The sequence below is a fragment of the Pipistrellus hanaki genome (genome assembly GCF_964339955.1).
Source record: "Pipistrellus hanaki genome assembly, chromosome: 7".
NCBI classification, from domain to species: Eukaryota; Metazoa; Chordata; class Mammalia; order Chiroptera; family Vespertilionidae; genus Pipistrellus; species Pipistrellus hanaki.
In genome coordinates this window covers 65,269,442-65,516,489 of record NC_140509.1, presented here as the reverse complement: position 1 = coordinate 65,516,489, position 247,048 = coordinate 65,269,442, and the positions used below count along the sequence as shown (strand labels likewise).

General features: G+C 39.0%; 4 protein-coding genes across 16 annotated transcripts; 3 read left to right on the top strand and 1 right to left on the bottom strand.

The window, feature by feature from the left end:
• Window positions 1–25,162: 25,162 nt before the first annotated feature.
• CCDC28A (coiled-coil domain containing 28A) lies at window positions 25,163–36,255 on the top strand. 4 transcript variants are annotated; one of them, XM_084890697.1, is made up of 6 exons: window positions 25,163–25,285; window positions 27,578–27,777; window positions 30,796–30,959; window positions 31,592–31,746; window positions 34,509–34,531; window positions 35,693–36,255. In XM_084890697.1, exons 2-6 carry the CDS (start codon window positions 27,620–27,622, stop codon window positions 35,745–35,747), a joined length of 555 nt encoding a protein of 184 aa, XP_084746823.1. In that variant the 5' UTR covers window positions 25,163–25,285; window positions 27,578–27,619; the 3' UTR covers window positions 35,748–36,255. The 4 variants fall into 4 exon arrangements, with proteins under 4 accessions (XP_084746823.1, XP_084746821.1, XP_084746824.1 ...); XM_084890695.1 differs by having other exon boundaries at window positions 25,168–25,319; XM_084890698.1 differs by having other exon boundaries at window positions 25,186–25,328.
• An 8,941-nt stretch (window positions 36,256–45,196) lies between these two features.
• ECT2L (epithelial cell transforming 2 like) lies at window positions 45,197–102,583 on the top strand (the record flags this gene model as incomplete). The annotated part of the gene is made up of 21 exons (XM_084890699.1): window positions 45,197–45,298; window positions 47,042–47,154; window positions 58,456–58,618; window positions 62,519–62,771; window positions 63,633–63,801; window positions 64,926–65,064; window positions 67,014–67,182; window positions 70,333–70,461; window positions 74,150–74,242; window positions 76,168–76,347; window positions 79,064–79,167; window positions 80,570–80,695; window positions 81,696–81,782; window positions 84,128–84,342; window positions 85,852–85,999; window positions 87,510–87,583; window positions 87,681–87,837; window positions 88,437–88,502; window positions 91,826–91,914; window positions 99,921–100,093; window positions 101,674–102,583. 21 exons carry the CDS (start codon window positions 45,197–45,199, stop codon window positions 101,799–101,801), a joined length of 2,877 nt encoding a protein of 958 aa, XP_084746825.1. The 3' UTR covers window positions 101,802–102,583.
• Window positions 102,584–104,512: 1,929 nt separating this feature from the next.
• REPS1 (RALBP1 associated Eps domain containing 1) lies at window positions 104,513–177,034 on the bottom strand. 7 transcript variants are annotated; one of them, XM_084890658.1, is made up of 20 exons: window positions 176,316–177,034; window positions 149,400–149,523; window positions 147,616–147,812; window positions 147,327–147,480; window positions 145,915–146,039; window positions 145,227–145,389; window positions 144,901–144,964; window positions 142,714–142,868; window positions 133,038–133,159; window positions 129,593–129,673; window positions 122,453–122,540; window positions 121,353–121,454; window positions 118,956–119,025; window positions 116,590–116,708; window positions 115,704–115,768; window positions 113,747–113,932; window positions 111,713–111,808; window positions 108,881–109,029; window positions 107,902–108,007; window positions 104,513–104,772 (listed from the first exon to the last, which is right to left on the bottom strand). In XM_084890658.1, exons 1-20 carry the CDS (start codon window positions 176,466–176,468, stop codon window positions 104,704–104,706), a joined length of 2,388 nt encoding a protein of 795 aa, XP_084746784.1. In that variant the 5' UTR covers window positions 176,469–177,034; the 3' UTR covers window positions 104,513–104,703. The 7 variants fall into 7 exon arrangements, with proteins under 7 accessions (XP_084746784.1, XP_084746785.1, XP_084746786.1 ...); XM_084890659.1 differs by having other exon boundaries at window positions 118,956–119,028; window positions 145,978–146,039; XM_084890660.1 differs by having other exon boundaries at window positions 145,978–146,039.
• Window positions 177,035–198,945: 21,911 nt separating this feature from the next.
• Window positions 198,946–207,851, top strand: ABRACL (ABRA C-terminal like). Of its 4 annotated transcripts, none has more exons than XM_084889913.1 (4): window positions 198,946–199,296; window positions 202,777–202,892; window positions 204,120–204,186; window positions 207,278–207,851. In XM_084889913.1, exons 3-4 carry the CDS (start codon window positions 204,126–204,128, stop codon window positions 207,460–207,462), a joined length of 246 nt encoding a protein of 81 aa, XP_084746039.1. In that variant the 5' UTR covers window positions 198,946–199,296; window positions 202,777–202,892; window positions 204,120–204,125; the 3' UTR covers window positions 207,463–207,851. The 4 variants fall into 4 exon arrangements, with proteins under 4 accessions (XP_084746039.1, XP_084746038.1, XP_084746041.1 ...); XM_084889914.1 differs by having other exon boundaries at window positions 199,242–199,327; XM_084889912.1 differs by lacking the exon at window positions 202,777–202,892 and having other exon boundaries at window positions 199,163–199,296.
• Window positions 207,852–247,048: the final 39,197 nt, after the last annotated feature.

Sequence of the window (247,048 nt, the reverse complement as noted above, 5' to 3'; positions counted from 1 at the left end):
CCTTTTTTAAAAGGTCAATTAAGATAGAAGGAATAACATTTTTTTTTATATTTATGAATACAGTATCTGACTTTCTAATGGATTGTTTTTAAGAAGCTCTATAGGTTTCTTGTTGGGGGGAAAAAAAAAATGTTGAGATTTCCTAATTATGTCCCAGATCTGTTGTTATCAAGTGTTCTTTGATAGGAAGCATTAGAAATACTCTGGAAATTAGGAAGACATGTATTGAATGCTTCAGAGGGGCTCACAGAATCCAAGGAGACATGCAATTTCCGTCCCCAGGAAGAATCAGAACCGAGGTGGCTCTCAGATCCAGGCTACTGATGATAGCTGAGCCATCCGTCTTTCCTGGAAGTCAGGATCTTGACTCACATGATACAAGGACAGAAGAGCACTGGCATGCCCTGGAATCTTTCTGTTCCTGCCTCCTAGATACCCCACCCTGCCAGTGCAGGGCCAGAAAGTTCTGAAGTTTTGAAGACTTTGAAAGTTCACATTCCAGCTGTGCTACTGACTAGCATGTGACTGAGCAAGTTCCTTAACCACAGCGATCTTCAGCTGTAAACATGGGGATAAAACTGTACCTTGCTCCTGGAGTTTTTAAGAGGATTAAGTTACATAATACCCTTAAAATTACTGGCGTAGGGTACGTATTCCATTAACATGGGCTGTTATTTATTTCCTATTCATAAACAGAAATACATCGAAAGGCTAAGTATTTGTCATAGTAAATGTATGAGGGGGTCTTCTCTTGTTTTACAAAGTTACTCTGAGAGCCTTTTATTCTAAAAGTAGAAAGAAATCTTTTTAAAGCTCTGAGTTGCAATTATATGATGATTACAATTATAGTAGGATCTGCCACTCCAATTAGATATTTTAATCACCAATCATGTTTAGCTGTCTTTAAGAATTTTAAGAATTTAAAGTTTAATAATTTAAGAGTTTAAGGATTTTAGCCGCGTAAAAGAACAAAATGTTTGCCTCCAAAGAACGGCATTACATTTTTTAATAGGAATTGACTAAGTTCAATAGACTCAAGTGAATTTCAAAAGTGTGTATCTTACTGTTGGGCTCTGTTTTCACATAGTCATTATTCGTGATTTTTCTGCCTTGGTCTTGAACAAATAAACACCAGAATATTTAAAAACACTGAACTGTCTGTCCTGGCAAGATATCCGTCCCCAGTGACTAAAACCGAAAGGTCACAAGATGTTTCCCTTCATTCTGTCATTTGATCTTAGATATGCTGCTTTCAAAACACAAGCTACAATAAGTAGCTATTTAGAGACAAGACAGCCCAAATCTATCATTTTAAAGAGAAAATAAGCGGTGAGAAGATTGCATTCTGAAACTAGAACTTCTGAACTGAAAACTTTTTTTTGTCTGTTAAAAACAATTCCACATGACAAGCAATCAGAAAACTTCCCAGTCAGTGGTGGCCCATCTGGTAAACTGGCTCCCTCACCACACGTCCCTCCACCTTCCCACCCTGCTCCTCCCCTAAAGGGCAGGTTGGGAAGGGAGATGTTTGCTCTCCTAGGCTCCTTGGATGGAAGAGGGGTGGCCAGGTGATCCAGTTCTGGCCAACACAGTGTCAACGGAAGTCTCTGCTAGAGGCTTCCAGAAAAGCTTTTTGCTTTTCCTTAAATAATTTTATTGATTTCAGGAAGGATGGGAAAGGGAGAGAGAAACATCAATGATGAGAGAGAAATCATTTCTCAGCTGCCTCCAGCTCACCCCCTACAGGGGATGCTACCTGCAACCCGGGCATGTCCTCTAACCAGGAATCAAACCATGACCTCCTGGGTCATAGGTGGATGCTCAACCACTGAGCCACAGGGGCCGAGCTCCAGAAGAGCTTTTATAAAGACCCCGCAGGCAAGGTCCTTTACACTTTGCCCTTCTTTCTCCCTCCTCCTCCCCACTTGTAACCCTGCTATGATGCCTAAAGTGGAGCTACCTTTCAACCACAAAGAGAAGTGCCACAGAAAGATGTGGCTGAGCTACCATCCCAGCTCTGGGGGCTTCCCTCAGATACCATGTTGCTAAAAGCAAATACATGCCTCACTTGTTTAAGCCTTTCTGGCTTTTCAGTTGCTTGGAGGTAAAGACGTTTACAACTTATAAAGATAACACATCAGCGAAAATTGATTGCTCCCTGAAATTAGTAATTTATTTTTTTACTGTAAAAAGCTCCTAAGAAAAGGCATTTCATCAAATAGCACTAGGAATGCCTGAGAAACTTGATTTATATAATGTGTAACGTGAATTTTGCTTTTTCCTTGCTTATTAGCAGAATCAAACTAATGAAAAGTAGACATTTTAAAAGTTTTATGAGAATGAACATATAATGCAGAGAATACCAATGTGATTCTGACCTGTGAGTGTATAACAGTCAGTCTTTTCAGTTCTCCTTCCCTAAAGAAGTTAAAAACACTCTTCATCACTAAGTTGAGATGTCACAAGGAAACAATTACATAATGTCCTTCATTCTGGCGGTGGGGTGGGGTGGGGCGGATGAAGTAAATGTGGGCAATTCACAGAACCCAATAGAGTGATTCCACCTCAGCCACTCCCTGCCCCAATCCCCCACCCATGAGATGATGTGAATTTTGGACATATGTCTTGGTTCTTTCTTCTTCTTCTTTTTTTAAAAACATATTTTCATTGATTTCAGAGAGGAAGGGAGAGGGAGAGAGCGCTAGAAACATCAATGAGACCCATTGATCAGCTGCCTCCTGCACACCCCTACTGGAGACCGAACCCACAACCAGGGGAAGTGCCCTTGACCAAAATCAAACCCTGGACCCTTCAGTCCACAGGTCGATGCTCTATCCACAGGGTCAAACTGGTTACGGCTATCTTGTCTAATTTTTATAGTCAAATGACATGATTGGACATTAAACTGAAGAAAAGTTCCTACTATGCTGGAATCTCTCCAAAAGGAGAGACATACTTCTGAGCTACAGGCAAGGCTTTCTGCCAGGAAAGGGGTCGCCATCCACCTGTGACGGGTCCACTTGAAGATCTCCTTGGATCTATCTAGCTCACAGTTCGCAGCCCCCTGGGGCTGAGTCAGTGGTCAGTCATCACATGTAGAACGTAGGGCACACTTTGGGGTCGCTGAGGGGCATACTTTGGGAGGGGGAATGGAAGAAGGAAAGAACGTACAAGTTCACCATCTCCTCCACACCGCTGCATTTGAGTCAGAGCCACTGTGCTTTAGGGGCTTCTATGAAAGGGGCTTTGGAGTAAGCTTTCATTTGTAGCAAGTTCACATTGCGTTTTTAAAAAAGCAATAACTGGCCCTAGCCGGCTTGGCTCAGAGGATAGAGCATCAACCTGTGGACTGATGGGTCCCAGTGGGGAGTGTGCAGGAAGCAGCCGATCAGTGATTCTCTCTCATCAATGATGTTTCTGTCTCTCTCTCCTTCTCCCTTTCTCTCTGAAATCAATAAAGAAATATATTTAAATAAATAAATAAGTAAATAAATGCAGTAACGGGATTAAGATATATCCTAACACCAGTTATCAATGTAAATAAATTCCTCAGGAAATGTAGCATTAATTCATCCATCGAATTTAGCTGAGTTAGTAAATCAGAACAGTGGAATAGTCTGGAACTATCCATTCGACCCTCAGGTTGTTAATTCTTCAATTGAATTAAATAAAAATGAGTGCAGCCCTAGCCGGTTTGGCTCAGTGGATGGAGTGTCGATCCTTGAACTGAAAGGTCTGGGTTCGATTCCAGTCAAGGGCATGTACATCGGTTGCAGGGTCAATCCCTGGCTCTGAGGCAACCAATCAATGTGCCTCTCTCACATAGATGTTTCTCTCTTTCTCTCTCTATGTGTCTATCCCTCCTCCCTTCCCCTCTCTCTAAAAATCAATGGAAAAATATCCATTGGATGAGGATTAACAACAAAAATTTAGTGCAGCCCTAGCCTGTTTGACTCAGTGAATAGAATGTGCCTGCGGCAAACTAAAGGGTCCCAGGTTTGCCGAAACCGGTTTGGCTCAGTGGATAGAGCGTCGGTCTACGGAATGAAAGGCCCCAGGTTCGATTCCGGTCAAGGGCATGTACATTGGTTGCGGGCACATCCTCGATGGGGGGTGTGCAGGAGGCAGCTGGTCAATGTTTCTCTTTCATTGACATTTCTAGCTCTCTCTCTCCCTTCCTCCCTGTAAAAAATCAATAAAATATATTTAAAATAAAAAAATAAATAAAGGGTCCCAGGTTTGATTCTGGCCAAGGGCACATGCCCTGGTTGCGGGCTTGATCCTCCTCCCCCCCCCCCCCCCAACCAGGTGATATGCAGGAGGCAGCCAATCAATGATTCTCTCCCATCATTGATGTTTCTATTTCTCTATTCTCTCCCTTCCTCTCTGAAATCAATTTTCAAAAAATTAGTGCAATCCATGAACTTATATTCACATCCCAATAAGTGTTTAATTAATCAGTCACTTCATAGTTTCATAAATGTCAGCAAGTTAACTTCTCTATCTGTTGTAATGGAGCTACCACCACACCAGGCATTTGTTCCCATGAACACGTGTGAAGCATCTGGAAGCACACACCTCCCATCCCAGCCATCCCAGCACCGAGTCCTGTCAGCTTCCCCTGGAGCAGCCTGATATTTTCTCAAATGGTGAATGTAGCTCTGTGGAAGCTTCTGAGTCTCTCAACTTACTGCTATTCTTATAACAACTCTTTTAGGGAAAATGTTTACTCACAAATCTGAGCTCTCTTTTTAAATTCCTGTACACACTGCCTCAGCTGGTATAGGATCTCTAGAGAAATGTCAGAGCTCTTGCGAGGGAAATGCCTGCTTGCTATTCCTAAGGCCAGAGTTTCTGCCTGATCTTTATCTCCTACTCTGTGAGTCGGGCTGGACAAGACAGAAACCACAAGTATGTCTCTCCGTGAGGCACCGAGCAGAGCCAGGCCCTCGTTTCTCGTAAGCTCGGGGATCTGAGGGTGAAGTCATGGACCAAGAAGAAGGTTTTGCAGGGGAGAGGGAAGGTGACTCAGCACAGGAGAAAGAGTCTGTTGATGCCTTTGTTTTTCCAGAATGATGGCCCCATTGTGCTCCTCACACTTTGATGTGTCCATTTATGCAGGCCAGAGCATGATGTTAGGTTGGGGGTGGAGGACCCGTGATCAACACTGGCTTTCAAGGCCTGCTTTAGTCTCCACTCCCTGAGAACCAGAGTCCACGCTCATCCTTCCGCCTACGAAGCCTCATAACACTTACCGTTCTCACCGGACAGCCTTAATTTTCGTGTGAGTAACTTGTCACCTAAGGTAGATTATGACTTCTTTGAGACCACGATGGATGGATAAGCAGCAGATTGTAAAGACAATGGACACGTGCTAGATGTTTATGACTGATCAAGAGGAGGGCCTTCCTATTTGGGATAAGTATTTGATGAAGAGATAATTCTGCCTAATTTAGAAGGAATTTGGATGCCTTCTTTTAAATAAGAGATTGTGCTGCATGTGAATATCAGATCACCTTTCATCCAGAAAGATTTGTCCTTCAACCTCACCAGGAGAGATAACAAGTTTTTTCCCTCTCACGTTTGTAATCCCTCACCACCCAAAGTATCATTAAAACACAATCATCCCATAATACAATATAGTCATTAATTTTTTACATTTATGCATGTTTTTGTTTTCTTCTGTGGCCATGAAAGCAATTACAGAAACTTATAAAATGTGTAATCTTTAGCTATCCAAAAAAAGTGAATTATAATGATCTAAAACAGAATAGCAGCTAGGCCTGTACTCTGAAAAAAAAAAAAATCAGATTGTAACTGATGTATCAGAACCGTCCCCAGTGAGCATAGGACCAGAATCTCTATCCATCATTCATTATGGCACTGTTGGAATTCCTGACTGAGATAGCATCCTTGCTAAAGGGATCACTAACAAATGATTGAAAACCTGGGAGTTCTGTTTGTACTTCACACACTTTTGTATTATTTGGATGTCTTTCAACAACAAGAATACGTCAACTCAGCTTGATTGGGGTTCCTTTACCTGTTACTTGATATCGGTCAAGTGCTTTTTGTGCCTAAGCATTGTTAATTTTTGAAGTTGAGTGATGGGTATGTGTGGGTTTGTTATACCAGTCTCTCCAACCTATGGAGTATGGATTAGTGGACACTATCCATAATATAAAGTTTATTTAACAAGGTATCATTTTGGCAACTTAAATTATGTATAGCTAGGAAAATAAGTTTCCCTCAACCTGCATAAGTTTATAATTTTATAGTATACAAACTGTTCATCACAATTCCTGATTTCTAACTGAAACCAGTTTGGCTCAGTGGATAGAGCATCGGCCTGCAGACTGGAAGGTCCTGGGTTCGATTCCAATCAAGGGCATGTACCTTGGGCGCATCCTCAGTAAGGGGTGTGCAAGAGGCAGCCGATAGATGTTTCTCTCTCATCAATGTTTCTAACTCTCTATCTCTCTCCTTCCCTCTCTGTAAAAAATTAATAAAATATACTTATAAAAAAAACAAAAAACAATTCCTGACTTCTAAAACCTGAAACGTGTATGAAATGCTTCCTTTCAAAAGCCCCTATGGAAGGAATGATCAATAATGCAGTAATGAAAAGTAAACCCCAAATTAAGTTGTTTGCAAAAAGTAAAATGAAGAAATGTCACAGAATAACGTCTGGAGGTTTCACCAGATTAGGAAAATGGGCCTAGAAGGATGAGAAAAACAAGCTACCACCTGAAGAGGAAGTGGATTTAGAGGCCAGGGAGAAGGTCACGCAGCAGACGCTGCAGACACAGCCACAGGAGCAAGGAGAAATTCCAGCCAGGAGATGGCCACGTGTCCACTCAGGCCCGGGGTGGAGGCGTATCTAGTGGATAGATCCACATTTGAATCATTTTGGCGACCTCTTATGTGGCATTGGGGAATACCCACTGTAGGACTTTGGACCACTCTGACTTGTCTATTGCAAAACATCTGTACACAGTTATTGTTTGTTTATCTCTAAATAAAACTTGGTTTTCCTACACTGCAGTTATTGAACTTGCAAGTGGAATTCATGCCAGTTTACTGCATTATCAAATGAACAGTTTTCTTGGGTTTTGGCTCATGCTAAAGATTTTGGGGTCAAAAGGCAGTCACAAACTTTCTGAGTCTACTTTCTGAAATGAGAGTGTTTCTCATCTCAACAAGTTTTTGCTTCTAGCACCTTACCAGGCATAGAGTAGACACTTCATACATATGAGTTTCCTTTCTTTTTTTTACGCCAGAAGTATATCTGGCAAGATGATTTTAACTTGAGACATTAGTGCATGTTTAAACTATAATAAATGTTTCCTGTAAGAAAGCAAAAGAAATAGCCTACATTTTCAGGATAACTGAAAAAGGCCCAGGAAAGCATTTAGTTGCTTTAGTCTTGCTCTTCTTCTAAGCATAGATGACCTATCATAAAAGCAAACTGCCTTTCTATTAAATTCTTTCTGTTTTATAATCTAATCAGTTTTCATAAAATCAATTCTTGAAATTAATTTACTTCCTACTAAGAATAATATACTCTTTCAGAAAGCACTTTTTTTCATTACCCTTTTCATGCATTATTATCCTTTTATATCTATATCATATATAATTTTAATTTTAATGCTTTTTAAAAGTTACTATTTTAAATGCATTTTCATTGGTTGATATTTATAAACTTGAAAGTTAGTAGATTTTGCCTATGTTGATACATATTTCTAACTACCTATTTAGATTGTCTCTAAGGACCCTTAGAAGATTATGTAAATAAATAACCTTAAAAACAGATCTAAAAAGGAAAAGCAACCAACAATTTGTATTAGTCCAAAAAAGAGTGAACATATACTTAATGCTTTTCTATGTTTCATATTATAAACACCTTTTTGGTGTAACAGACACTAATGAAGTTGAAGGACATTGATTATAGATACATTTTAAGGTATATTAAAAAAGAAGATGTCTGTTAAGGTACAGGTTACCACCTGTGGATCAGTAATAAACCTTAGTGAATAAAGAAATGTACTTCAGTGGACCAGTATTTATTAAGCACATATCATATGCCCAGCACTGTGTTAGAGCTATTAAACTGGCAGTGAGTGAGACCTATATCTCTTACGTGTTTCTTTGTATATTTAAGTATACAACTAATGACACAATCATTTACATTTTTGTTTTTAACTGTATTAAAACACAAAATTAAAGCTAATTTTATTTTAAAACATTTTAAAATATTTTATCATAGCCCTGGCTGGTGTGGTTCATTTGATTGGATTGTCCAGTGTACTGGAAGGTCACAAGTTTGATTTCCAGTCAGCACACATACCCAGGTTGTGGGTTTGATCCCTATTGGGGCACTATGGAATTCAACTGATTATTATTCTCTCACATCAGTAGTTCTGTCTCCCTCTCCCTCTTCCTCTCCCTCTCCCTCTCCCTCTCCCTCTCCCTCTCCCTCTCCCTCTCCCTCTCCCTCTCCCTTTCCCTCTCTCTCTCCTTTCCCTTCCCTCCTCTCCCCTCTCCTCTCTTCACCTCTCCCCCTTCCTACCTCTCTAAAATCAACCAAAAATAATAAAATATATATTATCATAAAAATAAATCAACAAAGAAGCCAGAAGTTTGAGTAAAAATGGAAACTTAGCTGTAACAGCTATTGAATTTATGGCCATTAAACTATCTGGAAACTATTCTCTTTCTTTAAAATTAAAAATAGCTATTTAGAAAGCCCTCTCCCTCCCACAGGGCATATTAGCAATAGAAATTGAGATCTGTAGTTGGAGGAGCAGAGACAGAGTTCACACAAAGTAAAGCCATATGTACTGGATGGGATTAGTCACAATCTCTCCATCCCCAGCATGTAAACGTACAGCATGCTGGAGTGGGTGGCTGTCTTCCCGCTTTGTATGGATATTGCACCAGGTGACTTATTTTAGTAAATGGAAACCAGTGAACATGGCATGCACAAAGGACTTCAATGACCTTGCATCCTCTGGCCCAATCTTTAGCACTCTTGTGATTGCCAGGAAGAGAGAGTGCACCAGCTAGCTCCGCCCCCTTCAGCCTGGGCCCCAGAGTAAGACACACAGGCAGTCCTACACCAGACTGACAGCAAGAGCCAAGTTGTGCTGACCAGCAGCCGGAAGCAGAGCTACCCTGCTAACCTGCAGCCCTGTAAGCAAGAATTCAGATGCCCCATGTTATAAGCCAGTGCTTTTGAGGTCTCTTTGCTAGATTGGAGCAACAAGTGATTAATTAACCATTCCTGGTTAAAATAGCAGTACATGTACAGATTATCATACTCCAACTAAAAGACAGTATGAACACTTTATATACAATTATAGACAAAGAGACAAAAAAATTGTACAGTTATTTAAAAAAAATTTTTTTTAAATCCTCACCTGAGGATATTTTTCCATTCATTTTTAGAGACACTGGAGGAGACAGGGAAAGACAGAGAGAAATATCGATGTGAGAGAAACACATCAATTGGTTGCCTCCTGCACACCAGGGCCGGGGAGAAGCCTGCAACTGAGGTATGTGCCCTTGACTGGAATCGAACCCAGGACCCTTCGTTCTGAAGGCCAAGACTCTATCCACTGAGCCACACTGGCCAGGGCTAAAATTTCTAATAGAAGTAACAGACCACACCAGTGAGCAGAATTATGGGACACTGGTGGGAGTTAGTGGAAGGTGCAGAGGCAGGGCCAAAAATGAATGCTGCAGCTTTAGATATCACAGGCTTCCCAGTCACTGAGAACTGGCATGTCCCAACGGCAACCTGGAACAGACACCACAGCTGAATTTATTTCCTGTTAAAAGCACAAAGGTTCTCTCTTCAGTTGATAATTGAAACATATTTTCACAGATCAGAGACTTTAGCTTAAGTAACTTCATAAAATGGGACTTAAATTTGGTATCAATATAATTTGAAAGGCAAGCACAATAATGTTCTCCTTTGTTTCAGTAACTAAGGAGAGTACAAAGGCAGACTTACGTAAATTCAATAGTTGTACCAAGAGACGGCTGAAGGTTGTCACAGCCAACTCTGCGAATAAAGGTTTTGCAATAGTTCAAACAGGGAAACGCGATGAAGCATAGCACACGCCATGTGTGTAGGACACAAAGGTATGCAAGAGCTCAGCACAACCCACGCAGATTAGCCAATGCCATGTCCCCATTGGGAGCAGGGATTTAGTTCCAACAAAGCAAAACAAAACAACACAAAACAAAAAACACTGTTCATTTGAACTTGCCTGCATTAGTGATTACATTGGCATCTAATTTTGCACTTTCTGTGTTACAGTTTTAACAAATGTGAGAGGGAACGAGTTTTGCCTCAGTTAGTGTCCTGTTGTGACCAAGAGCCCAAACTCAAACTAACTTAAATAGGAAAGAAAACGTATATATTTATGTAGCAGAAAGGCCTTGGAGTTGTCTAGTATTATGAGTGGCTTGATCCAGGAGCTCCAAAAATGGAATCAAAATTCAGTGTCCTTCATTTATGGATAATAAAGAACATTACAAACTGATGAACTAAAAGATAGATACAGAGACAGTAAAGCAACAGACTGTCAAATTACAGCGGGGAGGTTAGGGATATGTGGGGGAGATAAGAGATCAATCGAAGGACTTCTTTGCATGCATATAAGCATAACCAATGGATGCAAAACTCTGGGGGGTAAGGGCATGTATGGGAGTTGGGGGGGGGTAAATGGTAAGATACGTACACATATAATACCTTAATTAAAAAAATGGGGGGGGAAATCAGCATTTTAGTTTCTTAGCTTGGCCTTCTGCTGTGCCAGCTTCATTCTTAAGGTTCATGTGGTGGCCTCTGGTCTCTCCAGGCTCACATCTTCCTTGCTGCTAAAAGTTCCTGTAGAAGGAGAGAGCGTGGACCCCAATTTCATGCCAATGGAACCAGTCACTGGAGCCAAGGCTAAGATGTGCTCCTATAGCACAAGCTGAAGCATATGATCGATGGAAAGTCTTCAATGAGAGGTCCAAGTAGAAAAAGCTTTCTCAAATGAAATAAGATCCTATTAGCAAAATAAGGGGTGACTTTGGGTGGACAAGAGCATCCAGCATCTCCTATGGCAGGGCCTGCAAACTATGGCTCATAGGCCAAACATGTTCCACTGCCTGTATCTATACAGCCCACGGGCAAAGAATGGGAGGGGAATCAAACGAAGAATATTTCCTGATGTCAAAACTACATGAAATTCAAATTCCAGGGTCCCCAAATGATAATGAGGCACGGCCACAGCATTTGTTTATATATTGTCCATAGATGTTGTGCTCATGCTACCATAGTCACAGCAGAGACTCTATGCCTCTCAAACCCTAAAATATTTTGCTATCTGATCCTTTAAGAAAACTTTTGCCAAAATCACCCCTTATTTTGCTCTTCTTTAAAAAATACTTTTTATTGATTTCAGAGAGGAAGGGAGAGGGAGAGATGGAAACATAAATGATGAGAGAGAATCATTAATTAGCTGCTGCCTACATGCCTCACACTAAGAATCAAGCCTGCAACCTGGGCATGTGCCCTGACTGGGAATCGAACCCGTGGCTTCCTGGTTCATAGACTGACACACAACCACTGAGCCAAGCTGGCCAGGCCCTTATTTTGCTCTTTTCCAGATGATGTACACTTTATGAAAGCACACTGAAAACTATAAAATAATATGTACTTTATATTTCATCATGTATATATTGCTATAAAAATGATAATTATCATCATTATCTAGCATGCATGAAGAACTGTGCTAGGCAATTATATTTATACTAGAGACCTGGTGTGTGAAATTTGTGGGTGGGGTTTGGGGGTTGTCCCTCAGTCCGGCCTGCACATTCTCCAATCCAGGACCCCTTGGGGAATGTCTTTCTGTTGGCAGTCAGACATCACTCTTGCAATCAGGAACTGCTGGCTCCTAATTGCTCCCCTGCCTGCCTGCCTTATCACCCCTAACAGCCTCTGCTTGCCAATCTGATGCCCCTAACTGCTCCCCTGCCAGCCTGATCACTCCTAACCACCTCTGTCTGCTGACCTGATCACTCCCTAACTATTCCCTTGCCTGCTGACCTGATTGCCCCCTAATTGCCCTCCCTGCCAGCCTGATCACCCCCTAACTGCCCTCCCCTGCTGGCCTGATTGCCACTAACTGGCCTCCCCTGCTGACTTAGTCACCCCTAACTGCTCTCCCCTGCCAGCCTGATCGCTTCTAACCATCTCTGCCTTGGCCCCCATCACCATGGCTTTGCTTGGAAGACATTTGGTCTAATTAGCATATTACCTTCTTATTAGAATAGATAATTGTTCCTCTAAGAAACTTAAAACCAATAGAAGTTCTTGCTTTTGTAGCATACATATTATTTTTTAAGTATTAATATATATTTAAAACAGCAATAGATGAACTAACCAATGGAAAATCCCAGAAACAGTATTATATCTACACACACACATGCTGTGCATGCACACACACACAAGAATTTGATATATAAAAAAAAATAGGTATTTTAAATCAGCGTGAAGAGAGTGAATTATTAAATAATCATTGATAAGTAACTAACCATTTTTTAAAGTTAGGTCCTTATCTGATAATTTGTCCTTAAATAGATTCCAGGTGAATAAAAAAGAAACAACAATGTTGGAAGAAAATGTAAAACGTGTGTCAATATAATTGTGGGGTTAGAGAGAGATTTTCTCCACATTACACCAAAGATAGAAATCATACGGTTTTAATAGATTTGATTGATGAAGTGCATACCTCAAAACGTGGTCCCCACCGAAAGGGAGCCTACTTACCTCATGAGCCAACAACCCTGCCCCTTTCCCACCCATAAAACTGCTTTCTCAGCAACTATGTTGGAACCACATGGTCCTGCCCCGCTGGCTCAAACATGCCAGATCAGCACCAGAGGCCTGACCCAGGCTTACTCGATCACATTTACTTTTCAGGGAACTTGGACTTGGTTATTTCCCACCCGCCCCATACTTGTGAAGTAAAGAAAGCTAGACTGCCAGGAGCTGGGAATAGAGCAAACGTACAGAGAAAAGCAGACCAGGAGACAGTAGTTGATGGGAGGTTTGAGCTCTTGACTTCAGATACTTTTTTTTTAATATATATATTTTATTGATTTTGTACAGAGAGGAAGAGAGAGGGATAGAGAGTTAGAAACATCGATGAGAGAGAGTCATCGATCAGCTGCCTCTTGCACACCCCCTACTGGGGATATGCCGGCAACAAAGGTACATGCCCTTGACCGGAATTGAACCCGGGACCTTTCAGTCCCCAAGCCAACGCTCTATCCATTGAGCCAAACCGGTTTCGGCGACGTCAGATACTTTTGATACCAGGCTGACTGTTACCCTTGAGCCTCATGAGCTACTACCCCAGGATATGCGCTGGAAGCCTTTTGTGTACATCCCCGTCCTCCCCTCCCTCACCATGATTGCACATGGCTCCAACCCCTTTCCTCTCACTAGCATCTCACTCAGGAGTGGGCCGCACACACCTGCTTCCTGCTCAGGGCTTCTCTGTGCTGTGGTGAAGGGGAACAGAACACCACACTCCTCGTCTGACAGAGTTTGCAGGTCTCAGAAGTAACAAGCACTAGTCTCCGAACAAGGCAAGAGTTAAGTGCTTTCTAATGCAGCATCTCCACAGAACAGCATCAGAAGATCGGCAGATATGCTGTCTGCCTAAATTAAAGTACGCACCCAACAATGTCCCCTCGGATAAACAGCAGAAAATGATCGGAATTGAATTTTTAACAGAACCACCCATAGAAAAGTAAAAACATTTGATGATTAAATGATATCTATTTTATATCTTATTATACAAAATAACATTTAAAATTATATATATATATATATATATATATATTTATTTTTTTGTTAATCCTCACCCAAGGATATTTTTTCTCATTTAATTTTATTATTTATTTATTTATTTATTTATTTATTTATTTTAAATATATTTTATTGATTTTTTTAACAGAGAGGAAGGGAGAGATATAGAGAGCTAGAAACATCGATGAGAGAGAAACATCGACCAGCTGCCTCTTGCACACCCCCTACTGGGGATGTGCCCGCAACTCGGGTACATACCCTTGACCGGAATCGAACCTGGGACCTTTCAGTCCGCAGACCGTTGCTCTACCACTGAGCCAAACCGGTTTCGGCTCTCATTTAATTTTAGAGAGAGTGGAAGGCAGGGAGGGAGAAAGAGAGAGAGAGAGAGAGAGAGAGAGAGAGAGAGAGAGAGAGAGAGAGAGAGAGAGAACATCGTTGAGAGAGAAACACATTGATTGGTTGCCTCTTGCACATGCCCTGACCGTCTGGTAGAACGTGCCATCTGGATACATGCCCTTGACGGAGAATTGAACCTGTGATCCTTCGGTGCGAGGAACGACACTCCAACCGCTGAGTCACACTGGCCAGGACAATGTAGAAATGTTTTTAAGTGAGAAGGGGCTCCTTTTCCCCCAGTCATATCGCTACTTGATTTAAGTAATAATATTGCAGGTCAGGTCTTCATAGCTGCATCGCATGCACTCCTTCATTCTACTCTCACTGCTGTATAGCATAAAAGCTACATTTCACAATGTGCGGCATAGCAAGGCGAGTACTGCATATTTTGCAATATTCAGGTACTTTTGAAATAGGCTGTTTCAAAAAAAAAATCACTGATATTTTTAATAGTTCACCTCCCAATTCTTAATTTCAGTTTTTATTGTGTAAATATGTCTAATATTTATGGGGGGGGGAGAAAAGAAAGAAAGAAATTCTAACTGTACCAAAGGTCAAGAGTGAGCAGCCACTCCCACATCCCACCCTGGAGCTGCGCCAGCAGAGGCTCCCCTCCCAGAGGCCACTGCTCTGTCTCCAGGGTCCTGGCAGAGCACCCAGGCAGCAGCACACTCCCAGCTTCTCAGAAATTGCTGGTGCCATTGTTCAGGCACACGTTGTTTTGGATTCAGAAAGTGTGAGAAACCCAAGAAAGTTTTTTTTTTTTTTTTAATTGGCTTCCTTTAGCCTTAGATTCATGGGGAATGAGTGTGGTTAGAAAAGTTTAATTTAAAAAGAAATGGAATGTCGTAATTATGTGTGGCAGATGGGAGAGGAAACCAAACCACCACCACCACCACCAACGACAACAACCAATCAGAAGAAAACCAGTGACCCAAGATGCAGCCTATGGGGGTGGGAAAAACCCCTGGCACTAGAAGGAAAACCCTGAGAGAAAAAATGCAAGAGACAGCCGACCTAATAGTGAAGAGTCTGCTGGTTGGCTTGGGTTTGAATCAGCACACCACCATTCACTGATCCGGAATGAGTTGTCCTCTTGTGACTCACTTCCCTCACCTACGAAATGGGGTTAAATACCTTAAGAAGATGTCAGATGACTGTGTTGGGTAACAAAATAGACGTAAAGCTTAAGGTGGTACCGGGTATGACTGTGAATGCTCGATGTTTGCCCTGTGGACTAGAGCAGTGGTCTTCAAAGTGTGCTCTGGCCTACCGGGCTCTAAGCACCTGCCACCCCTCTCACAGCCCCCACCCCATCCCCACCAATGCTGTTTCTAAACAGGAGTCCTGCATCAAGGCATTAGTTCCCCCTTGTGCCTCTTCCCCCGACCCCCCCTCCCTGCCTCCAAATGCTCCTCCCAGATGTCTGCATGGCTCACTCCCTCACTCATGGGCTTGCACAGCGGGATCTTAGTGACCACCCATGAGCTCCCCACTTCCCCAGCTCATTCTCTGCTTTTTCTCCATAACATATCTCTCCTCTTACAGGTCCTATTTTCCTCTGTGTGTGTGTGTGTGTGTGTGTGTGTGTGTGTGTGTTTCTATCTCTTCTCCTCACCCCACATTCCCTCTTAGTAAAAGGTAAGCTCTGTGAAAGCAGGTATTTTTGTTGTTTACTGTTGTATCTCTGATACCCAAAATAGCACTGCCACTGCAGGTGCTCAGTACATTTTTTTGTCGAATCCATGAGTTAAGCACATCTTTAATTTACTATGTACTAGTATATTGCCAATCAACTTTCCCAAGTGGTACTTCTGCATCTTCCCACCTGCACTGCACGCAACTCCTGTTTCACATTCTTGACACCACTCGATATTGTCAGGCTTTTAGTTTTTTGCCAATCTGAATAGAAAATGTTATTTTATTTTAGTTTTAATTTATAGTCACATAATTACTAGGGAATTTGAACAACTTTTCATGTGTTTACTGGTCATTTTTATTTTCTCCTCAGTGAATTACATATTCATCTTTGGCCCACAGTTTAAATTATATTCCAAGTATCAATCTTTTGTCAATTATATGTGTAGAGTCTAACTTCTCCAGTCTGTAGTCTCTTTTAACTTTTCCAAAATGATCTTTGATGCATAGAAATTGGCACTACATTTCTTAAAAGCAAATTATCCTATATTAGTAATTTCTTAAAAGTACTTAGAATTTTTGCCAGGCCAATGTTGCTCAGTGGTTTGAGTGTCAACCCATGAACCAGCAGGTCACGGTTTGATTGCCTGGGTTTTGGGCTGGATCCCCAGTAGAGGGTGTGCATGAGGCAACCAATCAATGACTCTCTCTCATCACTGATGGTTCTATCTCTATCTCCCTCTTCCTTCCTCTCTCTGAAATAAATAAAAACACATTAAAATTTTTTCAAAGTACTTAGAATTTTTCTTTATATGTAGATTTTAAAATGCATTTTAGAAAAAAGTTTTCCTCTGACATCTATTTTTCACAAGTTCTATTAATCTTTTCTTTAAAAATATATTTTATTGAATTTTTACAGAGAGAAAGAGAGAGGGATAGAGAGTTAGAAACATCAATGAGAGAGAATCATCGATCAGCTGCCTCTTGCACACCCCCCACTGGGGATGTGTCCACAACCCAGGTACATGCCCTTAACCGGAACCGAACCTTTCAGTCCGCAGGCCGACGCTCTATCCACTGAGCCAAACCGGTTTCGGCTATTACTGTCTTATAGTAAATCCCAAGTGTTTCATGGTACAGATTTGGGGAGATGCTTCTCTAAGCAATAGAGAAGGACAGAGGCTCTTGAGCTACATGGAAACATGATGGGAACAGAGCACAGGGGCAGAGAATAAGACCTGTTGTCCCCTCATTGTGTTGGGTGGGAACGTCTGCCTCTGCCCTCTTAAGCTTACAGAGTTATTAAAAAAAACCTCGAGTGACTTAAACAATGGCTGAATTTATCATTCCATCAAAAGGTCTTGTTTTATCAAGACATTTAACCACGCTGACATCATCCTGCATGCTTCTCTGCCATGGAGCTAGCAGAGGCCTGGGAAGCTTCTTTCCTGAAACACAGTTCTGGGAATTCTCTCTCCTAACTTCACAGGTGCAATGTTCTGGCTGTTCTAAAAGTTTGACCATTCTGGGATTGAAGTGAGGGGATTCGGTCAGGTGTGTTTATTTTAGTTTACCTAAGTGACTAAGGATTATCAACTGATCGCCAAATGCCTACATTCTAGTGTGACAGAGGAGGCTTTGAGCCCAAACTTCCCTTCCTCAGATTGTCAAGCAAACATTCCAGAGTCCTTGTCAGGTTTCATACTTTAAAGATAGAAACAGGAAGAGGCCCCTTCTTATAACTCAATTCTGATCCCCTTCCTTCTCTCAGTTACAGTCTCAGGTGGCCGACATTGATCATTTAAGTGATCTTTACTTTTCTCCTTGTTTCCCACGACTGTTCTTTTGACTTCTATTCATCTTCACACAATTCTAAATTCTAGATTAATCGAGTTAATAGTAAGGTTTTCTAGGCATTGTTAGCTCAATGATAAATACAACATTCATAGCAATAAAAGAGTTATTAAAACATAAACTAATTTAATTTAGAGATTATTATCTTTTCAAATATCATAATTATTGAAAATGTTTTAATGAAAGGAAATATTGAATAATTAAACCAAAACAATGAAGAAAAATTACTAAGTAATCAGACCAACACAATTAATAAGACAAATTACTAAGGACATGAAAAAAAAACCAAGGCATAATTTTAAAGCATCAAATTAAATGCCTGTAGCTTTACATGTACATAAAGAAAAAAAATTTAATAATAAATTAATAAATAAACAAGAGCAGTGATTTGGCTTGTTTCACTATAGCATACTTATTTTAATGTTTTATCGCCACCTTATAAGCCCCTTTCTCTTTTATTTTATTTTATTTTATTTTATTTTATTTTATTTTATTTTTATTATTACTAGAGGCCCAGTAATTCATGCACTGCTGGGGCGGGGGAGGTGCTTTCAAAGAAGTACCTTCACCCCCTGAGTCTCATTTCCCACATCCACAAAATGGGAATGTGCCTCCCAGGGTTGTGAGGATTGAATGGAATCACAGTTAATATTTGCCAGGTGCTTACATCACGAGGTGGGTAATATCATCTCCGTTTTCACAGCTTAAGAAACAGGGGCCAAAGGTTAGAAAACTGATTAGGTAGCAGGGTCAGAACTCTGCCCCCCAAACATTAAGTCCAGAATTCTTTTCCCTCCACCCTCACTACCTCTTCTCTCTGTGGAGAAGAGAAAGGCTGGACAGAGGGTCTGAAGATAACTAATCGGGGATGGGGATTTGAGGCTTCCTTTGGCGCAAGAGAGGCTGTCACCTTGAGCAGGGGCCTTTGGAAAGTCGTCTATTGCCACCACTGGGTGGTATATGAAGCACCTTGGGTTCTAACCAATCTGAGCAAGTTAAATAGGATTAATAATATTCCTCTCACTTCTCCTTTCCTATTCATGTAGGTAATTATGGAAAGTTAAACTGTCCTCTCTTTGATTTTTCTTTTTAGGTATCAGCTCAGTTATTTCTACTCCAGAAATCTCTTTCTCATACCCCACACACATGCCCTCTTTAATCCACTGCCATCTTTCATTAATTCTTATCCAGCTACATCTGGATAAATCTTTCTCCCTCTTTCTGACATCCTTTGTTCCACTTAGAAACTCCAAAACAGTTCCGTTCTGGTCAGGAAGCACAAAAGTAGTATTCATAATACAGCTAAACTGAGGGAAAGACCAACCATCCACTTTGAACTCTTCTAGGCTCAGTGCAATACCTTGGACAGTGAGCAGCTGTCCCCTCAGAATCTTCTCAGACCGTTCACTTCCCTCTTTATTCTAAAGGAGGGTGACCGTGGGATACAGTGGTTAATGCAGCTGTGGGCTGGCTCAGAGCCCAGTTCTCCCATTTAGAAGCTGTAGAACTATGGGCAGCCATTTGACTTTTGCCCCAGTTTTCTCATCTGTCAGGTGGGATCAGAACGGAATCTACCTCCCAGGGTTATAATGAGGATTAAATGGGTTAATTCACTTAGAGTGCTGAGAACGGTTTCTGGCACAGACAGAGCAAGAGCAAAATAAACATGGGTTATTGATATGTCTTCAAACCTGAATATTCAATATTCAAAATTTTTTACTCTTTAAAAGACTACTATTAAAATAACCTTTTTAAAAATAACGATTTTTGACTACAAATACAGTGGTTCAGTCATATGATCAATTAAATACACTCTCACCAGGAAACCTAAAGATCCGATTACCATTCATAATGTTATTTCTATGAAAAGCTTACTTTGGATTCAGAAATATTTATAGCCCAGCCGGTGGCTCAGTGGCTGGGTGTAGACCTATGAACCAAGAGGTCACGGTTGGTTCCTGGTCAGGGCACATGACTGGGTTTCAGGTTGTGGGTACGTAGAAGGGAGTGTGCAGGAGGCAGCCGGTCAGTGATTCTTTCTCATCATTGATGTTTCTGTCTCTCTTTCCCTCTCCCTTCCTCTCTGAAATCAATAAAAACATATATTAAAAAATATTTACAAATGAAAAAATTTTAAAATATATTTTATTGATTTTTACAGAGAGGAAGGGAGAGGGATAGAGAGCTAGAAACATCCATGAGAAAGAAACATCAATCAGCTGCCTCCTGCACACCCCTTATTGGGGATGTGCCTGCAACCAAGGTACATGCCCTTGATTGGAATTGAACCTGGGACCCTTCAGTCTGCAGGCCGACGCTCTATCCACTGAGCCAAACCGGTTTCGGCTACAAATGAAATTTTGAAGTACATTTTATTTGAAAGATAGGGGGTGCTTATATTAAAATGCAAATGTACATAAAACTGTGATATGTAATTTACCAGAAAAATTTTTTTAAATAGGACTTACATCATGAGCAATTCGTCTATTTCCATTGGCATAGCTGGTATAGATCAGGTCCCTCTGAGAAGTGTAAATCAGAGGTGAAGGGTCTGGGATCTCCTTCCTTATTTACTAGTGCTATAACACAGTGCTTGCTTAGGAGAGCTACTTCAGGCTGCAACATTGGCTCTTGCCAGAATGGTCAGTGTCTTCAAGATGAATTACTTAGCTAAGGAACTCTGATCTGCAGGGGAAAAGTACCAATAGTGTTAAAGTTAGGCTCAGGAAGAAGAAGGTGACTCCACCAGCTGTTTCCCTTTTCTCTCTTCAGACTTGGTAAAGTTCTGTTTATTTTGGAATAAGCAACACCAAAATATTATATATACAAAAGCCTAGCATGAGCACCAAAACCCTAATGGAACAAGTCCTGCCCCATAAATGTGTCTCCAGCACAGCAATTCTTCCATTATAGACACAGCGGGTCCTCACAGCCAATTGGCCTGGAGGTGAATTCCTCCCAGTGACACCAACAACAATCAAGACTTAACTACAACAAGGCTGTACACACAGTCCACAAAGGGGTGCACCAAGAGTGTCCACATCAGGTAACTGGAAGGCTAACCCATTGAACCATATAGGACACCCAGCACACAAAGCTACCCTACCAACTCAGGGAAGCAGCGAAAATGAGGAGACAAGGAAACAGATCACAAACGAAAGAAATGGAGGAGAACAAACGACTGGACATAGAGTTCAAAACCACAGTTATAAGGTTTTTCAAGAATTTTCTGGGAAAGGCCAAAAATTTAACAAGACCCTCGACGATATGAAAAAGGACCAACTAGAAATTAAACATACACTGACTGAAATGAAAAATATTATACAGAGACTCAATAGCAGACTAGAGGAACACAAGAATCAAGTCAAAGATTTGGAATACAAAGAGGCAAAGAACACTCCTCTGGAGAAGCAAGAAGAGAAGAGAATCCAGAAAGTTGAAGATAGTATAAGGAGCCTCTGAGACAACTTCAAGCATACCAACATCAGAATTATGGGGGTGCCAGAAGAAGAGAGAGAGAGCAAGGTACTGAAAACCTATTTGAAGAAATAATGACTGAAAACTTCCCCAACTTGGTGAAAGAAATAGACTTATAGGAAGTGCACAGAACCTCAAACAAAAGGAATCCAAAGAGGACCACATCAAGACACATCATAATTAAAATGCCAAGAGCAAAAGACAAAGAGAGAATCTTACAAGCAGCAAGAGAAAAATAGTTAGTTACCTATAAGGGAGCACCCATACGATTATCAGCTAATTTCTCAACAGAAACTATGCAGGCCAGAAGGGAGAGGCAAGAAATATTCAAAGTGATGAATAGCAAGAACCTACAACCAATATTATTCTACTCAGAAAAGTTATCATTCAGAATTGAAGGCCAGATAAAGAGCTTCACAGATAAGAAAAAGCTAAAGGAGTTCATCACCACCAAACCAGTATTATATGAAATGCTAAAAGGTGTTCTTTAAAAAGAGGAAAAAGAAGAAAAAAGTAAAGATAAAAATTATGAACAACAAATACATATCTATCAACAAGTGAATCTAAAAATCAAGTGAATTAAAAATCTGAGGAACAGAATAAACTGGTGAATATAATAGAATCAAGGGCATAAAATGGGAGGGGATTGATAATTCTCAGGGGGAAAGGGGTGTCTGAGTGGGAGGTACGGGAAAAGACTGGACAAAAATCATACACCTATGGATAAGGACAGCGGGGAGGGGGGGGCGTGGTGTGGGGGAGAGGTAAGGGTAGAGGGTGGGGTGGGGACCGGGTGGAGGGGAGCAATGGGGGGGGGGGGAGAGGAAAAACAATTGTAATAATCTGAACAATAAAGATTTATTAAATTAAAAAAAGCCTAAGTGACCGAATGATTGAATGACTGGTCGATGGGTCGCTATGACCCTCACTGACCACCAGGGGTAGACTTGTAGATGGCCCCCTGGGAAGGCACATGGGCATTCCTTAACTATTGTCTGCTGAACCCAATGGCGTCAGCAAGTCATGCCCTGGGAACACGCCTTGCCAAAAGGTCAGCTTGACCATTTCAGCCCATGGTGTGGGGAAGTAGTTTTGATATCTAAATCCAGCCTAGCATCAGGAATGCTCAGGGCCTACTCAAGAATGCAAATAATCTCCTTTTGTCTTGACCTTTTGGTGAAATTTCCTGATATTTGGTATATAAAATAAACTCGCTGGATTGGCTCTGGGTCACTGTCCCTGTCTCTTCATCAGAAGAGGACTGTGGTCCCACCCGGTTCCAGCTTTTTCCTTCTATCTCTGTGTCTTGTCTCTTCCTTTTAATTCTCAATCTCCAGTCACCCTTACTCAGGAACTGGACCCACTCTCTAGCTGCACTAGACACAGAGAAATAGCTACAGACGCTCAACACAGGAGGTGCCCCCTGGTGGTCAGTGCGCTCCCATAGCCAACCTCCCATGGCTGGCCAACCTTCCACAGTCCCACCCCCAACCAGCTAGGGTCGGCTGGCAAACCTCCTGCAGTCCCTTCGCCTGGCCACCAGCCCGGATGGTCCCGATCAGAACCTCCCGTGGCCCCTTCCCCTGGCTGGCCAACACCCCATGGTCCCTCTCTCTGGCCTGCCTGCAGGCCAACCTACCTCAGCCTCTCCTCCCACCTGCTAACCTCCTTCAGCCTCTCCCTTCTGCTGGCCAATCTCCCTTGGCCCCTCCCCCTGCCAACTAACCTCCCATGGCTCCTCCCCAGCCAGCCAACCTCTTACAGCCCGGATTGGCCCTGATCTCCAGCCAGGCTGAGGGTCCCCACCCACGCACAAATTCATACACTGGGCCTCTAGTTTTTTTTAGTAAGATTGCCAGATTTAGGTTAAAGAACAAACAAACAGATACTAATTAAATTTGCTTTTCAGATAAGAAATAACTTTTTTTGGCACAAGTATGTCCCAAATATTGTATGAGACACAAACACACACACACACACACACACACACACACACACACATATATATACACACACACACACACACATACACACACACATATACACACACACATACACACACACACACACACACACATATATATATAGAGTATCCTTTGTGGGTCTGAAATTCTAATTTAACTGTTGTATTAACTCATTTACTCTAGTCATCCTATATGTTGGGAGATGGCTTACTTTTAAACATTTTACTTCTCTCTTTTGCTTTCTCTCTCACATTTTCACACTCTGAAAAAGTACATGTGTTTTGTAAGCAAAGTACACCAATTTGTATTTTCCTTTAAGCTTTGGAAATGACTAGAATTAGAGAACTACCAGTAGTTTTCATTTGGTTTAAGTTGGGGAGGAAATCCATAATATCATGTAATTATATTTTGTTTCTTATTTGGCTCTGCACAATTCAGAAATAAGCCACAGAATTGTTTTGAATTCATACTTGTTCTCAAAAGTTAAGTGGAATCTGGTCTTGAAACAATTTAACATGAGATAATACTGCCACCTAAAGATCAGAGGCAGGTATGACTAAGAATCAGCCTCATTTCTAATTCCTGAATAAAACATGTGAATTATGGTGACACTTGATCTAATTAATAATGCCATTCTGCCACTTACCATCATATGAGTCTAACTGTCCCTCACTTATTCACTTACTTAATGAACATCTTCCACATTTCTACTGTGTGCCAGACACTATGCTAGGCTTTGAAAAATTAAAGATGTTTAAAGCCTATTTCCCTTGCCCTGACCAGTTTGGCTCAGTGGATAGAGCATAGGCCTATAGACTGGGAGGGTCCCAAGTTCGATTCCAGTCAAGGGCATGTACCTTGATTGTGGGCTCATCAAAAGCCCCGTCATTCTCACTACTGTTTATAATACACAGTAACAGTGACAAGTATACAAAACCTAGATTAGCAAGATGCATATCAAATTTAAGATGGTGGCTGCCTTTCAAAAGGGAAGTAGAGTGGCACCAGGTAGAGGTGGCTCCTGCTTTATCGGTAATGTGCCACTTATTTCATAAAAAAATATAAAACAACAAAACGTAACACCCATCCATTCTGGAGAGAGGGCACATGAATGTTTACTCTGTTTTTCTTTTAAAACATTTCAGAATTTGTAAATACGGATAATTGGGGTCGTCTTTGCTCTGGTCCCCTGGCACTGACATACTCTCTAGATTCGGTTTCCATTTCCTCGCCAGCAAAGGCAGAAGTGTGTGGAGCTCTCCCAGTCTCTTCAACCAAACGGTCTACGAGTCTAAAACCTCCCCACTCCCATCTCCACGCGGAGAGGCAATGAATGAAGCATGATGCCTCCCTTCATTTAGACTGGCTCCATCCCTCTCAACCCGCAATTCGTTCTCCAGGGGCAGGATGTGCAGTGGAAGAACTGATTTATCAATCCTTCTGAGTGTTAGATCCCTCTTTTCTGAAAGAGTCAAGTTTAGAGAAAAGAGAAAACGTCTGTCTCGTGCATGAACAGCATAGCTATTATCAGTGATAGAGTCGCATTTCCGTTCCAATGGGGCTCAGCATCGCGATTGTTACTCTGCCTTCCAAATTCAAGTCGGTTCACCCCGCCAAATGCAGGCAACGCATCGGAAACAATCCCGGAATGGTTGCTATGGCGACACTCTGGCCCCGCCCCGGGCTTACCAAATAGCATGCTGGGAATTGTAGTGCGTAAAAGCGGACACTAGCCGAGGGGGCGGGGCAGCTTCCGGAAAGGGTGCCTCCACCGCTACCCTACCTTTCTCTGCTTTTGGGCCACAGAAACGCCAATGAACACCCTATGTGTTCTCCTTCCCACGCCCACAGAAGGCATAGCCGAATACAGGCCAAGTGAATCAATACGATTCTCAAGAGCGGAGACCCACGCGAGACCGGAAGAGGACAGGCTTCCGGCTGCGGCGCGGAGGCCCCGCCCCCTGACGTCACTTCCATAAACAAAGGGCGCTGTGGCGGCGCGGGGTCTGGGATGTGACCCCTGCCGAAGGTGCTGCAGCTGCGGCGGTGGCTTCAGAGGCGTCGGGGTGTTTGCCGGGTGAGGACGAGGACGCGATCCCCTCTTTCCTCGGGTATGAAGCGTAAGCAGAGGCACCCCCGCGATGTCCCCCTTTAGGCCCCTCCCACCGCCCACTCTGGCCACAGCTGGATTCCGGGCGGCGAAGGGTTGGCTGACTGGGGAGGCGAATGGGGCGAAATCGGGAGGGACTCCCAGTGGTCCCGCTGGGAGGCTGTGCGTTCCTGATCTCAAACCAGTGTGAGTAGACAACGAGCTGCTTCTAAAGGCCTTTCCTAAATGGCTCCTTGCTTCTTGGTATACAAGGAGGATTTCAGTGCTCTTGTGCCAGAGATCTTACCTTCCTTAACGGATATACTTTTCCAGCCCCTTAGAACATCTTAGTGTAGACCACTATTGGTCTATTTGCATTGCTTTGGTTCCTAAATTGTTCTTCTTTTCCTGGTATCACCAAATATGTAGTAGCACTGAATTCAAAGGCCAATGTGTTTATATGTATCATAATTTTATACAGATCTTGCCACTTTGGAGAACTTATATCCCTTTGCCTCTATTCAGTTGTGTGTATGTGTGTGTGTGTGTGTGTTTTGATTTCAGAGAGAGGAAGTGAGATGGGGAGAGAGGAACATCAGTGATGAGAGAATCACTCACGGGTTGCCTCCTGCACGCCCCCTGCTGGGGATCGAGCCTGCAGCCCTGAGCTCTGCTCCTGGATCAGTGCTCAACCACTGACCCCCACCAGCTGAGCACTATTCAGTTTTTTTGTTTTTTGTTTTTCATTTCATTTGTGTTGCATGTGAAACAGCCCCAAAATGGCTGTTCCGTTACTAAAAATGTTTCCTTCAAGGGAAAATTGTTAGCCGCGATTTCAGGGAATTTTCACTTAGTATCTGCGATTAGACACTGGGCATTGGAGCCTTTCCTTTAAAACCTCTCCTATGGAGGTGTCACAGTTCCAGATATGATTGTCAGCCTGAGCCATCTGAGCTCAGTGGTTTAAATTCCAGTGCGAGGCGCACCAATTTCAGACAGTGGCAAAATACCTGTTTTTGTTATAATGCTGAATTAATTATTTAAGAGTGACATCAGTAGACCTGAATCTTTCTGAACAGTCATAGCATGATTAAATCCAACTCAACATACAAAAAAAGGCCTAATTCTCCTAAGGCACTTTAGGATCTGGTGAGGTAAATAACCATGTAAATTTCTCATGACACGAAGCGATATAATTGAGAATAACTTAATATTATGCATAAATACAAAGGAAATGTAGGGGGTATTTTTAGATGGATGACTTAGGAAAATAAAGCTGGTTAATATGGAAAGTATTGAATAAACACAAGACCTTAAATTTGTACTCTATGGAAGGGCCAGCTGTAACTTCATAGTGTAACAATTTTGATATTAGCAAAATTAAACATATATAGTAAAGTTCCATGTTTCTGTGGAAATAGGTAGAGAAAGTATATTAAAAATAGTTACAGAATAAGTATAATTGTACATCACTTCACTTGATCAAGGAACTAGAATCAATATTATCCCTAGGCAGACACTCACTGAGTTTTTGCTTGGTAGTTGAAATTAGGTTTCTAGTTACTAGTTAAAATTCAGATACCCCTGTCAAGTACACATCTGTTTGAATCTAATTGGTTCTTCTAAGAATATATATATTTTTATTGATTTTAGAGAGGAAGGGAGAGGGAGAGAGAGATAGAAACATCAATGATGAGAATCATTAATCAGCTGTCACCTGCTCTCCCTCTACTGGGGATGGAGCCCAAAACCTGGGCATATTCCTTTGACAAGAATCGAATCTGAAACCCTTTAATCTGCAGGCTGATGCTCTCTCTATCCACCGAGCAAAACCAGCTAGGGCTAAGAATATATTTTTGAAGGGACATCTAAAGGCCACTTGAAGCTTGAGTCAGGCTGGGAATATCAAGTGGCTGTTTTGTTTATTTTTTTATGTATTGTTCCCCTTCAGTAATGTAGGTTTTTGCAGGGCAGGGGCTTTGCCTTGTTCACTGCCATCTCCTCAATGCCCAGAGTAGTGTTAGGAAATTGGGAGAGAGTTCATATTTATGGGATGAGTGAATAAAGAAAGTGGTGAAACTTTTTTTTGTCACTTTGGCTTAGGGCTTCTGTGTAAAAATCTGGTAGATTAAATTTAAGGCACCCTGTTGTAACTTTTTTTTTTTTTTTTTTTAACAATCTCTGAATTTCTTGATTGGCTTTAGCCTATGAAGTGGTTGTCGAACCTTTTTCATTTTGGCATATGACAGCATACATGTGTAATTTTGCCTATTTCCTTAGATCATAAGAAGCTGGCCTTGGTGTAATAAGGAACTTACAACAATGGAGGAGCGGAAAGTGAAGAGGAGAAGTCCTAAGTCATTTAGTGCTCACTCTACTCAGGTTGTTAATGCCAAAAAAAATGCCATTCCAGTTAGTAAAAGCACAGGGTTTTCAAATCCTGCATCACAGTCAACTTCACAGCGACCAAAGTTAAAAAGGTGACTATTTTTTCTTTCATATTATCACAACAAAATGCTATTGAAGTAAATACTAAATCCTATAATTCTTATAATATTTTTTCTCTTGACTTTTAAAAACAATTGAAGCATATATTATATGTGTTTTTGAAAAAATTATGAAGTTTAAAGTGCATGTATATAGTTTAGAAAGTGCAAAATGAATGATGGGTTTGAAGGTCCTTACTTTGTCTCAGGTCCTTACTTTGTCCGGTCAAGGGCATGTATCTTGATTGCGGGCACACCCCCAGAGGGGGTTTGTGCAAGAGGCAGCTGGTCGATGTTTCTCTCTCATCGACTTTTCTAACTCTCTGTCCCTCTCAATTCCTCTCTGTGTAAAATCAATAAAATATATTAAAAAAACAAATAAAGCTACTGAAGGGATTGAATTAAATAAATTTATATGATCTGATTTTAGTTTTTAAAAAATAAATTTCCAGTTGAAAGAAAATGTAAGCATTTGACATACTAAAACCTTATAGTTAAAAATAGTTTATCTCGGATTTTTTTAAAAATATGTTTTTATTGAATTTAGGGAGGAAAGGAGAGGGAGAGAAACATCAATGATGAGAGAAAATCATTGATTGGCTGCCTCCTGCACGCCCCCCCCACTGGGGATTGAACCCAAAACCCAGCATGCACCCTGATTGGAATCGAATCCGGGACCCTTCAGTCTGCAGTCCGGTGCTCCATCCACTGAGCCAAACCAGCTAAGGCTATCTCAGATTTTAGTGTGAACATGGGTCTCTTGGGAATCTTTTTAAAATGCAGATTCCAAATCAGTCTGGGGTAGGGCCCCAGATAAGCATTTCTAATAAGCTCACAGGTGAAGTTGATGCCATGGGTCTTAGCACTTTGCGTAGCAAGGTCCTAAGTAATGGATTAAACATGTATGTAAGACACATGTATGTCTAACATGCATGTAAGACACAGATCTTGCTTTGTGAAGAGCTGTTACTAACCTACTGTCTGCAGCTTATTTGTTCTAACTTGATTTCTTGTAAAGAGTATTAGTTTCTTTCTTGCTACCCCCTCTGCCACACCCACCATCTTCATCTTATCCTTATTGTGGTGAGTACAGTTGTAGAAAAGATGTCTTCATGCAGCATTACAAAGAAACTAATTGAGTGCTGAATATGTGTGTGTGTCAGGATTGTAGTATGTATTGGGTTTCACAGATAATATACAACCCCGTCTTCCTTTTTTGACTGGTGAACTCCTACTTATTCTTTATGGCTTCACTCACATGTCACCGTTAGGAAGTTTTCCCTGGCTGTGCCTTGGCTGAGTGAACTGCTCTGTCTCTGTTCCCGTATCACGGGGTGCATAGCACCATTACTCTAGTGTAGGAGAGCCTGGTATGCACTAGATACATGCAGTCTAGGAGTTTTAAAAAGGCCTTCCTGAGGAAGTGGCATTTGAACTGAGATAAAGATAGGAGTGAGGAGAAGGATGCTGTTGCAGACAGAGTTAGCATGTAGTTAGGTAAAAGAATAGAATTATAGGAAGCAAACAAGATTCGAATGTCTAGCAGGGGTCTTCAAACTTTTTAAAGTGGGGGCCAGATCATGGTCCCTCAGAGAGCTGGAGGGCCGGACTATATGAACTACTAATTCCTACTGTAACACCTCGGCTGCGCTCACTGCCCAAAAAACCTGGCGGGCAGGATCAGACTCCTCTGCGGGCTGCATGTGGCCCGAGGGCCGTAGTTTGAAGACCCCTGAAGCATACATAGACAAGAGAGGATAGGGTTTCTTAAGGATATTGGGCTTTATCCAGCAGGCGGTGCAAAGCTACTGAAGGGGTTGACTTAATATGATCTGATTTTACTTTTAAAAAAATTGACTTGGCCAAAACCTGTTTGGCTCAGTGGATGGAGTGTCGGCCTGTGGACTGAAGGGTCCCAGGTTCGATTCCGGTTAAAGGCGTGTACCTTGATTGTGGGCGTGTACCTTGGTTGCGGGCACATCCCCAGTTTCTCTCTCATCGATGTTTCTAACTCTCTCTCTAACTCTCCCTTCTTCTCTGTAAAAAAATCAATAAAATATATATTTTAAAAATTGACTTGGCTGGTCTATGGGGAGACTTCATAAGGGGCTCAGAGACAACACATAGAGACAGGAAGACCAGTTAGGAAGTGTTAGAGGGTTCGCTCAAGAGACAGGGTAGTCTCAGTGGAGAGAGAAGTAGGAAGATTAGAGAAGTATCGGTGGTTATGATCAATAGGACTTCATGACTGCATATGGGGGCCTTAGGAAGTTGGAGTCGAGGTTAATAACAGGCTTTAGCACTCCATCATATAGTGATTTGTAATTTATGTGACTTCCTTTCTCCTTAGACTGGGCACTCTTCCATGCAAGGACTGATGCAGTATGCATCTTTATATATCCAGTATCTGGCATAGTGTCAGCTACGGAGTAGGGACTCCATAACCACTTGTTGAACAACGGATAGTTCAAGAAACAAATAGGGTAAAGTTTAAAAGGGAAAGGTGTATGTTTTACTGAGAAATAAAATATGAAACATGGCCTTGGCTGGTTTGGCTCAATTGATTGGAGCGTCATGCACACCAAAAAGTTGTGGGTTTGATCCATGGTCGTGGTGTGTAGGGGAGGCAACCAACCTATGTGTCTCTCTCATATTGATGTTCCTGTCTCTCCTTCTCTCTCTAAAAACAAATCTATTAAAAATATATGAAACATAAGATAGTAAAAACACGAATTTTTAGTCTTTTGTAGTCCAAAGAATAAGCATATTATATAAATGTACTAACCAAACTTTTTATATACCTTAGTATTTATGTTTTATACATTTATTTGAGATTTTTCACAACTTGTTCTTTTAATTTCTAGCTTGGCTTTATTTAATACTGAATTTGTTCTGATTTCTTGTTTTTAAGGGAAATTTTAATTCAGAAATTTTGCTTAACTGAGAACCATCTGAAAATACAATATAAAGACAGGTATACACAACCAGTTTTTATTTGTATCTTATTTGCAGAGTGATGAAAGAAAAGACAAAACCTCAGGGCGGAGAGGGAAAAGGTGCTCAGTCAACCCCGATTCAGCATTCCTTTCTCACCGATGTCTCAGACGTGCAGGAGATGGAGAAGGGGCTTCTCAGCCTTTTGAATGACTTCCACTCTGGGAAACTTCAAGCATTTGGTAAGCGATGGATGTTTGTACTTAGCACTTTTCAACTGGCTTACATCCTATTTTCTGTATGTATTTTGTTATTCCTTTTAAAAGTGTCATTTTCTTTTGCTTTTTTAAAAAAAAGAGTCCAGAAGCATAAAATGCAGTCATTTGAGATTTCATTTATCAATTAAGTTATACTACTGTGTATATAATTGAAAATATTGCATTGTGTGCTTCATAACGTTCTACATGCTTCGTGAATATTTTCATATTTTTTTAAAGGAGGAATAACTATTTGGTTGACAAGGGATTTGTGGTTGAAGTATTTATATGACTCTTAATTTCATCGAGATTATTATAAAATGTTCAAATACTTGATTCAAATGAGAGTTGTCAAATTGGAGATAATTATACCTGAGGAATAGTTGTTGTTGTTGTTTTTTTTTTTAAATCTTTCCTATCTGATTTGTTTAGTGCTCATTTCTTAGGTCGTCATTGTTTTTCGATCAGAAATTTGACTTTCTGTATCCAGAAAATATTCGATCATTAACAGAGCAATTTACAAAAGACAATGATAATCAATTTCTTTTGCAGCACCTAGAGTTTAAGAGTATTTTCTCTATCTTAATCTTTATTAATGTTTTGGAATGTTCCCCCAGGAAATGAATGTTCCATTGAACAGATGGAGCATGTTCGGGGAATGCAGGAGAAATTAGCTCGCTTGAATTTGGAGCTGTATGGGGAGTTAGAGGAACTTCCTGAGGATAAGAGGAAGACAGCTAGTGATTCTAATCTGGATAGGCTTCTTTCTGATGTGAGTATAGTTCTTTCTCTTTATTCTTTTTTTTAAAGATTTTTATTGATTTCAGAGAGGAAGGGAAAGGGAAAGAGATAGAAGACTCAATGATGAGAGAGGATCATTGATTGGCTGCCTCCTATATGCCCTGGGGATCAAGTCTGCAACCCAGGCCTGTGCCCCATCGGAGAATTGAACCGTGACCTCCGGGTTCATAGGTCAACACTTAACCTTTAAGCCACACCTGCTGGGCTCTCTTTATTCTTAAATATTTTATTGAGATAAAATTTACTGTTTTAACTAGTATTGTAAAGTATACTGCAGACATCACCACCAATTTTAGAACGTCTTCATCATTCCAAAAAGAAACCGTATAAATCTCAGTTCTCCCCTTCCCCTCCCCCTAGCAACCATGAATCTACTTTCTGTCCCTATGAATTTACCTATTCTGGACATCTATCTATAATAATAAAAGCGTAATATGCTAATTAGACTGGATGTCCTTCCGGACGAAGCCAGGGCTGCGAGGGAAGCCTGGGTCCTGGGTGCCTGCCAGTGGTCAGAGGGAAGCCCGGGTCCCAGGTGCCAGAGGGAAACCGGTGTCAGCAGCCAGGGGAAGGAAGGCCTACTCTTGCATGAATTTTGTGCATCAGGCCTCTAGTATATATGTAAAAGCCTAAGCGACTGTTACAACCAAATGACCGGAATGACTGGTTGACTAGTCATTGTGATGCGCACTGACCACCAGGGGGCAGACACACAACGTAGGAGCTTCCTTCTGGTGGTCAGTGCACTCCCACAGCCAACCTACCAAGGCCAGTCAACCTGCCCTGGTCCCTCCCCCCTTGGCCAGCAAACCTCCGGTGATTCCTCTCTTTGTCCGTTCCCCTGTCCGGCAGGCCTCGGATTAGTGGCGGGTAGGCCCCCAGACCCTGGCCAGCAGCCAGCAGGCCCCAGCCGGCCTGACCCCGATTGGGACTGGGCGAGATGGCCCCAATGGGCCCTGATCACCGGCCAGGCCTAGGGACTCTACCGTGCATGAATTTTGTGTACCAGGCCTCTAGTTGCATATAAGTTGAATCATGCAACATGTGGTTTTTTGTTGGTATTCTTTCACTTAGTGTAATTTTTTCAGGTTTCATCCATGCTATACTTTACTCTTTTTTTAAAGAAACATAATCCAAAGAAATTATGCATATATTCTGAGAATGCTGGATAATCTTCAAGCAAAATATTACCTTCTATACATATATGATAATATCTTAAGATGCAGAAGGTAGTATGTCAAAAAATCCTAATATGATTAATACATATTGCCTTATTTATTCAGGGTAGTTACTTATTTTTAAATATAGAACTATGTTTGGTAACTATGGTAATTTAACACATTTCCATGTGTACTATCTTGCTAGAGTTGCCATAACAAAGTACTGGGTGGCCTAAACCACAGAAATATATTTCCTCATAGTTCTGGAGGCTAAGAATTGAAGATAAGGTACTGGCAGGGTGGTTTCTTCTGAGGCCTCTTTCCTTGGCTTGTAGATGGCCATCTTCAAGTTCTCCCTCTGGGCATGGGTACCTGTGTCCAAATTTCCTCTTCTTGTCATATCGGATTAGGGCCCAACTCATTTTAACTGAATTACCTCTTTAAAGACCCTGTCTCCAAATACTGTCACATTCTAAGGTATTTGGGGATAGGACTCAAAAATGAATTTTGGGAGGACGTAAGTCAGCCCCATAACACCATCTATGATTCTTACACTGAGAAGTGTGAACTAAATTTGCCTCTTTAAATCTTTTTTTGAACAAAAATAGATAAAAATTGATTTCAATGTACTTCAGTTTAAAAATAGTTTCCTAGTCACCAGTGACATTTTATTGTTTTTTTCTATCTTTTGAGTAGGTCAAAGTGAGGGAAATTATATGCCCATACTTTAAAAATTTCATCCTTATACTTTTATTTCAAGTCTACTGTTTGTTTTTTTAATATACTTTATTGATTTTTTACAGAGAGGGATAGAGAATTAGAAACATTGCTGAGAGAGAAACATCAATCATTTGCCTCCTACACACCCTCTACTGGGTATGTGCCCGTAACCAAGGTACATGCCCTTGACCGGAATTGAACCTGGGAACCTTGAGTCCATAGGCCGACACTCTATCCACTGAGCCAAACTAGTTAGAGCTCAAGTCTACTGTTTTCAGTGTTGCATCTATTTCCTTTTACAAATATAAGCTTAATTTGTAATACATTTAAGAGAGTGACTGTGGTGTGCTGAAAATAACACCAAATTTGAAACCAGAAAGCCTTTGCTTAGTCCAGGATCTGCATTTATAACTCTGAGCAGTTTAACATTTCTGTAAGTCAGATTTTTCCCTGTGGGGATGATTAATTCTACCTAATACTGAAAACTGAATGTCATGTGAAATATTTTTGTAATCCATAAAGGTTTTAAAGATTTTGATTATTAAAATGGCAACTTTTGTCTTTTAAAAACTATTATTAGAAAAGACTATAATTGTGCATGATTTTAAGCATACTTAGGAATCTCCAGTTGTATCATCTGATTTAATTCCCTCCACATATTCTTATTTAACAAATGCTAAAGCTACTTCATATTTATTTTGCATAAGTAAATTTCCCAGTCTGGAAATTTTAGTATTTTGCTTTTTCATTTAAAGAAAGCTTACATGAAAAATAATTTATTTTAAAATTATAGCTATAATATTTATTATGTTTATATTATAAAAGTTAAAATATGTGTTTCTTTATGTTACAGTTAGAAGAATTGAATTCTTCCATGTATCCTTTGTCTGATATCAACAGTGAAAAATCGACAAATTGTAATTTCTGATGAATAATCCCAATCATGTATTAGAAAGATGTGATTTTTAGATCTATTGAACAAAGGCACCTATTATTATTTAGTAGGGCCATCTCTCTTCCCTTTAGTTTCCAAATGGAATTTTCTAGTTGTTTTGTTTTTGGTTTGTTCTGCTTTACTTTGTTTTGTTTTGTGTTTTTAAAACAAAATAAAAATACTTTTTCATCAGGAGAATTGAGGATTAGGCTAGTTGTCATATAAATTATTTTGAATCTTATATTCTAAATGGCAGTTGGATATCCCAATATACTATGCTTAATTTAATATTATTACATAGAATATTATAAATGCATAAAATTGAGAATTAGACATTTAAGTGATACATAGCTTGTAAAGTGACATTTTTAAATTAAGTTTACAATGTGTATTATAAGATTTACTTAAAGGAAAGCACCAAGGTACATGTAAAATATTCATGTTTTGACATTTTAATTTAGAGCAACTATTTGAGGAACTTAAAAATTTTTTTTTACATAGTGATAGGTATAATGTGAGGCCCATAAGAACAGTAAGAAATAATTCTACCTTCAAAATAATTTCATTTGGGAAGACATCCCCTTTGAACCAAAAATGAAATATTGGAAAAGGATACTGTAGAGTCAAGAGATTTAATTTTTGAAATTTGCTTCCACATTTTGATAATGTAACCTTGGTCAAATTGTATAACATCTCAGTGTCCTCTGTAATATGAGGTGATTACTACACATAATAATGTGTATGAAATTTTCCAAACCACATTATGTATGTAAAATGTATAAATATATATATTTACATATGTATGTAAATTACTGTTAGTACTGTAACATACTGTTACTAATCCTGAACTTTAGTTTTGAGTCAGTGATTATTTTTTAAGTCTTCAAATTCTAGGAATAGTATAATTACTTCACTGCATTTAAAAATTGTCTTATCACTTCTAAGTTTCTCAAAAGCAACATAGGCACTTTCCCTTTAGACATATTTCTTTTCTTTTCTTTTTTTTTTTTTTAATGCCTCTGTTTCTTAGCTCCTGCGTGTAATTTCCAGAAATTTAAAAGAATTACTTATTGTAGAATGAAAATCTTAACTCGTGAATTCAGACAAAAACTGCATTTGACAGAAGCACAAGATGTTCCAAATACTTCTACCAGCTAAAATGAAATGCAGTTGCTTCCTTGTGGTTTGAAGAAAAGCAGCTTTCTTTACTTTTCCAGCTGAATCCAGTAGCAGAAGAATCCTCCACATTAAGGAATTAAAAGTAATTAAAGTGCAACTGTCATGATTTCCTCGTAACTGCTTGTGGTAAATTTGACTTGCTGTAATTCACCATAACTGGAGGCTAGGCCTTGTGGAAGGCTTAATCAGGAAACGATACACAGGTTGTGCTGCTATGCTTATTGTTGTTGCCTTCTGGGTTATACTTGAAATGCATTGTGCTAAATGTTGTTGCTAGGGCTGAGGGCTTCTCCTTCCTGAGCTCACCAGACTTACTCCCCTGGTGATCCGAGTTGATGATGCGCAGGCTTTTTGTGGCAGTCCCGCTTCCGTTTACGTCAGACAATCGTACACACACCGGTGTGTTTGCCAATGGCCAGTGGTAACAAAATGTGAAATGAGTATTTGTGAAATTTGCTATTTTTAATAAAGTGATTATTTTAAATTTGTCTCTGTGGTCTGTTTGGAAGAAACCCGTAGTTTTCAGTCGGGGAATTATAAGAGTTCAATTCTCAAAAGCAAACTGTTCTCATAAAATTGGAGGTTCTGTAACTTCCTTGCAAATTTCGCACCTTGTGCCCATTGAAATGTGGATGTGAGCTGTAAAATCAGACCTTCATCTGAATCCCCATTCTGCTCCTTAGCTTTGTGCTCGTGTACATTTACTCGGTTTATCTAAGTTTCATGTTTGTTTTTATCCAGAAAAAGAGGTTAATAACCAACTCCTAGAGGTTGTTATGAGGAAGTAAAAAAGTGTGCACTAAGATGCTGAGCACAGTAGCTGACACAGTAGCTGACATTGGCCTCATGACCAATTGGCCTCATTTTATAAACAATTTGATTGAAATAACCCATAACCATATACCATAAAATTTACCATTTGGGGGTATATAATTCAGTGGTTTTAGTATATTAAGAGGGTTGTGCACCCACCACCATAATCTGATTCATCACCCCAAAAAGAAGCCCATTAGCAGCCACACCCTGGTCTCCAAACCCCCAGCACTTGGTAACCAGTAATCTACTTCCTGTCTGAATTTGCCTGGTCAGGACATCCTCAACAAAGGGAGTCATTTCTCTTAGTGTAATGTTTTTAGAGTTCATTCATGTGGCAGCATGTATCAGTACTTCATCTCCTTTCACAGCTAAATCATATTCCATCATACAGATAAGTCACATTTTGTTTATCGATTCATACAGCTCAGTTGCCTTCACCGTAGACAAGAGACCTCCACGACTCTGCCTCCTTATTTTCAGACCTCAGACACAGGCACTTAATTGGGGGTGGGAAGAATGGGAACCATTAAATGACCATTTTTATAAGTGATGGTTTCAGTCATTTGGGGGATTCTGAGTCAAAAGAATTTTGACCAACTTATCTAATCAGTCTTTTGAACGTCCCTTTTAAAAACGAGGAAATCACAAGAGCATCAGCTACAACCCGGGAAATGTTTCTGTTGGGTTGAGAAAATAGGGATTCGAGGCGGGGAACTAGGGTATGACAGAATAAAAGGAAGCTGGCGTGAGACGTGTTTTTCTTGGATGGGTGCTGGGACAGGAGAGCTGAAGCTGTTTCCTGTGGATTAGTGACAGAGCGGCACATCGGCCTTGTTTACATTTGTCCTTTTCGCCAGGGGACCCGGGGTGGGCCCCAGGAAACAAAATTTCGGCTTATCCAGTAACTTATCTGTTTACACAACTTAAACATGTTAAAGGCAACCAGGAAAATAATGAGGTGCCTGGCTTAGAATAAAATGTATAGATGTTGCATATTCCTTACAAATTTTAATGACAAGTGACTTTTTAAAAAAATACTACCAGAGCACACCAGCGTTCAGGCATCTTAAGCTTGTTTATTTACAAAAATCAGGTCATACTATGTATATGGTTTTCTAACCTGCTCTTCATATTATGGATCTCTTTCCATGGTGATAACTATTTATCTCCATAGGAAAGAAAAAAAAAACTTGGAGGCTGCACAATAACTATTTAAAGACATTTTGACCAGAATCATTAGAAACCAGTTAGGAAGGGTGCTTTTTGGTTTTGGTTTTGGTGCCTTCTGTATCATTCTATAATGGACAGTAAGAAGTATTAGAATACTCTGAGGATTTACCGAAGATAAGAAACCCCGCCTCCCATACAAGTGGCCTTCGAATCGCTAGCTTTCTTTGGGGTCAAGCAAATGTGGGCTTGGCATCCAGGTCTCCTGCTGGAGCCCGGGCGGCTTAACCTGCCTTTGGGCGCCCAGGCCAGGCGTGCCTAGTGGTTGTGCAGATCAGGCTGCAGCCCTGGCGTTGGCGCTGGGGAATGGTGACCTCCTGGTGGGAAGGGGGGCGGAGCAGGTGGCTCCCCTGTTGTCAGGTCTCTATGGAGACAGCGTGGGGCTGTCTTTTCCACCCTCCACCCCAAGCTGCAGCGGAGGTCTTGCATTCTTGCATGGGATTTTCACTACAAGATCCAACAGGAGGCAGCTGCTGAGTGCCGTCTCTCTCTCTTGGCCACCTTCCGGAGGTAAAGCCCTTGGCTGTGGCCGCGTTTTTGCGTGGGGACCTCACAGGCACAGGCCCGGGCTGGGTCAGTTTCCCCTGCAGCCTCAGGACCATCCCTCGCAGCGCGGAGATGACCTTGGAGAACCTGAGCAGCTGCAGAGTTATCTGAGGTGGACGTGGCGCCGGGGAGGAGCTGAGCCGTGGTCTCTGAGGAGGGCAGGTGTGAGCTGGGCTGTGGCAGTCAGCGCTAACCTCCAGCAGCACTCATTGGGGATGGAAATAAAGTCCAGGTATGGGCCCTCTGGAAAACACTGATTTCCTTAGGCTCCCAGAGTGGTTACACCATCCAACGCCCTCCCTCTGCCAGTTCTCACCCTCTCTCCTACCATGGAGTCCAAAATGTGGGGGCTGGGGAGGTGGGGAGGGGGTCCCCCCACCCCTATCCCAACGGAGTCCCTGGGGGGGGGGGATGAGAGTTTACTTGTCACAGCCCAGCCCTGACCTGGCCCAACGCAGAGACTGTTTCGTTTTCCCCCCATGCCACTTCAGTCTGTTGAAAAATTATGAAGCTGCTCAGGTTCTCCAAGGTCCTGGGTGGGGAGCCCAGGGCCCTGCCTGGGATGGCAGTGAAGGAGAAATGGAATCTGCAGCAAATACAGATTACGTGGTTATAATTGCATAGCTCGGAGTTAATATGCGAAGATTTGGAGAATAGGACACATTAATTAAACCGTGGTAGGAATATTTATCTTTCAAAGTACCCTGCCGAAACCGGTTTGGCTCAGTGGATAGAGCGTCGGCCTGTGGACTGAAAGGTCCCGGATTCGATTCCGGTCAAGGGTATGTACTTGGTTGCCGGCACATCCCCGGTAGGGGGTGTGCAAGAGGCAGCTGATGGATGATTCTCTCTCATCGATGTTTCTGAGTCTCTGTCTCTCTCTCTTCCTCTCTATAAAAAATCAATAAAATATTAAATAAATAAATAAATAAAGTGCATACCCTGTGCTTATTAACAAATCTTGCCATAAGTATCGGAACAGAATATGCAGACCTCATCTGTATTAGAGTTTGCACAACCCATCCTGTTTGCAGGCCCATCTCAGCATTGGTGCACCTCAGGAACCTCAAACATTGCACTCTAAAAGCGATTTCAGTGAGAGCAAGGAGGGTTAGAAATGTGAAAGTTTTAGAGCAATGTAACTGGTTGAATTTAGACGGGACAGTTGTTTCTTGTGATAGCTTTAATTTTACAGCTTTAAATTGAGCTAATCCAGTTTGGGCTCACAGGCCTGGCATTTCCCATCTCCTCCTGTGCTACCCAAGAGCACAAATTTCCTCAAAACCTGCTATTGCTTTCATTACATGTGTGTGTTTAATAAAAAATGATATACCAATTATGCTCAAAACAAGCCATGCCCTGAGTAGGACATTTTATTTCACTGGAATAGTCTTTATGTTTGTTTGTTTTTTTACTATCACATGCACTTTTCTTTTACTCTGGTTGTTTTTTTTTTTTTTTTTTTTTCCTCCTGTGATCTTTAGAACCAGATTACTTCTTAGGAAGCATATTTAAGGGATTAATTTTTTTTCCATCCCTAGTAGTTTATTTCTTCTTCATGCTTCAGGAGGAAGACCTGATAATAGATGCTTTTCCCCAATGCATAGAATCTAAAAGTTTCTTAAGGAAGAAATGCCAGGTACATGTTTCTAAAGGTATTAGAAGATATTGACGACTACCATATAGTAAGCATAATTCAGTCAGTATTCTTGCCCCAGAGTGAATTCTCAAGTAAGTACCCTCAAATATTTCCCTTTCTTCCAATTCACTATGTCATGAAAGAATAATGTCAGACCTACCTAATACTTCAATTCTAACCTCATTTTACCATATAACTCATTTAACATAATGATGGAAATTTTACTAAGAAGATCACATAAGTTGATAAAATGCCACCGTGGCGACAGTTGTTAAGTCCTAATAATCAGTGAAGGAATTTTTCTTAGCTAGTAACTTGCTTTTCAGCCCTGGAATTTGGAAAATTGATATAATGTGAATAATTATTCAATTACTCATCAGATACTAATCAAATGCCTACTCATGGACAGGCGCTATGTGGGAGGCAGCTTCTGAAATGACTACCAGTGGCCCTAGCTGGTTTGGCTCCGTGGTTTGAGCATTGGCCTGTGGAACGAAGGGTCCTGGGTTCAATTCCAGTCAAAGGCACATGCCTGGGTTGCAGGCTCGAGCCTCAGTATGGGGCATGCAGAAGGCAGCCGATTGATGATTCTCTCTCATCATTAATATTTCTAACTATCCCTGTCCCTTCCTCTCTAAAGTCAATAAAAACATTAATCCTATATATAAAAAGGCTAATATGCAAAGTGATCAAACGATTGGTGGCTATGACATGTACTGACCACCAGGGGATAGACACTCAAGGCAGGAACTGCCCCCTGGTGGTAGGTGCACTCCCACAAGGGGAGCACTGCTCAGCCAGAAGCCCTGAGCCAGGCTCAAGGTTGGCAAGTGAGGCCGTGGGGGAAGCCTCTTCTGCCTCTGCAACTGCAATAAGAATGTCCAACTGCCATGGGGAGCAGGACTAAGGCATCATTCGAACATCCCCGGAGGGCACGATTTCATGCACCGGGCCTCTAGTGTAAAATAAAATAAAATTAGTCCAATGATCCCAACTTCCTGGTGTCCATGCCCTTGTGAGTCCTTCCCCTCAAGTATGGGCTGGACTTGCTTCTAATGCAGGAGAGCCAAAGTCTTCTGTAAAGGGCCAGGTAGGACATCTTTTTGGCTTTGTGGGTCCTATGGTTGCTCCTCCAATCACTCAACTATGCTGTTGTAGTTACATTAGCTATGTTCCAATAAAACTATTTTAAACAAATGAGTGGCAGGCAATTATGGCCTGCTGACCACATTTGCTGATCTCTGTTGTGACTAATCCAAAGTGATGTACATCACTTCTGAGACTGTGCTGCACAATGGCTCTGGCTTGCTTCTTGCCTACCATCTCTTGCTCTTTCACTCGCTCACTTGGCCAGATAGCATTTGTGAGCTAACCTGTGGAGAAGCCTCCATGGGAGGGGAGCCTCCAGCCAACAGCCAGCAAGGAACTGCGGTCCTGGTTCCAAAAAACCACTTTCATGAGATCATTCTCCCTCCTGGCTTTGGGATGACTTCAGCCCCCTCAGGCATGAGGAGCATGAGAGACCCTGAGCCAGGGGATCCAGTTAATCCCCGCCTGACTCCTGACAAAGCTGAGATAATAGTGTTTGTTTGTTTGAAGACACTAAGATTTGGGGCTATTTGTTACACAGCATTAGATTTGTTACACACAAGATAACCAATCCCATTTCCTCCTCTTGAAAATGTTAAAGTTTCTAAAACATCCTACAAAATGAGACATATTTAATTTTGTTTAATCAAGTCTTCCCCAAGCATATTGAACTATGGGTCCCGTTTTTCCTGGGAAACACCTATTAATATCTTAAGGAGCTACTATTTGGAGAGATGTAAAATGCTTGAATATGAACAGAAATCATTCCATTTAAAGAAGTAGTGACTGTCAGCATTCCATTTCTTCCTGGGTTGAGAGTCAGCAAAGTTGATATCTTAGAGCAGTGGTCAGCAAACTCACTAGTAAACAGAGCCAAATATCAACAGTACAATGATTGAAATTTCTTTTGAGAGCCAAGTTTTTAAAACTTAAACTTCTTCTAACACCACTTCTTCAAAATAGACTCGTCCAGGCTGTGATATTTTGTGGAAGAGCCACACTCAAGGGGCCAAAGAGTCGAATGTGGCTCGAGAGCCGCAGTTTTCCGACTACTGTCTTAGAGAATAAAGATAATCCTGTGGAAATTTATCTCTCTGTTCATATCTACATTAATAATATCTATATCTATATCTATATCTATATCTATATCTATATCTATATCTATATCTATATCTATACATGATGTAGTGTATAGCAGCAATGTTTGGCTCAGTAAGCTGTTAACATGAGGATAATAACTCTGAGAACTTGCTAAATAAAAATCCCTTGTATTGGCTCTTAGAGGGATTTCACATAACAACAGCTGGGCCTCTTATGAAGCTAAGCATTTGTTTTGATTCAGAAGTAGGTATTCCCATATTGCCAAGAGATTTTCCTCTGAACCAATTATTATTACACTATAGTTCACCAAAACACATCACTGCCTTGATTTACACATGAGGAAACTGAGGCTCAGAGACTAAATTACTTGTAAAGCTTCAATTAGGGGTGGGGAGGAGGGGGGTCAGAGCAGGGATCCAAATTTGGTGCTGTCATACTGCTCTTATAGGGTTTCTAAAATTGTTCCTAATATGGTATATGCATTTCTAATATATTCAACTTCAAAATGTGCTTCTGTCTTATTGAAATGTAGTAAGAGTAGAGGCACTGCAAATGTTTGGCTTTTTCTTGAAGTCTTCTGGCTCTCCAATAAAGTTTTCTCAGCTACTCCAGGCCCCATTGTTCTCTCCTTCTTGGAATTTATAGCAACAGATGGTTGCTTAGAAACAGACATTTCTGATGCTTGAATCCCAGCTAGAGTTTCCCTGACAAGTGGCCAGTGGATTTGTGTTTTAATGTCTCCAATAATGGACATAACCTCCTGAGACAACTAAAGCTGCTGCAGTGGTTGTTTTCCCACTTAGATTGATCCAAAATCTGTTTCTCTGACATCATCCATTGTTTCTAATTTTGTCTTCTGGGAATTTACAAACCATATGTAATTGATTACATATATAAAAAAGCCTTCAGATAATTGGTGTGTGTGTGTGTGTGTGTGTGCGAGCGCATGTGTGTTGTGTGTGTGCGTGTGAGAGAGAGAGAGAGAGAGAGAGAGAGAGAGAGAGAGAGAGAAGAGAGAGAGAGAGAGAGAGAGAGAGAGAGAGAGAGAGAGAGAGAGAGAGAGAGAGAAAGGGGTTATATTTAAAAAAACAAAAACAGATACTCTACTTTCTATAAATGTAAGAATCCATCTCTTCCCCTTTGATTTATCATCTTACCAGTGTCTGTCTCCATACTAATACATGCCATCCTATTACACTAGCTTGACATTGAGTCTTGATATCTGAAACACATCTCCCTCCCTTGCTCTCCCAGACTGTCTTGACTATTTTGGGCCCTTTAAACCCCATAAATATTTTAGAATCAGCTTTTCACTCACACACACCCCCCACAGTATTTCTTGGGATTTTAAAAATCGAGGTTGCATTGAATCTGTAGATCACTTTGAAGAGAATTAAACTCTTCATTCTTCTGAGCCTCTAATTCATGAATAAATATATATATCCAGTTATTTAGGTCTTTGAAAATGTTTTTCAATAAAGTGTTATAATTCATAAAATTTGTACCTTTATTTTTTTAGGTACTTCTTAATGTTTAATGATATCGTTTCTAAAACACCTTGGTTGAAAGAGAAGACATAGAAAAACATGCCACTCATAAGCGTAGGACCCAATGAAGAATAAAATGACTGACCCCGCCTCCCACCACTAGATCGGTACCAGCACCTCAGAATCACCTTTCACGACTCTCCCTGTCTTGACCATCTTTTTCCTCCCCAAATGTAACTGCCATCCTGACTTCTAACACTACAGCATAGAACTTTGTATAAATTAAACCATAGAAGATGGACTATTTTGTTTTCAGCTTGCTTTGTTTAATGTCTTATGTATGTGAGTCCTACATATTTTTGTGTGTAGCAGCATCCTGTTACATGAATATATGACAACATGGTTATCCATTCAACTGTAGATGGGTGCCTGGGCCTTTTCCAGCTTGGAGCTGTCAGGCGCAGCTGTGAATATTGTGGCTGTATCTGGTCCACATGTTCATGCTTTTCTGTTGTTTCAAGTGTATACACATGTTCAACTTGAGGAAACCATGCCAAACAGTTTTTCAAAGTGCTGGTATCACACCAGCTGTATGTGAGAGTCCTGGGTGCACACCAACACATGGCTTTGTCAGCCTGTGCTGGATAACAAACCATCCTGACAGTTAGTAGCTGGAAACAGGAGCCTATACAGAGGTAATGAAAGTTAATGAGGCTGTAAGGGTGAGACCTTAATCTAATAGGACTTATAATGAGAAGAGACAGTAGGTCTGTCTGTCTGTCTCTCCCATCCCCTTCCCTGTGTGTGCACAGGAGAAAGGCCTTATGAGGAGGTGGCATTTATAAGCCAGAAGAGAGGTCTCACCAGAAACCAGCCCTGATAGCACCTTGATCTTGGGCGTCTAGCCTTCAGAACTGTAACAAAATAAAGCCACCCAGTCTGTGGTATGTTGTTATGGCAGCCCGAGCAAACTAAGAGGTATTCCACTAAGCTCTGCCTAGATTCCTGACCAATAGAAACTTTGAGTTTTAGGTAATTTGTTACATAACAATGGAAAACTAATACATTAGCCTATTTTTTCTCTCTCTACATTCTGTTTGACGTGTGTCCTCAAAAGATAGACAGGTGGAGTGGTGTCTTTGGGCCCTTCAGATTCTTGATTTCCGGGGTGGGGATAGGGTGTGTGTGTGGAGGGGGAGTCAAGTCCACATCTCTGTCTGATACAGAATCACTCCAATTTCTGAATCATTTCCCAGCAAAGGGGAAAACAACTGGCTCAGATTCACATCTGGGTGCCATCAGAGGAGGACAGAATAAATTATAATTACTTGGAGTACATGAACTTCCTGTATATTATTTGTATGGATTCTCTTCCATGGATATATATGTACATGCATTGCTGTAATTATTTAATTCCTATAAGGACAATATTAATATGGTGGATGTTTCTAGGTGATTTTAATGAAACATCATTTGAAAGGAACCTATAGTTTCCAGGACTGCAAAGAAAATAATTTGCTGGGATGTCAGCTGGGGGTTCTTCCAGGGAAACCCTGGAAATGGAGAGCTTCCACACGCGATTCAGTGCCTGGACCCCGTGTAGCAACAAGGCCTTAAACAGACAGGTGAGTTCCACACGCTAGGATAGAACAAGTTTGATTTGTAAGGCTCATTTTACTATGACATTTTGGGTCTCATGTTGCCATATATTTTCCAAAAACACCCCTAAAGGACTAGTTTTTGAGTCACTTTCAATAAAAATCAACCTACTTTTGTCTCATCCCAGGCCCCAACTCCTACCTTAGGAAGATCTCCAGATCTGTTTCCCTTTCCTCTGGACCTCCAGGGACAAAACAGAAACATCCAGAGCACACACTGTGACAGGAAAGGGAAAAGCGAGGTGCTTTTGGTGTGGAGTGTCAATATTTCAGGGTGGGACAAAGGAGGTTTACAGCCCTGGCCAGGTGGCTCAGTTGGTTGGAGCGTCTTCCTGTGCACCAGAAAGGCTGTGGGTCCAGTTCCCGTCAGGGCACATACTTAGGTTGCAGGTTCAATTCCCAGTTGGTGTATGTATGGGAGGCAGCTGAGCGATATTTTGCTTTTACTAGTACATGGATGTTTCTCTCTCTCTCTCTCTCTCTCTCTCTCTCTTTTCCTCTCTCTGAAATCCATAAAAACATATCCTTGGGTGAGGATTAAAAAAAAAAAGTGGGTATATAATTGTGAGTACGTGAAACAGAGTTTATTCTTGTATTATTTATTTGTATTATTAATGTTAGTTATTATTTCATATCCTTATTTATTTATGATTTATCTTTTAGGTAATGATAGCTGGTAATTTAAGCCACCCTTGGATATTTCTCTATTTATTTATTAAATATTTTATTGGTTTTTTTACAGAGAGGAAGGGAGAGAGTTAGAAAGTTAGAAACATTGATGAGAGAGAAACATTGATGAGAGAGGAACATCAATCAGCTGCCACCTGCACATTCCCTACTGGGGATGTGCCCACAACCAAGGTACATGCCTTTGACTGGAATCGAACCAGGGACCGTTGAGTCCACAAGCCGTCGCTCTATCCACTGAGCCAAACCGGTTAGGGCTGTGTATTTCTTTAATCCTCTCTTCCCTCCTGTGCCAGCTGTGGGGCCTGATGGCCTGGGGATATCCCCTGTGAAAGGTAGCACAGGAAGCTGTCCTTGAATGGCTCTGTCAGACCCTGATGGGTTCAGGCCCGCCCACAAGGGAGGGAGACCACCTGAGCTGAAACCAAGGCCTGACTGAGTAATACATCAGTGAGTTTGTATATGTCATTTGAGCAAAGCTGGGCTGACACCCAGGTTTTTTTTTGTTTTTTTTTGGCGGGGGGGGGGAGGAGATGCTGGTTCTTGGTGTTTGTCCTTTCTAGAGACACGTCTAACAATGGCTATTTAGCAGTATTTATTAACTTTCCTTTTGGTGGGTGCCATGAAGCTGTAGGAATGTGGGTTAGTATGAATCATACCTACTTCAAATGGCCTCGTTTTCAGTTTAACAAGGGTAGGTAGCTTGCTTGTGTTTTTCAAGATGAAATATTTGGAATCTGTTTCCCCGGGCTATCTCAGTCAAGGTAGAAACAAGAGCCAGGATTCCTTACCTCTGTGTGCTGAAAGAGGCCTCCTGGGCCCCTCTGTAATTATCTCCCCACCAGCCCGTCCACAGGCCTGGGCTTGTCTGTGCCCGGGATACAAGCAGGTGAAGCTGGAGGGAGAGACCTTCACCGCGCATGTGCTCTGTGAACTGTGCACTGCTCTGGGGTGGCTAAATTGCTTAGCAACTAAGAATATGTTAAACTGTACAGAAAAATGTAACCCCACTCCCCCTTACAGCTCTTTCAGGAAAGAGTTGCTCTTATAAGTCATTGGTTTGACCTCTGGACTAACAAGCAACGCCAAGAGTTCCTATTCACGATACTTTTACGCTGCACTAAATCGCAACTAAGGTAAACGTAGCTGATTGATGTAGTTACCATTGGTTCTTAATGAAAACAAAATGTTTATATAACCTTTAAGGGTGTGTTTTTTCCCCCCTAGAAAAAAACAAAGCCCTTGGTGTTTTGACATTTGAAGGTTTATGAACACTCTTCTGCTGCCGATTCCTTGAGAGTGACACGGAACCTCTGGGGCTTTAACATCTTCGTTGGGGGGGGGGGGGGGGGGGGGGGAGGGGGGGGCGGGGATGTTGAATGGTGGTATCTGAAACATATCTGAGCAGTAACCATGGCAGCAACACTTAGGAACATGGGCAAGACTAGCCCAGCATGGCCACTGATGACCAGTGTGTCCTTGTTCTCGTCCGTACCCTCCTCTCCTACCATGTCTACCATCTCCTTTGAAATCCTGCAGCAAAGACCGTGTGATATTGGAAGGTGTTAGTTGAAATACCAGGGGTTGCTATTATTCCGATCAGGAATTAATACTCTGGAGGTAGTTAGCTAACATTGAATGGGAAAGGTCACAGTCTCAGTCATTACCAAGTGTTTCACTAATTAACATAGCAAATATTAGTTATTATCAGAGCAACCAGCGGCTGGTTAACTAGATTTCTGGGAGTCTGAGGCCAACCACGACTTCTGTTTCTGGAACGTGCACTGCTTCTTATCCTTTCTCATTTAAGGGAACCTTTCACCCAAAGGACAGCGCGGGGACGTCAGCCTGCAGGAGAGGCCGGCTTGGGCTTATTCACCCAGGTTTGCTTCTGAGAACTCTAAGTATGGTATCACTCGGTGTGAGTGGCTTTCACTGCAACCTGGTGGGAAGGTTGGGGGGACTTTGAACTTCTTAGGTAGCTGCTGGAAAGTACTGGAAACTTGTGTGCAAGACCCAATTGGCTTTTTCAGTTTGTAATGCCCGCCTCCCACTTTTTCTTGCCCATCTATTTTGCTCAGCCATTTCCTGTCTCCTACCCACTCGCTCACCTTCTCCGTTGCCAGCTTTCTCCTGCATCCTGGGCACATAGTGGATTGTTAATCGACTGTCCCTCATGAAGCCACTGAGTCACCAGAGGGAGACGGACACCTTCCTGGTTGTGCTTAAAGAAACTGCAAACACAAGCCACAGAGAAACAGTTCTCGAGTCAGTGCTTAAAAATCAGGGAAGGGAACTTTTTATGGCAGTCATGGCTAGGTTTTCTTCTACTCCAACTTGACAGCTTTCAAGATAAGAAAATGACAGACCAAACCCCTTATCCATAATTACTTTGTGGTGTAGTCTCACGTATCATAGACCAAGCAATTTTAGTTATAACCACTAGAGGTCACTAGAGAACTTCTGGTATATTTTGAGGCTTATTACCATTAGGCCTGACATTTTGTCGCTGGAAATTGCATCCTTTGTCTGGTACCTGAATTCTTCTTTCTGTGGGACAAGGGTATGGAACTAATCTGTTGAGTGAGATTACTTTCCTTTGTTCCCTAGCAGCTGTGCTTCTGCAGGGCGCCGTTTGCTTTTCATCATTCCACAAATCTGTTACTACATTCTCTGAGCTGCTGATTTTAGGGGAAGCTGTATGTCAATTTCTGGTCTCTAGATCTGGCATCCTGAACCCATCTTTAATTAGGAGTGGTGGTTTTTCTTGTTTAACATCCATCAGTTCGCTCCCTGAAGTCTGGATTCAGTTTTTCTTGTACCACTTCCTCCCCATCTCTTTCAGCTAGCCATTTCTTCTCTCCCATCAGCATCTGTGGATCCCATGTGCTCATAGTGTTTGTTATCCAATCTGAATGGTGCTAAATGTTAATTAAATCTTAAAAGCCCAACTCATTTTAATTTTTAGATTACAGTTAGAGCAGTCACCTTTCTTTGAAACACCTTTATTGAGAGAGAATTCACATACAACAAAATGCATCTATTTAAAGGGTAAAGGTCAGTGGTTTTAGGAAATTCCGAGTTCAACCATTACCACAACCGAAGCTTAGAATGTTCTCATCACCCCCCAAAAAACCCATACCTATTAGCAGTCACCCCTTATCCCAGCACTGGGAAACCACTAATCTACTTTCTGCTTCTATAAATTTGCCTTTTCTGGATTTTTCATATAAATGGGATCATACACTTTGTGATGCTACTTTCATGTATTATAATATTCTTACCATTCACCCATTTTGTAGCGTGTATCAGCACTACTTTCCTTTTTATTGCCAAATAATATTCCATTGTATTGATGTGCTATATTTTATTTGTCCAGTCATTAGCTGATGGACATTTGGGTTGTTTATGCATTTTGGCCACTGCGAATAATGCTGCTATAAACATGTGTGTACAAGTTTTTCTATATCAATGGAATTGCTGGGTCAAAAGGTGGCAGGGCAATTGACTTTTAACTATTAAGCATTTCTTTTGAATCACATTTATTCCTATAGTCCTTGTTCCCTGATAACTGTCAATAAGCCTGTGAATAAACAGGAGAACTTAGCATTTTTTTTTATACATAAGCCAAGCTACATTTATGCAAATTACCCTTTTTTCAAGGCAGAGAAGCCAAGCTTTAGGTGTTTTGTTTTGTAATGTTTGAGTAAGATTTAAGAGTTTAAATTGTTGACAGTATTACAGATGTTCCCCATTTCCCTCCTTTGCCTCCCTCCACCGGCCCCACCCCTCCCAGACCTTCCCCACACTATTGTCTGTGTCCGCAGGTTATACATATTATTGTTTTAATTCAGGCAGTTACAGCTATAATGAGTAAACAAGATAATGCAGTATTGGTCAGAAACATGCTATCACCTTTAAAAGTTTCCTTCAGCCGAAACTGGTTTGGCTCAGTGAATAGAGTATCGGCCTGCAGACTAAAAGGTCCAGGGTTTGATTCCGCTCAAGGGCATGTACTTTGGTTGCGGGCACATCCCCAGTAGGGGGTGCGCAAGAAGTAGCTGATGGATGTCTCTCTCTCATCGATGTTTCTAACTCTCTCTATCCCTCTCTCTTCCTCTCTGTAAAAAATCAATAAAATATATATTTAAAAATATTTAAAAAAAAAACCAAAACTTTCCTTCAAAAGTTTTTCCTTAATCTCTATGAGATGTAGTCAAACATCTAATGTTTTTTCTTTCCTAATAAATATCCCGCATTGCTATGATTTAAGAAGATTTCTTAAATGGAGTTTTATGATAGTTGAGACACTTTTCAAAGGTTCAGCTTCTGAAATTATCCTCCTGGCAGAGATTGTCCCTCTCATCTTGACTTAAAGGTCACCTCTGCCAGGAGGCCTTCCCTGCTCATTGTTCACCACCAGCAATTGTCACACCCCTCTCCCACGGCACCTCCCCAGGACTTTATGCTTCTGTGGCCGTGTGTCTAATGGTTTCCAGTGGTGTCAGCCCCCTGCCGCTGGACTGCGCTGGCCTGTCCCGTGACCGCTTAAAGGAAACAGGGCTGCCATGTCTGTCACACTGGAGAAAACTAGAGGAGTCTGCTTCTGTCTCTGGCCACACTGGTGAGACCGGTTCCAAACTGCCTCTGCACACCAGGCAGCACCCCGCGCCAAGGCCTTGCTGGAGCTGTTCACACTTGTCGCTCTCCCTGGTGGGTGGGGCCACATTCATGCAAATTCATTCCCCAGAGATGGATGGCATTTCTGTGGGTGGGTGTGCCTCAGGGATGAGGGAGATAGCGATCAGTGAAGGGCTCTAATTATTGGTCTCCCTCAGAGCCACTGGAAATGGGATTGGAGGGCAGAATGCCCACCAACCAACATACAGATGAGAGATCACCCCCCCCCCCCCCACACACACACACCATCACCTCCCACTTCAGGACACCTGCCCCTCTTCCCAGCTCCCCCCTCCCCCCCAGAGCTCAGTGCAGGGTGTATATCTCAATTGTGAACTGTGAGGGAATCTAGTATATAAATTTTTCAGAGACAACGTGCTTCTAGGTTAATCTTGAATACAGATCAGCTACATCACTGTGAGTCACTGCACACCCATTAGAGAGATTATTTCTGTGAGGAGGCAGTAGGGAGAAGAGAGGGTTAGGAGACACACTGGGTTTCTGAATGTCTAACACAGTCTTGACATGAGAGTCATCCTGACTCTTCCCTCCCCTCAGCTCTTGGTCTGGACATGTTCCTGTCCTTTCATATAGACCAGATGGTCATAGGCAATTTTTGAAAGACTGTATGTCAAACTCATGGCCTGTGGGCCGCATGCCTCGTTAAACTGGCTCGTGTTAGCCTTTGAGTTTGACATGCTTGCTGTATGAATTAATATTCATTGTTAGGGTGGTTTTTAGGGGTGGGTAAAGCTAAGAAAGAAAACCTTTGAGTTTAAAAAAAAAAAAAAAAAAAAAAAAAAAGGAGAAACCCAATAAAAAAACCCTAAGCTGTTTAATTGGGTGGGAATAGACATAAAAGGAGAGCAGATGGCAAACCTGTGCATTGATGTTCTCACTTCCCATTATGTAAATGGTGTCTCTACTTTACTTAATAATGTTTCACTTATCTTTGTAGCATTAAGCACCACCTGACATCATGTTACATTCCCATGGACATGTAGACAGGAAATAAGCCAACAAGCACTGGGTATAACATGAGGTCAGCTTATTTCCTGTCTACATGTCCATGGGAATGTAAGAACTTCTTCTGGTGACTCTTTCTGTCCCTAGCACTTAGAGCAATCAATACCAGCTACATAGCAGCCACTCAATAAATGCTTATTGAATGAATGAGATGTTTAAAACACTCCCATTACAACAATAACCAAAAGGTGATCAGAAAAAAAATTTTGTTTTTCATTTGATAGTTCGTAGGAGGAAAACATTTTAAAGATATTACAAGTTTTTTCGCCCGGCTGGCATGGCTCAGTGGTTGAGCATCGACCTTTGAATCAGGAAGTCACGGTTCGATTCCTGGTCAGGGCGCATGCCTGGGTTGCAGGATCCATCCCCAGTGTGAGGTGTGCAGAAGGCAGCCGATCAATGATTCTCTATATTGATGTTTCTATATCTCTCTCCATCTCTCTTCCTCTCTGAAATCAACAACAAAAAAATATTTTTTAAAAAGGTATTACAAGTTTTTGAATAAAGGCAATTACTAATACTTTGCTTCATTCAAAACTTTTCATATTGAATTAATTCCAGATCTCTCTAGAGCAATCCAAAGGAATTGTGCACAACAATACAACCTAAGGGGCCCTGCCACACAACTCCACGGGCTGCTATTCCACGCTGTCAGCTGTGTGAATGGCGCCTCTCAAAATTCATTGCACAGCTTCCCAAATGCAGCAGCCCAGAGGGTACTATCAGCCGTTTGTAAAGTACACAATATTAGCTTCCAGCTCCACCAAGTGTCCTCTTAACCTTTGTGTAAGAGGAGTCAAATTCACAGATAATCAGGGGACATGGAGACCAGGTTTTGAGAGACTGCTTGCCTGTGCTCTGTATTTAAGAATTTCTGTAAGAAATGCCCAGGACGGTTGCAGCAGAGCCAGTGTAGAAGTGGCTGCCCGGGAGATCTGCGTGGCCTTGCAGGTCTGAGAAGCAGAGGTAGCATGCCATGGTGCACCGTGAGCGTCAGTGACATGTACCAGCACTCCTCCTACTCTCTCTATTATTTCTTTTATTTCATGGTCAGAATGCTTTCAAGTAAAAACAGCAGAAATGGAATTCAAACCAGTTTAAGAAGAAATGTGAATTTATTGACCTAAGATTGGTCTAGCTGCCTGGCCAGTGTTGCCCAGTGGTGAGTGTTGACTCACGAAGCGGGAGGTCACAGTTAGATTTCCAGTCAGAGTACAGGCCCAAATAGTACTACCACCCATTTATAAAGTAAATGCTCCATTCACAGTAGGGCATGTGCAGGAGGTAGCCGATCGATGATTCTCTCTCATTATTGATGTTTCTATCACTTTCTCCCTCTTCTTCCTCTCTCTGAAACCAATTAAAAAAAAAAAAAAAAGATTGGCCTAGCTTCAGGCTGGGCTAGATCCTTGGAATCAAATGATGTTACTAGATCTCTTTCTCTGTGTGTGTCTGTCTTTCCTTCCCATCCTCTCCCTCTCTCCCTCTCCTCCCTCTTTCTCTCCCTTCTCCCTGCTCTGCTTCCCTCTCTGTGTTGTATACAACTAAAAAGATAAGTGCAAGGCCATTAATCAGTAAATTATAACTTAGTATTAAAGAATAATAAGAAATAATCCTGGATAAACAGACACATGTACCATGTTTAAATATGCCAATTTTCTCTAAATTAACCTTCTGGTTTAATTAAATCTCAGTAAAAATCCCCAAATAGTATTTCCTTATGAACCTTGAGAAACCTATTCTAAAACTAATCCAGAAAAGAAAATGGACAATAGTTAAGAAACATTTGAATATAAAAGAAAAAACGTGCAAGAATTGTACTGCCAGATAATAAAACCATTTTATCCATTTAATAAATACTTCTTGTAATCCAGCAATTTTGCTTCTGGGTACTTACCTGAAGAAAACTAAAACACTGATTTGAAAAGATATACACATCCCCATATTCATTGCAGAATTATTTAAAATTCTCTAAAATTATTTAAAATAAGATATGGATGCAACCTATTTGTCCATCAATAGATGAATAGATAAATAAAGCGGTGGTACATATATACAATGCACTGTTACTCAGCATTATAAAGGAGTGAAGTATTGCCATTTGCAACAACATGGATGAATCTAGATAGTATTAAGCTAATGGAAATAAGTCAGAGAGAGAAAGACAAATACCACATGATTTCATTTATATGTGGAATCTAAAACAATAACAAAACAACAACAAACAACAAACAAAACAGAAACAGACTAAGATACAAAGAACAAACTTATGGTTGCTCCCTTAATCGCTGAAGACTTTGGCACCTGGTTCTTCATTTCCTCTGTACCCCAATCCCAGTCATTATTCTATGTGTCCATCTCCTACAGACCCTCACCATGCCACAGAGTGTTTGTAAAGTCACCAGACAAGACTCAAGAGGCGCTGCCTTGGCAACTAGAAGACGGGTACCTCTACCTAACCCACTGGCCCCTCTCCAGGCCACCTCCCCAAGCTGTTCCCCCAGTCACTTTCATCACAGTTTTGGCAGCTTCTTTCCACTTCTTATCAGGAATTTAAGAGCAGAGAATTCGATTCAAGCCCCATATTACTAAAGCCTTGTTATTTTTGCAAAGTACACATTGTACATCTAGTAGCACACTGCAGAGCATTAGCATGAATTATTTAAAAGAAGCTATCCTTGTCACAATAAATGAGCAAAGCACATTTTGTTCATTGTCTCCTTACGTGTTGTTATTTCTCTTCACGGATTTATTACTTTGCCACGCAAACTAAATTGCAACAAGCCACGGTGTCATTGCTGCACTGTTCTGCTGCTCATGCACTGGTTTCTTAAATGTGACTGAAGCATTTTCTTTCCTTTTTGCTTAAGATTCATTCATTATGCTTGAATGTGTCCTTGTAGCAGAAGCACAGACTGGGAAACATCAATAAAACATGTGTAATTGGGATTTTCTTTAAAAAGTAACTCAATTCTTCCCATTTACTCTGCTGGTATGACTTGGGAGAGGCTGTGGGGGTGAAGGGGATGGGAACAAAAACTCCAAAGGTACTGAGTCCCTCTTTGAAAAGGAGGCTGAAGACATTCTGTTTTGCATCGTATTGGATGGATGTGTTTTGTAATTCCAAATGAGAGCAAATTGTCTGTCAAGAGAGCCAGTGAAGTGACGGAGAAGCCTGCCTCAGACAGTGATGCGTTAGATCAGTGATCCATTTGGGTTAACTGTTCTTGGTGCGGGCATAGTCTTGTTCAGCCTGAATGTTAATCTCTATCAATACTGAGAAGATTCCCCAAGTGACATTTCTGTCTGTGGACACTATATGCTGCAGGACATGCACCACTCCATTCTTCGCCCTCCTGCTTACATGACACGTACATGCACACGCACGCATGCGCTTTCCCCAGACTGACATGCCAACAGGTTCATTTTAAAGCCACTCTGTTTTGTCTCAGGTTGTGACAAAGCGGCACGGACAGGAATGGAGAGAGAGCAGGGACTAAAAAATAAAGAAACACACACAATAATTGGCAATCACTAAACCTTGGAACTAAAACAGGTAGCTTCTTCCTTTTTTTTTTTTTTTAAAGTCCTTTTTGTCTTGCAATAACTTTTAACTTACAGAAACATTGCACAAATAGTATAAATAATTTATTTACACTGTTCATCTGGATTCCTCAATTGTTAACATTTTACTTTTTTTTGTGCCATATTATTCCAAATCATTTGAGAGTAGGTTGTAAACATGTTCCTCACTAACCCTATGCATTTCAGTAAGTCCTGAAACCAAGGACAGTGTGTGAAAATCAAGTACATCCTCCACTACCAGGAAATCAGCATTTATTAAGCAAGACCATCCAACTCATAGATTCCATTCAGTATTCCTGATTTTTCCAGCAATGTCCCTTATAATCATCCTTTCCTTCTCATTCCAGAATCCAATCCATGGCCACCGATGGTATTTAATTTTTATGTCTCTATAGCCACCTTTCACTGCTCAGTGTTTCCTTGTTTTTTTTCTTAACACTTGAAGAGCACAGACGTGTTGACTTTGTTGAATGACCTTCAGTTTGTGGTTGGCTGACATTTCCTCAAGATCAGATCCAGGGCATTACATTCTTGGCAGGAAGAACACAGAAGCGATGCTGTGTTTTCAGTGGACCACATCGGGGCCAACCATGTCCATTTGTCCTTTCCTAAATAAATTATTTATACTATTTTTACAATATTTCTTAGTTTTAGATGACTAATTATGAAGTATTTTGTACTAATTAGTTAATAACTAAAAAGTAGTGGAGTGATTATTTTGAAATGAATTAAAAATATTTGAATCTATGCAAATATCCTATTTCTCATCAAACTTGCTTACTGCATCCATTGGTGATTCTTATCTGAAGCATTTATTACTACGATAGCTACCAAGTGGTGATTTTCTAATCTAGTTCCTTCTACATGTATGAGTTGGTGTTCTGTTGCAAGGTAGAATTTGCCCTCCTCTTACGACTTGTATGTAGATGAGGCTCTAGCTAAGCCAGCAGTTTGGATCAATTCCTGGTCAAGACTCTCTCTGGGTCTAGTGGATGTTCAGCAAGTTGTTCATGAATGTAGCCAAGGTCTTTTTGTCCCTAACTGGAGGCGCCATTTTCATTTCACTTGGAAACTTTCTGTGGCTTGACCCACTCTGTGGGAATGTAGGTCAGAGAAGACCCACAGCAGAATGAGATCTGTTCAGAGTCATGACTTTTCTTGCAGTGAGTTCATCTGTCTGTTAGAACCCAGTAACAGGGCAGCAGTAACGCCTTAGCAGAGAGAAAATGTTCTAGTGTCAATGGCCTGAGAGAAAATGTTCTAGTGAAAATGTTCTAGTGTAAATGAGTTTTGGCGGGTTCTTATTGCCAAAGTTTCCAATCAGCTGTGAGACTGGTCACAAATGTCTGTAATTCCATGAAGTTTGGAGGAGATGAGAAGTCCCCGTGAAGAGTTTGATTTACTGGTACCTAGATTGCTCCCAAACTTTCTTACTCTAGAGATTCTTCTGCTACAGTCCCCATCTGGTAGCTTGGGACTGTAGCAGAAGTTTATGCTAATATCTACAAAGGACAGTCATTTTTGTTGTTTTTATAGTTGGTGGGTACAGGGCCGGCAGCAATGCATCTTTCATAGGCTGTCAAATGTCTCTTTGGCCTCTACAGTCCCAAGATGATCACTTTGATAGGGCCTTAGATTTTGTCTTTATTCAAGATCTGTGCTTAGGGAGCTTGAAATGCAGTGTAAGAAGTTTTTCTTGACGGATATCATATAAAAAGTTTTCTTTAAGATGTCACATTAAGAAATTACTGAATTTCTTTAGGTATGATAATATTAGATAATATGTTTTTTATGTTCTCATTATTTAGTGTACACACTGAAATGTTTATAGATAAAATATGATGTCTTGGACTTTATTTTCAAATAACACGGAAGTGAAGAAATGAGGAGAAGGAGGAGGAGGAGGACAAAGAGGAAGAGGGAGAAGAAGTTTAAAAAGCTGTGTTATTTGTCTCGTTATGAATACCTTAGAATAGGGGAGCACCATAACTGACACAATTCTATTTGAGAAGGGTCTGTTGCCCACATTAGGATTAATCACACAGTTGGATCATGATCATACGGAGTCTCTTAAAGTGCCCTAGAAATTGTCAGTGGTTTACATGAAGTGGCCGTGGGTATCCGGAGTATCCTTGAACTATATCAAAGTTGTACATATTTCCAAACATTTTTAAATGAAAAGGCACTCGTATTCTCACTCTGTGCACTTTGCTGTTGATGTGATAATGCATTTAAAGATGTTTCTGGCATTTTCTTTCTTTCTTTTTTTTTTTAATCTGAAAGATGGTGCTAGCTATTTGGTTATTGGCTAGAAATTCTGAGTTATCTATATCCATAGTTTGTAAAAAGAACAAAACAATCGAGGCAAGCTCTTGATGCTCTTTGCTTGGCATTGAGGCTGTGGGGAAGGTGCTGTGAAGAGTGGACCAGAGACACTGCAGTTGGCATCCGTTTAACTTCAGGTTGTCCTGTTTTTGTTCATAGTGACACAACACTGCTATTCCAGCTCTGAAAGGGGGGTTAGATGGCATGAGAAGAGTTTGGGTCTTTTTTAGTTAAGTGTGGTAGTTTTAAACTGTTTGTTCTTAAACAAACTGTACAACTCTTCATTTTCAGCAAAGTCAAGACTCACTGCATCAATGAAAGTTCAAGAACCTTCTGTACTAAAACACAATTAGGAATGTTTGTTTTTTTTTCACTTTTATATACTTTTTATTTTTTAACTTTTATATACTTAAGAGTGCTGAAATATTTTTGAACCTAAACAAACAGTATTACATTTAAAAAAAAACATTAGAAAAAATAACAAATTTTACCCAAAGCAAGTAGAAGGGAAAAAATAATGAATAGTAAAAATAAATAAAATAGAAAACGAACAATTTTTAAAAATCTACAAAAACAAAAGCTGTTTTTTTTTTTAAAAAAAATAACAAAGTTGACACACTGAGTAGCAAAGAAAAAAGAGAGAAAACACAAATTATCCAATATCAGGAATAAAAAAGAGGGTATTGCTATAAATCATACAAACCTAAAAGGTAATAATATAATTTTAAACTCATAAGTTCAACAATTTAAATCGTTGCTCTGTTTTGTACAGTTCATGGATATTAGTGTTCTGAACTAAATTTCTGCCTCTTTCTTCTTAGGTTTGTCCATGATCAGTTTTCAGAAAGGATGCAAGTGGCCAAAGTGGACTTCTCCACAGTGTTACCACGCTTCATTTCTCTCTACATCTTTTCCTTTCTGAGTCCGAAAGATTTGTGTGCAGCCGCACAAGTCAGCTGGCCCTGGAAGTTTTTAACTGAACAGGTGTACCACTTGTTACTTCCTAGTTAGGGTTCAAATACAACAGTCATCTCTAATGAGGCTTCTGGGTAACTTTCTTCCCAGAGATAAATAGGGGTATCTGACACATACTTAACTTATCCGTAAGAAAAAAAAAATAGGAATAAGTACATTACTTTATTTTGTAAGTAACAGCTATACATTATTCTAATAATTCATGTGATTATAATAATTTTTAAGTACTCAAATATTTAGAAAATATTTTACCTTGGCTAAAATAGTCCATTCTTTCCTAAAATTATTTAAGCTTTGGTTTTTATATAGGACTAGAGGCCTGATGAATGAAATTCGTGCACTTGGGGGTGGAGGGGAGGGAGGTCCCTTAGCCCGGTCTGGGAGCCCAGCAATCAATTGCCCCACAGAGGGAGGCCCTGTCCACCTGGCCGGCGCCCCAACCTGCCACAGCCCACCAGTTGATGGCCTGGGTCTCCCTCTGTCTACAGGGTGATCATGGGGTGATGGTGGGGGGCCCCTCAACCTGTCACATCACACACACCTTGGCTGGCCTGGCGCCAGTGAGTGTCGTAGTGTGGTCATCCCGACAGTCATTCTGCTCTTCGGCCATTCGGTTGATTTGCATATTACGCTTTTATTATTATAGATTATTTTATCCATGATAATTCACAACTTCAACTGAGCTCTCTTTGGCTACTATCTATAAAGAAGATAAGGCTGCCTCTGGCCTATTTGTTCCGTCATTTTTTTTTAAAAAAAAAAGGCTTAATAGGATGTAATGGGGACATACTTTAAAAACAAGTCAATAACTTACTTCTTGAACCTGTACACACTTCCCAGGTGGCGTGTGCTAGATTGTGATCACAAAGAACACCTCGCTCTCTGTGATGGGGCCACATGCAAGAGCCACTGTGAGCCCTGGACTTATTGCTACAAAAAAGTCCAGGCTTAGTGTCTGCATAGCAAATTGTTCTCTGTCTTTCTATTTTCAACCTTTCTGTGTCCTTATGTTTAAAAAAAAAATGTCTTATAAACAGAATATGGTGGTTGTGGTTGTTTTTTTTAACATTTAGTGGTCTTTGACTTTTAGTGGGGGTAATTTGGTCTGTTTATATTTATGTAAATACTGATATATTTGGGCCTAACTCTACCATTTTACTATTTATTTTTTGTTTATTCCATGTGTTTTCTATTTCATTTTTCTCCTTGTCTTCTTTTGGAGTACTTAAATATTTATTTATTTTTATTGTTAATTATGAATTCTTCAGGAGTTCTTTCATGGCTACCCTAGCGGTTACAGCATTCAGGCTAGGATTATTTACCCACTTATGAGAGAATGCAAAGAGTTTGAATTCTTTAACACCATCCTTCTCACCCCCCTTTGTTTCTATGCTTTTGTTGTCAGATATTCTAATGTCATCTATGATTATATATATATTTAAACATATGTAAAAGATACAAACGCTTGAATATATGTTAACCTCACAAGACTTTATTTAATTATTATTTTTCAATTACAGTTATATTCAATGTTATTGAGTATCAGTTACACGTGTACAGCATAGTGTTTAGACAATCATGGACTTTACAGAGAGGCCCCCCTGTAATTCTAATATCTATCTGGCACCATACATAGTTATTATTGACTAATTCCTTATGTTGTAATGTACATGCCTGTGTCTGTTCTGTAACTACCAATTTGTACTTCTTAATCCCTTCACCTTTTTCACCAACCCCTGCCCCCGTTATCACTATTTTTTATATAGTCAATATTTATGGGTAACAACATATTCACTTTTTGTTGTTGTTGTTGCTCTTCCTAACGTCCTACATCTCCGAATTTCCACGTGGGGTCATTTTCCTTCCGAATTCTCTTTAATATTTCATTTTATGCAACTTGCTGATGACAAATTCTCTCAGTTTTTATAAAAAAAAAAAGTCTCTTTTCATCTTCATAATTAAAGGCTAGTGTCATTGGAAATTTGAACTCTAGGTTGGCAGTGAATTGTTTGTAGTATATGATATTTTGCCGTTGTTCTCTGGCTTCTACAACTATTTTTTGAGGAGTAGGAAATTTTATAGTTGTTCCTTTAAAGGTAATATTTCTATTTTCTCTAGCTGCTGTATCTTTTTCTCTCTTTTGTTTTGTCTAATTTTATCATAATGTACCTAGAGTTTGTGTCTTTGTGTGTGTTTGTACATTTATCCTGTTTTGTGTTTTGCAGTGATTTTTGAATCTGAGATTTAATGTCCTTTATCCATTTTTGAAAAGTTCTCAGATGCTATCTCTTTATATATTGCTTCTGTCCCATTTTCTCTCTTTTCCTTGTGGGATTCCAATACTTATCCCATAAGTTTCACATTTTATCATATGTCTTTTCCTTCCTTTTGGCTGTCGGTGTTTCAGTCTGGACTTTTCTTCTGGCCTGTCATTTAGTTGACGAATTACCTCTTTAACTGGATTCTAATTTGCTCTTAAACTGGTCCATCGAGTTCTAAATTTTAGTTATACTTTTCAGGTCTAGAATGTTGATTTGATTATCTTGCCAAAATTTTCCACCTAGCTATTTCATTTCTTAGACATATTAAGTATAGGTTATTTTTTTAAGTTTATATCTGATAATTATAACATCTGGATCTCCTGAGGGTCTCTTTCTATTTACTTAAATACAAAAGAAAAATGAATAATTGTCTTTTTGTGTGCCTGCTATTTTTGATTGAATACCACATACTGAGTGTAAGTAGTTAATGTGATAATTTGAGTCTCTGGATGATGTTATCTACCTCCAGAATTTGCTGTTGGCTCTGGCATTTGGTTTGGCTAAGAACAGATGCCTGAAATCAATCAGAGAATAGGCTGTTTCAAAGCCAGCTTCGGTCCTGGTGATAGTTTACCCAATTCCTCATTGTCCTTGCTGAAAAGAATCTCAACTGAAAGCCTGGTGTGGTTATCAAGGTTCCTCCCCTTAGTGGGCTCTAAATTTAAATTTGTTTCCTCTCCTCCCTGTGAGAATGTCTAAAAGTCTTTCACTCGTAGCTTTCTGCTCAGCTTGTCAGCCTGAACTTCACTGCGGAGCTGCCAAACATCCTGAGGTGAGAGTGATGCTCAGGATCAGGCTTCTCTCTGGCTGCCCAGGTCCTCATTGCACTGGTAGCTCTACAATGTCTTCAAATAATTGTTGTATAGTATTTTGTCAAGATACTTAATAAGATTCAACCACATGAAATCTGCTGTTTTCATATATCAAAATTGGTTGCACACTGGCAATATCATATGGTTCAATCAAAGTTGTTCTCTGTGGGAGGATTGGTCTGAAACAAACAACTATATCATTGCTAGAGGCAGAAGACCCAGAATCTAGCCTTAAAGTAACCAAATGCTATGGGGCACTAGATGTGTGGACCAAGATAACTAATACATATACTCGAGTGGCCAGATTATTATGATATCCTATATGATAAAAGGCTAATATGCAAATTGTCCCCCTGATCAGGAGTTCCACCAGCAGGCAGGCTGGCCAACCTCCTATGTTCTTTGCCCCTGGCCAGGCTGGCTGGACCACACTACTGTTTGTTTTTTTAGAGAAGTTATTCCGAGTTTGACCCCTCCCAGGGTGAATTCATGCACCGGGCCTCTAAAATATATATACTGAGCAGCCAGATTATTATGAGTTCAGAGATCATAATAATCTGGCCACTCAGTGTATATTCATACATAATCAAAAGATGTTTTGCTATGGAGAAATGAATGTTTCTTATTTCTCAGCATCAAGATTAGATGGCAAATAAACTGCACTGGAAATCTGAAAGTATTAAAAAAAATATTATTTGTGTACCTGAAAGCATTATTACTAGGAAACTGACCTTTAAAAAAACTCAAACTCATCGTTCTCGTTTCTTTCTCTGAAGGATTGCATATGGATGCCCAAATGCATCAAGCTGGGGTGGTTTCTGCCCTATTCGCCAACAGATCATGAGTATGGAGCTTGGAAGCACCATTACATTGCTTGTGTGTGCAGCTTAGACTGGCTGACACCTAGGGAAGCTGCTGCTGTTTATGGGACCCTGAATGAACCCAAAGCAGGAGACGAGGAGCTACAGGAGAGACACAGAGAAAAGTGCCTAAGGAAACTAATTTGGGGGGAGATTGCACTGCGTAAGAGTGAGTAGCGTTTAAAACTTCACATCATAACCACGTGTTGTAGAAACCAATGGGCTTACATACAACTTGCCACAGATGATAGCGCTGTCTTTCTGGAACAGCATGTGGATGGCATCCTCTGAAGTATGTTCAGAACAAATTCTTTTTCTCCTCACTCTATTTCAAGTTCATGAATAAGCCAAAAAGATTTCAGATGGATTATATAAGGTCAGTTATCAGCACCTTGATTGCTATCCTAGTTTTTCTTTTAGTTATAAGACCAAAGATAAGGAGGAGAGAGAAGTACAAACACAGGCAAAAGCAAATAAATAGGTTCAGGACAGATCAGAAGAATTTGGATTGTTGAAAAGGGCAGAGAAATGAAAAGAGAATGAACATAGGAAGAATGAAAGAATGTTTTTGTTTGTTTGTTTGTTTTTTAAGTGGAAAGGGAGTTGGGACAGGACACACGTTCAGCCAAGCCTTCTGATTTCTGTGTAAAGTTAATGGACAAAGCTGACTTGAGTTCTCCTGTTTTTGCTTTTTCTTGATTCACCCTCTGTGAGATTGTCACAAATGAGAAATTGCTGGAAGCTCAGAAGAAAGGCAGAAATGGATAGAGGCCTATAAATTAACTGGCTTCCACAAGAAAAAGAGTTGCTTGTTCTCTGAGCTTTGTTTCTTGACCTCAAACGACTGGGAACTTGCAGCCACAGTGCTGACAGGATAAGAAATCCAAACAGAGTCCATAAAAGTGGCTATAATGATTGCCATTTGGAACACTGCCCTGGGACAGCTTTATTTTTGATGCCTTTATCTATGGAGCCTTGGCTGGGAGAAGCTTGCAATCAACAGCCAAGCCGGCTGCTGTTTGTTTTGCAGAGGAGTTATTCCGAGTGCGACCCCCCTGGGTGAGCGGAACACACTGCTCCAGATTGTTCAAATCCCGATGCCAGCCACGTCTCCCCCACACTGTGAGGGGCAGAGTGGGATTACATGAAGCTTTGGAGAAACAGCTTGCTTTGGCTTCCTTAGAAGCTTTGCCCAAGCGGTAAGCAAACCTCCATCTACTCCAGCTGCTCAGGACCACCCCCTGATACTAATTCTAGAATAATCTAGCTAACATGCAGGGCCTCTCACCATCATATGGCTCTTATCCTTTAATACAGCAAGAACAGTTGTCTTTTGTTGTTGTTGTTAATCCTCACCTGATGTTTTCCCATTGATTTTTAGAGAGTGGAAGGGAGGGGGAGAGACACAAAGAGAGAAACATTGATACTAGAGAAACACATCCATTGGTTGCCTCCAGCACACGCCCTGATGGGTGCCGGGGATCGAGCCTGCAACTCAGGTACATGCCTTTGACTGGATTTGAACCCAGGACCATTCAGTCCGGGGGGCCGCTCTATTCACTGAGCCAAATTGGCTAGGGTAACAGTGGTCTTTAGCATGCTTTCTATAAAGAGGCCACATGGTGGATATAGTATATTTTCTGTACAAAGTTACTGAACAAATGTGTGTGTGTGTGTGTGTGTGTGTGTGTGTGCTGTAGGGCTGAAGCATATTCCGGTGGTAATGTAGGGGTGGGAGTGACTGGAGAAAAGGGAGACATCACTGGGAACACCGTGAGCCCTGGATGATTAAGGAAATATAAAATCTCCCAGCTGCCCCTTTTCAAAATGTCCCCTCGAACCCCTAAGTAAGTCCCCACCTTCGCTTTCAGAGCCCCACGGAAGCTAAGCTGCAAGAGAGCTTCCCGGCCTCCCACAGACGGAGGAAGGGAGGCCTAGAGAGCAGCTCTGGCCCAGCCTGCCCAGGAGGCCTATTTGATTCTGTTCCCAAACTACAGGGAGAAATGGAAGCACTGAGGCCACTTGCCCTGTATGCAATAGAGCAGGCGACCACAGAGAACATACTATCAAAATCACACGAAGAGAAAAGGAGCCCTGGCCAGGGTGGCTTAGCTGGTTGGAGCATCATTCCCACCCCAAGGGATGGCGGGTTCAAGTCCCCGGCGGGACACACACCTAGAGTTGCGGATTCAACCCCGGACAGGGTGCATACAGTGTTTCTCTCTCTCCCTTCCTCTCTCTAGAAATCAATAAACATTAAAAAATATATATTTTTTAAGAGAGAGAAAATGAGAACTTCCCTTTTCCCCCCTTCCCCCTACAGAAGTAATGCTTTTGGAAGACATTCCTACCCTTCATTCTCAAGGGAAAATTGGCGTGGGGTTTTACAAAACGACGACAGCCCTTCGGATGCTTTCCAGACACACTTCATATTAATATCGTCTCGGATTCCTGCGTATGAGGTACAGGGCTGGAAGGCCAGGTCTTTCCGGAATCAAGTGTTTTCACTGAGGTTAGAAATTGTATGGCAATCCTTTGGCCACCATGTGTGTGATAATGATTCATCTAAAAGAAAATTGGTCTGATCTAAGTGGGAATTTACAGGCCCAAAACAGTTTTAAAAATGAGAAGCAGTAAAGATAACCATAAATTAAAATTATTTTTTAAAGAGCCTAAACTGCCTGTGTTAGTAGATATCCAATAAATTCTTATTGAATTGAATTTGTTGCACTTAAACCACAAAAGAGCAAGGTTATTACAGATTATTTTAAAACTTCTTTGGAATACCAAGGAATTTAATAATATCATGTACCTACCATCTCTCAAAAAAAAAAAAAAAAGTCAGAAATCCAATTTTGCGATCTATTTGATGAGGGTGTCCTTAAATTAAATATGCTCTTCCTATAATGAAGTGATATATTTTAATTTTAATATGAATAAGAAAAATAAAGGTAGTACACATATACAGTAATACACACACAGGACATATGTAAGCAATAACATTTAGTAGGTTATATCCATTGGCCTACTTAAAGTTTTTCAACAACATTTCTATTTACAACAAAATGTTTGTTTTATTTTTTATTTTATTTTTTTAAAATATATTTTATTGATTTTGTACAGAGAGGAAGGGAGAGAGATAGAGAGCTAGAAACATCGATGAGAGAGAGTCATCGATCAGCCGCCTCCTGCACACCCCCTACTGGGGATATGCCCGCAACCAAGGTACATGCCCTTGACCGGAATCGAACCCGGGACCCCCCAGTCCCCAAGCCGACGCTCTACCATTGAGCCAAACAGGTCTTGGAAAAATGTTTGTTTTAAAGATATGAAATCACTTCTATCTCTGGGCATCTGGGCATCTAGATCAAATTGACCTTGATCATTCACAATGGCTCGCTTAGCGTGTTCACATGGGAACAAGGTCAGAGTTTTGAGCTCCACATGGGCCACAGATAGTTTCCTTAATTGTTTAAAAGTGCATCATGTTGGGCACAGAGGATTAATAGTGACAGGGTATGGGTGAATAAGTGGGTATAAAGTAAGTCTATTCTCCTATTTGTCTTCTTTATAAAAGACTGTCATAATTACTTATTTGATTATCAATATAAAGGGGGGAGGTTTAGATTAAAAAGTAGATGTTACCATGAAGTAATTCTCTATTCTGTTGAATTGTGACCTCCAGAAAGTGGCATGAGGTTTGAGAAAGAAAAATCAATGACTTCAATGACTTTTTGGCCTGCCTGCTCCTAATAAAACTTAATCACAATGAAAAGGTTATTCATTTGTTGAATTCAAAGAACAGCATTTTAAATTTTTATTTAAATAGCAAATATTTATAATTAAAAAATTCAGCCTGGCCAGTGTGGCTCAATTGTTGAGCGTTGACCTAGGATCAAAGAGGTCACTGTTCCATACCTGGTCAGGGCACATGCTCAGGTTACATGCTTGATCTCCAGTAGGGGGCGTGCAGGAGGCAGCTGATCAATATTTCTCACTCATCCACATTTCTATCTATCCCTCTCCCTTCCTCTCTTTAAAAAAAAAAAAAAAAAAAAAAAATTCATAACTTAGAAGAAAACAAAAACTTAAGAGGTCCGTTGCAAAATTGAATGATCTCAATTTTATTATTTTTTAAAAGTTATATATATGTCTCTGTGTATGCGTGGAAGAAAATAACTTAATAGAATTTATTTCTGAGTGCTGGAGCTACAAATGTATATAATTTTCTCTTATAGTTAGAAAAAAAATGATTTTTTAAAACTGCAGTGAAGGAGAAAGCTTATCCTTCTCTTTCCATAATTTCTGAAAAAATGTCTTTACAAATCACAGATTACAAATTCATTCAATTCCTTGCATTAGCAATAAAGTGATGGGCTTTGGTTCCTACAGCTTCAGCTTTATTTTCTAGATGGTGGTGGACAGTGTTAGGGCAGGTGTCATTTCTGTGGTGTACGAACACAATGGCATGACCTTGGAGAGCTTGCTGTATCTCACAGATAAAGCCCTGGGTGGGCAGAAGGCACAGAGCATGGGGATATTCAGCGATGGAGATAGCAGGGAAATCAATTTACTCCAAGGTAAGATGGGACTGGAAAGAACAACCCACTTTACACTGGTGTGGTATTTGTCCCAGGCAGCGTATGACCTGCAGAGTACCGTTGAAATTCCAATTTGTAGAGAAGGTTGATAACCCAGCTCAGAGCAATCAGGCCTTCCCCTGATTTAATGAGGCCCACCCACACTAGGGAATCTGCTTTACTCAGTCTGTCTATTCAGATGTTAATGTCACCCCAAATCACCTTCACAAACATACCCAGATTAATGCTTGGCCGAATTTCTGGGGAAAGTGACAGGTAAACTTAACCATTACACCATTAAACAACACTCCCTTTCCCTCCCCCCAGGCATTACTATCCAACTTCCTGTTCCTATGAGCATTTCAGATATCTCATATAATTGGAATCATACAATATATGACTTCTTATGTCTGGCTGTTTCTTTTAACATAATGTCCTCAAGATTCATCCATACTGTTGCATGTAACAAGATTTTTTTCCTTTTTTAAAGGCTGAATAATATTCTAGTGTACCTATATACCACATTTTGTTTATTCTTGCATTGATGAACACTTGGGCTGCTTCCACCTCTTGGCTGTAGTGAATAGTGCTGTTAAGAATATAAGTACTCAAATATACCTTAGAGATCCTGTTTTTGATTCCTTTATATATACTCAGAAGTAGAATTTGTTGGATTATATGGTAGTTTTATTTTTAATTTTTTGAGAAAACGTTATGCTGTTTTTCATAGTGGCTACACTGCTTTACAATCCCATTATCAATGCACAAGGGTTTGAATTTCTTTACATCCTCCCCAACACTTGTTATTTTCTGTGTTTTTTTTTATTTTAATTTTTTTTCCTTCATAGTAGCCATCCTAATGGGAATGAGATAATATCTATTGTGGCTTTGATTTGCATTTCTCTGATGATGTTGAGCATCTTTTCATATGCTTGTTGATCACTTGTATAACTTCTTTAGAGAAATGTCTATTCAAGCTTTTGCCCATTTTTTAATTTGGCTTTGATTTTTTATTATTGACTTGTAGGCATTCTTAAATAGTCTGAATATTAACCTCTTATCAGATATATAACTTGCAAATATTTTCTCCCATTTTGTAAGTTACCTTTTACTCTGTTGATTATATCACTTGATGAACAAAAGTTTTAAGTTTGATAAAAGTTAAGCAATTTATTTTTTATTTTTAAATATGTTTTCTTGATTTTTTACAGAAAGGAAGAGAGAGGGATAGAAAGTTAGAAACATGGACGAGAGAGAAACATCGACCAGCTGCCTCTTGCATACCCCCTACTGGGGATGTTCCCGCAACCAAGGTACATGCCCTTGACAGGAATCGAACCTGAGACCTTTCAGTCCGCAGGCTGATGCTCTAGCCACTGACCCAAACTGGCTTCGGCTAAGCAATTTTATTGTAATAATAGCAAATACCAAGACCTATGCATTGGTGTGCACTCACAATATTCATTATACTTCCAATGGCTATGTCACAAAGGAAAGGATTGGCTGATATCATTAACTTGTTATGGGCCATCTTTTAAAAACTTCAATGGTTACCCTTTTTTGGAGGGGAAGGAGATGATAAATGTTTTAGAAATAAACTTTTAGTTCTCCCTCATACTATAACTTGCATCCTTCCTTGTTTATACCTAAAATAGAATTGTTTTAAGTTTTGCTAACTTGGAATCTTCCATCTTTGTGGGATGAGAGGAGAGAGATGGCCAAGGATCCAGCTGGCAGGGATCTCACTAAATGGCAGAGTCCCTGAATCACCCATCAAACTACCATCTCTGTGGCTGGAAGTCTACAACTTGGAATAGTTTCAGTGAATTTTATTATTAGCAAAAACTAACTGCTTTTGGATCAGTTTTGCCTTATTTTTTGCTTTTCTTGTTTAGTTTACCTGTGCCTGAAGCAAGTTGTGTTCCACATGAAGTTTTTACATCCCCCAGAGTAGAGCACAGCTGCTATTTGGCGTTTAAATTTATGATTAATTACATGGTGGCTCCTCTCTAAATGGTGGAGAAGTAGCAAGTGCCAGTTTACACTGTGGTAGCTGGTCCACCTCCTCTGGAGCAAAAGAGCCTGGTGGGGTTTCCTGATCTGAGCTTTTTTGTTCTCCAGATGAGAAAAGGTTCCAAACTCTGCCTTTTCTTTGTTTTCTTTTATTAAAGCAATAGTAACAATAACAAAAATACCTCAGAAAACTAAAGTTTCCTTCTATATAACTGTGGTGTTTTCCCAAATGCCTTTGCCTTAACAACAACAGAATGAAGTCTCTTAGTCCAGTCACGTGAAGAGGACCTTTCCTTATGTATTTAGACGGCAGGATTCCTGTGAGTGACTTGACTTGCATTAACGTTTCTGGGGTTCAGGAATGCAGAGTCTCCAGGACTGGTTCAGAAATGGGTCCAGACACACTCACTTTAGCTGAGTCATCACACAGATTCCCAGGGAGGGGGCTCCACCTCCGGGAGCATTACTTCTGCTTGGAACAATTTTTTTTTAATTAAGTTTTTAAATCCTCATCTGAGGATATTTTTCCATTGACTTTTAGAGAGAGTGGGAAAGAAAGAAATATAGATATGAGAGAAACACATTGATTGGTTGCCTCCTGCATGCGTCCCAACCAGAGTCCGGGCCAGGGAGGAGCCTGCAACCAAGGTGCGTGTCCTTGATCGAAATCGAACTCAGGACCCTTGGGTCCACAGGCCAATGTTCTATTCTATTCGTTGAGCCAAACTGGCTAGGGCTGAACAAGTTATTTTTTGATTGACAACTGTGGGAAACATTTCTATTGGAACTTGGTTGTAAAATTCCAGGACTTTACTGGCCATCCATTCTCAACCCTGTTGTGAGCCTGGTAACTCACGTGGCTACACAGTGGAGGCAGAAACACAACATCCTAAACTGAGTGCACAGTGTCCAATAAATCCAGAATGGGAAGGAGGCCAGGCCACGCTGAAGTCCAGCGGGACCTTTGGTGGCCTTAACATGGCATGGCGTTGGAGCAGAGGTGCCATACAAATATTGCTCTTGGGAGCAGAGGTTGGCTTTTTGAATTGTGGTTCCATTTTTCCAAACTGCTAAGAGTTTCTTTCTGTTCATGATAGCCTTACAAATTGATGTGGCTTTTCAATTTTGCCCCCTCAGGCTATAAAATTGGTATTAAAAATTTATTGAGGCCTGATGTGAGAGTCTTCTGGGAGAAATTAGGAAGCTTCGTGGCCCCTGAAGAAGAAGGGGGTCACGTGGACCTCTTCGTACCACTGGGAGCATCAGGTCAGTTCTGAAAGGTCGTGGTCATGCCTCCTTTCTGATGATGTTTGCTGAATTGGTGACATACCCTCAAATGATTCTGTCACACTTACTCTTTATTTCTTTTTTTTGCTTTATACTTCATATACTCAGGGATGTAGAGGAAATGGGCATTGGGGTTAGTAGTCAGAGTAACCTGTTCCTGTAGAAATATAGCCAGTAGGGACAAGAGACAGCCAGGAACATTATTTTTATTTCTTCTGGAAAACACAGTAAATTCAGCATGCACACCCTAGGGGAAAGGGCCTGACCAGCACAGGAACCGTAATCAGTCAACCTGAGAAAGCTTTCCCTGCTGTGTCTGAACCTGGGATGCATGAGCCTGAATTTGGTGACAAGGGCCTGGACTGGAACCCCACTAAGGGCACTGCAGCTGTGTAGCCTTAGGCAAGTTTGCGAGCCTCCATGAGTGTTAGGGTAGTAGCATCTTACCTTATTGGACTTGTGAATACCCAACTAACAAAAATTCCAATTACACAAATACATACCAATATAAATACCTACTATTAGAACACTAGACACAGTGAAATGCTTTGTGAAGGTGAGTGTGGTTGCTGATATAAGTTTAAGTGCCTACTTATCTAGTATCAAAGTTGATTTCAGTACTTGAAGGAAAATTTTAAAACATTAAATCAAATTCACCTTTGAGTTATCTGTTAAATAAAAGCTCTGCATTCATGGGCACTGGGTTTGTTTATTTACCAAGAAGAATAGGGAAGAGGGAATGTGAAATTAAATTTTTCTCATACTGTTTATTACCCATTCTTTAGAGAACTGTGTGTTTTTAAAATTTTCAAATTTCACTGTCAAGCTTCAACCAGGGGAAAGGATAAAAACCAAAGGATGGGAAGGGGTTTAAAAAAATGAAATATAAGTTATTGTACAAAATGTTTACAGTTATTAGAATTATATAATTTCAACTATGCATAGAAAAATCTATGTGGAAATATAGCAAAATATTAATAGAATCTATATCTTTTCTTTTATCTTATTTGCCTATACTTTCTGTAATAAACTAGTATTACCTTTTTTTTTTTTATAAAGAGAACAAAGCCAATTTTCTCATTGGAGTAGAAGGAGAAAAAAGGATGCAGGAAAATATACTATTGAAAGGCAGACAACAAAGGCAAAAGAGGAAAAGAACAATAGTTTTGTGACATTTTGATGTCACATGAAATTTAATGGCACTCAAACACTAGATTTTTCATTACTATTCTGGGCTCTAAACTTCTTGTCAAATGTAATTTCCACTTGGATGAACCATTAAGACCCTGGTTCAATCAGAAGACCCTGGCTTCTCAGTACAAAACATCTTTCCCACCAATCCCTCGTAGCTGTGTCACCTGTGATATCTTGGATTTTAAGCATATGTCTCTCTGAGTCCCACTTCCAAATCATACTCTCACATTTTCACTCTCCAAGTATTCCCACTCTATCAATTTTTTTTGCCTGAAGACCTCCAATCCATACTCCCACATTGTCACTCTCCATCACTATGCTTCCATGCTTGGATCTAATGGTTTATTATTATATTACTCTCTTGCAAAGACTCTGAACCTCTTTGTCTTTTTCCTGGCGAAATCCCCACCATTTGGCTAAATCCCAGTGCTGTTAAAACACAGCCATCTGCAAAATCTATGCCTGCTTGCACTAAGACAGCTGAATATTGTTGGATAAAGGGACACAACTGTTCATACAGATCTAACTTTATTTAATGACAAAAATATCCAATGGGATTGCTGCACTGAAAAGCAATCCTACCACATTTCCTGGTAAATTCATTTTTCTATTCTTGGAGATGACTATTTATTACATCCCTTCTTTTCCCTAGTCAAGCTTTCCAACAACGCTCTCAGCTGCTGACCTCACCTTTGACTTCCCTAAGAAAACTCCCTAATTTCCCTCCCAACACCAAATCCACCACCACTTCCCTCTTACCTTCATTCTCTGTCTTCCCCTCTGTTGACAATGGAATAAGCACCCCTGTTCATATCAAAGTCCCACTATTCCGTTTAGACTCTGTATCCCACCGCCTTTCACCTTCTGACTTCACTTCCATGCTTCAATCTTCTCATGTAACCTCAATCTCTTGTCTTTATTAGATCATTCATTTTAAATCAGCAACACCTGTAGTAGCTCCTGTCGCCCCCCCCCTCCTCAAAAAAAAAAAAAGAAAAAAGAAAGAAAGAAAGAAAGAAAGAAAGAAAGAAAGAAAGAAAGAAAGAAAGAAAGAAAGAAAGAGGAAGGAGAGATCATAAACTTTTCCTCACCACATTTTGAATTGAGTATACCAGTGGTTCTCAAATTTCAGTGCGTTTTTTAACCTTTTAAAAGTCTTGTTAAAATACACATTGCTGGGCCCACCCTAGCATGTCTGATTCTGTAGGTCTGGGTCGGGGCCTGAGAATTTTCAGGTGCTGCTGCTGCTGCTGCTGCTGATCCAAGGGCCACACTTTGAGAATCATTGTTCTATGCTGATTGCCTCTACCATCCTCACCTGTCACTCACTCCTCAAGCTCCTACAAGTGGTCTCTCTCTATCTCTACTGAAATTGCTTTAGAAAGAAAATAAATGACTTCCACATGCCCAAATCCAGTGGTCCCTTCTCCATCCTCACTTTGCTTTGACTTCTTAGCAGCACTTGATGAAGATGGACATTCCTGAAACTCTCCTTCTCTTGATTTCCCAAATACCACACTCTGTTGTCCCCCTGCCTGCCTCAGCCACACCTTCTCATTCTCCTCAGCAAGACCCTTACATGTGCCCAGGCTAGATCCGGGCTCTCCTTTTCCATGACTACACCTGTTTCCTAGGCAATCTCACCTATTCCCAAGACTCTAAACTCAGTATATATGCTGGACACTCCCAAATATATGCTTCCAGATCCAATATCTCTGAGCTGCAGACTCATATCTAGCTCCCACTTGACATCTTCATATTGTGCATTTCTACTAGCTTCTCAAAGTTAGCACATCTAAAACAAACTCTTGGTTACCTGTTTAACACCAGACCTCCTCCTCCCCAGGATTCCTCAGTTAAGATATTGTCATTCGCCCAGTTACTCAAACACCTAAATTTCATCTTTTGGGAGCATTGTTAAAATTTTAAAACAGCTTTGTTAAGGTATAATTGATATACAATATTTAAATGTACAATTAGATAAATTTTGATATGTGTAATAAACCCTGTCGAACCATAAAGCAATGAAGATAATGAGCATACTTCAGTCTATACAGGGCACTGAAGGAGTGAAATTAATGCCGTGCTAAATTTTGACCATTGTTTCTATTCTGTGTTTAACGGTTTTAAATCTGCCCCTTTACAATGAGACTTCTCCCTGGTGTCACGCTATTTTAGAAAATACACTCGGACTTTCTGTCTGTGGCCTGAGTATTCCAGATTGAAAATAAGCCCCAGATCAGACCCCATGTCCTCTTTTCCACCCTGTTGTGCAGTCCTCATAAATGAAGTGTTTGGACTTCAGCTCTTAGGGGTGGACTGTAATAGGCTGATAAACTATTCTGCGAGGGATCTGAATTGAGAACAAGAGCTGCTATGGCTTTTCCTGGCCAGCTCATTAGCGCTCTTCAGTAACACTTAACTGTTGCCTGGCAAAACCTGTGAGTAAACTAATGGAAGTGTTTCTGTGCAGAGGCAGGAATAGAAGTTCTTTCCCAGCTCTCTCAGCTAACCGGCACGCGCTTTACCGCCCCCACTGGGATTGCAACTGGCTCCTACCAGCACAGTGAGTGTATTTGGGAATGGGCCATAGTGCCCACACACTAACTTGGGGATCACCAAAGATGAAGCACTTCTGACGGACACTCGTTCTGGATGAAGCCAACCACTGTCTTGCATTCCTTCTCTGACACTGTCATTTCCCAGCACCCAGTCATTTGCTTAGAAGGGGATTATTTTTTGCAAATATTTGCTTCAAGCCATCATTTATAAAACTCAGTTGAAAACATCATCTTTAACAGTGAAGCAAGCATGTTTAGTTGCTGATCTAGAGAAACAACAAGTACAAAGAATAGTTTTTTAGTAAATACAATTGATATGGTTTCATTTGAAAAAATGAACAAAGAGATAATTAAGAAGGGGCTTGCTCAGGTTTCATTGGTGTAACATTATCTGAGAAGAAAAACAGTCAATGATATTATACACACAAAAATGTGTAATATTCATTTAGATATGAAAGCTGAAGATATTGGATCAAAACATACCATTGGCTGACCAACAGGAGAACCAAATTGCTTTGCTTGCTTATCATTGTCCCCTGTTACATTCCCAGCCTCTTATCAAAGAAGGCTTGGGGTGATGCAGAAACTATATATAAAGCATTTGTACTCTGGTCCCAAATGCCAGGGGCCTTTGAAGATGGAAAAGCTGCCATAAATGGGGAACTTGTACGGGAAATGATGTAACAGAAAGCACATTGACTTGGTAGAGTTTTGTAACAGAAGTCACTTGTTAACTGTAGTTTATATTATGATAACATATTTGGCCCCGGGGAGAGAGGAATCTGCCTAGCAGAGCAGAGCAGGGTGCAGACACTGTCGTTTACAGAACAAGTTTTCTTCTTTTCTGCTCCTCGGTCTCCTCTTCCTCCTGTTCATCTTCTTTCCCCTCCTATTCCTATTCTCCGTCTAGAACCGTGGTCGGCAAACACATGTGGCTCTTTGGCCTCTTGAGTGTGGCTCTTACACAAAATACCACGGTCTGGGCGAGTCTATTTTGAAGAAGTGGCGTTAGAAGAAGTTTAAGTTTAAAAAATTTGACTCTCAAAAAGAAATATCAATCGTTGTACAGTTGATATTTGGCTCTGTTGACTAATGAGTTTGCCGACTAGAAGAACTGTTATATAGATTTTTCACATGTTTAGCAATAAACATAATGGGAGGAGAGTCAAACAAGTCTATTCAGGAAAGAAAATCAAATTTAACATTGCATTGTATCCTTCAGACTCTGGTTTTCAAGGAGAGAAACGTGTATAAGCACCCCTAGAGTCGTGCAGAGATAGAGATAGAGCTTGAAAGAAAGATACAGGGTTGGCTATGACACGGAGGACTTTAGATGGCATGATGGGGACGCCAGGCAGAGTGGATTTCTCTGTATTTTCATTTTGAGGATATAAACATAAAACAGTATATTCTTACTTAGATGCCTACTTCACTTCCCGATGCACAAATCCAGCAGCTATTTAATTTTTAATGTCAAACGTAATGACAACCTTATCTATCAAAGAATAGATAGGTGTTTGCTATTATTCATTGTAGTCTTTTAAAAAATATATATTTTATTGATTTTTTTACAGAGGGGAAGGAAGAGGGATAGAGAGTTAGAAACATCAATCAGAGAGAAGTATCAATCAGCTGCCTCTTGCACACCCCTTCTCAAGGATGTGCCTGCAACCAAGGTACATGCCCTTGACCAGAATCGAACCCAGGACCCTCAGTCCGAAGGCTGATGCTCTATCCACTGAGCCAAACTGATTAGGGCTCATTGTAGTCTTTTTGAGTTTCTAATTGTATCTCTGAAAGCAGACTATCTTACAATAGTTTTGTAATGAGAAAAGATAATAAACTTGATATAAACATGGTTATAAACAAGAAGTAAGATTGTTTCACCCAAGCTTACGTCTGCAATAATAACAGGAGAAAATAATGTCAGTTCTCAGTGACTGGCTGGGACAGCGGGAAAGGGCGCCCCCCTCCATCTACTTCAGCGAACCAAAGCTGCAGGCGTGGTCCAGCCTCACGGACTTCCTGGAAGACACCGTGAAGTCAGTGCGGAAACAGTTCAGACCTCTCTTCAAGGAGCTGCAGAAGAACATCAGTGGCAGGATAATAGGTGAGAGCTCTTGCTACTCCTGTTGCCGATGTTTAGTTGACTCCTAAGGATCTTCAGTACTGCTTTATTCCGTTGTTTTTCATATCTTCCTTCAAATATAACAAATATCCACTAAGAATAAGTATAAAATACTATTTACTAAGTACTAAATAGTATTTAATAAACATTAAATATTCTCTAATAAACATAAATAAATATTAAACCTTACTTAATAAATATTAAATATAAAGATGAATAGTTATAGTCATCTTCAAAATGCTGAAGCTAGTTCCTGGTTTCAGATTTTACCGTGTTATTAATCCTGTGTCAGTCAATTATTTACCTAGACACAATTCGCTATTTGCTCAGCCATCCAACTCTGTCCTATTCCCATTGCTATTTGCTCTCAAAGCTAAGCAACTCTTAAACCACAGCACCCATTACTTAAATTGTCCTGCAATTGTGTTCTATTTATTTTTTTACTTAAAATGTATAATTGGGTGATGGGTTCCATGGCCTTCTGTGGAACCTATTGGGCATTATTGAATCTCTCATTTATGTCCCATATCCATGATCAAATGATCACAATAGAGGCTTTTGGAAACAATGTCCTATGTCAACTGGATCTTCACCTAAATCAATCCATTCTTTACTTTTTTTTTTTTAAATATATTTTATTGATTTTTTACAGAGAGGAAGGGAGATAGATAGAGAGCTAGAAACACCGATGAGAGAGAAACATCGACCAGCTGCCTCCTGCACACCCCCTACCAGGGATGTGCCCGCAACCAATGTACATGCCCTGGACCGGAATCGAACCCGGGACCTTTCAGTCCGCAGACCGACACTCTATCCACTGAGCCAAACCGGTTTTGGCCATTCTTTACTTTTTAAAAAAGATATATTTTTATTGATTCTTTACAGAGAGGAAGAGAGAGGGAGAGAGAATTAGAAACATCGATGAGAGAGAAACATCGATCAGCTGCCTCCTGCACATCCCCCATTGGGGATGTGCCCACAACCAAGGTATATGACTGGAATCAAACCTGGGACCTTTCAGTCTGCAGGCTGACCTTCTATCCACTGAGCCAAACCGGTTTTGGCTTTAAATAACTTAAAAAATATTTTTTATTGATTTCAAAGAGGAAGGGAGAGGGAGAGATAGAAACATCAATGATGAGAATAATTTATCGGCTGCCTCCTGCACGCCTTTCTCTAGGGGATCAAGCCCACAACCTGGGCATGTGCACTGACCAGGAATTGAACCGTGATCTCCTGGTTCATAGGTTGATGCTCAACTACTGAGAAACACTGGTTGGGCAAAATCAGTCCATTCTCTAAAATAGTTTTTTATCATATGGGTAAATGACTTTTCCTCCATCTTTACCTATTTTGCTTTCCCTTAACTCTTCCCATCTGATTAAATAAAACACCCTATAAATCAAGTCTTAGATATATATATACCCTATTTTCTTTCTTCCCTTCCCTAGCACTCCTTCTTATTTAACATCTATTTATATAGTTACTGTTTATGCCAGAGAAGGAAACACAAGTAAGTATGCAGATATTTTATGTCAATATACAACATATTGTCAGTATATATCTTTACATAAATGCCTCCAAAACAGGGATTTGTCTTCTTGGCTTTAACTCTACCACATTTAGTAGATGTTCAACCAATATTTTCAAATAGTTATTAAATAATAAATAGGGAGAAATTATTTTTCCTGGTATTTCCTTGATATAAAAACTATACATAAAGATAGAAAGATTACCTCTTTAAATATAGAAGTATTTTTGATGATATATGTAAGCAATAAGAAGTAGAATAGAAGGTAATTCTTTTCATATTAAATTCAAGATGTCTAAAATATTTTTAAATGTAAAAGATATTTGTGTATGTATGTTAGGATATTATTTTCTGTGAGCTTAAAATCTTTATGTATTTGAGTGCAAAGATAAAGGGGAATATGGAGGAATCTTTGGTGGGATTATGATTCTACAATTTAAACTTATTCCTGGCTGGTGTGGTTCAGTGGTTGAGTGTTGACCTGTGAATCACAGTTCAATTCCAGGTCAGGGCACATGTCTGGGTTGCAGGTTTGTTCCCCAGCGGGGGGCGCCCGCAGAAGGCAGGCAATCAATGATTCTCTCTCACATTGATGTTTCTATCTCTCCCTCTTCCTTTCTCTCTGAAATCAATAAAAAAAATTTAAACTTACAAGGTTCGTTTTCATGTGTTCTTTCCGTATTGTTTAATTTATAGATTTTATTCAAGATCAGCTTTGTCAGGGTGGGTACTATATTTTTTAATATATATTTTATTGATTTTTTACAGAGAGGAAGAGAGAGGAATAGAGAGTTAGAAACATCGATGAGAGAGAATCATCGATCAGCTGCCTCTTGCACACTCCCTACTGGGGATATGTGCCCGCAACCCAGGTACATGCCCTTGACCAGAATCGAACCTGGGACCTTTTAGTTAGCAGACTGACGCTCTACCATTGAGCCAAACCGGTTTTGGCAGGGTGTGTACTTTTTATGGGCTGGACATTTAGTTTCTTTTACTTGTTTTATATTTTATCATGGAAGATAATCCTCATGGCATAATAGAATTTTAATTTTTATTCTTTGCATTTTTATCCACTATAAAACAACTGTGTGGCCTGAGCTGTGTTCTTCTTGATCACATCTCTTACATAAATTAATTACAGTGCAGATGGCTGTATATTTACAGGACAGTTTATGTTTGACACCATGAGTATGACTGACATTCTGAATAACCAAGAAATTGCACAAGCTCTGGCAGATGGATTGGTGGAGCTTTCAAAAGAAAATCCTGTAAGTTTTTGTTTTTTTTTAAAGAAAGCATACTACAAAAACCCTAACACTTAAATAAATTTTTAGTTTGTGTTTATTTATTGTTTAATTTGTATATCCACCCAGGGGTGCAATTCCTTAGAAAAATTACATCTGTTTGTAAAAACAGCTACTGAGAGATTCTGGGCCCAAGATCTATTAGGTACACAAAATAGGCAAATAGTAAAATCTAGATTATTTACGAGTTGACTCCGTGGTGCACTGTTTTCTGTCTTGTGATTAATTTCAGTCAGAAGTGACTTATTTAAAAAACACATGAGTGGCTTTATATTGCACACAAACATTATTTAATAGTTAAAACAATTAAGCATATGAAAGAGTAAAAAGGCTAGATAAGAAAGAAAGCGAACACAAAAGAACAGATCTTCCAAGTGACAGGAAAGTGCAATAAGCAGCCCGGCTGGGGAAGTGTAGAGTATGATGGGGACTAGGGATGACGGTAACACACCGGATGCTCTTTCAGGTCTTTAGTTTTCAAAGGAGAGATTCTCAGATTCTTCTCTTCCACTGCAGTAAATCAACTTTGTGGGTAGACTTAAGGTTGTCTTTGCATGTTCTCATTATCTCTCATGTGTCTGTTTTGGTTTTTCACCTTGGCTTCCTGGGTAGCCACCAGGTGTCCCCAGGTTAGCTGTCCACCATGAAGTCTGAGAGGCTGCAAGCGGCCATGATTTGCCTCCTCAGCAGTCCCACCTCCCAGCACTCTAGCCAACCCAGGGGCAGCCCAGTGCTGAAGGCCCCGGTGAGCTTTGTCAATAAAATGATCAGAGATAGTCACAGGGATAACCCTGAGGCTTTGAGAGATCCTGCACTGTCTCCCGAAATAACGATTTACTAAATGCGTTTGGTGTAGGTTCAGTGTACTTACTGCCACCTCATTCTTTAAAAGTAACCTGGTATGATATCATTTCGATGGTGCTCAAACTATAGCCTGAGAGGGAACCAAACTTGAGTGTTTTTCCCAGTAATCCAGCTGCTGTAGCCCTTCTCTCAAGCCTTCTTTTTCCTGAAAGACAAGATCCCTCCTGTCCCTTCCTCATCTGGCCAAGAGGCCGGTAGGGGCCACTTTGGTTCTGACGATATTAAGACCCATATCATGAGACCTTGGCAACCTAACTGAACGGTGACAACTGGTTGAGAACCAACAGTATACATGGTAACTGGAATATGTGATGAACTCAGAAGTCCCATTTACTGACTCTACGTGAATAATCATTACTTTGTTTTCTGGACTTACACATTACAAAAACTGAAAACGCTACTAAAAAAATATGTCCCCTTTTCTACTGTACTTTTGTTGATCTATATTTCCAATGAATGCATTAAATATGAATTTTGGGGGGATGGGGTGTGGATTTTTCAGGACAAACCTCTGGAATTTTTGTCGTATTTTCTGTTGAAGAAATGTAGTGAAAAGAGCAAAGATTTGGAAGAGAATGTTATTCTGACAAAATCTGACCCAAAGGCAGCCTTCAGTTTATTCATGAAGGTAAAGTTATTGCTGCATTTTTATGCCATTGCTTTGCTGTAGAGTTAGACACATGTGCTTGAGAAATTCATAGACAATAATAATAATTATTGTCTTCCAATTGGGCATTTCCTCGAAGAACTTTATTTTCTTGAAAAGGTATTTGTAGGATCATGAGTGACATTTAAGCCACTTACTAGTACAAGCATCAGCTGCACCACGTTAACTGGAATATCCTCTGGTCATATAGGAAAAGTCAAACATTTGCATTTTGCCTCTTTTTCAGCTGAGTCCGAAGATAACATAAATTTTTTTTTTTTCATTTGCAGCCCAGGACAGTGTGTGTGTGTGTGTGTGTGTGTGTGTGTGTGTGTGTATGAAACTAAGAATTGTTCTTCTTTTCTTAGTTAAGATTTAATTCCACAACAGAAAAGTGGGGTTGAAGCTAGTACTTCAGGCAAAAAGCAATAATTCTGCCAGTACAATATTCAGAACCCATACTTTCTTGATTAAGTGAAATAATCAGGATTCAGAAAACACTGAAAATTGCATTGCCAGAGAGCTGATTTCTGTAAAAATGTCATTTTAGAACCATTTTATGCCCAAAGAAAATCATCTACCTATCTTGCATGATCACAGCCCAGCCCCAACACAACCCCCCCATGGAGCCTGGTACTGGAGTAGACTTTGGGCATCTTAATAAAAGTCAGGTACCCGTGTGCCTCTGACTGACAGGGGACAGAGCAGAGCTGAGGCAGAGGCCTGCCAGACCATGTCTCACTCCCCTAGCTCTCGGGAGGGGGAGGGGGAGGGGAGCTGCCCGGAATTTACTCTCATGTGTAATGCAGTGCAAAGCTAAAGGGTTTTTATTTTTCACATCACATTTGCTCTAAGAGAGGCACCGATTTTTGTCCAGTGCTGCTTCACTGACGCGGAACGCTGCAGTTAGGGCTGAAGGCAGGGCCACAGAGCCAACGTTCAGACCTGCCTCTGTGTAATCAAGTCTGCATTGAATCCTCAGGAAAGAAATGTTCTGGAAGACCATCCTCAGGACACAAAACCAAGTCTCGGCAAAAATGATCCCAATTTTGAGGTGCTGGTTCAGCTGGTAAGCCAATTATTACGTAATAAAATTTTTCCACCTGTTTTTCTCCTGAGGCTCCCCACCCTCCCCAAAAACACACACACACACACCCTACAACAACAACACTCAACTACTTTCACCTTTATTCTGGTTAGAGCCACCAATTCACGGTCTGACTTTAAATGCTGAGTAGCATCAGTACAGCGTTTAGGGCTTCGTCTCTCAGACCAGAACGGTAGTGCTCAGAGGAGGCTGCAGTACAGCAGAGCCTTAGTCTGTCCTGTCCCAGTACACAGCTATGCGTGCTGTTTTGCTTTTGTTCAACACATGTCCACAGTTACCATCCTATTTCATTCTCGAAATCCTCTAACACAGATATTAGTAACCACATTTTTGTAAACGAGAAACTGAAGTTAGAAGACTTAAATGACTTCACTGAGGTTAAATAATTGGCAGGCATTTGCCAACCATATCCAAGGACAGATGAAGTTAAGAGAATAAGCCTCATTTTGGTACATGAGCACAAAGCTGATGAATATTCTATTGAGATCCTCCCCTAAATACCCAGCCTTTAAAACCTCCCAAAACAAAGGTCCCTGAGCATGCCCTCCCTCCCAGGAGCACACCCACGTTTCCCCCTGCCCCCCCATCCCCCCCACCCCAACTTCTTTCCCCACAGGCACGCATCTCCTAAACTCTCAGGGACCCCTGAAGTTTGCAACCAGGACAGCAACGGAAGCAGCAGCTCATCCCAGGAAACCCCCGGAGCCTGTCCCCAAGTCTGCTTTTCCCTCTGACTTCTTGGTGCGCCAAAGCAGCCCAGCCAAGGCTCATGTTCCCGGCCCTTTCTGGTTTCTCTGTCCCCAGCTTTAACAAACGTCCTCTAAAACTAAAAAACAACAGCAGCTGGCAAGAGAAACTTGAATCTCATGGCCTTGACCTCAGCCCCGAGGCTGTTTTTCAGCGGACATCACCTGGGTGGGTACACCTACAGCAGTGCAGACCGCAGCCCTCACTGGCCCTCAGAGAGTATGACTGGGAAATAGATACCTGACAACAGTCTTAAGACAACAAAAAGTTGGACACCTGAAACCTTAAGTCAAAATCATTATAAACGTTGGATGGCCCCAATGAATAAAAAATATGCAAAGACACATAAAAATATAATATGGGCTGCAAGCCAATCCTCAAGTGGGAAGCAGTTGTATTTTTTAACTCATTAGATAGAGATCTAAATAGGCATTATATACAGACCATGTGTTTGAAAGGTAAAATTAGCTAAGAACTGTGTGTTTATAGAATTGCAAACAGAGAGTTTTCTAATTTTTCTCTTGTTACTTTTCCATTTTAATTTTAGTTTATAAACTTCTGGTTGACTTGTTTTGAGTGAACCTCGTGTGGCACTAGGTTTTACTCCTGTCGTTTGATTTGGGGCTGGGGGTATACTTAGGGCTGGAGGGGAAAGAAGAAACTGTGCTCTAAGAGAATTAATCACTCTAGGCTCAAATACAAGCCCACCACATTTTTAAAATTTAAATATTATCATTGTTTTATTTTGTAAAGGTGCTGCTCATTTTGAAACTTTTGAAAAGTACAGATAAAAGGAAAAGAATGACCTATTCCCAGGAATGCAAACCAATTTCTCCAAATACAAACATAGCACACATAATAATAGGGGGTGGAATTTCTTTACACCAGTGTATGACTTTTCCCTCTGCATTAAGACAATAAAGCAAGATGTTGAAATATAGTAAACAGGACATTTGGCAGCCTAGCTACCCAGGGGAGATGGGCTCACAGTTCCCAAGGTAGGTGCTTTCCCCTAAATACTGAAAGAAGAGCATGAGTGTCCATATTTCATAACGTGCCCATGAGAAGTAAATTACTTGATAATGTGAGGGCTAGCTCATTTCAGGACTCCTGTCTGCAGGATAATCAATAAAGCACCACGAGGGGGAAACACACACAAATAAGAGCGGGCAACCCAAAGGCCTCCTCACCCACCACAGAGGCAGGACGCTGCCTTCTCATCACTGTACAGCCAGCAGCCAGCACAGGACACACCATGTATTCAAAGGACAGACTGAGAAAAGTAAAGTCCCATCTCTACCACAGCACCACACTGGCCCAGTGTGAGGGGCTATTTGGCGATACTAGGGACAAGCGATGTTCAGCGAGGTCCTCCATAGTCCCCTATAAAGATTCCCTTCAACCCTGCGTGTCACAGAGCAGCCAGGGCCATCTCAGAGTGACTGCCCGACTGCTGGTACTTCCATTGCTCTGTCTCCTTCCACTTTCAGGCTTTTGGGGGGCTGTACACCTGGAAAGAATCACTATGCTTTCTCTGAGTTCTTAATGCTTTTCTACAGGAGAGAAAGCTCCAGATGGACTGGTCTGCCAAGCGAACTAGAGTTGCAGGGGAACTCTTACAGAGTGAGAGAAAATACATGCAGATGCTGGAAATTGTGAGAGATGTTTACGTCGCACCACTAAAAGCAGCACTGGCCTCAAACAGAGCAATTCTGAGTGCTGCAAACCTCCAGATCATTTTCTCTGATATCCTGCAGGTTTTAAGACTCAACAGGTAATTCCTGAATACGTATTTTCTGAAATACTGTGCGGTGGGAGCAACCCACACTTACCTGCACAGAGGCTCAGGCAGTCTCTGCCTCTCCTGGGGACCCTGATCATAGCACAGAAGAGAGAGGATTTTTGCCACCTGGCTGCAACCGGTAGTGATGATTCCCAGGGGCTGATCCCTGCCTCAGTTCAAACCCTTGGTACTAGGAGTGCAGGTCAGTGCCAGGCAATTCTGTCTTCAACATATTGTTCATGCAAAAGACAAGACAGCATGTTTAGTTGAGCAATGGGAAAGGAACCGAAGGATGTGAAGGGACTAAGTTACTAGGATTCTTTGCTTAGAGAACCCATGGTCAGCTTAACAACAGTAGATGTTTTGAAGTATGAAATAGGACACAGAGGAAGTGATCATTTGATCTGTGGTAAAGACAAACTAAGCTTGTGGTTCTCTGCCAGTAACCTTCCAGATCAAGCATGTCAACCTCAAAGGCTAATACGGGCCAGATAACCAAGGTTTAAGTCTATGTGGGCCGCAAAAAAAAACAAAAGCCTCAATTTTCATAGAAACATAGGTTTATTTTGATAGAGACATGCTGAATACAAAGGACTAAAATAAATGAGTAATCATTAACATAAAATAATAGAACATTTTAATAAAAATTAATATTTTTTATCATTAACTTACCAGACATTGAATAACTGCACAAATTAATAAGTGTAACACAAATAAACCTATTTTTCTCATTCTCCAAAAATAAAATATTTCCTGTTGTGCACACCAAACAAGTCAGTATAAGACTAATGATGTGGCAATCGGTTGCTAAAATATTTGCTACTTGTATTAGTAGAGAGAAATGGTGTGCCTGTGCATAAGGCACATAGAGAAATGAATGCAGCATGATGATAGTAACCAGTCATTAGCGAACATTGTAGTTTGTTATTAATAATTATGTATAACAGGATATTGTAAAAGTTAAGTTATGAAAATTTTATTATAACGTCTCTTACAGACTGTTATACTGGTATTGGCTGGGCCACGAGTTTGACATGCTTGTTCCAGGTGACTTCCCTCAACCCAACTCCTACAAAATAAAGAGGTTGAATGAGGCTTGTTCTGTTTTCAAGGCCTGTGATGGCTAAATGAAGGACAACCTTAGATCCAGGGGAAATGGCCTGAGGGAAGGTTATGGCCATTTAAAATGAATCGAGCACTCTGTTCTGGGGACTGCATGGCTGGCCATGTGGGAATGGGAGAGTCAGGGGCAGCCAGTGGAGGCCAGCGTGGGGTTCGGCCTCAAGGGATTAAGGTGAGGAGGTGTGATCCCCCCACAGACAACCTAGTTCCTCCCTTCCCAGCTCCCCTTGTCCTGTCCAATCTGTATTATCACAAAAGTATGCCCAGCCATACGTGAGTAGGCTGAAGCAGGCTGCACTAATGACATCTGATTCATTTGTTAAGTTTATAGGTTATCACTGGCCAATATTTCATGGTCATGCTTTTCCTGTCTTACAGGCAGTTTCTAGATAACCTGAGAGACAGACTACAGGAATGGGGCCCAGCTCACTGTGTGGGAGAAATATTCTTAAAGTTTGGGAGCCAGCTGAACACATATACCAATTTCTTCAACAATTACCCCGTTGTTCTGAAAACCATTGAAAAGGTAAATGATTGAGTTACCATCCAGGCCTTTATGAGACCTGAACTTGAAAGGAAGTGTTATGTGCAATCCAAAGAACAAAGACTAATAGGGCTTGGTTTCCGGACCCACGCTGAGGACCCGGCATTTAATTTTGTATCATGAGAGGCTAGCACAGTGCTTCACACAGCAGGACCCAGAAACTAGTTGTTGGACGGAACTAATCCTCATGCAGATTGCCAGACTTTTGTTAGCTGCAGCTATCCTGCGGGTCACTTACAGGGAAATGTTTAGCTGTTAGAGACAGTGGAGCCTGTGAGCTCCAGTCCCACTCTGCCCCCACAGACCTGTGTGACCTTGACAAAGGTGGCTGTCTTATGAAGAAAAGGAATTTATGGTCCGTGTTTCTTGGGGTAAGGCTACTCAATTTGTGAAATTTCACTATGCATGAGGAATTTCTTTGTCGTACATTTCTTAGAAAGGGCATTGTGACTGGTGCCGTATGTAGCTGAGCAGGAAGGAATATTCGCTTCGCTCTGCATCACTAGCTGTTCTGGTTGGGATCTTTTCTAATGGCAGTAAGATCCCTTTCTTCCCTCCTCAATTTGTATCAGAAGTGCAGCCGAAGAGGCTACCTTGTGACATGGGGCACACTTCCACCTGTGGCCGCTTCGGCTGTGTCCCCCTGGCTGCACTGAGCCCCCCGGGGCCGTTTCCTGACCTTGGGCACCTCCCTTTATGGTACCCCTTCACCCTGTCCAGAGAGTTTAACACTGCTAGACATACTAATTATGTATTGGGTGAAAATTGCACGAATAAGGCAATTTCATAGAGCTGACTACAAAGACAAGAATTGCCAATTTTTTTTATAGTGAATGATAATGATATCTGGCTCATTAAAATAGGGTGTGCATTTAAGTACTCAATAACTGTTAGCTACTACTATTACTGAAATCAGTTAGTATTTATTTAATTTCTAGGAATTAGCATTACTGGCATCTTTTAGGCATGTCCCCACTGAGAAAAATGGGTACTTCCTGGGCACCTTGCTGGTGATGAATGAATACACTTTAAAACAGATGTTAAATACAATGGAACACCTTTATAATGATTAGCAGCAGGTATTATAGGTGAATACCATCAACTGTCTTTTACGACAAGGAAATAACATTTACTGTGCAACAGGCATTTTATGGACAGGATTTATTTTTCCTTCACAAGTGTCAGGTATGATATTTATGGAAACTAAGGCTTGGGGAGTTAGGTAACTTAACTAGTTCACAAAGAATGAGGTTGGAAAGTCTGTTTTCATTTGTCAATACTGGTTAAGTTCAATGAACAGGGTTAGCTCTATGGTATGAATAAATCACTATATTTAGTACATTATATTAGTAAGTACTAATAGTACTTGGACCAGAGGTAGATGTTGCCCTCTTGCTTTGAGGGCTTCATAGATCATGTCTGCCCGGGGTAACAGAATGCTTTACAACTGTCACACCGAGCGAAGTTTTGACAATATTATGCTCACCTTTAGTGCAGAGAGATGGTACCAGCATTCCGAGCTTTCCTGAAGAGGCACGATAAAACCATTGTCACCAAAATGCTGAGGTAAGTTCTGAGGGAGAGCACAGCTGAGGCACCCCAAAGACCAGGCCTTCTTTGACCTTTGGAAAGAGACCAGGTTCCCTTCTCTGTGCCCCCACAGCCTGCCGGAGCTGCTCCTGTGCCCATCCCGAAGATTTGATGAGTATGTTCATCTTCTCTATGCGCTGAGGCTTCATACTCCTGCAGAACATGCTGACCGTGGGGACTTGACCGCTGCAATTGACCAAATGAAAGCATACAAAGGTTATATAGATCAGGTTGGTTGCTCACAAGAGTCTGTGTCCTTTAAAAATGCTACAATGCTTTTTCTGTAGTCTCACTCAAATTCTTCAGCCTTTGAATGTGAAATCGTTGTGTTCAGAGACTTGGAGCACTACAGGCATCTATTTTAAGCCAAACAACATGAGATAATGTTTTCAGAAAACTCTACAAGTACAACAAAAGCTTTATTAATATGAAAGTTTGAAGAATGGAGTATTGGGATTGATTTTTCTAGAGGACTAAAAGAAAAAAATAAAATCCTTTTTTGTGGAAAGAACTTAATGTATGAGATTTTCTGAATTAAGTCAGCATCTCAGAGTGTGGTCCTGTCATTCTGAACAACCCTTGTGATGAGCACTCTGCACGGGTCCAGGCTGAATGTAAACTGATGACATATTTTTGCCCAGAAGATGCTTTTTGAATGGTTTTGTCATTTGCCTCTTTGTTTTAAAACACTGGGTCCATGAAATTAGATTCTTATTATAATGTATAGAAATCGCAAGTCCTGTATCAAGTGCCATGAAATATTTTAAATATATTTTTATGTATACACGTTTCACAATTTTATTTCCCTTAAAATCACTTTGTTTTCTAGATGAAGCAAAACTCCAATAAGAAAGATCAGCTGTCAGACATACAGAGAAGCATCTTGGGGTGTCCTGTACGTATTCTGATGTACTTGCTGCATCTCCTGCTCATGGATAAAACCTCATATCATTGGCAAAAGAGACATACAGATGTCCAATCAGCTAACATCTGTTGAATGCCTGCCCTGTGCCTGGTGCTGCCAAGCCCTCACATTTCACATCCTTCTATCTGCAAGGATGCTAAGTGGGCTCGCGCCCATCCCTTAACTTTCGTGCAGTGTTACCTCCTTTCTTGGTACTACTGGGATCACAATCCTCTCTGAGAAAAGGGCCATGTATTTCATTGCTTCATATTCCTCTGTGCATAGTATCTGGTTAGGATCTTGCACACTGAGGATACCTGAGAAATCTTAGAAGCTCTCTGTTGGATGTTACCTATAGAATAACATCTGGTCCCTTTCTACCTTTTCTTTTACTGCCCTGCCTACCACTCTATGAGCCAACATACAGATCTACTCACAGTTCTCCAGTAATGTCAGCCTCCCCTCACACAGTTGTGCTTTGCCCATACTCTTTCTTGAAAATGACCTTCCATTCCTACCCTGCTGGGCAAACTCCTATTCATCCTTTACAAGTCCAGTTCAATCATCATCTTCCTGTAGTTGCTCCCACCATCTCCTGCTGGGAATTGCCCCTTTCTGGGTCTCCTGCAGCACCTTGAACATCTGTCACATTTTATTACAATCCTATACTCGCAAGACTGGGAACTCAATCAGGGGTGAGCTATGTTTTACTTGTCTTCTAGAGTTTGGCATATAACAGCAGCTAGATACATGAATTATATTGAATTAAATTATTGATTTGAGATGTTATTTTTATTTGGTCAAATTAGGGAAGCAAGATGGAGTTATTTTGTCATAACTTAGATCTGCATATTTTGGTAGGGAAAATGAAGTGGAGTCGATTGAATTATACAAAAAGTTCAAAATCTTAGAACTTCCTCTCTAGATGATTGTTCACACTAAGTGACCATCTCCATCTCCATCAGTGCAAGGGCCTGACTTCTTAATTTGTAATAATTCATTCTCTTCCTTTTCTTGATAGTTTACTTCTTATTCACCCCACTTCCTCTTTATTTTTGATGCTAAGAAAATGTTTATAAATAAAACAATTTCAGTAACTTAAGAAATTAGACAACACCCTAAAATAAAGTTTTCATTGTTAATTCTGTGGTCTTTATATAAAGAATGCCTATTTTATAAATAAAATCATTTGGCTTTTTTTTTCTTTCTTTCTTTCTTTTTTTTAAATAAATTTTTATTGTTCATATTATTACAAATGTTCCTTTTATCCCCCCCCTCCATTGCTCTCCTCCACCAGGTTCCCACCCCACCCTCTGCCCTTTCCCCACTCCCCATTGTCCTCATCCATAGGTGCACAGTTTATGTTCAGTCTCTTCCCACATCCTCCTCTCCCCTTTTCCCCAAGAATCATCAGTTCACTCCCCTTCCATACCTCTGATTCTATTATATTCACCAGTTAATATTGTTCATCAATTTTTTTTTTAATTTCCTTGGTTTTTAGATTCACTTGTTGATATTTACGTATTTGTTGTTCATATTTTTTTCTTTATTTACTTTCTCTTCTGAAAGAACCCCCTTCAGCAATTCATATAATTCTGGTTTGGTGGTGATGAACTCCTTTAGCTTTTTTTTTATTAGTGAAGCTCTTTATCTGACCTTCGATTCTGAGTGATAGCTTTGCTGGTTAGATTATCTTTGGCTGTAGGTTCTTACTATTCATCACCTTGAATATTTCTTGCCATTCTAGTCTGGCCTGCATGGTTTCTGTTGAGAAATCAGCTGACAATTGTATAGGTGCTCCTTTATAGGTAACTACCTGCTTTTCTCTTGCTGCTTTTAATATTCTCTCTTTGTCTTTTGCTCTTGGAATTTTAATTATGATTTGTCTTGGTGTGGTCCTCTTTGGATTCCTTTTGTTTGGAGTTCTGTGCGCTTCCTGGACTTGAAAGTCTAATTCTTTCACCAGGTGGGGGAAGTTTTCTGTCACTATTTCTTTCAGTATGTTTTTGATATCTTGCTTTCTCTCATCTTCTGGGACCCCCATAATTCTGATGTTGGTTTGCTTCAAGTTGTCCCAGAGATTTCATACATTATCTTCAATTTTCTGGATTCTCTTGCCTTCTAGCTTCTGCGGAGGAGTGTCTTCTGGCTATGTTCCAAATCTTTGACTTGATTCTTGCGATCTTCCATTCTGTTTTTAGGACTCTGTATAATATTTTTTATTTCAGACAATGTATTCTTTATTTCTTGTTGATCCCTTATCATTTCTTGTTGATTCCTTATTAATTCTAGTTGATCCCTTTTCATATCCTCATAGATCTTATCGATCTTTTCTAGGAAATTCTTGAAAAACCTTATAAGCGTAGATTTGAACTCTATATCCAGTCGCTTTTTGTCCTCCATTTCTTTTGTTTGTGATCTATTTCGTCTTGGCATTTTTGCAGCTTCCCTGATGGGGCGGGGTTTCAGGGTGGAGCCTACAGCTTTGGCTTTTGTCAGCCCCCCCCCACCCCCCCCATGCGGCTCCTGAGTCTCAGGGTCCTTCAGTACTCGTTGCAAGCGCCTCTGAAAGAAAGATGCCCTCAATTTTCGCCTGATACCAAACAGTCTAGGCTCTCCCCCAATGAGCCCGGTATTGGGGTTCAGCTCAGTTGGAAGTGGAGTTGGAGGTGGCGTTCAGAGCAGTCTGGAGCCCCTGTCTCCTTCCCGCCAGGGCAATCCCGTGGCACAGCCAACTGTCCCTTCTCTGCGCGCAATGTGCGCGCCTCCGGGACCTCCTTTCGCTGCTCCCCTGGGGTTCCACCTTACAGCCCAGCTCCCTCTGTTTGAGCCTGGGTCCCCAGGGTCTGGCTTAGAACTGGGGTTCAGAGCAGTTGGAACTGGGGCCCAGCGCAGTCGGAGCTTTTATCTCCTTTCCTGCTAGAGAACGCCAGCCAGGCACTCAGCCTCCCTCCTCTACAACTCCGTCCTCTCTGCACGCCGTGTGTCTCCGTACCTTAGGCTTTTACAGCTCCGCTCTTCCTTCTGGTTTTCTCCTTGCTTCTCGTTGTAGACTTTCCAGTCAGTCGACTTTCCTGTAGTTCTGGGTAATGTCCATTTTATATTTTAGTTGTATTTTATTGAAATCGTTGTGTGTGGCTGCGGGTAGGTGTTTACCTGTGCAGCCATCTTGGATTCTCCCCCTCATTGGCTTTTTTTTATAATCGAACTGAGTTCTACTCAACATTTGTATATTCTGGGATACAAAATGATTCTGCAGTAGTGGGGCCTTTTATTTTCTAAAAATGTGTCTGATTTTGTGTTTTATTTCTTAGATTCTATCAGAAGTAAACAGATATCTGATCAGAGTCCAAGATGTAGCCCAGCTTCACTGCTGCGATGAGGAAATAAGTTTCTTTTTAAGGTAAACATCTAACTACCTTGCAGCTGTCACTGTGTCTTACTCACACCCTGTGACCTGTACAATGTCTGACATAGTAGTTTACGATAATCTATGTGTTGAACTGAAAAGTTACACACACCCCTCTGAGGTGCTTTATCACCTACGTCAGTTCCAGGCAGCTACTGGGCAAATGGGAGAAAATAAATAGTTTTTGCCAGGACCATGAACTACACAGAAACAGGAATTCTGAAGTTAGTCACTTCCCTACTGAGAGATGATCCAAGTGTTGTGGGATATCACATGTGTGATCTGCTCAACTGTAAGAAAGAGCACCAGTTTATCCTCAGATACTTACTGTGGTCAGTAGTTAAAAGGTCTCACCATAAGATCACCATGATATTGAGGTCTCACCATATCTAGTTTGCACACTGCTTCAGAGTCATGTAAGAACAAAAGATGGGAGGGTGTCAATTTCCATAAACTAGCATCCAATTTTCTCTTATAAAACAAAGATGGGCAATTTCTGTAAAGGGTCAGCTAGTAAACATTTAGGTCTTGCTGGCCAAATAATCTCTGTGGCAACTACCTAACTTAGTCTTTGAAGCACAAAGGCAGTTATATAACCAATATAACACATAACAGATACCATCTTTATAAACAATATAATACACAAATGAGTGTGGCTGGGTTCCAATAAAACTTCATTTACAAAAACAAGTGGTGGGGGTGCCTGGCTGGCGTGTCAGAGTGGTTGAGCCTTGACCTATGAACTGGGAGGTCGCAGTTCAATTCCTGGTCAGGGAACATGCCTGGGTTTTGGGCTTGGTCCCCAGTAGGGAGTGTGCAGGAGGCAGCCTATCAATGATTCTCTCTCATCATTTATGTTTCTATCTCTCTTACCATCTCCCTTCCTCTCTGAAATCAATAAAAAATATATTTTAAAAAAAACCCACACACAAACAAGTGGTGGGGCCAGTCTCTGCTTTAGGAAATTGTTTGCCAAAATGTGTTCTCAGTATTAATGGCAATGATGATAACTCAACAAATAGCAACCAAATGGAGAGGGAATTAACTTCTTTTATTTGTCCAACTCCAATAAAAGAAAAAAAAAAGGTTTAACTGTTATTTCAATGAATATTTCAATTAACGTTTCCCAAAATCACAGGGTTGAGGTGGGGAATGATTGGAAATCAGTTCTCTCTCCTAATCCCCACCTAGAGTGACTCTTAAGTGAAAATCAAATCACACAATTGTGTCACTTTTCTCATTGACACAGTTTTTGTCTTGTTTTGATTTTGTTGTTTTGGTCAGCGGCAATAGAAGAGATACAATGATGGAAGGAGACTATCTGCCAAACCAGCAATTCTAAACACACCCATGTAGTAGGAATGTGCTAGGAGTTGCTCCGTTTATTTCTTTTCTTAAATTGTCTAAAATTGATTTCAGAGAGGAAGGGAGAGTGAAATAGAAACATCAATGATGAGAGAGACTCATTGATTGGCTGCCTCCTGCACACTCTCTACTGAAGATTGAGCTGGAAACCCCAGGTATGTACCCTGATTGGGAATTGAACTGTGCCATCCTGATTTATAGATCAATGCTTAACCATTGAGCCACACCAGCCAGGTTGCTCTAGTTTCTGATTATTAGAATTTATTTTACCTCTCTAGGATATATTTTACCTTAAACACTCTTCCTCTTTTTATGTAATTCCAAGTATCTGACTTATACAATTTTCCTTCTCTCTGAAGAACTTTTAACATTTCTTGCTAGGCAGGTCAATGAAGTCCTTCAATTTTTGTCTGAGAAAGTCTTTTGAAGGATAATTTCTCTGGTTACAGAATTCTAGCTTAGTGGGCTTTTTCTTTCAACACTTATGTCACTCCACTGTCTTCTTCCTTGCATGTTTTTTGAACAGGAATCCAGTATAATTCTTATACTTGCTCTTCTATAAGTAGGGCATTTTACAATTCTCTAGGTCCTTTCAAGTTTTTATTTTTGTCTTTGACATTTTGGAATTAAAATATGATATGCCTAGGTGTAGATTTTAAGTTTTCCTTTCTTCCTAGACCTGTGATTTGGTGTCTGTCAATGATTTTGGAAAATTCTCAGCCATTATTACTTCAAATATTCCCTCTGCTCCTCTTCTCCAGCTGATATTCCTTGTGGACAGTGTTACAGCTTTTGTAATTGCCCCACACTTTTTGGATATTCTGTTTCTTTCTTTCCAATCTTTTTTCTCTGTTTTTCAGTTTGGTAAGTTGTATTAATGTATCTTGGCTCACTGATTCTTTCCTTAGCTATGTCCAGTCTGCTGATAAGGCTATCAAAGGAATTATTCTTCTGTTGTTTCTGATTCCTAGAATTTCTTTTTAATTTCTCAGCATTTCATTTATATTTATATTACTCATCTGTTCTCTCATGCTATCCACTTTTTCCAATGGAGTCCTTATTTATCATACTTATCTTAAATTCAAAATCTCTACCATAGCTGAGTCTGGGGATTGAGCCGGCAGCCCAGCCATGTGCCCTGACTGGGAATCGAACCAGTGGCTTCTTGGTGCATGGGTCAATACTCAACCACTGAGCAACATCTTCTGGGCTAAGCCTGTGTTTCTATTCGTCTATTTGCTGTAACTGTGTTGTTAGAGGCTTCACATTTCTCTGATGTCCTTGTTTTTGTCTCCTTTGTAGTCCTGGGTTTTCTAGAGATCCTTTAAATGGAGTCTGAGCCTTGCTGTTCTTTGCAGCCGTAATCCCTTGTTATTATAAAGAATCCCATGGATGGCGATTTAGTCTGGTTTTCAGTGAGCCTGTGCACCTGGGCGATGCTTCTCAGGTGTTGTTGTTTTTTTTCCCTCTCAGGTAAGACAGAAAAGCATTTCCCTTCCCACGTTGTTTAGGTTTTGGAAAAAGTTTCCCTTGAGGCCGTCTTTCTTTGTTAAGGAGAATAGCACTTTCTGGGGTTGTTTAAAAATGGTTACTTTTCTCCTCCCTATTGGGAGCAATGAGATTTTTCTTAGATTTTCACAGTAGGAACCTCATGGGGCTCCTGGAGGTAAACTGATGCAGCTGGGCCTCCAGGAGTTTTTAATTTCTGAACTAGTTCAGAGTCTATAGCAATTAGTCAATTACCCTTAAACTATTACCCAGTGCTGGCTCCAGTGTGCAGTTTCTGCGTCCAGTGAACTATAACTCTCTGTATACATGGTCTCTCCAGCTTTTAGGGCAATGGTTTACCTTGTGACCTCAACTCTGATGGCTCTACAGAGAGCTGTTGATCAGAGTTTTTCAGCTTCTTTTTTGTTGTGAGGATGGACATGAGGACTTTCAATCTCTTTACATAGACAGCCAGAAACTGGAAATCTCAATTGTTAGAATTTAAACGTCTGTCTTTAGTGTTTCTACAACAGAGTGCATTTGAGAATTTCAGGATAGTGAGATAATACTAATTATTTCAGAATCTAATTATGAGGTACATTTATATTTAAATAGGCACTATATCAGTGATTTCCCAAACAATAAATATACAGTACATGTACTTTTACATATTTGAAATTAAAAGTAAATGCAAAATAGGATTACATTCCAAAAGATATAATAAGTAGTCTGCAATCTTGTTTTCTGCCACTTTAGAAAACTACATGAAACTCAAGAAATGGCATTCCTATGATTTCCATTAGGGCTTTCTACTTAGTGGAAACTCTGCTTATATTTATAGATATAATACCAACTCACATGAGTAGAAGGCTTTGCAGTTTACCATATATTTTAACTTCTCTCACTTGATATAATCTTTTTAAAATTAAAAAAAATATATATATTTGATTTTTTACAGAGAGGAAGGGAGAAAGATAGAGAGCTAGAAACATTGACCAGCTGCCTCCTGCACACCTCCTACCGGGGATGTGCCCGCAACCAATGTACATGCCTTGACCAGAATCAAAATTGTGACCTTTCAGTCTGTAGGCCGACGCTCTATCCACTGAGCCAAACTGGTTTCAGCTGATATAATCTTTACAACCACTTGGTGAGGAACCATATTTGTGGATGGGGAATCTGTACTTAAGCAAGTTGTCTGATATCACAGAACTAACAAATGCTGGTCTAGAATTCAAAACCGAGTCCCAGTGCTCTAACCATTGATTAGACCAGCAGGTGGAAAGCTGAACTAAACCTTCCTCATAATAAACTCATCAATATAGCAGCAGTTGCTAAACAAATTACTAATAAAATCTGCCAAAGAGAAAATAATATTTGCACTATAAATAAAAAATTTTCTCTGGGTAGAGATGAAGTCAGAGTATTTTTAGAGCTAGGAAAATTGGAGGTATTTGTCTTTCTGTGGTCATAGCCCACAGAGTTGGGGGTATATTAAGCTTTCAGAATACATTATGCATTATTGTGTTGTTTTCCCCCCAGAAACACTGATTTTCATTTATGTGACTTTAAGCTTGTTGACTTTTATTGTTTTCCCCTTCCCATCGGGTCTCCCCAAAGTTAGTTACAAAAATGGAGCCCTCTAGGACTGGTGAATAGAGCCTTAAATAACCATTCCTCAGACCCAGAGTTTTCTTAAGGAAAAACCCTACTACAATGCCAAAAATGCATGGTTCTTCCTTTTTAGTTTTACCCAAAGGGACCAACAGTCATTTTCCAGGGCAACCATGCATTGAGGAAAGGGGACGAACCTAGACGTCTTGGGGATACTTAACTCTGGCTCTGCATTTTTCTTGGGGACCCAAAAAGTGACCATGATTCACCGGAGTGTGGATGATGGGTGAGGTGATAGTATTGGCTCAGGTTAGCTTATAGAACCAATGGTCTACTAATGTCTGTTCATGCTAAAGGTTATGTTCTGAAAATTCCTTTTAAAGTTTTATGTATTTATAGAAGTTGGGTACTTTGTCTATAAAAGTCGGGTACATTGTTTTTCGGGTTGGCTAATGCAATAAACAACAAAATGCTTCTAGGATGGTATTACAAATTTAAACTATAGTAGACCTGTTTCATCTTGCTGAGACATTGAACCTATTTGTGAACAAGCAAAAAAAAAAAAAAAATCCTATTCAAGTTTATGGAAAATACTCTACCCTTAGAGTTGATTCTTTTGAATATGAGTAGAAGTTTTCTGAAACTCTACTAGGATCCATAGTTTCCATTTTAGCAGCTCCATTATGTCAATGAGAAAGGTGAAATTATTTGCTTTTGCATATGGAATTAAGATTTTTTTTTTAGAAAAGATTGATTTTTTGGGGTCTTTGGATAAAAATTATTGGAGATAATTATTTACCTTAATTTAGCAAATTGCTTTTTAAAAGCTTTTTCCCCCTAGATAAAACTCAGATTTATATGTATTTTAAATAGCACTCTAATAATCAGATTGAAATAAAAACTAATTTGGATATTTATCTTTTCCTGCTCATGTTCTCAGGTTACAAGAGACCTCAACTCCCAACTCAGTTAATGTGGAATTTTATTAAAAGAAGCCTGCTCCTTCTCTTCCTTCCCTAAGCCAACCACCCACGGGGTCCAAGTGGTCACAAAATTGAATTCTCATTCATTTACCTCTATTCTCGATGTTGTTCCTTCCAAGGGAAAAAAATGAAACAACCATTTACCACAGCAACATCCCTTTCAGAACCACTTCTTTTAAGCACCCTTGTAGGACCTTTTTGGCTAATTCACATAAAACAGCAAACTTTTATTATAACTTTCAACATTTTTCTAAGTTGGTATAATAGAGGAAATAATTGTTCTTATCAATTATATGGTAAAAGTATTGCCACAAAGGAGCAAGAATACAGATGGAGTTCTTTTGCCTATTTGAAGCGGCCTTTCACTGCATATCACCCATCACACATACTTGAAATGCAGCCTGTCTTTCTTGCTTCCTTTCTTTCTTTCTCAATTCTATTTGATCCATTATTGTCAATTGTCTAGATCAATTTGATCTAGAACATTATTTCTTGCAAAGTATCAGTATATGTGCAGCATCCCACTCCTTCCAGCTGGAGTCATAACCAGAGATGGGAAGGAAATATATGAGTTGGCTCTAGGGATTAGATGACCATATCTACCTATCCACGCAACCAACATGACCTGAACTTCCTAACACTTGTTAAATATCTGAAACTGAGGTATAGTACTCTTTAGAAATGTTGAACTCCCTGACCCAGTCCTCTGCCCAGATTACAGGATGGTTGTAACTGGTAAGTGCCTCACTACTCAGTATGGCCTGCTTACCAACCTACCCAGGGCACTTTAGAAATAGTCTCTCAGGCTACTCTAGCTCTATTAAATCAGAATTTGCATTTTTAAAAAATCTCAAAGTAACTCAAATGCACATTAAAATTTGTACTATGTATAAGTCAGAGACATTTATCACATGAAGTAGACTCTAAATATAATATATGGCAGCTTCTATGGAGAACAATCTGGAAGTTTTTTATTAAAATGAATACACCCTTTCACTAATGAATCCTACCCTTGGTAATCCTATGATAGAACAGCACATGTAAGAAATTTATTTCTATATAAGAATCAGTTTATTCCAACACTAGATGCCTGGTGCATGAATTCGTGCATGGGTGGGGTCCCTCAGCCTGGCTGGCAATCTGGGTTCATCTGGCCAGTCTCGCCCAGTTGGAGGGAGCAGGAGAACCACGGGAGGTTGGCCAACTAAAAGCTTTTTAGGAGCGCACTGATCACCAGGGGGCAGCTCCTGCATTGAGCATCTGCCCCCTGGTGGACAGTGCACATCATAGCAATTAGTTGACTGGTCGTTTGGTCATTCGGTCATAACGGTCACTTAGGCATATATATATATATATATATATATATATATATATATATATATATATATCAGAGTGGCAATAAAGAATACGTGAAATGAGAGGAAGGGAGGAGACCCAAACCTGTAAACAAAGCAAATGTCCATCAAAAAGGGATGGCCCATCAAAAGTCAATGAGTTGAATAAATAATGGTCCATCTACACCATAAAGTTATTATTTACCTATTAAAATGAATTAATTAAAGCCAAACCAGCTCACTTGATTTCCATTGCCAGGTGAGAAAAGCAGGAATAAGTGTGAATAATATTACCATTTTTGTAAAATAATGGCAAACTACCTAGATGTGTATCTATGTTCATCTATGTGATTACCTGGACAGATAAAAAAATTGGAAATATGTGTACTAGCTTGGTATCTAGGGTAATCTAAGTGGAGGGATGTGATGTCACTTTACATTTATTAAAACTGCATGTAGATCTAAATTGACAAATTAAAAGTTAAACAGGAAGGAGTGAAAGTAAAAATAAGGTTTCCTCTGAACAAGCTAGTAAATTGATTCTCTTCCTCAGAGTAACCAAGGGTTGCTTGATACTTGTAAGAGAAAATAAATTTTTTGGTAACCCTCCATCAAAACACGAGCTTGCTTTACTTAGCTACTCCTGGTGGGGTGGGCCTCCCCCAAGCTCCTCCCTGGATGTCACTTTGGTGCTCGGTTGAGTACTTACACCACCCATTTAGTATACAGTAACACCTACTCGACCTGGCTCCAACAACAGAACAGCAAAGAGGGTAATAACCAGATGGAGGCTGTGGACACATTTTGCCTCTTGATACATATATATGTCTACATTTGACCCTGGTGGCAACCTCAGTGAAAATCAAGAGCTATTTAATTCTAACCTATCATACTCATGAGGTTACACATCCATTTCCCTCCTTTCAATCAAAATTAGAAATTAGTATTTCCTACCGGCAGTTCAATGCTTTTTACATAAGACACCTTGAGCCTCACTAATTCTTCACCCCAACCTGTTATCATTAAACATGAAACCAAAAAATTATTTTCCCCAGGTCACCCAAATATATCATCCACAAAATATCAAACTTGACAAAAGTTTAAAAACACAGCTTTAGCATGATGCATGTTATAAAGGAGGGAAAGATGAATGTTCACTTTTCCCACATTGCATATGGAACGCTTCTGAAAGTGCCCCTTCTGCATTTTTACACAGGCTCTATGAACACACCCGAGACCTCAGTCTTTTCCTCTTCAACGATGCGCTGCTTGTTGCTAGTCGGGGCACATCTCACACTCCATTTGAAAGGACTTCAAAATCAACCTACCAGTTCATTGCATCAGTGGCCCTTCACAGGTTACTCGTAGAAGATATTCCAGACTCCAAATGTATGTATTCTTTTCCTCCCAAGTATTTACTACCTTTGGGAAGCTATATTATGTAGTAAAGCTCTTTAACTATTACAATAGAAAAGTGGGGAAAAGACTGGAATTATACTTTGCAGTTTGCAAATAATTCCCCAAATATTTTTAGAATTTCATTCATGTAAATTTTCATCTACTTGAAAGAGCAAAAGAAGGGAATCCTGGCATTGTCAGACATGCACTCTAGACATTAGATGTTTCAAAATTCACAAAGGGGCATGACTCCACATCAACACAAGGGATTCTTGGAAGCTGTCTAAGGGTGGGAGCCCCTAACTACTACCCTACTACCATTACTGCCTGTGGATGTTATAATTGCAGACTTTATCTTTATTTTTCCATTCTACTAGAAATGTGATTACTACATATTTGATTGTACCTTTTCTTAAATTCACATTGAAATTGCGAGTAAAGAAGGAATTAACAGATTTGCAAAGGATGTTTAGTAACAAACATTTCACTCATAACAACCTTAATAGAAATAGCATCTATAATAATAAAAGCGTAAAATGCTAATCAGACTGGACGTCCTTCCAGATGACCATCCTGATGAAGCCGGGGCTGCAAGGGAAGCCCGGGTCTCTGCCAGTGGCCAGAGGGAAGCCTGGGTCCCGGGTGCCTGAGGGAAGCTGGTGCCAGCAGCCAGGGAAAGAAAGGTCTACTCTTGCACAGATTCATGCATCGGGCCTCTAGTTTTTTATAAAAACAATTTTGACTTAAACCTAAACCAACTGTGCCTATTTTTTAGTTTTCCTACCCTCTACTTCCCACACCTGAAAGGACCAGTCTCTTTCTTATATTTCTGTAGGCCAGACAACCTGAATGGAGCACTCTTATTCCAGTTATTTTTCATTGCATATAAAGGTAGGACTCAAGGTTAAAGTGGAACCAAAATCTGAGAGAAATAATTAATCTAAAAAGAATTGCTTTTCATTAGCTTCAGTCTCATTTTAAATATGAGCCTGAGAAAAAAAGAAAACCTAGTATGGGAATAAATATTTCCACCTACAAGACACACTCAGATAAAATGGGTTACCTATAACCACTGGGTATGTTTAAAAGTGTATGACTCCCCTTAATTAGCTATGCCCTATGTTAAAATACCATCTTGTACCCTAATAGATTGTGGCCATTCAGCTAAGTAGTTGCCTTAATTCTGTCATCAGTTCTCATACCAAAGTTGTCTAGGTTAGCTCTCCATATCTCCATCTATAACTATCAGTGAAGATCTTTACAAGTTCCAGTTCTTTCTGGAGTGGCTAAGGCAAGGATTTAAATAACATTAAATATCTATCACTTAGTCTTCAGGGTATAATTGCTAATTAAAATCAGTTATAATATAAAGACAATATTATTTTAGATGTCGTATATTTGAGTTATTCTAAACTTAAGTTATATCCTAACCTGTATTTGTTTGAATTCCTTTTATTATTCAAAATATTCTTATAGATAGAAGACATTGGTCGATTTTTGAATTTTAAACAATTTCTCCTTTTGATTGTTACCTGCAAAGATTAATTAGTGAACCTCAAATATTTTTACAGATATCAAGAATGCCTTTATTCTTCAAGGTGCAAAACATGAGTGGATTTGTGCCACAGAAGCTGAAGATGACAAGTTCCTATGGCTGTCAGTACTCCTAAATACAATAAAAAGTACCATGGAGAAGTGAGACTGCACTTTAAGAAAACATCAGGCTGCCAATTCTCCTGGCAAAGACAGACATTATTTTTGTTCCATGCGAGGATGTTCCTTAAGTTTCCTCCTAACTTTTAAACTTTAGCATCTGTGTTCAAGAATGTGAAATGCACAATAATAAGTTGAGTCCAAGATTCTGAACCACCTCTTTTGGTAGTTATTTTTCGTGGACACTATTAGAGTTACTTAACTGGCAAAACCTAAGACAGAACAAGCATGTTGTATATTTAAAGTTTTCTTTTACGATCTAGTAAAAAATAAAATCAGAATGAAATTTCTTAAATGATCAGTCTAGAGAAATATTTCAATTTGTAGGTGATTTATCAATCATCTTTAACATTTTAATGAATTATTAATTTAAAAATATGTATAGGAAATATAAATGGCAATTTACTCAGTAACTTGTCGCATATATCCTTAATATGAACATATTCTTCCAGAGAGCATTAAAAATATACCACTACAAAGCACTACAATAAAAAGTTTTCTGTAATTTTTAAATGTTCTTCGATTTCTAAGTAAAATTCTTAGATCTTCCAAATAAAAAGCTTTAACATTTTGTGACGTTAAATTGAAAAGCTGTTGGAAAAAACACTTTTTAAAAAAGAAAAATAAATGGAAACCTACCAAAACTTACCTGTAATGGAATTTAGTTGAATAAAAATAAAGAAATGAAGACAAGTCTATTTCAAAACAGAGAAATAGCAAAATAGGTGTTGAGCAGTTTTCTGGGCCATTCTTTAAAGTCTTCATTTATGTATTCAAGGTGATGAATAGCAAGAACCTACAGCCAAAAATAAGCTACCCAGCAAAGCTATCACTCAGAATTGAAGGCCAGATAAAGAGCTTCACTAATAAAAAAAAGCTAAAGGAGTTCATCACCACCAAACCAGAATTATATGAATTGCTGAAGGGGGTTCTTTCAGAAGAGAAAGTAAACAAAGATAAAAATTATGAACAACAAATACGTAATTATCAACAAGTGAATCTAAAAACCAAGGAAATTAAAAAAAATCTGATGAACAATATTAACTGTTGAATATAATAGAATCAGAGGTATGGAAGGGGAGTGAACTGACGATTCTTGGGGAAAAGGGGAGAGGGGGGCGTGGGAAGAGACTGAACATAAACTGTGCACCTATGGATGAGGACAATGGGGAGAGGGGAAAGGGCAGAGGGTGGGGTGGGAACCTGGTGGAGGAGAGCAATGGTGGGGGGGGGGGGGGAAGGAACATTTGTAATAATATGAAAAATAAAAACTTATTTAAAAAAAAAATAAAATAAAAAAAAATAAAGTCTTCATTTATGTATTTAACAATCTGAAGCCATAACCTTTTAGGTACTTTGAAACTTTAGCTGATATATGTAGTAAAAGTATTTTTATTTAGTTAATGGTAGATAAAAGGTATACTAATCTAGAAAGCTTTTGGCTGTCAGCTTCCTTTTAGTTTCATATTCTCCTGTAAGGTACTACAATCTACTAGTACACTATAGGATTGTGAACGAGGCTATTTGAAACATTTTTTTTTCAACAATGAAAATATAAATTTCTTCTAATTATTAAAAATTTAAATTCTTGTTAAAAATGTATAAAACTTTAAAATATTGTTTCATTAGTGTAAAACCACACTTTTGATTCAGTTATGATATATCCATGCAGCTTAATATGTATGATCCCACAGACAGAATAAACCATTAAAGCAGTGGTTCTCAACCTTTCTAATGCCACGACCCTTTAATACAGTTCCGCATGTTGTGGTGACCCCCAATCATAAAATTATTTTCGTTGCTACTACATAACTGTAATTTTGCTATTGTGAATGAATCATAATGTAAATATCTGTGTTTTCTGATGGTCTTAGGCAACCCTGCAAGTGGTTCTCAACCTGTGGGTTGCAACCTACAGGTTGAGAACCACTGCTGTAGAGATTCTGACAGCTGAAGATAGAGATTCTAAGATATTTCTAATTTTTTTGTGCGAATAATTAATGTCCTTAGAAGTTTTAAAACATATTACTTGAAAATAATCTCTGTGGAGACTGATGAGTATAAGCTTTTAATTGAGAGTTAAGTGTATAAGTCATGCAAAAAGCAGTGATGTTTGCAAGTGGTTAGGTTGTTTGTGAAAGTGTTGGTTCAACACTTTCCCTTCAACTTTTAGGGTGTAATTAAGAAAGGTCTATCTTCATAGCTATTTCATATGTTTGAATGCAGCTGAATTAAAATCTCACACAAAACAATTTTAAGTTACTGGTGAAACTGATCAAATTTTCATAAATAAAATAATATAGAACCTGAGCCCCAAGTTGACAGGGAGAACGCTGAAAATACTAAGGACTCCAGAGAACGCCAATTACTGCAGAGCTTATGGTTAAAGAAGGTCTTATTCAACACAGTTCTTTCAAATAAAAAATTTAAAAAGGAAAGTAATTTTAAAGGATTTTACAGAACAAATATAGATGCTTTATGTAAAACATTTAACTTAAGAGAAGACAAATTAAATTTACTTAACTTTGACTCCTTTTGCAAATATGCTTGAGATGTAAAAAGAAACCCATTCTGTAAATCAAATCAGTGTGAAGTTTTGGCCACATAAGTCTAATGGACCAATGTTATGTATTACTGATGCTTTGGAATAACAAGGGTGGGCTGTGCCAACAAACACAATATACCCTCGAGAAAAAGTCATCCTGACCCTTTTATTGTTGAAATTAAAAAATAAAAGATACTTAAATACAATGGTGAACATATAGGGCAAAACAGAATCATAAAATTTAATGTTGAGTTAAGCAGTGAGCTGAATGTTTGGGCCTCCAAATTGGCTTGAACTCAAAACTGCTTAAAAATGGGCATGTTCACAGTTAACGGCAATTGGCTTATAGGTGAGAGAATGGTCGAAGTTGTTCCAGTTGAACTTCCAGGGAAATTCTCTCCTCAAGAACATCCTGAAAAAGATGCAAAGCCAAGTTATGTTTCAACATCTATAAAAATTAAGGCACATCTAACAACAGCTCTGCATAAAAAAAAACAAAAACCCAATTTAAATTTGTTAAGAAAACAAAGGGATAGCTGTTCATTTTTTAAAAAGACACTTTAGAAATGTTTCTTTATGTAATTTTAAAATATGCTATTAAAATATTTTTATTATATAAATCAGGGTAATAAAATGTGGTTTTCTTTGTTGTTTAATTATTAGAAAAGACAATATTTGCAAATGATGGTGAAAAGGTAAATGGGGGGGCTTACAACCTAGTTCAGTATCTGGTTAAAACTGTAGTTTTACTTCCCCATTCTGACTTGAGCAGAGCTGCAGAGCATAACCCCAGGGCCCCGCCACAGCTGACTAGGGCGGAGCTGCAGAGCATGCCCCCAGGCCTGCCAAGGCCCTGTGGAGCTGCGGGGACCCTCAGGGGCCAGCCACGAAGGAGTTACAAAGGTCAGAGACTCCCCACCTGTTCAGTTTAGGCTTTGTATCCGGAATTCCCCTGGGCTAGCAGATCTGAGAAATAAAAGTTAAACTTTCCTCTCAGAGTGCTGGCTGACCATGTGTTCTGCCACAACAACGGCTATTATGTGTGAATCCTATTCCCTGCAATAACTGTAGATAAATTAACTAAGAGACTTTCCCCTGGTGATTACAATGGTTATAGCAATGCCTGAACCTCATTTTGAGTTTCAGTTTCACAAAGAATAAACTTATTTTGCAATAGAATTTCTAATCACTATTGATTTTGAGCAGCCTTTGCAGATAGCCAGTAAATTTTATCTACTTTCCTTCCTTATAACTTGCCCTTTGCAGATAGCCAGTAAATTTCAATCGTATTTCAATCAGAACTACCTTTCCCTATTTGGTACCATACTTCCTATTTTCTGTTCTCTGAAATAATGAGAACGGTGATTCTTAAAATGGCTCCTATATACATATTTCTATGGTTTTCTTTCGTTCTTCAGAAAAACACCTATGTACAAAATTTTTGTCTTCAGTTTGGTATTAGCAAGTTTGTCCTTAGTTTTATACTCTTTCTTTACAACAAACCAAATTTATAATCATAGACCAACTATGTCTTCTTGATCAAATAATTTTGCAAAAATATTCATTCAACAGACATTTATCTAAGGCCTAAAGCGATATTATGATTTATAAGAAATAATACATTTGTCATTCAGATACCCAAACTCTGTATATCTAATAAATATTTGGTCTTCATCCACAATTCCTGGCTTAAGGCTCCCAAAAGCCCTCGGAATTTCCCAAACATTTGGGGTGGGGGAAACGTATCTTGTTAAACTAATGAAAATGACTTTTGGAAAGCACCTAAGGCTGGTTGCCAGGAGAACCAACCAAGCGATTAGAAAGCTGGAACTTTCAGTCCCATCCTGACTGAAGGTTGAATCAACAGGCCCCTCCAATAATTTAATCAATAATGCCTAATAATGAAGCTTCTGTAAAAATCCTCAGGACAGTATTTGGAGAGCTTCTGGATTGGTGAGAATATGGAGATGTGGGAGAGTGCAGCCTGGAGAAGGCATAGAAGCTCTCTGCCCCCTTCCCATATACCTTGCCATATAAAATCAGTGTTCTTAATAAGGGACACATTTCTCTGTTCTAGCAAATTAATGGAACCCCAGGAGGGGGCTATGTGAACCTCTAATTTGTAGGCAGTTGGTCAGAAGTACCACTAACAACCTGGACTTGTGAGATTAGCATTCTTAGTTGGAGGAGGCGGGGAGTGGTGCTATTGGAACTTCCATCTATAGCCAGAAGCTCTTAACCTCTAGAATCTAGCATTATCTCCAGGTAGACAGTGTCAGAATTGAGCTGAATTCTCAGAGACCCTGCCAGTGTCAGAACTCTTTATTGGCATGGGGGACCGCCTCCTAATATTGGAATTGGGTCTGGGAACCCTAAAAACCTAACATGTGCTAGGTTTAAGGGTTGGAGACAAGACGGTTCCAAGTTTATCTAGGACAGTTCCAGTTTACCTCTGATGTCCTGGCCTAAGTACTAACAACACCTCACTCCCTCTTTGTAATAAAAAATATCTTTTTAATAAAAAGTTTAGGCATACATTATATAGTTATCCTAAATAGAAATAATTATAATTTATCCTTGGTGAGTTCAGTTTAGTAGAGCACAGACAAATGTGCCACAGATAATAACTCCAGGACAGTGTGACAAATGCTGGATGAGGATATGAACACAATGGTATGGAAATGAACAAACTCTGAATTCATTTTACATTTCTGAAAACTCTTTTTTACTCATTTTTGTGGTTTACAACCTTGCTACCCAAAGCTGGTCAACAGCCCAGCAACATCTCTAATATCTGAAGCTTATGGGAAATGCAGAATTCTCAGGGTCTACTCCATACCTAATATGAATCAGAATTTGCATTTATCATGACCCCAGATTAACTAGACACACGTTAAGGTTTGAGAAACACTGGTTTATAAAACATGAATGCTTAATAATGTTAAGCCATAAATAATTCTGGTTGTTAATTTTTATTCACAGGGATTGAAAAAAATCTTGACTAGAGTAAGTAAGAAAAACAAAACTATTTCTCTCAAGTACAGATGACAGGAACACACACTGGTCCTAAGCACTTCTATTTAAGCTTTTTTCCACATGCAAGATGATCTAAATTACCTCCATCCCTCTTCTTCTTTAGACCTGTTTAGTCCCTTTAAGAGAATCTGAGTTATCTTTGATAAAAGGATAAGTTGACAACACTCAAATCAGAATTAAATAAGAGTAGAGAGAGCCATGTATGTGACCTTAGAGGTACCTAAGGTCACCATATTTCCTCTCCGGTGTTTCATTATGAAAAGTAAAGGAACATTATAAAAATATCGATGCCTTTATAAGGTAATCGTATCAGCATTTAATATAAAATATTCTTTTTAATATTAAAAGTCTCAAAGGCATATAAAACATTTTAGATACATATTTCTCTTGCTACACGGCAAGTTTCATACTAATATAAGCATTGCTGGATCACCTCTAAGTTCCAGTTCAACCCTGAGATGCTCTGTGCCCAAGGAACTTCCCAAACATTCAGAAACCACATTACCTTTAATTGTTGCTGCAATTCACTATTCAATCTGGCCAAAACTGTGTTGGTTTCCTTATTGCGTCTAATTGATGCCTGAATAGCTTTTTTATCTTTCCCAACAGACCTGAGGAGATAAAGAGGGCAAAATAAGTAAACAACCTTGTCATTTCTTATCTTTAAATTCTCTCCATTCTTCCGTGATCTACCTGTAAACCAGAAAAATAGTATTTTTTGCCTTATCAATCTATTGTAGCTTAACCTCACTTAGTTTCAATGGCAACCAAGTATCTACATTGCAGAAGCTTACTTTTTGTTATTGTTTTAATTCTTCTTCTGTAAAATAACTTGTTAGTCTAGAGTAGGCATCAGCAAACTTTTTCTATAAATGGCCAGACAGTAAATACTTTTTTGAAGGCCATATTTCTGTGTTCTCTCTCTCTCTGTCTCTCTCTCTCTCTCTGTCTGTCTCTCTCTCTCTCTCTGTCTGTCTCTCTCTGTCTCTGTCTCTGTCTCTGTCTCTGTCTCTCTCTCTCTCTCTCTCTCTCTCTCTCTCTTTCTCTCTCTCTCTCTTTCTCTCTCTTTCTTTTTACAAAAATGTAAAAGCCATACCTCATGGCACTTACAAACACAGGCCACGTGCTGATTTTGGCCCATAAGATCTAGCCTGCAAAGTCCTGGTCTAAAAGAACTAGAGTTAAAATATCAAAAGTCCTGGTCTAAAAGAACTAGAGTTAAAATATCAGTTGTTACCCTACACTATTAAATTTTAAAAGTGTGCAATAGAGTACTAAAATGAAATTGGAAAAAGAACTTAATAATAGAAAAGTGGAAAGAATGCTCTATGTACTCATAAATGAGAAAATCTCAAAGAGCAACAATTAAGAAGCTTTCTTCAACTACAGAACTAGTCTGACCATAATTTCTTTCTGTTTGATATTTTTAATTGCTGTACTTTTTGTTCCTAGTAATTAACTGTATTTAGGATAGCTTTGATTACCTAGGAATAGAAGGCTGTGATGCAAGAACACCAGCTAAGACACCTGTCTTTTGTGTAAGTTCATCAACTTCAGGCCTTAACTCATCTTCTGATTTTAATCTTCTTCGAACAGGTTTGGGTGGTGGAGCAAGAGGTGTTGTACCTTTGCCCTGGAAGACAAGAATTCCATTAATAATGAAGCATTTCCTGAAGACATTCATGGTTAGTCAGAATTTTGTCAACGTCATTTGCTTTCTGTAAAAGCCACTTATTCTCCAAAAATTAAATCACTCTTCCTACTTTAAAACAATTTATAATTTGTAGCAACACCTGACGTTAAGTTATAATAGGAGATGTTCCTACTTGACATCACAATTGTGAATGTACTGATTAGACAATTTTTAAAGGCTAACATCAGACCTGAATCTGACTCAAGACTGTAATAATCACAGATTTAACATGATCATAACACATGCTCAATATATAGCTGTTCAAAAAATATAAAAGAAAGTGTCCAGGAATGTACACCCATTATCACCATAAAGTTTCCTATTCAAAAATACTAAAATACATCATCTTAATGAATAAAGCCATTTATAAAGAAGTGGTAAGTTAGACATTGTTAAAAAACCCTTCACTAAGGTGCATAATAATTATAACTAATGAAAATGAGTAGATATTTTGTTGGAAACTGTGAATCTGTCTTCAACAGAATCAAATATGGTATTTTAGTATTTACCATCGCCTGACTTGACTTGTTAACAAATGAAAAGACTCAACTGCCATCTCTTTGGTTAACTGCTATTTTTAATTTGTTAATAAGAGCTGACAAAAATTAACTATTAAAAAACACCACAGAAAATTACTAATGTAGTAAATAATAAAGTATCCAAAAAGTAGAATTTAAGTACTTTCAGAAACAAATGCTACTTTAATAACTATTAGAAATGTCAGGATGAAAATAGGGGGGAAAATGAGCAAAATTTTTCTTTCAAGGGGAAAGTATGCAAATAGCAGTTAAGGATTGACATAGATCAGTAATTTCCAAACAGTGTGCTGCAAAAAATTTTAAAACACGCAATTTGTGAGTTCAGTTAGAGTCAATGTCCTCTTTTTCCTTACACTTCAAGTAGAAAAATAACAACAGCAAAACACAATAGGCATTTGGTGTGAATGAATCAAAAGTATATCTATTTTTTTTGCAAAAAAACATATTTTTTGGTGTGCTACAGATTTTTAAAAATTAGTTTATATGTGCCATAGATAAAAAAGGTTAGAAATTGCTGATATAGATAAGATACAAAAATAGAAAGATATGTGATAAAAGCAAGTATGGTAAAATATTGATATTCAATGTAAAATTCTTTCAATTTTTCTGTATGCTTAAAAATTTTCATAAAATACTGGAGAAATAAGTTATCTCTAAAACAGTTGTAGAAAAGAACACAGAATATAACATTAACCTTGGAGGGTCAATATAATTTTCCCTATTATACTTAAAAATACACATACCTAAATATGATGAAGTTCTACCTTATGTACTTAGAAAACTGTAATACCACATAACTTTTAAGAACTGTGGCATGTATTCATATGGATGATAGACTATTATCTAGAATATTTTACAGGAAGATCATATGTTGAGACAGATTAAAGATGCTACAGTGAAAGGAATGGGTTAGATATTCTCTAACTTTATTTCTAAGATTTTTGTCATCTTTAAAATCTTAAAAAGTATAAATTATCTCTTTTTTATGTACAAAATGATCCTATCTCAGAAGAGTAATATGCAAATTAACCATTGTTATACCTACAAGCCATGCCCACCAGCCAACCAGGAGCGAGTATGTAAATTAATCCAACCAAGATGGCTGTGGCCACAGAGCAAGCAGGAGGCTTGGGTTTCCCTGACAATGGAGGAAGTCAAGCTTTCCGCACACCTTGGCGGGCCTAGGCCTCCACTCAAGGCTACAAAGTTTCAATTATAGAAGATAAGTAAATACCAACAAAAATGGCAGCAGCAGCGGAGCTGGAGAAAGCAGGAGGCTTGGGTTTCCCCCGGCAATAGAGGAAGCCAAGCTCTTGCAGCCCTGGCCTGCCTTGGCCTCTGCTACAAAGTTTTAATTATAGAAGATAAATAATTCCCAACAAAAATGGCTGCATCCATGGAACAAGCAGGAGGCTTGCCTCTGCTCAAGGCTACAAAGTTTCAATTATAAAAGATAAATAAATCCCAGATATAGGGCCTCCCTTTGGGTCACCAGGGCATGGCCAGCCTGTAAACCACCACAGTCCCCTCACCAGGCAGCCCCACGGGAACCCCCACCCTGATCCAGGACATCCTTCAGGGCAAACCAGCTGTCCCCCACCCCCACCCGTGCACCAGGCCTCTATCATAACTAATAAAAAAGTAATATGCAAATTGACCATCTCTCCAACACACAAGATGGCTTCCCCCATGTGGTCAAAGATGGCTGCTCCCATGTGAACACAAAATGGCTGCCACAAGATGGCCAGCAGGAGAGGGCAGTTGGGAGGGACCAGGCCTGCAAGAAAGGGCAGCTAGGGGCAAACAGGCTGGCAGGGGAACAGTTAGGCATCAATCAGTCTGTCAGGGGAGTGGTTAGGGGTTGATCAGGTTGGAAGGCAGAAGCGGTTAGGGGCAATCAGGGAAGGCAGACAGGCAAACACTTGGGAGCCAGCAGTCCCCGATTGCAAGAGGGCAGCTGGACATCTCTCAAGGGGTCCCAGATTGGAGAGGGTGCAGACTGGGCTGAGAAACACACCCCCCCAGGCACAAATTTCAATATTATAAAAGACTCTAGTCAATATTATAAAAGGCTTCTGGCATACCACATTGGCAGGAGCATTAGCAGCTGTCTTTTCTTCAATTTTACTATCTGTTTTGGCAACTCGAAGAGAACTTGCAGGATCAGAAACTTTTTCAACCTAGAAATGAATATATTATTACTAATTATATATAAGCAATATATAATTATGCATAAAAATATACATAAAGCACCAGAGTAAAATGTTAAGAAAATATTCATTATGACAATAAGGAATCTGAAATGAAGATGAGAAGGAATCTGAGAAAACCCTGTAAAATAAACATTCTCTATGACTGAAGAGCAGAGAGGAGGGAAGGTAATAGATCTGAGGGGGAAGGGGAGGGCTGAGGATGCAGCCAGAGGGAATTTAGGCATTTCTTGAGCTTGGGAGGGATGCATCCACCCAGGGGCCTGACGACCAGCACCTTGTGCACACTGATACTTCCCCTCAGGTTCTCCCCTGGAGGTCCAGGCCATACCCTGTGATCCCACTGTGAGACAGGTTACAGGCTTGAAGAAGTGGCTAGAAAATTTTTTACGGATCAGATCTATAAGAAACCTTTGGCTAAATGATGCCTGTCAAATGACCATGGATTTTGGGATCTGTCAGAGAGGCTCAATCTGAGTTGAGACAATCAGAATCAAGGTTTTAGAATTCATGTGGTCCCTCCAATTCCACATTTATAGTTAGTGACGTCAGGGACCCCTAGAGAAGGTCTTGCAACTAGAAGTAAACAGAGTCTCCAGGAGCATTGTACCCAGAGATTATAGTACATTTTGGCATCCTGTAGTCAGTAAGTCTAACTAAAGTGATTTATTCTCATACAAGCTATGGCAACCACAGCCTACTGCTACATGGATATCTTCACCAAGTCACAGAATCAGAAGCTTAGCATTAAGATGCAACCCCAGTCCCAGCTGGTTTGGCTCAGTGGATAGAGCGTTGGCCTGGGGACTGGAGGGTCCCAGGTTCGATTCTGGTCAAGGACATGTACCTCGGTTGCAGGCTCCTCCCTGGCCCAGGACCGGGCCATAGTTGGGCATGTGCAGGAGGCAACCAATCAATGTGTTTCTCTCACAGCAATGTTTCTTCGTCTTTCCCTCTCTCTAAAAATCAATGGAAAAATATCCTCGGGTGAGGATTAAAAAAAAAAAGCAACCCCAGAGCAGTGTTTTTCACACAACAGCTACTCCCACTCAGATTCTGATTTTTTTTTTTAATTAAAAATTTATTTATTTAAAAATATTTTCCTCCAATTCTGATGACATATCAAATTAAAGAGGTTACAAAGCAATATACTGAGCTGACTGTTATACAGAGGGTGATAATGACCTTGTTAGCTCTTTTGTACATTCTACAAAATAGTGGAATACAAATTCAATTCATTCACTTAACAAAAGGTAGACATAATTGATATACTTCATAACAAAAATCTTTTATAAAGCTTGTCTTTAAGTTAAAAATGCAGCCAATATAAAATGATAGATTTGCCGGCACCGGTTTGGCTCAGTGGTAGAGCGTCGGTCTGCGGACTGAAAGGTCCCGGGTTCGATTCCGGTCAAGGGCATGTACCTTGGCTGCGGGCACATCCCCAGTAGGGGGTGTGCAAGAGGCAGCTGGTCGATGATTCTCTCTCATCGATGTTTCTAACTCTCTATCCCTCTCTCTTCCTCTCTGTGAAAAATCAATAAAAATATATTAAAAAAAATTATTAAAAAAAAAAAATAAAATGATAGATTTAAAAGAGCATCCAAGCAATGCTTGTTTTCCTGTATTTTTTCAAAATTGAGTCAAGTTTCTACACTGCTCACCGAAGATTCTGATTCTTATTAAAGCAATACACTGCAATTAGCAGGAGTCTAAGGACAAGGGAAAAACTGAGCAGTACTGGCCTAGGGAATATAAATAATCTCCAAGCAGCAGCCGCCCCAGATATTTTGCTCACTGATGTTCACTCTAATATCTGCTCTTTTAGAGGCTCCTCTGTTTACAGACCGGCTCTAAAGATATGGAAAGAGTCCCCGTGGAAAATTAGATAAGCCCTTAAAAACTGACCGGCAAGACTTCTGGATGTTTCTCAGCTTCATCATCTTGTTCTTCATTTACATTTGATGCAGCAAATACTTCAAATTGGCTGAAATCTGCAAAATTTGGTTGCTCTGGTATCTGCTGAGGTGAGGTACTAGTGTGAGCTATCATGCCATCGGCATCCACTGGGCGATGCACTGTGGGACCAGGAGCCTGCACAATGGTTCAGAATAGAAGAACAAACAGTTCATTGGAGTACCAGTCACCAAGTGGCCTCTTTTAACATATTATTAAAAAGATGCTCTGTTATATCTGTAAATTCAGGGAGGTGACCTACAGGAACATTTAGCTCTAAAAAACCCAGAAGAGAAATGCTAAGACACTAAAAAAAAAAAAAAAAAAAAAAAAAAAAAAGATGCAAAACCCCAATAAAACAAATAGCTTTACAAAATTCTTATTGCAAAGAAAGAGCATAAGGAGAAGGGAAAGTTAGGTTCTATTCCCACTTGCATCTATTTTTTTCTTAATTGGGCTACTGTGCAATTGTTCGTTCTTCAAACAAGTTATTTTTTTTTAAATGTTTATGTTTATAAAAAGATTATTTTTAAAAGTGTAAAAACCAGTGTGCTAATTATCCTTCCAACACTTCCATGGGCTTTTCTTCAATTTATCCTCTACTTCTTTGCCAGATCAATCCTTCTACAATCTTCAATCAAAAATATTTTTTTTTGACTATCTACTTTTGGCCAAGCATTATGGTTATAACAATGAACAAAACAAATAAAATCCATGCTCAATTAAGCTGACAGTCTACTGCAGGTTGAGATGTAGGTTTACAAGGAATTAAAATAGAGCGTGAAAGTTTTATGACAAAGGAAGTACAGGATGCTATAGGAATATATCAGAAATCTGTTCCTTGCTTTAACTGTTAAAAAGTTTCCATCTCCTCTAAAAAAAAGTGTATCCTTCTTATAATGATATAGGAGATGCTCTGCCCCTTTCGGACCTCTTCAGTTTCCTTTCCCATCATTCCAACTGTTCTAAACTAACTCATTTTCCTTGAAGTCTTACCCCACACGTGTATGACTTTGTAGATGCCATTCTGTCTGGTTGGAAAGCCTTCTCCCAAAGCAGTACTACTTTATCTTTCAAGTCTCTACTTAAGTGTTACTTCCTTCACTTATATCTTTTCAATGTGATCCCTGACTTTACTAATTAGTAAAGATATAGCAAAACATTTCATAAACACATCTACTGTTGCCCTTACAATTCTTTATAGTTGTCTTCCCCACTAGACCGGTTCTTGATTCAAGAGACCAACTCATTGGGTTTCACAGCTTAACCCCAGTAATAATATTTTTGCTGGCACTTTAGATAAAATAAATACTGGAATATTCAAATTTTAGCATCTTTAATGATTAAGAAACCATCTTTTTAACTGCAAATACTCAACTTCATTTTAAGACTCTAACTCAAAAAAATCAACCAAATTCACTCATGTAAAAGGTAGTCAGTCAGTGATATAAAACTAACAGCTATAATCCAGAATCTACCCTGGAACATAATAGTTTTGTGCACATCAAAACAATTTCAACCTGGCAGGGATGCAGAGGTCATCTGACACTTCCTTTACTGACGCAGTAACCATCCAGAACAACACAGTGAGGTCACTCTGAGTCACTGCTAGATCCAAGACACAAACGGACATCTCCTATCTCCCAATCCAGTTCTTTCAACTAAACTCTCCTTTGTCAAGACATTATCATTTGGTTTACTAGCAGCTTCTTTCAAAAAATAACTGAAATTATTATTGGAATTTTCTTTCAAAATAAAGATTTATTTTCCCCAAATTAAATGCTCAGCAAGAATGAAAATTCGGTAATTCTGGATCTTAAAAATAATTCTAGAATAGAATCAAATATGTAACAGTTAATCATGAGGAGTGTAATAAGTGGTGTTTAGTAATGAATACGTTGCAGAATACCTGTGAAGGCTGTGGTCTTGGAGGCACGGCAGGAGGATGGGCAACAACTCCAGCCTGTTGTTGTCCTGTGTGAATACACAAGTCTTTTTTTTAGTAAGTCTACAATTACTTTGCTAGTAGAACAGATTGAATGAATATGATCAAATGATAAAGATTTCTAAAAGATTGCTTTGTCACGTACAGGAAGGCACTGATGTGATCTATGGCCAAATCTCGTGGTCTTTTCTCAGAATCCATTTCTCTTGTTCAACTGCACAGGGAATTCTTGACATGTTCCTCCTTGTTTCCATAATACTACACATTCTTGGTTTTCCTTCCATATTCTGACTGATCTTTAGCTATCGACTATGAGGACTTCCAATTTTCTCTTTTAATTAATACTTCACTCCATTGTTTCTATGAAAATGATTCTCAAATAATGGATTCATCTTTCTTAGCCCACAAATCCAGTGACCTGTTGATTATTTCTTTTTCCTCATAATTCCAAACTCACAATGTCCAAACAGGACATCGTTACCCACTGTCTTAACTTTTTATTTTGATCAACATAATAATAATGACCGATTATATAAAAATTAAAATATTGGAGTAAGCTGTGGGTTCTCTCTTTTGTTGCTAACTTAAGACCTATTAGCTTTTCCTTTTTGATATCACCATATCGTACTTTTACAATCTCTGTGGCATCTCTCAGGTTCTCATCTTTATCACTTGAATTCAAACACAGTTTAGACAGACATTAAGAAAAAAATTCCCTCTCTGATACTTTTTAAATCCAAATTTTTTCTTTGGATAAATATAAAGACAGACATGTTGAGAAAATAAGGTGTTGTGTGCCCTTAATGACTTTAAATCAGATGATAATTTGATTCATGGCTCTAACCCCTACCTGTGGTAACTGTAAAGGTCCGATTCATGTCTAAAGATGACGATCTAGAATGCGAGGGCTGTGGCCTTGGAGGGGGGGGTGGTGGTGCAGTGGTATCAGGGGATGTTCCTGAATGAGACCTGCAAAAAGTCACCACATTGCAGTTGGTCATGCTACTGATACTGGAGCTTTTTCTTAGTAAGCATTCAAACTTGGCTAAGCAGCAAAGGATATTTTCTCAAGTAGGTATACACATATTACAATGAGTAAAGCCAGTACTATTTATGATGTGCATTCCACAAGTAGTTATTTAATATGGCAAAAAATCTTTTTTATAAAGTAAAATTTTACATTTAACAATATTTCAAAAAAATTGAAAAGTTATTAACAAGAATTTGAGGTAGACTGCAAAACTAGTGTAATGTTTCCCCCATTCAATTATAAATATTTGTTTAAAATATTTATTTTTAAAAAACCAAAAACTCTAACCCTGACCAGTGTGGTTCAGGGTTCTGTAAATACCATCCCATGCACAGAAAGGTAGCTGGTTAGATTCCCAGTCAAGGCATATACTTGGGTTGTGGGTTTGATCTATGGTAAGGGGCATGCATCTTATGATGTTTCTCTTTTTCTCCCTCCCCTTCCTCTCTCTCTAAAAATCAATGAAAAAATCTTAAAAAAACAAATAAACTTTACTTTCAAACATGGACAGTTTTCAGCTTAACGTCTGGAGTTTGGCAAGTTGAGGTACAATCTGGCTCACTATCTGCAGTTCCCATTCTGTGTTACCACAGGCCATCCCATTTTAGAGGTGGCTGTACTCATGCTCACCTCACTTGGAGATGTACTTCTTTCCCACCAACTTTTTCTATATTCTGAAAAGAGTCTCATGGACTCTGGAAATCTAATCTTCACTTATAGGGATAAAAAGCAGAATAAAAACCAAGATGACAGAATTTTAAGAAACACAGGAAGAACTATAAAGAAGCAGCCTCTGGCTCTAAGATGTTTGGTGATTCTATATTACCAGCCTCTCTCTACATCCTCTAGGCCAGTGTTTCCCAAACTTCTCTCATGATGAGAATCACCTGGTAGGGCTGTTAAAATACAGATTCCTGAATCCCAACTAAGAAGTGCTAAACTAGAATTTTTGGGAACATATAGGTAAAATTGTATACTTATAGTTAAGTAACTTATAAAGATTTCTAAAAGATTGCTTTGTTACGTGCAGGAAGGCACTGATGTGATTTAATGGCCAAATCTCATGGTCTTTTCTCAGAATCCATTTCTCTTGTTCTAAACTAGAATTTTTGGGAACATTTAAGTAAAATTGTATACTTATAGTTAAGTAACTTATAGTTAAGTATACAATTTTACCTATATGTTCCCAAAAATTCTAGTTTAGCACTTCTTAGTTGGGATTCAGGAATCTGTATTTTAACAACTCACCAGGTGATTCTGATCATGAGAGAAGTTTGGGAAACACTGTTCTAGGCATATGTCAGAACATACTTACCACACCTCAGAAGTGAGAGGAGAAAGATGCTTCTGTCCTGCAGACAGTGTTCTGTGGATGGCAAAGCCCTTGAAGACAAACCCTTGCCACCCTCACCTTTTTAGTTAATGTCTGAAAAGTTATGGTAACACAGATCTTCAGGGTAGATAGGTAGCCCAACACTGGGCTGGGATTCTGGATAGCATTTTAAACATAGAATTCTTTTGGTATTTGCCATCTACACTAATAAAAGAAAAAAATGCAAATTGACTGTACCTCCACTAGCCAATCAGGAGTGAGTATACAAATTAACCCAACAAAGATGGCGGGTTAATATGCATATGCAGGTGAAGACTGAAGACTGAAGATGACTGAGGACTAAAGACTGAAAAGGCTTGGCTTCTCCACTGCGGCGGAGCAGAGAAGCCAAGCCTTGCTCTAGCTGGAGTGAAGGCCTGGGTCCCGGGTGCCAGAGAAAACCAGTGATGGCAGCCAGGGGAAGGAAGGCCCATTGCACGAATCCTTGTGCAACGGGCCTCTAGTAAGGCTATAAAAGGAAATCTGCACATTTATTATTTAAAGAGATTCAGTTTACCTAAAAAAGGACTGTATTAAATTGCTACTGTCAAGAAGTTATCAGTCCTTCTTAAACCTTCCACAGAATACCATGAGACAATAAGGGTTTTATCTGTTTTATATTCAAGATGGGAAAAAAAATCAAAAATACTTCCCTTTTACATAAATCAATAGATAACCTAACAGCCTTCAGAGAAGTGAAGAACTAAAGAACAGACAAAAATATGTAATTTATACTTGGTCCTATATAATTTTAAATATTAAAATGTCACAAGATATTTTTTTAATATGCTTTTTTATTGACAGAAATACTGACCTTTGACGAGTTACATTATTCCCGATCTGTTCTGGGTCTGAAGTAAAAGAGTCTGAACTACTGTAACCATCTGCTGATAAATGGAATATAGTCTACTTAATAATAATCATTTTTTCACTTTACCTCTATGTGCCCCAAATATAACTGAATTATTGTTTCAAATCAATATTCAGACTGGCTAACAGGTTAACAGTTCATACCAGTTTTATTATAAAAAATTAAATATATTTTGTATATTGTAAAAAAAATATATAAATCAAATAATTGCTTATTTATACAACAAAATACTATACATATAGTGTACATTATAATCTAGAAAAGTTAACACTTAATACCATAAATATTCAAAATAAGTCACATAAATCACAAACAGTACATACGTTACAATTTCATTCTATATAAAAATATGGCATATGCACAGAATGTTGATTAAGCTGGACAATGAATGCTAATCATGGTCATTTGTGAAACAGTTAGATTATAAACATTTTTATTTTTATTACACTTCTATAGTAAGTGTGAACTACTTTTGTAATAAAAATCATTTTTAAAGAACAAATTAGAAATATTTTAAATAAAGAAAACATTTAAAAATTGTTAATGTGAAAAATTAAAAATTTCACAAGAAAATAAAATGTGCTTAGGCAATAATAAAATTTATGAAATTAGCTAGAGGTTCCTAATTTTTCTCCTGAGGAAATATCATTTTCAACTTCTTCACAGTCCTATGAAGGAGTAGAGACTCCAGAAGCAGACTGAAAGTTGTGACATAATAAAGGCATTTTAAAATAGGAGGAACTCTAGGAACAAAGGAAAACATATCTATTCACTTTCAAGAATTATAACTTAAAGGGACTGGTTGTTTGGACATATTTCAAAATGTATCCCTTTTTCAGTTAAATCACTGAGTTATTGAATATTTAGTTGGTAAAAGAATAAAGCTAACATATTTCTATTTGGATGTTATAACGGGTATTTCAAACTTAAGATGTCTAAAACTGAACTCCTATTATTCTCCCACAAACCTACTCCTACCACAGTTATCCTCAATTCCCAGTTGCACAGGCCAAAAATCTCATGAGTCACCCCGAGTCCTCTCTCACACATCCTATATCATATAGATAAGCAAATCCTGTGGTCTTATCCTACAAAATACAGCCAGAACTCAACCATTTCTCAGCATTTCTACTGCCACTACCATAGACCAAGCCATCATCTTCACTTGTCTGCATTATTATACTAGTAACTATCTCCTAAATAGTCTTTCCCTATTTTGGCTCTTGCCTTTTGGCCCATTAGCAGTATAGCAGCCAGAGTAATCCTGTTAAAGAAGGAAGATCAGCCCGTGCCACTTCTCCACTCAGAATCCTCTAACAGCTTTTCATCTCACTCAGTAAGAGACTGTCTTAACCTGCTCCCAGGTTACCATTCCACATTTGCTACCTCTACCTGCTAAATTTGCTAAGTAGTTCTATTCTAGGTGTTTGCTCGCTGTTCCCAGCAGAAGTATGGCATGTTTCCTAAATCAGGGCCTCACATTTGCTATTTCTATGCCTTAAATGCCTTTGCTTCAGAAATTCACCCAGCCAAATCCATCCACTCAAATGTCATCTTTTGGTAAGGCCTTCTTTAACCAGCTAATTGAACATGTCACTCCCTTTCCCCTTTCCCAACTTAATTTTTATCCAGGGTGTTAATCAGCTCCTAGAACATGAGTTATTTCCCCCTCCCCTTTTCATCTTATTTCCCCTACAAAATATAAGCTCCATAAAGGCAAAGATTTTTGTTTATTTTACTGCTAAATCCCCAGTGTCTAGAACAGAGCCTGGCACATAGCATTCAATCAACACTGGCTGAATGACTGAATATACACACTATTTCTTGTGAGAGAAAGAAAGGATCTAGTGGGAAAGAGCCAATGGACTAAATCTGGCTAACTAAGAGGCAAACAGGAGGCCTGTCTTGAAGCAGGTTCAGGTGACAATGGGGACCCATTTACTGATACAGTGGACAGGGTGTTTAAAAGGGTTGACTGACTATTGCCGAAACAGGTTTGGCTCAGTGGTAGAGCGTCGGTCTGTGGACTGAAGGGTCCCGGGTTCGATTCTGGTCAAGGGCATGTACCTGGGTTGCGGGCACATCCCCAGTAGGGGGTGTACAAGAGGCAGCTGGACGATGTTTCTCTCTCATTGACGTTTCTAGCTCTCTATCTCTCTCCCTTCCTCTCTGTAAAAAATCAATAAAATATATATTTTTAAAAATAAAATAAAAGGGTTGACTATTCTCTACTTTATTCAGTAAAGATAATATTAAATGGCTACACATTTGTAACATTCAGGCTCTAAATCCAGACTTAATATACTTCTAGTGGGAGATGTAGTGGTATCTTTCACTTACCTACAGTATTTCCAGAAGCAAATTTCACTGATGAATTTATCGTATTTTCTTCTGAAAGGTCAGATGTTTTCACAAGTAATGGGCTAGTGGGATTAGTATGATCTAGTAGAAGAAAAAAAATTAGTAAGTAAAAATATAAGATATAGGCATTTGAATTAATAAATTCATAATGCTCAGAGTATATGAGACTTCATTTAGATATTACAAAGAAGTAGCCAATAAATTCATAGGAAATAATACAAAATAATATTTTTAATAAAAACAAATATAAACCTATTTATAGAATTTTGTTTTCTGCCATATAGAAGATATTTTACAATTAAAAAGTCAATTTGCATGTTAATATTTTAATTTTATCCCTTTAGATAAGCAATTATTTGAACAAAACATCACACAAATGGTTATAAATAAGTAATTTATGATGTTGACTAATATAGGAAATAAGTTTGTCTTTGAGAAACTCTAATTATAAAACATTTAATCTAAAATGAGGAGAAAATTGCCCTGACTGGGTGGCTCAGTTGGTTGGAGTGTCCTCCTGTACACCAAAAAGTTGTGGATTTGATTCCTGGTCAGGACACATAGCCAGGTTGTGGGTTCAATCCTCAGTCGGAGCTCATACGAGAAGCAACTGATAGATGTTTCTCACATTAATGTTTCTCTCCATCTCAAAAAATAATAATAAAAAAAAGAATAAATATACTCTTGTGTGAGGATAAAAAAACTAAAATGAGGAGAAAATTCAAGAACTTAAGCAAAAGAATTTCAAAGCCAAAACTCACTATATGCCTCTTCAGTTACAATTTCAACATACTTTAAATGTAAATTCACAAAAATGGTCATAAAAACACAGAATATCAGAAAATTCATATTTTTAATGTCCTTATTTAAGTTTTATAATTTAAATTCAATAATTTCCTTTTAAAAACTAAAATAAGTTAAAATATACACACAAGCACACACATATATGTATAACTGTAGAAAGTACTATGTTAAAAAAATAAGCAATTATGAAAGAAATCTGAAGCCTGATAGAATAATTACTTCTGTATTTATGTAGTTGAAGCTAACCTAATACAGACAAGCCACAGATTCCTTACCACTGCCAGTTCTTTTAAGTTCCATTTCCTGCATGTGGATTTTGCTTGGAGTCATACGAATAGGAACTGGATGAACAATAGCAGTATCCTAGGAACAAATGAGAGGAAATACAGAATTTGTATTAAATTCTGACATTAAACTGACACCAAAATATAATCAAAATTAACAGTATTTTAAAAACTGGTGGATACTCTCTCATTCACACTAAAGCAAGCATGAAAATGAATTTTTAAATTGAAAGTTCTAGAATTATATGTAAAATAATCAAGTTTACAGTACATGCCTAATAATCTGATTTTTTGATAAAAAATACATTTTAACTTTTGAGTGATTAAAGATTTGAATAAAAACAATGACCTTATGAAAATATAGTTTAAGATAGTATTTAAAGGCCAAGTGTGAAATTATCTGATGAAATCATACAAATTTGAATCTCTCAGGTTAAAGTGAAACAAACTACTTCATTATTATCCAAAATTAAATAATAGACGAAACTTATTTTCAGGAAACTGCCCAAGAAAACTTGAAACTTTTCTTTTTCATCTATAAAACAGAGTTAAAGAAATGCCTGCTATTGAATTATAATAGTAGGCACAATGCGTACTTTCACAGATTAGTTCTATAGAACTTTAAAATTTAGCCGAAACCGGTTTGGCTCAGTGGTAGAGCGTCGGTCTGCGGACTGAAAGGTCCCAGGTTCGATTCCGATCAAGGGCATGTACATTGGTTGCGGGCACATCCCCAATAGGGGGTGTGCAAGAGGCAGCTGGTTGATGTTTCTCTCTCATCGACGTTTCCAGCTCTCTATCTCTCTCCCTTCCTCCTCTCTGTAAAATATCAATAAAATATATATATATTTTTAAAATTTAGCCTAACATTTCCTCCAAGGGATCCAGTTTTTAAGAGGGATAAGTAAGGCTCCTACTCTAAGATTCTATTTAATATTTTCTTAAACCATTCAATATTATAACATATCTGATATTCCTAAACTTCATGAGTGGCAAGTCTAGCTAGAAGGTAAAGAACTGATAGAAGAGACTTTTCAGAGTGAAAGAGTAAGGCCAGGAAGATAAAGTGAAGACAGATGGTAGCGTCTCTGAAAGGAAAGGAGGGTAAAGGTACACCTGGGTAAAGGAAAGCCTGACGGCAGGAGCTGCCACACCAATGGAAGAACCGGAATAGGATCGAGCATTTGGCTTAATAATTACAGGCCAGATGGAAAACACTGGGAAGGAGGCTCAGCTCCTTGTATGAGGAGTCAGTTCACATTTTGTGTGTGCTGCTGCTAAGGACTGTATATTAGATCCTTAAATTTTGAATATCTTAGTTAAGTTTATAATTTAGTGTAAAGGATAATGATATTTTAGTTTAAATCCAACACTATTTTGGTGACAGTACTAACACAAAGCCTCTGCTAGAGAAAGTTCCAGTATACCATTTCTTGTTTGCAGCTCTCTTTGGCTTATTCTTTTAATCTCTAAATTCAAACAATTTATAACAAACAAATTCTTTATTGCAATTAAACTGATAAATCCATTCATAGCAATTTCCTGCCTCTACATCAGTGAAATGCTAGACAGAGTTCATGTATTATCCAATTGAAATGAACTCACATTTCCCTTACAACTCCACAATCCTATATAATAAAGAGGCAATATGCAAATTGACCATCACTCCATCACATAAGATGGCTGCCCCCATGTGGTCAAATATGGCCACCCCCATGTGGACACAAGATGGCTGCCACAAGATGACTAGAAGGGAAGGACAGTAGGGGGCGACCAGGCCTGCAGGGGAGGGTAGTTGGAGGGGAGGGCGAGAACCAGGTCTGCAGAGGAGGGCAGTTGGAGGCTTGCAGGGGAGGGCAGTAAGGGGTGACCAAGCAGGCGGGCAGGCGAGTGGTTGGGAGCCAGCAGTCCTGGATTGTGAGAAGGATCCCAGATTGTAGAGAGTGCAGGCTGGGCTGAGGGATACACACACTCCTGTGCAAGAATTTTGTGTACCAGGTCTCTAGTTACAATTATAAAGGGGAACATTACAAATGGATAGACGCTTAGATTTCTCACATAATAATGAGTCACTCACAGGAAAATATTTATAACAATACACTTAAGATGTTGTTATGGTTATAAAAACATGGCTTTAGAAATAAATACTATTTTCTTAACTTACAACTTTAATAGCAGAAATAGCTATGAAAATCAGAATTTAATATAATAAGGCAAGATTAAAGGAGAAAGAAATGATAGTTTGTGACACAATAAATTCTTTAAAAAAATATATATTTTATTCATTTTTTTACAGAGAGGAAGGGAGAGGGATAGAGAGCTAATGCAAGAGAAACAGCTGCCTCTTGCATACTCCCTACTGGGGAAATGCCTGCAACCCATGTACATGCCCTTGACCAGAATCAAACCTGGAATCTTTCAGTCCGCAGACCAACGCTCTATCCTTTGGGCCAAACAGGTTTTGGTGACACAATAAATTCTTATTACAAACCCCCCAAAACTAGGAAGAAACAAGCAAGGAAAATTTATTAGATGCTTTAGCCGAAACTGGTTTGGCTCAGTGGTAAAGCGTCTGTCTGCCGACTGAAAGGTCCCAGGTTCGATTCCGGTCAGGGGCATGTACATTGGTTGCGGGCACATCCCCAGTAGGGGGTGTGCGAGAGGCAGCTGGTCGATGTTTCTCTCTCATCGATGTTTCTAACTCTCTATCCCTCTCTCTTCCTCTCTGTAAAAAATCAATAAAATATATATATTTTTTAAAATTATTAGATGTTTTAAACTCACAGTATTTATCTAATACCGTATATATTCTATGTGTATTTTTATAAAATCAAATTTATAAAGCTTTTAATAACTAGAAATATTAATTAGTCTTTTCATATATTTCCAGTACAATAAAAGTACATTAATGACTACAAGAAAAGAAAATTATGAGTGTCCTATTCATTATCCAAATAAATTAAGTTTCTATACCAGCAAAGCATTTTGTATAGCATACTTCAGCCATCCACTGACTGATTGCTAAGAGCCTGCAATAGCTTTAGTCCAGTGGGTCTTAGCTACTAGCAGGGCAAGATAATTCCTTGAAAACAGGAGACCATATATCAGAGGCTTCATTTATGACTATGACGTTACAAATGAGGCAGAGCATGATAAGAGGGCTCTGACTTTAAACATTTGAACATCCCAGATGAAGAACTATGAATGCCCATTAGCCTCTGAGTCCTGAGTTACAAGATGTCAAAATAACACTTCTTCTGTTCCAAACTAGCATCCCCAAATGTAAAAATAGAGAAAAAAAGTGTCAGATGACTGGCAGGTTCCCCCTACTTTCTTCACACTATTCAAATCACCCAAAGTCTTTAGAAAACACATTTGTAATTACTCATGGCACATTTGCATAATTTATTCGGGTATTTGATTTTATACAACTCAGCATTTTATTGAATATTATATTAATGCTCACATAATCTATATTTTCTACTTGATTTAAATCCTATTATCTTGTTTATCTGAACCCAGTCCTGCCTAATTTCTGTTTCTTAGTTCAGGTGCTTATCATCTCTCTCTTGATCCCATCAATCCTTCATATTATAGCTCTTCCTTGACCCCATCTTATCATGGTACTTCTTCTTTAAAAAAAAAAAAAAATATTTTTATTGATTTCAGAGAGGAAGAGAGAGGGAGAGAGAGATAGAAACATCAATGATGAGAGAGAACCATTGACTGGCTGACTCCTGCATGCCCCCTACTGGGGATTGAGCCAGAAACACAGGCATGTGCCCTTGAACAGAATCGAACCCAGGACCTTACAGTCCCCAGGTTGATGCTCCATCCACGGAGTCAAACCAGCTAGCGCTCATGGTACTCTTGTTAGCCAACAGTGTTTATGAGATTTAGTTCAGATCCTTGGTCTAACATACAAAGATCCTCCCAGTTCCCATCATTCCTCCATACACATGTCTATCCTATACTCTCACTATACTGAATTAATCCTGTTCATGATATTTGCTCTGCTTGGAATGCTCTTGTCCAAATCTGGAAATTCATAGTTCCATTCAAAACTCAGCATGATAAATAAATAAATAAATAACAAATAAATCAGCATAAAAGCTCCTTTATGGAAACTTTTTGGGGTAAGTTGGCCCATGATTCTCTGCCCAGAGTTTTATACATAGCCATGGATGATAATTATCACAATCAGATGAATTACAATCATCTTTCCTAATAATAGACAAACATGTAAATTGACCGTACCTCCGCTACACCACCAGCCAATCAGGAGTGATATGCAAATTAACCCAACAAAGAGGGCAGTTAATTTGTATACACAGGTACCAAGTGATGAGGGCGGGATGCTTGTGTTGTTATCGTGGCCATGATGCATGTGCTCTGCCCCACCCCCGGTCTCTCAGAGTCTCTGGGCAGCGTGGAAAGGCGGGGCTGGAGCGGAAAGAGGTGGCTCCAGGGCCTGAGATGAAAAGGGCTGGAGTGGAAAGGCAGTACTGGCAGCCAGGGAAAGGAAAGCTCATTCTAGCACAAATCTTCGTGCATCAGGCTTCTAGTCAAGCTTATAATAATTGAACTGTGGTGTGGACTACTTAAGACTGGAATTTTGTACTTGACATTTTTGTATTCCTAGAAAATATCACAGGCACCTAGAGAGGAGCTCCATCAAACCAGGTGAGTTGGCTGGGCATAATCAGTGATCAAACTCACTTCCCTTGTGTACTCTAAATTACTCAGAAGTTCAATAGCACTCAAGATCAGGCATATCATGGAGAAGACTAGTGCATGACACTTCTCATCAGCCTAGAATTTCCTTGCAGAAGCAGATTCTACCTGAGTCTATTAGCTGATAAGAAGTTCAACAAAAATAATCAAGTTTCTGGAAATGAAATGTCAGAAACTCAATTTCATCACTATTCCGGGAGCCTAATAATTAACCATTGCAGTTTGCATGTGAGGTCAGTGCACTGTCTCTAAGCGCTACAGAGCAGTTTGGAGCCTTCATAGATTTTCACTTTCTTAAGCTAATGGATAATTATTAAATTTAAGCTTTTAAAAAGTATTCCATTAAATATTTCCAACACTGTAATATATGTCAAATTCGCATTAGAACTGTGGTGGATTTTTTTTCTCCTAAGTGATTCTGTTCTAATCTGAACCTTATTTGCTTAAAATCCTTTATATAAACCTTGCAAAGGATCATTTGGGATTGTAGTTACTATCAGTGCATGTATAGAAAATATGTCAGTAGGTATTAAATGAGGGTTAAGAAAGTCAGATCTTCAGTGAGAACAGTATATTCTCCTAATTCAAAATTTAAAGAGAAATTCCCATTTGGGGAGCAAAGTTCAGATTTAAGTTTGCCACCATGAAAGAAAATAGATGTTTCTAGGTACCAGATTATAAATACTTAAGACTGGCAACTCTGTCAAATTCAGAAGTCTAAACAGGAGTTTAAAAATATAAATTAATATTTTTTTTAATTTTTCTAGAGCCTCTAGCCATCCTAGAGATAACAAAAGAAAGTACTAAGCCATATTAAACCCTAGAGCAAGAATTCACAAATTTGGATATTATTTCCAATAGGTTACAAGAACATCACTGTTATTAAGCCAAATATTTCCCTGCATTTCTTGTAAATCGTGAGTTAATTTATTTTGCCCTGAAATTCTACGTTTTTATATGTAATGCTCTTTCCTGGCCCAACAAATAATCATAATACCATGAATAATTATTTTCATGGTCTCTTAAGGGTTAGAGACTAGAGAGTTTCTTTATTGCTACGGCAAACTTTCGTTCCCAAAAAGTACTTTTAAGAAGTACTTTAAATAAACTAACTTGACAGTGTAAGTAGGAGATAAGAATAATATGGAAAAATAATAAACAGCAAAAATTGTGTTTCCTTTTTATCTCTCCTTCACTTTTCAGAGACTAAAATAAAAATTAATAAATGCCTTCAACGTAGCAAGAGAAACAAAAGGCACAGATGATCTACATATTAACTGACTCTTATTAATAAATAATAAAACACTTCCGTACATTACCTAGTTGAATTCAATTTAACAACATCCTCTGTATTTCAAATAGATACAAAGTCTTTAAAATTATAAAACACACCAAAGATTCATTAAACTGTTGATGTACCATTATCTTTAAATTCCGCTCTCTAAAATCCACATTAAATGACAAGACCATTTTTACATTTAATTCACGAATGCTGGCTGTCTTTGATCAAACATCTAAAAAGAATGCCTTTTCTGTATCTTTCCACTGAGCTCATTTTCTAATCCTAACTTTACAACTCTTCTTCCCTTCCTAATTATTTCCTCTTTTCTTTTTGAAAAGTGGTTATTAGCATGTCCTTCTTTTTAAAAGAAAAAAGAAAAAGCAGGAGTGAACAGTGAGAAGAATGATTAGCAACTAAGGTTTTGAAATGTTCAAATAACTTGAGGGACAGGTGTGTCATATATGAAATTAAATCTAAGGTAATATAATTTATTTTTTAAATCATAATGTGAACTTTGTAGCATTTTTCAGAGCAACACAGTAAACCACAGGAAGACAAGACAGGCTCCTTTGCACAATGGGAATCTTTGACTAACAACTCTGTTGTTTCGCTGAACTTGATTCTCTTGTAACAGAACTCAACATACTATTTAAGTCAAAGCCATACCATCTGACATTGCTTATTTACATATGTAGTACATATTACATGATATGTACGCATACAAATAAAACAGTATTTACTAAGTGTAACTACACTAAAATAAACAGTATGTTTAATAGAACATACACTCAATTAGCAAATGAAAACACATCAACCAAATCAATTGTCACAAAATGCTTCTTTAGACACATGTACCAGATTTTTAAAACATACAGTTTCACCAAAATAACTAGAAAATACAAACAATGGTAAAAAAAAAAAAAAAAAAAAAAAAAAAAAAAGAAAGAAAGAAAGAAAAAGTTCTTTCCACTATTAGGCACACAAAAATTGAAAAGCTCACTATCATTTCCCTCTAAGCACTCCACTGAAACATGCATATCTGCTAAAAACCATAATGAATGGAATTTGGGTTAATAAAATTAATTTCAAACAAGCAAGCTAAGTGATTGACTTACAGGATCAGCTGGTGCAATGTTAGAATCAAATTGGGTCAGAGTTTGTGAGCTTGAAGAGCGTTCACTAAATGTCTCCCACTGCTGAACAGACAGAGGAGAGACAAGTCAGCATGATGAGAAAGATGGAGTAAAAAGATCATTGGAGAAGATTTAGCAAAGTCATTCAGAGGTTGCACTGCAAGTTGTGTTTCATAGGCCTGACAAAATTCCATAATTTCCATTTTTGCATAAACATTTTATACTCATCTATGCTGGGTCATCTTGTAATGTAAGGTGAGCGCACCTTTACAATTAAATGTATAGTAACAAAAAATTAACAATTTACTTCAATCTCTATGAAGAGATTCAAAGCCTTACAGAATTCAACCTCAAAGAGAGATAGGAACAAACAGAGTCTAAGTGGTATAAATGCAACAAGGTAAACATGTAAAGGGGTTTGTCTTGTCTAGAGAAATAATAACTTCAAATCCTCCTTTTAAAATTTAAATGCTAATGCATTGATTTGGTGATGTTAGTGAATCTTGACTACCAAACTTTTGGTCAAAACAAAGCAAGTCAGTCTCACTTGCCAGTGCCACCCCTGAAAGATAATTTTGTTATGTACGTGCACATATTTTGTACATATGTATACTTAATAAAATATAATTTAGATAAAGTGCAAAGAATTCTGGAATTATAATATATGTTTGAGCTTTTGTCAATCTGTAGCAAGTCAGCCCCTGAAATCAGCACTATGAACAGGACCATGCCAGATCAAAAGACAGAGCTGCCAATCAGGCACCGACCCCCTCCCCGGTCCCCCGACCCATGCTAGAAAAATCAGAGTGAGGCCACAATGAGAGCAAATCAAGCATCTGGGTATGTGTTATATATAGACGATGTATTTTGATGTGAAATACTACTCTTCTAAAAGAGGCACACAAATATTATACCTCTTAAAATAGGTGGAGTGATAAGCCAATAATAATTAAGTAAATTCCATTTGTTTTAAAGATCTTGGTAATAAAATAGTATAGAATTTTTATATCAAAATTACATTAAAATTTGATTCTTAAGAATTACCAGATATTCTCTAAAGAGGGAAAAACATCTACACATATACAATATATACAAACAAATGTTTACACACAGACACACCTATCCCATTAACCAAAATCCTCTTTTTGTAATTCAGCATGAAAAAGTATACATTTTTATGCTTCAAAGTTCGACTTATTTAAAATAGTGATATTCCATTTGAGAAGACTTGTAGGAATAAAATATTAGCAAATTAATACATTGATGAAAATTATCTACAAAAATAGCTAGTACAATCATTCAACAACTCTGCCTACAAATTTTAAAATCATGAAAATTAAGACATATTGATATATTCAAAGTGATTCTTGAATAACAAAAATCCATTCTTATCATGGAACATCACTTCAAGGAAGTGATTTACCATTATTTGTTGTTATAGTTTCTTCAACAATTATTGTTGCATGTGTACAGAGGAATTTTCAAAACCCTAATGATCTAACTGTGGAGAAAAGTTTAGATGTAGATTTTTGCCAAAAAGAGGCATTTATTTACCTATTTGGTTGTATGAAATTTTACTTGGTTTCACAAGACTGTATGCAAGCTACCTGGAGAGCAGAGACACTTTTATCTTCATATCTTTAGAATAATGGTTAGGAGCACAGCTTTGGATCCAGACTACTGGAATCCTAGTCATACTGTACAACCTTAGGCAAGTTATTTAACCTCTCTGTAATTCAGTTTCACCATCTGTAATGTGAGATTAATAATACTATAAGATTGTTATGAGGAAGTAGAGTTCATATATGTAAAAAGCTTTGAACAGAATTGGCACATCCCAGGTGCTCAACACATATAAGGCTTATTATTAGTGTTGTTGTTATTAGTAGTGTTATTCCTTGCAATGACTCATCCATTTTTAGATGCCAAATAATTATCTATTGAAAGGATCATTAGTGCTTTGTGGTAGAGATTTATTAAAATGTCTCAAAAATCAATGTTAGTTTTATTAACATATTGATTTTCCATAGAGTTAAAAGAAAAATAACATAACATTCATAACTGAATTATTACTGAATACTACAAAATGAAACTTGCTCTAAATAGTGCAACTGCTTAAATCAGAATGTGGAAGGGACTTCTATTCCTAGTCTTTAAAGATCACACACAATTTTATTTAGAATGAATATGGGCTTTAGAATTGAGTATCAATGAAAAAACTACTCTTAATCTGATATTGCTTTTTAAAAAAATGAGCAAGTGGTTTCAAGAGTAATGACCCCACTCTTTATAAAGCCTATTTACTAGTGAATTATATCAAGGCTTAATTCTTCCCTCTAGAAAGACTTATATACATGACTTTACATCTGATGGTATGACAAGTGCTCTGTGTCAGGTACAGTATCTGTGATTATGTCATAAAGCAGCATCAAGTACTTTAAACCTACCAGTTACTTCTGTTTTTCAACTCTCGAAAATTAATGAGTGTCTCTTTAATTCAGTATTTTATTACTGACTTTAAAAGATATGAAAAGTCCAGAAGTTTAAAATTTTTCCTGAAAGTCAACAAACTTTTAAATTTGTAAGCACTACCTACAACTTATATATATATATATATAATTTAAGGCAAAAAAAGTTACTTGTTCACAAAGAAAACTGCTCTAACAGGCTAGAACAGCTATTTTTTAGCTGATGTTCTACAGAGCACTAAGGTTTAACACAGGGGCCTCTGGCCTACTTCTCTTATTCTAATCCGAGTGGCCCAACTTTTATAGTTTTATATAATGGAGTCCCCAAGTAATGAGGAGGAGAGGGAGTGCATTTGTCTGAAATTCTGTTTTACATGTTATCCTTGGTCTTATATATAATATCATTTAACCAGTGCATTTAATAGGGTTTAATTCCATATTGTATTAAATAAAACTAAATTATTATCAATAGTCTGGGTTGAAGAAAATACTTTGTTCATGTAGAAGGCAGGATTAGTGACTTCTCATATCACTTCCAATACTAAGATTCCAAATATATTATCACATACCTTGTTTACAAGACTGAGAAGAAATGTGCCATGGTGGGTGTGGTAGTTGGCTACATGTCAAAGGACTTGTGTTCAAATCTAAGCTCTTGTTCCTCAATGGCTATGACAAGACATTCAACCTTTTGACTATAACCTGCAAGCTCCTGCCCTGTCTAACTCACAGGGTTTTAGCAGGAATGAGTGGTGGAAACCAAATGACCGTGTATATATATGAAAAAGTACTTTGAAAACCTCAGAGTCACATAATTACAAACACTTATCATAGCCCTACTTTATATGCTCTCTTAACTATGCATACATGCTAAAAGAGCTAGATGCTGAAATTACTATTTGGAACGTCTTACCTTAACAAAATTAATGTTAATGAAAGGAAAGGGAAACTTTGCTAACCTCACTGCTCTGATTCATCTCTGGCCAAGTCTGGTTTAGTGACGGCATTGATGGTGACTTGCTTGGAGGTGCTTCTGCAGGCGAGCCTGAATAACCTACCTCACCTGTCTGATCCCCAACATCTGAAATTGAAAAACAGAAATTCTCCATAAATAATATATTTTAGTTTAGGGATATTACTTGTAACAAAATCCTGAAGACTTTGAGAAGTAGTAATTTTATAATCTGAATTTCCTTTCCTCATGTTCCTAAAATAAACATTTTTATATTAAATGTCAACTGTAATTGAAAAATAAACATTTTACCAATCAGACAATTAGGCAGTACTTATTTTTGCTACTTATTGTCTATCCAAAACCAAAGCTTCCCATGAAATAAATTTTAGTTAGAAATAGAAAAAAATGTTATATATAATAATACGTCTAACACATGTTTTGCATCATTTTCTGATAATAGGGCTGAATTTGTAGCAGTTCCCAAAGTGTATTTTATGGAATATTAATGTGAGGTTCTTTAAAAAATTAGGTTCAAGAAATTTTTTCTATTCAAATTTGGGAATACTGTAACTCCCTGTTGGAGCAACTCCATGAGCATTTGTATATCAAAGACTTATAATGTCTCAGAGCAAATTAACTATTTAAATCCTTTACCCCAAATAAAATCCCTCAATATTCTCTTGGAATATACTTTGGGAAATGCTAATTTACACTAAGTCACTCACATTTTCTCTGCAAGCCTCCTCTGTTGCCAAAAAGCAGCATATATGTGCAGGGCAGAGAGTAAAAGGAGAGGAAGAGTCCCACGCATAAGAGAAAAGCAGTTCAAAAGCCCACACCAAAGAAAGTTTATCATTAGGCCACTGGCACTTAACCTTCATTGAGAAAGCTACAAATTCACAATACCATCGCAAAGTATTTTTTAAAGTATTATGTGGTAGCACATTCTGCTTGTGAGCAGTTAAGCCCTAATTTAAAATATCCTTTAATTTCAATTTGAGAACAGAGGAAATTTCAATGGTAACTTAATTCTCATTCCAATCTTCCCAAGTTTTACATATCTTTGAATACCAGTCTGAAAATCAAATAAGTGCCAAATTAATGGGGAGTACCTAATCTATTTAGAACCTGTATCAAAACATTATTCCAGCATCTGTCACTATCTCACTGCCTGACCATGGGCAAGCTGAATAAAATAGCTCCTGAGTTTCTCCATCAGAAAGAAAAACATTTGCCATTAAATGTTAGCACTGCATTTCAAATTCCCAAATAAAGTCATACAATAACTTAGCAATGTACAGGTTTTAACCTTTCAATCTATTCAAAAGTAAATCCTTCACATTTTGGTGCTAAATACAGAACCTAATACATATTATGTATACAAATTTTTATTGAATGAGTTGCTTTTTGTGTTCTTCTTCATTACTGTTATTTCGCAGAGCCAAAGCTAACTACCAGTATTTTGAAAAAGTACTCAATTCCTCTTTGTCCTTTGTTACATGACTATTATCTCGAAATACTTCTGCTTTTTTGTAGTCATATCACACTGCAAGTTCTAATTTGCAGTCCAGCAGCAGATTTTGATAAATTTTTGTTTTGTAAGACTGGAAATTGTTGCTATTTCTTTCTTAATGTTATCCCTTTCTTGATAAAGATGTCGGAGTAGTATAGAAACAATAAGAGGCAGACAGGCTTCCAATAATGTTCTATGAAGACCTCTTAAATCAAAGATCTTAGAGAAAAACTAATGAAATAATATTTATAATGAATAGTAACAGCAAATTCCTCATGGGAATAGCTTGTGGTTTTAGTGTGAACAAAAATTATGAATTTTTTCCCTTTGATAACAAAGAGAAAGAAAGTTAAGGAAAGGATACAATGGCTATAAATCTGAGTTTAATGAAACTGAAACTCTGTTTAGGAGGATGGTGTATGGAGAAGTGTCTTTAAGCGATCCAGCAAAGCAGGTGTTGAAGGAAAATAAATAGAATTAAAACAGTATTAACTATAAGGTAATTAATTTTCAAAAGAATTTATCTATAGTCAGACTATATTAGTTCAGTTTCAAATATCATCTTAGGGTATGCTGGGGCCCTGACCTGGCTTTCTCATGTGAGTCTCCTTCTAGCAAATTTAGGTCCAGACTGTACCCTACCCCCACCTCAGGGCAGTTATAATTTGGGATAGATTCTGGGAACCTCTTAATTCACTGGTAAAAGTTGTAGTGGATGGAGCCTCTTGAAGGATACTATTCAATCAAATAATTATACTTGATAAGTATTCCAACATAGTCATTTTCCTAGAGTAGCAGTTCTCACACTGTGGACCATGAACTGCAGGGAATCCCCATGACTCTAACAGGGCATCTGAAAAGTCAAAGAGATTTTGTAATCATCATATTATTATTTTTCTCCTGAGTTGGCATTTTACTTTTCCTCATAGGAATAACTGTAAACCAAATTTTGCCCCATCCTGTACTAGTCATTGTATTCTTCACTCACACACATTCCAGTTTAAATAAAAGGCATGGCAATGTCACTGAAGAACATTCACAATTAAGCAGTAAAAATTATTTTTATTAAACCTCAGCCCTGAATACACATATTTTTAATAGTCTTTTTGGAAAAAGGGGAAATATATATTTGCAATTCTTTATAATAGAGTCCCAAAGTAATGGGGAGGCGCAATGTATATTGTGCTATTGTTCTTTATCAGAGCACAGGGATGATCATCTCCAGGAAGTGTTCTTGAGAGATTCAGCTATGAGCTGAACAGGCCACTTTTTTCATGGAAGAAGGAGAGGGAATGCATTTTTCTTTAAAGAATAGCTGACAAACGAATTATTCAGACTTTTATGCATTTTCTCAAAAATGAGTTAAGTGAGCCTGTCACTTCCTGAAAACACTGTCTTCAGTATTGTTACTAATGACAAACTTTGCGCTTTCAAGCAAAAATTATAATAGAATTTGGGAAAATGTATATCCATATCTGTATAACTCAATTAACCAATATTTTACAAATAATCAATTATGTTATAAAATCATGCACGGGCAAAATATTAATCCAAAGTATATTCCAAGTGCAAAACAGATCTGTGGAATTTAATGTAACAGTACAAATAATTCATTAATATGGTTTCAGCTTTCACATTGCAATTAACCTTTAAGAAATTACCATTTGTTGACATTTGGTGTGGTACCAAAGAATATCCATAATTATCTAAAAACAGTCCTTCCTTTCACTTTGCCAGACAAGATTTTCTTTCTGTACTTGGGATTGGCAACGTTTTTCTACCAAAGGCCAGATAGTACACATGTTAGGCTTTGCAGGCTATATGGTCTCTAGTGCAACTATTCAATTTTGCTGTTGCAGTGCAAAAGCAGCCATGATAATTAGTAAAAAATGAGCTTGGCTTTATTTTATTAATAGACAATGAAATTTGGATTTCATGTGTCATGAAATATTGTTCTCTTTATTCTCCAATGATTAAAAAGAAAAAGAATAACAAACACTTTTTGTTGTGGGCTATAGAAAAACAGTCAGCTGACCAGATTTGGCACTCAGTGCTTTGTCTGCAGACACCTGATACCTCAAACAAAATGTCTAACTGCCTGAACGCAGAAGCAAATATGAAAATCCAGCTATTTTCTACTAAAATAGATATTAAAGAGATTTACAAAATGTAAAGCAATGCCACCCTTTTCATAATTTTTATTTTTATTTTGGGTAATATAGTTATTTTCCTAAAAATATGTATGCTAATATTTAGGGAGCTTATAATTATAATTTTTAAAAAGCTGCAGATTTTTTAAAAAATTTATCATTTTTAATTTCTAATAGGGCAACTATTGATAGATCTAAGTCACATAAACTTAAGTTTTTTTTGGTCCACAATAATTTTTAAGAATGTAAAGGGGTTCTAAGACTAAAATGTTATAAAAAAACGTTATAAAAAAAAAGTCTGTCTTTGAAAATCCCCAAATTATTTCTGGATTAATTAACAGAATTACACATTGTTTATTTCCTATTTCATATATAGAACAACAAATGGCAGTAGGAAAAGAGAAAATTACCTATGTTCTAGAAACTAACAGTCACGGGCATTAAGTCTGTAAATAAGCTATATCTTCTTCTACGAACCGGGCTCCCTATGAACACTCCAACAGAGAGCTGCAGGCCCGCCCACAAAAGTTAGTCTGTAGGCGTGTCCTCACGGAGGCAGGGGTGTAGTTTTACTCTTACCTGGTGCAGTGTTCCAACCTAGCCTCCTGCTGGAACACTGTGTCAACCCTGCCTCCCTCCTGAGGGTTCTGCTCTGCCCCTGACATCATCAGAGCATCAGGGCTGAAAAAGAAGAGCATGAGCCTAAATTATTTGTTAAAGCCAACCCCAAAAGGGCTTTATGCAAAAAGTATTTCCATGTAAAAGAGTGTGCCTAGAAGACACAACACTGTGTGATCCTATTGACTGACATACTGTCAGGCTACATTTAAAAGTTAGCAACAAGTGCAAATTAAATGAGTGCAAACCATATTTTCTGTATTGCACTAGAAAATAAAAATGCTCTCAATAGTTTCATCCTTCTATCTTCCAAAGACTCTGAAAAGTCTGCAGATTCAATTCAGTGCAGTCAGTGTACCTGCCAAACCACCTTTCTCAAAGACCTTCAGTTTTTACCTACGTTTTTCACCTACCCACCTGAACTTCTGTTATTTTCTTAGTATTATATTCAACATACTAAAAAAATTGTTATTCCCAAAAGTCTTATGGTTTTAAACTTATTTTGTTTTCAAGTAGCAAACCTTGTTGGAAGAATTCTTCAATCACAAAGATTCAAGGTTCCAATTTTATGTAATAGCTTCTTCAAAGCAAAAGTAAACTATAACTTTTATTTATTTGAAATGTCAATATTATTCTTATGAGAAAAAATATTTAAAAGATACAAAGGTTTTGATAAATTTTAAGTCTTTAAGAAAAACTAGAAATGGGACCTTTTTCATTTATTCTTAAAAGACAGGCAAAGAAATTAAAGAATTTCAAATATGCTTTGTTTTAAAAATATATGTACTACTATATGTAATACTTTAAACAATAAAAAAAAAATTTCTGGCTTTTAAAAACATTCATTTTAGAAGTACTTCTAGGATTTTGAGGATCTATGTTATGCACCATATCAACAATAATGAAAATTTGCTCAAATTTACTGTATAAAGCAGTGGTTATAAAAGAGGAGACAGAATGGAGAGCACATTCCTTTCCCTCTTTGAGCATTTAGTCAGCTATTATTGAGTTGCTCACATGAGCATTGTCTGTGAAGACAGAAAACAGATTTAAAAAGAAGTAGTTCATCCATTTAGTCATTTAAAAAAACAACTATAATACTTATATGCTGAATTTGCATACTCTTAGGTGCTGAAATATAATGAACAAGACCAATGTAGTTACTATCCAACCAAGAGCCTCTAGTGTAGCTTAAGAAATATCTATTTACCTAATAAAAGAATAACATGCTGACTGTACCTTCATGACACCCACCAGCCAATCAGGAGTGGGTATGCAAATTAACCCAACAAATAAGGCAGGTTAATTTGCATATCCGGGTGCTGAGCAGCGGGGGCAGGGTGGGATGCTTGTGTCATCACCATGGCCACGATGCAGACGTTCTGCACTGCCCCAGCTGCTCCAGGCCTCTGGACAGTGTGGGAAGGCAGAAAATCAGCTCCCGACTGGAGGGGAACGGCGGCTCTTTCCCCTCCGGGCCAGAGCAGAAAGGTGGCTCCGGGCCGAAGGGGAAAGACAGCTCTGCCAGCAGCCAAGGGGAGGAAGGCCCATTCTGGCATGCATCGGGGCTCTAGTCTATATATATAAAAGGCTAAACGACCATCTGACTAATAGCTACGATGCGCAATGACCACCAGGGGACTCAACACAAGAGCTTCTGAGCTGCAGTGACTAGGAGAGGGGGTTCTCGGGTGATGCACCACAGAACCAGAGAGGAGGGAGCTCAATACTGGAGTGGGTCACCTGAGAACTGCCCTCTTGCAATCCGGGACTCCTATGGGGATGTCGGAGAGCTGATTTCGGCCCAATCTCCACAAGCTAGGCCGAGGAACCCCACTTGCTAGAGGGACCCTGCTCACTTCGCAGATGCCCTTCGAGCCACTGCTCCAGGGGCAGCCAGGGAGGAACTGGCTCCAGGGCATGTCCAGCCCATCTCACCCAGTCCCGCCCCGCTGGCCACCTTCTAATTAATTTCCTTTCAACGTACACGAATCTGTGCACCAAAGCACTAGTTTTATCAAATCTTTATACATAAAAGCTTAAGCAACCATTCAATTGTTTGACTGTTAGCTATGACACGCACTGACCACCAGGGGGCAGATCTCCATGCACAGGCATGGAAACATGGAACAGACTGATGAATCTCAGAGGGAAGGGGGAAAGGGAGAGTGTGGGAAGAGAGTAACCAAAGATCTCATTTGCATACTAGAGGCCCAGGGCATGAATTTGTGCACCAGTGGGGTCCCTCAGCCTGGTCTGAGGGGACTGGACTAAAATTGGCAGTCTGACATTCCCCGAGGGATCCCAGATTCTGAGAGGGCGCAGGCCAGGCCCAGGGACCCCACGAGTGCACAAAAAATGTGTGCACTGGACCTCAAGTAATCACATAAAATACAGTATATGTAAAGCTGCGACTGTGCTACAACAAAGAAGATTCTTTGGAGACTGAGTTTAAGATGCTTTTTTCCCTTTAAGATACACTACTGTGATAGGCTAGGAGGTCAGTTTAACCCTTTTTTATTTTAAAGAAGATAACCACTCTGGGAAGATAAACATTCTTTCTTGAATTCAGCTTCAGAAAGTTGTTTCCACAGATGAATTTTTATATGCTTTCTTTTGTAAGATAACAAAAGTCAAGTTTCCTTTTTATTTACTTTAGTTGCCATATTTAGTGCTGATGTTAAATATTTTAATTCAGGTCTGTGTACGTACTTATACCTATGATCCTTAGCAATTTTATTTTGTCTGCTGTTTAATACCATAAACTTGTTCAAGTAATCTTGGAAAATATATATCTATCCCATCCATGTTTGCATGTCTTTAGAAAGCCTAGCTTGTTTCTCCAAAAAACTCTAAATCAAGTCATCACTTTCACCATCTATTTTTCTATGAGTTATTAAATTGTAAATACAAAATACTTGTAGAGTTAATATTTTAGTATATCCCAACATCACAAACATATAACAAAAGGCTATATTTTCAAAGACATAAATATATTAAGAAAAATATCCTACTTTAAAAATAGCACACATTTAGTATTAATTTCTCAGCAGTTATTTACTGAGCAACTTAGCACATGCCTGCAAAGTGCTAAATCCTGGGGATATCAAAATTGGCAGTCCGACTAGGGCAATCAGGCCTACTGAATATGACACATTTCCTTTCCTTTTCTTTTTTTAAGAAACTCAGAGTGTAGTGGTGGAAAGAGAAAAAAAAAAAAAAGAAAAAAAAGAAAAAAAAGAAGAAGAGTGTGATAGGTGCCACAAATAAACAGCACATAGGGGATACTATGAGAGATCAGAGAAGATAGTAGCTACTTTTGTCTGAAAGTCAGAAGAGCTCCAGAGAAAAAATATTTATGATAAATTTTTAGGTCAGCCAAAAGGGACTGGTTTCCCTTTCAACTGTGAACTTCTAAAAACACAGCTATTTAAAAAGATTTTTACAAATCTTGATTGATCCACAGTGTCACATAACAATATCTATATTCAAAGAACTTGTGGCATATGAATCTCAGGCTTATGATAGCTGGGAGAAAAAAAAAAAAAAGGTTAATCATTCCCTCAACCCCAAATGAACAAAATTCCAAATTTATCACTTAGTGATTAGGCAAAGAAGATTTGAATTTAATACTGTATGGTCAAATGTTTACAATAAATTTCATCAGAAAATTACACAGATTATGTGCAAATGGTAAAAAACAAAACAAAAAACCAATAAGGTTTTTTTGATACCTTTAAAATTATAATTAGAACAAGAGTGTAGAGGTATATGCAGGGGGGAAAAATCAGAGTGACTGCTAAACAGATCTAATAGGAGTAAAAAGAAAAATGCCCAGAAAAAAACTTCTACTTAAATCATTAGCCTTAAAATTCAGGCAGTAGATCAAGTTTACAAAGAATCCCAGATTTTATTTAAATTAAATAGAAAAGGGGGGGAAAAAGACTACATGCAAAAGCCAGATTCACCCATCTATATGCAACAGATAACAGAATCAGACAAGTCTCAAGAAAATGACATATAACAGAATAAACTATGCTGTCAGTTTTTAAAGGATTAAAGTCATAGAAAAATTCTAGACACAAGGCCTAATTTTAAAATCAATGGCACAATAAGTCTGTAGCAACCACAATTTCTTCCTTTTTGGCTACTATGAAATAAACCAAATGAAGTTCTTTTTGTTTATTTTTTAATTAGGTAAATCAAAGTACTTTGAGGCAAAATTACCTAACAAAAATACTAAGCTTTTAGCTCAAGTCAGAGGTTAATGATACTTAATAATTGCCTAAATGATCAGAAAAACTCTAGGATTCTCATAGGATAATGCTTTTAAAAAACTAAAAAACAACCCTAAAACTTTAAATAGACTTATTGGTTGATAAAAGGTCAATGTGTTCAGGCCGTGAAATGGGAGTAGCATCGAATACACACTTCCGGTGAAAAAACAAAAAGAACTTGCCCGAGGTCACAGGAATAGTTAGCAAAATTAGAAGTATACAGATTCTTGAATCTAAGGAGGTAGTCCTCTTTTTGACAATAATAATATGCATATTATTCCTACTGCATAATTTACACAATAAAGTGAGATCAGATGCAATTCTGGGTTAAACAGAAGCTTTCCAATAGGTGGATACCCTTTTGAGAGCCAAATTCTGTTTTAATTTCTCTTTTAAAAAGTATAAAATTCCTTCCATCATAATATGTAAAAAAGAATTTAGATAGAAAAAACAAAAACATTGATTTAGTTTTAATTAGACTCACTAATTTAACATTAGATTTCCTTTTATTCTTTTAGAATTTAAGAAAAACGTACTCATTTTTTACCCCCTATATTCTATTTCTTTTTAAACTATCTGTAAATATTAGCATCTATAAAAGCATTCTTGTAAACATGATAACAATGTAGTATTATCTACATCACACACAAAATTTCCAAATTTCTTTAGCATCTAAAGGAATTGGTTTTATAAAAGGAAAATGCTTGCAGACTGCAAAGGTCTAATGATAAACTAGGTATTTCCCTTCAACAAATTAAGATGAATTAAATGGAAAAATGTTGATAATAAAGAGAGGCTACTTTCCCCACTTCAGACAATATAAAATGTAATTAAAGGATGACAATATAAGAAGACACTGTGAAATGCACTTCAGATCTCAGCAGGTCACAAGTGTAAAGTAAAATAGTGGCATATATTCTTTATCTTCGTTTACACTTGACTAAACAGACAAAATATTGATTCAAGTTCAGGCTATACATCTTATTCTAATGGCAAATATACATGCCCTTGATGAAATGTCTATGCTTTTAAGCTAAGTTTTAACATCTAGATTTTGCTTTGAGAACCAAGTGTTATTTTTCAAGGCATGCAATCAGTTCTCTTTTAGCTCCTGGATCTTACCTGCTGAGTCTTCCAAATCAATCAGCTTGGGCATTAAACTTTCAGGGAGTTTTTCTGGTAAGTCATAGCCATTCTTCCTAGCAACTACCAGATGAAAAGCAGCACAAAACTCATCCAGTGTTAATGCTCCATCTTTATCAAAGTCTGAGAGTTCCCTAAAAGAAAAACATCAGAAATAGAATCACATTCTACTTTGGATCCCTTTGTGTCTCAGAAAAAAAGAAAAAGAGAAATCCTTTTCCAGAAAAAGTGCACGCAAACAATAATTTAAAAAATCCCATAGATGGGAAGATGTATAGCAAATGGTTATCTGTAGATTACAGACAATGGCCACATGGGTGGTTTAAGGCAGTGATCGGCAAACTGCAGCTCGCGAGCCACGGTTTGCCACTCTGTTGACTAATGACTTTGCCGAGGACTGGTTTAAGGTACAATTCTTTCAACTTTTCTAAGTGCTTGAAATTTTCATAATAAAGTGCTGAAAAAAGAGCCCCCAAAAAATAAGGTCACCAAAGAAATGGCCTTTAACACATATGTATCTTTAGATATAAGACTTAGTTGAAATCAGGCTTATTTAATAAGTTACTAAAAATTTTTAAAACTTAAAAGACAGCAGCCCCACCCTGCTATCCTTCCATTTCCTAGATTTAGGAACAACCATTTTTTAAAAATTTATCACCTTAAACTATAAATAGCATGTATATATTGCTAGTTCTTAACTTTTTGGTTTTAGGCATTATCTACCTATCTCCTTCGATAGCACTCTATGCTACTAAAAACCCAATTAATAAAATTTAGAATATAGAGAAATATCATATCTAATAAAAGAGTAATATGCAAATTGACTGTCACTCCAACACACAATATAGCCGCCCCCATGTGGACACAGAATGGCTGCCACCAGATGGCCTACAGGGTAGTGCAGTTGTGGGCAATCAGGCAAGCAGGGGAAAGCAGTTAGGGGTGACCGGGCTGGCAGAGAAGAGCATTTGGGGGAGACCAGGCCAATAGGGGAGGTCAGTTGGAAGGGACCAGGCCTACAAAGGAGGGGAGCTGGGGGGGGCCCAGGCCTGCAGGGGAAGGAAGTTGGGGGGACCATGCCTGCAGGGGAGGACAGTTGGGGGGACCAGGCCTGTAGGGGAGGGCAGTTTAGGATGACCAGGCCAGTAGGGGAGGACAGTTGGAAGGAACCAGATCTGTAGGGGAGGGCAGTTGAGGGGGACCAGGCCTGCAGAGGAGAGTAGTTGGGCGGGCCCCCAGGGCTGCAGGGGAGGGCAGTTGAGGAGGACCAGGCTGGCAAAGGAGAGCAGTTGGGGGAGACCGGGCCTGTAGGGAAGGGCAGTTGGGAGGGACCAGGCCTGCAGGGGAGGACAGTTAGGGGCGACCAGGCTTGCTGGGGAGGACAGTGAGGGGCAATCGGGCCATCAGGGGAGCAGTTAGGCATCAATCAGGCTGGTAGAGGAGTGGTTAGGTGATGATCAGGCTGGCAGGCAGAAGTGGTTAAGGGCAATCAGGCAGGCAGGCAGGCAGGCAGGCAGGCAGGCAGGCAGGCAGGCGAGCAGTTGGGAACCAGCAGTCCTAGATTGTGAGAAGGATGTCCCAGATTGGAGAGAATGCAGGCTGAGCTGAGGAACACAGCTTCCCCTGTGCACAAATTTCATGCACCGGGTTTCTAGCGTAGATATAAAGTGAAAACAACACTTACATCTGACAATTGTTTTTAAAAAGCAATTTGTGATTGTAATTTAATGACTGATTCCAACTACACAGCAACCATCCTAAGTCTTCAGTTGGTATTTAAATGGGTGCTAAGCACGGTTCTTAAGCTCATGGCTGGTATAGGACTTATAAATTTGTTTAAAACCAAATGAAATAAACACAACCATGTATGAACAAACTGTGCCAAGAAAGCCACGCAAATATATTCCATGCATTATATTAGCAATGAGAAACAGCTACTATAGCTTAAAGACCTTTAGCACATTTTAAAGAATTATTCTATTGGTATCACTTTATTTCTTTTCTAGAGGGTGAAAGAGAAGCTGACTATTTTAAGGCAATACTGAGTCATAAGAAGATTCTTTAAAAGGTTATTCTAATAGTTTATTTTTAAGGTTAAAAAAATCTACCTGATGGAAACTACTTTGAAATAATCCACATTACCCAAGTAGTATACACCACACTTACCAAATATGAGAAAGTTCAAGAATAGGAAGCTTTGATTTTGTAAAAAACTCTTTAGCCGCAGATCCTGAAATATAAAACAGTGTTGTTTAGCATTATTCTGAACCTAAAGACCCAAGAATTAAATGTGGTCTTAAGAGGTTTTTCATTGAAAAAAAGGTAACCTTAACATATGCATATGTCTTATTTTTGGTCTCTAATAACTATAAACTCTTTTTAGATAACTTGAGAATTATCTTTTATAATTGCTGACCAATAAAACAATTTCTTTGAGATTATGAAACAGGCTTTGAACTGTCCCATCTAGAAAAATTTGTTTAACAACTCACCTGGAATAAATCCGTTTAGATCAGGCTGAATGGTTTTAAACTGATTTACATAATACTGTCTTTGTTCATCTGTTATTTTCCAGGGATCATCATAGCTACTGGATTGCCTACGAATTTCATTGGCAGTTGTAGCTGAAGCTACAGTTCGTACTGTTGTCTGGTCCTGTAATGAAACATTTTTTCCTCAGTACAGTATTTACCTATATGATTACATGGACCAAGATTGCTAGGTTATTTATCTTTGAAAGTAAAACTTACTTTTTGTGGATGTTTAAAATATAAGAAGTCTTCACAAACTCATCAGAAAATCACATACTTATAATCAGGTTACTGAATGTTTTTGGACAATGATTATATAAATGTATAGAATGACAGCAATGTGTAAGCAACAAAAAGTTATGGAAATGTGCCAAGAAAGCCAAGCAAATATAGTCCTAAGTGCCAAAACCTTTCAAAAGTTCATTAAGAAATTAGAAAGAAAATCAGCCAAAACTTTTAGTGAAAAATTTCAATGATAACAGACTTAAAGAAAAGGCAGAGTGGAGATCTGGTTTTTGTTTGTTTTGTGGTTTTTAAATAAAAGTGAACTTGCATTCATAAAATTTGCAACAGCAAAATATAAAAATAATGACTGCAGCAGTATTCTGAATGAAGCAAATAAAAATGCAATACCAATAAAATGTCACACCTGGACAGAAGCAGGATGCATGGTTAAAAGAGTACTGGTTGGTGGAGTATCTGCAAAACTGACCCAGTTTTCTTGAGGTGGAGGTGGAGAATGCCCTGACCACATTGCATCACCAGCAGCAGAACCTACAAGCAGAATGGGCAAACATGTTGACTCACTTTTAAAGAATATAAAATTACCAGGTTTTTTATTGTAACACTTCACCATACTTAAATAAGTTTTCTTTCGAGTTCTAACTTTGTAGAAATGCTAATTTCCCAAATGAAATATTTTCTGTCAATTTAAAATTATCTCATTTAAATCTTTAAAACTGTTACTGAAACTAACCTAATATATATAGTATTCTAGGAAATAATCAATCATTTTACCTTCAGAGAATGTGGTATCTATAAACTTTTATCTAAGCATCATAGATATAAATAAATTAAGGTAACCAGATGTCCCGATTTTGGCAGGACAGTCCCGATTTTTAACAATTTGTCCCACGTCCCACAGCGTTTTAAAAAAGTCCCGATTTTTGGAAAGAATTCATGACAAGCTAGGGAATGGGAAGAGAATATACGGTTTTCGGCGGCCATGTGGCTATTTAGCCAGGATATGAGTTTTATATTATTTTTCTTAATTTTATAATGTTAAACTTTAATAATAAAAATGTAATTGTTGAGAACTGATTATCGAGAACTGCTTTTCAAAGTTCACATTGTTGATCAGTTGTTAGAATTCGAGCGCCATTGTTTGGACTTAATGCACAATGGCATTTTTTGGGATTGGCAACAACGAAAGCATTTTGTAACTAACTATCTTTCAGACTATACACATCATACTGCGTGCTAGTGAGCTAGTTAAACAAGTGATGTCATTACAAATCAGCTATTCAGATAATTTAGGTAAGAAATTTATTTATTTCATAAATACATAAATTTTCTTGAATTTAGCAGACAGTACTCGTATTATTTATATTTTATAGTGGCGGCAAAAAGTCTAGCGCCGGCCTTGAAAGTGACACAACTATACATAATTTTTATTTATTTATTATATTTGTAAATTGTACTTACGTTGAAAATTTAAAAAATATATTACAATACTATATTTTTGCATTCTATGAAAATTTTTGTTGCTCCATATAGACCAAATTTTTAATCAAGGAACTCCCCCCACCCCCTCACCCCCCAGTCAATGGTGTCCTGCTTTACCAATGTTAAAATCTGGTCACCTTAAAATAAATGCAATTACCAATGTTCAAAGTGATATATCTACTTAACAAATTTTCACAGTTAGCATTTGCTTCCATTTAAGGCACTTAACTTACAATTAAAAATTTTCTTGGGAGGCAACTCTTAAAGGAATGTTATCAAGTTTCCTTCAATTTACACCTTTAATAAATGACCGGTACATCTAGAACTTCTAAATACCTGATTGTGCGTCACCAAAAGGAGACCAAAATGGCCCAGGTCCTGCAAGAGGCCTCTCGCCATTTCCTCCACTAGGGTGACGGTTGTGTTTCCTCCAGGTGTGTGGAGATGTTGGTGGGGACTGCTGTGGTGAAACTACTGGAGATGCAGGCTCCTAGAAAGAGTATCATTATTTTTAAATTTCAATTTTAAGATAACATTTTCACTGTTAAGGCATTCAGTAAAAGTTTTAGTGTAAATATCTACACAGGATGTCAACTAATAACAATGACATGCATGTGACTAGTACCTGTTGATCTGTAGATGTACGAGGCTGGACAGCATCATGGCTTACGGACCCCTTTTTCACTTGCCCCCTTCCAGGTGGTGGAGGAATAACACCAGAATAAGACCCTTGATTTTCAGAATCTGAAGAATACGAGGCTGCATGGCGAGATTCCTGTTCATTCTTTGAAGCAACAAATCTTGGCAGAGGAAGGTCCTTTACTATTAACGGCAAAAATAATTATTACTTTAAAATAAAAAATGATGCACACATTAAAACCTGAAGTAAGAGGTGAATTAGATATTAGAAAGAATTTTTGCAAAACTGATACTGAAACAAAATGTCTATCACTGCTAAATTTTATTCGTTCTCTTCCTTAAAACTGTTTAGGGAGACCCTAACCTAGAAAGAAATAGTAATACCAAATTGTCCTTCCAAGGGGTTATAAAAATAGCTGAATTAAATATCCATTGCATGTTTGGTCCTATGTTTGCACTCATTACCATACCAACCCTGCAAAGTCCCTATTTTACAGGTAAGCAAACTGAGGCTCATTGACAGTAAGTGACAAAATCTAAACCCAGGCCAGTCTGACCCCAAAGTCTATGCTGTTTCTACTCACACTAATTCTCTAAAGTATGATGTTCGAGTTCTAAGTATAACAAAATATGTCACTAAGTTCGAGACTAGATGAATCCAAACATTTTCATGACAGAAATTCCTGAAAATATCTTACTGTTCACCTACCAAAGACAGTACAAGCAGCTCGATCTATCAACCTTAGTCTGGCTTACTTCACTCCTACAGGCAGATACTCTACGTTCTATTTTAAATAAAGAAGAAAAATAAAAAACTAAGAATTCCACAGGTCAATCTGGACCAGAATAACATAGCAGAATCACTTTCAGAAGGAAATGTACTTCCTTCCACTATAATTCCCTGAATCTCCCCTAGAATTTCCTCACTAAGGAGGGGATGAAGTTTATTCAGTGTGTACGCAAAGTACTCAAAATTACCTGAAAAGAATGTAAACTCTTAACACGAAGAGAAGGATGTGCGTCACACTAGAGGCCCACAACGAAAACCTCCAACTAAGCTGGCATTGAACACTGAGCACTTAAAACTAAACTGTACTAACACTACTGTATAAAAATCCTAACATTACAGAAAATGCAGCTCTTTTTCCTCTTTTCCCTAGGAAAAGCACAAAACTCTCAGCTTTTAAGTGCCTATCATATAAAATTTCCATCTACTTCATTATCAACACACCTCCAAATAATAGAAAAACAAATTTTCCTACGTGATATGTATAAGACAGTCAGATGCTTATAACTAGGTTTTAATCTGCCAATATTTTAACAGTATCTCTATCAACCAGAAAGTTTTGGTTAATTAATGCTTTCCAATTTTATATGGAGCGTTCAGTCTTCACAAACAAGAAAACAAAGTATAATGTTGCTTTATACTTAGAAAAACATATAAAGAAAGCATATATGAGGATCACTGCAATGCACCCTGTACTTTGATAAAATTACCTAAATTCTAAGCAAGTCTTAGTAAATTTATGTTATAACAAACACCATCTTAATAGTTTTATACAATGAAATATGCAGAAAGTACATATATGCCATAACATTTAAAATAGATGTATTCTAATATTCACAAATTTTAAATAGCAAGGTGGTGAGAATAAAGTCATGACATTTTTCTCAAGATCACAAATGCCACTGTAATATCAGAAAAACTCAATTTCATTTGTGACTTGAAGTCTTATTTTCATTTCAATTGCTTATGTATCCCATATTTACCTGTATTAATACTTTCCACTCTTAAAGGGAAACCAGACTGGGCAACAGCTACAAGTTTCAAAGCAATATAGAACTGACTTCTTCCAAAATAACCAAGTCTTGTTGCACCACAAAGTTCCATAATCTACAAAAGAACACAATGTAACGTAAAATTTATGACAATAATTCTTTGAATACGCAATAACTTCTGTTGATAACTTCTCCAAAATACATACTCTCACCTGACGACCAACTTCCTCAAGTTTCAGGTTCATATGTTTGAAAACAAAAAGGCACTGACCTTAAATAAGAAGGTTATCGTTTGCCTCCTTATTAAAATCCATGTGATAAACTATTTTATTTTATTAGAATAACTATTTTTCTTAAGTCATATATATATGTGTGTGTATATATATACACACACACGTATATATGTGTATACATATATTTAGAAACACTATTCTACATAAACATTGTGCATACAACAGGATAATGCAACTAACAGATTAGTATGCAGCCATTTTAAATAATAGTCATAAAATGACATATTCAGTGGGGAAAAAGCAGGACACATTTAAACTACATAAACACAAATTTGAAAACAACCAAATATATAAAAATCCCATGAGCAATTTTGTTAAGTGAAATTAAGAGCAGGACTTTTGCCTCTTATTTTCCAGATTGTATTTAATGTGGTTATACTCTTTCCTTTACAACAACAATTTTTGTTTGCTTAAAGCAGTTAGGCTTTCAAAGATCTACATTGACATTCTAGTTATTCAATAAACATTTCTAGACTGGCTATAGCAATTACATACCAGACTACAAAAGAAAATTTTATGTTACAAGATTAAATTATAACTCCAAAAACTAGAGTAGATGTCTATTATACAGACACTAGAGGTCCGGTGCACGAAATTCATGCACTTGACGGGGGGGGGGGGGGTGTCCCCTCAGCCTGGCCGGTGCCTTCTCGCAATCTGGAAGCCTTTGGAGGATGTCTGACTGATGGCTCAATAGGGAGTGGGCCTAAGCCGTCAGTCAGACATCCTTAGCACTGCTGCAGGTGGGAGAGGCTCCGACCACTGCAGCTGCACTTGCTAGCTGTGAGCCTGGCTCAGGGCTTCTTGCTGAGCAGTGTTCCCCCTTGTGGGAGCACACTGACCACCAAGGGGGCAGCTCCTACATTGAGGGTCTGCCTGCTGGTGGTCAGTGCGTGTCACAGCAACTGGTTGTTCTGCTATTTGGTTAATTTGCATATTAGCCTTTTATTATATAGGATTATAATCTTAAAGTAAAATAAGCACTAAGTATCCTTATCTCAGTTTCTCAAAATATATAAATTCCTGTAGAAAGGAAGCATATTTAGTCCATTTTCTTTTCCCTAAAACATTCAAAGGAAGATTAAGATACCTTGGATATTGTGATAGTAAGTCAGAAGTAAAGTTCATATTTACTAGAATTCAGAAAAACATCTATCTGTGGTTAAGTAATATATAACAATGATCATTTGTTTACATGCACAAGAAAATACAGAATTTTGGCTGTGATTAATCAACACTGGAAGAATTTCCTGTTTCTCCCAATAAGGGTTATCATTTTAGTGTAAATTTAAGAGTAAGAAAGATAAAAAGGCAGGTTTACATTAAGGGAACTAGGAGGAAAAGAAAGGCTAGAGAGTTAAGGAAGGAAGGGCACACAGGCTTGCAGGCTGCACAGGATTTCATTAGGATTATTGTCCTTATCCACCACCCTTTTCTGCCCACTTGACACTCCTTAAGGGAAACATATAGTTTATTTATCCTTGTTACATCTGTTTCAGGTACCTGTGGGACACTCAGGGGCAGTGAAAGGAAAATAAGGGAGATCACCACAACCTAAAGGGGAGGTATAAAAAGAAACCTAAAAAGAGGCAGAGGAAAGGTACAAAAAGGAGAAGCAGCCGAAACTGGTTTGGCTCAGTGGATAGAGCGTCTGTCTGCAGACTGAAGGGTCCCAGGTTCGATTCCGGTCAAGGGCATGTTTCCCCGAAAATAAGACAGTGTCATATTAATTTTTGCTCCCAAAGATGCGCTAGGTCTTATTTTCAGGGGATGTCTTATTCTTCCATGAAGAAGAATACGATACACATTTATTGTTAAATGAAAATAAAGGAAATTTATTACCGGTATAAGGTACGGTAGTACGGTAGCTGTCAACACAAGCCAGACAAACTGTGAATCCTACAGTATCAAGAATTTACTCATTTATTCAATGACAATCATGTCATCATCTTCTGGAACATCATCATAACAATCCAATTCCTGAATTTCCTGGTGAATTTCTTGTGACTCCATTTCTTTCAGAATCAGTGGACCAAATCTCTCATGTGTAGCCTAGGGGGGCCTTATTTTCAGGGGATGCCTTATATTTCACTCAGAAGGAAACCTGTAAGTAGGTCTTATTTTCGGAGGATGTCTTATTTTCGGGGAAACACGGTACATTGGTTGTGGGCATATCCCTGGCAGGGGGTGTGCAGGAGGCAGCTGGCCAATGTTTCTCTCTCATTGATGTTTCGGGCTCTCTATCCCTCTTCCTTCTTCTCTGTGGAAAATCAATAAAATATATTTAAAAAAAGGAGAAGCAAACTAAAATTATCAGAACAAAAACCAATAAAATGAATTATGGAATAACCATATAATAAGAAAACTATACAGCCTTTAAAATTCACTGCTTACAATATTAATGTTATTAAAACAAAAAGCAGGATACAAAGCAGTGTATAAATATAATCCCAACTTTACTAGACATCTATACTAATAAAAAGGTGATATGCTCATTTGACTGGGTCAACCGGCCATCTTCCGGATGTCTGCCTTCCTCCTGGACAAAGCCATGTGGTGGGGGCCGAGGCAGAGGCAGTTAGGGGTGAGGTCAGGGTGGCAGAGGAGAGCAGTTAGAGGCGACCAGGCTGACAGGGGAGGCCAGTTGGAGGCGACCAGGCTGGCAGGGGAGAACAGTTGGGGATGACCAGGCCTACAGGAGGGCAGTTGGATGACCAGGTCTGCAGGGGAGAGCAGTTGGGGGAGACCAGGCCTGCAGGGGAGGGCCTTTGGGAGCGACAAGACCTGTAGGGGAGGATCTTTGGGGGCAACCAGGCTAGCAGAGGAGGGCCATTAGGGGCGAGATCAGGCTGGCAGGGGAGGGCAGTTGGGGGCATTAGGCAGGCAAACAGGTGAGTGGTTAGGAGCCAGTGGTCTTGGATTGCAAGAGAGATGTCCAACTGGCCGTTTAGGGCTGTTCCCTGTGGAATTAGGCCTAATCCGGTAGCTGGATCCCCCAAGGGGTTCCAGATTAGTAAGGGTGCAGGCCGGGCTGAGGGACCCCCCTCCCCCATGCATGAATTTTGTGCACCAAGTCTCTAGTCTATAATAAAAGCATAATATGCTAATTAGACTGGATATCCTTCCAGATGTCCTTCCAGACGACCTTCTAAAAAAAGCCAGGGCTGCAAGGGAAGCCAGGTCCCGGGTGCCAGAGGGAAGCTGGTGCCGGCAGCAAGGAGAAGGAAGGACTATTCTTGCATGAATTTCATGCATCAGGCACCTAGCGTACATACAAATGGCAGTGAATATGCCAGTGTTTATTTCTGGGCGCTGAAATTAAGGAACACTTCTATGTTTTCATCATACAAGTCTGTATTTACTACCATATATATATATAATTTACTCAGAAAATTAATAAATAATTTTTTAAAAGGGAGAAACAGCAGTGCCAAATAAAAAAGGGAGGAAAATGTACTCTATGTTTTGAAGTTAGGAGGTGTTTGCTGCTTGAGTAGAGATGTAGCAGGATAAAATCTAGTTTGCAATGGGTTAAGGAATGAACTGGAGGAACTGAAGTAGAAAGACAGATACTAAACATGCTTGGCTCTGAAACAAAGTTTACAAGGGTAAATTTGCTTCACCCTGAATCTCAGAGCTGGTCTGTGGAAGAACTGGCACTAAAAACAAGGTTTTTTAATTCCAAACCTAAAGGATACTATCTTTTTACTGTATTAGACATAACAAAATTTTAAGTTTGCATGCCAAAAATTTCACCCCAGGAAGCATGAAAAGAGGGAGAAAAAATGGCTCAAAGGCAACATTTGCAGTTATTTCTCTACAACTGATCTTGGTTGTGCCACCTAAAAAAATCACTTTATCACTAATTATCTCTTCAAGCTATCCCAATTTTAGGGGCCACAAGCTCTTGAAAGCAGGAGAAAGGAGGGAAGGGGCTGTGACATACAATTTACAAAAATAATTCCTAATAAAACAGTATCAAAAAGTCTGATTTATCATCACAATTTGTGAATTAGACAAAATGTATCATTAAAGAAATATTTGGTACCAATTCCTAAAGGCAAAACTGTTAGGCCAAAGTATTCTTATATTTGAAATGTAATAGCTATTGAATTGCCTTTCAAAAAAATTACTAAAATTTATTCTCCCACTGTCAATATGAGATTGCTTGTTTCTCATCTTTTCTCCAGTAACTTGAAAAACCACTAACACACTTATATTACTAAAGGCCCGTGCACTGGTGGGGTCCCTTGGCCTGACCTGTGTCCTCTTTGCAATCTAGGACCCCTTGGGAGATGTTGGAGAGCCAGTTTTGGCCCGATCCCCACGGGCCAGGCCGAGGGACCCCACAGGTACACCGGGCCTCTAATATGCATATAAAATCTTTGGTTGATCTCTTTCCACCCCACCCCCCCCCTTACCTTCTCTCTTTGAGTCATCAGTCTGTTCCGTTTCCATGTCTGTGCATTGAGTGTCTGCCCCCTGTTGGTCATTGCACATCATAGCTACTGGCCAGTGGGCTGGTTGCTTAGGCTTTTATATATATAGATTTTTGGTTCCCTATGTCACACAGTTTTGCATATCTAATCCTAGACCTCTTTTTTAATTACTTTAGATTTATAATATTTAAATATCCACAATAAGGTTAGTGCAGCCCTCAATTTTTTCCCCTTATTTAAAAATCTCTGGGCTATTCTCATATGACTTATTCTTCCAAGTAAATATTTAGAACCATTTATCAAAATAAATTGAGATTTTAATTAGGATAGCATTTATTTATAGTCATAGTCCTAACTTTACAGGATGACATCTAGTGTTTTATCATTAAGGATGATACTGGCTAACACCCTGCAACACCTTTGTTATATTAAGAAACTATTCAGCTAATTCCACATTTCTAGGAGTTCTGTCTTTGAGTTTCAGAATTCCAAAAATCACAAGTAGGTATTAATTTTATTTTATGCATGTCTGGGCAAAAAACTAAGAAATCCTATTTTTTCTCTTTGGTCTATTAAGATTAATAATTCTAGTAACAGAGTTCTTAAACATCAAACCATCCTTTGATCTCTAGAATGAATTCTATTTAGTAATGGTATATTACTTGAAAAACATAATACTTATAAAATTTTAACCACAGTCTTGATTAAGCTTAACAACAACCCTATATGTGAAAGGTTTGGCTTTACTTTTTTCCTCTCTGGTCTGAAATTCTTTCAATAGATTAGGAATCATGTACTCCTTAGAAATTTAGAAGAATTCTCCTATGACACAGGGTAGACTTGTGTATCTTTGACATGTGTCTCCATATTATTCCTTATATTTGTTATAAACAAGGTTTTCTATCTGTAAAATACATAATTTCCTAGGAAATTATTTATTGCCTCCAAAGTTTGAAATTTATTAATTTAGCATATTATTCAAAGTAGTTTCATTAATTTAATGCACTCTCTATGGTAATTTCCCTTAATGTAAATTTGGCATATTTGTGTACATGCAACTCTTTCTCTAGCCAAGTGAAACCACTTAATTGTTAGGATACAGACCCCTTCCATTAGATTCTAACTCAACTAGGAAACCGAGTGGGATTTTTCACATGATCCACACATATTATGTTCACCACTGCAATAAACTATGACAAGGAGTAAAGGTCAAGAAAAAAAAAAAATCAATGGCAGAGAAGATAGGGGCATACATCAAAGCCCACTCATTCCAACATGACTTAATTTTCTTTCAAACACTGCTGTCAATACAAGCCATGTGGACACACTAACCTCTAAAACTTTCCTTTGTTACAAAAATAATTTAAATACGGAGCACAGTCCAACAAACAAGTAGGTAACTAATATCCATTACTGTATTAATGAAGCATGTTTGCAGATGACTAGCTATCACCACTAACTTCACTGCCAAATTTCCTTACTGAACTCGGGTCTAAAGTGAAATGAAATCTTACCAACCCTTTTGAGATCCTTAATTGTACTAGAACAAATATCTCAACTCACTTTCACTATAATACTTCCTTATCCAAAATCTTTAATGCTTATTTCTTGGCTTACACAACTCAAAGGATCTTTTATTTCAAGCCTGCTGCTCAAGACCACAGTGATTCTTTGCTTTCTTCTGCTAGGATTTTATCTCAATTCTTTGGGTTCTTTTCTTCCTTCCACTCATACCTTTATGTATAACCTCCATTTCACATATTAACCACTGTCCTATCTCAGTTAAGGATGAGTTCTCCATGTCTTTCCCCAATGGTATTCTTAGGTAAAATAAGAAACTGTATACATTATCGGCAATGGCATACATTCATTTACAGACCATATAAAAAATAAGAAATATGTAAAAATCTGTCATAACTAATATAGCAAAATAGACATATCAGACTTTTCTTGAGCCCTTAGAAATATTAGGTAAGTATTGGATAAGTACTAATCCCCCTTCTATATAAGCAAGCATTTGTTAGAGGTGAGTTTTTCAATATAACTTTTCAGCAGAAACATTTCAAATATATTACATATCTTCTTATCCCCCTGCTAATATTACCATAGAAATTTATCATATGAACACATTATAACAATATAGATTACTGATATAAAACCTAGAAGCTTAATAATATTTCAAAGGTAGATTTTATTCTACCTGCTAAAGAAAGGAGCCATAAGAAATGTGTTAAGTAATCAACATTCAAGAGGATCAAAGTAGATTTTAAGTTTATGAAGTTAGCCCTAGCCAGTTTGCTCAGTAGATAGAGCATCAGCCCTACAGACCAAAGGGTCACTGGTTAGATTCTGGTCAAGGACACATATCTTGGTTGCAGGCTCCTCCCTGGCCCGGGCCCTGATCGGGGTGTGTGCAGGAGACAACCAATCCACGTGTTTCTCTCACATCAACATTTCTCTCTGTATTTCCCTCTCTCTTCCACTCTTCTCTAATTAAAGAGATTCCTCTTAGCAATATCTGACTCTTAATTCTTTTAAAAAATTTTTATCTATTGACTTCAGCGGGAAAGAGAGAGAAACACTGATTTGTTGTTCCCCTTATTCATGCATTCATTGGTTGGTTCTTGTACTTGTACGTGCCCTGACCAAGATCGAACCCGCAACCTTGATATACCGTGAAGATGCTCTAAACAACTGAGCCACCCAGCTAGGGCTGACTCAGTTCTTTACATTGCTTTAGGCAATATAAACTGCCATTGACAGTTTACTATGATAAGACTAGTACATATAAACCAATAAATATTTTATTGCTTATAATCAGTATGTCATTAGTTACCTAAACAAATAAAATACTTCTGATAGCCTCAAAATGTAAGGAATGTCTGATATGAAAAGTAATATGACTGCCTATAATGTTTATTGGTAGTTCAATTCAATTCCCAAATAGCAAATTATAGTAATTTTTTCGTATTACCTACTTTAACAACAACAAAAAAAAACTTTAAAACAGACTGAAATACAGATTAAAGGTAAAGAGAAAAATAACAAAAAATGCAAATGTGATTTCAAGAATATCACAAACCATCTAAAACTTAAGGTTAAAATAGAATTTGTCTTTAGAAAATATTGGAGCATGGGGATAGTTTAGTAAAATAAATCTGGCCAGTAAACTATACTTCGGGTGACTGCAAAATTTACATCTAATCTGAGACATATGCAAGAATGAAAGGAAGCACTATTTATAGTTATGACTGGACAAAAGGCATAAACTGGTATTGTCTCAAGCACAACCAGACTTATAAGTATCCTTCTAAACACCTTTCAAGATAAATGATCCCATTAAACCAATAAGATACATAAGATAACTTGAAAAGCCAACATTTACAACCTGTTTCCTTATAATACGCCATCCTATATAATAAAAACATAATATGCAAATTGTCCCCGAAACCGGGAGTTCTTTGGGGAGCTTGACCAGGGGGTGGAGTTGGCCAGGGGAAGGGAGGGAGGCCCTGGCTGGCAGTGGTGGGGAACAAGGCAGGTGTCGTTGGCAACGCAGCACGAGCAGCAGTGGAGGTGCTGCCAGTCTCGATGGGCCCTGATGATAGCAGGACCACAGCAGGATGGTGGAGCAGGTAAGCCGGCAGCACCAGGCCAAGGCAGGTGCAAGTGGAGGCCCAATCGCCCTGCAGACTATGACCAGTGGTGGCAGCGAGGTGCAGGGTGAGTGGGTGGCACCAGGCCAAGGCAGGATGCCAGGAAGGGCTGCGGGGCTGCAAGGCTGGGGCGAAGGCTAGGGCCCAATCTCTGCAGGCCACCCTGAGAGACCCCACCCATGGATGAATTTCGTGCACCGGGCCTCTAGTATTAAATTATAATTTTTGATTAAGGAATACTATTTTTCAAGAACCAGTTACAAGTAAATCAAACTTCTCTTCTTCTGTTTTTAAAAATATTTTTATTAATTTTTAGAGATAAGGAGAGGGAGAGAAAAACATTGATGTAAGAGCAAACAATTAGCTTCCCCTGTACACCCTCTATTCTTGCACGCCCCTTATTGGGGATGGAGCCCACAACAGAGGCATGTGTTGTGGGAATCCAATCAGCAACATGGGATGACACCCAACCAACTGAGCCACACTGGTCAGGTCAAACCTCGCTGTTTTCTTACATGGAGGCTTAACTGACTATTATAGAGTCTCAGCAATGCCTACTTAATAAAAAAAAATAAGTTAAAAAAATAATAGAAGTTAAATATTTAAACATTGTGGACCAGACATCATTTTAAGCACTTATAAATTAGCTCATTCAGTCTTCATAAGAGGAATTTTTCTTCCTGAAAGACAGGGACCTTTATCCCACTGTCACAGAAGAGAAAACCAAAGGACAGAGAAGATAATAGCCCACCCATGGTCAGAGTAAGTGGGGGAGCTGAGGATTCCAAAATGTGTTTTTACCTACTGTACTATGTGACCACTATTGCTCCTGTAGTGAGAGGAATTGGGAGCCCACGATTTCTCATAAACACATACAACAAGTGGAGCTCTGAAGTGTGTGTAGCCAGTGAGTAGAATCAGACTGAACAGATTTAAGTAACTGTGATATAATTTCTGGTACATATTCTTTACCAGTGGTCAGGCAGCAGCAAACCTTGGGCTAGGAAATTTCTAATATTTGTGACAAAGAGACACCTATTTATTCCACTGTTACTATGATATTGCTTTAATCTGTGCTATGGGCTATTGCAGGCTATTACAGGGTAAGAATGATGATAATGATGATTATGATAAAAGCTAATATAAATGGTGTATATATGTGTCAGTTACTGTCCAAGCTCAGTAACATATTAACTAATATAATCATTCTAACAACTCTAAGAGATATTGTTTCACACTACTAAGCTTGCTCAAGGATACACAGCAAGTAACAGACATGGATTGAAACTCATGGTCTGAACAACTAATTTATTTTAAAAGGAATCCTATTTGTCCAGAGTTAGATTCATATAAATTGTATTATAAATAGTTCTGTTATATTGTAAAACAACAATTGTTAGTTCTTGGTGGATAGGCCACAGAATCAAGTTTTGATAACTGCTTGCTATGTAAATACAGGTAACTCAGATATCTCAAGTTTCCTAAACAACATGAAAAGATAGGGTTCTATCTCTAAAATCTTTTCTAGTGCAAATATTATTTATCTGTGTGTAAATTTTATATTGTCTATTATATATAATACATGTAATTATAACACAAACTACCCTCTGAAAACTATTTCTGCCAAAGTACCAGTCATATATTATGTGTTCCATTTTTGAAAAATGAACACTAATGTACATGTAAATATGAATTAATAGAGGCCCAATGCATGAAATTCGTGCATTGGTAGGGTTCCTAGGCCTGGCTGGCGATCAGGGCTGATCTGTGGGGTGACTGGCAGGGCGATCGGGGGCACCTGCTGGCACCCACCTTGGCTGGCTTGGGGCCTGCGGGCTGGGGCAGCTCCTGCATTGAGCATCTGCCCCCTGGTGGTCAGTGCACATCATAGTGAGCAGTTATTCTGCTGTTCAGTCAATTTGCATATTAGGCTTATATTACATAGGATGACAAACAAAAGTATAAGGAGTAAAATTAATTGTGTTGGGAATTTAAGTGGGAATAATAAAACCACTGCTAAATCCTATAAATCTAGCTTCAAAGGAACAAGATCTGGTGTAAAATTCAAGTATGAGTACAGTATTTTATTGTGTTTTATCATGGTTTTGTATTTGATAACAAAAAACTTTATGTAATCCATCTAGTTTGTTACTGTCTCAGGGTCAATTTTCCCCTTTGTAGGAAGAGTACCAATTTAATAATTTAAAAAAATAGAGAAATAACTTGGCTTACCATGTTTGTTTCATAACCAACATTTTAGAAACATAACTAACAATAACAATAGCTAATAGCTATAGAGTACTACTGCAAGTACCAAGGACTATTCCAGGTATTTTATGAATTAATTTAGTCCTCAAAACAATCCTATGAGGCTGGTGCTACGTTATTCTCAATATGCAGATGAAAAAAACGAATGCCCAGGGAAACTAAGGCCCAGAACAGTTAAGCACTAAAGTGAGAGTAAGAAATCCTAAGAATTAAACTGCATCTTTAAAATTATATGAAATATTTTTTTGTTGACTAAATGAGGAAACAAAGTAACAAAATTGATAATAAAGAAAAATTTATCATTTATAGAGTGGTATGCTAGTACTTATCTAAGATAATCCTCAAATAATCCTGAACAGCAAGCATTGTTACATTTATTTTACAAATTAAAATAATGAGGCAAAGAGAAAGTTCTTGCCCAAGATCAAAGAAAAGATATTAACATGGCCAAAATATAATCCTAGCTTTGTGAAACCCCAAAGCCTGGCTTTTTCCATCATGCCAGTGTTTCCCAAACTTCAGACACTGGCATATCACCTTCACAAATTCTGCCAAGTCCATGGGCCACTTGTGCTACTATGTTCTTTTTTTTTTATTGTTTTTTTTTTTGTTGTTTTTTAAATATATTTTATTGATATTTTACAGAGAGCACGAGAGAGGGATAGAGAGTTTGAAACATCGATGAGAAAGAACCATCTGATGATCAGCTGCCTTTTGCACACCCCCTACTGGGGACGTGCCTGCAACCCAGGTACATGCCCTTGACTGGAATGGAACCTGGGACCCTTCAGTCCGCAGGCCGACGCTCTATCCACTGAGCCAAACCGATTTCGGTGCTACTATGTTCTTAATATTTCTTCTTTAGACAAAAACTTTTCAAAAAGTTAATGAATTTATTTTAAAAGGAAGTTATATCACAATATAAATGGAAAATAAATATCACTTGAAATAAATAGAAGATAACAAAAACAGTAATAAATTCAATAAAAACAAAACTGTTATTTAATTTCTGCCAAATACCATAGTCTGCAAAACATGCTTGTGACTACATCAAGGCCTACCTATTCTTTATTAAAAGACTAACACAAGTAATAAACTTAAAAACTTATAAGATGCTAAAGACATAATAATTTAACATTATGGTGAACAAAAAAAAATGAGATAATTTCCATCGAGAAGTAATTCAGTGTTAATTGCAAAGGAGGTGGTACCAGAATAAGACCTAAGAAAAGGTGACTGGATTTGCTGACTAGGATAAATGGGAACTTTGAGAGCATCTTTTAAAAAGGGGGGTAGGGTTAAGGGAAATAAAAACATTAGAATAGTGGTGCTTAGGTGGGGTACAGGCAGCAGAGAAAAAATTTGGGTCATCTGTTGTTTGGCAATAAAAAGAAGAAGAAAAATAAGAAGACAGCAAATGGGTCTGCAGGGTCAAATGAATAACACAGGAAGCAAAAGGGAACACTAAGCAGAAAATAACCATGATACAATGCAATTAGTAACTATGACAATTCTATTTTTGCCATTTGTTAGTAAAATGGAAGTGGAAAACACCATGTTTGCATTTGCTCCAGTACCAAGTCTTAGGGGAATCAGCAGAAATGTGATTAGGGAAGTAAACGATTTCCGTCTCTAGGGGTTCAAAACTGTAGGTAGCAATAGAAATTCTAACTATAAACACTCTTCCTCTGGTTATTAAATCCTTAGCTTTTTTTTTAAAGGCAGGCACAGAATACAGTAGGCTCTTAGATTTCAAGGTTTAACAACTGCAGTTTTTACTATTCCTAGGAGATTTATATGGACCATAAGTAGTAGAATATGTAATTTTGATGTGGCACAGTATAGCGGCCTGTGCTAGGGAATGTGCTATCCCTATGTGGCACTATTGTGAGCGTGACCAGCACGCTCATCTCTACATGGATTTGTGGTCTTCCACATTCAGCCAGGTACACTGGAAGTCAACTGAAATTGTGCTTTATTACGTTTTGTAGAAGAATGTAGAATGTGCCAAGATATCCAATTTCTGCCATAATTTTTTCTTTAGTTGCCAATAAATTTCCAGTTTTATTTTTTAAAACTTACAATTACTATGCTATGAAATAAAAAATAAGGGGGAAGGGTTCTAAAAGGGAAGGAGGGGAACTGACAATGTTGGTCAGCAAAGCAGCAAAGTCAGAGCTCAGAATGCTACTTGTTCCTGTTCTTGCAGCCTCCTTATCTCTTCTCAAGCCCAGAATGTTGACAGGACAAGGAGAGAGTAATCAAGACTGCAAGTTTCAGCACCCCCCTTTTTACTTCCCTGGGTGAGAAGCCCAGATTTGCTTGAATTCATCATCCCAATCACATTTATGAATGCAGAGAACAGCAAGGCTAAGCAAGTGGCTTGTCCTAAAAAGTGAGCTGTTTCCTAAACATCTACTATACACTTTTGCTGCTATAGACCTCATGAGGTCATGAAAGAAAACAGACCTAAATTTTATTCAGTTTGCTTACAATATTGTTGGGATGTAAATATACTGAAAAAGCAGCTAAGCAATGACATAAACAAAAAGCAATACATAGTGCAAAATTCCTACAAAAGGATGGGCAAATGGAAGTCTCAGAGTGAGGGTGAGGTTGTTCAAATTAAATTTCCAAAGCCTACAAAAGCTAAACCACATTTTGAAAAATGGGGAGGATGGAAGCATGGAAGTTACAAGGGGAGGCTACTACACATGGAAAAAGCAGCATAATGAAAAGAAACTGATACAGAGCAAGTAACTGTGAGAAACGCAAACGGATTTGCTGGGTTGGAACACAAAGTCCATATTAGGAGAATAATAGGAAACAAGATAGTGAGACCTGAGGGTGAGTCGGCAGATAATTTTTAAGGCTGGTTAGGCATGACCACTTAGAGTTGATATGCTTTCCTATTGTTATGCATTTTATGAGAATGCTATGCTTTCCCTCCAAGAGTCAACTAAATTAAATGAGAAACTACTGACCTGTTTCCTTATTTAAATTAGTTGTCTACCACTACTTGTTCATTGTCAAGTTCAAGAACTGGAAATTATACTTCAAGAAAGGCAAAAATGCTCATGTGAGTTTACTACTGAAGTGAACCTGAGATCTTAAAAAAACTAAGAGGAGAATAGCATAAGGTACAGCACCTTAAAGTTATTAATATGTATGCTCATTATATTTGACTAGAGTTACCTGACTGAAAACTTCAAAAGTTTTCAATAACATACAGTCTAACTGAGAGATCTATACAATCTGGTCTCAGAGGTTCCATATTGTTTAAAAAGTGAAGAGGTTAGGTTAGGACTCACCAATGTACTGATGAGAAATGAAGCTTTGAAGTGCCAAATTAACCAGTCCAATGTGTTTTGGGTGCTTATCATGAACAGAATAATATGAGCGAAACAAACAAGGATAAGCTAACACTTCCAAGTTGCTTGCCACATTTAAGAAAAATATATACACCTGAATAGGAGGCTAAAAGTATAAGATGTATATAAGTGCAAACTTATAGAACAATGTGGATAGGTTACAGGAGGGTTATCTGGTTGAAAAGATCAGGAAAAAGTTCAAAGAAGTAGGATATCATATGAAAACAAAAAACATGAATGGTATTTTATAGGTATTTCAAGTACCTTTCTAATTCCATAAAAGACAATACAATCTTTGTAAAAAATGTTTTTATTAATTTTAGTGAGAGAGAGGAGTGGAAGACAGGAAGAGAAACGTAGATCAGCTACCACCTGCATGATCCCTACTGGGGATCAAGCCCACAACCCCGGTGTGTACCCTGACCTGGACTGGAACCTGGGACCTCTCGGTCCATGGGACAATGCTCGACCAACTAAGCCAGTGGTCATCAACCTTTCAGATCTCACGAACCATCAGTGGTCCATGGATCATAGGTTGGCAACGCTGAACTAAGCCACATGGGCCAGAAAAGATAATAAAATCTTATAAAGATGTTTCTTGATGATTTAGATTAGATAAATATTATGCCTGGGATAAAAATTATGAAAACAAAAAAATTATAAAAAATGGACTGCAAATATCTCAATCTAGAAAAGAAACTCATCATGACAGCAAACACAGTATGTATTCCTTTGTGTTTAGCTTCTGCCATTTATGTGTTTGCATTTACCTTTGTTGAGCATTTATAAGTGAGTTGTTCCTTTTTATTTCAGAACAGAATTTCATTGCATTGATATACCATATTGTTTATCCATTCATCATATGATGGACATTTTTATTGTTTTTCAATTCTGATTTGTGAATAATGTTGCTAAACAGACATTTACACTTTTTTGTAGGCACATTTTCATTTCCTTTGGGTAGATTCCTAAAAGTGGGATTGATGGTTCATATGATGAGCATATGTTTAAGTTTTTAAGAAACAGCCAAACCATTTTCCAAGAGCAGTGTATAAAGATTCCAATTCCTCCACAATACCAATACTATATCATGTTAGTTTTTTAATTATAGCCAATCGAGTATGTAACAGCATATCACTGTGGTTTAATTTACATTTCCCTAATGATGAATACTAAACATCTTTTCATGTGGGTTGGCCATTCATATTAACTTCTTTGGTGAAATATCTATTAAAGTCTTTTCCCCATTTTTAATACAATTTTTTATAATTGAGTTATATGATTTCTTTATGTAGTTGAGATTAAAGAACTTTATCATGTTTTTAACATGCTAATATTTTCTGCTATTCTGTGGCTTAACTTTTTATATTAAGTATCCTTAAACTGTAAAAGTTTAAAAATGCTAATGAAGTCCAATTTATCAGCTTTTCTTTTAAGATTCATGCTTTTGGTGTCACATCTAAGAATTCTGCCTAACACAGGTCACAAAGATTTTCTTCTATGTTATCATCTAGAATTTTTATAGTTTTAGGTTTTACAATTGAATATGTGATCTATTTTGAGATAATTTTTGTGTACTGTCTTAAGTATATAGCACAAAAATATGCCTAAGGCCATTTTTTAAACATACATATATCCAATTGTCCCAGCACCGTTTGTTTAAAGACTATTCTTTCGCAACTGAACTGTCCTGGCACTTTTTAAAAAAACCAAATGATCATAAATGTAAAAATTATTTCTGGATCTCAATCCTGTTCCACTAACTTACATGCTCATCCTTATGCCAATCACGTGTTCTTGATTATTTGAGATTAATTAAATTTTAAAATTAGCTAGGGTAAATCTCTTATTTTGTGTTTTCAAAATTGTTTTGGCTATTCTTAGTCCTTTGCATCTCCTTATAAATTTTAGGATCAGCTTGACAATTTCTTCAAAAAAGTCTTCTGGGATTTTGGTAGAGAGATTTTGTTGACTCTGTAGATCAATTTGGGGAAAACCATCACTTTAACAACATTCAATCTTCCAATCTATGAACACAGACTGTCTCTCCATTTATTTAAATCTTTTTAATTTCTTTCAGCAATGTTTCTGTAGTAAAAACATCTTGGTGCTTCTTTTGTTAAATTTCTTCCTAAACATTTTATTTCTTTCGATGACACGGTGAATAGTTTTTCTTACTTTCATATTCAGATAATTTCTCACTTTTGAATTGTTAAACTCTCCTCAGTTTGTAGAAAAAGTAAAAGCCATTAGGCTAGAATATTCTAATTTCCCTCCACTAAATCTATATACCTACTTCTCTCTACATTTATGTTTTTACTTCTTCCTTACTTTTAAAATTGATGATCCATTTCCTATCAAAGAACTGACCCTATAAATAGTCAGGATCCTGAACTTTCTTATTTTCTCAAGGACTTCTCTCATTTTCCTTCCTTCTTTTATTAATCCTAACAACTAAAATCATGCTGCAGTATTTCTTACACTCAACAAAGACTTCCTTTATATCCTCATACATCTCTATCTTCTACCCCGTATCTGTTTCCTTTCATAGGCAAACTTCTTTATAATTTCTAGGCCTGAGCTATCATGTATCCCCTCAAGTCACTTAAATCTGGCTTCCATCTCTACCAAGCCATGAAACTGGCTCATCTCAGTTACTGATGACTTCTAGTTGTCAAAGCTAATGGTCCACATCTTCTCAACCTTTAAGCCAAACTCAATACAGTTAACTATCCTTTCCTTGAAAACTTGAATTACTTGGTATCCATGACATGATCCAATATACATTTCAATTTCCCTACAACCACTCTGGCTGTTCTTCTCATGCCTCCTTCCCAGTGACCTTCTAGTTTATCCAACTTTAAAACAGAGATCATCAGGGTTCTATTTCTAGCCAAACCTTTATTCTCAGTCTCTTCCGCAGAGATTTCACCTATGTTCATGGCTTTAAATATCACTAATACACTGATAATCTTCAAATTGATATTTCCAAGCCAAATATCTGAGTTCCTTAATATTCACTGGTTCTCTGATAGAGGCCTACTTGACAATCTGAGGCTTTTGAGAACTCAAGACTGACTAAAGGAAACTCCTGAATTCACATTATCCCTCCTCCAAAATAAAACAAGCAATAAACTAAAATATTAAAAAAAAAAATCCAAATAAGCCACTTTCCCCAGCAATCCAAAATGACAACATCTAGCAATACTCCTGAGTTCTCCCCTCTTCCTTAAGTTCCACATCCAATCCATTATCATGACCTCCTATTTCTACCACCTAAAAATATCTCAAATATGTCCACTCCTCTCCATTCCACTAATGTAAGTTATTGTCCCCTACCTAAATTACTGCTATCCACTGGCCGATCTATTTCTGCTTTTCCCAATATTTTCTTCTCTATACAGCAGGGTAGTTTTTGTTTTTGTTTGTTTGTTTGTTTTAATATAATTCATATGAGGCTACCTGCTGAACAAAGTCTTCTTGCATTTAAAAAAAAATCTTTATTGTTCAAAGTATTACATATGTTCCCATTTTCTCCCCATTGACTCTTTCTAGCCCATCCCCACCCCATCCTAGGCCTTCACCACCCTATTGTCTGGGTCCATGGGTTATGCATATATGCAAACAAGTTCCTTTATCTTATCTCAACCACCCTCCCACCCCACCCCTGCCTTCCCTCTGAGATTCAACATGCTTCTATGTCTTTGGATTTATTTTGTTCATTAGATTCCACATGAGTGAGATCCTGTTATACTTGTCTTTCTTTGACTGGCTTTGCTTGCTTAGCATAATACTCTCTAGGTCCCTCCATGCTGTCTCAAAAGGTAAGAAAGCCTTCTTTTTTACTGCTGCATAGTATTCTGAGGTATAAATGGAATAATGGGTCAAATGGCAGTTTCATATTTAATTTTCTGATGAAACTTCATACTGTTTTCCATAATGGCTGCACCAATCTGCATTCCCACCAGCATCCACATTCTCACCAGCACTTGTCATTTGTAGATGGAGGCCATTCTAACAGGTGTGAGGTGATACTTCCTTATCGTTTTAATTTGCATCGCTCTGATGATCAGTAACTTTGGGCATCTTTTCATATGTCCGTCTGTATGTCCACTTTGGAGAGGTGTCTATTTAGGTCCTTTGCCCATTTTTAAAATTGTATTGTTTTGTCTTCCTTTTAAGTTGTATGAGTTCCTTATATATTTTGCATATTAACCCTTTATCAGATGTATCATTGCCAAACATCTTCTCCCATACAGTGGGCTCCCTTTTTGTTTTGTTGATGGTTTCTTTTGCTGTGCAGCTTTTTATTTTGATGTAGTCCCATTTGTTTATTTTCTCCTTTGTTTTCTTTGCCCTATGAGATGTATCTGCAAACATATTGCTACAAAAGATGTCTGAGATTTTTTTCTTTCTTTTTTATTGTTTAAAAGTATTAAGTCTCCTTTTCCCTCAATTGACACTTCCTACCCCCCACCCCCGCCAATATGTCTGAGATTTTAATGCCTATGGTTTCTTCTAGGATTTTTATGGTTTCATAACTTACATTTAAGTCTTTTGTCCATTTTGAATTTATTCTTGTGCATAGTGTAAGTTGGTGGTGTAGTTTCATTTTTTTTTTTTTTGCATGTATCTGTTCAATTTTCCCAACACCATTCATTGAAGAGACTGTATGGACTCCATTGTATATTCTTGCCTCCTCTGTCAAATATTGAGCATAATGGCTTAGGTTGATTTCTGGGTTCTCTGTTCTGTTCCATTGGTCTATATGTCTGTTCTTGTGCAAGTACCAGGGTGTTTGGATAACAGTGACTTTGTATTAAAACTTGATGTTGGTATTGTGATTCCTCCAACTTTGTTCTTTTTTCTCAATATTGCTGAGGCTATTCAGGGTGTGTGTTTGTTGTTGTTGCTTCCATATAAATTTTTGGAGTATTTGTTCTAGATCTGTGAAATATGTCATTGGTATTTTAATAGGGATTGCACTGAATCTGTAGATTGCTTTGGGCAGTATAGGCATTTTAATAATGTTAATTCTACCAATCCATAAACATGGTATATTCTTCCACTTGTTTATACTTCCTCTAGCTCTTTTTTCAATGTCCTGTAGTTTTCTGGGTACAAGTTTTTTATCTCCGTGGTTAAGTTTATTCCTAAGTATCTTACTTTTTTTGTTGCAGTGGTAAATGAGATTGTTTGGTTTTACTTTCTAAGAATTCATTCTTGGTGTATAAAAATGCCATCGATTTCTGGGTGTTAATTTTGTATCCTGCTACTCTGCTGCATTCATTTATTAAATATAGTAGTTTTTTTGTGGCGTCTTTAGGATTTTTCTATGTACAATAACATATCTTCTGCGAATAATGAGTATTTTACTTCCTCCTTTCCAATTTGGATGCCTTTTATGTTCTCTTCTTGTCTGATCACTGTGGCTAGGAATTCCAGTACCATGTTGAATAACAGTGGTGAAAGTGGAGATCCCTGTCTTGTTCCTGTTCTTAGGGAAAATGATTTTGGTTTTTGCCCATTGAGTATAATGTTGGTTATAGCTTTGTCATATATAGCATTTATTATGTTGAAGTATGTTCCCTGTATATCCATTTCGCTGAGTTTTTATTAAAAATGGGTTTAGGCTTTATCAAATGCTTTCTCTGCATCTATTCATATGATCATGTGATTTCTGTCTTTCAATTTGTTTGTGACATATCATATTTATTGATTTGTGAATACTGTACCAACCTTGCATCCCTGGAATAAATCCCACTTGGTCATGGTGTATGATCTTTTTAATATATTGCTGGATCCAATTTGCTACTATTTTGTTGAGGATTTTAGCATCTTTTGTTCATCAGGGATATTGGTTCTGTTAATATTTTGTAATCCAAACTCCTTATCACTGTGTATAAGACCTGTAGCCATTCTCCGCTCTTGCTCATAATATTCCAACTTTTCATTTTCTCAAACATATTAAGCTGTTCACAGCATCAGGCCCTTCACATGCTGCTCCCTCGATGTGAAGCATCTCATTCTCTCTCCCTTACTTTATGCCCATGTCTCTTCAGTGCAGCCTTCCTTTACACCTAAGTAGGTCCCCAGTCTCCCATGATACTCTATTAGTACATAGTTCTTTTTTCATTTTTACTTTAACACAAGCATAATCCAAGAAGGCAGGGGAAGATTTCTGGTTTTTCACCACTGCATATACACCCCAAATATAAACAGTAACCATGAGAAGTATTTATTAAAAATATTCAAAGCTTTAAGAAAGACATGTCCATTCAGCATTTCACAGATTCGTCTGCTCTTCCTTAAAATTTTCTTACTGTAGTAGTCCATGGGATGAGCTTGACTAGGTTGGAGGAAGGTTGACAATCTCAAATTATACACAAAATTTTGCTTAACTATATTCCTAAACAGATGTCCAATGTGTATGCCAGAATCTCAAAGGAATCCACAACCTAAGAGGTTAGAAGGAGATATATGATAAATTCTGGTTTCATCATTTAATAAGATAAACTCAAACTCAACATACAGTCAATTCTTAAACAAAATGAAGAAGAGATGTAATTTTTAAAAAAATCTAAGTTCTATAATTTATCAAGTCCCAATGAAATCTGGTATATGGTATGAACTTAAAAAAGATCTGAGTCAAGCTTACTATATTCTGATTTTTTAGGTCATGCCTATACGTATGCAACCCATCAGACATAAATTCTTTACATAGAGGTAAAGTAGAGAAAATAAAAATGAAAATGCATCTATCACAGAAAAAAACTATGTAGAACAAAACATATATGAGGGGAAACACTGGAAATCCAAAGTCTGTCACCCATTTAAAATTCTCAATGGCCATCTAGATACCTTAAAGAACTAAAAACAATGGACCTCAAATCTCCCGAAATATAAAAGAAATCAATTCCAGTGTCAAAATGATGAAGCAACTAATTTCAAGTCTGTGTGCTAGTTTTTTAAGGTTGTGATTAGAGTCTGAAAATCCAATCCAACCACTTCATGTAGTGAGAACATCCAGGTAGTAAGTGATTTGTTCAAGGTCACAAAGCTAGCGAGAGATGGGACTGGAACTTGCCCCCCATATTTAATGCTCCTTATACAAACCTCTCATGTTCTTTTATTGCTCCAACAAAATACTTAGCATGAATTCCCAAAATACTAAGATTCTAACTGTGGGGTTTGGTAAGGAAAAAAAATGATCAAACCTAGCACTATGTGATATAAAAAAGAGACATTTTTAAAGTAAATATTACACTACATAAAGTCATTAAGTGTGACTTTTTTCACAACGTATGGTTTTTCAACTGTGTATAAGAAAGTGTCTAATTAAGGCAAGATTATTTTTATAGTTTCTTATAATTCTTCAGTGATTTAGGAATTACTACAAATGAAAATAATCCCTACTCCAGAATAACAAACCTGACATTTATTTGTATTAATTTTATAATTTCTAGTGCATAATGAGGCTCTGTTTCCTATTTTAATCCTATCACTAATGAGTAGTTCTTATAATTGAACAAATTTTAAGAGAAAGACAAAATGGTTTATGTTTAATTCTTGTCACTTTCCCCCCATTAACTTAATATGTTATTCAAATAGTCTAACAAGATATTGCTCAACACAAATGATCTAAAAGATTTTTTCAGTCTCATTAATAGGGTACATTGTTTATAGCCTTCAACAAAGGAACAGTTAGTACTAGAACCTTTTATCAAATTATTACACATTCAAAGTTTGTAAGAAGCTTTAAAACATTTCCCAGCACAGAGGTTTTAAGCAAAAGCTAAGAAACATACTTATTAGTGTAGTAAAGTACCTTCCCTAATCTTTAAAAAATAAAATACATTTCTTCTGAAAAAAAAAATATTTTTAAACCTCTGAATATTTTCTTGCACAGTAGACAGCAAAATTTCTTACAATTAAATCCTATAAAGACAGATTTTTCTCCCTCTGAGTTCTGCTCCTTTCTGGTGTGGAGCATAATTCTATAAAGTGTTAGCTATTCATATTCGCTTTGTGTGTTACCATACTGTCTCCATAAACAAACCCTTAAAGTCAGAACATACCTTAAGATGTCTGACAGTTGTAGTAATGTAAAATTGTGTGTCTGTGTGTCCATGATACCAACTTCAAGAATCTCCCTATTTCTCTTAAGTGACTGTGTCTTAAGACATTATTATACATAAAACTACTTATATGTGAAGGAGAAAATCCATATATATCTCAAAACAAATAATTTAGAATATCCAGTCTTCATAAGAACTATGAGCAAAACAATCACATGAGCTGTGAAAGAAAGAGCTGAGCCCAGCCAGTGTGGCTCAGTGGTTGAGCATTGACCCATGATCCAGGTGGTCACGGTTCAATTCTGGGCCATGGTGCATGCCTGGGTTGCTCTTTCACTGATCCCCAGTGTGGAAAGTGCAGGAGGCAGCCAATCAATGATTTCCTCTCTTCATTGATGTTTCCATCTCTCTCTCCCTCTCGCTTCTTCTCTGAAATCAATAAAATATATATTTTTTAAAAAGAAATAGTTGAGAGGTGCCAAGGAATAATGATAAGGAAGAGAGACTCTATTCACTAACAAGTTATTTAATTTCTCTGCTTATCAAGTTCCTAGTTAAAAAACAAAAATAATATCCACTTCAGAGTTGTTGCAAGGATCAAATGAATTCCCCCATGAAAATTACTTGCCTGGTAAAAGAAACATAATAAGCACTCAATAAATGCCAGCTCATTCCTCCTTCAGTTTTGGGCCCTCTGTTCTTTGTTCCTAGCCTCATTCCCCAAGATGACTCAGCCTTCTCCCGACTTTTATTAACAAATGCTGAAAATGACTCCATCAATCAAAGCTCTGATGTGTAGACGCATGCCCACAGTGTGAAGAGCTATCTGTCCCTTGCCTCCAAGCAAGACACTTAGGTGATGAAAATGGAAGTTTTCATGACCCCAGACGCCTGAACTTCACTGTAAGAGCCAGCACTTAGGTGGACAAATCTCTACCTGTTTCCAACCATCTCCTGGAGATTTGCATTGCTATCTCAAAATGCCGACATCAAACTCGTTATCTCTTAAGAATTGGGCCCTCTTCCAGCCCCTTTTCTAATTGTGAGTGGGGTCCAACAGAGACTAATCCTTGTCCTAGTTTTCTTTCATCTTTTTAAAAAATATATATATTTTATTGATTTTTTATAGAGAGGAAGAGAGAGGGATAGAGAGTCGGAAACATCGATGAGAGAGAAACATCGATCAGCTGCCCCGGCCCTTGACCGAAATTGAACCTGGGACCCTTCAGTCCACAGGCCAACGCTCTATCCACTGAGTCAAACCAGTTTCGGCTCTTCTTTCATCTTAATATCATCTAAATATCATCAAGTTTACCTTCATAATCTACTCTATCTCTTGCTTCATTTTCTGTCCTTCTGCCACTATAAGTCCAATCTCAGCACTAGTGATATTTTGGGCCAGATAAATTATTTGCTGGGGGATTGTCCTGTGTATTGTAGCAAGTTTAGCAGCATCTCTCCCTTTTATCCACCAGATGCCAGTAGAACTGCTCCCTCTCCCTAGTTGTGGCAACTGCCCCATCCCCCGCCCCCCACCCCCCAGGATAAAATAATTGTCCTCACCAATACCTCCTCACCTCCTACATTTAAGTACCATGGTCTAGATCACCATTTCATACATGCACTTATTCATCTCCAGTTCCCAAATTCATCTCCAGTTTCTTACCTCTATCTCCCGCCCTACTGACCTCCTAAAGACTTCCCAAAGCACTGCTTTTATGTGTCATTTCTCTTATATCGACAACTATCTGTTTCTTTCACAGCTCAAGGCTCTCCACCTAGCGTTGATAATCTGGCCTCAATTAAACAGTATCCCACAAAGCATCTCCCCTAGTGACTACTCAGAAGCCCTTCAATAAAAGACCTGTTTGTTCATCCGGCCCCTCCTGTTCTGTTCCTCTGTCGTCACCCTAGTTTGGATGCCCATTACCTAGCACCCATTCCAGACCACTGCGCCAACCTCCAAGCCCAGCCTCTACTCCCTTTTCCTCACTCAAAGTAAAAGACTACCAGTGAGCTCCACTGCCTACTGAAACATGGAATCTTCCATCTGTTCTTATAATCTTTCCTACTGTGGTCTAATTCTATGTTCCATTCCCTGGAAAACATACTCCAGCTTGGGTACAAGCTATCTGCTAGTCCTTGGACAAGCTCCCACACTTTCCACCTTTGGCCGTGTTTTTTTCCTCTGCCTGGAAGTCCTCTTAATCCCACTGCCCTTCCTCCTCACTAAACTCCATCAGAACTAAGAAGCCTTTCCTAATCATGCTTCCTTTGCACCTCTCCTATGGTGTTCATATTTGCTTTTTGTTACACATGTATTTTCCTGTAATTTACAAGGTCACCAAGAGCTTCTTATCCTAGTGATACCGTGCAATGCCCAACCAGTGTTAGGGAGGTAACTCAACAGTATGTGGGCTTCCCCAAATGCTTCCCATTTAGAAAGCAATGGAGAGCTATGTTTTCAATCTCAAACTCCCTTAAGCCAATTAAGTTCACATTCCCTCGCTTTTGTCTCAAATTTTATGTCTTAAGCCAATTTTTAGATAAACTGCCTTCAAGATACCCAGAACGCCACTGCAGTATATGTTATTGCAAGAATTCCGCTGTAGGGATTTCTTATAGCTTCCAACCTGTAATTAAATCCTGAATATTTATGCTATTTAAGCTCTCTCTTTATACAAAAAGGCAATAGATATTTTTCAACATTAATAAAATTAAGCAAATCCACATGAAAATAAGTGGATTGAATTAAACATGTATTTTAAGCAAAGGTTAATTAACAAATTTACCTATCAGAAATAATACATTTAAAGTCCTAAATAAATGAGTTAGTTTATTTTAGCTGCCCCCAGCCCAAAGACATAACCATGGGTGGGGAATAGCCGGCCCCTGGGTCATGTAAGGCCCGAGAAATCATTTGGTCTGGCCCTGCCAAGGCAACCGTAGGTGGGATTCGAAATTCAATAAACCTAGGAGCTTCTTTCATAGCAACATAAATTTATATTCAGTTAATTATATTAAGCGAATGATGTTACCAATATCCAAATAGCTCTTAGCAGAAAAAAGGTTCCCCACCCAGGACATAAACCAAAATATAACATGGGAAGTTTCTCCTTAATTTTAGTTCCCAACGGAGTTGAAAGTGTGTTTTATTTCTACAAAAGGACCATGTTCTGACCAGACCAAAGCCATATGAAGAGCGTACACACCCCACCCTGCAACCAACAGTCTTTAGCAGGGTCAGCAAACTGTAGGCCCTGTTTTGTGTGCCCCTGAGGTAAGACTGGTTTTTACTTTTTTTTTTTTTAAAGGGTTGTAAAAAACAAAGAAGAATAGGGGACAGAGACTGTGGCAGCCAAAGCCTAAAACTCCCTGTTCAGCAACATGAATTTGAGACTCCCAGCTGCTGGTATGTAAGACACCCAACCTTTCCTTCCAAGATTTTAAAAAAGCAATATAAAACATACAAGAGTATGCAAGAAAGACAGAATGCATTCATCTTAGTCACAGTTACTGCACAGGTAACTTCTGAAAGAGAGGCCTGCGTGAATTGTTATACTTCCCAGAATCTTTGTTTGGAAGAGCTCGCCTCTCCTTGTCTATGCTTTGAAGAGAGAAAGTGCCTGGCCCGAAGGCACAGCGTCAGTGAACAACAGAATGGTGTCCAAGCCCCAGGCCTCAAACCTCTGGATCCAGTGCTCTCTGAGGTATGCTGCCCTGTAACTATGCATTGGGCTTTAAGTTCTGGAGATTTTGATAACTAGTTTCAACCATCATAAAGATGAAAGCTTAAAACCTGTTCCTGATTTGCTACTTGGACAGACTCTACTTACTAGCAGGTATGAACCATGAAACGGTAACATCAATGCCCACCGCGTACATTAGTTAAGAACTTCTAGGAAGCCTTTTATTTTAAAAAACGGATGTGATAGAGAAGGCTTAACCCTCGCTCTGCTTGGAACTACAGAGGGAGGCAAACAAACGCCTCTGACTCCCAGCTGCTCAGTGCTTATCTCCCCACCCAAACCCACACGTCTCACCCAATGCCCATGGGAAACCTGTCCCGTGTACGCCAGCCGCACGTCCTATTGTTAGTTTCTAAGTTCTTTCCCGGATCTTCTTGTGAACTACTCGCCAGGAGTAGTTCACATATTTTTTTAAATCTCCCTAAGAATGTAACTTTTTTTTGGAAACACTGCTCTTCCCTTTCCAGATCTATAAGATCCACTTCCCCGTGTCTGCTCGGTTCATTCCAGAATTGAAAAAAACAACAACAAAACACATTGTACCTCTATGGATGACATGACTACTCTACTCTGCACGACCCCAAGATTTAAGGACTCAGAGACACGGTAACCACCCAAGATTCTTCAGCTCAAGTTGCTCTTCCAAGGGCTGGACACGGACAGATTCGGGGGGGGGGGGGGGTAGTCGAAGAGATCCAGGTCCCAGGCTCATCAGAGATAACAAACAGATCTCTGCCTGACTTTTCTCCTCCGAGAGCCAGCGACCCCCTCCCGCTGGCCCGCGGCCGGCCGGGTGCGGGGCCCGGGCACCTGCGGCCCCGGCGGAGGACGGTGCGCCGGGGCGGGGGCCGGGGTGCGGGGTGCGGGGTGCGGGGTGTGTGGTGTGTGTGTTGTGGGAGGGGAAGGGGGTAACCTGCCCACCGCCGTCCGTCCAGGAAACGGCACCCACTCCCACCCACGGGGGCGCCGGCGGGAGGCCCGGGCGGCCGGGAAGGAGGACCCCCGGCGGCCGGCAGGCCCGGGCGCCGGGGACGGGCGCCGCGGCGACCTCACCTGGAGGACCACGTCGTTGGGCAGCTGCGCGGCCCGGAACAGCTCGAGCACCCGCCCGCTGGCCGCCACCTTCTTGGTGCTCTCGATGTCGCAGTAGGAGAAGAGATCCGAGTAGTATTTCTGCTCCGCATCGCTCAGCGTCAAGCCTTCCATCTTCGCCGCCGGCTCGCGGCCGCCCCGGCCGCATGCAGCGCGCGGGGCCCGGCGCCGGCTCCCTCCCTCCGCGGCCCGGAGCCCCCGGGAGCCCGGCCTGGCGCGCGCGGGGGGCGCCCGAGCCGCAGGGCCCGCCGGTCCGCCCGGCCGCCGCCGCCGCCGCCGCCCGCGAGGCCCGCGCAGCCCCGGGCTCGGCGCGCGCGGCTCCGCTCGGGGGCCGCGGGGAGGAGGCGGGGGCGCGGCGGCGCGAGGCTCGGGCGGGCGGGCGGACTCCGCACGCCTTCGCCGCGGGTTCGAGTCTCTCCCCGGCTCCCGCGCCGCTTCCCTCCTGGAACTTTCCGCCTCGGCTTCCCTTTCCGCCCACGCCGGGCCCCGGAGCGGCAGCACTTTTCCCAGAAAGTTGTTGGGGGGCGGGGGGAGGCGCCGAGCCTAAAGTTTGGGGGTCTCCGGGCTGAGCGCGGCCGCCGCCCCGCCTCCCCGCGCCGCCATTGACTGCGCCCGGCCCGGCCCCCGACGCGCCGCACCGACACTGACAGCGGCCGCGCTCCAGACCCGGATGTGAGGCCGCGAGGAGAGAGCGCGAGAGGCGGAGGGAACACCCACCGGGCGGCCGGCCGCTGCGGGAGAGGGGGGCGCAGCGCCCCCTGGTGGCCGGAGCCCGCGGCGGCGCCCGCCCTCCCTTGGCGGGACGAGCCGGGACCCCTGGGCAGGCGGGCTGGGGCGGGAGCAGCGGGCGGCTCCTAAAGAGCAGGGGAACCTGGAGATCAGGGTAGCCTGGTCCATTGTTTCGAAGCCCCTGGCACTCCGCGTTGGATAAGGATGTGATCGGAAGGGAACGTTGCTCAGGTTGCGGTATCCCTTCGTACCTTTTTGATGTCAGGAGTTTCTGAGAATAAATGCAGCGGCTGTGTGCGCCCCGAAAGGCTGTGCAACCCCAATCCAATCCCTTTGGGAACCCTCCTAGGCAGACACAGCGTTGGGATGTCACCCCGCTCTGGGTTTGAGCCACGTTTGCCGGAGAACATCTGCTGGCTTGGGGGGAAACGCGCCAGGTTTCTTTGCACCAGGTCGTTTCTGCACCGGAATTTGGTGCCCCCGGTTTATGCCATCAGCTCTCCAAACCCCGCTTCTCCCTCTGGGCCCCTGACACAGGAAATGCTGAAGGCACCTCAGGTAGAAGATCCTAACAGGAGTTTATACATCACAGATAGGAAGCATCTCGAAAACAGCAGCTAAGGCAGAGAAGGATCCGGATTTTCCAGTTTGGGTTTTTATTTTGTTTTCTACATGTTGCTCCCCAGAGGGCTGATCCTGCAAATTATGACAGGGCCACAATCTTTTTATCTGGAATTCCAAAATAAAAAAGCAGTGTAGAGCCTAAGCTTTTTTTTTTTTTTTTAATTATTTATTTTTTTGTAATTCTCTGGCAGCAAAACCCGATGTGCCTCATTTGAAGGCAAAAATCCTAACTCACATGAGACTATTTATAGTCTTTATATATGCCCCTTATCGTCAACATTTATTCATTTTACTACAGGCTTTAATAGGATACACACACACACACACACACACACACACACTGTTACAGGCATTGTGTTACCATTCTTTGTTTAACCCTACCAGACCTGAGGCCCTGGACCTAACTGTCCCCTAGGCCTGGGCTCCTGAGCATTAAAAAGCACGAGGGACTGTGGAGCTGGGATTATTTTCTAACGGCATAGGAGCATTTTGTATAGATACAAATATGGCATGCCATTAAGCACACATTTCCCTATCTCCAAAATTTTCACTTTGCCACAGAAACACCTGCACACCCCAGCAGGGCGCCTGCCACCAGTGACCAGAGCCCCCTAGGTGACCTGTCTCCCGCAGGTATCAATGGGAGGCGCACAGGGGAGGAGGGGCTGCTGGTTCGCAGTTGTCTTCAGCACCGTTTTCTCAACCTCCTTTCCCAGGCGCCGAAGGTCTTCCTTCCTGCCATCTAACGCAGTGGCCGGCAAACTTGGCTTGTGAGTCACACGCGGCTCTTTGGCCCCTTGAGTGTTCTAATGCCACTTCTTCAAAATAGACTCGCCCAGGCAGAAAACTGACTTCTGCGCATGGGCCATGATTGAAGTTTCCATCATACTGTACTTGCGCGCCTGCACGTGGTATTTTGTAGAAGAGCCACGCTCAAGGGGCCAAAGAGCCGCATGTGGCTCTCGAGCCATGGTTTGCTGACCACTGACCTAACCTACTCTTCCCCACGGACCTTTGTGTGGCTTGTTCTCTCCCACCACTCAGATGCCTGTTCACCTATCACTCCTCAAAGAGACGACTCCCCCTCCCCCAACTCACCACTTAATCTAAAATAACCCCACTACCGCACGCTAGTCCCTAACTGAATTATTTTCCTGTTTAGCACTTTTTACTACCTGGCATTAAAGTATGCATCCATTTATATTTTTAACAGCTAATAATTATGGAGTACTTACTGTGTTTTAGGCACTGTTCTAAAACGTTGCACTAATTACTGCATTCGTCACAACAACCCTATGAAGTAGACGCTATTAGCATTTTTATTTGACGAATGAGGATACCGAGGCACACATGGGACAAGTAACTTATAAGTCACATTGTTATGAAGTGTCTGGACCTGGGATTCAAGACCCAGACAGTCTCAACTCCAAAATCACTTATGGTGCCTTTGTTACTTGTGTTAAGTGTCCCCAGCTACCATCCCTGCATTTACCAGGAAATATTTGTTCATTGCCTGCCATAGCTCTGAGGCCCAGTATGTGGCATATAGTACTCATCAAGAGTTTGTTGAATGAATAAATGAACAAATGGTGTGATGAGCCAGTCCATACCATCATCTCCTAGTGTGGCTCCTTAACTCTACAAGCTCCAGCTCCACTCCTCCGTGGCAATCTGAAATAATTATAGGATTGCTTCACTTCCAAGTTCTGGAACTCTGAAATTCCCTTCTCCGTCTACATGTGCTCTCCTTTTACTCTCGCCTCCCAGTCCTCAAAGAAGCCTGCTCATGATAGCTTTCAGGTTCTCCTCCATATCCAACACATCCTTCACGTGTGGAAAATACCCTCGGAGCCAAAACCGGTTTGGCTCAGTGGATAGAGCATCGGCCTGCGGAATGAAAGGTCCCAGGTTCAATTCCAGTCAAGGGCATGCACCTTGGTTGCGGGCACATCCCCAGTGGGGGGTGTGCAGGAGGCAGCTGATCGATGTTTCTAACTCTCTATATCTCTCCCCTCCTCTCTGTAAAAAAAAAAAATCAATAAAATATATTAAAAAATAAAAAAAGGAAGAAAATACCCTTGGAGCATCGTGTGCCAGTGTGAAAGGCACTGCATGGTCTTCTCCTCAGGGAGCACTCACTCCCAGGCCTCCCTGTCAGCCATGCCAAGGACCTTTTGCAGCATCCCAAATCCTCCTTGTACTGTCCTCCCACTCCCTCCCAATTTCTTGCCGAAAGCTAACACTGAACTGGCCACATGTGTTACAGGATGCTGAGCGGTTCTCTTCCTGTAGTCTTGTTGCTGTGAGGCTTTCCTAGGACATAGAGTGGGAGTTTTCCTGTTGATGGCCAGGACCAATGGAGGACGAAAAGTACCACATGTTCTAAAGAAAAACAGTCAAGTCCGACTCCCCCCCCCCCACCCCCCCTGCACACACACACACACTAGGTAAGTGCTTATTAAGAAGCAACCGGAGGGCCCTACAGCTGGCAGCCACAGCCTCAGCCCCACTGACCCACTCCCCTGGGTGGGGAGGAGCCTGGGTCTGTGTGAGAGCCCTCCCAGACAGACACATCCTCCTGGAGGCAGGAGCTCAAAAATTCAGGGGGGCCTGGGTGAAGGGGAGAGCTTCTCGGCCCCTGGCTGGATCCTGGGTGGGCTTGGTGCTGCAGAGTTTGACAGTTACACAAGCGAAAAGAGATTTTTTTCCCCCCTACGTCTGTCACTTACATTGATATTTCCAGGTTTGAAGGGAAAGAAATGATTTAACACATGGGCTCTTTGAGGTCAAGTCTATTTTCTTTCCTTTACATTTCTAGACATGTCAATTTTAAAAAGTGACACCACGGGAAAGCTATTTTAAAACACATGTTCTATATGGTATAGCTACACATTTAAAGAGGTTGGCTCTCAGGTAAGATCAAGCAGTTGGTCACTGCCCACAAATATCAACTGTTTTTTAATCGGAAATCTTTAAGTTTTAAAAATAAACTACATACAGTAAAATGAAATGTTTCTGATATACACTTCTACGAGTGTTGATCAACGTAGATAGTCATGTAAGCACCACCAAAAACAAGATGGGGAACCATTCTGTGCCCCCAAATTCCTTTCTGCCGCCCCTTGTATTAACTCTGCCCTCTACTCCCGGCCCCGAGCAACCACTTTTTTCTTTCTCAGTATGGTTTGCCTTTTCCAAAATGTACTTGTAAGTGAATTTAAAAACTTTTTTTTTTGAGATGTAATCAACTTATAACATTATGTTAGTTTCAGGTGTACAACATAATAATTTAATATTTGTATATATTGCAAAATGATCACCACACTAAGTTTAGTTAATATCACCACATAGCTACAATTTTTTTTTCTTATGATGAGAACTTTTTAAGATTTATTCTGTTAGCAATTTTCAACTATGCAACTTAATATGTATCTTATTTCTTTTCCTCATTTGGAGTCATCCTACAGGGCATAATCAATTAACTTTTTTAAAATACTGTGTAGAGGCAAAAACTATATGAGGCAATCTTTATACTACACAACCAATGGTATCTATTTTCATTATCTGTATCAGAGAGAATCATACAATTATTATTTTTGTGGACGCTGCAGTTGTAAATTGGTGGTTTAATAATGAGATAGAAAATGCCAGGTAATCTTAAGATCCCAGAAGATACCATGAGGTTCATCAGGAGCAAAGGCATAGCAATCTTAACGAGACTGTTGGCACAGTAAAAGTAAACCAACTCTTTGTATAAATAGAATTCTGAGGAGAGATGAACCAAAATGAAAAGCACTCTTCCCTAAATAGAAATCAAACCAACAGATATTTATTACTTACACTATGTAAGGCAGTTTTTCCTCTAAGTTTCCTTTGTAAACACTTTTACTTTAGTGTGCTTCTACTATTCTGAATTTTTAACATGGAAAAAGTCAAATGGTTTCCCTACTCTTCATTATACTAAAGCATGCAGAGGTGGTTGTAGAAAATGCTGAAGCACGCTGCTTGCCATTGGCACTGTTTTCTAAGGCAAAACCTTCGCACGTGGTCAGAGTCGTCTCCAAACATTTCAACTTCCTAAACTATTATTTAACATAAATAATACAAAGTAATATGTCCTTTGTTCTACTTTTACAACCTATATTAGGATTCGTTATTCCCCCATCACCTGGCCATGAAAATATTTTAGTGTCATGGATTCTATAAGCTTCCATGGTGCTTAAGAGCTAGAAGTTTTCTGCTTTTGTGAAGTATTTTTCGATTTTAATCCTAAATCATACTTATTATTTTTAACACATGCTGTTGTCAATATTTCACTTTGCAAGGATACTTAGAGGTTATCTTTGTACAATCTTAAAAGCTAAAAATGTGTAAAGTAAAAATGAATATAAACCAATCTTAATGGCTACAATAATAGAAAGGTATCCAGTTGTAATGGAAACAGAATTGTTCTAGTTTGAGGTCAAATACACTTGGGTTGAAGCCTGATTCTGGCAATTATTAGCCAAGTAATCTAGGGCTAGTTAACACTCCTAAGCTCAGTGCCTTCTTCTGTAAAATGGGATCCTTTATTTGGCCAGTGCAAGTACCAGAGAAAATGAGTAATGAATGAAAAAGATTTCTATTGAATTGGTGTTTTATTTATGGCAGCTATTATCAATGACAAACATGATCAGTTAAAATCTAGATTGTTTATATTTGTTCCTGTTCTTTGTTCAAATAATTCAAATAATCAGGGAGATATAAATAATTATTTTAAACAAACATTACTAGTTATCACATCCATTTCCCCCTAGGATTTTAAGCTGTTACCATACAGTAAATTCTATGGACAAAGAAAGCCTGGCCTGTGTCTAGTGATTTTGGATACGTACAGCAAGTATAACAACAAATACCAATTCAGTGCTTAAAATCAACTTATTTATTTAAAAAATAATGAAAATATAAATATATGATTTTATTGATTTCAGAGAGGAAGAGGGAGAAACATCAATGATGAGAGAGAATCATTGATTGGCTGCCTCCTGCATGCCCCCTACCAGGAATCAAGCCTGAAACCTGGGCATGTGCCCTGATAAGGAATTAAGCCATGATCTCCTGAACCACACTGGCCAAGCAATTTATCTCTTTTTTTATTTTTTAAAATATATTTTATTGATTTTTTTACAGCAAGGAAAGGAGAGGGATAGAAAGTTAGAAACGTTGATCAGCTGCTTCCTGCACACCCCCTACTGGGGATGTGCCCCCCCACCAAGGTACTTGCCCTTGATCAGAATCGAACCTGGGACCCTTTGTACGCAGGCCGACCCTCTATCCACTGAGCCAAACAGGATAGGGTGATCTTTTTAAAACAAACAAACAAAAAACACACATTATTTCAATACAGGTATGTGAATAATTGGATCAAACTTTTTAAACATTATAAGTGGCTTTTTAATTTTCTCTAATGAATATAATCTTCCTCTGTAGCAGCATGGGTTGAATTTAATCTTGTCAATTATCTTAGGATCTTTCTGGTAAAGTGTAATCATTTAAGTAATTTAGTCTCCCACTTAAATGCTCAGCCTTTCATATTGCATACTTCTTTCCCTGGTCCTCTCCCAGATGTCATGGAGAGGTTTATGGGGGGCGGAGATAGAGACAGCTTGCATGATTTCTTGACTGTGAGAGAGAAGGGGCCTCAAATCTACAGGATTCCTTGTACTGTCCTCCGGTTTCACTGTGAGGGGACTGGTATAGTGTACGTCTATGATGAGGCATCCTTAGAGTTAGCTGATCCCGTTTGCCCTTTAAGGAGATCAGGCTGGTATCACAAAATCACTTGTCGTCTTCAACCTCTAATCATTAAGCCTGCATTTGGTGGACTGTCATTCACCAGTCTTTCCAATAGCAGTTCCACTGGTCCATATAGGAACTTGCAGGGGTGAGGGTGGGGTTTGCTTCTTAGAATTGAGATTTTTTGGTCTAGGCAGGTGGTTTGGTTATCTATCATTGCATAACATATTATCTCAAAATGGAGTGACACAAAACATGATTTTGTGGGTCAGGGATGTGGGAAGGGCTTGACTAGGCAGTTATCTTTTATGGTCGGATATCTGAAGGCTTGACCGGACTGCATGTCCACGGTGACCCCCTCAGTGATCTAGGAGCTCCTCTGGGGCATCTCCTGAAGCATCTCATGGCATGTCCATGTGTTCAGGTTTCTTACAGGATGATAGCTGCATTTTTAAAGGAAGCATCTGAAAAGCAAGCATTCCAAGTCATCAAGGCAGAAATTATGCATTACCATTTCAATGCATTCTATTGAATATAGACATTATAAGGCCAGACTGGATTTAATGAGAGGAGAATTATTTATATTCCACCTCCTAGTGGAAGTGTCCACTGTTTTTCTTTATAATGAATAAGCTATATAAAATGACTTGTCTTTTTAAGCCATATATACTATAACTGACAAAAAAAAAATGAATACAAGTAACTAGAGATTTATTTTAGATTGGGTTTCTCTTTGTCACTTAATCTCACATCTTGCTGTTATTGGCATTTTACTATTGCCGAGGTAATAGTTAAGTCTTCAAATTAACCTTTTCTATTTATCATGAGAGTGATTCATTTATAAAACTATTTGATGTATTTGGGCTGTGGTTTTTATTTTATTTTTTATTTTTTGGTCAGCTTTATCAGTTTCTTCCTAGATTGTTGGTGTAGTCATATTTTTTCTTGTTGAATGAATTTTCTCCCCTCAGAAATGTATGCGTTGCATTGATAGTTTAAAACTGACATCAATCTTCTTTAATGCGCCTTATGTAACTATTTTATAGACAGACCACAATTAAGTTTCAAGATAGAAGACAAGTTTAATTACTTTCTTGGATTATTTAAAAATAGATTTATACTGCCTTTAATTAAAAAAAAAAACACACCTCAATGTTCTGCTTGAACAGTAGCAAAGCTGGTTTTACCAAGTTAAGTTATTTCAGCTAACAGCTATAAAATTTACTGTATGCTACTTCCTGTGGCATATAATAAAGAAATTCATAAAGGTCAGTTCAACAAGAAGTCAATAAGCACACTCAGATTCATTCTCCATGGGCCCAGGATTCATTCTCCATGGGCCCAGGATTCACACTACCCTTGTTTCCTGGAACAATATTTTGATTTAAAGACACAAAGTGATTTTACCAAAGTAACTCAATAAACCAGGTAAGTTACTCAAAGTGAATAACTTTCAAAGGGTTACTTATGAGAAAGATAGTCATTAAAATAAGTATTATTTGTACAAAGAGAAATAAGAAAAATAAAGAAATGTAGCTAAGGAGTCAAAACCACAGGTTTCCCTGAAATTGCCTGAAAACAAAAATGAAGTTGGTTGTTTGGTTAGTTTGACTTAGTATTTGTTGTTGGTGGCTTTATTTATAGAACTTGGGACCCTTAAAAAACAAGTAGTTGCTTTAATTTTTCCCTTCATCTGCAGACTGGCACGTAGCTTGCATGTGAGGTTAACTTAAGACATGCTCCCAAATGAGCCAGGTCATTTCATGTGAGCAGGCTGAGGAGTAATTAGTGACTTTGTTGTAAGAGTGCCTATGAATAATTGGCTTCCCCACAAAGTTAGTATCCTATTTTCTTTTATGAGTACAATTCACTAACTTCCTTCATCCTCCTTCCTTTCTTGTTTTGTTCCCTTCTGATCTCTCCCTTCCCTTCCTTTTGTTTGTCAGTTACTAAATAGTTACTGTATGTCAGGTTCTCTGCTCAGTCTGAGGATTTGAAGAAAAGATGTCTTGCCTTTCAAGAGGTAAAAAGCTTGTAAGGGTGACAGTCACTACGAATGCAATACAGTGTGGTACGTGGTTTAAGAGAGAAACAGAATACGCCCAGAATATATAGAAAAGTTGCCCTACAAGACCTGCAATGGTAAGAAATAAGGTCAGTTTTGCCGAAAATGGTTTGGCCCAGTGGATAGAGCGTCAGCCTGGGGACTGAAAGGTCCCGGGTTCAATTGTGGTCAAGGGCATGCATCTTGGTTGCAGGCACATCCCCAGTGGGGGTGTGCAAGAGGAAGCTGGTTGATGATTCTCTCTCATCGATGTTTCTAACTCTCTATCCTTCTCTCTTCCTCTCTGTAAAAAATCAGTAGTTTAATTGTTGGAGGGAACTGTATTATGATTATCAATACTTTGGCAAGTAGAACAGGACAGTTAATGATATTACAGTGATGGCATTTTGCATTAGGTCATTGGAGATGGGGAAATGGAGAATGGAACTAGAAGTGATGCGAAGGCTAAAGTAAAGACAGTGAGGAAAAGGAGGGAAAGGTAAAAGGAAAGTTACCAAAGATGAATAAGTTCCAGTGATCTGCCATACAGCATGCTTAAAATGCTATATTATGCACCTAAAAATTTTAAATGGTAGAAACTCATGTTCAGTGTCCTTACCATAATAAATTAGAAACAACAACAACAGCAACAATATTCCCGTGATACAAATCCTTGTGCTGGTCAGGCTGAGCAGTGGCCGAGAGCCATGCCTGGTTCTCCATGGCAGCCAGCCCCCAGAATCGACTTGCCATTTTCCCTTTTGTCATCCCTTCTCCACTGCTTTAATCATTTTGAGAAGTTTTTTTGAAAATAAGGTTGTACAACTCAATGTTTCTAAATCTGCTCTAAAAAGATCAACTAGCGCCCTGGTCGGCAAACTGCAGCTCTTGAGCCACATGCGGCTCTTTGGCCCCTTGAGTGTGGCTCTTCCACAAAATACCACGGCCTGGGTGAGTCTATTTTGAAGAAGTGGCACTAGAAGAAGTTTAAGTTTTAAAAATTTAGCTCTCAAAAGAAATTTCAGCCGAAGCCGGTTTGGCTCAGTGATAGAGCGTCGGTCTGCGGACTGAGAGGTTCCAGGTTCGATTCCGGTCAAGGGCATGTACATTGGTTGCAGGCACATCCCCGGTAGGGGGTGTGCAAGAGGCAGCTGGTAGATGTTTCTCTCTCATCGATGTTTCTGGCTCTCTATCTCTCTCCCTTCCTCTCTGTAAAATATCAATAAAATATATTAAAAAAGAAAAGAAAAGAAATTTCAATCGTTGTATTGTTGATATTTGGCTCTGTTGACTAATGAGTTTGCCGACCACTAAACTAGTTAGTGTTAACGGGATTGTTTAGCTTTGGAATAGGAGAGTCACCGTTTATTTTTTACAGCCAGGTACTTTCCCGCCTATTTTCTTTCTATTTGTCTTCCTCTCAGTCTAGGACACTCATCAATGTGCACTTATTTATGTTTTAATATGTCTCTAACCCTTTAAATCAACCTTTTTCATCTCCTGGCACAAATATTAATTACTAAAATTCTGTGGCCCACCAAAAATTATATATATATATATTATTTCTTTTTCCTGTCTGACAAAACATAAGTATAATATTTTATTCATTCATGCCAAACAGCTATTGTTGTGTTGGCTGTTGTCATTATTTTATTAGGCAATCTAAGGGAAAGAGGTCAGTATTCCTGACTAAACAGCCGGGTATTGCATGTTTTCAACATTCTTGAGGCCCACCAGTTGAAAAATCGCTGTTCTAAAGGTTTAAGAGTTATCTGAGATGTGTAGGGCTTTTAAGACATCCTGGGGGCACCGTACATAACTACAATCCTGTCATGAAAACAGTTTGGTAAGTTTAGTTCATTTCAAGTAAACCTGTATTGATCACCTTACTATGTATTAATAACTGTACTAGATGCTGAGAACAGAAAGTTAAAGAGCATGATCACCATATTTGAGGAATTTATAGTTTCGTAGAGGAGACTAATACACAGGGTATCCCACAAAAAAATGTATACACACTTTGACAACTGATAGTTCAATCTTGAAAATGAAATGTATTTTAATAAGCACTGCCTTTATATTTATTCAAAGTGCGTGTGTACATTTGTGGGGGACACCCTACATACTGCTTAGTGTCTTTCCTGTGTTGAACTTTATAACTATGTACCTCCCCACCCCCAGCCCCCACCTCTGAGTTCCAGCTTGGTGCTGTTCCTGGTGTGAGGATGTCTGGTTCTCCTCTAATGGCCTTTGATCCCCTTTTATGTGAACATTTTGCAGTAGCTTGTGAGTTTTCAGACTGCTTACTACGCAAGTTTTGTTTTTCCTTGCTTGTCTGCACAAAAGGATGGAAAGCAAACATTTCACCTCACTTCCAGGGAGAATTTGGAATTAAGTTCTTCGTGCTCTCAGGGAGAACTGCATTTTCAGTTTTTAATTAGCAAGTCAGTTTCTAAATGATGAAAGTCTATTGTGAAAATGCCACAAGAGAAGAAGCCCTGAAGGGGACAGGACTTCAGAGGGAAACAAGATGTGGTGACAGAGGGAGATTTTCTGACGAGCCTCGAGCTTACCTGAGGGCCCCTTGGGAGTCTGGGAGTTGACCCTTAGAGAAGCAGCCTAGAAAGCTTTGGACCATTGCTCCTGAAAAGCAGGGTGCGTAGACCAAGAAGGTCACTGTGTGAGGTCCCAATTGTCACAAGTCTCAGGACCCCTGACTTCACCAGAGAAGCATCTTGTCTAGACACAGGGACCAAACCAGCCATTTCCCTATCTATACCCAGTACTGCCCAGCACCGCAAAGCCCACTCAAGTTTACTCCCCAGGTGATTACCCAAGCAGAACCCCCTCCACTCTTCCAATGACCCAGAATATTTACTTACATATTCAAGAGAAAATGGCAAGGACGCTACTCTTAGTTGTGGGGAGCTGCAGGGGTAGTTCTCCCATACTTGAAGAGCTGAACCAAAGAAGTTGAAAATCAGCCTGGGCTTAAATAATAACTGACTTCCCTATCACCTGTTTGCTTTCCTCAGGCTGTTTAAGCTCTGCTCATCCGCATGCCCATTTGCCACCAGTGCCTTGTCAGTCCTCATAGCAGAACATTAGATGTAAAATATGAATGTAAATTGACATTCCAAAACCTTTTTGGAAAAACTTGATTCATTCCTTTATCTTTCTTTATGCACCCCTTTACCACATTTAAAAACATTTTTATTTGTTGAAAGAGAAACATGGATTTGTTCCACTTATTTATGCATTCTGGTTGATAATTGGTTGTGCCCTGATTGGGGATTGAACCTGCAACCTTAAGTATCAATACAATGCTCTATACAACGGAGGTACCTGGCCAAAGTCCTTCTACCATATTTGATTCTACCTTTCTTATATTATCTACCTTTTCTCTGAACTTGATCTTGATACTATACCCACAGCTTTGGTGCTTCTCTTACTTCTGACCTTTGGAATTTGGCTATCCTGTGTGATTTTGACTTTTCCTACTTTTACAGCCTTGGTGTCCCCTGCCCTACATAGAGCCCAGTCCAACACCCACCCCTTGGCCCATGTTCTAATCAGGCTGTGTTCTCCTTTCCCTTCACCAAATGGAAGGGTGAGATTCTGACCCTGTTCCTGAGCCTCAGGACAAAGTCCAGGTGATGACAACACTGTCCTGTTTCCAATGAAACCTACCTGAAAGGGATACCAGTCAAGTTCCTTAGTTACCATGCAAATTAGTTTCCTGACTCATCCCAGTTTTCTGGCAATTTCAGAGGAAAAACTTTGTATTCTGTCCTAAAGATAGGAAACCAGGCCCTGGGTGAGCTGATGTGCCAGGGAACTGTGAGAGCGCAGACTTGTGGCTTTCATACACACCTTTACTTGTTCTCTTGAACACTTGATATGTTTGGAAGGGAACTCATTTGCAAGTCCCGAAATGTCACATTCAGCTGATGGGAAGGAGGCTCAGAGGGATCCTATGCACTTACACAAGGTTACATTACAGATTAATTTTAATATTACCATACAGCAAATTTGGGATGTTTTCAGGAGTATGTGTCATTTGGCAATGGTATTAAAAAATGATGGGCCCAAATTAAAACTGATGCAAACATATGATATATGCTAAATTAACAATGATATATTCAACTAAAAGTCATTTATAATTATACATAAACATACTTAACAATACATTTATGATCATTAAAAGCTATATAACAGCAACCAAAAATAAGAACCATCTCAGGATAATACTGATGCTTAATTGATAGTAAAGTGTTTTACTTGATATGGACAAACTCCAAATCTTTGTTTGTGGAAGTGCAAGTAGATGTTTTGAAACATAGCATGGCAACCATTATTCTTAGTAGCAGGCCTTTTTAATCTCAAATTTTCTACACTAATGGCTACCTTACCCATGTTTACTGAGGTCTCTCTACCCTTAATTTGTTTGAGAATAAGCCTGGATTTAGCTAGCTATCAGAGGCTCTCTACTGATGGGGGACAGAACAATAGTTTAACAACTGCAAACAGAAGTTCAGTGTAAGGTACCAAACAGGGAGAGTTTAATAAGAGACACACAATCTGTTGATGCATCATCTTAGATTCCCCATCGGAGTAAATTGTCCTCCCATGGCCTGAATATCAGATAAAAAACCCTGGTTAGAGAAGTCACCTATCAAGTTCATAGTAGATACTCAATAAATATCTTACCTAATATCTTACAAACATGTAAATTGACCATATTTCTGCTATGCCCACAGCCAATCATGAGTGAGTATGCAAATTAACCCAACAAATATGGCAGGTTAATTTGCATATGCAGGCACAGAGAGGCTGGGAGGGGCAAAATGCCTGCTATGAGGGGAAGGAGGAAGGTGGAGGGAGCTACAGGAGAAGTGCTCCGGCCAGGAGCAAAGACTTGCAAGCTCTTGGGTGGCCAGGAGCAATGACAGGGGAAGGAAGGCCTATTCTTACATGAATATTGTGCAACAGGCCTCTAGTTTGTTTAGTAAATGTTTTTAATGGTTATAACCATCAATGACCAATATAACTGTTGGAACTGACAAAATATTAGTATCAAACTCTTATATTACTATAGCATATCTAGTCATCTTTCTTTTCTCTCATAAGTTTTGAATTTCTATTAATATGAAAGCATTAGATAACCTCTAGAATAACCCAAGTTGTTTTGTATTTAATTCTGTGATTATAAAAACCACTTTGTGAAAATCAATCTGATTTTGCAAGTACAGTAAATTATGGGTGCCCCTCAGTAGATAAAACGAATCTAACTTCTTATATAGTTACTGTTCTTACTGTATAATAATAATATTGATGTTTCAAAGAAAAATCTCTGTTCGTCAAACACTTTAATTGGCACTGCCAAGACCAAGACGTAAGAAAATGTGGTATACGTGCCTTCCCCACGTATTTTGTTGTTTCACCCCTTAGTTAAATGTATAGAACAACTGCCACAAAGACTTTGAGGTTTACTCTTAAAGATAGATCTTTTAAATTTATGTTAACAAAACATCAAACCATGTTTCTGCTGTCTTTCTCTGAAATTTCTCTCAGGAAGAGTTAATAAATGTGTTTGATATTTGAACATTTATGAATCACTGACAGCTAAAAGGCAATTGTTATGAAGAATTTTACATGCATTTAATAATATTTAAGATTCACACCATGTTAAGGGGATGGGTGGAGGTGGAAGAGGGCATAGAGGGGATAAATGGTGATGGAAAAAAATAAGACCTACGAATTCTTAAAAAAAATAAAAGAAAAGAAAATAGAAATATTAAATATAAAAATAAAATAAAATTCACATCATATCGTAAATGATAATATCAATGAAACTTTGGCACCAAGTATGGCAGGGTGCAGATGTTCAGTAATAGACTTGTTGCATGCACATGAGGGTTGACTCTCTTATTTCTTGGCTCTTCCCAGGGTTATTTAAAATGAAAGATTAGATGTGTAAGCCAGCTATTTTAGCCTGTGTAGACTGAATATCTTTTTAAAAAATATATATTTTATTGATTTTTTACAGAGAGGACAGGAGAGGGAGAGAGAGTTAGAAACACCGCTGAGAGAGATACATTGATCAGCTGCCTTCTGCACACCCCCGTCCCCTTCCCCCCACTGGGGATGTGCCCGCAACCAAGGTACATGCCCTTGACCAGAATCAAACCTGGGACCCTTCATCCCACATTCTGATGCTCTATCCACTGAGCCAATCCGGTTAGGGTAGTATCACTAATTTTTAAGTTAGAAAACTGAGGCTGTTCAAAGACTCATACAGTCAGGCCTGGTGCCAGCTAGGGTGCCTGGCTCATCTCTGCTTTAAATGTAACACCTGGAGCTTTGTGCAAGAGCTGGCATTCGGGTTTGCCCTTGGATTTCGGGAGGCAAAGATACTATATGTTGGAGGGGAGGACTCATTAGGCAACAGGAACAATCAGAGCAAAGGCCAGAAAATGGGGATTTGGTGGTTTCAGGCCTGGGCTAGGAGGAGGAACAGGTTGTATGCTGAGCACACAGAAAGTGCTAACTCAACATTTATAGAACAAAACTAATTTCCACCTCATCTCCACACTGCACCATGGGCCAGATGCAGAAACAGGATATGGTTCAACGTTACTGACTCATGGTTTTCACAGATGGTTTTGGGTGGTCAGGAATCTGGAAGGTCATAGGGGCCAAGAGGTGGAAGATTTTTGAAGGCATGGTGAAACATGTACAGAACTCGATTTAATAGACCACGAGGAGACACTGAGGGTTTTGAGCAGGGGCACAACATTGTTAAAGCTGTACTTTCAGAAAATTGCCCTGGCAGTAGGCGAAGGATGTCCCTGAGCAGGACATCTCAGGCTTGAATGCAATGCTGACTCTGCGGTTCTGCATTTCTAACAAGCTCTCTGCATTAGAGACTGACGCAGGGAGGTGGGTGGGCTTGAGAACCTGAGAACCCCACAGAGAAAAAAGGAAGAAATGGCCATAGGGGGAGCCTCAAGAGAGCTCTTTGTCTATCCCCTGATACAGGAAAGGATCTGACCTCATGCACTGTTCTGTCTCTTCCCGGGCTTTCTGTGTATACATGGGGGCGTTTTCCGGTCGGTCGTCACTCTTCTCTCTTAGCTGATGAAAGGAAATTGACTGACTCCAGCTTCTCCTAGAATCTTCTGCAAAGGGGAGGCTGCCCACCAGTGTGCAGTGGTTATTCACCAACCTCCTACAGAGAGCTTTTGGGGATCTGACCCATGATTTCCTCTGCCTGGACCCTGGCTTAGGGCTCTTTTTCTCCCCTCCATTCCCAGCCTGGACCAAGTGGCAAGATCTCTGCTTCTGTTCCTGCATCTGATCCAGGGTATAGAGAGGGGATGGGTGGAGATCAGTTCTGTTCTGTAAATGTTTATTTAGTGTGTGTGTGTGTGTGTGTGTGTGTGTGTGTGTGTGTGTGTTTTCTGTGTGCTAGGCATACAACCTTGTAGCCTTTCTCCCAAGCCTGAAACTTCCAGATCAGAACCTCAACTATGAACTGCTTCAGCCGTGTATCTTTTGAACTCAGCCTTAGAATATCACTTCCTCCCAAGAGACTGTGCTTGCCCTGGTTTCCCGCATTCCCCTGCCTCCAGCTCTCTTCCTCCTCTCGAAAGGTCCCACTTCTTCCTGGTCTTTAGCAGCCTAGAGCCACGTACTGTCCCTTACTGGGTAATGGTCATTAGCCAGGGGAGTGGACACAATGCCAAGTGTTACAGAGAGCCACAGGACAATCAGAACTGGAAACAGGCCATTGTGTTTGCCAATCGGGAGTCGTTAGTGACCTTAGACTGGAGAAAGTAGCTTTAATAAAAATGTGAAGGCAGAAACCAGATTACAAATAGTGCAATATATGGTGGATGGTGAGGGTTAGAAGCAGCTAATGTAAAGTATTTGAAGATGTTGGTTGATAAAATAGAAGCTCAAATTAGAGGCAAGTTGAGGGAAGGAATTATGAATACGGATTTACCAGGATTGTAGAAAGAGGAAAATGCTCCAATGGAGACAAGAGAGAATGGAAATCTGTTGCTACTTCCAGGGACATTTGCATTTTGAGAAGGGACTTTTCTGGCTTGTAGGTAAGTTTCATTTTGCCAGGACAGTTTTTTAAAAGTATTTCAATCACCTCATTAAAAAAAATGAGAACTGTATATAATTTTTAAAAATCCAGATTTCTATTTTTTTTTTCTTGAAAAATGGTAAGAGCTATCAACTTTGGGTGCACATTGCCACAGCTGTCATTTGTATTATTTGGCTGTCTCTAAGGGTATTTGAATTTGCAATATCTGTGTTAAAGTAATCTACACTGATGGAAATTCCAGGCATAAATTATGGTGGTAGGTGAGAAATGAAACCTTCCTGATCGCCCCTCAAATCTTATAATAACTCCCTACTTTGCCTACGTTTCAGACTATCCTTTACTCATCCTGAAAAGTTCTCTGCCCAGAGATTCTATGAGTGAGGGAGCCTGGGCGGAGACCAGAACAGATCCTTTACATTCTGTGGAATGGACGAAAAAGACATTCATGAGCAATTATAGCTGAAAAGCAGCAGAAATCACTTGGATTTCCTTGGAGCAACTGCTACCTAAGCTTGCCCTGGCTGCTGGCTTCACAGGTTATCTAGATCAGTGGTCCTCAACCTCAGCTGAAAGTTAGAAATACTTTGGGACTTTAAAATACAGATGGCATGCATGCATATAAACTACAGATGGCCCAGAGATTATGATTGAATTAATTTTAGTAGGTTCAGGGTCTGCTGCTTAAAATTTGGCAGGTGGTTTATCCAGATTAGCTACCAGTGTCATGCTTGGTGGAATTAACCTCTTTCACTCCAGGCCTTCTGTAACCCCCAGACAACACCCTGGACATCTGCACTAGACATTGTATTTCTTAGCCCACCTTGACACTCGACTCTGGTGTCATCACACAGCTACCGGTGTGGCTGCACTTTGCACTCAGCATTTACCCTCTCATGATTGAGTTCAATGATCTAGAAATTTTAACTCTCAGCTGGCAACGCTGACCGTCTGGCCCAGGTTCAATAAAGGATAATGTAGCCTCTCTCTTACTGGAGCTACAAAAAAGACTCAGGAAAAAGAAAGTGGAAGAATTGAAAACTAAAGAGCAAATTTACAAAAGAGAAGGGTGAAATATGGGTTGGGTGACCAGTTGTCCTAAATTGACTGGGTCTGTCCCAGATTTTACCTTTCTGAGTAATCATTTTGAGGTAATAATTTAATTTCCTGCCAGAAAAGTAGAAAGCCTGGAACATAGGTAATTTATAATTATATTACTTGGTGGGTTAGGAGTGGGAGAAGAAATGCAAAAACTAAATAGTGTTTATCAAATTATTAAGGTTCTTAACAATTTTCCAAATGTTGTTGCATTTATTATTTATTTATTTATTTATTTATTTATTTATTTATTTTACCATCCATAATAGCATTATTCAATAGAACTTTTGGAGAAAATAGAAATGCTCTGTGCTATAAAAAACAGGAGCAGTTGAATAGTTGAAATTAGGCTACTGTGACTAAGGATCTGAATTTTTAGTATTATTCTATTTCAATTAATTTAAATGTAAATTAAAATGTCCACATGGGTCTAGTAGCTACTTAGTGTACAAGGCAGATCTATAGAAATGCTGCTGTCTACGGTAAACATATTTTGGTGTGGTTCCTCTCTCATACCTTCTTTACAGAGAAATTATCTCATTTACAGTTTTTGGAAAGAACAGCCCTATGGATTGGACATAAAAGCTTTAACTTGGCCATTCTGAACTGGGTCAATCCAAACTGAGTTAATTAGTTTCTGTCTTTTGTGACTCTGGAACTGAGATACTGAAATGCTGCATCCACTTGCTAATGGTGAGCTGAACAAGAAGGGTTGGCCCTGGAGACACTGCCATGAAAAACCAAGACCCTGTGCAAACTGAAGTTATGTTGGAGTGGAGGCTAGAAACTACATAGTGAAAACAGAGGAATTGGGGGTGATCGGAGAGGAGGAGGGAGAGAGAATAAATCATGTGTGAGCGGTGCACACAATACTCGAGCTTTGTTAAAAATATTGTTTCTAATTTGGGGGTTAGAGAAGAGAAAACAATATTTAAGAATATATGGACGCAAGAAGAAAAAAAACAAAACACAGAATAATGTAAATTCTAGAGATAATGGTGTTTATAAAATTATATACCTGTATATCATCTAATAAGCCAGCTTTGAAGAGCCCCATTCTTCAGGTGAGAAAAAAAAATGTTTCTCTTCCACATGGGAAAGTTGTTCTCTCTGACCACTCTATAAGAGACACACAAGGCTTGGCCCTAATGGTCTGCAATAAATATTTGTTGAAGGAAGGAGAGAAGGAGCAGTGGGGAAATACAGCAAATAGAGCACCTTTCTAAGGTAGTCAGATTAATCCTTTTGTTCAGCCAAATCATTTTTATTTGTTCTCTGGTTTGGTTCTTAGTTGTTAATTGTCTATTAGTCTTAACTTTCTGTAACCAGTGAGATGACAAGACCTCAGTTCTTGTCTTCTTGAAAGGAAGATTTCAGTCAAGAGACAGAGTGAAGCAAACTAAGTAAGAATTTATTGGACATGGCAAAAATACACTTAGGACAGTGAAACAAGGAGAGCCTAGGCTGGGCTGCTTCGGCTCACTGCGAGTCAGAGAAAAGGGGGCCTTGGAGACAGGTTCAGGGGGTTAGCCCAGGACGAGTTGCTGCTGCCCAATGCTCCCCTAGTTGTAAGTCTCCATGGGTTCCTTAGAGGGAAGAAGAGGAAAAGGAAGGGCTCTGGGTTGCTCTCCTGGGGAAAAGTATGAACTGAGTCCTCCATCCTGGGTTAATTTATCTCTCTCTTGCAGGTGGAAAATCTTAGGGGAGGTCTCCGAGGAGGGTCTCAATAGAATATTCATCAGCTTTGCAGGCTTTGGTCTCCACTGATTGGTCAGCACCAGGAGAGGTTAAAGCAGCTGGTCCCCAGGCAGCCCCTCACTTGTCTGGTTTTGCTGCTTTTCTGGGCCTGGAGCTAAAATACAAGGGAGGCCTAGATGTTATCTTTAGGGAGGAAAAGGTCAAGGGGTTCTAAACTGCATGACCAGCAGTATGCTAGGGAAGGAAAGGTTACTCTGGGGGCTGGGGAGTTCTTGTTTTCCCGGTTTTCCCCCTTGCTAGGCATTTGGGGCTTTTTGCCCCAGTGAGTTTCTGTACTTGGCTCATTGTCCTTGCTCTGCTCATGTCTATCTAATTGCCTAATATATTTTCATTGTTTCTTATTCAAAAAACATGTAAATTGATATGTAATTCATATACCATAAACCTCATCATTGTAAGTGTATAATTCAGCGTCTTTTAGAGTATTATAAGATTGTGCACACTTCACGACTAATTTCTGAAATGTAAGTATAAAACACAATAGATTTCAATGGCTCAGTATAAAAGAATGTATACTGTCTCAGTAATAACTTTTAAATAGCCATTACAGGTTGTAATCATAGTATTTTGGATATATTGGATTAAAACAAACATTAAATCAATTTCACATGTGTGTGTTTTTTTTTAATGTGGCTACCAGAAAATTTTACAGATGTGGATCACAATTATATTTCTATTGGACAATGATTGTCTACACTGTGCAATTAAATGGGTAAAGATTGTTTTAATATTTTATATGTACATTACCAAAAGTTCTTTTTGACAAAGATCATACTGTAAGCTGCTTTGTATCCTCTAGGACTAGCACATGCTTGCTAGTTAATGAATACTTCTCAACTGTTTGATAAACAATTTTTTTTTTTTTTGCTTTTTACATTAAAATTCCACATTGTTTAGCTACATGGTGATAATATCCTATAATATCAAGAAAAGATGGCAAATGTAAGCATGGAAACTGAAAGAGTAGGAAATAGGTATGAAAAATATTAGTTGGAAAAATCTATAACATTTTTTATAAAAAACAACTTTCCTCAATTGTAATTCCTTATAGATTAAGATGAAGTTTATGTTACGTTTAGGGTAGCATATGTATAAACAAAGTATTTTAAAAGAGTGAATCCATTTCTATATTAACAGACTTTTACTTGTGTAGGTAATCTATTTCTTTGTTTTTGCTTGCTGGCAGAATACTGTGAAACACTAGTTACTTAGTCATAACAGAAGCGTCACACAACAGGTTAATTATTCATTTCATTGGATGAATGAAGAATTGTGATCATGGACACTGGCCAAAATAGCCAGGCCCTGCTTAGAGGATTGCTAACTACAATCTTTTTCTTAAATTATCAATTTTGTATTATGTAGATTTTTAAAGATATAAAGTATAACTTCTCAGATTTCTTTTTAGTGAGAAAAAAATAGTCCTCAAAGGATCCTGGAGTCACCTTAAGCGTCATGTGACATGAGAAAGAAACCTAGCCGCATCAGGCCTAGGTTACAGAGGAATCTTTCTGCCCCAGGGAACAGAGGCTCATTCAGTCACGCCCAAGTGTTCACTGTGAAAGGGTCCGTAGACACAGTTTGGGAAGTGATGGATCCAGTGCCCCTCCACGGAACTGGATACTCATAGAGGAGCAGGTATTTGTTGATTTTATTCCATCACTGGGTCTCAGCTTCTACCACTCCCGCCCCACCTGCCCCTACTTCATCCTCATGTTTCTGCTCTCTCAAATATTTTGCTTTCTGGAGGCCCATTTTTCACTCCCTCTTTCCCAAGCCCTCTTTCAGCTTCAGCCTTCTTGTCCGATGGCTCACTGTCAGTATTCTCCCCTTTCAGTTTCCAAGGGAGAATCTGAATGGCTTGCAGAATTACCAGAGTCATTATTTAGGGAGAACTTTGTTCCAGGTGACCTCGGAAGATGACGACCAGTTTATGGACTGCGTTCTTGGACCACATGATCCTTCTGAATCAATCAGTTATTGGAGAAGGGAGTGCTTTCTGGGTGGTTGTTGGTGCAACCTCTGCCCTAGGAATGGTTTGGGTCACCTCAGCAGAGCCTGGATTTCCTTCCCAAAGGAACTCCAGCAAGCATCACTCACACACACACACACACACACACACACACACACACACACAAAACATTGATTGAAATGTATGAATAAGTGGACTGCAGTTGAATGTACGAAGTCAGACACTTCTATCCACCCAGAATCAAGAATTAGCTTTGTCCATGTAAAATTTCTTTGCAGTAAAACGAGCTAAGTTTTGTTTGCAAACCACACCATCCTGCTGTCTTGCTGATTTCTGGAGATTCCCTGCTCCTGGTATAGAGAGCCAAAGTACCGTTTCTCCTGGGAGACCTCAGCATTCAGCGGGTTGGGGCGCTTCACTTCTGCTGGAAGAGAGACCTGAGCAGGAGGAAATCACGCGTCCGATGCAGGGGGCTGGGGACTCCTGGCTCTGGGCGGCGCGAAGGAAAGGTGGCGGCCACGGAAAAGGTGAAGATCTGGGTCCCTTTCCCACTTGTCTGGAACCGGTCCCCTTATCGGGCGCCTCCACTCTCGAGTTTCTTCCTCCCGGGCTTGTCCCCGGGAGTGTGGGCGGCCCACTTCCTGAGCGCAGAAACTCTCACCACCCCGTTTCCTCCTCTTCCTCCTCCCCTCCCCGGCTCGCCAGCTGTCTCTGTGCCTCAGTCACTTCCTACCTCTGCTTCTTCCTCCTCGGAGCGTAGGATCCGATCCCCCGCCCCCGTGACGCTGCACCAGGCTTTGCACCGACCGGCACTGGAGGCGGAGAGGTGAGTGCGTCCCCGGGGAAGAGGTGGCCAGGTACCGAGGGAGGCCAAGCTGCGGGGGGGTCGTGGACTGCGGGTGGAGAGCCAGGGCCCGGGGAGGCGGGGCGCGGGGATGTCGCTCCAGGAACTGGGCTGAGTTGGAGCCGGGGGGCGGGATGGACGCGCCCCGCACCCCCACCTCCCCTCAGAGGTACCCATTCCGCTCGCGAGGTGCGCAGCGGGCCGGGCTGCGGTGCGGGGTTTCAGGAACCCGATCTGCAGAGCAGGGAGGGGGAGGGATGGGGGTGCGGGGCGAGACACCCACGAGCACTGGGATGGCCTCATGGCAGCGGGTTCTGCGGAGCGGCGGGCTGGGGTGCGGCTCTGGGCTCTCCTGCTTGTATGTGGGGTGCAGGGGCTGGGAGGTAGGGAGGAGACACTGGGGGTTCGTGGAGCGGAGCAGGTCCGTTTTCCGTGCCCGGTGTGGGCGCTCGGGGCTCGGGGCGCGCGGAGACAAAGGCTTCCGGGACGCGGCCCTTCCCGGGGAGGCCGCCCCCCCCCTCCCCCCCGCCCGCGGTGCTGCCCCGGAGCAGGGGGTCGAGTCCCGCGTTCCCCAGCTCTGCACCAGTACGGGGGTGATCCTGGGACGGCCTCTGGGGACGGGGTCTGGGGACACCTTCCGGGCCGGCTCCCCAACTTGGAGCCGAGATGACCAAATAAGGAGTGTGCGCGCCCGGGAGCCGGCGGGAAGGAGCCCGGCCGCCACCCTCTGACCCGCACCAGCTGCTGGGCTGGATGGCTTGGAGAGGCTGGAAGAGTGGCCCGCCCTAGTACATGGAGTTGGCTTCCGATCCCCCGGAGGCTGCAGTCCTTCAACATTGGGAAATGTCCAAGTAATGCCTCCAAACTTAAAAAAAAAAAAAAAAAAAAAAAAGATTTATAAAGGGCCCTACATAGATGCGCATTAATGGTAGAGCATCTTATCCCACGCCGAGTCCTCCGACATTCCGCTTTCTTTGTGATTCCCACGCACGCTGCCCAATTACAGTCTCTGTCACAGTCAGAGGGCCGCCTAGCACCTGCCACCGCCTTCCCTGAATTACTCGCCCCCACCCCCTTTCCCTCCTCCTTTTCTCTCCCTTCCCCGCCCACTGGCCCATTGAGGGGCTCTCTCTTCCCTCTGCGCTGGCCTGCTTCTGGCCTCTCATTGTTTTTGATCTTGCTGCTCACCCCAGTCCCAAGCCTGACAAAATGCCCTGGGCTTTCTAAGGATGGTGTAACAATGGATATTTCTGCCCCATTGTCCCCGCTATATAATAAAATAAATAATTCATGCCAAGTTGTGTATGCTAGCAATAGTTCCTAGGCCTGTTATTTCCCTACTTGGAGGGGTCTGGGCAGGGAGCCCTTCTGGCCCTGTAAGTGTTCTGCCTTAGAAAATACTCAGTTTGTAATATTTCATACAAATGCAGCTCTATTGCATTTACTGCACTTTGCATAATAACTAGCAAAGAAAAAGAGGAACAAAAGGAGGGGGAGATGGAAGGGGATGAGGATGTGGTAGCAACAGCATTTAGTTGTGCTCGCCCCCCTCACTACCCCCACCCACACTCCCAGGGGCAGCAGCCAGTTTCATCATTTGTAAAATGAGGATAAATAATAAATACTCAGCAAGGCTCTTAGGATTACATGAATTAACAGATAAGGAGCCTCTCATGAAATTAATTATAAAGAAATGCCGGTTGTCTTTCCTTCTTAAAATTGGATGAGGATACATCTGTTTAACACGGTGCAGGTATTCACACTGTACATAATAGAGGGATTTCCACTTTGAGTCTCATTATCAAAGCTTTGTTTGAAGTGTGTGGCTAGAGGTAGGTGGAAGGAGTGGCGAATGGTGAAATTTTTAGAATGGGGGGAAATCATAGGACCTGAGAATTAGGACTGTAATTCTCTTGGACATTGCGCTCTCCCTTCTAACCAATGTGGGCTAATTTCCTCAACAACCCTCACAGATCCACACTACTCCTGCATTAATGCTTTCGAGGACAGGGTGTCACCTTTATTCATTGTCAAGCAGTATTGATTGTTAGGGAAATTTTTTCTTATATGGCTCCCAAATCTGCCTTTCTATTACATCTATCCATCTCATCTGATAGAGCAACATAAACAAAACTACTCACATAGGTACATAGAAGGAGCTTTAATTAAAAAAAAAAAAATCGTGGTAGGTCTTCTCTAGGCTAACTTTATGGGACAAGAGTCTTTAGAATGCAAGGGACAGAAACTCATTCAAAAACACAAGCAAAACCAGGAAAGTTGGTTGGTTTATGTAACTGGAAAGTCCAGGGCCCTGTACTGGCTCAATCATTGTTATGTGGTTGGACTTTTCTTTGTGCCAGCTTTGTTCCTATCAGATTCTTCCCAGTGGTAGCTGTTTACATCAGGGGCTGTAAACTTACATCTTAGAACCAGTGGGACAGTACCTCATTGTTTAGGATGAAATCATCTACCTATGCCCCCAATCAGTTATTCTGGCTCTGAACCATTCCTGGAGTTTAGGGTGAGGCTCTATCCAAGATACATGAGTTTAAGGTTAGGAGAGACTTGAGCCAAACAAGAATTAGACTAATGGTACCAACATGGGGAATGGGTGCTGGGTAGGTAAAAACAGCAGCTGTCCCCCATGTTGACATTTACAGATATGTGTTTTTTTTCTACTATAATTCTCATGGTATGTCTTTCAGTGATGTCTTTTGGGTATATTTCAGCTTATGAGGATCTCTCTTAAACTATATCTTGAATTGAGTATATAATGTTATAGATAAAATTCACCAACACAAAGTTTCTGATATTTGGATGCTATAATTTTTATAGTTTTATGTAAATACATGAACCTAAAATGTTGCATTTTATTGCAATACAAGCTTCTTAAATTGTAATAGTCTTACATGTAATGTAGTAGATGGCAGTTGTGCTTTTAATTATTAGCTGATGGAAAATCTGAGGTCCCAACCAGTATAGTCTAAACCTAGAAGTCATTCTTGTTTTAAAAAGCTACCAGGAATTAGTTACAAATTGTCTGGATAATGTTTTCCCCCCAGATTATCACCCCAAAGTTAACCATTCATAGAACCCCACCTTTTTAGTCTCTTATGTGATTTGGAGAATTTAGAATTGGAAAACAGACTGATGACTGATGCATACTTTCTGACCCTCCTGTTGTCCTTTTCACTGTAGATTACTGTCTTCTTATAGAAACTCTTATTTATTTGACCCAACATGATCAGGGTTCTCTCCTCCACCTCCATCTGCTTTCCCCTCTTCTTGCTGGTATTTCTCTCCTCTCTAGCTGTTTGCCAGGCCCCTTTACTTTTCCGTTTCTGCCTCTGTGTGCTCTTCTCTGAGAACTCCTCTAGATTCTCCACTTAGATCAGCAGCTTTATTGTGACAAGCCCATAGTTGTGATTCCTTCCTCTCTCAAGCCTTTGCTATTTCTTTCAGCCCACGAGACCAATATTTATTGAACCTGTGCTCTTGGTGCCAGACAATCAAGCAGACAGCATTACAGATCCCTGCCTAGAGGAGCTTACTACCTTGCTGCGAAAGCTAAGAAATCGGTAATTCCTATCAAATGAAATGATGCAGGTGGACAATGCTTTGGGGACACTCAGTGGGGGAACTCTCCTACTCCAGGTTTCATGGAAAGCTTCAGAGGAAGTTATATCTAAGCTGGGGCTGAATGTGTGGGAGTTGGCCCAAGAAAGAAGAATAGTCATAGTCTGAGTTGAAGGAACAGTTGGATGTGAGAGATTAAGGGACATTTGAAGGACGAAAAGAAGCCCCATGTAGCTGTAGCTAGAGTTCAAGAGGGTTGAGTAGAGGAAGCTGGAATGGTGGGCAGAACCCAGCCTGTGGAGGACCTAGTAGGCCAAAATAAGTTAGTAGCTCCCATTATCTGAAGATGAATGGTCTTCACCACTACTTTATTGTAGTCAGTTGTACTGTGCACTGTCCAGGGAAGGACATGTCCCTGTGTGTGACCCAGGAGTCATCGTTGCACTGACCTGATATTAAAATTGCTTTATATCAATCTTCCTTCCCCACTAGACTGCAGGCTCCCAGCTTAGGGCCTGCCTTTTCATCTTTTTTTCTGTGCTTTTGTACATGCTTTTCCCCATGCATTGAACACCCATTCCCAACTGTCCACCTGGCCTACACCTCCCCAGTGACCTCCATGAAGCCTGTGGCTTCCTTCTCTGTACTCCCATAATGCCTTGGACCCATCAGTCAAGGAGTACAGTCACACTGCTATGCATTCCAGGCCTTTCTTCCTTTCAGGAGGGTCAATTGCCCTGGGAGCAGGTCTTTGTGTCACTCACCTTTGTATTTATTATTTTTTAAATCTTTATTGTTGGAAGTATTACATATATTCCCCCTTTTCCCCATTGACCTCCCCGCCCCACTCCACCTTCTCCACCCTATTGTCTGCGTCCATGGAAGAGATCAACCAATGAACTCACCTTTGTATTTTTGATGGCCTGCAGCTGCACCATGAAGAGGATAGACTTAGAATTAAGAGTGGGTGCAAGGAAAATGGCTGCATTCTTCCCAACAGAATGTGTGGACTAAGAGTGGGATCAGCCCAGAGGGAAGTTATGCAGATGGAGGGAAAGTGGAAGTGCTCTAGTACTTCCATTACATTGCACAAGTAGTTTTAGGAAGAGGAGCATGGAAAATTAATACTGACAATTGCTACATAAAAGAAAGGGCCCTTGGATTTGGCAAGAAGTGCTTAATGGAATGTAGAAATGGCAATAATATAGATTTTTTGTTTTCTCCCTCAGGCAACAATGAATGTGGACCACGAGGTTAACCTCTTGGTGGAGGAAATTCACCGTTTGGGTTCAAAAAGTAAGTATTATAACACAGATACAATATTTCTATTGAGCTTGCATCAGAGCAAGTAGGACCAGCATTTCTGTCATCTCCCCTTTTTGGTCTTCTCTAGTCATTTTATTTCTTCATTAAACTTGGTATGAGTAGAAGCTCTGGCCAGGGTCATCATCACTGAAATATACCAAGAAAAAATAAACTAGGCATATAAAAGTTAGTATGGGCTCAACAACTGAGTTTAATCATATGGTCAGTTACTATTTGTTGGAAATCTGTGCATGCAAGCACTGTGTTAGGTACAAATGACATAAAGTGTGTTCCTATCCCTCAAAGATCTTACTACTTAGTTGAGAAAAATAGATTAAAAATGCATGAGCTAATTGTCAGGAAAAATGGTATGCTAAGCTGTGAAGTGCTGTCATCCAATTTAGTATGGTCTCAGAGAAAAAGGTCCTTTAAAACTGTAGCAGTTGGGAGCACTCAGTGGATCTTTGGCTATTAGGTAAGACTCTGGAGTGTAGGACAGGTCAGTTCTGAAAGAAATGTATGAGCTGCATTTGGGATATTTGTGGAGAACAGGAGGAGACTGCAGAGGTTGCCATTTATTTAGTTCCTCAATCATACCAATGAATAATCTTTCCTAACCCCATTTTTCTCCCACCCACTTCACCATGCCCACTTGGTGGGAGTTTGGTGAGTCTTCTTTTCAACAATGATCCCTCTACCTGTGGTCCGTCTTATACATTTCCAGTTTCTCCGGAACTCTGTGAGGTCATGTTACTCTATTGTTTGATTGGTTAAAGGTATTAAAGATGTATTTCCAAAGATTCATAGCATTCTTTTTTTTTCTTAGATCTTTCTGCGTGTCAGCTGAGTGTTAATTGGTCAGATTCATCGCATTTAAAAGACTAGCCCTAGCCGGTTAGACTCATAGGGTCTTTGGTTCGATTCTGGTTAACCTTGGTTTCAAGCTCGATCCCCAGCCCTGGTCAGGGTTTGTATGAGAGGCAAACAATTGATGTGTCTCTCTCATATCAATGTTTCTCTCTCTGTCTCTCCTGCTCCCTTCCACTCTCTCTAAAAATTAATAGAAAAATATCTTCAGGTGAGGATTAACCAAAAAAAGATAATAATAAAAAAATAGTTTGAAAGTCTAACCTCTATTGCTTCTCAGCCTTTTGGCTAAGATGGAGTGTAAAAGTCTAGCCTTTATATCCCTAGCAGTGTTACTGTTCTGCAAGGGTAAACTGAGCCCACACTTTAAAATTGGCAGCTTTACAAACTAGAAGACAACAAGGTAATTATCATAACTTCTATAAGGATGAAAATACTTTGAAGATTGCAGTTTCACCAGGCTTTCTTGACTTAACCTGTTTCTGGTAATGGGTGACTTATGAATTGGAAAGTATCTGTGGAGATGTGTTACCTACTGACATGCTATGGTAAATTATTTAAGTTGTGGAATAAGTTATGATATAGATTAATCATAGTTAGATTAATCTCAATATAATATATTGATATTAGCTGAAGCTGGAAATTGATTTAGTTTTATCTGTTCCTTTAAAAATAAAATTCTATTCTCATTTTCCATTCAGTAGAAAAAAATTAAGTGGATAAAGATTATCTGGAGATTTAAATTCTTTCATTCAACAAATATTTCTTGAGTGCTGCTTTTGTGCTTAAGTGCTGGAGATGTAAAAATAAATGAAATTCCGTCTAGCCCTTGTCTTGAAGAAAGACAGGCAAACTGAAAGCATGTATTGGGAAGCCTAGACTGTTCATCTCTCCCCTCCCCAACTCATGCAAACCACTGATCATTTTACTTAGTTTTGTCTTGTTTTTTTTTTTTTGTTTTTTTTTTTTTTTTCATAGTTTTTCCTTTTCTAGAATGTTCTTTAGTTAGAATCATTCAGAATGGAGTTTTTGCATCAGGGGTAGGTAACTACAATAAAAGTTATCTTAATTTGAAAAAAAGTTCTCTTAAAACTACAGAATAGTTTAAAAATTAAACTGGTTTGGCTCAGTGGATAGAGCGTCAGCCTGCAGACTGAAAGGTCCCAGATTCGATTCCGGTCAAGGGCATGTACCTTGGTTGCAGGCACATCCCCAATTGGGGGTGGGGGGGGAGCGGTGTGCAGGAGGCAGCTGGTCAATGCTTCTCTCTCATCGATGTTTCTAACTCTGTATCCCTCTCCCTTCCTCTCTGTAAAAAAATCAATAAAATATATTAAAAAAAATTAAACACATTACCTTCTTTCACTTTGTAATATGTATTTAAGGCTCCTCTATGTCTTTATGGCTTGGTAACTCATTTCTTTTTATTATATACTTTAATTTAAGCATATATATATATATATATATATATATATATATATATATATATATATATATATATTGATTTCAGAGAGGAAAGGAGAAGAAGAGAGATAGAAACATCAGTGATAAGACAGAATCATTGATCGGCTTCCTCCTGCATGCCTCCTACCGGGGATCGGGTCCGCAACCCAGGCATGCACCCTTGACCAGAATCAAACCTGTGAATCTTTAGTCCGCAGGCCAACACTCCATCCACTGAGCCAAACCAGCCAGGGCTATACCTTAATTTTTAACATCTGTATTAAGATCTGGTCTCCAATCTAGATAATCTAGGGATCTCAGTAAATACAGATTTCTTCATTTTTAAAGTCATCACTCTCTCCCTGGGGGTTCTGAGTACATTTATAACACACTGAGAGAAGCATTGCTCCTGACTAGGTTATTTTTATTGATTCAACAGCTAACATAATTAAAAACACCAAAATTTAGAGAGAGAGAGAGATTGGTCCATAGTAGTAGCACTGTAGCTCATCCACCTTTAGCAAATGTTGCCTGGTTTCTTCCAGTCTTTTTCCAGAGGATACTAAAGCTAAGAGGTTTGCAACATGTTGATTTATTTCATCACTTTTTGGACCTGGCAAGAGGTTACACTGGATTTATGACTGTTCAGTGTTAAATTGTAATTTTGGTTAACCTATAGCTAGATGTGTATTAAAGATTATGTAGTTCTTCCATACATAGGGACAAGAAACAGACTTTGCATTGACTCACATTGTATTTTTTTTCAAACTAGATGCTGATGGGAAGTTAAGTGTGAAATTTGGGGTCCTCTTCCGAGATGACAAATGTGCCAATCTCTTTGAAGCCTTGGTAGGAACGCTCAAAGCTGCAAAACGAAGGAAGATTGTTACATACCCAGGAGAGCTACTTTTGCAAGGTGTTCACGATGATGTTGACATTATATTGCTGCAAGATTAATGTAGTTTGCTATCATTGTTCATTGTTATTTTCTGGTAAACTGGAATATTTTCAAGTCAGAGGAAAAACATGAGCATACTTAATGTATTTTTATAGAACTTTGTAAACAAAAGGAGACTCATTTTAGAAGTCCATCCTTTTCATATCTTGGAAATAAATTTATGTATTACACTGTAAAATAAACAAAACCGATTATTTTTCTCGAGGCTGGTTGAAAAATGTAGGCATTGAGGCTTTTGTGGTGGGCGTGTGAGAGTGTTTCATAAATCATCCGTAGGCAATTTCCATAGATAATTGATATTCTGTGAAAGCAAGAAGCAAACTAAAGACCATCTCCCACAAGGAATATTTTAATGTTTATGTAATAAAAACACGTTACTATCTTAAAAGTGTGCTGTCTTATTTTGTCATTGAAGATTTATGTGCCTCTCAGAATCGAGTTTTTGCATCAAGAGTAGGTAACTAATGAAAGTTATCTTAATTTGAAGAAAAATTGTCTTAAAACCGCAGAATAGTTTAAAAATTAAAAAGTAGGGGTGGTTAATGTTATGATTAGGTCCTATGAAAAATATACTGATTTTGATGCCTGTTGTATGCTTATCATTGAGTTAGGGAACAGGCCAAAACATGGGCATTAAAAATTTCACCTTCTAATTGGATTAGTAAGACCCACCTGACACAATACAGGATTGTCTATAATTGCATGTTGCAGCCTGTAGTACAGGATTGAAAGTAATATAGAATCTCAAGGAGGGTAAAATCAGAGAAAGCATGAAAGTTGGCAAAGGTATCCTAGAGGAGGCGGAATTCACATGATCAGAGTTGATTATCCAGAGGGGGAAAATGAGGCTGGTGAGGGTGATGACTCAAGGTAAGACAGAGGGACACAAATTAGCAAGGCATGATCTTGTGGAAGGTCAGAGGACTCCAGGTTGACAGGAATATTAGGGAGAGGGGTGACTCAGATTGGGTAACTGAGGTGGAACCTGGGAATCAGGGAGAAGAGTCTGAACAGAAATTGGAGCAGGGAAGTTCTATGATGACAATGATGTTCAATGCAGGTCGCTCTGACACTGGTAACTAGGGTGGATTGTAGAGAGTCAGACAAGCCAGCTAAAACATTGCCCAAGAATCTCAAGGGGGTGGTGATAAATGCAAAGATTTCCCTTTAGATTCCAGAGTCCTTTGCAATGGCTTCATATATGGAAGTTGTTTCTCTTAATTGGATCCTGGCCTTAAAAATTCAAAATCATCAATTTGATTTCTTTTTGAGCCAGATTCACAGTGCAAATAATCCTTTTGGTCATAAACTGAATTCCAGTTAATCATCTCAGTAATGAGTGCCATAGGCTAAAGGTAGGTGGGAGTTAAACATTGTAAATAGTGTACACAAACATTGTCATTCATGAAATGAAAACTTATAACATCTACTTCGAACAGGTCACTGTGCTAGGCAATAGGGATTATTAAAGCAAAGCAAAATAAGAATACAATTTGATTCCAATTTTCAAAGAAAAACAAACCATTTGTGCAATATGTATTAAATATAGAAGCTTTGTGTAAATGATATAGGGATACATATCCACAAATCATGAATTATTCTAGGGGGGAACTGAGAGGAAGTGAAGTTTGTCTTAAAGCAGCACAATGATTGGGAAGAACTTTACCGATGGTTGTTACTGCCTACAAAGGGAGAGGCAGCTAAGAAGGAAAGAAAGGGGAGTATTGAGAGTTGTGGTTGGAAAAGTTGGTTGAGGCATTATATTGTACTCAAGATAGAAAAAATAATTTTAAGTGTATGTCTTAATAATGATGAACTGTGAAAAAATGTGAAATAATTTGATAAGTACTGCTGTTTATGACATAACTTTAATCGCAGGTCCCATAACAGTGCTATTTTGTATACTGAAATTATGTAAGACAATCAGTTAGTATAGCTCATCATTTTATAGTGAATGACTGCTAATTAAAAAATTGAAGTTACCACCTTTGCACTCAAGTTTCCTTAAGTTCCCATCACAGAAAACCCAAGCACCCTTTTGTGTCTGGGAGGCACATCTAAAAATAAGTTACAGAAAAGTTGACTTAAGGAATTTGTTTTAATTGAACACTAACAACTCAGATATTTCTGGTGTCTAAGCTGCTTCCTGTGGTTCCAGACAATAAGGGAAAAAAGGCCTATGGACTGATAGACAAAATACAAACATATGTGATGGCCAAGGGACAAGCCTTCTTTTCTCTGTGGTATGCAGTATTGGCCTCATTCATTTATAGCCTCGTATATCTAGGAAAAGTCAAGAGAAAGGCATGTGCTATTAAGTTATTTACGATCAAATAATCTTGGAGTTCCCTCTTCCTTAGAAAAAGATAGAAATAGCTCTTCAAAGAAAAATCACTCCTCAAAAGCTTTTTATGATGAGAAATCAGAAACGATCCTATTTTTCTGGAAGAGGAGTCTATATGAAGACCCATATCTTGTAGTTTTTATTCAGCTGCCTCAACAAAACGTCTCATTAAAAAAACACACACACACACACACAAAAACAAAAAACAAAAAACAAAAAAACCCCACTTATTTTTCTGTAGTTCTTCTAAGAAAACACTTTGGGTTGGAAGGAATGGAGCCTCACTTAGCTAGGTATCTGGGATTAACAATTAGATCTATATGTGGCAGTAAGGAAGGTAAGGTAACTAGCTCACTGTAATTCAAGTTGGGGAAATGTGCCATGGTGGAGTTTCAGGAGATTTGGGACAACAAACCAGAGAGCATCAGGATAGCTTTGGTGATGCAAAAACTTTCTCAACATTTAAGTGCTCCGGAGATTCTGACTGAATACAACTGGTAAGGCCCAAGCATTCCCCTGAGAAAGCATCTCCTGAGCTGGTTCCCCCAGGGCCCTTTCCGATGCACAGCCCAGTGAGAGAACCATCCTGCAGGGCACAGAGCTCCCCTGTTAATAACACCTCTTGCTATTTTCATGGATCCAATTCTACTGATCTGCTTCTCTTTTTGCTTCCGGTAAGATTCCTCATCCTTTACCTTTCTCTAATTCATAGCTTCTATGTAAGCTTTAGTTTGCCCCCTTATTACTTTATTAGTGTCCCTTGCTTCTAGCTGTCTCATATGCTGTATGTATGGATTAAAATGCTTAGCATAAAGAGCCTGAGTAGCTTGGTTTGTGCATAGTTGACAGATCTCTTTGTGCCAGGCCACTCCATTGGTCATTGGCCAGTTTAAGGATGGACAGGGTCAGCTGCCGTCCCCTGGACCAACCAGTTATGACTGAAAACAGGGGATAGGCAAAGCATGCAGCCTACAGCTACTGCAAAGGGCCCGTGAGCTCAGCTGCCTTAGATGTGCCTGTGGGCCTGACAGGCAGTATGATTGCAATCTAACAAGACTTTCCTCAGAGACCTCTGTGATTTATGGTAGACCATAAAGACAGCAACTTCCAATTTGGAGAATATACATTTAGAAATTTCCCTTTTAAGCATAAAAAATATTCCCTCCACTTGTATACTTTTAGTATCCATGATTAAGAAAATACATAATATAAAATACATACTAAAAAAAAAGAAAAGAAAAGAAAATATGAAAAGCCACTATGACTTCAGCAAAGATTTTAAATGTGTGCATCTTATTAACCGTAAGATCAGTGTGTGTACTTTAAAGATAATAGCATATTTATTTATGTATACAAGGCACATCATTTATCCACAGAAAGTGCTTGGTGCATATATGGTTTCCTGAATTCCTTGCAATAATTCTGTGGTTCCTTTGGGTTACTAGGCTCACAGGTTAGGCATGGTGTGTGGTACAATAACCACAGATCGTATATCAGGAAAGCCTGCATTTGAGCCTCAGGGCTTACCACTCACTAACTTCATTTCTCAGAGTCAATGGTAGTTCTGCAGTTCCTCCTCTCCAACCAGGGGAGGTTGTGACTGCTTTAGCCCATGGAATGCAGTGGAAGTGATGCTAGTGGTTTCAGAGGGTAGGCCCTAGAGATCTTTGTCTCTCTATTAATGTTTCATAGTAACTCAACAAGCTGCTAGGAGGCTCTGGATTGGTGGGCGGTATTTCCCAACTTGTACTAGTGAGCTTTGCTATATGGTAATCAGATGGCAAGCAAGTTTTTCATTGTGAAAATCCCCAACATCAACATTGTGTTTGGTTTTGTGTTGTTGTTTTTTTTTTCTCCTCTGAAGCCATTAATTTTCTCTTGAGGAGAATCCAGCTGTCTTCTGCCAGGGTATATCTCATGGTGCTGGCATTCTGGAAACAGAGTCCTGGAGAGGCTGGTCCTACTCTTCAGCCAGATTCTCTGTTTTCAGATCTTCCCACCACCCTTGCTCTGCACCTTTTCTGGGTTCTCTGGTGTGAAACTACTTGCTCTCCATTTTCCAGAGATTTTAGTCTCTGTAGTGAGAAGGAGGGGTAGTTGTCTGGATTCATGGGAAGGGAGAAGGGACCTGAGGAAGTTCCATCAGTTCAGTGTGCAGATGATCAACCAAACCCCCTGACTTCAGTCACACATCTCCTTTCTGCCTTTAGGGTTCCCCGGAAGTGCCATGTTCTGAGCCTTCCCAGGGCTCTGTGGGTTGGGTGGGCTTAGTTCCTGCTGGTATCCCTAACCATAGGTGTTAAAGTGTCAGCTTTCTCAGGTCTATTGTTATTCTTCCAATTGCTTTGTAAACTCCAAAGATTATTGATATTGCATATCAGCTATTGTCTCCTCTCACATTCTCATTGTCCTTGTGAAATTTTGACTTCCTTTATTTGTTTGTTGCAGTTAAGAACAAGTTCAGAACTAAAAGAATATTAAAAAGCTGACCAATTTATCAAATTTAGTTGGAAAATCTCTTATTTTTTCTTATACCTGTTTGCTCTACTCTTTTTGCTCTAAGATTCCTGGAAATCTTAAATGCAGGAAATCCAGAGTTCATTTTTAGTTCTGCTTCATCATCACCTGTGTTGGAGACCAAATTTGCCTGATTCTTGCTGTCTCTGAATGCTTCAGCTTCCGGGTCATCCAGACAGAGATGAGGATGAGGATCAGGAAAGTAGGTGTGGGTGCCAGGAGAAGCCCAGAAAGATCTAGTGCCTAGACCATGTGGGACTTAGGTCATCAGCTAACACAATCTAGGATCATTATGTTTTACTTCGTGTGCATGTGTTCTGCAGAAACTAAGGAGGAAGTGGGAAAAGAATTAGCATATCACATCAGGATATAGTATATATTGCAAAATTTTAAAAAATGGGAGCAGAAAACATAAGATAATTATTTGGGAGCAGAATTTATTGGGACAACTTTATCTAATTGCCATATAATTCAATAACATGCATGTATCTCATTAAATAGGTGCCAAATTAATTTTGTGGAATGTACTACTTGATTAAAGTAGTAAATAGACTAAACATATATTCAATATTTATTGTGTGTTGATGTCATCAACAGAGAAGGAGCTTGCTGACATCTGACTGCACATAAAGGCCAAGGTATTAGCACCAAAAGCACAGAATAAAGGCGAGGTATTTTTGGAGCCGGAGTTAACCACAGAGTTCAGTACTTTACCATTATAGACAGGAAGCACTCAGCAAATCCTTAGCTTAGAGTCGTGGACAAATCTAATAACCTCTAAGGCTTGATTTCTCCTCATCTGTAGTATGGGGAAATAATAATAATAATACTAACTTTTAGGATTATTGTGAGGCTTAACTGAAACAGTAATTGCTCGATAATTATTAGTTGTTACTATTATTTGTCTTGTTAGGGACATTGCTGGTGGGGTTGTAATTGTTATCATTATGTGTTTCATGCAATACTGAAAGTAACCTGAGCCTCAAGGGTGACTTATGGCAAGCAGGGAATGTGTCACGGTCAAGATTTCACTATATCATACTTCCAGGGAAGGAGAGAAGGCTCACTGTAAGTCCTAGGACTAAATTCAGAGACACACTTACAAACGTTAGTTTTCTTTTGGTGGATTTTTGTTTGAAGGTTAACTCTCCTCTTCCCATCATGCTACATACCATTGTCCACCTATGGAGACTTTGTCTTTTTGTTCACTGAGGAGCTCCACTCCCTAGAACAGTGATAGCACTTAACAGATGCTTCATAAATCAATGTTGAGTGAGTGGATGGATGAAAGAGTGGACGGATGAATTTGTTTAGAAGAAGAGCTTGGTTGCTGTTCTGCGCATCAGAAGTATGCTCATGTATCACGGTCACTTACAACTTGAAATAACAAGAAAGAATATGGATTGGCAGTTAAGGTTCTTTGATTTGGCAGTGTGCTATAGTTTTTTTAAATCTCTTTTGGCAGTTTTCATTATACAGTGTTCGGATGACAAATGAGTACTTTCTTACAGAAAGGTAACACATGGCTCCTGTATTTTATGAAATGACAAACCCGTCGTTTCATTGCCAGGTTTTTAGAATATGTTTCATAATTAGAGAAATAAAAATGAGCCTCTGCAAGGCTGTGCCAAAATGGAAGAGTTTTGGGATGAATCCAGAACCATCTAGTCTTAGGTAGTGCATATTTAGGAACTGGAGTCCCACGTTCACAGGAGCTTGTGATGCAGGAGGAGAAGGGATGGCAGCTGCCTTCCCAGAGGGCTGTGGCCAGAGAAGTGTCCACAATGATAGGTCCGGCTGGCGAGGCGGTTGTTGAGTAGAGCATTCCAATGTCATTAAAGAACAAGAGAAGGGGATGCTAGAGTTGTTTAAAGGTTTAGAGAACTTTTATTTTATGACAATGGGTTTGAAAATTTGGGGAGGCTTCAAACTCTTGGTTTAGAGAGAGGAAATGACAAATATAAGACTAGACTATAGAATTAAGAAAAGGGAAAGTACTTAGGGAGTCTGGGGCAAAGATACCAGTGGAAGAGGTACAGGGCAGCAAATGGCCTTAAGGAAAGGTTATTTGCTTATTCCACCTTAGTACCATGGTTTGCAAAATGGGGTTCATTGTAAGGTCTTCAGGAGGAGTCCATAACTGATCTAAACATGCTAGGTATTTCTTGGGTGCTTAGGGGAAAGTTATTTTCATTTTACATAGGGCTAAGAGATGCTAACTAGTAACCTATAAAGGAAGCTAAGGGTTGATAAACTTAGTTGTTTGTAAGCTGAAATTAAGATTAACTATTAGAGTTGACAAAGCACCTGATTCAGTAGCCTATTGACAAAGCTGGTTGGACTAGCACCACGATATTATAGAGCTCTTATTGTATGCACACAGCATGACAGTTGGAATTCCCACACTTTTTTGAATGAGTTCTTTGTTAATGGTGTGTCATCAGTGTTTTATTGACTTGATCCTGATTCCCAATCGCTACCATCCTGGTTACTTAATGACTAGCTATGGATTTACTTTCATTCTTTTAAATTTGCTGGTTGTTCAATTAGAACATTGCAAGTGGTGACACATGTTTGAGGCAATGGTATTTTGAGGGCTATAATTTCTCCTAAAACTAGACTTTGAGATATGAATAACCCATACTACTCTATTGCTAGAGTAGATGAATATATAGAAACCAGAATAAGTGCTTATAGAGCAATAGTTTATTTTTATTACTCAATTTTTTTCTCCTATAGGAAAATGAAACTTTTTGGTGGTGCTTAGTCATTTTCCTCACTTAAATGTACTATGGTCCAAAAAGTTTGAGATACAATGTCCAAACAAAGTTTGATAAAACCTTTAACAATGGGCAGCTACTTTTTATATGTTGGTGACATTAAAAAAAAAAATGCCCTGAAAAGCTGAAATTCCCATGATAGAACCTTCACTTCTATTATCAAGTACTTGGAAGTCTAGCAATACTTGATTGCAAAAGATGTTGATAGACCAGTGTCAGGCAGAAGAGAAGAGGAGCAAGCAATGGAGAAAATACACATGTAGCCCTAGATGGTTTGGCTCACTAGATAGAGCATGGGCCTGGGGTCTGAAGGGTCCCAGTTCGATTCCGGTCAAGGGCATGTACCTTGGTTGCAGGCACATCCCCAGTAGGGGATGTGCAGGAGGCAGCTGATCGATGCTTCTTTCTCATCCATGTTTCTAACTCTCTATCCCTCTCCCTTCCTCTCTTTAAAATAAATCAATAAAATATATTAAAAGAAAATACATTTGTAGCACTGGGTTTCCAAAAAGTGGTCATGGTATCTGGGTATGAGGAAAACGCCACATTGACCAGATGATGTTGAAGCCATCGATCCCTGTAATTCAGAGATGTTGACATTGGTAGCTACTTGAATGCAGAATTCTAGTCCAGAATCCTAGATCTTCAACTAGGCAAAGACACAGATGCTTCTGGAATATTTGCATCCCAGGCCTAACTACTCCCAGTTAGAGTGATTACAAGACTCAGCTCAACCCAAATATCAATGGGACAACATGATAAGGGAGGGACAGGAAGGCTGAGAATAAAGGTCTGGGCTCAGGATGATCTGAATGGGTTCAGGTATTTTCAGTGGCTTTGTATGCAGTGACTCCTGTTATGAAAGAAGGGAAAGAAAAGGCAAGAATAGATTAAGGTTCCCCATAGCAACTTACTAGCCTCTCTTTTAGAATCTGCCAAAATCCAAGATGACTCCATTTTGGGCTAGATTAGGGTTTCTATTAAGTACAATAAGGCAAAAACTGAAGAACACCAAGAGAGAACGGTGAGAGGGTTTCTTCTTCATCAAATCAAATGCTAAATGTTCATGTATAATCTGCATGGTTTTCAGTCCTCTGCCAAAAGTGGAGTGCTTTGAGAGGTTGATCCAGGGCAGTTGTGGCTCATTCATAGAGTGGACCTTTACGGGGTGGACACATTGTAGTTTTACACCTGGGTAACTGTTCCAGCTGTGAGGGGAAGATTATGACCTCTGCTATCACCTCCCCTGGAGCAGACATCATGGACCCATGTGGCAGCCTTTCATAATTTTCTTTATTTGATATGCAAATTAATTTCCAATTTATTTATAGAGGCACAAATATCAAAAGAACTAGAAGGATTTCTCTTAACAGAGTTTTTAAGCAGGAGATTTGCAGGTGCTAGCTTTTCCCTTTCATTGGTGCAAGCTGTCTCCAGGGAAGGTGTGAAAAGATCTTGGCATCCCTCTTTTACAGTGGTCTCAGCCCATCTGGGAGGAAAAATCAGTACAACTGTGATGCCAGATATCCCTGGATTCAATTAGGAGATTTCATATATCAGTTTCCTACGGTCTGTCTTAACATTCTCATCTGCTACACCTTGGCACTAGAACAGAAATCCCAACCAAGCAGGGATTTTTTTTGGGTCTGTTTTGTTCAGAGTTGTGTCCTAACTATGTATATAGTTACATACATGCATATTTATATAAACATCTATACAACATAGTGCTTGGGGATGCTGGACATGTTGTGTTTCTCTGTCTAGATGCTGGCTACACACATGTGCTCAGATTGTAAAGGTTCATCAAGCTGAACATATTTGGTATGTGCTCCAGAGATGCTTTCCTTCTCTGTAAAAGTGGGAATAATAATGAAAATAAGGCCTACTTAAGACATCTGTTTATGAAGTATAAAAAAAATCCACTCCATAAATATTAGTTTTTTTGCTCTTATTTTCCCATTGACTAAAGAGATGCAGCCAAAGGTAGAATTAGAACTTGTGATGCAACATGAAAACAGCCCCATCACAAAGTATTAACTTTATCACACTCACACTTTATCAGAGATAAATCCCTTACACCAAAGAAAGAATGCTTCAGGGTAGAACTGGTGAACAGGAGAGAGAGGCTGGCTGAAGAAGCATGTTTTCCACACTCATAGGTGGGCATCCTACGGGGCAGCGTGCTCCAGAGAAACAGAACCAATAGGATATACATGCATGTACATACAGTCGTGTGCTGCATAGCGACGTTTCAGTCAACATCCGGCCACATAGACTATGGCGGTCCCATCACATTATAATGGAGCTGGAAAATTCCTATTGCCTACCCTAGTTACGTCTGTGAACGAAAAAGGAAAGCTGTTATAAGTCTAACCAAAAGTAACCTTATAAGGTCATTGGATCATAGATTCCTAACTAGGCAGGTCTTGGTGAGTAGTCAAGCCTCAGGCCTATAACTTTCCTAGTAAAAAGTTTATCTTTGACTTAAGCAAGCCCTGGCCATGGTGTGTGTGTGTGCCCGCTAACACACCTTTGAAATGCCTCTTTTTAAGTGGCACTACCTTCTCTAGAGATTACATAACTTTTTAACTACCATGTGATCCAATCCCTACCTTGCTCCCCTGCCCCACTTTCATGTAATCTTCTTTACAGCCCCTCCTTAATTCCAAATGCATTGTAAAGAACCCCTACAAAACTGACATTGCTCAGATCATTTGAGATCTTGCTTCCCAGCCATTGTCATCAGTTTGGCTCAACTAAACACTTTATAAAAATTCTTCACAGATTTGGACATTTCTTACATCAATATAATTTGTCGAGCATTACTCACGTGTTTGTGGTGATGCTGGCATAAACAAACCTGTGCTGCCAGTCATATAGCACATACTATTATGCACAGTACATAATACTTGATAATGATAATAAATGACTATACTACCCTTTTAACAATTACTTTAGAGTGTATTCTCTCTATTTATAAAAAAAAAGAAGTTTGCAGTAAAACAGTATGCTGTGTTACACCAGCAGCAGCCTCATACATCTTGTGTTTACCACTTCTTTTAATTGTATAATTTTTCTCTTGCAATTAATTTAATCTCATGTTGTTTTGTGCAGTAACAAGCCATGCAGTTTTAGTACCACCTAGGTTTCTGTAAATGCACTCTGTGATGCTGGATCAACTGTGAGATCGTATTCAGGATGCATTTTTCAGTACACATTGCCATTGTTAAGCAGCAGAGAGATTTATTGTAACAAACTGGCTTTTGTGATTATAGGGATTAGTTAAGTCTGACATTTGTTGGGCATAAGGACAGACTGGCTGGTTGGAAACGGAGGCAGGATTTCTATGTTATTGTCTCAAGACAGAATTTCTTCTTCTCAGGGTAATATCAGTCTTTGCTCTTCAAGACTTCAACTGATTAGATGAGGCCCATCCTCATTCCAAAGAATAATTTCCTTTGCTTAAAGCCAGCTAATTATTGAATATAAATGTTTATCACATCTAAAAAAATGGCTTCAGAGTAATCTCTAAGCCAATGTTTGGGCACCACCGGCCGGTCATAATTTTATCCAACATAAAATTAATCATCACAGCATCTATAAATCCTGTTTAAAGTTAAGACAGACAGTTATGGAACCTGCTTAAATGGCCCTGTCTATACATTTAGTCAGAGCACATTAATCTTCTGGTAGATATTTACATTCTGTTCCAAGTGCTATTATGATTTTATAGTTTAATGTTGCATGGGCCGCAGGCAATGATACTATTCTTTCCTAAGGTATCTTTGTTGTAAAGGAGATTAGATGTCCATATTATATATATATATAAAAACAAAACATCAGATAGCTTGAGAAATCTTCAGGAATTCTCCAAAATATGGTCAGATCATATTTCATAGAAAACTCTCTCCAATTTACTGAACACAATGACATCCTTCAATGAATGAAAGGGTTGAGTTCCAAAAGTTTATTTATTTTTGATGTTGTTGGAACTTGAAACATGATTTCCTCCAAAATCAGGTTATAAAACATTCTGTGAAAACCTTGTTGGGGCCTCTGTCACACATCCAGGCTCCCAGCAAAACCTAGATAGATAGTATCTCTATTTGTGATGTCAATGTAAAAAGTGTCCAAACCTGCAGAGAATTTTTATGAGGTTATTTGAGCCAAAACTGATGACATGGCTGGAAAGCAAGATCGTACATGCTCTGAAGAATGACAGTTTTATAGTTTCTTTTATACATTTGGAATTAAAGAGGGAACATAAGGAAGATTATATGAAGGCGAAAGAAAACAAGGCGTGGATTGGATTATAAGATAGTTAGCAAGATGATGTGGTCTCTTGAGGGTGGTTGCATTTTCCAGGGGTCTGGAAAAGAGGATTACTTTTGACATTTCAAAGGTGCGTTACCTTAGATGCACAAAAACACTGGACTGGGCTTGCTTAAATCTTTTACTAAAGAAGTTATAAGCCTGGGGTGTGACTACCCACCATGACCTGCCCTGTTGGAAATTTGAGATCAGATCATAGTGTGAGGGTATTTGCAGTTAGATTTATTGCAGTGCTCCTTTTCTGGTCCAGTGTAATTTTTAAACATATATATATATATATATATATATATATATATATATATATATATATATATATAATTATTGATTTTTTTACAGAGAAGAAGGTAGAAGGATAGAGAGCTAGAAATATCGATGAGAGAGAAACGTTGATCAGCTGCCTCCTGCATACCCCCCACTGGCAATGTGCCCGCAATCAAGGCACATGCCCCCGACCAGAATCAGACCCGGGACCTCCCAGTCCACAGGCTGATGCTCCATCCACTGAGCTAAACCGGCTAGGGCTGGTCCCTTGTAATTTTAACAATTTCTTTAGATAATTAGTTGCACAATTAATCTCCAGATTGCCTATTTCCCCTTTTCTGACTTTCTGAAAATATTAGAAATGACTGATCAGGTGTTTCTATCACAAAGTTATATGGAGAGGTTAACTGAACAGAAAAAATATTTGACAAATTGCCCTATGGATTATATCTCATTCACAGAAGTACTTCATTTTGATCCATATGTTCCATATGTAAAAAACAATTAAATTCATTATTGACATTTAAAAGTCAGGAGAGCTCTCAAACCAAACAGAACCAGATTCCCTGGATTCTCTTGGCAAACACACACACACACACACACACACACACACACACACACACACACCAAAAAACCAGGAGATCTGGTTATACGAGGCCAGGATCAGCTCATAGTAAATACTGGCGGGAGCAAAGTAATGGAAGTCCCTGGTTTATGAGCCCTAGATCACCAACTCCTGGCCGGCTTCTCTGCTATGTTACTAGTGGTTCCTTGTAGGCATTTGAGTTGTAACCTCTGTCATAGCGACACTCTGTGAAACCTTGTAAGGGGCTCTGTCACACATCCACCATCTGCCAGTGCACTCAATACAGATGAAAAGCAGGGGATAGTGCTTGGTGGGGAGAAGGAGAAGTGGCAAAGGGGACACAATGAGCTCTGGTGATGATTAGAAGGAAGGAGAGTGAAGGGACATTGAGTATAGGACACTGGAAGGGAGAGCTCTTTCTGAAGCAAGCTCACCCTGTGTGTGCTAAGGGGTAAATGAAGAGGCCTTTACTTTGTATATTTTGGACCATCTTCCTGGAGTGCTGTGCCCTGCCACTTTTTGCAGGTGTGTTTCAAGCGAGTATATTATATGGTCATTAAAAATAAATCCCCAAACAAAGCTAAGAAAACACATTTTTAAGGCCCATCTTCTTTCTTTATGTGCATATCATGCTAGATTTCCAGCATTGCAAGAAAGACCTTTAAAATAGCAACTAATCACTGTATATTCTAAGGAAATAAAGGCTGGCCAGATGTTTGAAACTCAGTGTTTATCTTAATACAGTCAAACTGAAATCTCTTCTCAACTCTGAGTACATACTCAACACACAAGGCACGATGTTGTCTGTATTATGATGATTAAATGGGCAATTCATGTTGTTAGTATTCAGTTCTCCCCAAATGTTTATTAAATGCTGGCATATTCATGGGACTGTGAGAAGACTCTATATAAGCCAGATAGGTAACCACGCAGGTATCATTCATTATTCCAAATAAACAACAATGCTAATAAGACACAAAATAATTATACCAGTCTGATAGACATGGGCTGATTCCATTTTACCTCTAGCTTTGTGCAAATATTAACTTCATAAAAGTTATGAAATCCACAAACAATTAGATCAGAATTAATGAGGGTAAAGTTTGAGTTATAATTCATATATATGAATTTTTACATGTACAATATTCATATTTAGTTAAAAGCAATTTTTGTATACATATAGAGATTGTAGCATTTTAAAATTTCATTTTTCAGAACATAATAACATTATTATTACTAAATCAATTCGTATTAATCCTTTGTCTTTCTCTGTGTATTTCAGCAAAGGAGGGTTGGAATCAGGAAAGCCTTCAGGAGAAATATAAATTGACTATTAAAAGAAGAGCAGTTGACTATCATGATGAAGTGAAGGATGAAGGTTATTTTAAGGGGCACAGAGAGAGAAAAGGTCTGAAAACAACAGACAACTTCAGTGTATCTCAGTTTGTCTGGAATGAAGGGTGGGAGAAGCATGGTCAGAAGTTAATCTAGCAAGGCAAGCAGGATTAAGTTCATATTCTGGGACCTAGTGTTTCATTTGAAGAAGTTGGCACTTCATTCTACAGCAAACAGAGGCCATTTAAAGCTTCGGTGGTAAGCTGAGGCTCCACGGAAACAACCATCAGAGAAATGGACAAACAGAAAGGCTCAAACTAAGGCCGTGGTTGTAGGACAGACAAAATGTGCATGACGGTGGTGATGTTAGGGAGATAAAATCATCAGGCCATGTCAACCAACCAGGTGGATGGGGAGAGTGAGGCAAAGGAGAATGACCTGGGTTTCTGGGTTGGTTAGGATGTCAGGATTGTCTTTGGCTAGCAAAGCTGGCAATGCAATCTACTGCTGTTCTTCAGATTATGATGTGGGCAAGGTGCCTCTTAGCTTTCTGCTCAGCCTTCTTTCATGTGGGCCTTCATCCTCACAATGCCATCTTGTTATAGGAGGAAGCATGTGCCATTTTCAGCAGCACATCTGCTGTGGTCCAGGTGGGATGAGGAGAAGGGTGGACAAAAGGCTGAGTCTGCCCCTTTTATTTATTTTTTAAAACTTATTGGGGTAATATTTATTAACAACATTATATAAATTTCAGGTGTACAACTTGATAAGATAGCATCTGTATACTTTATTGTGTGTTACCACCCGAAGTCTAGTCTCCTTCATCACCTTGTAATGGATCCCCTTTATCCTTTTCACTCACCCCTAGCTCCTTTGCCCTGTTAACCACTATTCTGTTGTTTGTATTTATGAAGTTTAAAAAAATATATTATTTCTATGAGTTTAAAAAAATATTGTTTGTTTACTTGTTTTTGTTTTATATCCTATGTATGAAATTACAGTTCTTGTCCTTTACCATCTGACCTATTTCACTTAGCATAATATGGGTCTCGAGTCTGCTCTTTTAAAAAGAGCTTTCCTCAAAGTCCCATCCTTGTCATAGTAGCATACATTATTAGCCAGAACTAGTTTATATAGCTACCCTTAGTTGCAAGGGAGCTTTTAAGCTGAGTATATCGCCTCTCTGAACTAAATAGTAGTTCTGTTGGTGCAGAATGGATACTGGATGGACAATTGAAGCATTTTCCACAGGTCATTAGGTGGCTGTTGACTTCACGCTCTGAGACAGGAAATATAGGCAGAGCAACAAGTCTGGGTGGAAAGACAATGTGTTGTTATGGATGTGTGTATTTATGGTGGCTGTGACATCCAACTGTGACATGCAGCTGGCATCTGAAAATTATGAAGAAGTTTAACTGATGATAATTTTGGGAGTCCTTGGCTTATACCTGGCAGTTGGCCTTTCTTAGCATAATAATAGTTGTTACTGATTATATGCCTGGTTCAATCGAAGTAGATTGATTATTTAGTTCTCAACAGCAGTAGTGTTCAAATTATGGGGTATCTCTGAGCATAGAAGACTTTCCAAAGGGCATATGAGCATAAATAGTTTTAAGGAAATCAATTTCTAGGTTCTCAATTCCCATGATACTTTTACATGAAATTGGTCTACCTGAGAACTGGCTGGCAGGTTTATGAAGGTTCTTCATTCATACATCTCCTTTTCCAGAATTCTCACTCCCAATTTAAAGAGAAAGACAGGATGCTCCTCAGCCAGAATTTCATATTCCATCACTTAATTACAGATTTGCGGTGAGAAAGAGCATTATTTTCTGGTTTTATAATTTACTGTAAAAATTGGAAAATTCTATTACCTCTACGTACATAATTTTAATCTTGACTTTAACTTTACTACTTTTAGCAATTTATAAGATATGATACATATTTATTTATTGAGTTTTCATAATATTCCTTAAATCATATTTCATATATTTATTTGAACTGAAGTCACAGTTTTTCTGAAGAAAGTAATTGGAATGTAAGTGGCCTTGCCAGTTAGATTATATGGTGAACATTTTCACAAACTCAGTGAGCTAAATCTCTTGTTTATCAATTTTGAAAAAAATATTTAAAATATGTGGTAAAAATAAAGTAATTTTAGACAAATGAAATTTTATTGAAAATTATGACAATGCAAAAATATATAAAAATAATATTTTCAACACCTTTTGGATATATCTTATTTTAGAAAGTATCTTAAAGTCAAAACTAAAATACATAATTAGCAGTCATTTCATAAGTCTTGACAAAAGCTTTCTTGGCAAAAGACCTAATAACTACATAAAAATTTGATTGCAAGCCAGGTAGTTTCCAAATCTTTTCTTCTAGCAAAAGTCAAGGCAAGCCTAATCAAGTTGTCATCTCATAGAACATGAAAATAATTTCAAGACAAATCAGGTGATCTTTGACACAAGAGCTGAGTGACTTTGTTTTATCAAAACCTTTTATGTCCCCATATGGAGGGGTAGGCAAAAGTACGTCTATAGTTGTTCATACATAAAAAGACGTGCAGCTTATGATTATTATAATAGTTTCATTAACTCTGTTTTGCATATTCACAACTGTAAGCCTCCTTTGCCTATCCCTATACTTATTTATCTTAGCAAGATTTTTTTGAATTTACATTTATAAAAATAAAAAATAAAGGAGGGAAAGATACCAAATCATTCTCATATTACTAAATAATATTCATGATTCAATATATGAACTAATTTTTTAAATGCAACCTCACTCATCTCATTAAGAGATGCATTTCTAACAAAAATTTCTTTTATGTTTAGTAATTATCTATAAAAAGTGTCAGCATATTGATGTTATTTTGATCAACTGTGTACTAGTAATTTTAATGATAGAACATTTTAACATTTAAAGCATAATGGGTGCATAAAGTAAATTTTTTTTAAATTTACATATTGAAAAATATATTACATATTGACAATATATACATGTTTTATTGCAGATAATTTAATATGGTTCTCTATAAAAGGCTTTCAAGCACAGAATGATAGTACATTTGGATGCATTTATGTGGAGAAGACTGAATGGATTTAGTATTGGGGAAATTTCCCAGGGGCTGAGCGACCATAGGAAGAGACTGATAACTCTATTACATTAAAAGCTTATTAAGGGAATTTACATACCAGACACCATGAATATCCTCCCCTCTCTCGCTCTCTCTCAATCCCAAAACATGTTTTCCCCACACAATAATACTCACCTATACCATGTGCAATGCACACTGATATTTTTATTTTTTGGTATACTCTGTTATATTTTGTTTATTTTTGGCTAATATTGGGCTATGAATATATTGCTTTCATTAGGATATCATGCTCCCTTCAATAAATCTGCAGTACGAAAACCACTGAACTAGATATTCCTAATGGAAAGAGAACATACAATACGTTAGCAAAATACCCAGAGTGCTTAATAATTAATGCAAGAAAAAAAAAAAGCCACCAGAGTCATATGCATTATATTGGCATCCTTATTACATTAATTAAAATCGCCCGAAGGAGTTAAAAATCTTAATGTGCTTCCAGTAATGGGTGAATATTTCTGTTCCATGACTCAGTGGCTATACACAGAACACAAACAGAAATTCTATTCAACTTAGAGACACCTGGAATTACACTAATAGAGCTGTGTATAACTGTAAATCTTCAAGTTTTAGTGAGAGGGACTGATTTTCACACACTTATTAGAAAAGTGACTTTAAGAGAGGATAATAAATATTTCTGAACTGTACTTTTCTCCTCTGAGAATTAATAATGATAATACTGTCTACCTCACATTATATATAGTGTTAGGCATAGGGAAAGTGATCAATATAATATGTGAGTTGTTTTTTATTTCCCATTTCTTCTAATGGGTTCAGAGAAGGGGTCAATGGAAGGATAATGAGGACACCGGAATCTGGAAAGAGAGGAGGAGATGGAAATGAAGATGCACTGGGGACCACCACAGATACCACAGAAATGGAAGATCCCAAAGGTTACAATGGTAACAACTGATAATTATCATATGGCGTTCTAATTTTAATTTCTAGGTTGGCCAGATTTTGCCACCAGTTCAGCTAAGCCATTGCCTTTTGTATTTCTTTCTACATTAGTATAGGAAACCACAAATGTTAGAGTACAAGATGAGCTTTTGGAACAAAGCAAGTCCAATATATAGTGGCTTGAATAGGACAATGGTATGCAATTCTGTCATGTAACAGTCCAGAATTAATTATGTCAGGACCAGGGGGAAGCTCTACCATCTTTAATAAGTGTCTCCTCTTTACTAAAGTTCCTCATCTTCCAGCCAGTGGAGAGGGGGAAAGGGCAGGAGAACACAATGCTCTCCTTTTGGGGGAGGCACCACTTTGAGGAGTCACAAATCACTTCTATCCATGTCCCATGGGTCAACATTTAGTCATATGATGACAACACATTGTGAGGGCTGCTGAGAGATATCTTTTACACCTTGGCAGTCCTATGCCCCCTAGAACTTGGGAGTTTTTATCATTAAAGAAAAAAATGGGTTTGGTATACACTGAGTCTCTGCTGCAGTTCTCTTCTTGCCCTTCTTTTTTTTTTTAATTAATTTATTTATTTTTATTTCAGAGAGGAAACGAGAGGGAGAGAGAGGTAGAAACATCAATGATGAGAGAGAATCATTGATTGGTTGCCTCCTGCATGTCCCCTAGTAAGGAACGAGCCCAAAACCCAAGCATGTGCCCTTGACTGGAATCAAACCTGGGACGTTTTAGTCCACAGGCTGATGCTCTATCCACTTAGCCAAACTGGGTAGGGCTCTCCTCTTGCCTTTCAAATATGCATGTTCTTCTTCCCACACACTGAGCACATTCACTCCTTTCCCAAAGCAGACAATTCAAACTTCCTTCCAGTCACTACAATCAGTTCAAAGCAAAGAGCTCTGGGTGATGTGCAGTCCTTTCCAGCTGGGCTGGAAGTACATCATTTGGTTTGTTGGCCCATAAATGAATAGGAAGGTGTAGTTCCCTCCACCCAGTGGCCAAAATACAATGGAAAAGTAGAAACAGGGTGACTGTCATTTGGAAAAGAGGATAGAAAGCTCATGGTGATTGGTCAATGAGAATTACGAGTATCTGGTAGGTCGGAGATGTGAAAACTTGGGCCCTGGTAATGAAGTGAGGCCCTTGGTTAGACTCAGGATTGATCATGGGAGAAGAAGCACCTCTTCCCTTTGCTCTCCATAGTCCCTGGCTTTATTCTCTTGATTCATTAGATTCATCTGGAGAGTGTGCATCTGGAGAGTGTGCTCTTCCCAGGGCCAACATCTTTTTCAGCCAGATCTGGGCCCTCATCAGGCCAGTTGGCCACTGCAGTGTGCATCATAGCGATCAGTTGTTCCAATTGTCATGGTCATTCCGTTGTTCTCATTGATTCACTTTTACATACATATATATAGATGAATGGAATGTTCTGAGTCTTAGCAATAGTGGCATTGTTTACAGTGGAGTTCCACACAGGGGAATCTGATTGGGGTAGGAGGATACTGAGATGTAGAGGACTTCTTACTCCACCTCTCTCTCTCTCTCTCTCTCTCTCTCTCTCTCTCTCTCTCTCTCTCACACACACACACACACACACACACACACACACACACACACACACACACACTTTTTATCTCTACTTAGTTTGTGGAGGTAATGTCACTTGATAGTTAAAGTTTGGATTTTGGAGTCAAGCTTCACTGTGGCCCAGTTCTGGGATTCTGCTAAAGTTATGTAGCCCCCCTGAGCTTCATCTTGCTCATTGGAAATTATTATTATCATTCCAGCCTCTTAGAGTTGTTGAGGAAGTATTGTAAATGAGATAATGTCCATAAGGTGCTCAGTGCAGAGCTTGGCACGTAGTAAATTCTCATTAAATGTATGCTATTTCTTTCATTCTCAGAGAATGATTACAAGCCACCTTGTGAAATTTTAATGCACTGGAATTGTGTTTAGAATTTAAAGGGTACATTTTTGGAGGAAGTAGCATTAAGAACAATAATATACCAATATGTTATCAGAACACTTTTAAAAGTCTCATGATAAAATAACAACAACAAAAAGATGTTTACTCTCAGCCCCAAAGTTCAAGTCTACTATATTTTATAAGTTAACTCAGATGCTTAAAGAGCAGCATCAGTTCTTGGAATACACTGCAATTATAGAAAAGGATATTAAAAGGTCATTAAATTGTTTATAAAGTTGTTGCAATAAAAATGTGTAAGCCACATGCAAGGAGGCAGAGCATGAAGAAGTACAAGAAATTTTTAAGTATTAAATAGGGCTTTCTGCAGCAATAGCAGTTGGAAGGCTGGTTTACAAGGCTGGTTGCAAGGTCTGCATATTAAGTAAAGTTCTCTTTGTCCCTTGCCCTGAAGCTGTGGAAGAAGAGAGAACTTTTCAAAGGGGATCCAGGAAGCAACTATAGAGAAAGGAGTAATCTATTTCCAAGAACTTAAGCCTCATCACCGAAAACTACAGGAAAGGTAGAAACAGTTCTTCCCAGAAAGGTGTGAGCAGGGATCCAAGATTCTAGAAGATAAGAGGAAGGCTGAGGGTTGGGAAGTCCAGGGAGCCATAGCCAAATGCAGAAGAAAGATCAGCCCACTGAGACTGATAAGAGTGAACCAGTAGCCCTGACTGGTTTGGCTCAGCATCGGCCTGTGGACTGAAGGGTCCTAGATTCGATTCTGGTCAAGGTCATGTACTTTGGTTGTGGGCACATCCCCAGTGGCTGGTGTGCAGGAGGCAACTGATCGATGTTTCTCTCTCATCAGTGTTTCTAACTCTCTATCCCTCTCCCTTCCTCTCAGTAAAATAATCAATCATATATATATATGGAATGAACCAACTAGCAGGTAAAGAAGTCCATAAAGAGGTTCTGACCTTGTGGTCGGGAGCCAAGATTCATTCCATTGGGAGAGTGTCTTTGAGGCCTGGTGAACAGAAAGAAATCACAGTTTTGAGAAGGAAGGAAAACCAATCAGATAAAGTAGAAGTCCTACCTTTGGGATCACTAAGTGCTGGGTTTTATATTGTGTATGAATGGAGATGAATACCAACAGTGAGTGATAGGAGGTACAAGGTAAAAACACTGAAGTAACTGTAGTTGCCTGAGGAAAGGCAAAAAGTCTAAGAAAATTTGGGGAGAATCTTTCATAGTGACTGCTATGAAAGACAGAGCAATCCAGCCAGGTCAGGCCTGGAATCCAGGAGAGTACAAGGCTGAGGACCACGATAAGGAGCAAGGCTGCGCCCCACTCAAAGGTGGCTGAAAAAGCTCACCAATCCTTTAATTAATGGGAAAGCATGTGGTGACTGCAGGAAAACCAGTCCCATATTTTCCTCCTTATTGACAGCAGGACACAAATATATGGCCAAGTTAAGAGCTTGGCAAATCCATAGTGTAGCTTGGATTCCTCTCAACTCATCTCTTTAAATTATCAATTCCCATAATACAGAATCCTATTTAGATGTTCCAATAACATCTGAACTTTTAATAACTTGTTTGGTTTTTCCAGAGGAAACTCAATGAAAGTAAACAACTAAACCACAATGGCTCCAGGTAACCATCTGCTTGAAAAAGTAGTAAGGTGCAATTGTAATCATAATGAGGGCATATTTTGGAGTCAGCAGTCCCAGGTCCGAGACCTAGCTCTAGCACTAGTTAGAGCTGTGGGCACATTTTAAACCTGCGTGTGCAACATGGGGACAATGATGGCAACCTTGTTGGGTTGCTTGCTTGTTTTTTAAAATTAAATGACCTTACACTTGAAAAGTATTTGGAATGGAGTAGGAGCTCAGTAAATATGAATCCCATTTGTCATAATTGGACATTGCCAAGAAACAGACACAGGCAGGCATTCTGACAGGTATGACCCTGGGCCACACAATGCAGAGTTGTGCAGGCTTCTGAAGGAGCTGCTTAAGGTATCTGGTCAGATTGCCTGAGCCCAGAGCCACTCAGTAGTGGAATGACCTAGGAGGAGTCACTTATCCTTTCTGTGCCTTGCATTTCTTATCTATCAATGAAGACAGGAGCACCCACCTTACAGGGCTGTTTTGAGTGCTCAATGAAATAATTCCAATCGGTACCTATAATGATCTGAGAAGGGAAGAACTGAGGTGAAGCCCATGGTGACAGAATTCCCAGAATATCAATATCTGATGTAGCAATCTCTGGAATTTACTAGTTAGGCCTTGATCAAAGGCAGCCCAGGAGGCTAGCGTGGCCCTTACTAGTCCCTGTGGATGACTGATTGATTGATTGACTGATTGATTTCAATTTTCATCTGCTTTATTTACTTATTTTTAAGTTCACAGAGCAGTTTGTTTGCTTATTTATTATTTATTTATTTATTGTTTAAAGTTTTGCAAATAGTGGACTACGGATGATTTTTAAAAATATATATATTTTATTGATTTTTTTTACAGAGAGGAAGAGAGAGGGACAGAGAGCCAGAAACATCAATGAGAGAGAATCATTGATCAGCTGCCTCTTGCACACCCCCCACTGGGGATGTGCCCGCAACCAAGGTACATGCCCTTGACCGGAATCGAACCTGGGACCTTTCAGTCCACAGGCCGACGCTCTATCCACTGAGCCAAACCGGTTTCAGCTCCGGATGATTTTTTTAATAGGCCCTAGTTAACATAATTGTCTCCATGTTGCACAATGCCCTCCAGAGAGACATTGTGGCAAAGGTACAGAACCTGGGGATGGCCTCTTCACTCGAATATAATGCCATCCAGTCTGGGAGAGCCACTGTCTGTGGAACTCCAATTCCCCAGGGCCAACTTTGGGTGGGTATCTTTGACTTAAAATTGTACTGTATTAATTTTCTTACTTGTTTATTTTCTTTTCTCCCCACTAAAATGTAAGTCTCTGAGAACAGGGACATTGAATCATGTACTCCTGTGTATTCAGTGCCTAGAACAGAACCTGGCACAAAGTAGATGGGTAGATAGATGCTCCATAATACCTGCTAAATGAATGTACAAAAATTCCTCTGCAATTCTAATACTTGTAACTGAGGTGTTATCATTAGTCACATCTCTTTTGGTGAAAGTGACGGGAAGCTAAAACTAAATAGCTTAAGTAACAAAATGAAATTTATTGGTTCCATGGCCTCAAACAAGGTAATATGGATCCTAAAATACTGCTTCCCTCTGTTTTGGTTTCACAGGTTTGAGATAAAGATTGGTTTGCAGGAAGTGTGTTAGGAGTGTTCTTGATATCAACATGTGTGAAGAGTGTGAGGAAAGCAGGACTGGGCAGAGGGACACAGCTGATTCTGGGAGAAGTTCTGGAGTTGGCAATCCCTTTAAGGTTGTATTGCTTGGAGAAAAGGGGTCTGGGAATTTATAAGACCTCACCTCCGCATTATTCAGTCACCAAGCCAAGTGGCTCTTTTTGGCTGAGAGTCATCAGCAACCAATATTCCAAGTAATGGGGAATATAAGAGCTCCGGTTCTGAAGGAATGTGCCACACATTCAGTTGGTTAACTTTATTCTCAGGCACTGCCTTTTCACATGCCACTAAAGATAGGCTTACATAATCCTTAGCATCTGTAATCTTTCTTGGTAGTTACAGTAAAAGTCCCAATGAAGACTTGATTTGAGTCATGTGCTCATTTAAACCAATCATGATGTCAGGGAAGTGTTTTTTATTTTTTATTTTTATTTTTTTATTGTTGAAGTCTGGATAATATGCCTACCCTTGGAAGTAGTGGTGATTCATTAAAAAAAAAAAAAAAAAAAGAAAGAAAGAAAGAAAGAAAGAAAGAAAGAAAGAAAGAAAGAAAGAAAGAAAAAGATTACTGACAAGAGAATTTCAGTTAAAGAAGAAAGTTTAATGGATGCTGACCAGGCACAATTAGCAATTGTTTACACAACCTTGTTATGGGCTGAATTGTGTCCTTCCAAATTCAAATGTTGTAGTTCTAACTCTCAGTCCCTCAGAATGACCTTACTTTGAGATAGGGTTTTTTCAGAGACAATCAAGTTCAAATGAGGTCACTGGAATGAGACCTTATTTAACACGGCCAGTGTCCTTACAAAGAGGTGAAATTTTTGGACACTGACAGCCACACAAACATGCCAGGTAAACATGAAGATGGCCATCTACAAGTCAACAAAAAACAGCTTTCTCCCTCACAGCCCTGAGGAGGAAATGACCGATTTCCAGACTTCTAAGACTCCACAACTGTGAGACAACACATTTCTGTTGTTTATGCCTCTCAGTTTGTGGCACTTGGAAACTCTATCAAATGGATACAAACCTGGGCCGCTAAGATTTTTTTAGGTTACAAGATTTCCTGAGGCCATAACCCAGATGATAAAATATATTGTCTTATAAGTTTTGCTGTTCAGTACTTTGCATATTAAACATCAAATTGCTCAAAGAAAGTGGCCCATTTTGCTTGGTATAAATTTAGCTATTCTCCTCGAGCCCTTCTCAACTAAAACTTCACAAGAGAAGTAGCTTTAAAGCAATCAACACACACACACACACACACACACACACACACACACACACACCGTATTTTCCGGTCTATAAGACGACCCCCTAATTTTACAGTTAAAACATAGGTTTAGGCCTATATTCGCTGTATAAGACTACCCCCCACTTCCTAGGCAATACCAGTTCTTTTTTTAATAGACCGCCTCTCTGACTCTGGCCAATCTGAGCAGGCTTTTTACTAGAACACAGTGTAGCTTCGGGTACAGAACATGTGGGGGGTAGTCTTATACAGCGAATATAGGCCTAAACCTATGTTTTAACTGTAAAAAAAAAAAAAAAATATTAGGGGGTCGTCTTATACGCCGGAAAATACGGTAATGACTTAACTTCGCTCCTGTGTGCTTGTAATGGCACTAGTAATGTATCATCGAGGGATAATTGAGAAAAATAGTCATTCCAATCATTTTCTGCAGGGTTTCATTTTGTCAAAGGACTCCAACTGAGAAAGACCACTGGATCATAGTAGTCTAGGCGTTCTATTTTGTGCTATAGAACTCATCTAAGTCAGACATCTGCACTGTGATTGACACTCGTTCTCATATATGCACATGGAAGTTGTTTTGGTTTCATAAGCCAACGTCATTAAGAAGTGGCACTGGGAAGGGTTGCTACTCCCTCTGTCTTCTTAAGGCGACTATGACACTCATCTCATGTTGGGAACCTCAATTCTGATAGTATAGAGCTGCATCCAGCCAGAAAAATCGAGGACCCAGACCAAACAAAAGTAAACAAAACATTCAAAGCCTTGATATCCTTCTATTCCTTGAATAGGTCATTCTGGTAAAGTTAAACCATGTGTAGAAAATGCACAAGTTAAAATTATGACAATCTTGGATGGAGGTATTATCAGATTCAGTTTTGGTGCTTAGGAACTTGAATTTTAATATTTATATACCAGTAAGACCAATAATATTCTTGGCTATTGTTTTGTACCTGGATCTGTCACTTTGTAAGGGATAATTTCTCACCCATTTCTTCCTCTAGATAAAAAAAAACCCTACCCCCCCCCCCCCCCGAATAATTGTTGAAATGCTTTATTATCCCGAGGGTCTCTTCATCTAGAATTCTGATGCACTTTCTGGCACCATGAAATATTTTTTTTACATCTTTGATTTTATATAATCTCATGCCTAGTTTTTCTTAGCCTAAGAATTTTCTTTCATTATTAACAACTCTGTGTAAACATAATTTTTAATGACTTAATAGCATAGTTTTTAGGAATATGTCAAGTTCTTTAAAATAATTTCTCTATAATTGGATATCTAAGTTATTTTCAATATTTCATGCTTATAAATAAATGATGCTTTATTAGCAGTTTGTGCATAAGTCTGTTCATATTTCAAATTATTTCTTGGGATAGATTCCAGTAAAATAACTGGATCATAGGATATGGACATTTTAATCCTCATTATTTATAATAAATGCAAGTGTAATAATTGCTTATTATAAAGTATTTATGAAACACAGGATATTTAGCTTATACTCTTCTATTAAGAAGTAATTAATATACAGAACTCCCTCCTGAACAAATTCTTACTGCAATCATCTGGACTTTTATTTCCCAAGGATCATTATTTTGCTTTTTTATCTTAGACATTTTTCTTTGTAATGACATCATCATCACTCATTCCAACTAAGTTTCACAAATTTCTTTGCACTCAGCTTTACTTCTTTTTGTTTTTCTGGACATGTCTATTCTCTTCTTGCTCAGTCTTCAAAGTCACAGAGGGAGCAGCCATGTTCTATACATGACTTGGCCATTCAAGTTACAGTTGATTATATCAGGGGTGAACCTCTGACCCAAATTAGGGTATGAACTCCTTCCCATGAGAAAGGAAGATTTTACCTCAGTTTGGCTTCTCTCTTGAGCTAATAGCTTATAAATTAACTTCTCATCTGAATGGATACAGATAAACAAAGTTTTTAATGCTTTCTTGTGTTCATAAGGAAGAATTTGAAATTCCTGAATTCCAGAAACTGAGAGTAGTAAAAGCACAAACTAAAACCATGACAGCCCCAGATTGAGTTTATTATCAGATTCACTATCAGCTTAACAACTTGAATTTTAATGTCTGTGTAACGACCAGAGACATCTTAACTGTTTCTTTTGTACATTGATCTATCATGATCTGTTTATTCTTATGCCAATCCAAGTATGATTAGATATATTTTAATAGCTAGAAATTATAGTTTCTTCAGATTGCCATTTATTTTCATTTTTAAAAGTTAATGTCATTCATTTCTTTCTCCAGCTAATTTTAAGAGCCTACTCTAAATTCCATTACAATGGAGACTGTGATTATAGTAAATCTATAAATTAATTTGAAATCACTGACTCCAATCTATTTATATGATATGTTCCTTCTAGTTATTTACTTGTTTCTTTCTTTCTTTTTTTTTTTTTCTTTTTTCTTTTTTTTAAACTTAGGTTCAGAGAGTAGAGTCAAACATGCTCCTCATGTTTGGTTTGTTCGATGCTATTCTCTGAGGTATTTTTAATTTCCCTTCATTTCTGAGAAAGTCTATCTGAAGCTTTAGAGAACAAAGCTGACTTACAGAGAAAAGTAAAAGGAGAAATGAAAATAAGGGCAGCTGTGCTCTTCCTGGGTCCCAGCCACTGTTTTTAGTTTATTCCAGAGATCCAACCACACCCCTTTTCCTGGACTCTACCAGCAAATCTCTAAAAGGGCATCTCAGATCTTTTCAACCCCACTTATCTCCAGAGTCTCTGGCCAATTGTTGTTCTGATCAGAGAAATCCCCTCTGTTCTGTAGGTTTAGGTGGTAGAGCTTCACATAGGTAGAGCTAGTTGGGATTGCTGCAAGCCTACATTGCTTAACCCTCACCTCCCTCTTCTCACCCGACTTCTTGGAGCTTCCCTTTTGATACTAAAGCATAAGAAATTTCAGAATCTGTGGTGCTCATTTATGATGGTGCAACCAAGTACTTTGTGAGGCAAACCCTTGTCTTCCAATGGAGTCAGGAGCTGTTGGACAGACAAACTGTCCTGACATTCAACCATTCATACAGCTTCCTGGAAAATATACTCAAGTTAGATCACTCTTGGGATGCCAAGTGATGACCAGCTTGCTAACATGCTCTTCTTGTATTAGTTTTTCTTCCTTCTCTCTGGCTCCCCCCCGCCCTGCCCCACTCTTCCTTAGGCTTGCATGCTCCAGTATAATAATAGCACATAAGCTATCACTTCAGGCTTTGTTTTCAAGGGGACTGAATCTAAGACAGATTTTGTAAAATAGCTTTGCATCCTTATAATTTGCCCTTTTGCCCAAGCTAGTTCACATAGATTCCTGTTACTTGCAAATAAAATAAATGTAAGTAATTGCATTTTTTCCTATTATTTATTTAAAATTTTTTTTTCTGAAGGAAAATCTTTAAGACTATTTTTCAAAACATGTATGTGGCAGGCAAGCTTTTTTTTATGTATATGTATCATTTTTTTTCCTTTGCACTATGTAGTTTGAATATAGAACTATGGTTTCTGTTATCCTTAAATGTTTGTGAAAATTTACTCATTATTTCAACACTCTGTTTAGCAGCTAAGTATGATACCAATATGATTCTCATTATTTTGTTTTATATGTTTTTAGAATGAAAAATAATAGAAAATAAAAAATTTCATAGTTATATGTATAGCTGTGCCAGGTATGTCCTCTGGGAGAAGCAGACCTGAGAAGGTGTTTGAATATGAGATTTATTTGGGGTAATGCTTGTGAAAAGTAAAGTGAAAAGAAAGAAGGATTGTTCAGGGAGAACATTTGGATCATGATACCGAGATAATTCTTATGAAGCTAAAGCAGTGAGGTTGATATATGACAGATCTAACCAAATCTTGGCCAACCCAACAAGGAGCTCTGAAACAAAGTTACCTTTTAGAGGAATCCCACCTTGGACAGAAATGCCAACACTAGTACCTGCCATTGGCTGGACAATCTCTATAAAAAGAGCAAGGCCTCTACTTAAAGTTGAGGTAGATCCTGGAGGCACCACTAGCTGGAGGCTGTCAGCTAACTGCACTCTACACACTGGACAGGCAATCCCTTCTATAAGTAAGACCGGAGCAGCTGGGTACTTCCTGTGTCTTTTTTCATTCATCCTGCTTGAACTTAGCCAGCCCTCCCTCCTTTTTTTAAAAAAAATATATTTTATTGATTTTCACAGAGAGGAAGGGAGAGGGGTAGAAAGTTAAAAACACTGAAGATAGAGAAACACCAATCAGCTGCGTCCTGCACATCTCTTACTGGGATGTGCCTGCAACCAAGGTACATGCCCTTGACCGGAATCGAACCTGGGACCCTTCAGTCTGCAGATCGATGCTCTATCCACTAGCCAAACCAGTTAAGGGTAGCCAGCCCTTTTGACATGATGGCTCAATATTTTAGTTCTGGGAAGAAATCAGTCTATATTATTTATTTTATTGCACATATCTTCCTATTCTTGATGTTTATTACTTCTGAAATACCTTTTCTCTACTAAACATATTATCTATGTTGCTTTACTTTTCTATCATTTTCATTAATCTTTTAAATCTATATTTTTTAAAAATGTCCTCAATCTTATCTTCTTTTCCATATGTTATTCTCTGGTATTTCTGGGATAAGCATTTCTGTTTGTTCATTTTGACCTCTCCTTTGCATACCTCAAATGTCTGGTTATCTTTAAAAAACTGTTTATAAAAGAGGGACGTGGCTCATCGCTTGGAGTGTCTGCTTGGGTTTGCTCAGCAATTATAAATGCCTGTTTCTATAACAGACTGCCCCCTGAATGGATGGACCAATTGCAGGGCTCTATGCAGGTTACACCTGCACGAGCCTTTTCTTCTCGAATCATGAAGAGCCTTTGGTGGGACAGGAAGGAGCAAACAGTTGGATTTAGCACAATATCAACTGTCAAATGAAGCAGGTTTAATTTAGAGGCCAAGATAGGGTGTGAAGTGCTCAGTGAATTTCTCACCTGAGTGTAAAAATCTTCCATGTCAGTTGTATGGGTTAAAAACAGGCTTGTTCTGTTGAAACTGTTTTGGCTCAGTGGTAGAGCGTCGGTCTGCGGACTGAAAGGTCCCGGGTTCGAATCCAGTCAGGGGCATGTATGTTGGTTGTGGGCACATGTGCAAGAAGCAACTGGTCGATGTTTCTCTCTCATCGACATTTCTAGCTCTCTATCTCTCTCCCTTCCTCTCTGTAAAAAATCAATAAAATATATATATATTTTTTTTTAAAAAAAGGCTTGTTCTATGTTTCTCTTTGATTAGCAAGACAAAATCCTACTTAACTTAGAGAGTTGTAATTCAAGGGAAAAATATCCTAGGGAAGAAGATTATGAAAGGAAGAGAGATGTTAATTACCCTGATGGTTGTCTCATGATTTATTTGGGATCACTGCCTTTTCTTACTCCAAGATTGGAGACAATTAGTTTCCATTAGGTTCTTCAGTAGCATACATGATTGCACTCTTTGTGGATCCAGAGCTACTTAAAAAAATAATTCTTTTCCTCACATCAAATTGGTAAGACTTTCCTTATCATATGTTAAAGTCTTATGTCTACTATTATCTGCATCTTTGCTCACTCTCTGTATTATGCATACACCTCCTAATGTAGAAATTAACATAAAAGTCTGTCTCAAGTCTAAGCAGAGAAAAACACAAAACTTCATCGGAGGAACGGAATCAACACAGGAGAAAACCTGTTAAAACAAGTTCAAGATAAATACAAAGTCACAAAATAGACAGGAAAAAATCTACCACAGGCAAGAGTCAGCAAACATGAAGATTCATGCCCCCAGGAATTAGAAATGCAAGATGAAAAGTAGATAAAATGATAAAATAAGTCTGAAAAACAAATAATAATCTCTATTTTTTGTGGAGTTAAAAACATGATAAAACTAAATACCAAAATATGGTTACATGTAAGATGAAAGAATTTCTTTAGAATATTAGTGTTCCAGTCCTTGAACTGTCAAAGATGAGGTCCAAGTGATTAATTTAGATTTTGTTAAATATCCAGGCAAAGTAGTTCTATAGAAGGTTGATTCTAGGTCTTAATGAAAATGAGCACTTTGACAAATAAATTGTGTACCAGTTACATTTTTCTGTGAGGAGCTCTGAGCCTAACAGAGAATATCAGGCAGATATTTAATGAGCATGGCTTCTTGAGTCTCCCCAAAGGGTCAAGGACATGCCTGAATTGGTCATGTTCTGGCTGTTTAAGGTAAAGCCATGCTTACCAAGCCTCTTGTACTCCAGTTCTCAAATTTCAACATAATGTAGCTTTCATGTTTTTAAAAGCTGCCTTTATGTAGATAGGTCATTGAACATCTGGTTCTGGGTATAGAAGTTGTGTAATAATATCTAGGCAATCAATTGTCTCCTGGGTTTCAAAGTTGAAGAGCATTTAGATATAGCAAGCTTGACCAGAACCTACGACAGCATGTTAAATCTTAAGAAAAAGTAAAATACAAATATTGAGTAAGACTTCCAAACTAGTTGAAGAATAAAAGGAAATGTAAAAAAAAGCTAAATTCATTCCAAAGAAGGCAGGAAGTGAGCGAGACAGACAGACAGACAGACAGACATACACACACACACACACACACACACACATACACACACACACAGAGAGAGAGAGAGAGAGAGAGAGAGAGAGAGAGAGAGAGAGAGAGTCAGTAGTTTTAAAACTCTCTGTAAACAAAACTAAACATATTAAGGCCAAAGTAGATTTATAAGCAATTTCTACTGAATCTTCAAGCAACAAAACAGGTAATTTCCATCTCCTACATAATAATCCAGATAACAGTTAAGTAAGGACTGTTATTATTCATGTTATGAGAATAATGAAACCTTGATTCTAAGGACTGAACAAGATAGGCTAATTTTACATGGAGACACAGGTGTAAATGCAGTTAAGAGTGATTTAAATAGATCATTGACTCTTCCAGCAGGGGGAGCCCACTGACAATATCCTATGGAAGCTTCCTTTCAATGGTTGAGTAGTTGGGCCTGCTGGATCAGGTGCTCCTCTTAGAACCTTACTGATGTTCTTTAGTCTCTCATAGTATGGAAAATCATGTATCCAGGCAAAGTAGTTCTACAGCAGGTTGATTCTAGGTCTTGATGAAAATGGTATCAGCTGTGCATAGAATTGTGTTCCCCTCTCCCCCACAAATATGTTGAAGTCCTAACTCCCCATATTTGTAAATATGACCTTATTTGAAGATAGCGGCTAGCCTGTCCTGTTCAGCATCTGGCACATAGTGTAGCCTCAGTGTTTGCTGATGAATGAATAGGCGAATGAATAAATTTGATTGAGTTTTGGGGGCATCATAGACACATCCTGACTGTTTAAATATTTCAAGTTCAGATATTACACTTTTTCTACAGATCCTACTAATGGATTCAGCATATCTGATGCCGTATTATCACCTAAAGATGATAAGAATGCTTTTTTAATTCTGTCGTGTCTTGCTACTGTGGATGATGGCTACTGGTAAAATTGTATTTGATGCTGGGGCTACAGTTGCTAATCTTTTAAAAACTATATATATTTTTTATTTCAGAGAGGAAGAAAGAGGGAGGGATAGAAACATCAATGATGAGAAAGAATCATTTATTAGCTGCCTCCTGCATGCCCTCTACTGGGGACCAAGCCCACAACTTGGGCATGAGCCCTGACTGGGAATTGAACCAGTGACCTCTTGATTCCTGGGTCAATGCTCAACCACTGAATCATACCAGCCTGGCCAGTTGCTAATCTTTAATGATTATTGCACAGTCCCTAAGAAAGATATTATAGGGAGGTCATGTTTGATTTTCAAGCAAATCTCATTAAAATTTCACTCTCAATTAATTAGCCAGTGAATAGTTTCTTTTTATATCTCACAAACTATGCATATTTCACTCGACTCTCTCTAGGAAACAAAAGTGACATTTTAAAAAGGATGAGAAGTATTTTACAAATTTAAAAAAGGAACTAGGTATAAGGTATTATTAGATTGTATAATTCAGTGGAAACGTTTTATTAACATATAACTTTTCCCCCATGGTAATGGGACCATCATCATCATCATAGGACCATATTTCTGGATATTGGAAAATTTTACAAGATCTCAAAATTGTCTTTCATTGATGGTAACATTTGGTCTGCGAAAATAAGGAGTGGAAGTTACTAATAAAAGTATTTTAATAACTCCCATTCATTGTGCTGCTGGAAAGATTAATATGTGCTGGAAAGGGAGAATGAAGAGAGTGATTCTTGGGTCGTAATATTTCTAAATCTTGGAGAGCAGAGTCAGGATTAAATGGACACAATGGTAAATACAAAACTTAATCTGAGTATTTAAGGGTTTTCCATTTCGATTATTTTAATTCATTACAATGAAATGTAATTACTATTTATTGTGTGCCTAGAGGAAACAAAGTTTTGTCCGTGGGTTTTTGGTATTCTTTAATTGTTCTCAGTTAAAAGCTCTGTTCCAGCTCTGAACATAATTTACTCTTCCTCTTCCAAGTCCCTGACCTAATCTTGGCTCCTCTATTCTTACAATAATGTTCTACTCTGTTCTCTTTCAAAAAAGCTTCATCTTCTTTAAAAGCCTTCCCAGACCCAAACCAGTGGATGACAGTTATGGTATTTATGCCCACAGTCTCCTTAACACAGGCAGAAATAGAGATTCTCAGGAACAGAAAGTTATTGAACTGTCTTCTGCCCACTTTCCATTCTCCCAACCCCCCATAGACACCCTGATACACCTCAAATCAGTGGCTCTCAGTCCTGACTGCACCTGAGAATCAATCACCTGGGGAATTTAAAAAAATTAAGTTTAAGAAAAACTTTTAATTTGGGAGTTCTCTGCCTGGCTAGTTAAATTGTACTCTCTGAGGGTGAGGTGCTCACCATTTTTTTTTTTGTTTGTTTTTGTTTTGTTTTGTTTAAATATATTTTATTGATTTCTTACAGAGAGGAAGGGAGAGGGATAGAGAGCTAGAAACATTGATGAGGGAGAATCATCGATCAGCTGCCTCTTGTACACCCCCTACTGGGGATGTGCCCGCATCCAAGGTACATGCCCTTGACTGGAATCGAACCCGGGACCTTTCAGTCCGAAGGCCGATGCTCTATCCACTGAGCCAAACCGGTTTCAGCTGTTTGTTTGTTTTTAATTTCCAGGTGATTTTAATATTTGTTCAAGGGTGCAGTTCTCTGTCTTGCACATGTCTATATTTAAGTGTATGGTTTTATTCCCTGTTACTTTTTATGTGTAATTTCACAGAATTATGAGTTTTAAACATGTCTTAGAGGTCATCTTGTCCAACTTATTTTTGGAAACTCCTGCCCAGAGATAGAGAACCATTTGAAAAATTTCAAGATTTATCAGGTTGAAGATGTTTGGAAGATAACTACCTAGAAAGAAAATGCTAGGGTCTTTTTTATTTGGAATAGTAAGAAACTTGTTTTACTGGCCTCAGAAAGTAAAGAGAAATAACTATTTTGCATTTGAACTGGTGTTTCTTACTTTGAATTAACTTCTAATGATTTAAAAATATCTCAAAGATTCCCTGCATAATCTGGCTTAATTTCACCATTTGGATTTAAAATAAAATGCATCTGGCATGCTCTCTGGAGTTCATTCTCTTCTATTCTTTGAATCATGTGAAGGGAATATAAGCACCATTGCTGTTCAAAAGGAATTTGGCATACCAGGAACCTATGAGAGAACTAACCTATAATGTTTAAAATATATTCTTTTCCAAATTTGTTTACAGTAAGAAAAAGAATACTTGAAGTGAACAAATATCTTTCATGAATTTATGGCTACAAAAACCCAAAGCAAATAGAGGAGAGACATGATGATGTATTCATTAGAGATGAGGCAGGAGGGTTAAAAATCCTGTAGCAATGTGAGTCTCAGGCTCTGGGAAGACTAATAGGGTAATGCAGAGATGGTGTGTGTGTGTGTGTGTGTGTGTGTGTGTGTGTGTGTGTGTCTACATGTTCCTAATAGTCTTCTTTCAGTTTGAGCCTGGAGGAAAGCAAATATCAAAGCACTCTTCTATTCTGCCCAGGAGGAGAAGTACCAGATCAGCCTATCAGAGAAAGAAAAACAAGAGATGATAAGATCTTAACTAGAGTAAGGAGGGCAAGCACTTGCTTTTAACCTCAGAATCAGGGGGAAGTGGCAGAGTTTCAGAATGTTGTTTGCAAAGTCTGAAGTTCTGTGGGAGGCTGGAGCAATGCAAAAGGTTTCCCAAGGCCTCTGATTATAAATGACAAATTCAACATCAAGTTTATTGGGTTAAAAAGAAAACAAAAAGAAATACCATCTTTTAATATTTTCAGGGAAAAATCCTACTCCAAAAGCCTTTAACATGTTCTATTTGAGGATGGGAGATTACAGAAATTATAACATGAGAAAGTGAATGGTGACAGTTGAGTCTAGTTAGAAAAAGCATCACATTGTACTTAGGGTTACATACCTTTGAGTCTTGTCTATATATAATAAATGTTTAACTGTATATTGAATATAAATTAGAATAATGAGTTATATTACTTACTGGATCCAAAAAGCATTGTTGGATATATGTATCTTGTATACTTTTAGTGCTATATCTTATTTCACCTTCTCTCAATTCCCTACCTTTTTGACCTAGGATATGTTATTTTAAATCTCTTTTTATTATTTCAGTAAAGTTCAGTTGACATAATATTACATAAATTTCAAATGTACATCATAGTGACCGTACATTTATATATTTTACAGTGTGATCACCACCACAAGTCTAGTAACCACTTGTTCTCATATAAACTTATTATGATATTATATTCCATATGTGGTTGATTATATTTCTGTCTAATTTATTTTATAATTGGAATTTTATATCTCTTAATCCCCTTCATCATTTTTGCCCATCTTGCCAACTCCCCTCTCCTCTGGCAACCATTGTTTGTTCTTTGAGTCTGTATCTGTTTTGTTGTTTGTTTTAGATTCCACACATACAGTATTTATCTTTCTCTGACTTATTTCACTTAGCATAATTCCCTCTAGGTCTATCCATGCTGCTGCAAGTGCTAAGATTTAATTCTTTTTTAATGGCTGAGTAATAATCCTATATAATAAAAAGCTAATATGCAAATCGACCAAATGGTGGAACCATCGGTCGCTATGACATGCACTGACCACCAGGGGGCAGATGCTCAATGCAGGAGTGCTGCTCAGCTAGAAGCCTCTCCCACCTCCATGGCAGCACTGAGGACATTCCTCAAAGGCTCCTAAACTGCAAGAGAGTGCAGGCTGGGCTGAGGGTCCCCTCACCTCAAATGCATGAATTTCATGCACTGAACTTCTAGTCCATTATATAGATCTACCACATTTTCCTTATCCATTCATCTATAAATGGACACCTAATTGTTTTTATATCTTGGCTATTGTAGATAATGCTGCAATGAACATAGGGGTGTATATATCTTTTCAAATTAGTGTTTTTGTTTTCTTTGAATAGATGTTCAGAAGTGGAATTGCTGGGTCATAAGTTAGTTCTGTTTTTCATTTTCTGAGAGACCTCCATACTGTTTCCATAGTTACAACACCAATTTATAATCTCACCAATAGTGCACGAAGGTTCCCTTTTCTCTATATCCTTGCCAACATGTTTTATTTGTTGTCTTTTTGATAACAGCTATTCTGACAGGTGGGAGTTGATATCCTTTTGTGGTTTTGAGTTGCATTCCCCTGGTGATTAGTGATGTTGAGCATCTTTTCACATTTCTGTTGGCCACCTGTATGACTGCCTTAGAAAAATGTCTAGTCAGAGCCTCTTTCCATTTTTAAATTTAAATTGTTTGCTTTTTTGATGTTAAGTTTATGAGCTCTTCATATTTTTTGCATATTAACTCTTTATTGAATATATCATTTCAACACGTGATCCTATCATTTACTATATATCCATTCAGTAAGTTGCCTTTTTGTTTTGTTGATGATTTTCTTTGCTGTGCAATAACTTTTTAATTTGATGTAGTCCATTCATTATTTTTGTTTTTGCTGCCCTTGCTTAAGGATATATATTAAAGTAATACTGCTAAGACTTATATCAAAGCCTAATTTTCTTCTAGGAATTTCATGGTTTCAGGTCTTACATTTAAATCTAATCCATTTTGAGAGTTTATTTATTTATTTATATTTTGGTATATGGTGTAATCAACTGGTCTATCTTCAATTTTTTGTATGTATCTGTCCAGTTTTCCCAACATCATTTATTGAATAGATTGTCATTTCCCACTGTATACTCCTGCCTCCTTTGTTATAAATTAATTGCCATTGTGAGTGTAGTTTATTTCTGGGCTCTTTATTCTGTTCCATTCATCTGTATGTTTTTGTGCCAGTACCATCCTGTTTTGACTATTATAGCCTTGTAGTATAGTTTGAATTCAGGGAGCATGATATCTCCAACTTTGTTCTTCTTTCTCAAGATTGCTTTGATTATTTATGGCCTTTTGTGGTTCTATATAAATATTTGGTTTATTTGTTCCAATTCTGTGAAAAATGCCAATCATATTTTGTAGGAATTGCATTAGATATGTTGATCACTTTGGGTAGTATAGACATTTTAACAATTTTAATTTTTCCAATCCATGATCATGGTATATCCTTCATTTATTTGTGTCGTCTTCAATCTCTTTTTTCAATGTCTTATAGTTTTCAGAATATAAGTCTTTCACCTTGGTTAAATTTATTCCTAAGTATTTATTCTTTCTGATGCAACTAGAAATGGGATTGTTTTTTTAATTTATCTTTCTGATTGTTATTAGTGTACAGAAATACAACAGATTCTGCATATTAATTTGCTATCCTGCAACTTTACTGAATTTATTGATCAGTTGTGTCCACTTATTCTCCCATAACACTTGATGCATATTTCTATCACTGTATTTACCACAGTTCAATGAAATTTTCTGCATAAGTGAATCTCTGTAAAATTGCTTCCACTGAATTTGACTTTGATGATAAGCCATCAGCCCACACTGAGATGTGTTTTAAGAAACAGCCCCACTCCATTTGCTATAAGGATATTACCAAGAATGTTCTTCAGTATATCACATGGGTATTGCATTTTCAGGATCCTTGTGGATTTTTTTGTTTGTTTGGCCTTATATCCAGACTAGTTATCCTGAGCAACTGGTCTGCTTTTGTCTGCTTTCATCTGTAGGCTTAGAGTCAAATTCCTGGAGGGTCCTTAGGAAATATGTGTAGGCCTCCATCATATTTATTTTGTGCATTAGCCTACCTCTATTGTATGACTCATTGGTTTCCCTTTGCCTTATCTTTCTCACATGCTTCTAATAAACTTTATTATTATTATTATTATTGTTTAAAAAATATTTTTATTGATTTCAGAGAGGAAGGGAGAGAGAAATAGAAACATCAATGACGAGATAGAATCATTGATTGGCTACCTCCTGTATACTCCCTGCTGGGGATCAAGTCCTGCAAACCAGGCATGTGCCCTTGACCAGAATCAAACCTGGAACCCTTCAGTCGACAGGCCGATGCTCTATCCACTGAGCAAAACCAGGTAGGGCTATCATATCATTTTTTAAATGCCTAGTAACTTGCAATAATTTCTTATATCCACACAAATCAACTTAGTACTCTTGGGCAAAGCATTGCTTCTCACTATCTCCTCCCATCCTGGCTTCCCACTGTGTACACCAGAGTGTGCTCTGTTGCAGTCTTAGCATCCTGTGTGGGCGCCTGGTTTTGACTGTCTCTTTAAGGTACCTGTATTTGCATGCCACAGGAAGTAGGTGCGGTTTGTTCCTGGGGGAGAAGAAAGTTGTGTGCAAAAAACAGTTTAGCCTTGATCAAGAACTATCATTACTTTTAGAAAAAAAAAGTCTTGTTTACAATTAAAAGGAGGAAAATTAAATAGCAATAGTGCATATAAACTTTAAAGGCTTCTAATAATGATAATAGCTACTACTTATTGACAGCTAACTATGTAGTAAGCACTACACAAACATTACCTATCTTAGTTCTGAAGTAGACACCATTCCTACCCTTATTTCACAAATATGTTGCCCAAGGTCACACAGCTAGCAAGCCAAGACTGAAACCCAGGATGTTTTGGCTTCATGCAGACTCCTAACCACAAAACTGTAATAACCAAACCTAAATCCAGTGTCCACCCGGACACTGGAGAAATAGCTGGTCTAGGAAATAAGAATGTTTTGGGCTTATGTGCTAGAAGAAATTCCCTCTATCTTCAAGGAAAACATTTTTTTTTTCTTTTTTCTGAAACACGCTCTAACACGAGCCCAAACCTGGCACAGGTAGACTGTCCCCTCACCACCTCTACTTTCACTTCGGCTTAGCTCCTTCAGTTATTGTTCCGATGTTTCATTTCACAAATAAAACCCACAGTTTAGTGCGGGCAATGTTCTATTCCCAATCAGAATGTTTGCCTCAGTACTAACATGTGAGAGTGTTGTGGGTGTTGTGGGATTACTTAAGAGTGGAGTCCATGCTGGATCCACTGTGGGAGCCTTGTAACTAGACCCAATTTGACAATTTTAATGGTGAAAAAAAAAAAATAACACAAGACATAAAGACGGCAGAATTAGCATCTTGCCATTTAAAAGAGAAGTTCGCAATAGCAATGTGACCACAATACACAAGTAGAGAACCCCACTAGGTGGTCAACTGAACATAGGGAACGCCATGCCCAGAATTCAGATGTAAAAATATGGTGTACGAGGGATATTGCTGCAGTGGCCTGGTGCAGTGTAACCAAGTACTATAGGTTCACAGGGCCAAGTGT

Coding starts and splice junctions, on each gene's coding strand:
- ABRACL (XM_084889913.1), top strand. CDS start 204,126: ATGAATGTGGACCACGAGGTTAACCTCTTGGTGGAGGAAATTCACCGT. Junction 204,187..207,277: donor TCACCGTTTGGGTTCAAAAA/GTAAGTATTATA, acceptor TTTTCAAACTAG/ATGCTGATGGGAAGTTAAGT.
- REPS1 (XM_084890657.1), bottom strand. CDS start 176,468: ATGGAAGGCTTGACGCTGAGCGATGCGGAGCAGAAATACTACTCGGAT. Junction 146,040..147,326: donor TTTTGGTGACGCACAATCAG/GTATTTAGAAGT, acceptor TTCTGCTTGTAG/GTTCTGCTGCTGGTGATGCA. Junction 122,541..129,592: donor ACATTGCACCAGCTGATCCT/GTAAGTCAATCA, acceptor ATTTGTTCCTAG/GATACTGCTATTGTTCATCC.
- CCDC28A (XM_084890697.1), top strand. CDS start 27,620: ATGGAGGAGCGGAAAGTGAAGAGGAGAAGTCCTAAGTCATTTAGTGCT. Junction 27,778..30,795: donor CAGCGACCAAAGTTAAAAAG/GTGACTATTTTT, acceptor TCTTATTTGCAG/AGTGATGAAAGAAAAGACAA. Junction 31,747..34,508: donor TGGATAGGCTTCTTTCTGAT/GTGAGTATAGTT, acceptor TTTATGTTACAG/TTAGAAGAATTGAATTCTTC.